General features: G+C 32.6%; 4 protein-coding genes and 1 long non-coding RNA gene across 6 annotated transcripts; 2 read left to right on the top strand and 3 right to left on the bottom strand.

Annotated features, from left to right (window-relative positions):
- The first annotated feature begins 16584 nt into the window (after positions 1 to 16584).
- Positions 16585 to 19420, top strand: LOC143052101 (uncharacterized). The gene is made up of 2 exons (XM_076225062.1): positions 16585 to 17577; positions 17858 to 19420. The coding sequence occupies exons 1-2, from the start codon at positions 16585 to 16587 to the stop codon at positions 19388 to 19390; spliced, it is 2526 nt and encodes an 841-aa protein (XP_076081177.1). The 3' UTR covers positions 19391 to 19420.
- A 35750-nt stretch (positions 19421 to 55170) lies between these two features.
- On the top strand, positions 55171 to 57451 carry LOC143051935 (uncharacterized). Its single transcript, XR_012970957.1, has 3 exons — positions 55171 to 55498; positions 56431 to 56759; positions 57105 to 57451. It is a non-coding gene; the product is annotated as an uncharacterized LOC143051935 (long non-coding RNA).
- Positions 57452 to 101426: 43975 nt separating this feature from the next.
- On the bottom strand, positions 101427 to 106396 carry LOC143051934 (uncharacterized). Its single transcript, XM_076224919.1, has 2 exons — positions 104801 to 106396; positions 101427 to 101912 (listed from the first exon to the last, which is right to left on the bottom strand). The coding sequence occupies exon 1, from the start codon at positions 106242 to 106244 to the stop codon at positions 104805 to 104807; it is 1440 nt and encodes a 479-aa protein (XP_076081034.1). The 5' UTR covers positions 106245 to 106396; the 3' UTR covers positions 101427 to 101912; positions 104801 to 104804.
- A 57295-nt stretch (positions 106397 to 163691) lies between these two features.
- On the bottom strand, positions 163692 to 167469 carry LOC143051933 (uncharacterized). 2 transcript variants are annotated; one of them, XM_076224917.1, is made up of 6 exons: positions 167319 to 167469; positions 166332 to 166456; positions 165333 to 165869; positions 164935 to 165024; positions 164188 to 164459; positions 163750 to 163887 (listed from the first exon to the last, which is right to left on the bottom strand). In XM_076224917.1, exons 1-5 carry the CDS (start codon positions 167339 to 167341, stop codon positions 164191 to 164193), a joined length of 1044 nt encoding a protein of 347 aa, XP_076081032.1. In that variant the 5' UTR covers positions 167342 to 167469; the 3' UTR covers positions 163750 to 163887; positions 164188 to 164190. The 2 variants fall into 2 exon arrangements, with proteins under 2 accessions (XP_076081033.1, XP_076081032.1); XM_076224918.1 differs by lacking the exon at positions 164188 to 164459 and having other exon boundaries at positions 163692 to 163887.
- A 2639-nt stretch (positions 167470 to 170108) lies between these two features.
- Positions 170109 to 280071, bottom strand: LOC143052098 (uncharacterized). Its single transcript, XM_076225058.1, has 7 exons — positions 279780 to 280071; positions 227419 to 227661; positions 226880 to 227151; positions 220249 to 220356; positions 219497 to 219754; positions 173182 to 173197; positions 170109 to 170458 (listed from the first exon to the last, which is right to left on the bottom strand). Exons 1-7 carry the CDS (start codon positions 280069 to 280071, stop codon positions 170109 to 170111), a joined length of 1539 nt encoding a protein of 512 aa, XP_076081173.1.
- Between the last annotated feature and the right edge of the window lie 8287 nt (positions 280072 to 288358).

Below are 288358 nucleotides of genomic sequence, written 5' to 3'. Positions count from 1 at the left end.
TGTTCGACAAGCTTTTATGTCAGAAATTGTTCCAGCTAACCTTGGGTTTCAGCATATATCCCGAGAAGTGGTTATTAAAAAACATACCAGACCTTAAGCTCAGTCAATGTTTGAAGGAATTGCGAGTAACAATGCAATGTTTGTGCTAGACGCTACCTATATATATGTGGACAAGAGCAATAATTTCCATTTCAAGCGAAGGTCATACAGCACACACAAAGGCAAACCTCTTGTAAACCAATGATTGTTTGCACAACTACAGGATATTATGTATCAGTACTTGGACCCTATTTAGCAGACTATCGCAATAATGGTACATCAATCTTGACCCATATGTTGAAGACAAATGTGGAAGAAATTTGTGATTTGGTAAATGAAGAAGACATTTTTGTTCTAGACAGGGTTCAGGGTTCACAGACGCCATACCACTGTTAGAAGATCTAGGGATTCAGGCTGAAATGCCTAGGTTTCTTAAGGGAGAATAGCAGTTATCGACTGAAGACGCAAATATGTCAAGATTGGTTACGAAGGTAAATATTTTAAGTAATAACCTGTTATAATGGTGATACATTGAACGAGATCATTCAACAGATTACGGTTTTTCAACCTTCATTTTCAACATGTGTGTCTGTGATATTGATAAAGTTTCCCTTTTTTCTTCAAAAATGTACAGTATGAAGTTAACTATCTGATAGAAAATAAACTACTAAAATGTCTTATAATGATTGAAATGAATGTTTCGGTTTATTGTTGAATTTAAAAATGAACTCGCAGACAATTGAACTAATATTGTAACATCACAGTCATCCTGTGCACATACATTTGGTCAATAATTACTGGAAAACACTTATACCACTTTACCACCGATGAATCTTTGCCAAGTCTCAATTTCATATTCAACTCAATATTTATTTGCAGAAGTACAAATATCCTGCAGAAAAAATTGGCGAATGTCCAGTTATTTTCAACATTGATCTGTGTCCACACTTGTGTAAAAAAAAATTCTAAACATCTGATGAGAAGTTACAAGTATTGTTTAAAATGTTGCATCGATTTAAGTTTATTTAGTTTCAATGCAAATTGGTGTATTTCAAGTTTTCTCTTTTATATTGAAACTTGGGCTTTCTTAATTGGCCATGCCAAGAAAAGCATACCTTTATTTCAGTGCTAACGCAATCGTGAAATCATTGATCACATGAGAAGAAAGGGGATGTAGGAAAGTTGTAAATTATACAAACTCTCCTCAAGAAACTAAACGACATAGAAATTATCACCTCGGGGGCATTATTTACTTTTTCTATTTACTGTTTTGATCAATTTTGTTTTACTATCAATGTGCCACCGCATTTAACAAAAAATAAAAAAAAGGAAATATCAGCATGAAAACGTTAAAAAGTAAATATATAATGCGAAGGCATGTATTATAGGACTACAACTATATGGGACTCTGACCCGACTGCATAAAGCCTTTAGCATTGGTTAAAACAAATATCGTATAGTTAGCCTCATAACTTTCAAACTGTTTAAAAACCAAAATACTATAAAAGATAAAATGTTATTGCTGCGGTTACATTACCAGGACTTTATTGGGTCCAGAATATTTGAAAAAAGTTGCCACAACACGGCAAGCTACTCAAGATAACGAAAGGAAAACAGCAACAGAACAGGCCAAAACATCAAACAGGACCGACATATGAACATGACCAATGATGAAGCTGTATTTCGTCACCTGAAATTGATTTCGAAGTCCGTAAGTAAAGATATATATAAAAAAAAAACTGTATGCACAGTTTATTTCAGTTTTTGTTAAATCTTTTATTCATGGACCATAAACATACAGAATTAGTTGAAAACTAAAGAGCAGGTTCAGTAAGACCCCCTTTTGGCCCATAAATAAAGCAGTTTTAAAAAATTGTGAAAATGTAATCTTTAAGCTTTATTTTGGAAGGTAAAATGCTTCTACTACATAAATATGACGGTTACCATTTAAAACGAAGGTGGCCGCATTCGTGTTCATTAATAAAATTGAAATGTAAGTTGTATTTGATGATTATACAAAACCTATATAAAGGTGAAGGGTGAACACGGATGCGACCATTTCCATTTTTGACAAAAAACATCTGAAAGGAGACGTTTTAGGCATATTTAATAGATATTTCATATTTAAGCTTGAAACAGAGCGTTTTAGTGACTAATTCAGTTAAAATCTTTCTACATTAGAAAATGCCTGTACCAAGTCAGGAATATGACAGTTGTTATCCATTCGTTTGATGTGTTTGGACTTTTGATTTTTTGATTTTCCTTTTTGAATTTTCCTTGGAGTTCGGTATTTTTGTGTTTTTACTTTCTACCTATTGTAGTTATTGTGAACTTGTTCTCGTCCTGAATATGCATGAAAGTTTTGCCACTGGACGTTAAGTAACCAACAATCAATCAATCAATTAATTAATTTCTATTTGACTGTTTTTGAACATAGTTATCAAATGTAACCAGATGCTCCGCAGGGCGTAGCTTTATACGACCGCAGAGGTTGAACCCTGAACGGTTAGGGCAAGTATGGACACAACATTCAAGCTGGATTCAGCTCTAAATTTGGATTGTGATTAAATAGTTGACACAGCATAGGTTTCTGACACAGAATGAATGTGTTCTAATGAACTTAAAATTTTTGTTTCTCTTAGAGCAATTCACTATGCTGTTGAATATAATAATCCTCTCAAAAAAATGTTTGAAGAAACTTTCTTTTTTATGAATGAAATTTCAAATGAGAAAAATTGAACCCAATTTTTTTAATCACATCCCCCTTTCCCTTATTCCAAAACTAATCTCAATTAAAATTTCTAATGGAGTTTGCAACAATAACTACTCATTTAAATACATCATAAAATATTAAGATGTAAAAAAACTGCTTGTTATCACTGAATGGTAAAGATTATTTTAATTTATCAGTTGGTAGTAAAAAGTGAATATACATTGTATATTGTATATAACAAAGATTTAAGTTGATTCTGGACAAAGAAAGATAACTCCAATTAAAAAAAAATCTTGCTATTGCACAATATTTTGCAATTAGATATTTCTTGCTTACTATTCTGGACAAAGAAAGATAACTCTAATTATTTTTTTTTTTATATTTCACAATATTGTGCAATTAGATATTTCTTGCCATTGCGCAATACTGTGCAATTGAAAAGACTTGCTATTGCACAATACTTAATATAATAATTTTAGATCCTGATTTGGACCAACTTGAAAACTGGGCCCATAATAAAAAATCTAAGTACATTTTTGAATTCAGCATATCAAAGAACTTCAAGATTTCAATTTTTGTTAAAATCAGACTAAGTTTAATTTTGGACCCTTTGGACTTTAGTGTAGACCAATTTGAAAACAGGACCAAAAATGAAGAATCTACATACACAGTTAGATTTGGTATATCAAAGAACCCCATTTATTCAATTTTTGATGAAATCAAACAAAGTTTAATTTTGGACCCCGATTTGGACCAACTTGAAAACTGGGCCAATAATCAAGAATCTAAGTACATTTTTAGATTCAGCATATCAAAGAACCTAACTGATTCATTTTTTGTCAAAATCAAACTAAGTTTAATTTTGGACCCTTTGGACCTTAATGTAGACCAATTTGAAAACGGGACCAAAAGTTAAGAATCTACATACACAGTCATGACAGTTAGATTCAGCATATCAAAGAACCCCAATTATTCAATTTTGATGAAATCAAACAAAAGTTTAATTTTGGACCCTTTGGGCCCCTTATTATGTTGGGACCAAAACTCCCAAAATCAAACCCAACCTTTCTTTTATGGTCATAAACCTTGTGTTTAAATTTCATAGATTTCTATTTACTTATACTAACGTTATGGTGCGAAAACCAAGAAAAATGCTTATTTGGGTCCCTTTTTGGCCCCTAATTCCTAAACTGTTGGGACCTAAACTCTCAAAATCAATACAAACCTTCCTTTTGTAGTCATTAACATTGTGTTTAAATTTCATTGATTTCTATTTACTTAAACTAATGTTATTGTGCGAAAACCAAGAATAATGCTTATTTGGGCCCTTTTTTGGCCCCTAATTCCTAAACTGTTGAGACCAAAACTCCCAAAATCAATCCCAACCGTTCTTTTGTGGTCATAAACCTTGTGTCAAAATTTCATAGATTTCTATTAACTTAAACTAAAGTTATAGTGCGAAAACCAAGAAAATGCTTATTTGGGCCCTTTTTGGCCCCTAATTCCTAAAATGTTGGGACCAAAACTCCCAAAATCAATACCAACCTTCCTTTTGTGGTCATAAACCTTGTGTTAAAATTTCATAGATTTCCATTCACTTTTACTAAAGTTAGAGTGCGAAAACTAAAAGTATTCGGACGCCGGACGACGACGACGACGACGACGACGCCGACGCCAACGTGATAGCAATATACGACGAAAATTTTTTCAAAATTTGCGGTCGTATAAAAATGATTGTATCTGGATTTATTCAAACTATAAACGACAAGTTTATTTTCCGTTACCGTTGAAAATTATTGATCAGTAACTAAGTGCATCGATTCAACTGTCAAAACCTCACTTTCAAATGCGCCGGATATTAATCTACATGATGTTGATGCGGGTTACTTGTACGACAGCAAGTTAGGAAACATGATGTGACAATTATTGTTTACGTCACACAGGTAGTAGGAAATAAATTTGTCGTTTACAGTGTAAAATAAATCAACAAAGTAGTGTCGCAAGTGTATACTTGAAGTTTTACACAATACAATACAAAACATTATTTTTTTTAAGAATGCAGGACAGAAAGTCACTAGACTAAAATTCACATTATTTTCTATTCTGATTATTTTCTTTGAATAAAAACCGTTTATACATGTATCTACTAAAATACTTTTGGATTTTTCTTAAACTGTTGTATATAAATCAACTTTGATAACAAAATTTATCAAATTATCAAAGTTGATCAAATAATTGTTTAGTGAACAAAGATGCTTGGTAGTCAAATGACTTCATGTTGCCAATACAATTCTATTAATCTTCTATTTTCAAGTATAATGACATATTTCCTTAACTTTCATAACTTTCATATGAATAGATGTTTGAGAAAGTAAATATATCAAGATATTTCTTATACATTGACTCTCCCTTTCTACCATTTGTTTATTATAATGATGCAACCAAAGACAATAAGTTTCAATTTATCCTTGCAATTAAAACCCTCTACACTTATCATGATGACATCAAGAATTCAGGCAGTTATAAAAAATTAAGCACTAAACTTTAACACGAACCAAAGCTACGTTTCTTTCTTTTTCCAAGGTGTTGAAATTTGCATATGATTGTGAGTTATGAATGTGGACAAAACTTTACTTTTATAATGAACAATAAGTTGACAACTAAATAATTTGAATATTATTAACCCCCAAGGGTTTCTGGGGGTATATCAATATGGTCAGTTGGTCTTCTCCCGACCGGCAGTGAAACGCTTGCCGAAGTGGGGCGTCCGTTTGGCTGTGCGGGATGTATTAAACTCGCAGTCACGTCCGGTCAGAGGGGGGATGTTAAATCCGATGCCTCGTGTCAAGAGAGTGATCCGCAGGTGGTCTGTTGCATGGCAAAATTTCTGTCCCTATCCACATACCCTCATTTTCTAGTGGCAGTCCAAATTTCCTTGACCATCATCCCAGATGGCCTCTTTTGTAACAACCTATAGTGGAGCGGCGGAGAGGACAATTTTAGAAATTTAAATTACCTAAATACCTCATGGGATTTTAATAGCTCATTGGAAAGCTGAAATCCTGTACTTTTTGAAAATATGTGTCGTCAATATCAAATCTGGTACAATAATATCGAAAATCAAGGTCAAAGGTCATCACTTAAAAAAATCCTACTTTCATCTAGAGAAACAATACCATTGATATTTTTCAAAATTAATAATCTATTCAATAAATTATAAGAGTAGTATTATGTAGAAAAACGTTAGTTCATACAAAATCTTTTTCATATTTGCACATGACGTCAGAACAACGTTTTATTTAATTTTTTTAAAGGTAGTACATACAAATTGTAATGCCTAATGGAAAACAGGAACATATTAACATTGATAATTGACATCGACAAATAGCATTTCTTGAATACTTTAATAGTTGAAAAGTTTTCAAAGAGTATCTGAAATGCATAGCTAATAAATCAAACCAAATATGCAGCCATGAAAAAATTCGTTTCAGTTTTCAAGGATTCGACGTGTCACTGAGTTTTCTTAAAATGAATTCAAACTATCTCAATACAAGATACCTTTTTATTTAATATAGTTAATGGAGTTTAATATATTACTCAATTAGTGCAAGCGTGTTGTAGAACAAATTCCTAAAATTGAGACATGACCGTTATGGTATATATGATGAGTTTATTTTCATACCAAATGAAACGTCGAAAACATTTTAGCAAATTAAAATAAAGTTACCAAATATTACAAGAACTATTTCCATGGTATTTCATTACAACTACCTACATTTTGACAAAAACATAAATCAGTGCAAGTAAGACCCTGCTCCTTGCAAACACGTGCTGCCTAGCATGTTTTCCCCCTTACATGAACTAATTAGATCTTGTAGAAAGTCCGATGCCATTTGTCCCTCAAAGAAAACTGGCTCTAACGTGTCATGTTGCGCATTTTTAAAATGGCCGCCGTTGCCATGGAAACAGCAAATTCGTCCAAAATATCAAAATGTTCTAAACTTAATGAAACTTCACAGTGATGATGAGCAACATTGGAAGATGTGCATTTTGAAGTTTGAATTTTCAAAATGGCCGCCGTGAACATGGAATCAGCAAAAATATCCAAATTTTCAAAATGCTCCAAACTTTACAACAATGATAATTTGAATGTGTAGATGCACTCTTTTAAATTGGAATCTTCTAGATTGCTGCCGCTCGCCTAGAAATACGGGAAGGGTGCCATCCGCTATTGCGTGCAATGGCAAATCTAGTTTCTTATTCCTATTCCACACTTTTTTGTCCAGCTTAGTTCTCGGAATTGAATGGACCAGTGTTGATGAAACTATGACATAATGTTGACCACCATGTGTAGTTGTGCACCTGACTTTGGAATTAAAAACATGGCTGTCATTGCCATGGAAACAGCAAGAATCTGAAAATGTGATGGAACATTCTAGAACATTAGTGTTTAATTAATTCTACAGCCATTTAAAAAATGTTATGTGATGGTATATTATGAGGAGCACAATATGAAGCAGCAGTATGACTTTGGAATTTTCAAAATGGCGGCTGTTTCCATGGAAACATGGCAAATATATCAAAATGCCCAAAACTTCATGAAACTTAACATTGCCATGGAAACAGCAAGAATCTGAAAATGTGATGGAACATTCTAGAACATTAGTGTTTAATTAATTCTACAGCCATTTTAAAAATGTTATGTGATGGTATGATATCATGGGGAGCACAATATGAAGCAGCAGTATGACTTTGGAATTTTCAAAATGGCGGCTGTTATATCAAAATGCTCAAAACTTCATGAAACTTAACAAAAATGTTAAACACCATTCATAGGTGTGGCATTTGACTTTAGAATTTTCAACATGGCCCCCGTTGTCATGGAAACAGAGTAATAGTACAAAATTGAAAATTCGAACCTAACACTGAAACATCTATTGTCATTTACTGATAGAAATTTTGGAAGTTATGAAACTTAAAAAGTCAATGCAAAACTTGAAAATTTCAAATTGAATTTTTGGTTTTTTTTCATGGAATGTTTTTGGTATTTGGTCAATCATATAACTATATTAACCTCTTCAATTTCTAAAACATTTTAAGTGGTAAGCTGTTGTTGATTTGGAAATGCATGCCTCCGGTCGCAAAACTTCAAACTGCATTATCACTAAAACGACAATAGATATCTCAAATCTGTTGAATGATAAATGATCTACAACAATATTGGTAAAACATCAATAAATTTCAACCAAAATAACTAACCTTTGAAACAAACGGAAATCTAGGCAAATTGGTCTTAGACTGGTCCATGTTGTCTATAATGAGTGAGAGATATTGCTGAGGATTTTCTTGCGACATTGTTCTGTGCTTATAATACTTCTCTCTAGCAATTTTGAAAATTTATAAATGTGTTTTATTTTCTAGGGATTATATCATCCTTTCTTAAAAAGTTCATCAGAAGATCCTTAAGAACTTGTTTATAAATATTCTGTATCATATTCAAGAAAAAATACAGACATTGAAGTAAAGATTATAGGTACTATTGTTTATCATCTTAACGTGTTATGGTGTTCTTTTATGTGTCTAGGTAAATTGTCAAATTTACTGTTTAGTCAATTTTTAGTAATACTGATATAGGAAGATGTAGTGTGAGTGCCACTTTCCATCCAAATAACAATTTATAAAAGTAAACCATTATAGGTCAAGGTAAGGCCTTCAACACAGAGCCTTGGCTCACACCGAACAACATGGGCCCAAAATTACTAGTGTAAAACCATTCGAACAGGAAAATCCATTTTACCTGGCCTCAATTCCTTTACATCCCAGCATTGTTTAAATAATTTTTAATATTCATGTGTTTTGTTTTTGCTAATGTGCTTTGTCTTTATGCCTTTTTGTTTTTCTTTGTTGGTGTATTTGTTTGATTATTAAGTGAATACGAATTTAGCAAAATGTTCGCTGTACCACTTATTTTGTTATTTTTTGCTATTATGTTTTTTCTGCACAAATAATTGTCAATATAATGCAATTTTAGTGTGAATGATGTACAAGTGAGAGGTATAGGAAGCTATAAAACTCAAAATGTCTGTACCAAGTTGTGAATGTGACAGTTATTATCCATTTGTATGATGTGTTTAAGCTTTTGATTTGCCATTTGATAATAGACTTTCTGTTTTGAATTTTCGCCAGAGTTTTGGATTTTTTTTTACAGTGGAAATCAAATTCTGATCCAAGCCTAAGAGAATATTTTCTAATTCATTATTTCACTATATAACTTATGACAGCTACTTTAAAGATATTTTCAGTTGTAACTATAAAAGGAGTCAATTAAATTAGATATCCCTTTGTTCAGTCTTTTAAATATAGGTCTATCAAGAAATATTTCTTCAGATTCTAAAAAAATGTAATAAAAATTTCTTCATATTCAAAAAACTCTTAATACATATTTCTTCCGTTTCCAAAAAAATAATAATAAATATGTTTTCATCCATAAAATGATTTATTGTTGGATGCTTAAAGCCAACTCATCTATTAAAAAAGGACTCTAAACAGTAGGGGCAAGTATGGACACAATATTCAAGCTTTGAATTCGGAAAATGATTAAATATTTCACACATCATAGATTTCTGACAAAGAACAAATGTGAACTGAGTTTTACTTTAATTTATGATCCTTTGGGATAATTGTAAGTATTGTTTCTTTTAAATAAAATTACCTCTGTAATGTCAAGTGTGTTTTTCTCCTGACCTCCAGCTTCTTAACTCATCTTGACTAAGCTTCGTTAGAAAGGCCTCTTTGAAAACAGCACATTCTGTGCACTGTGTCATCTTCTGATGCTAAATAATAAAAAATAGTTATTAATTAGAACCAATTTAGAATGTATTTGATTTTAGAGTATAAGATTCCTTATTTATTATGAGAAGGAATCCTGATATCTGATTGGTTGATTGTGAGGAAGTATATATAACACTATGTCATAGTTGAGACAGGGATAAATATTATAATAAATAACTAATTGTGTGCAGACATTGGATAACTAATAAGATAAGTGAACTGATTTCAATTTTAAAGTTGTCTGTCATGCAACCCAGTTATAATTACAATTTTGTTTGTCAATCAATAGAAAAGTCATATGGTTCAAGTTGTTCTTAAGTCATTATTGTTTCTTTGATTCTTAATTGGTTTCAACTAGTCACTGGTTGATATTGATCTATTGGATTAACAGTGTTTTAAACATGTCATGTCATTAATGTAAGGTCAAGATTACATGCATGGGCAAGTTTTCAGTTACAATGGATTTAAATTCTCGTGTATTTATCGATTGCAATTAAAAACCAATTTTCGTGAAATTCATGAAAATAAATACACAGCGAAAAAAAGTACTATTGCAGTATCTAATAATATCAAAACTGATATATACCTTCCTAACTTTGACATTTGGGAACTCCATTCTCCATATCTGTAGGAACATTGTCCTCTTGATTGCTTTATGATGATTTGTTATATAGTGCAGGCTGTAGTCTTTAAACACTAATTTCTTGGTTAAACATGAAGGCAGATGAATCTCTGGGAACTGGCTGATCGTCACCAAAATGCTTAGCATACTGTTCTAAGTACTGTTTTGCGATGATGTGGGCTTCAGTGGTATACCTCATTCCACTTCTTCCATCAGGCAATGATACTTTTGTAACACCAGTATTAAGCTTCTTACGGATGTACTGATACCTACAAAAGAGATAATTTTGTCAAAATCTTCTCAAAAGGTTGAGTTGTCATCATACTCTTATTCTCAAACTTGATCATTATGTTGAACAGTAAATTCTTTTAATATGTCTTTACATTCCAAATCTAATTTTCTGCGTCAAAAATTCAAAACTAAAGGCTCTAAAGATTTGCTCTAAATGCTTTGATATCTGAGTTATAAGCCAACATCTACATTTTACCCCTATGTTCTATTTTAAACCATGGAGGTCATCTTAGTTGATTGGCTAGGTCACCGGACACATTTTTTAAACATGACACCCTTGTGATTGACAGATGAGGGACGACAGATGCCAGGTGATGGAAAAAGCTCACTTTGGCCAGATGAGCTTAAAATTGTGGAAAACTGATTAATGAAGTGATTTTTTTCTGTACATGGACCATAACTCTGCATAAAATAATCAGACTGGAAAATTCTAATTTGATTCATTACTTATCCAGATAAAACAATATATGAAATATGATCAAATCAATATCTTTAAGCAAGAAGAAAACTAAAGGCTCTGAAGACCCTGTGTCAATTACCTGTAATTATTATTGTTTTTAAAATCATAATATTAAATAAGGGTAATATTATAATTAATCTTACATGTCTTATAAGGTACTATCATGACTATGATCAAATTCAAGAAAAGGCCCAAATATACATGTATATGTCTGTTTACAGTTACCTAACTTTTTCATTTACTTTAAATTTGCAGGATGTATTGGAATATTCAGAAGATCTTGAACAAACTGAACCAACAGTCAGAAAGACCCATCAAAGGTATGTATAAAGTTGATTGAGAGTCCATATAATTTTATTAATTATTTTTCAAAAGGCTTTTTACCGATAGATAATAAAAAAAGTGTGGGTCACCAGATTTTTTTCACACCACAAGTTGTGCAAAAATGTCAGTTTTTGCCCAAATTTGGCATGGAAAATCAAATTTTGTGTGATAAAAAGAAAACAACATCAAAGAATTTAAAAATAAAACTGTAGAAGATAGCTGTCAGAACAGACTTTTATTTTAGAAAATGAAAACTTGTTTTCTTGCTACAAAATACAAAAGGTAAATTCATAACACTTTCTATTATGAAAATTCCTTTATCCTGTCTTTGCATCTTTTTACATTATACATATGATATATCCTCCACTTTTTTAAAAGGAGGTACATAATGATTGGTAAGCTTGTGTTTATGTTCTTCAGTCATTTTGTCTGATCCTATGTTTCAGAAAAAAACGATCATGAGAAATGATAACTGATCTTAATGTAAAGGAACATTTTCAGAAAATTAATCATATAACATAATGTTATTTATTTAATAGCAAAGTTACTGCTAAAGTTGAAGTCTATTTGGAGGAAGCTCATAAGAAAAGAAGAAAGGGTAAGATTAGATTATATTAAAACTGGAAAGGCTTAGTAAAAATGAGATTATTGGGTAACAAGAAAGGGCTTATTTCACCTTTTAAATAATTGTTATTTATTTAATAGCAAAGTTACTGCTAAAGTTGAAGTCTATTTGGAGGAAGCTCATAAGAAAAGAAGAAAGGGTAAGATTAGATTATATTAAAACTGGAAAGGCTTAGTAAAAATGAGATTATTGGGTAACAAGAAAGGGCTTATTTCACCTTTTAAATAATTGTTAACATTGAAAAAATAAATGTCAGTTTCAGAGTCCGTTAATCACTAATGCAGATTGCTTTTGATAATTTTTTCAACAAAATGTCATGCTCAGTATTTATCATGCTTGTCCTTATGATGATGAACTGCCAATATATGCAGTACTAAAGGATGCATCCTTTTCACCAGTAGTTGGATCGGACGAGATCGGACGAGGCAAACTTATTTCAGCAAAAAAATAAAAATTTAACACAGAAATGAGAAGATCATATATGGAATTCATAACAACTGAATCAAAGATATATGTAGATAGGGCCACAGAAGAAATACACAAAATTTGGCAAGTAACAACAAAAGAGATACAAAGCCGAAACAAAGACAGTTCCAGGACAGTAGTAAAACTTAACGAGAGGAAATTGACCATAATCCCACTTATTCATGGTATGGTATCAATATTTCTGACCTGACACTACGTTCTTTTTGTTGCTTAATTCTAAAGAATTTAATAAGCAATGTTTCATGTTCTTTCGGGAGTATTCCCTGGTAAACCCTCATCAGAGGCCGACATTCAGTATTCATTTCGTATCATGCATAGATGTGCGTCTGTTTCATAACAGTTTTTTTTTATTTATTAACTACACGTGCATTATTTTGGCTTTTCAATTTATTTACATGTTCTTTGAATCGTCCTATTTTCTTCAAAAGCAAAAAAAAAATCATTTTTCCTATGTTCTATTTTAGCCATAGGAGCCATGTTTCTTGACATACAAGGAAATAAAATATCAAATTTATACTAGATACTCTGAAACGCATTTAGCCTAAGTTTGGCTGAAATTGATACAGCAGTTTCAAAGGAGAAGAAGTCAACATGATGAACAAATTGTGAAAAAAGTCTTTAAAGGGTAATAACTCCTTAAGGGGTCATTTGACAATTTTTGTCAAGTTGACTTATTTGTAGATCTTACTTTGCTTAACATTTTTGATATTAACAGTTTATCTGTATCTATCATTATATTCAAGAAAATAACCAAAAACTTCTTAAAAATCATCAATTCAGGGGCATTATACCTGAAAAAACAGTTACCCAATTCGGCTGAAAATTTCAGGACCGGAAGACCTTGACCTAATAAATACTTTAACTTGCTTGTCTTTTTTGCTCTAAATGCTGGAGTTTTTGAAATATAAGCCAAAAACTGCATTTTACCCTGTGTTCTATTATTAGCCATGACGGCCATGTTTTTGACGAAATAGAAAATAAAACACAAACTTTATTTTATACACCCTACTGATCATTCAGTTTTGTTGAGTAGTTTTAGAGGAGAAGATTTTTTGAAGTTAGCAAATATGATGAACAAATTGTGAAAAATTGTCATTAAAGGACAATAACCCCTTTATGTCTACCTGTACGAATTTCAAACGCGCATTTTTACACCAGCAATGAAAACCTTCTTTCCTTTACGGGTAAACTTAACATACATAAATTAAGTGGTACAAGAAAAGCAAAATGAGTATGTGAAATTTGATGTATGCCTTTATTTGATTCTTCGTTACATTTGTTGTTTTTATAGTGATATTAAGATGATAACACAATATTGACTGCTGTTCCCCCTATTTTTGACATTTATACTCTTTGAGTATGTTTGTTTTGTTCATACATCGAAATTGAAAATTTACGTTTTATTAAACACCATATTCATGTTATTCACAGACAAATGAAATCTGGTTCAAGATTTATGGGTAATCTCCCTTTTATCTTTATAAACCTGTTTTAAGGGAAAATAATTCCTTACACATTTTTTCACAAAAATCTTACAATTTAATATTAAAATTTATTGTAGCAATCTATTCAAGAGCCTACAAAATATACAAATTGAAATCTTTTTTTTTTATTTTTAAAAAGATTGAAACATATTCTATTAAATATACACATGATCAAGATGATATATATATATATATATATATATATATATATATATACAAAAATTAAATTAAGGGAAAAGTCAATGCATAATTTGATATCACAGTCAACACAATTATAAGTGAGTTCAATGTTAGTCAACAAACAGGCTATTTGTACTTTTCTATAAAGAGTTTTTGATCAAATGACCGATTTAAGGTAACATCGTTTACAATTATCCAAAATAATGTCAAATTTAAAGTAGAATGTTTTAAAAATTACCAATAAAGGTCAACAGTTGACCTTTCCAAAGTCCACTTTCCAATGAACAATTTTGTAAACAATGTACAACTGCCCAATAACGAGATTGTTCACTGGGGAAATAATGTTCTATTAGGAATGCATTCCTTCCAATGCAAACTTTGTTCTGTTTGTTTAAACCTGACACAAATGATGAGTCCCTCTTGTTCATTTGATACGAAACGCCATTATATCGCACATTATGGTGTAATGTTGATTTGTTACTAACTACCAGTGAATGATTTTTTTTTGGCACAGGATGGCATTATGGAACTTATAGTATTATCGAAATTCTTCATTTGTTCTAGTAAATAACATGGAATCTGAATTTTTTCAACTTTGCCAATGCTTGTAAAAACAGAATCTGTGGATATGGCATTACTCATCTTTTCACGAACAAAAGATGCAGCATTTGAGATAGAATTTTAATATTACTTGTTACACTTACCTGATATCCTTACATTATGGATTATCTTTCCGGTATTTGGTCACATCTCGCTCAAAACGCTTGACTGATCAAGAATTCAAACCTGTCGGTGAATCAGTCCAAGCGTGAGAACCCCTTCAGTATTCTTTCCGGCGAAATCCAAAGCGGTCACGTTTCTTTATTCGTCAGAATTAACGTCTAAGACACAAGTTTTTGCAAATTAAGTTTTCGTATGCGTGCAAGGATGACGGAAGCTACCGTTCATCACACGCTCAGTGAAGACGAGGTACTTTCTACTGCCAGCAGTCCAAAATCATCAGTGGCAGGGGATGCTCGGGATAAAATGGCGGAGCCAAAAGCCTCGAGAAAGACCAGTTCCCGTAGGTCCAAGAAAAAGGACGAGGTAGAGGAACTGAATAAGAAATGGGAAAGCCGTTTCTCACAGATAGAAACCAGGTTTGATAAATTTTTTGATTTATTTAGTTCAAACGATGGTATAAATATAAACAAGGATACTGTCACGTCAGGTGAGCAGAGACCTTGTCAGAATCAATCTGAACAAGATAGTGGCTCTTCAGGAGCGCACAGACTTGTTCAGGATTCTAACCATGAACATTTTCCAACAGATTCAGTTCGTGAAAGGGAAAATGAAGATGTTGTATCTTTGGCACCAGGCCTTAGAGAAAGACATGACATAGGTTTACTATCAGAAGATGAGTCTTCTTTAAAAAGTGAAACTGAAAATCCTCAAAAATCTTCATCAAGATTCAGTAAATATGTGAATGGTAATGAAAGTGACTCAGATGAGAACAATAATGATCACTTAAAATCTTTATTTGGGGATGATGTAAAGACTAAAAAAGAGACAAGCTCTGGAGGTCTTATTCTTGACAAAAGTCAAATTGATATTTTATCTGGTTCTTGGAGGTGTAAAAATCCAGAAAGGTTGACAGCCTATAATGATGAATATAGACACAGTTTTCCTGTTCACGAGAAAACTAGTGATATTTTAGAAGTACCTAGTCTAGATAATATGGTACCTGATTTATTAGTGAAAAAACATGGTGCTAAAGCTTATTCAGTAAGCCAGAAAAGCAATTTATACAATCCTTGTTTAAAATCCCTTGAAAAGTTGGCGTATCAAGGCCAGGTAGCTGCACGCATGGGGATAATTACTACAGCATACACCCAACAAGCTTTGGGCAATTTGTTAAATACTTTGTCTGAAAATGAAGTTAATCTAGACAAATCTATCCAACTTGTAAGAGACATATTTGCAATGTCTACAAAATCTTTGGACCAAGTGGCACGGGCTGGTGCATTTCACCACTTAATTCGTAGAAAAGCTACTTTAGAGGACACAGGTCTTAATGATATTAAAGAGCTTAAGCATCCACTTGTATCATTACCTTTGACAAAGTCAGGTGTCATTGGTGACAATATGGAACAAACCCTTAAAGACAGGGTTGACAAAAATAAACAATTAAAAGAGTTACTGCCTGAATTACATGTAAATAAAACTTTTTCAGTGAAAAGGAAAGCTACAGGCAATCAATTTTCCAATGATTGGTCTAAGAAACCAAAATTTGACAATGCATAAGGTTCTACTTTCACAGGTGCTAAGTCTAATACACAGCGTACAGTACAAAGAACTAGTACAGTAACAAGACCAGATAAAGACGACAAGAGTTCTGGTACAACGAACAATTTTCGTCGCTTTAACAACCCATTTCATGCCAAGGGGCAACAAAAGAAATGACTATCAGATCAAGGTAAGCAACTTTCATGTGCAAATGTTGCTTCCAGAGATACCTGTAGGGGGTCGTTTAAGCCTATTTCTAAAGGAATGGACAAAAATAACAAACGATCAGTGGGTTTTATCAATTATAAAAGAGGGCTACAAACTGGAATTTCAACAGTTTCCGCCAAAAACAGGAGTAAAAATAACTTCTGTTCCTGCAAAAGATTTAGAAATTTTACATTTAGAAGTAAAAGAACTTATGGAAAAAAGCGCTGTAGAATATGTTCCGCAAGCGGACATTTTAAACGGTTTCTACAGCACATTTTTCCTAGTTCCGAAAAAAACAGGGGACATGAGACCCGTAATAAATTTAAAACCTCTCAACAGGTATCTCCGAAAACAACACTTCAAAATGGACTCTCTGTCAACAGTTTTGAATGTAGTAAAACAAGGGGATTGGGCAATATCTCTCGATCTAAAGGACGCATATATGCATATCCCTGTATTTCAAAAACACAGACAGTATCTGAGGTTTTGTGTAAAAAACAGCCCTTGCTTACAATTTTCAGCTCTACCGTTTGGTCCAACATCAGCTCCTCGAGTTTTTACCAAAGTAGTATCGGTAGTAGCTGCACATTTACGAGCACAAGGCATCAGACTAGTAGTATATCTGGACGACTGGTTTCTAGTAAATCAATCATCTCTCATGTTAGTCCAGGATCGAGAGATAGTGTTGAATCTTCTGGTAAAGTTGGGTTTCATAATCAATCTAAAAAAATCCTCTTTAACTCCAACACAGAAAATAACATATATAGGTGCATTATTCCATCTGGATTTAGGAATAGTAATGCCAACACAAGAAAGAGTGTTGAAATTACAAAAAACAGTCAAAGTAATGAACTTGAAAAAACATGCAACAGCCAGAGATTTTTTACATCTACTTGGAATTATGGCTTCTTGCATAGAGATGATTCCCTATGCAAGACTTCATATGAGACCAATTCAAATTTATTTGCTGAGTCATTGGCGCCCCACTTCTCAAAATCTGGAACTGAATGTTCCAATAACACAATATCTAAAATCTCATCTGATTTGGTGGTCAGATACAGCCAACATTACAAAGGGCAGATCTTTACAACACTGGGAAACTCATGTGACCATAACGACAGATGCTTCTACATCGAACGGTTGGGGTGGTCACATGGATTCCCAGATAGTCCAAGGGACCTGGTCAGATATACAGAAAACTCAACATATCAATTGTCTAGAGTTGGAAGCTGTACTGAAAACAATACAACATTTTCTCCCTCAGTTGAAAAGGAAAAATGTACTTCTGCGATGCGACCACTCGACTGTTGTACAATACATAAACAAACAGGGGGGGCACCAAATCAATTCAGCTTTGTCAAAAAACTTGGGATTTGTTGAAACTCCTAATAGAACACAAAATTCAGATAAAAGCAGCACATATAGCAGGCAAAGCGAATGTGTTAGCAGATCTTCTATCACGGACAAAAATAAGACACACAGAGTGGTCTCTTCAGGAGACTGTAGCTCAACAAATTTTTGTCAGGTTAGGCAGACCGATGATAGATTTGTTTGCATCAGCGGAAAATCGCAAAGTGAAAATTTTTTGTTCATGGTTTCCACACCCGGAAGCATATGCAATAGATGCTCTGTCCATACCGTGGGACAATGTAATCGGGTATGCATTTCCTCCGATCTGTCTAGTACCGAAAGTGCTCCAACACATGAATCGGTACAATTGCCAGCTAATTCTTGTAGCTCCTCATTGGCCAAGGAGACACTGGTACCCAGAACTGCTAAAAATGATATCAGATTATCCCATAAAAATACCAGTTCAAAAAAATCTACTACATCAGCCAAGAACAAAAATATACCATCCAAGCCCAGAAATATTCAGTCTGGTTGCATGGCCTCTATCAACAGAATTTTCAAAAAGAGAGGCTTTTCTAAAGAAACTAGACAACTCATGTCAGCTTCTTGGAGAACAGGAACTCAAAAGGACTATTCTAGTAAGTTCAAAAAATTCTGTGGCTGGTGTAGTGAAAGGAAAATTGATCCCTATTCTGCCTCTTTAACAGAAACTGCAGATTTTCTTACAAGTCTGTATACCAGTGGTCTCCAGTATAGTACGATTGGGGGCTACAGATCTATGTTATCAAGTGTTTTACCCCCAGTTGAAAAAATACCAGTAGGTCAACACCCATACATTATTCGTTTATTGAAGGGTGTTTTCAATTCAAGGCCTCCCAGGGTCAAACAACTTCCTGAATGGAATTTAGATAAAATACTTGAAATGTTAAAGAAAAAGCCTTTTGAACCAATGAAAAAGGCTGAACTCAAGTTTATCACATGGAAAACTGTATTTTTAATTGCTATCACTACTTTCAGGCGTTGCAGTGATATACAGGCCTTACGTTTGGGAGATGGAAATATATCTGTACATAGCAGAGGAGTTTATTTTATTAGAGAAGGATTGTCAAAACAAGACCGTCCTGGACATTTTGGTGCTAAGATTTTTGTACCTGCCTTTGATGCAGAAAAGCTTCTTGACCCTAAAAGGGCATTAACGTACTATTTAAAGAGCACTGACAATTTTCGTGGTGAAAACAGACAAGATAGTAAATTGTTCTTAGCAATAAGTAATCCACATAAGCCAATTTCAAGTCAAACAATTTCATCATGGATTGTGAGTACCATTCAGATGGCATATAACGACAAAAAGAAATCTGTTAAGGCTCATTCGACAAGAGCTATTGGTCCTTCTTGGGCTCTTTATAAAGGTGCATCAATGAAGAACATCATGGAAGCTGCTGATTGGAGCAGGGAATCCACATTCACCAAATTTTACTTACGTCACATAGACCCTCATGTTTTATCGAAGTAAAAAAAAAAAAAAAAAAAAAAAAGAAGAAAAATACATAAAATTCGAAAAAAAAGAAGAAAAATGTGTACAGTTTTTTAACTTGTAATATAGTTTGTATAGTGTTGGAACTATTCATATCCGACGAGATGCGATGCAAGCTTTTAAACCTTTGTGTGTGAGATGAAGAAGACATCTATTTAATGTGTTTAAAGTCAAACATTTAGACTTTGTATATAGTGTAATATAGTGTACATTATTTGAACAAAAGAATTACAGTCCACCGCTTGAGTTGGGACTGCTTTAGAATCTATGGATATCCATAATGTAAGGATATCAGGTAAGTGTAACAAGTAATATTAAAATTGTACAATTTTGTTCACAAATTGGAATTTTGTGAACGTAGTTACACTTACCTGATATACTACCCACCTCCTCCCCATTAGTAATTCTTTTGGCAATCTGTTTGGATTTCGCCGGAGAATACTGAAGGGGTTCTCACGCTTGGACTGATTCACCGACAGGTTTGAATTCTTGATCAGTCAAGCGTTTTGAGCGAGATGTGACCAAATACCGGAAAGATAATCCATAATGTAAGGATATCAGGTAAGTGTAACTACGTTCACAAAATTCCAATTTGTGAACAAAATTGTACAATTTGTGTTACTGGTTGCTGGCATCATTTTCTGACTCAGCATCATGTACCCACACCAATCATAAATATGTAAAATATAAAGAAACAGTTTGTTGTTCCAACATGTATAAAATCTTTATTTGTTTACCTGTTTCTGTTAAGGAAGGGAAATTCATACAATGATTCCTTCCTTAAAAGAAATACTTCTTAAATGCATTATTAATAAATTCAAAAAACTATACAAAGAAAGACAACTCCTTAAACGTATAAGAGACAATTTGTTTACCTACACTCACTTGAAAATATTGAGAAAGTTAAATGATTGCATTAAAAATATTATTGATTTTTTGCTTATATCATATCTACATCCTTTGAACTCAGATATAAAGTTGTATCATTAACAATCATACCACATCACTTTATATTTAAACTACAGATACAAGCAATAACCAAGAACTTTTGTTTTTACATTTTCAAATAATAAAACTAATTTTGAAAACTACACAGACGAGAAAAATTGCAATTTCCACATATGTTTCCATTATGGTAGCCTCTTCACCTCCTTTCTTTAATCCTTGTCTCGACATCCAACCATTTGCCCTTGCATATGGAAATAGCCATCTCCCATAAAGTGGTCCATTTTCTGCTATTCCATCCACTATATGAGGCAAAAGGTGTGTAACCAGATTCTGAAAGAGTAAATGTTTATTACAGGATTATTTTTTTCCCACACCATAATTATGATAATGTTTCACATCCACAATATAGTTCCCTCTACCCAAAACTGACTTTCAATACTTAGCAGGTTACAAAATAACTTTTGCAACGGTGTTGATCATGTGCTTTTGTCTTGAAAACCTCGCAATATATACCGTATACTAAGGCAGTTAAGTCAATGTTATGTAACGTTAAATTGAAATATATGTGGCTCAGACATACTATTCACAACTAGATACAATATGAAGATATTCATCCGTCAATCATGTATTACATTTCTTGGTAAATGGTAGTAGATTGAATGATAAGAAATATTCAAATATTTATATATTTCTTTATCATGTAAATATGTCACAATGTGTTAAGTATATTCCTTTTGTCATTCTAGCACTAGCCTATAGTCTTTAATTTCTGTGTCATTTTGTCTCTTGTGCAGAGTTGTCTCATCAGCAATCATACCACACCTTCTTTTTTGTATATAGCATGTCCAGATTATCATTTTGAAAAAATGATCACAAAACTAAGTACCTGTCGCCTGTTGCAATTTTGATAGTGTCAAGTTAGGAAAAGTCAGCTTTAATTTTCATTGCTTTTATTTTGGCTTGATTTTGGAATATTGTTGAACTGAGTGGTTGATTTTTCTATTTATGAATATTCTTTAAACATATAACGTGCAAATACAGTAAAAAAAACAATGATGGAATATGTATGTTTATGTGCCACTATCATTAATATCACGAGTATCATTAATTTCACATAATACATTATTTTATCATGTTTATTATGTATACAAAACAAGAATGTGTCCACAGATGCCCCGATCGCACTATCATTTTCTATGTTCAGTAGATCGTGAAATTGAGGTAAAAACATGTGTTTTTTACGTGGTTCTTGACAGATAGGACAAGAAGCTAAGTCACTATAATTTCCATTGTCACACGACCTGAACAAAATGCAGTCATTAATGCAGGCATCATACTTTTGTAACGGCATTAATAATGGCTTTATCAAGCTTTTAGCTTCTTTAAATGTTGGAGGCAAAGAATTGGGTTGTGGCAAATGAGACTTCTCTGTCTGGAGAGCATTTGATATAGCTGACTTCGACATTCCATTGTTTGTTGAAAATACATAAAAATGCTGAAATACTGCCTCTATTAATGTATCTCTGGAACTTGCATATAATTTCTGGCTAAAATTTTCCTTGAGATGGAGATTTTCATCAAATAATATATCTGGTATGATCTGGCTTTCATCAAACTTAAAAAAACCTTCTGCTTGTGTGCGTGGTAAGTCTTAATATTGACATTTGATCCTCTGCATAACATACAAAAGCACTGCTTGTAACATGAACCTGAAAGAAAAACAATATTTATCAGGAATGGTCGACCTAAAAAAATATCTGAATATTCGTAGTCTGATTATCCGAACAGACGAACATGTTTCATCTTTAAATACTTGTTGATTCATTCATTTGTACAAAATAAAATGTATAAATGTTATCCAATTAGCACATTATCTACACTTGCTATTGAGCTCTGGGAAATTGATAAAAATATATATTTATGTTACTTTCATAGCAATTACTATTCAAAAGGTATATACATGCATTCAGTTATAAAAAGAAAAGTTAAGCAACACCTATTTCTAAAGACATATATTTTCAAATAAGTCCACACCAATTTAATTTCTTGTTCTATGGATTTTTGGACTCGAAAAATTGGAGCGAGCGAGGAATTTGAAAATTTTTGAGGCGAAGCTTGAAAAGTAAAGGCGAGCAATTATAATTTGTTTTGTAAACATAAAATAGTAGGTTCCTTTTATGAGGGGTCAATATAAGTTATAATGTATTTTTTTTTGTAAATAACACTTTTTAGTTTATGCATGTGAAGTACAATAGGGCTCATATTTTCCTAAAGAACTATATATCTATCTGTCTGGTATTAAATGGTAAAAACATGTCCAAGAATGTACAGGAATAAAACCAACGATCTAATATATATATATATAAACATTTATTTCTAAAGTCAGATGGTCAGGCTGGTGCAGGGGGATTGTTTTCTTAAATAATTATAAGGAATCACTGAAACATGACCCTTGGGTCAGTCAGCGTGCCTCCTCCTTACGAAGAGTTCTGGAGCCGCCACTGTTCCTAACCATGTTAACATATAACAATAAAATGCATAGGTGACACAATATCATAAATATTCAAGATTCAAATACCTGTACTGTATGGATTTGGATTGTAATTAAATTATTTATGTTTGTGACACAAAATAAATAGGTCAAAGATCTAAAAAATCCAATTGTGCAATTCAAAATATATATATATACATACAAAATAGCATAAACCCACCAATAAACTGTGCCCCCTCCCCCTTTTTGCTGTTATTACCACCAACCTAAATCCAAGCCTCAAGATCCCCTTTGTAGCATGGAATCTTGGGACACAAGTGATAGATTGTCTAGAAACTACACAAATATTGTTTTGGCTCCTCTCTTGCCCCAAGTATTGCTGCATGTTAAGGACAATTACCCCAAAATCAATCCCAGTCTTCTCTTTGGGATATGAACACTTATCATGCTTATGGTACAATTTCAGTGAGAGCCATAATGCTTGTATATAAAAGAAGATGTGGTATGATTGCCAAACTATCCACAAAAGACCAAAATGACACAAACATTAAAAACTATAGGTCACCGTACGGCCTTCAACAATGAGCAAAGCCCATACCGCATTGTCAGCTATAAAAGGCCCCGATAAGAAAATGTCAAACAATTCAAATGAGAAAACTAACGGCCTTCTTAAAGTAAAAAAAACAAATATGTAACACATAAACAAACGACAACCACTGAATTACAGGCTCCTGACTTGGGACAGGCATCAACTATTTTGATATGAGCGTCATTGATGAGTCTTATGTAGACGAAACGCGCGTCTGGCGTACTAAATTATAATCCTGGTACTTTTGATAACTACATATTTGAATAATGTGACGAGGTTAAACATGTTAGCCGGATCCCAACCCTCCCCTAACCTGAGACAGTGGTATGACAGTACAACATAAGAACGAACTATAAAAATCAGTTGAAAAAGGCCTAACTCAGTGTGCTTGTTTTTGGTTTTGAACATTCTGGTAAAATTTCATTAGAGATCTTAACATACTGAAACCCAAAAGAGGGTCTATAACAGTTGAAGTGTTATATAGAGAAAAAGAAACATGTATTTTTATTTGTGTCTATGCATGGATACTTATCAATCTAAAAACTATGACAATGAAACACATATACAATGTATATTGCACACATTTCTGGCCAATATATTATATATTTTTGGCTAACTTAAATTAGTGTATACAAGTTCTTGTGACATTAATATTATTGTCCTTACGTATACTAAACTATATAAACAGTTCATCAGCAGTTTGACAATCATGTACATTGTATATATTTATACAATTTATACATGTAGTACACTAAACAACCATGTTTTGATAACAGTTATAACAGAAAACCACTGTGATCAAATCATGTACTGTAAAATACAAGTAACTAAATATTACAATAGTTTTAACGTAAAGAAATAGTACTAAATATAAAAAGTAAATTTCTAGTACTGCATTTTTTTAGTACAGAAATAGTACCTATGCAAAAGTAGCTGTGTAGTCCTAATGAAATTTTACTAATCTGGGGCATAAGACTAGTGGTTTTAACCGTGCAGACTAGATACATGTTATTGCCTTCATCCTTCTCATTCAAACTTTGGTGAATAGTTGCCTTATTGACAATTATACTGCATCTTCATTTTATCATAATTATAAATTTAACTTATAAATGGGACTTTGTAATTTTTGTTTCTTTTCTAAACTAAAACATATATTGTTTTACATTTTTAACAGAGTACATGTATATACAAAATGTATAAACCAAATACTTACAAGTTTATTCACCCTACATTCAAAGATTTGTATAGTAAATACAAATCTTTAATAGACATACAACATTTAATTTTTGGGATGAATATTAACAGATTCACTGCACCTCTTACATGTCTTAGTTAATGACTTTTGAAAATAAAAGGAATTTTCACAAGAACACTGTACATGAACTGATTTCTTGCTATAAGAAAAACATGAACAATTTCAGAATTAATAATAATATTAAACATCTACACACGTCAAAAACACATGTCTTAAGAGTCGCCTTTGATGACAACGTACATTTAACATCTCAATACAGAAGATGTGGTCAACTGGTCTAAAGCCCTTGATATGAGGCTAAGCAATTGGTGTGAGTTTGAAGTCCACTAAGGGACAGACAAAAATATGTATCTATGACAATTTGTGTATGTCTCATTGTTGTGAACTAAAGGGAAATTTAACAAAAAAAATTTAACCCTAAATTAAATCTACTTTTCTTTCCCATCAGGACATGCAAATTAAAAAAAAACATAAAGTACGTGTACATGCTGCAGTAACATGAATAATGTGAAGTTGCATGAGCCCAGTTTCTCTTGTGGTAATAATTTATTTCCTGTTTAATCAATCTGACTTTATAAATTATGCATGTACATGTATCACTGTATAGACTTCATATAAATAAATCTTTGCATGGACATATCACTTATTCAGTTTATATATTTTTTTCTTTTTATTAAATACACTTTTGTTTATAACATCTACATCACTGACATAATAAATTGGGTTTGACTGACTCAGAGTTCTAATTAATTAGCCATAAAAAATAAGACAAAACTTTTATAAATAATATTGACTTGTCAGCCATCTTGGACATCCCCATCACAACATACACAAATTTTAAAAATGAGGCATCATCTAGTGATCATACAACCTCATTTAATACCTTATTTCTTTCATTTAAAGTATCCAAGAGATTATAAAAGAAATCAAAATAATACAAGATATAAGAAGGATGCTTATTATTACCAATGACAGGCATCAATGTAGATGATTTAATTAGCAAATAAAATATCAAAGGAATTTACTCACCACGGTTTTCTTTTTCAAAGTTCATCATCAAAGACAAAGTTGATTCAACAACACAAATTATAAAGTACTGTCTAAACATCACACTTTCATCACATATTGTCTACATCACTTATTATTTCTTTTAAAATTCTTAATTAAACAAAAACAACTCAAATTACACTTTATGGTTTCAATCACACTAATCACCTACTAACACTTCAAAATTTAAAACAATACATTTGAAATATGAATAATTCTGATTGGTTAATGTTAATCTAATTTGATTGGACCACCAATCATATAATTTGTAACTGATCATTAACTTGAATGAGGCTTTCTGATTAAATTTTAATTAATTTACTCAAAATAAACAGAACATTAGGCTATTCCCTGTATGTGGTCATCATAGCAAATTTTATTGATCTGCAGAAAGTCAATCAATTTAAAATCGTCTTTTTTCTTATGAATGAAATTGAATATTTAAGATTGAATCCAATTTTTATCTCTTATTTATACTTATGGACACATGATAACAAGAAATAACATTATATAAAAAAATCACTTCCTGTGATCTTTAAACCAGACCTTCAATTCATTTTGACGGCGACACTGCATGATATTTGTAGACCACCAGCATTGATGACAAACAGTCTACATCTTACATCAAAAGATCTAGACATTGGAAAATATGAAATTCTTGGCTGTGAACCCTTACATGATTTGGCGAACGTTATCCAAAATGTTATTACAGAGTTACCATTTCATATCTCTAATTCATCAGTTCAAAAGTAGTTTTCAAATGTTCAAACGGCACAATCGGTGACAAAAACCAGATCAAAGGATAAGATGCTCGTCTGTTTTTGATGAAATTTGCCCAGTTTACATCAGATTTACATGGTAATGGAAAGTTAGTTAAGTAAAGTAGTTAATATTTCTTACGTGCCCAGTGAATCAAGAACAACTAAGATGATTTGAAGACTTTATAATCAGGCTCTTATATTTGGTATGGTATGCAGGAATGTCATTGGAAAACATTTTAAAAAGACATCTAGAAAGTTTTATGCCAGTCGTTTTTATAGTGCAGCTGATAAATCGCAGTAATTTAAAATACAGGATTCAACAATAAGTAGGCAGGCAAGGTTATTACCAGAACGACGAAGATCTACATTTTCAGCAGAACTGATGAATAAGCGACCTTCCTTTGTCCAATGCCATCTGGAAAGAATTGCAGATTTCATGTTGCAGGGTCAAGATGCCTGGTGGTATTTTGAAAATGGGTATTTACTGCTCCCTCTCAAAAAAATGAAGGATGTTTGATGAAATGTTGTTATATTTGCTAAATGTATGTGTAAAAGAGTGACCAACTTTTTATGTATCCATGTTTTATGTAAACCAATTTTTATAAATCTAGATCGTCCTTCAAATCCTTTAATTCACTTTTTTGTCCTTTCTTCGATAACATATCCCAAATTTGAATATACATTGTCGGTTTAATCACTTTTGATGTAAAACCGGATAATTTTATTTTCAAAAGATTTCACTGGCTCGGATTGCAAAACGGGCTTAATTGTCTAAACTATCAACTTCCTGGCCACTTAATTTTGAGGCTTTTAGAATACCTCTGTACCTGTGGGTCCCATCTAGTAAAACACACTTGGTTTTCCTTTTCCCCTTGTTCATAAATTCTAATTTATCGTGAACGTCTATATCCATGCGTTCCCCAAGGGTGACTGGAGTATAGAAATATGGTCACTTGGTCTTCTCCCGACCGGCAGTATTAAAACGCTTGCCGAAGTGGGGCGTCTTGATTGCATTTAAATGGCATGAACAAATGCAGCTTTAGGTATCGTTCAATTTTGGTAAAGCAGGATCGTTGTTGAGGTTGAAGCATGGTTAAAAATAGCAATGTGCAAAGTACTGGTAATTTTTCCATCAATTCTTTGATTATTCGAGACCATTCTAGAGATTTTAAGCTATTGATATCCTTTTTCATCAGTTCACTTACAAAAAGCAATTTCCTGTTTCCCATAGTAAAAATTGACGAGTCTTTTCTAAACATAGTTCAGAAATAACTCCATTTCTAAAGTTATCTATCTTCATTAGTGCACCATATATATTCTTGTCATTTTGAATCACATTGATTAAGATGGATTTCTCTTCCTGGTTTTACTAGTTGTTATTTCTGCTTGATGTTGTAGTTTTTAAAAAAATTGTAATATCTGGTAGAACTGGATTATATAGTGTATTTCTGTACATGTAGCCCATTGGTTGTCTTCGGCTGTTATCTGCTCTATGGTCGGGTGGTTGTCGCTTGGACATATTCACCATTTCCTTTCTCAATTTTATAGTCATGGTCAGAACCAGTACATTTTCCATTTTTTGGGTTGTGTCAAAATTGGTGTAATAGTTTCACCAGCATAACTTTTGTCAGGAATTCTTGAAATGAATATAAATGCTTATAGTTACCATTTTAATTATTTCTGCAGAAACTAGACCCTCGCTCACCTTGGTCTATGTGAATATTCAACAAAGGACACGGATGGATTCATGACAAAATTGTTTTTGGTGATGTTTGTAGATCTTACTTTACTGATCATTCTTGCTGCTTACTATCTATTATGATTGTCCCAGTAGTTTTAGTGGAAAATGTTAGTTAAAGTTTACAAATTTTATTAAAATTGTAAAAAAATGACTATAAAGGGCAATAACTTCTTCGGAGGTCGATTGCTCATTTTGGTTATGTTGAGTTATTTTTAGGTCTTACTTTGCTGTAAATTATTGCTGTTTACAGTATCTCTATCTATAATTATATTCGTTCTCACCCCATATGGAATTTACTGACCCTGAATATATCATATTAGGTCACTAACACACTATGTTACTTATATTCCCCGCCTTAACAAGATTTTATTTTTTCTTGAGAAGGCTATGCTTTGCTTACTTTGAAAGGATGAATTTTGGATAACTTTCCCCTAAGAAAATTTGGCCACAAACAATAGCGATAAGAAAAGTAATGAAATGGTAAAGAACTAATGGGAATATAGTCCTTGACAAAAAAATCTTTTTTTTCGTGCCAAGTCGAAAACAATTTTTTTCTTTCAATTTTAGCATTACATATAGTGGCAGCTGAGGGTGAAACAAACATTTTTTTTTCTCAGAATAAAAAACAAATGATTTTTTTTCAAAAAAAAAACCATAGCCCCCCCCCCCCCCCCCCCCCCCCCCGAAAATCTAATGGTTGCCGCCTAATAGTCCTCCGACAGTTGCTATAACGTTTTTGGGGAAAACATATAGAAAGAAAGAAATCATCCATGATGTTAATAGACGAAACATTTTGTCTCAAGAGTTTTTCATGTTTATAACAGATAAAATGCAACTCAACAACTTAAAATATAACTTAAGAACATGTTTGCATTTTTAATACTAATTAAAACTTATGTAAGAATCCTTGGTCTTGATTGGTTGATAGCCAGAGTATTTTTCATCAATTTACTGATATCAAATGAATATCTTTCATTTTTTAATGCTGTGGGGGTATTTGCAAAAAGGATAAGCCTTTTTTACCCTCGTTTGACATGGTATTTGCAGAAACATACTCTATCCGTCTTGGCGCTTGTAACATCACTATCATCAATGCGTTTTTGAACATTAACATTAGATGTAATTAAATAGATATAGCATGTCATTGAGGGGTATTTGCGAAAAAAAAACACCAGTCTTGAGAATGAATTTTACATTCTCTCGACTCCTCCTTAACATGACACATCTGTTTAATATACTCACCAATAAGGTTTTGCATTTTTATATAGGTCAACTAGCCATCTACAAATGATAAACAAGTCACTATATATATACAATTATTATATGAGTATATATTTTCTGGTTTTTCCTTGGTGAAAAGCATGTAGGAAATCTTTATTGATAAAGCATTATTATATTCATATAAGAGGTTAATATAAGACACAATGTAAGATTTGGAACATCATCCATTTACCTGAAAATATATTTTTCAAAGAAACATCAATGATGTAGATTTATGACTTCATTTACATTCCTGTATTTTCTTTTTCTACTTGTTTTCTTTGTTTTTTTGTCTTGTGTTATTTTTCAATGTATTTTTTTTAGCAAACTTTACTGAATTATTAAACTAATGAATATTACCAACTTAAAAGCATATGATATATTTATTATAAAAACAGGAAGCTGTTTTAGTCGAGCCTGTTACTTTTGTCGCATAAGGAAAAAGACTACAAAATATATGGACAGATAATTTCATGTAGTCTGGTCCATAGTGAACTAGCACCAACTTTTTTTAGTGAAGATCTGTACAATGCAATGGCATATGGACCTGAAAATGTGCATCCAATTGTCAGATGTGTTTCAGATTATGAAATAAGATTGATTGTTGATTGCTTAACGTCCAGTGGCAAATATTTCATGCATATTCAGGACGAGAACAAGTTCATAATAAATACAATAAGTAGGTTGATACAATGGAGGCCATCTGGGATGATGGTCGGGAAAATGTGGACTGCCACTAGAAATTGAGGGTATATTGGATAGGGACAGAAACTGTGCCTTGCAACAGGCCACCTACGGACCCCTCAAAGAGTTGTTTCAATGGTTCTTAACGTCAAAGAGCGTGGCACACGAGGCATCGGATTTAAGGTTAACAATATGCACGTGTTTATTTACTGGTACCATTCCAAAGTTCTGTCTATGCGATATGGAACACAGAAAGCATAACTGGGAACCAGTATGTAAACCAAATTATTTTTCTACACTGTACACGATCCAATTTTAACTTTTAATACAGTTTTAACGTCAATTGCTGACAGAACTATTCCTAAGACCTCGGCAAATCCAAAACATCCCAGTAAACCATGGTTTGATGACGCATGTGATCAAGCCATAGGTGACCGTAAAAAATCTGAAAGACGGTTCAATCAACAACCAACGACGGAAAACTTGAGTATTTTCCGTATTTTTCGCGCTAAGGCACGGCGGACTTGTAGGCAAGCCCGACAAACATCCTGGAAAAATTTGTCTCGGAGATTACATCTCGCACTCCGATGACAAAAGTTTGGAATATGGTTAATAAAATAAAAGGTAAAAATTCTAAAGCCACTGTAAAACATTTGAAAGACGACAATGATTTATTAACATCTGAAAAGGATATTGCCAACAAGCTTGGTGAAACTTTTGCGAAATCTTCTTCGTGTAACAACTACACAGAAGATTTTAAAAAAGTTAAAAAACAAAAAGAAAAATTTAAATTAAACTTTAAATAAAAAAATGGTGAAAATTATAATAAACTATTTTCTCTTGAAGAACTTAAAACATCTCTGTCGAAAGCCCATGATACAGCTTGTGGGCCTGATAATATTCACTACCAACTCTTAAAACACTTGCCAGATTCCTCACTAGAAGCTCTCTTGCAGCTCCTGAATAACATCTGGGAATCTGGTGATTTACCATCAATCTGGAAGCTTGCAACAGTCGTGCCTATTCCAAAACCAAGTAAAGACCATACGGATCGGATCCTATTAATTATCGACCAATTGCTCTTACCAGTTGTGTCTGTAAAACACTCGAACGGATGGTCAATGATCGCTTTGTTTGGTTCCTGGAATCCAATCTAATAACATCAGTTACACATTGGCTTGAAAGTTCCTCGCCGATTTCTTCCACGGTGAGGACACCAAGGTATTGACTTCTGTCTCGAATGATCCCCTTACAGCTGTTCAAACTGTTATGAGGAGAGGCAGAAACAGGAAAGTTTGATATTGTAGTCATTGTTAGTAAATGTGTTGATTGACTTTTGTTGGAACATTCAACCAACAAATTGCCAGATCTCATTTTTGAAACTTTTTTGACAGTACCAGCAACGCTTTAAATTTGTTTGTGAATTACAAAGGGCGATATTTTTGAAATTGGTTTTTCTTCTGTTCCTTTTATTACAATAAATCCGGGCCAACTGTCATCTTCCCGACAGGGCTCTGAATCATCACATTTTCTTTTCTTATGTATTAAAGCTGATTTAGAGGGTTTGTTTTGTTGTGCCATATGAAAGGAGAAAGATTCATCATTCTTGTCATTTACCCACCTCGGAGTGCCTTCAAGGGCGATGCTGTGTTTCCGTGGCGAACCGGGATCAAGTGCTAATGCTGTAAAAGAGCTCCAAATATAATGTAGCTGGTCCTCAAAATCAACATCTAAGATCCACTGCGGAAAGCACCAAATGTTCCAAGAATAGTATACTCAAGCAGAGCGTATCCATCAAGCGAAAAAGAAAGCGTACCTCTTTATTGACCCATGAGCCATCGCCTTCTTCTAGAAATAAAGAAAGGAACCCGTGTACGGTTATGTAACGGAGCAAAGGGCATTATAACTGGCACAACTTCCAAGTTCAATTTCCTTCTGTATGATATTCAGCTTCAATCAGGCAAAACAGTAATAGAAGCAAGATATCGCTTTGATATAATTGAAAGTCAATCCCAGACTCCATTCTCCAATTTCTAATCACAGCAAACAACTGTAAATTCGTTGTTAAATAGCCCTGTTCTACAACAACCTAGAAATTCACAATTGGAATCAGATTTCCTTCTTGCTCAAATACTACAAAATGAAATTGAAGATGAATAGCCTGAAATTGAAAATGTAGAGCCTAAAATTGAAGATGTAGAGCCTGAAATTGAAACAGTTCAAACCACAAACATATCAAAACAGAATGAAAAATCTAAAAACTCAACAAGATTTGCTAATGCAAAGGTAGATGATGATGATATTGAAATTTTTTGTCAGGAACAAACAAATCAAAACATTAACAGAAAAACAGTTTCTGACATGAAAATTTTAAATGAGTTTATGAATTTTGTATATTAGACGACAAGGACAGGGGCCAACCCTGGAAATGTAAGAGACGTTCCACCCAGATCTTGAAAAAAAACCTAGAAGACCCCAGTACTTCCATACATCAAATTTAAAGAACTCAGGCCTACAAAATTTTTTTTGCATATTCAGACCCAGGCTGTCATAGTAAAAAGCAGAGATCAAGTACCCAGCTGCAGCCTGTATAAGCAATATAAATTCAATTAATAATTTCTGTTCTGACATGTGATTATACTTCTGTTTTAAAGGGGAGGGGTATACAGTTTTACCCTTGCTGTATGTGTCACTGTGTTTATCTCTCTATCCGTTCTTATCTCTGTCTGTCCATTTAAAAAACATCATGAACATGTTTCGTCATTTTTTTTCCTGCAACTTTTCATCACAGGTGCTTGATATTTGTTACAAGCCTCATATATGTATGCTTGATTGTGGGATACCTTTTTGTACTAAAACAACATCAACTTCCTGTTTGACGACTGTTGAATTTGCAACCTTGGCTTTTGACACCAACGTTTGAGGGACCTTGTATGAAAATTCATAATGTGACAATATTGGCAATTTTCTTTAGATAGATAAATCAGACACTGCGGATAGTGATAGTGATATTACAGTTTGGGAAATAAGTGATGAAAGTGACTCAGATATTATAGGCCCATCACCAGGTAAAAGAATATTAATTTTTCCACAAGCTGAAAAAAAAAATACTTGCTCAGAGCATGAATATACAGTTCTGAGGATTATAAAGGTGCATTTGCTTTAACATGAGATCTCACATAATTTTGTTGTTCATACCCTTATTATGAATTCAAAAACAAACTAGTCTTAGCAAATTATGAGTTTCCATTATATATCAGTGTTCCAGCTAGGTCGTTTTCAGACGGCGCGGCGCCCGTCCTTTTTTCAGTTGCGCCCTGTGCCTTTTTCGTTGCGCCCTGCCCTTTTTGAGATCGACGATGTTTGATTTTGTTCGTTTTGTATTATGATCCGCCTTTACAGATTAATGCGTCCTTGTCAACATTAAAAAGTTAAAAATAGATTTACCTGTGTGTAGATAACAGCTTATCAGTGTATACATAATATGTATGTAATATTAGAATCTATTAATTAGCAGTGATTTTAACTCATTAAATAAAAACCTTATAACATTCTGATTTTGTTTTTCTTGTCTTATTTACAATCACAATGCCTAAGCGTGAACGACGATTGAAAGAGGAAAGTAAACAAAATAAAGTGACGAACAGAAGTTTAGCCGACTTTTTTAGCACTACGCGAGTTTGTTATATTTTTAATTTTTAATAGTAACTTTTTCCATTTGATTGAAATTGATTCCACTGAAATATAATTATTTTTAAAACTCTTGTGTTAAGACGATACTTGAAAAAAATAACTGGATATCTTTTTTTTTTATTTTAAATTACTTCTTGGAAAATACGATAATGGGAAAAAATACTTTCAAAAAGATATTTTTTTCAGAAATAGTAATGGAAGTAGTGAAAATGAAAGTCCCAAAAAAACTGGATGAAAACTTAAAAAGAAAAAATGAAGAAAGTAGAACTTTTGAAAATACGGAAAGCCCCAATAAAAGAAGAAAACACAATAGTGGACATAAAACGGTTTTTGATTCAAAATGGCAATACGGTAGACCCTGGTTGAAAAACATAGATGATGTTATGATTTGTCAACTGTCAAAAGCACAGTTCAGTGGGTGTATGGAGTGACACTGGTTGCAAAACTATACGCTTAGATAAAATTAAAGAACATGAACACTGCTCTGAGCACTTGGCCTCTGTTAATCGTGAGTCTGAACAGGAAAATACTGATAAATGCAATCAAAAAATTAACCAAAACTCACGAAGTGCTATTAAAGATGCGATGAAGGTGATCTACTATTTGGTAGAGCAGAATTTATCACTTGATCTTTTTTCTAGCCTTGTTGATCTGATGTTGAACTTGGTAACCAAGTTAAGGTTCATCATAAGGAATTGAAAAATATGGCCGTGTTTACACCTCAAAAATTACTATGAGTACAGACAAACTGGTACATCCAGGAAAGTTTTAAGGCATGGCAGGAACTAGATATATAAAAGTAATACGAAGTCTACGTTTCAGATAATTAAAAACTTACCTGGATTTTCATGTCCAGTTTTTTTTCAGTCTGCAGAAGAAAGCAAAATAAACAAACACCTGAGTTTCATTTGATAAGGTCCACTCAGTTACACAGCTTAAATCACCTATTGTTTACAGGTGTTTATTGTCCATCCATTGTCCATTTAAATCAATACTACTCACAACATTGATTATATGAGGGGAGCTTCTCAATCTTTTTCACTACTTAGTTAATTTTTGCACCTTCTGCAGGCACGAAAATAACTGGAAAACAAAATCTAGAAAAGTTTATAATTTTCTAAAACTTAAAATGCATTTAAAATTGATATATCTAGTTCCTGCCATCCCTTAAAACAGTTGCAGGTGCATAGGTTTGTCTGTACTCAGGGTAAAGTTTGGGGTGTAAATACGGCCATTTTAGCCAAAAGGTTATGATGAACCTTAATGTCATTGTGTTTGTGATTGTATATATATGTTACCTATAATCAAAGGAATAAAACAATGTTTGGTTTACATCTTTATTAAAACATGCCTTTTTCAAATGATCTTTCACGCGTTAAATGTGCCCTTTTCAGATTTGACACCCCTGCCCTTTTGAAATCCTAGCTGGAACACTGTATATAAATTCATATAAAAATTGAGGGGGGGGTGTAGAAACCTTAAAAGATCCATGTATATTTATTTAATTGAAACCTTCTTGGAGACACGAAACTTCTATATGAATTGTTCATTCTGCTTAAATACTTTTATTACTCCTTTCCTATAACATTTCTATCATAAATGAGTGAAAGTTCGTGGGATTCACAACCATTGGTGACCAGAAACAATGATTGTTATATGGTGTTGGCTACAACTATCCTGTCTGTTCTTTGAATCAAAATTTTTTTTTGCAAGCACGGGAATAGCATATCAATCGATGAGAAATAGTACATGTTCAACACTCTAATGCAAGAGGAAATTAGATGAACTGTTATCTTACAGATGGGTGCGGTCCTAACCTGTACAGCTAGTTAACTTAATAAGCAGACTTTAGGACTGGTTAAAGTTAACTTAGGACCGGTTTTATGACTGCTCTTACCGGTCCTAGGACAGAATTTATGTTGACTTAAAAAGCAGACGGTTCTAGGACTGTTTAATGATTGTTCGAAAAGTTAACCTCAGGACAGATGTTGTGACGGAACTTAGTGTCCCTCGTCCCAACGACTCTCCAACCTATACATTTGACCAATACCAATAAATGTTGAACTTAATGCCTTTCAACCAAATAACCCTTCAGACTGTCATTGACAAATACCACTAATGCTGCAGCATCCCTTTTTGTTATTCTGGGGAAAAGCTCGGTAGTGCAAGGTTGGAATCTGCCTAACGACCATTGTAAAAGAATAAATAACGAGAACTCAGTTTTGCTGGAAGGAAAATGATGTTAGCGCAAACCTAATGATTCTCCTTTTATATGTCCCAATGAATACCTGCATGACATCATTTTCCCCCGTTCAAAACCGAGCCTCTCTGCAAATATAGTATTATGGTGCCAACACACTTGTTATCTTATAATATGCAAAATGCACTTATTTATTTTTGAAAAGCATTTGGATTATTAATTCTTTTAATTTAATAAATTAATATTTCGTTTGCACTCCAAATTCTGATCTTTAAAAAAAAAAAAGATAATTCAACTTTTAAATTCTAAATTTTATTTTGTGTATGTCATCATCGTACTCCAGCTTTTTGATTGGTTATTAATAACATTCCTATGTGCCGTAATGTATTACTGAATATTCATGATGCTGCACAAATTTTGATATCAATAATGCGGTATACTTTAGTGATTTGCCGTCAGGGGAGAACCTGACAGACTTGTATCATTGAAAGAGTCTTTTGTTGTAAAATCTTTTTTTTTTAGAAGCAGGCAATATGTGTGGCCAGACACATTTGGTTTGTCCTCAAAAAGGCTACTTACGGAAAAGTATATTAATTTACTGTCAATATAATTATCTATAGAATATGGTCGATTTCTAAAATTATCAACAAAAATATAAAATTTTAGGCAAATGTAGAAAAAATATTATTCTCCAATGACAGGTCTGTTTTTACGGTCAAAATAATCATCTATTGATTATGGTCGATTTCTAAAATTAATCAAAAAATTATCAAATTTACAGGCAAAAGTAGAAAAAATATTATAAAACCAATGACAGGTTTGTTTTTACTGTCAATATAATTCTTTATAGAACATGGTCGATTTCTAAAATTATTAAAAAAGTTACAAAATTTATAGGCAAATGTAGAAAAAATATTATTTAACCAATGACAGGTCTGTTTTTACTGTCAATATATTTCTCTATAGAATATGGTCGACTTCTAAAATAATCAAAAAATTATCAAATTAGTAGGCAAATGTAGAAAAAATATTATTAAACCAATGACAGGTCTGTTTTTACTGTCAATATAATTCTCTATAGAATATGGTCGATTTCTAAAATTATCAAAAAAGTTATCAAATTTATAGGCAAATGTGAAATTTATAGCCAAATGTAGAAAAAATATTATTAAACCAATGATAGGTCTGATTTTACTGTCAATATAATTCTCTATAGAATGTGGTCGATTTCTAAAATTATCAAAAAAATTATCAGATTTATAGGCAAATGTAGAAAAAAAATATTATTGAACCAATTACAGGTCTGTTTTTACTGTCAATATAATTATCTATAGAATATGGTCGATTTCTAAAATTTTTCCAAAAAATATCAAATTTTAGGCATATGTAGAAAAAATAATATTAAACCAATGACAGCTCTGTTTTTACTGTCAATATAATTCTCTATAGAATATTGTCGATTTCTAAAATTATCAAATTTATAAGCAAATATAGAAAAAATATTTTTAAACCAATGACATGTCTGTTTTGCTGTCAATTTAATTCTCTATAGAATATGGGCGATTTCTTAAAGTATCAAAAAGGTTATCAAATTTAAAGGCAAATGTAGAAAAAATATTTTTAAACTAATTATAGGTCTGTTTTTACTGTCAATATAATTATCTATAGAATATGGTCGATTTCTAAAATTATCCAAAAAAATATCAAATTTATTGGCAGATGTAGAAAACATATTATTAAACCAATGACAGGTCTGTTTTTACTGTCAATATAATTCTCTATATAATATAGTCGATTTCTAAAATTATCAAATTTATAGGCGAATGTAGAAAAAATATTATTAAACCAATGACAGGTGTGTTTTTACTGTCAATATAATTCTCTATATAATATAGTCGATTTCTAAAATTATCAAATTTATAGGCGAATGTAGAAAAAATATTTTTAAACAAATTACAGGTCTGTTTTTACTGTCAATATAACCATCTATAGAATATGGTCGATTTCTAAAATTATCCAAAAAAATATTAAATTTTAGGCAAGTTTAGAAAAAACAATATTAAACCAATGACAGGTCTGTTTTTACTGTCAATATAATTATCTATAGAATATGGTCGATTTCTAAAATTATCAACAAAAATATAAAATTTTAGGCAAATGTAGAAAAAATATTATTCTCCAATGACAGGTCTGTTTTTACGGTCAAAATAATCATCTATTGAATATGGTCGATTTCTAAAATTAATCAAAAAATTATCAAATTTACAGGCAAAAGTAGAAAAAATATTATAAAACCAATGACAGGTTTGTTTTTACTGTCAATATATTTCTTTATAGAACATGGTCGATTTCTAAAATTATTAAAAAAGTTACAAAATTTATAGGCAAATGTAGAAAAAATATTATTTAACCAATGACAGGTCTGTTTTTACTGTCAATATCTTTCTCTATAGAATATGGTCGACTTCTAAAATAATCAAAAAATTATCAAATTAGTAGGCAAATGTAGAAAAAATATTATTAAACCAATGACAGGTCTGTTTTTACTGTCAATATAATTCTCTATAGAATATGGTCGATTTCTAAAATTATCAAAAAAGTTATCAAATTTATAGGCAAATGTGAAATTTATAGCCAAATGTAGAAAAAATATTATTAAACCAATGACAGGTCTGATTTTACTGTCAATATAATTCTCTATAGAATGTGGTCGATTTCTAAAATTATCAAAAAAGTTATCAGATTTATAGGCAAATGTAGAAAAAATATTATTGAACCAATTGCAGGTCTGTTTTTACTGTCAATATAATTATGTATAAAATATGGTCGATTTCTAAAATTATCAAAAAAATTATCAGATGTATAAGCAAATGTAGAAATTTTTTTTTTAAACCAATTACAGGTCTGTTTTTACTGTCAATGTAATTATCTATAGAATATGGTCGATTTCTAAAATTATCCCAAAAAATATCAAATTTTAGGCATATGTAGAAAAAATAATATTAAACCAATGACAGCTCTGTTTTTACTGTCAATATAATTCTCTATAGAATATTGTCGATTTCTAAAATTATCAAATTTATAAGCAAATATAGAAAAAATATTATTAGACCAATGACATGTCTGTTTTACTGTCAATTTAATTCTCTATAGAATATGGTCGATTTCTTAAAGTATCAAAAAATTATCAAATTAGTAGGCAAATGTAGAAAAAATATTATTAAACCAATGACAGGTCTGATTTTACTGTCAATATAATTCTCTATAGAATATGGTCGATTTCTAAAATTATCAAAAAAGTTATCAAATTTATAGGCAAATGTGAAATTTATAGCCAAATGTAGAAAAAATATTATTAAACCAATGACAGGTCTGATTTTACTGTCAATATAATTCTCTATAGAATGTGGTCGATTTCTAAAATTATCAAAAAAGTTATCAGATGTATAGGCAAATGTAGAAATTTTTTTTTAAACCAATTACAGGTCTGTTTTTACTGTCAATATAACCATCTATAGAATATGGTCGATTTCTAAAATTATCCAAAAAAATATTAAATTTTAGGCAAGTGTAGAAAAAACAATATTAAACCAATGACAGGTCTGTTTTTACTGTCAATATAATTATCTATAGAATATGGTCGATTTCTAAAATTATCAACAAAAATATAAAATTTTAGGCAAATGTAGAAAAAATATTATTCTCCAATGACAGGTCTGTTTTTACGGTCAAAATAATCATCTATTGAATATGGTCGATTTCTAAAATTAATCAAAAAATTATCAAATTTACAGGCAAAAGTAGAAAAAATATTATAAAACCAATGACAGGTTTGTTTTTACTGTCAATATAATTCTTTATAGAACATGGTCGATTTCTAAAATTATTAAAAAAGTTACAAAATTTATAGGCAAATGTAGAAAAAATATTATTTAACCAATGACAGGTCTGTTTTTACTGTCAATATAATTCTCTATAGAATATGGTCGATTTCTAAAATTATCAAAAAAGTTATCAAATTTATAGGCAAATGTGAAATTTATAGCCAAATGTAGAAAAAATATTATTAAACCAATGACAGGTCTGATTTTACTGTCAATATAATTCTCTATAGAATGTGGTCGATTTCTAAAATTATCAAAAAAGTTATCAGATGTATAGGCAAATGTAGAAATTTTTTTTTAAACCAATTACAGGTCTGTTTTTACTGTCAATATAACCATCTATAGAATATGGTCGATTTCTAAAATTATCCAAAAAAATATTAAATTTTAGGCAAGTGTAGAAAAAACAATATTAAACCAATGACAGGTCTGTTTTTACTGTCAATATAATTATCTATAGAATATGGTCGATTTCTAAAATTATCAACAAAAATATAAAATTTTAGGCAAATGTAGAAAAAATATTATTCTCCAATGACAGGTCTGTTTTTACGGTCAAAATAATCATCTATTGAATATGGTCGATTTCTAAAATTAATCAAAAAATTATCAAATTTACAGGCAAAAGTAGAAAAAATATTATAAAACCAATGACAGGTTTGTTTTTACTGTCAATATAATTCTTTATAGAACATGGTCGATTTCTAAAATTATTAAAAAAGTTACAAAATTTATAGGCAAATGTAGAAAAAATATTATTTAACCAATGACAGGTCTGTTTTTACTGTCAATATATTTCTCTATAGAATATGGTCGACTTCTAAAATAATCAAAAAATTATCAAATTAGTAGGCAAATGTAGAAAAAATATTATTAAACCAATGACAGGTCTGTTTTTACTGTCAATATAATTCTCTATAGAATATGGTCGATTTCTAAAATTATCAAAAAAGTTATCAAATTTATAGGCAAATGTGAAATTTATAGCCAAATGTAGAAAAAATATTATTAAACCAATGACAGGTCTGATTTTACTGTCAATATAATTCTCTATAGAATGTGGTCGATTTCTAAAATTATCAAAAAAGTTATCAGATTTATAGGCAAATGTAGAAAAAATATTATTGAACCAATTACAGGTCTGTTTTTACTGTCAATATAATTATGTATAAAATATGGTCGATTTCTAAAATTATCAAAAAAGTTATCAGATGTATAGGCAAATGTAGAATTTTTTTTTAAACCAATTACAGGTCTGTTTTTACTGTCAATGTAATTATCTATAGAATATGGTCGATTTCTAAAATTATCCAAAAAAATATCAAATTTATTGGCAGATGTAGAAACCATATTATTAAACCAATGACAGGTCTGTTTTTACTGTCAATATAATTCTCTATATAATATAGTCGATTTCTAAAATTATCAAATTTATAGGCGAATGTAGAAAAAATATTATTAAACCAATGACAGGTGTGTTTTTACTGTCAATATAATTCTCTATATAATTTAGTCGATTTCTAAAATTATCAAATTTATAGGCGAATGTAGAAAAAATATTATTAAACCAATGACAGGTGTGTTTTTACTGTCAATATAATTCTCTATATAATATAGTCGATTTCTAAAATTATCAAATTTATAGGCGAATGTAGAAAAAATATTATTAAAAACGCATTCTATTTGAAAAAGAGAATTTCTATTTTATTCTCTTTTTTTGGTGGTTTCAAATTCGGTTGACGATGTGAATTGAAATAAACACTTTTTGTCAACAAATCTATAAGTTAATGGAAATGCGCTTACATGATTTTATCAAATTTGAGGAAATCTCCCCACTCAATGAAGAAAACTAACATTCTTGAATTGAAAAACGTACCAGTGGGGAAAATCCCCACATACACTACACATATAAAACCAATAACATTAGAATGGGGAAATATCCCCACATTCACATCTACAACCTAAAACATCAGAATGCCGAAATTCCCACGATAAGATTATTAATTGGAAAATACAAGCTTTAATATTGCTGACCATCAAATGGGGAAATTTCCCCATAATCTCATTATGTTCAAATCATAGAAAATATTGTTGACTATCAATTGGGGAAATTTCCCCATAATCTCATCATGTTCATATTAGATATTGTTGACTACAAATTGGGGTAATTTCCCCATAATCTCATCATGTTCATATTAGATATTGTTGACTTCAAATTGGGGAAATTTCCCCATAATCTCATACGATTCAAATTTACGGCAAATCAAATAATTGTATGTACTAAAACTGTCATCCCAAGTCGTGAAATTTAGACAGTGTTTAGACAGTTGACTACTTATGAAACAAATGTGTACCAATGAGACAACTCTCCATCCAGGTCCCAATTTGTAAAAAAAACAAACTTTATAGGTATAAAAAGGTCATCAACACGGAGCCTTGGCTCCTACCGAACAGCAAGCTATAAAAGGCCCAAAATGACTAGCGTAAAACCATTAAAACGGGAAAACATAAGGTATAATCTATATCAAAAACGAGAAACGAGAAACACTTATGAACCACATCAACAAACGACATCTACTGAACATCAGATTCCTGACAAAATGTTTGAATATTTTGTGGTTATCCGTATGAAGAAGGCAGAATGTTTTGAATACAGATTGCTTTTAAACACGAGGAGCTTACTTTAAATCGTCATCATTAGGAACAGACCTCCTTAAAAGAGAGGCAAATGATACCAGAAGAAAATTCAAACTCATAAGTCGAAAATAATCGGACAACGCCATGGTTTAAAAAGAAGACCAACAGACAAACAATAGTAAAAACACAACATAGAAAACCAAAGACAAAGCAACAAGAACCCACAAAAACACAAGGGATTGTTATATTCTTACGAAACCACAAAAACCACAAAACGCACACAAACAAGGAATTTAAATCTATGGTTGTTTAAAATGTAATAAGCAGACACTACCGACCGCACTACTAAAAATCAATTCCAATCAATTTGTTATACCAAATATCGATATTTTCAAATTTCAAATAGTTTTCCTGAAGCTGTTGATGTTCAGAAAATATCTATCCTGTATGTAAACGGTGGTTATGGTTTAGTGAATTTATAAAAGTAATTCTGTTAATGATGAAACTCAATAACTTGCACAAGTACATCATCATAAATTTTAATATGCTAGGATTGTGTTTACTAATTACTATAAAAAGTGCTCTATGACACATTGTTACATATTTTAATATTGCAACTATATTGAACAGCTTTATGTGCATAATGTTGTAACACACTTGGCGATTCTACGCACATCTATCTGTTGTTGATGATTTTTGCATACTTTTTCATCTATTTATTTTCGTCGTTGATGTTGTCTCATTGATGGTGTGATAATTACTTCTTATTCTACATACAGTTTGTCATATTAAATTACAAGCACATTCAGACCAAACAAGCTAATTATGTGAATGTTTGTTTTTTTGTCATTAAGATACCATGATAATGTCCCAATATAGATTAAATAACATATATAACCTTGTTCATTCTTGTATACATGTATAAATATATAGGATCATTTGACTGATGTTAAATGTCTTTTGTTCAAGGACAAGGAAATACAGCTTCCTTTTGTTGTTGATATTGTTTATTATATCCTGTTTTGAGAACATTATCAGATGACTTGTGAGTTTCTTGTAAGATCATATATATATGAAAGTGTTTTGTTAAACAAAACACCTTCAGCTGAATTCATCTCGATGTCTTTTGTCGTAGATTCTGTAGACCTAACACTCTTACTAAGTTGTCGTCTGCAAATACGACTTTGTAACCTGTAAAATAGAGACTATCCAATCAAAGGGACAGAAAACCAAACACAAATTATGCATATACAATTAGATCAAACATATATACATCTTTCCTTTCATATGATGTTTCCCTAGACTTTATCGAAATGTTGACTCCTTAGTGAGTCTTTTACTTCGAATGATATGTGCATTGTTTCTGTTGATTGGACATGTGATGCTCTGTGTTCTCTCCAGATACGCCAATTTTCTCAGCCAATAAATGCCAACGGTCATTTTTATATAAATTAGACCGCTCTTCGTTTTCCTGTTTGAATTGTATTACACTAGTAATTTTTTTGGGCCCGTTATAAAAGGTGTCAGACCACCAATTAAAAGTCCCTATCTGTTCAACCAAATTTTGTAATTTTCATAGATTTCTAAATTTTTTATCTTAAGTTTAACCTCTTACAAACCAGGTATGTCCTGAATCGTACAGGTATCACCTTTCTTCATTCCAATTTTCGACATACCTTTAAAGCCATATAAGAAAGAAGAGACCTTCCGAATGGATGTACCACTAAAAATAACCCCTGGTTTTCTTGAAATCTTAAATTAGTATACTATGGAGCGCATTAATCCTCAATTTTTAATTTCAACTCATAGACAAGTAAATTTGGGCTCAAAATGGTCTTAATATATTTCTCTTTCACCAAAAGTTTCATTTCTGCAAATTTGTTGTGTAGTTTAAGTAAACAATGACATCAAATGCACTATTTTTTGTCCCGAGTAGGCCTACTTTTACGTTCTAAATTTGAGGGAGTAATTGGTGGTCTGACACCTTATAGCTTGCTGCTTGGTATGAGCCAAAGCTCCGTGTTGAAGGCCATACCTTGACTTATAATTGTTTACTTTTATAAAAAAAATTAATGGATGGAGACTTGTCTCATTGGCACACATACAACATCTTCCTATATCTATGATTTGCCTAGAGTGCACAATGTGGCCTTAAACAACAACAAAAAAAACTACCTGACAATCAATCAACTCATTACTCATCGTTCTTTTGTAATCTCTCTATAATGTATATCATGGTTTACCTGATTTAGTTTTTTCTAGGACTGTTGCATTATACCATTTCTTCTCCAGTTTCCAGAAGCCCATTACTTTTTCGTTCATTGCGAAATCCTGAGAAAAAAATTTAAACAATGTAATCTTCTTTAGAATTTCACCTCTGTTTGAATGCTGCTTTTAATTTTATTAAAATGATATGTTTTAAACTAAATAGGAATACAAAGATGTGGTATGATTTCTAGTGACAATATCACATAGACGTAAATTGATTTGGATGTAAGCAGCTATATTTTACTGTACAATATTCAACAATAAGCAATCATATGCCGTAGTGTAAGCTTAAAAAATACGATTTAATATAATGTCAAACAAGAATGTGTCCATAGTACACGGATGCCCCACTCGCACTATCATTTTCTATGTTCAGTGGACCGTGAAATTGTGGTCAAAACTTAAAATGAAGCGAACGGACGCACGGACGAACGAACGGACGTACAGACCAGAAAACATAATGCCCCTCTACTATTGTAGGTGGGGCATACAAATTTAAACGTGAATATCAACGGCCGATAAATAGAAATGCTTCATAGATCACACACAGCAACCAAAACGACCACTAAATTACTGATTTGGGACAGACATTTAACATGTACAAATGTGGCCCAATTTATCGTCAAGTAAAAAACAAACAAATATTTCAATTAAGTGTGAAATCATTCCAGCAATGACACATTACTGGAAATAATTATTAGATTATTTTTGAAGTTCACAAAAAATGCAAATGTATCATGATGTTCCAGGTTTACACCCCCTCCCCACCTTTTCCGCGAACTGGATCCCAACCGGTTTTCCAAAGAAAGCTGAATTATAACACAACGTGCAAATCTGAACTTAAAAATAATATAAATATATGTTTTTGTTTTAGGTGCTTGTTGATATTTTGCGGAGACAGAAATATAACGGTTGATAGCTTAAAACTACATTGCATACACATGTTATATATTTCACTGATTCTCTTTGCCCAAGGCATTACAATTTTGTAATCTAAGTTTCAGTAAATTATTTCATAATCCACGACATGGGACTAGCAGAAACAAATAAAACATACTCATACTTCATACTCACATTTGTTACTTCCAATGATCTGATGTTTATCTGATTCTCAGGTATCTTCATTTCCTTTGAAAATAATTGAGTTTGTAAATCAAAGTAATCAGTGTTTTGTTTAATTGACTAACCACACATACTGAAACGTCTCGTCCGATTCACTAATCACTGATTTCATGTGGAAATTATTAAAGAATAAGCTCTAACTACAAGTATCACATAAACTTGACATTTTAAAATATGATGACAATGAGCATGATGAGGTGAAGGTCAGATAAATCCTGTCAGACAGATATATACACAGAGTTCGAGTCAGCCTTATCCGGCCATCTTTTAAAAATCAAATATCTCGAAATGAGCTCCATGACATTTCAATGTATTTAGCTTATTTTGAGGCTTATCTAATGCTCTTCCGGGTAATAGTAACAATCTTAAATTCTTGCTTTATTTAATTTCACCTAAGTTCATCCTCAACTTACCTCATTTGCATGTAAAGTTCTTGACTCGAGCTCAATTGTCATCTCTGTTTCCTATCAAAATAATATTTTGTTTTGATAAAAACTGTCACATTTTTACAAATAAAATCCTATTTTGAGGTTCAATTTATCATATTAAAAAGGTTAACCGCACAATCAGCAGTAAGCATACACTACAAACTGCTCAGAGTCTGAATTGACCAGTTTTTGTGCTCGACCAGTAAAATCGAGCACACATTTTACTCGACTAGTCTCGACATTGTCTCGACTGTACTTAACTGTACTTTAGTGTACTCGACTATGTCTCGACTTTACTTAATTAGTCTGATTCAGTACTTGATGATCTTTGTGTAGTCTGAAATGGTCTTGACCAATGCTCGACCTGTCTCGACATGTCTTGACTAGTCTCGACCTGTCTCGACTAGTCTTGACCTTCAAATTTAGTTTTGACTGGTGTAAATCAGCCCATCTAACTAAATTAAATATTGATCTTACAAAATTCAAGCTTATTAGGTAGTTTATTTTATTGCTGTGAAATGAAAGAATTTAATTTTACAATAGGTAAAAATTAAAATTATTATATAAATTCAGATAGGCATCTTTAATTTTTTTATAACTTTTTCAAATCAACTTGGATTTTCATCAAACTATGTAGCTATCTTAGATATATATTAAGCTTACTAAATCCCAGGTCATTTTATTTTTTCTTGTATTGCTGTCAAATTCAAGAATTAAATTAATCTATTTATTTTTATCTATTTGTGTTACTAAGGAAGCTACCATTTGATTTCTACATGTTCAATGACTAACAAATGAACAAAAGTCTTACCACGGATATGATTCCACGCCTTTAAGAAGGTTGATCTTGAAAATAAAGTCCCTTTGAACTGGTCTTTAAATAAGGATTTCTGTGTATCGAAATCTTTAAGCTGAACACTTTGAACCTCTCCATCCACTCCTAAAACCTGAAATATTCAAATAAGTCAACGAAATGTATTGCTTGACCCTTATAGGTGTAATTTTGCAATAAAGATTAGTATTAACAAAAACCATAAAGCCTTGAACCTGATCGCGTTCAGTTATATTTAGAAAAAAATATATGCTTTGCGAATTGATGTATATCATGTATTTAGGACGCCAAAATCTAGGACGCAATTACATCGGACATTTTAAGGGCAAACGTATCTACCCATTTCAAGGCAAATATTTGTAGTCAAATATAGTTAAAAGTACAATTGCATCAATGCCAATTTTACAACAACATAAATGAATTAATATCTTCCTTTTCTTAAAAATTGTTTCACCTTTTAAATTTTTCTAGCTATTATAGTTTTCAAGATTATAGGAAAAGTTAGCTTACTACCAATTTAATGCTTTGAACTCTGGTGGATAGCTTTCGCATTCGCATTTCCTTAAAAACGTAAAATATTGGTAAAACTCATCCTGTTACTGATAATTTGAGTATGTGTAACTTATGTGCAAATTGCGTATTGTTGATCATTTCTTGCTACATCTATTTTAGATGTTAAAATAATTGGCTATAACACAAAAGTCATTATTATATATCATGTATATAGTGCTATAACTAAGCTTCTAGATTTGATCTTTTCGGTAATGCATATATTGCCTTCATTATTATTTTTAATGTATCTTTTATAGTAGACTATTTTGAAACAAAATGAAACTAGAGGCTCTAAAGAGCCTGTGTCGCTCACCTCGGTCTATGTGAATATTAAACAAAGGAAGCAGATGGATTCATGACAAAAATGTGTTTTGGTGATGGAAATGTGATTGTACATCTTACTTTACTGAACATTCTTGCTGCTTACAATTATCTCTATCTATAATGAACTTGGCCTAGTAGTTTCAGTGGAAAATGTTAGTAAAAATTTACAAATGACTACTAAGGACAATAACTCCTTAGGGGGTCGATTGACCATTTCGTTCATGTTGACTTATTTGTAAATCTTACTATGCTGAACATTATTGCTGTTTACAGTTTATCTTTATCTATAATAATATTCAAGATAATAACCAAAAACAGCAAAATTTCCTTAAAATTACCAATTCAGGGGCAGCAACCCAACAAAGGATTGTCCGATTCATCTGAAATTTCAGGGCAGATAGATCTTGTCCTGATAAACAGATTAATTTTGCTCTAAATGCTTTGGTTTTTGAGTTATAAGCCAAAAACTGCATTTTACCCCTATGTTCTATTTTTAGTCATGGTGGCCATCTCGGTTGGTTGGCCGGGTCACCGGACACTTTTTTAAACTAGATACCCCAATGATGATTGTCGCCAAGTTTGGTTTAATTTGGCCCAGAAGTTTCAGAGGAGAAGATTTTTGTAAAAGTTAACGACGACGGACGACGGACGCAAAGTGATGGGAAAAGCTCACTTAGCCCTTTGGGCCAGGTGATCTAAAAAAGAAAACCTGTTAAATTCGTCAATTAAGAAAAATAAAATTTCTCGTTAACACATGACCAGTACTGAACCATTTCCGGTCATTAATGACGTTTAAAGTCTTTAACATTTCTAAAACAATAACTGAAACCAAGCAAAATGTACTTTCTTGAAAGTGAATTTTAATGAACTGTTGAAATTATAAGATTTATTGATTACTTGTTGGTGTTTAATGCAACTTTCATCACTTTTGGCTATAACATTATAGTGGATGTCAGCTTTTGATTGCCCAAACGCTAAAAATAATTGTCAATCAAAACTACAAAATGTATTGAAAAATGTAATTTTAAATTAGAAAAATGTGAAATTATAAAAAAAAATCGTTCTCGTTTTTTTCTGCATTGGCATAAGCCAAGACTAAGTTAACTTAAGCTACAGTACCTTTTAAAAAAATCCTAATCCTCCAGGTATGATATATTTTATTTTTCCCCATTTGAAACGTCCAAGCACAAGATAAAAATCACCACTGTTTAATACAATGTCCCAACTTGCCATAATGAATATCCTACCAATGAGTGTTTAATTAATAATATGTTCACACTAATTTATACTTCTCACCCTAGCCTGCATGTCAATCACAGTAAAAATTTGACCCTTCTCTTGAAAACAGCCGGTATTTGACACGCCCACATCGGTCTAGATGTGTACTTTGAAATAATCATCGATTTTATAATTCCACCATGGTTTTCCTAATTTAAAATGTGTTCTTTTTATTTCTTTCAATGCTTATGATATCCGAGCCGTATTTAGCGACAGCGAAGATGAGACAGAATAGGGACAGGTATGTATAATTTTATTTCAACTTATTTTCAAATTAAAATCGTTATCATGGCGAATGTACGCATAATATGATATACACTTTATGAAAAAAAAGCAATAAAGGTTACGTTCAAGTGCGTAAAACAAGTATTACCATTCCTTAAAACCACAAAGGAATTTCCAATATTGCAAACGTGTATTTCCAGCACATTTTTCATTCCACGCATGTATCTATTTTCTCCCCGAGTGTGATAGATATATGATATATGTACATTGTCGGAAAATATACAACTTATGTGTATGAGCATTCGAAACATTTTGGTATTTTGTGGATAGTTGTGTCATTGGTAATCATACCACATCTTCTTTTTTATATTCTCACTAAACATGCTCAGTATACAATATATGTTATTTCAATTGAACACAACACTACTGCACAAAAACAAATACAAAATAAAACCGCGAAGAGCCTTAGGCCGCCATCATCGTCATTGTATTTAACTAAAATATTTAAGTTATAATATGAAATCTACTTCAACATAATATGCTACGAAATGAGGCCTGTATGGTTTATTGCTTAGGGCTACGTAACGTTTTCCCTTGACCCAAAATTATCCAGTTATGCAGGGTTCTGTTCGAAGAATGAAACCAAAGTACTGAAATACTGAAAATCGGATGACCGCAAGTTCTTGTGAATGGTCCGAGAAGCACTTGTCTCAGAAAAAACCCCATATCTATACCTGAAAATGAGGTTTTATGTGCAGATATAATTTTTTTCTTGGACAAGTTCGTGCGTAGATAAATTAATGACAGGGAATTCATCCTCACCGTAATGACTATTATATTGAAATACGTGATACAAATCCGTATAATTACTCAGGTATATTATTGTTATATAGTATATTAATACTTCTATATTACAGTTACATGTATTTTCATTGTATATCATTCTATTCTTCTATATTAATAATAGTGCAGTGCTAGTGCATGGTTGAGTTATCGTTGCTTAAGATTGCAAACGTTCTTGAGATATTCTACCGCATGTGTGTGCATATTTATTTTGAAAGATTTTTCACTAAATGTTTATACGTATAACAAAACATTTTAATATTATTAATTTATCTTTTTAAAAAAAAGTATGTGATGAGTATTCATTGAAGAAATGGATTTTTAACAAGCGATAAGGAATAAAAGTTTGCACTTGATGATGTCTTCATCATGTTTATAGATCGGTTCAAAAAACCAAAACGAATATTACGTAATGGAAATCTAGGCGATAGCAATACACCGGAATGCCCTCATCCGCTGTAAAAATTGATAATTTACAACACCTGGCATTCTTGACCTTGAAATACATTTTAAAGAAACTAATTATTATATCTATACACACAGAAATACAAAAGTAGCTGTCAATCACAGCATGTATTCCGAGGATTTATTATAGGTGAAGCAATACGGCAAATAAGAAATATAAGTGGCCATAACAAATCAATAAACGATGTAACTTATGTCAAAGTGAAATTATTAGATAGGGGTTATTATAACGTCTAAATATGTGAAATAAAATTGAGAATGGAAATGGGGAATGTGTCAAAGAGACAACAACCCGACCAAATAAAAAAACAACAGCAGAAGGTCACCAACAGGTCTTCAATGTAGCGAGAAATTACCGCACCCGGAGGCGTCCTTCAGCTGACCCCTAAACAAATATATGCTAGTTCAGTGATAATGAACGCCATACTAATTTCCAAATTGTACACAAGAAACTAAAATTAAAATAATACAAGACTAACAAAGGCCAGAGGCTCCTGACTTGGGACAGGCGCAAAAATGCGGCGGGGTTAAACATGTTTGTATTTATATTGATGCTTTTTATCAATTGACGTAGTGAATTATTACAACAAAACAAATCGAAACAAAAAAAAATATTCGGTTTTAATGATCTTTAAAAACTAAATATAACCCATACATGTATACGTAAGATTAAGAAAAGTAAGTACTAAGTAAGTAAATTTTGTTTAGGGTCGGCTTATATATACACAATAACAGACAAAACATGAGCTCTGACTACTGATGCTAAATTTGGTTGATTATGATATAGGGAATTACTGAAGCAGGACCGGAGCGGGCCCCCTCTTAGGCAGTCAGTGGGCCCCGGCTTGTGAAAAATTCTGGATCTGCCACTGATCAATGGTATAGTGTTTCATGTATACAAACCTTTGAATATGGTAATTAGGTGCAAATGTCAAAATAATCGGATTTATAGCATCTATGACTAGCATCAGTGGAAATACTACATTAGAATAATAGAGATTAATTAGTTTGACAAATAGCTAATGCATTTACAAGTCGACTGTGGTCAAATTAACCGCATTAAAAATAAATACTGGCATCTGATTTGTTTCAGATACTTCTGATATTACCAAGCAAGTGATAATATGAACCCATAATTGATATTTGAATTTATCAACTATTATATATCATGTAGCAAGAAATTTTAACCTATTCCAGCGGCCCATTCCTGTCACTCATTGGATAGTAAGTGCCCCCTCTCCACCCCCGAGTAAACTTAAAGCATGTCTTATGATATCATTTTATTAATGATTTTATATTAGACATTGACCATTCATTTTTTGTGGAGGTGGAGGCGGCAAGAACTTTTTAAATAATTATTGTAGGTTCCCATTGAAAATAACAGGATTTAAAAACAAAATTGTTCATATTGAGGTAAAAAGTGAATGTCGAAAAAAATGATAGTCCGAGAATCAAAAATTCCTTAACACGCATGATAGTAATTAACTACTTTCACAACGAGAGGATTTCCCTCAATAATCGTGGTTAATCCATTAATAACAGATAGAAATATTAATATACCTATTCCAATCAAAATGTACAAATACATTAATTATTTTGTTTATATAAAAGCTTTAAGAAGTAGGCACTTCACATCGGTGTTAATATTTACGCACCCAGCGGCAAGTTATCATAAATCACGCACTATGAAGCTGGGGTTATAAAACGATTTTTTTTTTTTTGGCACAGACATTTTATGAAGATAAAGATAATATGGACAGGTATTCAAAATTAAAACTATGATTAATCTAATTGATCGATGTGTGCAGCCGATATGTTTTATTACTAGATGCTTCGTTCACTCTGCATTGTCATAAAAGGAAAATTAACATAGTTTACTCAGACCTAATAGGCCTCAAAAGAATTTTCTACTTTTTGCGTGATACTTTTTTTATTTCATAATTGATAGGCATGGGAGATACTTTTATTAAGTACAAATTGCGTTAAAAAAAAGCAACAGCAACCTATATTTTTTTTTACTAAAACATACTACAATTTTCTTTAAAACGGTTTCGTTCTTAAAATCAACATTCAAAGGCTCGAGAGAGAAAAAAGGCTACAGTACTATTTTACACGTTTATGACTGAGAAAATAAAATAGTTTGTCTTGTCTTGTCGTTTTATGGGAAAATCAATTGTTTGCCCCCCCCCCCCCCCGAAAATGAAATGGTTGCTGCCTAAGACATGTACTAAAAAAAATGGCGATGGTCAGTTTATTTTGCTGTTGAGCATAGTTTACAAAGTCATTGCATATCGGTTTTCTTTAATAAAATAAAATAAATATATTTGGGCTAGTGAACAGGATAAAGAAGAAAAAACGGATTACTTTTGAAAAGTCACAAAATACATTCTCATGTTGTACCGTTGTACCACTGTCCCAGGTTAGGGGAGGATTATGATCCCGCGAACATGATTACCCCCCCCCCCCCCCCACCCATTATGTATGTATGTGCCTGTTCCATGTCAGGAGCCTGTAATTCAGTGGTTGTCGTTTTTTTATGGGTTACATATTTGTTTTTATGAATTATGACATGTGAGAAGCAAAATGTATGTTTAACACGCATATTCATTAGAATATTTTTTGTATGGAGCGCGAGAGGGTCAAAAAGCGGAATTGAGTATTGTGTTATTCAAAATCAATTTCTCGACCATGCTTTCATGGCATCACTTAAGTATTTGCAGGCACACCAGCAGCTGCCCTTAGTCAATGCACTACTGTTGTGGCCACAAAAAACTTGTCCCGTGTTGACGTAAAGCGAATGTAGCGCTCCTCCCTTGACGATGGTTGTTTTTGGTCTACGACATATTGACCTATCCAGTGCTGTTGCAATTTGTTGATAACTGTTTTTTAGTCTATAAACTGTTGACTTATGCAAATTAAATCGATCCACTACGTCAGTAACACTCATGCAAGCATCAACCATTCCAAGAGCCATCTGACGGTCATTTTCGGAGAGGCCTGGTTGACGCCCCATGCAATTTTTTCAAACGTTTATGTGTTTTTCTTACCAATGGTGTGTTTCTGAACGTTAGTGCAAAAACAAATTAAATTTCGTCTTAAGAGTACAGGTGCAGAAGGTAAAACATCAATTACACGCGCAAAGCTAAAATGGCGCAAAATCAATCACCTGGAAAAAAGTTCGACTGCTTAAAAATACAGGTAATACTAAGGATTATATCAATGGTGTTTATTAAAAAAAAATCCAGAAACAACCAAAAAAAATTGTAAAAAAAAGTGTTGCTAAACTTTTTTGGCTCAGTATAGGTTAATTTAATTATTTAGGAATTGTTTAATCATGTCATTGTTTTAATGTCATTTACAATGATTATTTTATTTGACGACACATTTGTTCTGCTATTTTACACACGATTATCTCTGCCTTTGCCTTTACTTGTATTGATTTATTTGAAATAGAAAAGCATGTATTTCATAATCATAAATGATAAATTTATAGAAACCACCATTGCAGAGTGCTGGAATGTGACAAGAGATCAATGCCACCAAAAATTACAATTATAGATCACCACACAGCCTTCAACAATGAGTAAAATCAATGTCCATAATCAGCTATAAATATTACAAAACAACAATGCAAATATAGAACAATTCAAACTAGAAAATTTCAAATAGCCCTCAGTAGAAATGATCCGAAATAGTGCGATACACAGATTATCAGTTTTGTGCATACATAATTATATTGACTGAAAAGATTCACATTATGACTGACTAAATTATGCTATTACTAGATAGTAATATCTATTAAACCGATTATCTTTACTTTTCCACTTTAAGGATGAACTACATATTAAGTTCATGGTTAATCATGAAGAGACATAAAAAAAGAAATATCATTTTTTTTTTGGTTATCTGTTAGAAGTCAAGCCTACTAAAATGGTACAGCCTCGGTGGTTTAGTATTCTTATAGAATATTTTGCATTATAATTGAATATAAAATCTATGAAAAATTTATATGTGTTTACATGCATACGTATGTGTTTAAGTCGACTTCTGCGGGTGTCTGGGACATTCTTAATACAATGTATCTTGATATACAAAAAGCAACATGGATTTCAACCAATATTTTGTCTTTTCATAATTAATATCGAAGTTTAATTCGGTTATGTTACAAATATAGCATATACCATACCCCATCAAGAAGGGGGAAAACATTACAACTACGATGACAAAACAACTAAAAGCAACACGGTAGGGAGGAATAACACATATTGGTGTGTATGTTCATTGGACATACTGTACTTGCTAAGGCAGTATTATATACCTGCAATTATTTTAGTCAGCTACAGCTATTTAGTGGACAACAAACTCCTGTTTTGACACATCAAGTAATGAATGAGCAAGATAAATAAAATAACATGTTTAAGGTTTGAATTATAATTTTTGCAGGGTGGAACGTTGCCTCCAGTATTGTATATTCAAGCGGACAACTGCTGGCGGGAAAACAAAAATAAATATGTTTTATCGTTTTGCGAGTTACTGGTGCACATGAAAGTATTTCAAGAGGTAGACATTTGATATCTTATAGCCCACAGTAATCATACTACTGTTAGATAATAGAATTCCTATCTAAAAAAATTCAGGGAATACAATCATGACAATGGACACACGTATTTTTATGCCCCACCTACGATAGTAGAGGGGCATTATGTTTTCTGGTCTGTGCGTCCGTTCGTCCGTTCGTCTGTCCGTTCGTCCGTCCGTCCGTTCGTCCGTCTGTCCCGCTTCAGGTTAAAGTTTTTGGTCAAGGTAGTTTTTGATGAAGTTGAAGTCCAATCAACTTCAAACTTAGTACACATGTTCCCTATGATATAATCTTTCAAATTTTAATGCCAAATTAGAGTTTTTATCCCAATGTCACGGTCCACTGAACATAGAAAATGAAAGTGCGAGTGGGGCATTCGTGTACTGAGGACACATTCTTGTTCCTACTGAATTGATCGGTGATTCCTCCTACCATTTTTATAAGGGTCGTATCATTATGTATTAACATGAATAACTGTATCCAAATGAACATGAAGAATAAGATATAATAAAGCGAGAAAATATACCGACGGAGAATCATAATGAAAAGTCGATTAAAATAAATCATCTCAATATTCAACAGTAAAACAACTAAGACAAACCATTACATAAAAATATAAAGTAACTCCAATACCACCGGAAAACTCGGTTAACAGCTCTTCGAGGGACACCCGTCGTATTTTTAGACTAACTGAATCATGATATGGAACACCGTCCCTGAAATAATGTATCAAGTGTAATATATAAATACTCCACATACATCCACTATCATGACTGTCGCAATATTGCTTCAGAGAAATGTCAAAACAATTAGCAAAAGAATGCACATACAAGAATCGTAATGCGGACAGTTTTAAAATATAAATCAATATAAAATTTGATAGAATTTTTTATGAAAATATTTTTTTTTGCAGGTTCACCTTTCTTTTCTGTATGTTGGACACACACATGAGGATATTGACGCCGGTTTTCAGCAAAATAGTAGATTCCCTCCGTCGAAATGACGCAGAAAAAATCCCTGAGCTTTTGGATCTCTTACCAAATCCAAGCAACTTAATTTGGCAATACGATATTAGGAACTGGCTTCAACCATTTATTGCTGATGTACGGAAACATATCAAGCCATTACATTATAGATTTACAATGGATGAAGTATCTAATAAGATTAAACTGTGTTACAAATCCAATCATGCGGGGCCTTGGAAGATTTCAACAAGTGGAATGTTCATGTTTAACGATAAAGGTGAAGTAGAATTGCCAAAGGGTGTACCAAAAGTATCCACGCCAGTTTTTGACAAAATATTTATCGAAAAAAATTGAAAGTGGAATTAATGACTGGAAATGTCTCTTCACGGATCAAATGTCAAACGCGTTGTCTTTGCTTGCTAATATCACTGAGAAAACTAAATATTTATCTTCTTTTCAAATTAAATATTTTTCATTTGAGCAAAACATCTGGACGTTTTATTAGCAAACTCAACTCGAAATCGGTAATTGACTACTTTATAATATTTATTTGTTTTTCTTTAATCATCAACTAACAACATTTAAGGTCGAAATCAATCGTTGTTTTTTTATGTATTTTCAGGAAATACGAAGAACATGACAACTAGACGCACCATATATAGCTCATATGTATATGGCTATATATGTCAAAAGAAACAGATATTTTATTCTATAATACAGGAACTAATAGAACTCATTTTCTTTTTTGATTTGATTTGTTATATACATGAGGTATCATATTTGTTGTGGCTATTTTACCTAGCAGTTGAACAACATATGGATTCAACAGCAACAGTACAATTATGTTTTATTCAAAATAATGTGCATGCTTTAATATGTAATTTTCAAGAGTTTAAATTTTCTACTTGTGCTGTACTGACATTAAACAGTTTGTAATTATGTTTTCTCTTGAAAAAACATTGATTTCTATCTCGTTTACTTTCCTTTAATTTGATGGATACACGAATACGTGGTAGCGTGATCACCCCGAGTGCGAGAGGTCGTAGTTTGGAACCCAGCTGGATGAAAACGGAGACTTTAGAATTTGTATTTGTTGCTTCTCCGCTTAGCACGCAGCATGAAGGAGTTTAATCAAAGGATTGATTGGCTCGAAGTGATAATGCTATGTCCGTTTCGGTGGACTGTTATCTTATGAACAACGTGACGGTTGTCACATGTGAAGCAGTATTTTCTTCCCTTTCGGAGTTGCCGAGATCACCCCAAGCTTTTGGTGGGATGCGTGTTGCTTGTAGATTTTAATTTCTTTGACGTTTCTTCCTCACTATTGTTTGTCTTTTCTTTTGTAGCCATGGCGTTAGTTTACTTTCGATTTATGAGTTTGAATGTCCCTCTGGTATCTTTTACTCCTCCTTTATGAATTGGCTTGTTGAAAATCCGACTCTGCGTGTGGTTCAAGTGAAAAGTAAAGTTATTTTTCATGTTACATTAACTTGTTCTTGTCCTGAATATGCATATTTATTTCCCACTGGACAGTGCGAATCACCAAGATTCATCTTTTATTTCGTATTTGAATGTTTCAAAGTCATTTAAAGTCTTGCACATGTACATTAGTTAGTGTTAATTATGACCTTCAAATCTAAGGCCCGCTATCTAACTTTGCAAAAAGAATTTAAAGCAGTATTTTCATTAGCTTGACTTGTTTGCAATATATAAAAAAATCAGTCGAAAAGTGCATTGAGAATCACACTGCTTTTCCATGCTTCACCTGATAAATGTTCGTCATTTTTATATTCAAGATTGACATTTTTAGACGTAAAGTAAATCTTTGCAAAATGCTGTAGAAATGGATAAATACACATAATGGGGACATTTCCCCATTCCATGTATATTTTTTATTTCTTCGACATAGAAAATGACCAATTACACAGCTTGTTTTAAAGATTATTTTCATGTGGGGAAATTTCCCCAATATTGTTAAGTGTTCACGTATGTGTTATCTTCCTGTATGGATGTTTTCCCACTACTTGTAATTTAATGGGGAAATTTCCCCATTTCGTATTCTTTTATCACCATATTGAAAGTCATATTTAATTTGGGGATATTTCCCCACTTTATTCATGATGTTAATTACAGTTACTTACACATACTTCTCAAACTTATAATTATATTTGAAGAAAAGTGGGGATATTTCCCCAGTCTGAAGGTCTTTTTTCTGGGGATATTTCCCCAGTCTAAAGGTCATTTTATTCCGGGGATATTTCCCCATTTTCATTTTTTTTAAATTCATTATGATAATAGATGAGGAAAAATTTCAATGAGTTTCATCATTCTTTGTTGCTGCATGAATATAAAGTTAACATCAGGTGTAATTCTGGATAAATTTTCACTAATTTTTAGCACCTGAATCGCCTCGCTTCTTCAAATAAAGATGTTTTTTTACAATAAACGTTGACAATCTTTTTGTTTACCGAATTTGAAACCACACTAAAAAGAGAATAAAATAGATTTTCTCTTTTTCAAATAGAACGCGTTTAAACCAATGACAGGTCTGTTTTTACTGTCAATATAACTATCTATAGAATATGGTTGATTTCTAAAATTATCAAAAAAATTATAAAATTTTAGACAAATGTAGAAAAAATATTATTTAACTAATGACAGGTCTGTTTTTACTGTCAATATAATTCTCTATAGAATATGGTCGATTTCTAAAATTATCAAAAAAGATATCAAATTTTAGGCAAATGTAGAAAAAATATTATTAAACCAATGACAGGTCTGCTTTTACTGTCAATATAATTCTCTATAGAATATGGTCGATTTCTAAAATTATCAAAAAAGTTATCAAATTTATAGGCAAATGTGAAATCTATAGGCAAATGTAGAAAAAATATTATTAAACCAATGACAGGTCTGATTTTACTGTCAATATAATTCTCTATAGAATATGGTCGATTTCTAAAATTATCAAAAAAGTTATCAGATTTATAGGCAAATGTAGAAAAAATATTATTGAACCGATTACAGGTCTGTTTTTACTGTCAATATAATTATCTATAGAATATGGTCGATTTCTAAAATTATCGAAAAAGTTATCAAATGTATAGGCAAATGTAGAAATTTTTTTTTAAACCAATTACAGGTCTGTTTTTACTGTCAATATAATTATCTATAGAATATGGTCGATTTCTAAAATTATCCCAAAAAATATCAAATTTTAGGCATATGTAGAAAAAATAATATTAAATCAATGACAGCTCTGTTTTTACTGTCAATATAATTCTCTATGGAATATTGTCGATTTCTAAAATTATCAAATTTATAGGCAAATATAGAAAAAATATTATTAAACCAATGACATGTCTGTTTTACTGTCAATTTAATTCTCTATAGAATATGGTCGATTTCTTAAAGTATCAAAAAAGTTATCAAATTTATAGGCAAATGTAGAAAAAATATTTTTCAACTAATTACAGGTCTGTTTTTACTGTCAATATAATTATCTATAGAAATATGATCGATTTCTAAAATTATCCAAAAAAATATCAAATTTATTGGCAGATGTACAAAACATATTATTAAACCAATGACAGGTCTGTTTTTAATGTCAATATAATTCTCTATATAATATAGTCGATTTCTAAAATTATCAAATTTATAGGCGAATGTAGAAAAAATATTATTAAACCAATGACAGGTCTGTTTTTACTGTCAATATAATTCTCTATATAATATAGTCGATTTCTAAATTTATCAAATTTATAGGCGAATGTAGAAAAAATATTATTAAACCAATGACAGGTCTGTTTTTACTGTCAATATAATTATCTATAGAATATGGTTGATTTCTAAAATTATCAAAAAAATTATCAAATTTTAGACAAATGTGAAAAAATATTATTAAACCAATGACAGGTCTGTTTTTACTGTCAATATAATTCTCTATAGAATATGATCGATTTCTAAAATAATCAGAAAATTATCAAATTAGTACGCAAATGTAGAAAAAATATTTTTAAACAAATTACAGGTCTGTTTTTACTGTCAATATAACTATCTATAGAATATGGTCGATTTCTAAAATTATCTAAAAAATATTAAATTTTAGGGAAGTGTAGAAAAAACAATATTAAACCAATGACAGGTCTGTTTTTACTGTCAATATAATTATCTATAGAATATGGTCGATTTCTAAAATTATCTAAAAAATATTAAATTTTAGGGAAGTGTAGAAAAAATATTATTAAACCAATGACAGGTCTGTTTTTACTGTCAATATAACTATCTATAGAATATGGTTGATTTCTAAAATTATCAAATTTTAGACAAATGTAGAAAAAATATTATTTAACCAATGACAGGTCTGTTTTTACTGTCAATATAATTCTCTATAGAATATGGTCGATTTCTAAAATTATCAAAAAAGATATCAAATTTTAGGCAAATGTAGAAAAAATATTATTAAACCAATGACAGGTCTGCTTTTACTGTCAATATAATTCTCTATAGAATATGGTCCATTTCTAAAATTATCAAAAAAGTTATCAAATTTATAGGCAAATGTGAAATCTATAGGCAAATGTAGAAAAAATATTATTAAACCAATGACAGGTCTGATTTTACTGTCAATATAATTCTCTATAGAATATGGTCGATTTCTAAAATTATCAAAAAAGTTATCAGATTTATAGGCAAATGTAGAAAAAATATTATTGAACCGATTACAGGTCTGTTTTTACTGTCAGTATAATTATCTATAGAATATGGTCGATTTCTAAAATTATCGAAAAAGTTATCAAATGTATAGGCAAATGTAGAAATTTTTTTTTAAACCAATTACAGGTCTGTTTTTACTGTCAATATAATTATCTATAGAATATGGTCGATTTCTAAAATTATCCCAAAAAATATCAAATTTTAGGCATATGTAGAAAAAATAATATTAAATCAATGACAGCTCTGTTTTAACTGTCAATATAATTCTCTATAGAATATTGTCGATTTCTAAAATTATCAAATTTATAGGCAAATATAGAAAAAATATTATTAAACCAATGACATGTCTGTTTTACTGTCAATTTAATTCTCTATAGAATATGGTCGATTTCTTAAAGTATCAAAAAAGTTATCAAATTTATAGGCAAATGTAGAAAAAATATTTTTAAACTAATTACAGGTCTGTTTTTACTGTCAATATAATTATCTATAGAATATGATCGATTTCTAAAATTATCCAAAAAAATATCAAATTTATTGGCAGATGTAGAAAACATATTATTAAACCAATGACAGGTCTGTTTTTAATGTCAATATAATTCTCTATATAATATAGTCGATTTCTAAAATTATCAAATTTATAGGCGAATGTAGAAAAAATATTATTAAACCAATGACAGGTCTGTTTTTACTGTCAATATAATTCTCTATATAATATAGTCGATTTCTAAAATTATCAAATTTATAGGCGAATGTAGAAAAAAATATTATTAAACCAATGACAGGTCTGTCTTTACTGTCAATATAATTATCTATAGAATATGGTTGATTTCTAAAATTATCAAAAAAATTATCAAATTTTAGACAAATGTGAAAAAATATTATTAAACCAATGACAGGTCTGTTTTTACTGTCAATATAATTCTCTATAGAATATGATCGATTTCTAAAATAATCAGAAAATTATCAAATTAGTACGCAAATGTAGAAAAAATATTTTTAAACAAATTACAGGTCTGTTTTTACTGTCAATATAACTATCTATAGAATATGGTCGATTTCTAAAATTATCTAAAAAATATTAAATTTTAGGGAAGTGTAGAAAAAACAATATTAAACCAATGACAGGTCTGTTTTTACTGTCAATATAATTATCTATAGAATATGGTCGATTTCTAAAATTATCAACAAAAATATAAAATTTTAGGCAAATGTAGAAAAAATATTATTCTCCAATGACAGGTCTGTTTTTACGGTCAAAATAATCATCTATTGAATATGGTCGATTTCTAAAATTAATAAAAAAATATCAAATTTACAGGCAAAAGTAGAAAAAATATTATAAAACCAATGACAGGTTTGTTTTAACTGTCAATATAATTCTTTATAGAACATGGTCGATTTCTAAAATTATTAAAAAAGTTACAAAATTTATAGGCAAATGTAGAAAAAATATTATTTAACCAATGACAGGTGTGTTTTTACTGTCAATATATTTCTCTATAGAATATGGTCGACTTCTAAAATAATCAAAAAATTATCAAATTAGTAGGCAAATGTAGAAAAAACATTATTAAACCAATGACAGGTCTGTTTTTACTGTCAATATAATTCTCTATATAATATAGTCGATTTCTAAAATTATCAAATTTATAGGCGAATGTAGAAAAAATATTATTAAACCAATGACAGGTCTGTTTTTACTGTCAATAATATTCTCTATATAATATAGTCGATTTCTAAAAATATCAAATTTATAGGCGAATGTAGAAAAAATATTATTAAACCAATGACAGGTCTGTTTTTACTGTCAATATAATTATCTATAGAATATGGTTGATTTCTAAAATTATCAAAATAATTATCAAATTTTAGACAAATGTAGAAAAAATATTATTTAACCAATGACAGGTCTGTTTTTACTGTCAATATAATTCTCTATAAAATATGGTCGATTTCTAAAATTATCAAAAAAGTTATCAAATTTTAGGCAAATGTAGAAAAAATATTATTAAACCAATGACAGGTCTGTTTTTACTGTTAATATAATTCTCTATAGAATATGGTCGATTTCTAAAATTATCAAAAAAGTTATCAAATTTATAGGCAAATGTGAACTCTATAGGCAAATGTAGAAAAAATATTATTAAACCAATGACAGGTCTGATTTTACTGTCAATATAATTCTCTATAGAATATGGTCGATTTCTAAAATTATCAAAAAAGTTATCAGATTTATAGGCAAATGTAGAAAAAATATTATTGAACCGATTACAGGTCTGTTTATACTGTCAATATAAGTATCTATAGAATATGGTCGATTTCTAAAATTATCGAAAAAGTTATCAAATGTATAGGCAAATGTAGAAATTTTTTTTTTAAACCAATTACAGGTCTGTTTTTACTGTCAATGTAATTATCTATAGAATATGGTCGATTTCTAAAATTATCCCAAAAAATATCAAATTTTAGGCATATGTAGACAAAATAATATTAAATCAATGACAGCTCTGTTTTTACTGTCAATATAATTCTCTATAGAATATTGTCGATTTCTAAAATTATCAAATTTATAGGCAAATATAGAAAAAATATTATTAAACCAATGACATGTCTGTTTTACTGTCAATTTAATTCACTATAGAATATGGTCGATTTCTTAAAGTATCAAAAAAGTTATCAAATTTATAGGCAAATGTAGAAAAAATATTTTTAAACTAATTACAGGTCTGTTTTTACTGTCAATATAATTATCTATAGAATATGATCGATTTCTAAAATTATCCAAAAAAATATCAAATTTATTGGCAGATGTAGAAAACATATTATTAAACCAATGACAGGTCAGTTTTTACTGTCAATATAATTCTCTATATAATATAGTCGATTTCTAAAATTATCAAATTTATAGGTGAATGTAGAAAAAATATTATTAAACCAATGACAGGTCTGTTTTTACTGTCAATATAATTCTCTATATAATATAGTCGATTTCTAAAATGATCAAATTTATAAGCGAATGTAGAAAAAATATTATTAAACCAATGACAGGTCTGTTTTTACTGTCAATATAATTATCTATAGAATATGGTTGATTTCTAAAATTATCAAAAAAATTATCAAATTTTAGACAAATGTGAAAAAATATTATTAAACCAATGACAGGTCTGTTTTTACTGTCAATATAATTCTCTATAGAATATGATCGATTTCTAAAATAATCAGAAAATTATCAAATTAGTACGCAAATGTAGAAAAAATATTTTTAAACAAATTACAGGTCTGTTTTTACTGTCAATATAACTATCTATAGAATATGGTCGATTTCTAAAATTATCCAAAAAAATATTAAATTTTAGGCAAGTGTAGAAAAAACAATATTAAACCAATGACAGGTCTGTTTTTACTGTCAATATAATTATCTATAGAATATGGTCGATTTCTAAAATTATCAACAAAAATATAAAATTTTAGGGAAAGGTAGAAAAAATATTATTCTCCAATGACAGGTCTGTTTTTACGGTCAAAATAATCATCTATTGAATATGGTCGATTTCTAAAATTAATAAAAAAATATCAAATTTACAGGCAAAAGTAGAAAAAATATTATAAAACCAATGACAGGTTTGTTTTTACTGTCAATATAATTCTTTATAGAACATGGTCGATTTCTAAAATTATTAAAAAAGTTACAAAATTTATAGGCAAATGTAGAAAAAATATTATTTAACCAATGACAGGTCTGTTTTTACTGTCAATTTATTTCTCTATAGAATATGGTCGACTTCTAAAATAATCAAAAAATTATCAAATTAGTAGGCAAATGTAGAAAAAATATTATTAAACCAATGACAGGTCTGTTTTTACTGTCAATAATATTCTCTATATAATATAGTCGATTTCTAAAAATATCAAATTTATAGGCGAATGTAGAAAAAATATTATTAAACCAATGACAGGTCTGTTTTTACTGTCAATATAATTATCTATAGAATATGGTTGATTTCTAAAATTATCAAAATAATTATCAAATTTTAGACAAATGTAGAAAAAATATTATTAAACCAATGACAGGTCTGTTTTTACTGTCAATATAATTCTCTATAGAATATGATCGATTTCTAAAATAATCAAAAAATTATCAAATTAGTAGGCAAATGTAGAAGAAATATTATTAAACCAGTGACAGGTCTGTTTTTACTGTCAATATAATTACCTATAGAATATGGTCGATTTCTAAAATTATCAAAAAAGGTATAAAATTTAAAGGCAAATGTAGAAAAAATATTATTAAACCAATAACAGGTCTGTTTTTACTGTCAATATAATTACCTATAGAATATGGTCGATTTTTGAAAATTTAGACTAAGTGATCATTCCCTAGGCATTGAACTGGGTAGAAACAGAAACATTCCTAGAGCACAAAGATTATGAAAAAAATGTGGAGTCGTAGATGACGAATTTCATTTCTTTTTTTATTATAACATTAACAAAACATTTCGATAATTTTTTTCTCTCAATTTAATCTAAAAGATCAATGTAACATCATTTCAACATCTTGATGAATTTAATAAATTATAACATATTTTAAACCCCACCATTGAACTTGTTTGTCATATTTGAGTCTTCATTCAGCAGTCTTTAGAACTGAGGGGATCAGATTCATGTCAGATAAGTTTGTGATTGTGTTTTTTTCTTACATAAATTTATAAATTGAACTCTTTCTATTTTATTGTATCGTATTGTATTGTATTGCAATGTATTGTATTTAATTGTATCATTGTTTGTGTGTATTACTTGACCCTTAAGGGTGTAATTTTGCAATAAAGATATATATTTTTTACATTATGATAACAGCATTAATTTTACGTGAATTTTGTTTTTTTCGAAACGGTGCTTAGCTGGCTGATATGAAAAAAATATTGACTGCTTCCGGTTATTGTCACATGCCTTTCCGTAATGATTTTTATGATGAACAATGATTTTGTTATGAAATTTCATGAAAATGATCAGTGCTTGCATCAAGTTAACTGTTAGGCTTTAATGATTAATATTCAGACCTTCTTTTGTATATAAAAGAATAATTAGTAGCAATGGTGATTAATCTGTTCATCTATCATAAAATACTAGAATGCAAAATAAACAGTTCTGCAAATTATATGCAAGCAACTTCTTTCCTCCAGTCGGTTGTTTAAATGAGAAACTCGGCATGATAAGAATAAAATCTACGATAAAAGATGGAAATTGAACTGTTAGTTATTTATACGTATATTTTGACATGGACTTGAAGAATGAGAAAAAAGGAGAATGCATATTTTACTGAAACCCATTGTATGATGTATATTAAAGACTATTTTTTTTGATAAAATGCCCATGTAGACTATTTTTTCTATAAAACGCTCATGTGAGCAATCATTACTAACATGATTTTGTTTTTGGATTGGCACATGTGCAATTCAACCTGAAGTGAGCTTTTATATAACATATAAGGAAATGCTCATATGAGCTTCACGTGAGTTTTTTAACATGGAAATTAGGGTAGTTGCACGTGTGCAAATTTTGTTGCTCATATAATGCTCACCTAATTTGCATTTTAAAAACCTCATATGCAATTATTTCAGAGCAGCACGTATGCAAAATGTTAGCAGATTTTGGTAAGGGAATGGACAGAAATATTGCAATACAATAACAAATTTTTGTTCGCATAAAATTTCTGATCTTTTTAACGATTCAAGCTTTGACTATTCTTGAAGTTTTATTTCTTATTTTATTTTTATTTATTTCTGAATTATATGTAAGCTGTTTCTACAATGTTGGCCAGTTCCAATTCCTCTCCCCTAGATGGGAAGGTCGAGCACATTATCCTTTTGTAACGGCTACAAGCAATTATAAATTCATCTACGGACAAGTTCGTCATCAATAGGTCATCATTTTCTGATGTTTTTTTCTTAACGGGAATTTCATAATTTGGGATCAATAGGGAGTTTAAATTCACATCTTTACCTGTGATTATATTCTGTCTGATTTAATCACATTTGTCGCTGATAGATAAACCGGCACACCAAACGATTTAACGGAGCATACTGACATTATGTACGAGTCATTTTGGGCGAGACGGTTTGTTGACGGCCGTTTCGGCCATTGGGGTTGTCATAAAATGAGACGTGAAGGATGCTGCCATAGCTGACTGTAAATTAAAAAGTATTGACGTTTCTTGCAGCATACTCTGTCGGCTATTTACTTGATTAAAAGTTTGTCGACAAAGTTCTATTGTGTTTAACAACATGTTATTGACTTGGGCGGAAGCTGCCTCTTGCATATGCGCAGACGTCGGGGTATTTATGTCCAGATTAATTCGCGGCAATGAATTTGAAGCAGCATTTATATTTGACAAATATACACTATCTTCTATAACACGGTTGGAATCATCGTTTGCAGGAATATTTTCTTCAGTCTACAGAACTATTATTTGTGGCGATAATAGTTGGATTGTCTGATGAGTCGTGACTACTTTTGTACGTTTCTCCTTTTGTGTACATCGTCTAAATACATTTTTCTGATTGCACTATTATTCAATTTATTCGGAATGTTTATGCTCAATTCCTTTACCGCATTCTTTAATTGTGAACTTGTCCAATTGGCTGGATTAGAATTGTCAATATGGCTTCTGGTCCTTACACGTCTGGAGGCTATTATAAATCAAAATTATACAAAAGTTTCTTTCTGAACTTGCTAGCACATACTTGTATGTCAAAATAGACTGCAATCACGATTAATACGTTAAATCCAAATTAATGCTTCGGTACTGATAGTTATCAAAGGTACCAGGGGTATAATTTAGTACGACATACGCGTGTTTCGTCTACATAAGACTCATCAGTGACGCTCATATCAAAGTATTTATAAAGCCAAACAAGTACAAAGTTTTAGAGCATTGAGGATTCAAAATTCCAAAAGTTGTGCCAAATACGGCTTAGGTAATCTATGCCTTGGATAAGAAAATTCTTAAGACATGATTTAACAAACTTTATTAAAATTATCCGTTTAAAAATTTTGAAATTATTATAAAACTAAGGTTTCAACTCCCTCAGGCAAAGTTGACTTTAGATGAATTTGGCTATTTATTTTAGGTATTTTTTTACCAAAAGCTCTTCAACGATTTTCGGTACTTATCCATTTTCGGATTTCAAATGTTTGGCTTTGAGCGTTCCTGATGAAGGTAAATCCAGAAAAGCGCTTCGGACGCAATAAATTATTAAACGTTGAATAAATACAGTCGATGAAATTAAATTATAAATTTTCAAACGAGAACTATGCTCTGCACATGAAAGGAAGACAGAGTTTATAAAATCTGAGACGTCATGTATATTGTACAAAAGTGAGGCTGGAATGACCACGCGGATGAAATACCTTGAAAGGGGCACCAGGGGGTAATAACAGCTATAAACTATAAATCTGTCACCGAGGAAACTGGGTGACTTGTAGGGTTGTGTAACAAGAGCTTGAATGAATGGCCTCTTGTTACTGAAACTGTGTGATACACCTGATCACACAACGAACGATTGCTCTGAATAGTATTGATAACTCTGGAACTGAAACTCTGGTGAAAATAACTACTTGAAACTCTGGAACTAGCGATGAATAATCCAATAATTCAGCGTGGAATACTAATACTTTTATTGCAGATTGACTGTGTTCAGTGTAAAGTCCGGAGTCCGAATCTTCCTTATACAAATTGTAAACAAGTATTTAGACATAGTTGAATTGAGAAGTATAGACATAACAAATAACAACAAATTTGAGTAATATTGTTCACTGACAAAGATTGAACTCTTTTTGAACTTATGTTCATTCACTATATTGGTTTAATGTTTGTAAATACAAATATTGTATGGCAACATTTTACGAAATAATCATGTTTTAATTAACTTAGTACTACATTTACCTCTATGTTCTATTTTAGCCAAGGCGGCCATCTTTGTTAGTTTGCCAGGTCACCGGACACATTTTTAAACTAGACACCCCAATGGGGATTGTGGCGATTTTTGGTTAAATTTGGCCAGATTTTTGTAAAAGTTAACGGACGACGGATCAAGTTAGTTAAAAAAAAACATCAAATGAATTATTTAACATTTTTTACATACACATGTAAACATAATCTGTAGTAAAAATATTAAATTATAATCATTATATAAAAATTAAACTTTAAAATGAGATCAACTATGTAGATATGATATATACCGACACATCTTAAATTAGAAATAAATATAGGTTTATCTTCTGACATCAGACTCGGACTTCTCTTGAACTGAATTTTAATATGCGTATTGTTATGCGTTTACTTTTCAACGTTGGCTAGAGGTATAGGGGGAGGGTTGAGATCTCACAAACATGTTTAACCCCGCCGCATTTTTGCGCCTGTCCCAAGTCAGGAGCCTCTGGCCTTTGTTAGTCTTGTATTATTTTAATTTTAGTTTCTTGTGAACAATTTGGAAATTAGTATGGCGTTCATTATCACTGAACTAGTATATATTTGTTTAGGGGCCAGTTGAGGGACGCCTCCCAGTGCGGGAATTTCTCGCTACATTGAAGACCTGTTGGTGACCTTCTGCTGTTGTTTTTTTCTATGGTCGGGTTGTTGTCTCTTTGGCACATTCCCCATTTCCATTCTCAATTTTATTTTCATGTTTCACCTTGATAACAAAAAGTACTTCAAATTGGAAAACATTTACAAATATGTTTACATCATATACTTAAAATTCATTATTGCCTTTTAAATTATTTATGCTCCTGAGTTCATCTCTAGTTTTTTTTGTTGGGGTTCGTAATGCTTAGTCCTTAATCTTCTACGTTTTGTCTGTTGGCGTTGTCGGTTTATTTGCAATCTATGAGCTTCACTGTCCATCTTGTATCTTTTGTCCCTCTTTTGCTATTGTAGCATTGAAAGCCCGTAGTTATTTCTAATGAATAAGTTTCATAATATCATAGTTATGGCATATGGCGAAGACAAAATATATGCCATTAATCCACTTCTGCAATGCTTTATAGCCGGTTTCAGTTGATGGGTAATGTATATGTAAACATTTACAATGTACCCACCAACCGCAATCCTTCCTATTACAAGGAACCAAGTGGGACTCAAAGTTTGCCTCTATCGAGCATTGTCTTTTTTTCTGGCCGAGTTTCCTTGGGCAGGTGTTTCAATTGTCTTCAGAGGTGTGGGGACAGGAGTGCAAGTATTCTACTAAATGTTCCTGTGCCTGGTCCAGTCAAGGACACTGTGTTTTAGTCACCAGTCCAGTAAAAAAAATGCAACAAAATTCCGGGCAAATAGATATAGCTTATAAACAAAAGAAGCGTTTTAATGTACATGTATGTCATCCTTTGTTTTAAAATCAGAAAAACAAATATTACCCTTGATTTACCACCATGCCAGGTTGGAATGATGATGGTCTTCACATGAGCCCCAGTAATGTTGTATAAATCTCTGCTGAGCTTTACCAAGCTGGTTCAGCACGAATAATATGCATCAGCCCTTGCTTTTCCGTCTCTCCTAATGATGGTATCAATTTCTCCCTCTGACCTGAAATGAACCCTGGCATAGGGTTTAGATCTGGATGATGTTTGGCAAGGTCCCGTTGTCATGTCTCAAATTAAACCATCAGAAATTTAAACTTCATTAGGCATAAATGCGGAGAATTTGGCCGAAGGTGAGACTACTAATTTTTGTCCTTGTTTTTTACACAAGCAACAATCAGCAAGACTCTTGCATGTACTTTTGATGTTTATTAACTTCACTGATGGTTGACTCGATAATGTCTCAGAAGCAGGGTTCGACACTAACGCTAGCCCGAGACTAGTAACTTTTGTGTCGGGCTAGTAAATGTCCGAGGCGCGGTAGCCCGAGGGGCTAGTAAATTTTGATTGAACATCAATCTGTTGTACTTTCGGCAAAGTACAGTCTTAAACGCCGGTCATATCTGACAATAATGTATACACTGGTTCTGCAATCCGTTTATTTGACACTGGAAGGTAATTTTTTTTATTTATAGTCAACTCAGCCTTAGATTACTCGGACCGTATAATACGATTACTCGTCCCATTTAGTAAGAATACACGAAGTTATCAGTAAACCCGTTTTGAAATAAATATTAATTAGACTGCAATAACATTTTTTTTATTGTTTTTTTTTTTATTATTAATCATATAAAGATCATTAGTGTAGCAGAGTGATTTTTATGATCATATTTTCAGTCCAAATCTGACAAATCATGGAGGGAATTTGTTCCATAACAAGATTAACAAGTCCTGACGATTTAAAAAAAAAACTAATACTAGAAACTGATTGTGTATGTAACATGTACGCATATCTTATAAAACATATTATCTCAAAAAGTATTTGAACTAAGGTAAAATGTAATATATAGTCTCTGGGAAGTTTCTGTATATTATGAATACAAACACAGATAATCAAATTAACGGTCTAAAATGCACCCTTTGGGGCAAAATGGATAATTCTTTTTGTTCTAAAATAAATGGCAATTTGTATGTCCCATCTGATATAGTTTTTATGTTCTCTATCTTCCATGATCCTAGATCTGTCTGCCAGTTAAGAGGTACCATTTCTTGTTAAAGTGTCCGGTCAACGTAATTTTAAATGAAGTTTCAGTCACAACTTCTTAAAACTTTGCGAACATGTTTCTGTAAGAATTGTAAGTCGAAGTAGTATTCTGACCAGATTTCATTGTTCACTGAACATTGAAAAAATAGGTACATCAGTACTGTAAGGTATGAAATATTTCTGTTATATATCATTTATTTCTTTCATATTTATTTATCATTGTAGTACAAGATAACAAGTGTCTTTAAGATAACCAGTCTTGCAAAAAACAAAACTAAACAGCACAGCAGACAAAGCTTTTGAGGACAGTGTTTCTTAAGTAATCAACTGTATCAATAATCTACCAGACACACTTAGATCCAATGAAAAATTACGAACAAGGTTCAGAAAAAGAATGTACAACCAAAAAGAACATGAGAAAACCAACTGAGTATAATTATATAATATCGATTTAACAAGTGTATTTATATTCATGCTCCTACCACCAGGTCAAGAGAGTGTTGAGTTCAACCTTTGTCCGTACAAAAGGCCACATATGGACCCTTCAATTGATTGTTGGTTGCTTAACGTCCAGTGGCAAATATTTTATGTATATTCAGGACGAGAACAAGTCAACAATAAATACAATAGGTAGGTCTTGTCATCATAGAGACCATGTGGAATGATAGTCGGGGAAATTGGACGGGAAAATGAGGGTATATTGAATTGGGACAGAAATTTTGCCTTGCAACAGGCCACCAACTGACCCCTAAAAAAATGTTACAAAAGTTCTTAACATGCAAAGAGCGTGGCACCCTCTTTACACGAGGCATCAGTGAAAAAACTATGTGAATTAAGTTTTTTAATTTTTCGTTGAACTTTTGATGTCCCTCCTAATGTTGGTAGCATATAGACGAATTGCATTATCTGCTAGAATGTATATATGTAAACACCGAAAGATATCCCGAAAATTGTGATGAATCCTGAAACGTTTTCCTTTTTATTGATACTCAACTTTCACATGAAAATGATGCTCATAAAAGTCTTAAATTTGATAAAATTATGTGGAATATTGTGTAAATTAATCTTATGTATCATTTATTGTATACATCACTGTTTTTCTTAGTGGTTGGCATTTTTTAGGGTGATCGGTGGTAAAAAGACCTACCACATAATGACTTGACTATACATGTATTATTTATAATTGACAAATCATTTAAAAATTGTCTGTTTTCGAATATCATAAATATAGTTATGAAAATGAATAATCAGTCCCTTACTTTTATGAAAATGAAAAATATTGCTTCAATAGTGCAGACAATATAATCTGTTTTCTAAGCTTACAAAAATAAATAACCGATCAAAAACAAATTCTCCTCGATGTATGCATTAAACTTGAATTAGCCAATTACATACAGAAGGACACGCTGATTGATGGACTAATTGTAGCATATATTGCCAGTAATCATTCTGATATACAAATATTATCCATTTCTCTTAATAAATACACAAAAGAAGAGCTGACAAAACTAGTGCCTGGTTTAACCATCTCCGAAATCGATTGAGCTAGACCGCATGCTGCACTTTGTGGACCTGGTGATGTTGTTAAAAAAGAAGAGATTCATAGAGACACATTTACAAGAGCAAATATTGCCCATTTTAAAGAATTTTTGTCAACCCCCTACTTACTTTTAAAATTGTTTGTTTTAGATCAAAGGTAATCAAGTTATCTAACGGAGAAAAAGTCAAAATTCCTAAGTTTGAACCGTAATGGCGTATTTCAGCTCTATGATACATATTGTGAATCACAGTTTTTTTCTTCATTAATTAAGATCATTCCTTTATAAAATTATAAAATTGTGTGTTTCATCACAAAAGACTATCCTTCAAGGTATTGACAATACAATCGCTGATGGTATGAACGGGATTGATAATTTAGAGAAAAATGTACGTAAGCTGAACACTTTTGGACTTGATCCAACTTCAACCAAAGAAGTAACTCTATTCCTGTATAGGAAAAGTCAGCATTTTAAGTTTGACATTTTAATAGCATTATATATTTCAGTATATAACTGTATAAGGATAACTAATTCTTAAAAGGATAGTCTCCCCTTGTTTTCTTGTCTGAAATTTTAACACCTATGTATGGTGGTGGTAAACAATAACACATTGCAATGGCACTATAAAATGAAAATAAGTTTTTTGTTGGATCAATTCTTAAACAATTCGTACAGGTATTTGTGTTGCCTAATTATCACTTTATGAACTACAATTCCATCAAAGTTCATATTGCTTGCATTGCTTTAAAATGTGATGAAAAGGGATATCCATCAACCGAGGACTATAAAGTTTATACGGATTAAATTTTCCTACAAATTCAATTATTAATTCCCCAGAAAAGTGTCTATTAATAATTAATCTATTCAAGTTTTCAAGATTAAACATATTAAAATGTGTTGGCTAAACCTGCATTTTTAATGGGCAATCTTCAATAAGAAATGAATGTTTTTGTAATACCGACTTAATTGTAGATCTTGTCTTGCAGATCATTCTACTCTAATGATCTATTTATAATCTGCCCTTTAGACATGAAGGTTAGTCAAAATTGATGGACTGGATACATTATTTTCGAACTACAAAGATTTGTTATGTTATAACTAAGAAAGACATTTTTATATAGGGATGATACAAGTGCTGGAATGAGAACATTACCAGCTTAGTGTTTAGCAATAAGGGTCCGCACATTCAGCAAGATTTGATGATGAAACACCTCACGAAAAACTAGAAGGAGTCATAGCCATGGAAATGATATTGCCAACAAGCTTGGTGAAACTTTTGCGAAATCTTCTTGTAACAACTACCGGGAAGACTTTAAAAAAGTTAAAAAAAAAAAACAAAAAGAAAAAGAAAATTAAACTTAATAAATCAAAACATGGTGAAAATTATAATAAACTATTTTCTCTTGAAGAACTTAAAACATCTCTGTCAAAAGCCCATGATACAACTTGTGAGCCTGATAATATTCACTACCAACTCTTAAAACACTTGCCAGATTCCTCGCTAGAAGCTCTCTTGCAGCTCATGAATAACATCTGGGAATCTGGTGATTTACCATCAATCTGGAAGCTTGCAACCGTCGTGCCTATTCCAAAACCAAGTAAAGATCATACGGATCCTATTAATTATCGACCAATTGCTCTTACCAGTTGTGTCTGTAAAACACTCGAACGGATGGTCATTGATCGCCTTGTTTGGTTCTTGGAATCCAATGGGCTATTAGCCAATATCCAGTGTGGATTCCGAAAGGGCCGCAGTACTCTTGATTATCTTGTTCGATTCGAATCATTTGTCCGTAATGGTTTTTCGAAAAATGAACATGTGGTGTCGGTCTTTTTCGACCTTGAGAAGGCCTATGCTACTGCATGGAAATATGGTATTTTAAAAGACCTATTTGATATGGGGTTGAAAGGCAATATGCCTAATTTTATTTCTAATTTTCTCTCTAACAAACAATTTAATGTTGAAGTATGACTTTTCATCAACGAACAAAGCACGCTATGAAGTTCTGAATTGTCTTAATGTAACACAATTAAGGTAAAACACAAAGTGCCTTAATCATGTAAAAATCAATCATACTGAGTTTAATTGCTGTGTATAATATTTTTAATGATAGACAAATTTTCTAACGGAAGAAAAAATTGACTTTGAAATATAAATATTATTAATTTTAGATATTCTGGAATGCACTTTAATTTTCAGCTAAGAATAAGGACGAAAAGATTTGGGTAGAGAGTGTTAACCAGCGGTATTTTCTGGCTAAGGTATACGCCAATGCCATTACATATGAGGACATTGGTTAACTCAACGAACACAGTTGGTTAACTGACAAATGTATTCATTTACCTGTAATAGTTATAAACATAATGTGTATAAATAATATGTACATAATTAAAAACTTGTCCGAAATGACACCTCGGTCTTTCTTATAGACAGCATCGTCTTTCAATTTCAAATACCAAACTGAGGACAGAGTTAAAAGAAAACAGAGAGGATGAAGAAGACTAGACTGCTACAAGAGCTCACCAGAATTGGTGGAAATTTACAAATACACGAGAAAGAACCTATGAAGTGTCTTATTATTATTAAAAACAAAGCTACAAGCAGGGTTAAAAATATGTGGGCTTTGGAGATGTGTGTCATAATTTTGAGAACGGCTTGCAATCAACCAAACATTTCAAAACGCCAGAAATATACTTTTCCGGAATAGGGTTACTTCTGTGTTGAAGTAGACAACAGAAATTGAAAAGCTGAAACCAAATAAGTATCAATTTGGATTTATTGCCACACAAAATCTACAAACAACATCTAGCAGTAGCAACAAGTTGACTTGAAGACTGCATACAACAACAAGTTTCCTTTAACCAAATATCATCCAACTTTTTTTTAACAGTGTTCAGACATATATACAACAGAATAAAGCAGGAGAAGAGATTTACAATTAAAATCGCATGAAAAAGAAGGGCCAACATTTACTGTGAAAATGTAGGGCGAGAAATACCAAATACCATTTCCAGTGAGGGAAACGAGCATACGACTAAAAAATATCGAAGTCATAACTATAAAGGACAAATGGAAGGAAACTCAACATCACTAAGTGAAATAGAGGTTTATATTTTTAAAATGCGTTAGATTTTAGTCTAATTGCAATTGATGACAGTATCAAAACTAATAAGAAGGACAATAGAGTATGAATAAGAATATCATTTTGTTTTCAACGACAATTTATATCAATATCTAATGAAAAGTATAAAAAATCTTTCAAAATTTCATGTGTATGAACTGATCCTCTAGCTTGCTTTGAAATGTGTTTATATATATGTCTATCTAGATGAAGATTATTTAAATAGGGGAACTACGGGGAAGACAAGTACATTGTTAGCTATTTGGTGATGTAATCTGACAGTTATATTGCAGGTGATAGAATAACACCAGCTGTAGCAAGAAGAATACTACGAGAAGATACATTTAATTTTGCGAAACTTGGAGCATATGGTAATGCATTGCTGATATTTGCTTTGTCAAGCATATTGAAGTGCAGCTTATTTGCAATTTATCCACAAAAAGGAAACCCAGTTGTCAGGAGTCGTCTTAACAGAGTGGTTTGCCCAAGGATGACCAAATCTAGTGATGTTGTTTATGGGGACAAGTACAAGAACAAAGGAAATGAGACATGAGCACTGGATCCCAAATCATTTTGTGCCTGTTTTGCCTTTACAAAGTAATGATCAGGAAAAAAGAGACAATTCATTAGTGGAAAATAGTCATGACTCAAGTACTAGCGTTGACCTCGACTTGGATTCCTTTTCATTGTGTTCATTGGAGATGCTAGTAAACCAAATTGATATTGATTTGATGCAGCCTGAGACCATACTCGCAAATGGTGTCAAGGGAGAGCCGAAAATTGAGTTCCTGAAATTTTCATCCCAGACGGGAATAGATGTTTACTAATTTCCCATGATTTTCCATGTACCCTATCAGGATCATCAAGTTCATCATAATGAATTGAATGACCAGATAATGCATGCCCCGACAGCTATGAGAGCTAAACATCTTGCCCGACACATTGTCCCCACTACAACCTGGCAAAACAAGAGAGTGACAATGATGGCCAACTATTCGCTCACAAGTTTTACAAGTTCCATTCCGTCAGCAGCTCATGACCACCATTTGGTACATCGACCATCCGGTTCCTGATTCGTTTTTGGGTTCCATTTCCAGGAAACAGCTTCCGCTACAGAACACCTTTGGTTTGTTATTAGCGCAGCTGCGTAACTAGCATAGACGTCCATCGCCCGACAAGAAGACCTTGCTAGTCCTTGGCTACATTTGTCGCCGATCCGTCACATCCGTTTGCGTTCACTGCGGCCTTTCAGCATCTGTTTATTTTCATGGTAAGTCTGGTGCCAAACTTGATCGATTACTTGAAGAATCGAAAGTCTCTACATCAATATCAGCCCTCTGTGATTATGTTGCAGTTGGGAGGTAATGATATAAGCATGCAATCGTTCGAGTTAAGTCTGTTTGAAATCTCAATAGATGCTTTCACGTCGTATTGCCAACCGGTTGGTTGCCACCGATAGTTATAGGGATTAGGAAGCGACTTCGGTGCAGAGGTACCACCGTTGACGAGTACAATTAGAAAAGGGAGTCCGTTCACAGAATGCTCAACTATAAGCAACCTGCCAACGTTCTGTCTTGTTTTATCCAGCTCGACGGGTCAAAGGAAAGACTTCTGGGCAAAGAGGTGTGATATCACATAATACATAATATTGTACTATATTAACTTTAAGGCCTTTGACAGCTCCTTGCCGAGGCAGAGGTAGCAGTCGCTGAAATGATGAACCCCTATCTGTGGACCCTCGAGGCACAGCCGAACCTGCCATCGGTCCATACGAGGAACCAAAATAACCGCAAAAAACCGCAGCTAAGTGTTTAGACCCTTGATAGAAGTCTCGGGGTCCGTCCGAAGGCATCTAATACGAGTAACGGACCAAAAACGTAGAGGCTTATATTTTTGAAAGGGCCATGCCAATGCCATAGAGGTATATTATGGATAAATACAGCGACCCTGCCTGCATCTGCGGTTGTGATGTATTGCAAATTGTCGGCATTCCTATTGGGACAAACTGTGCGCCTCTTCTTGCCGACCTCTTCTTATTTTCACATGAATCGGAGTTCCTCCAGACACTTGTCAAAAACAAGAGGATCAAAGAAGCCAGATTATTTAATTTCACTTTCAGATATATTGATGATGTTCTTTCCATAAACAATCCGAACTTTTCTGATTGGGTTCCACTAGAGATTAAAGAAACAACAGACACAGCTTCATCCGCCTCATTTTTAGACTTATATCTCGAATTTGACTTACACAGTCATCTCAGTACCAGGATCTATGACAAACGAGACGATTTTAATTTTGAAATTATAAATTTCCCCCACCTTAGTAGCAATATACCAACTTCACCTGCATATGGGATATATATTTCCCAACTTATTCGATATTCAAGAGCTTGCAGCTCCTACTCAGACTTTGTAAAACGTCATCAGTGTCTGAGTAGAAAGTTGATGAACCAGGGATATGTCAAAGAACGTCTCGTCCTTTTTCTAAAAAAAGTTCATCGGAAGGTATCAAGACCTTGTTGATAAATATTCCGTATCAACTTCTCAAATAATTCACGATGGTCTTGATGTATAGATTCTGCGTACTGATGTTGTTTATCATCTTAACAACATGTTTTATTGTTCTTTCATTTGTCTTTGTTCTATTATTAATATTACTTTTACGTGATATCAGTTTGACGTGGCTTGGTACTTGTACATCTCGTCAATGTGTTTGTATTGGCTTTCATTTTTTTGTGGTTTGTTTTGTATATGCGACTTTTTGTATTTCTTTTGTTCTTATTACGTGACTCTGTAATTTAAAAGATCCCGTCAGTATTATATTGGTCTATTATATGTCATTATGATATATTTCTATTATGAAATACTATATACTGTAATGTTTTTGCCCTATCATAGATTTGAAATACTCATTTTTATATAGTTTTATAGTAATTGTGTTAAGCTCATTCAGTGCTAGTGAAATTTCATCAGAATTTTTCTAGATTTGATATATTTAGTAGTAATTGCTATATTTAGATTGATCTCTTTGTTCTCAAGGAAACATGATAAGTTAAACCACATGTTGACCTATTAACCTAAATTGCTGGTGCAACTGAGCCCTTATTATGGTGCCCGGTTGCCCTGTAACTGCTTAGTCAGCAATTATTTGCCCTAATAAAGTTTATATAATGATGCCCTAGAGCCCTACTAAAATGATTACTCAGCAATAATATGCCCTAGTAGGGCATATCTTTATGTTAGTTATGTAACTGGGCAGAGTATGGTATAAAAGGAAAGAGAGAGTTAGTGCGAGGGGAGAGAGAGAAATAGAGAGTCCGATTAGTGGTTGTTCGTTATATCTACTATGTTGTTGTATATACTTTACATGTGTTTTTAATACAGTATTGAAATTTATCAGCGACTTTGTGTCTTTATCTGCAATCTAGTTTATTGAGACTACACAAGGATCCCGTATTTTTCAAGGATATACTTATTGTATTCCTTGTTCTTGTAACCAGGATTTCCTTTAAGGAGGCGCTACCAGTTTTTATCCATTGGGAAATCCTGTTTCGAAGGTGCATCACTTGTATTCGTCGTCTTGTATGCTATATCACTGGCATCTCGTCGTTATACTTATCCTGCACATTCCTTAATTGTACACTTGCATTTTTTTCCATTCGTTACATTTGTGGCAGCGGTGGGATTCAATAAGTGTGACTTCAAAAACTGTATTGTAAATAAGAAGATACATTCATTCTTGTGGATATTGCAATGGAAACACCTAGGATTGTTAGAGGAAGAACACCAACTCGGACTCCAATAAATTCGGAGGTAAGACATTATCATTATAGAAATAGATTATTCTCCCCAGATGACTCTGGGTTTGGCAGATCCCCTGCCACTGGTACTCCCAGGGACATCCACACGGAAACAATGCGAGGCATGCCGTATAGACGGAGAGCCGGGCAAAGTTCGCCGAGGGATGCTCCAGGTAGAGACGTCCAGGAGGATAATCATATGACGGAGACAGTTATAGATAAAAGGAATAGCTGGAGAAAATTTTGGTTAATTTGGGTTGGTCTGCTCTCTGTTTGTAGTGGGCTGGTAGCAGTAGCCTGGGCCTATTTTCCTAATAATAAAGTAGTCCAGAGATCACAAGAATATGTGATGTCCGGCTTGTTAGTAATCATTGGACTTATTGTCTTTACTATTGTTTTTAAACTAATTTGGCATTATGTTTTTGGCACTCATGATATATATGATACCCCTCCAGCACGGTCCGAGAACATGCGAGATCCTAATTATGGGTTTAGCGGTTACCCGGATAATGTTGGGGAAGATTAACTGGGAAACTCCTCGAAACGTGGGCAACTATATAGTCCTAAGATAACGTCCGAGGGTCCGACGGAATGGAATGCAAGATGCACCATGAACGGGCACAGGCAACCTCCTGTTGGGCTTCCCGGACAAAACTATGGACAATGTAATAACTCGCACAGGGCAACAGATGAGTCAGGTTTTTCTAACCGGACCTATATCTCGCCCATGATAAAACCTAAAATGGAGAACACAGCCATGCATGAGGACGAAGGACGTGGAACGATGCAATTATTTAACCAACCTGAAACTGCAGAGGTTGATAATAGGTATTGTAACCAGGGTAAGGAACCCGTTTTGGAAAATATTCCTCATACACAAGAGTACTCTGTTCGAAGAACCTTTTCTGGGACGAGTACAGACGTGTGGAATGACTTCCTTCAATATTTTGAAAACCTGGCTGGTTTAAACAGGTGGAATGCCGAAAAGTCCAGAAGGGTCCTTTTAAGTACACTAAGAGGACAAGCTGAGACTTATGCCTATGGAATTCCATTAGTGATACAAAGAGATTGCAATAGTCTAAAAGAAAAGATGGGAGAGAGATTCGGACATTCAGCTATGAAACAACGCTATGTAACTGAGGCCAAGCTGAGAAAAAGGCAACCTAATGAGTCGTTAAGAGACTTTGGCCAGGCAATTGAGGATTTGTATAGGAGGGCGTACCCTAGTAGTCCTGAAATAGTAGAAGAAAGCGCTATAAAATCTTTTCTAGACAAATGTGGTCAGGCAGAAGATTTTCGTCTAGCCGTTAAGCGGACTAGACCTAAAACCCTGCAAGATGCCGTTTTGAGTGCAATGCAGGAAGAGTGTTTGCGGGCAGGAGAAAAAGATCTTGCTAAGGACGGCAAGATAGTAAATCGACAAATTTATGAAGTAGATGATGGGGGAGACATACAAGATGTAGCTACTAATGGGAATTCCCGAACTATAGGTTCAACAGATCACGAGGCGAATAATAGAAGTATAGAAAAGTCCCCCCATAGTTACCCGTATGATTCCGGCAGGGGTACCGAGGGCGACCCTACAGCCGAGGTAATGCACGCGGAAGAGGGAGATACCCTAAATACGATAACCGTTCACAGAATTTCCGGGGACGAGAGGAACCTCGTAGCGATTTTGATGCCAGACCGTTAAACTAGAAGGGGCCGACACCGGAGGCCAGGTGTCGGTCACTCGTGAGCGGCCTAATGGGAATGGTGGATTTAATGGTAAACGTAAAAGGAGAAAACAGAAGAGGAGGAGGCTTAAAGAGGGTAAGCCTCTTTTAAATAGTAGTAGTAGTAGTAGTAGTGATAATAATACGTCTGGAACACTTGGCCCTAAAATTGGAGCCTCGGATAATCCGGCGGTCGTTGCATCAGATGTCCGTGTAAAAGGTGTTGGATGTATGCTGATACGGGGGCAGATAGAAGGAGCCCTTGTTATATGGAAAATTGATACAGGAGCTAAAAGCACCTTTATATCTAAGAGTACTTACGATATGATGGTTGATAAGCCAGCACTTCACCCAGTGGGTGGGAATTATGTTGCAGCTAATGGACAAAAGTTGGATTGTCTTGGCAAGGCCAAGATGATTTTAACTTTTCATAACCAAGTGTTTGAACACGAGGTTGTTGTTGGCGGTGTAAGTTGTAATTTAATAGGTGAAGATTTTATATCCACATACAGATGTGTATGGGATCATGATGAGGCTAGTTTTATTATTAAGGGCAGCCGAATACCCCTAGAAGGGGGCGATGTTAGTAATAGGCCCGGGAGAGTTATAGCCCTGAAAAACATGTTAGTGTCGGCTGGGCATGAAGCTATAATTACGTCAGGTGTGACAAATCGGGCAGGTATTACAGAAGAGAGCAGTTTAATTGGTATTTTAACACCAGAAAGACCATTTCTGGAGAAATATGGGTTAGCCATCGCTAGGACTTTAGTCGATGCAGCTAATGATGCCGTTTATACCCGAGTATTTAACCCTGGACCTAATGATGTTGTGGTTTACAAACACACCCATATGGCTTTGTTTACTCCAGTTAGTCGAATAGGACATACTTTTAATTTGAATAAGAGTAAAGATCCAGTTCTACAGGTTAACGTGGCTCCTATTAGTAACATGGCAGCCACGATACCTGAGCATTTGAATGCAGTATTAGAAAGAGGCTGTTCACACCTAAATGAAGAACAGAAAATTAAATTTAAGAATTTTCTTTTAAAGAATCAAGAGTGTTTCGCTAAACCTGGTGAAGTAGGGCGTACTCATTTACTCAATTGGAACAACGGGGACTAATAGAAAAGTCATCAAGCCCATGGTCATCACAGACAGTTATGGTCCAGAAGAAGGACGGGACTTGGCGCATGTGTATTGACTACCGGAAATTAAACGAAAAGACCATCAAAGACGCCTACCCGCTTACACGTATTGATGAGAATCTAGATGCTTTAGATGGGGCCGAATGGTATACGTCACTCGACCTCGATATGGCCTACCATCAGGTACCAATGGAAGAACCAGACAAGGAAAAAACAGCATTTGCAACACCTAGAGGTGGCCTTTATCAATTTACCACCATGCCGTTTGGGCTATGTAATGCGGCGAGTACGTTCGAAAGAATAATAGAGAAGGCACTTGCTGGACTACAGTGGCAAATAGCTGTTTTATATTTAGATGACATAGTCGTTTTTGGTAAATCGTTTGATGACCATTTTGTTAATTTAGAGAAAGTTTTGAGTAGACTGTCGGAAGCAAGTTTGAAGTTAAAACCTAAAAAATGCAATTTCTTGCAAAAAGAGATTTCCTTTTTAGGCCACATTGTCTCAAAATCTGGTATAAAGACTGATCCAGAAAAGATAAAAGCAGTAAAAAGTATGCCAAGACCCAATACCGTGACTCAGATGCGAAGTTTTCTTGGCCTGACTTCATATTACAGGAAGTTCATAAAAGACTACTCCAAAATTGCCAAGCCTCTATTTGATTTGACTAAAAAGGAAAAGACTTTTAATTGGGAAGAAGCTTGTGAAACAGCTTTTAAAGACCTCAAACTGAAGTTGATTACAGCACCCATACTGGCATATCCCCGGGCAGAAGGGTCCGAGTTTTTTCTGGATACTGATGCCAGCGCCTATGCCATCGGGGCAGTATTATCACAAGTACAAGACGGTAAAGAGCGCGTTATCGCCTATGGTAGCCGCAGCCTAGATAAACCAGAGAGGAACTACTGTGTAACCAGAAGAGAGATGCTGGCAGTAGTCTACTTTACAAAGTATTACAAACATTATCTCCTTGGGCGTCGTTTTAAATTAAGGACAGACCATGGTTGATTAACCTGGTTGCAGAATTTTAAAGACCCGGATGGTCAAATACACAGATGGATACAACAACTGAGTCAGTTCCACATGGTAATTGAACATAGACCTGGTGCCCGTCATGGTAATGCCGACGCTATGTCTCGACTTGTAACACAATCAGGAGAAATTTGTAAACAATGTGAAATGCCCTGGAATTATGTATATGATGGACCAAATGAGTTTGAAATTGAGCATATGAAAGAAGGTAAAGAAAGTAAGACTGTAGGAATGGTTTCAGACGATGATGATTTGGAACACAGATATTTAGAGGACCCCGAAGCAAGTTGCCCTAGTCCACGACGTTTGCCCGACATTTCAGACGGCGCTACGCCCGGATTGGGTAACGATGTTTCCGGAGAAACACCAACTCTAAGAAGGGGGAGGAAGCCTAATAGACCAAAACCAGCAAAGAATAAAGATGAACCTAGTATCGATTTAAGTCTAAATTCAATTCGTGAAAAACAAGAAGCAGATGGTACCTTGAAACAAATTTTAGATTTTAAAATGAAAGATGAAAAGCCTAAATGGGAAGAGATAAGTCGAGAAGGTACGGCTTTAAAATTCTGGCTAGCTAGATGGGAAATACTTGAGATAAAAAATGATGTTTTGTGTATGTACTGGGAAGATAATACGGAAAGTGCTAGATGGAAAATCTGTTTGCCTAAAATTTTGGCTGAAACAGTTCTTTGGTACTTACATGATAACAAAACTGCTGGACATGTAGGGATAAAGAAAACTTGTGAAAAAGCGAAACTTTCACCGTTTTATTGGCAAAATACGCAAGAGTCCGTGAGGAACTATGTAAACAAATGTGAGATATGTGGAGAACGCAAAAATCCGCCTAATAAGAAGCGGCATTTCATGAAATCATATGTAGTCGGTTCCCCCTTTGAGAGAATCGCTACAGATATTGCAGGACCTTTTCCTATAACTGACCAGAAGAACAAATACATTTTAGTCATAGGGGACTATTTCTCCAAGCTAACAGAGGCATATGCAATACCCGATACGCTAACCACAACTATCGCGGACATCCTAGTGCGAACTTGGGTTAAGAGATATGGTTGTCCATTGGAGATACATTCCGATCAAGGCAGGCAATACGAGAGTGCAATGTTCAAAGAAGTGTGCCAACTATTAGGAATAAATAAGACCCGAACGACTCCTTTACATCCTCGTTCAGATGGGATGATAGAACGGATGAACAGAAGTATCAATGATATGGTCTCCAAATACATAAAATCATGCCAAAGAGACTGGGATTTATATTTGGACTTTCTCACTATGGCTTACAACTCTACTCCACATGAGAGCACCGGGATTAGCCCGCATAAATTAGTTTACGGTCAAGAGAAACGCCTTCCTTTAGAAATAATCACGGAACCTATAGACGAAAATACGGAAGAACCCCAATTTGCGTCTGATTACGTCCAAGAACTAGAAGAAAGATTGAGAAAGGCGCATGACTATGCGAGGCAACATTTGAAAATTTCGGCAGAAAGACAGAAATTATTATACAATGCCCGTGTGAAACCTAAAAATTATGAGGTAGGTGATTTAGTTTGGAGGAACCAGAAAAAGAATACACCAGGACTTAAATTAAAAATTTCTAGACAATGGACTGGCCCATGGGCAGTTGTTGATAAATTTAGCGAAGTTATTTTTAAAATTCAACATTCACAGAAATCACCGCCGGTTATTATACATGGAGACAATTTAAAACCATATAGAGGAAATAAGAAACTCGATTGGGTTGCAAAAATTCCGAGAAAGCAAGTCCCGGCAGTTTTTCCAACCCTATCTCGTTTCATCGAGGATAAAGTAGACCAAACGGGAAAACAACACACGGAAAAACAAGTAGGAGGTGAAATTCCGACCAGTCCATTAATTGAAAACAAAGAAAAGTCTGAGTTAAATAATTCTCCAGATGTTGATTATGCAATAAGTCCAAACGATTCGGGCACCAGCCCTAGTACAATCCGGAGTCCGGGCGTGCTCCGGACACGTGTCCGATACTTATGTAAACCTTTGCGCGGGAAAATTACTGAACCAGAACATAAACAACAAACACGCAAAGAAAGAGCAGTTAAAATACCAGCGAGATTCAAAGATTTTATACACTTGGTAGAGGAAAACGAAGCAAAGATGGATAACAATAATAATTAAAAGCATATTTGTGAGGACTGTGGGCAACAGTATGCAAACAAGAGGAATTTAAGGAGGCACAGGAATCAGGTGCATGACGAACAGGTCAGTTATGTGAAGTGCCCAGAACTCAGATGTAACAAGTTCTATTACCGAAAAGAATACTTAGCCCTTCATTTAGAGTGTGCCCATGGTTTCGGCCACAATGGAGCTAAGGAAAAAGTGAGGCAAACCAAGATGGAGAAAGGCAACAGGAGTGAACTTGAACCACGCCGCAAAGTTCGGAAGATGAGCGCTACTTGCACTAGCGCAACACTAGGGGTGTCTGTTGATGGGCCCAGTTCTATCGACAATACAGAAGGGGCCGTGGGAGGTGAACCGCCAGCACAGTCAAAGGTGACAGTTGAATCAGTCCAGTGTGTTGATTTTCTTGAAGTACATGCTGACAGTTCTGAATTCGACGATGAAAAATCAAAGTCAGTAAACTCTGTTGAACAAGAGGGTGAGACATGTTTAGAACTTTTGGACAGTTTAAAGGAATTGTCAGATAACTACAGTTCAAGTAGTCACGTGACATCTGACCCTGTTGATGAGACCCCTATAACTTCAGGGCCGTCCACATCTGTACGTATTCACCCAGAAGATGAACAAGTTGCTGGCTCGTCTGGGTTATCATATGGAGAAGTGTACCAGTCAGAAAGTGAAGATGAAGCTGATAATGAAGAGGTCGAAGAAATTAGTGACTATTTTGAAACTGTAGAGACAATATCTATAACCTTAATCACAACAAAACACTTTCAAGGAAGTACCGGCCATTTACTTTCAGAAAGAAGAGAGCCTAGGTTTGGGTCGTCATTACATCACGACCCAAGAAATTTAGACTGGGACCGCTTCTTTGGAGATGTGCAAGAGGAAATAATTAAACACGCTCAAGAGGATCATCGTAGAGAAGCAGAGGTGAAGGAACTATCAGATGACAATGCTGAGGCCGAGTAACAGAGAACAGGATTACCAAGGGAGGAGAAAGACACTTTTCGAATTGCAATGTACTTTTATGTAGACAATTTTTGTTTGTTTGTTTGTAATTTTTTTATTATTCTTTTTGTTTCCATACTCTATTTTATAAGAAGTGTTTGATATGTTCGGGCATGTATTTTTATTGAATTTGGTGTCCTGTAACCCTTTCATTTTTGGTGTTGCTAGACCCTTCTCTTATTTTATAGTTTGTTTAGTAACGGTAAATATGGAGGTATTTAACGCTTTGATCCCTGATAATTTTGGAGATCTCAAGCCCTTTTATTTTCGTACAGATGTATATATTATATTGCTCCGTCCTGGACCATAATTTTGTTCAGAGTCCCAAATGTGCCATTTTGGTACCTTGTTAATGAATAGTAGCATTATGTTATATGTAGTTTTTTTAAATGGGATTCTAGTCATAAAATACACAAGTCAGTATTATATTTTGTTTTATTTTTATTGATTTTGTATTGACCTTGGGGACAATCAGTTTTCTTATTGTTATATGTATTATTTTAATTGATAATTTAATAATGTTGGTGCTTAAGACCCTTAATATTATTGGTGTCTAAAAACTAAAGCCCTTTTTGGTCATTTATCTTAAATGTGCATTTAAAAGTATGACTGTATGGAGGTTGTTTGTTTGGTTTTTTTTTGTTACGTATATCTATGCATAATATTAACTACATGAGTTAGGATTTATTAAAATGTTGTTTATTTTATTTACATGCATGTGAACCAAGTTTTATATTGGTTTTTTTTTATGAGATTTATAAGGTGCTTTCTATGATATTTTTGGTGTTAAGTACTGAACAGTGGAGGTTCAGTGTTAAGAGGGGGGGGGGGGGGGGGGGGGGCTGTGTAATGTTTTTGCCCTATCATAGATTTGAAATACTCATTTTTATATAGTTTTATAGTAATTGTGTTAAGCTCATTCAGTGCTAGTGAAATTTCATCAGAATTATTCTAGATTTGATATATTTAGTAGTAATTGCTATATTTAGATTGATCTCTTTGTTCTCAAGGAAACATGATAAGTTAAACCACATGTTGACCTATTAACCTAAATTGCTGGTGCAACTGACCCCTTATTATGGTGCCCGGTTGCCCTGTAACTGCTTAGTCAGCAATTATTTGCCCTAGTAAAGTTTATATAATGGTGCCCTAGAGCCCTACTAAAATGATTACTCAGCAATAATATGCCCTAGTAGGACATATCTTTATGTTAGTTATGTAACTGGGCAGAGTATGGTATAAAAGGAAAGAGAGAGTTAGTGCGAGGGGAGAGAGAGACATAGAGAGTCCGATTAGTGGTTGTTCGTTATATCTACTATGTTGTTGTATATACTTTACATGTGTTTTTAATACAGTATTGAAATTTATCAGCGACTTTGTGTCTTTATCTGCAATCTAGTTTATTGAGACTACACAAGGATCCCGTATTTTTCAAGGATATACTTATTGTATTCCTTGTTCTTGTAACCAGGATTTCCTTTAAGGAGGCGCTACCAGTTTTTATCCATTGGGAAATCCTGTTTCGAAGGTGCATCACTTGTATTCGTCGTCTTGTATGCTATATCACTGGCATCTCGTCGTTATACTTATCCTGGACATACCTTAATTGTACACTTGCATTTTTTTTCGATTCGTTACAATACGTTGAACCACAAACGTCAAAATCATTCAATCGCGTAGTGGTATTAACTATTTTTGGATTCTCATAAATCCTACCTATACCTTTTGGACTAGTTTAAATATAGGTCTATTTCTGTAATTTATTCTTACATACTTTTGACTTTTTAACCCTGTATGCTTACATTGCCTATGTAAATTTTAAAACTGTATGCACATTGAACGACAAATTTATGTGACGTATAAAATTTTTTGACGTCAGACACTCAAATCAATTAATGTGTTCGTAGATAGAAGATGTTTTTGTGTTTGGTTAAATTGTCCCCTTTTTAAAATTGTTATCCGATTATGACTGATGTACCCTTATTTTGACTATTTTATCAATTGTGACTGTTTATTTAACGCATCATGTAAATATAACGGAATTTGATGAGACTGTCATTAAAGTGAGAGGGTTAGCGCTATAAAACCAGGTTTAATCCACCATTTTCTACATTTGAAAATGCCTGTACCAAGTCAGGAATATGACAGTTCTTGTCCATTCGTTTTTGATGCGTTTTCTTATTTGATTTTGCCATGTATTATGGACTTTCCTAATTGATTTTCCTCTGAGTTCAGTATTTTTGTGATTTTACTTTTTGCAAGGTAATACGACATAAAAAAAATTTCCAACCCCTACCCCATGCCGGATAACCAGGCAAAAATATTGACCATAATGAACCCTTTATCTTATATAATTTTTTTTCTACATTTCACTATAACTTTGACTACTTTTTTTTTTATATAATCGGTCATTTGCTCCAGATAGTTATCTTGAATGTACTGACAGTTGTTTTAAATGCAAACTTGGACCAACTCGAGTTTATTGAGAATTTTTCATGATTTTCAGTAAATTTTTATTTAATTTATTTGGTGTTATCTTAAATCGGTCATTTGATCAAGATAATATTTTGATGTGTACTTGCAGTTGGATCAGATATGAACAATGACAATTATATAGAAAATTGTTTGCAATGGAACAACAAACCTGCCATCGGATTATACATATTTTTTTTCATCCCTCTATAAATTTGACCACTTTTTTGATAATTGAATTTGATGGTATCATAAATCGGTCATTGGTTTAAAATAATTTCTTAAGATGTACTGACAGTTCTGTTAGATAAATTGAATTTGATGGTATCATAAATCGGTCATTGGTTTAAAATTATTTCTTAAGATGTACTGACAGTTCTGTTAGATAAAATTTGAACCAAGCACAGTTTTAGTGAAAATATTACATATTTTAATTAAATGTGTTCCCTTTTTGGATAAGTGTTTTCAATGTTACCTTAAATTGACTTCTTATTAAAGATTATTGTATATAATGAAACACCAAACCTGCAATCGGTTTATTTATGTTTTTTTTTCCTTCATTTCACTTTAAATTTGACCACTTTTTTCATTATTGTATTTGATATTATCTTAAATCAGTCATTTGTTCCAAATAATTTTCCAGAATGAACTGACAATTGAATTAGATGTAAACATTTACTTATTGGTTAATAGAACAAGATGAAAAATAAATCGACAATATTTTTTAGATACTTGTATGCAATGGAACACCAAACCTGCAGTCGGTATATACATATTTTTCTTCCTTCCACTGTATTTAACCACTTTTTAGCTCACCTGGCCCGAAGGGCCAAGTCAGCTTTTCTCACCACTAGGTGTCCGTCGTCGTAGTCGTTAACTTTTTACATTTTGAACTTCTTCTAGAGAACCACTGAAAGGAATGAAACCAAACATGGCATGAATGTTCCTTATGAGGTGCTTACCAAGTGTTGTTACTTTGTAAGATTTCGTCGTTGGTAACGTCATGATTTAATGATTTATTGCCCTGTACAAAATTGGAATTTATTGCACGTTAAAATATTTTTCATTCCTGTTAATTTTAATAAGAATAGATAATCTTATAATGAACATAAAAGACATTTGTCGCAGGGCATAAACATTCAAATACAATTATCTTTTTAATATGACATATAACAGTACTATGGTAGAATTGATTGCTCAATTAATAGTACTAAAAGTATTAATATAACTATTAATGTGTGGTTCTTGAGAGGTCAAAAGTAGTGAGATAAACTGGCTGGCTTAGCATCATTTTCATTCATTTATTTGATAACAATTTTACATTTTCAGTTTATTAACCAATTTTTGTATAATTGAATGAGAGGACACTTCTGATCGATCATAATTTGTAGATAATTGTATAGAATGTAACACCAAACTTGCCTACGGTTTTTAATAATGATTTTACTGTAAAGGAGAAGGTATGATAAGTGGCGTTTTTACCCCCTCTCCAAAGAAGCCTTAATCCGTACCATTGCTAGCCTTGGTAAACAAATGATTTTTAATGTTCCGGTAAAAAGAAGGTTGCCTAGAAACCGTTTTCATTTAGCAACCAGCTAAAACAGAAATATTCCCTAGCAACAGTGATTTAAAGGTGATTTTGGTCCTCTTAAGTATGCATATGACACTGTTTGTGTTCATATAATGGTGCTACATTATAATACAATGTGTGAGTAATCCTTATCTGTTTTACTATGTTTATATTGAGCCTAGCAACACAAATGTTGCTTAGCATCAACTATTAAATTAAAGCTAACTTAAATGAAGTAGTATTGTACTAATATATATGAATGCGAAAAGAGAATGCATGTTCAAGAATAACAATTAGTAAGAAATGAAAATGTCAGTTTACTTGTAGCTCTATTGTATAAATGCTTGACAACAATGAAGCAACAAAAATGGCGCATAGCAACGGTTAACAATTTATAAGATACTAGTATGTTACATGTCTTTTTAGTCACTCTCTTTAAAAGATCTTTTCATAGATCAATTTTTCTCACAAGAACAGTTTATTGCTTTGCAACAGATTTTACTGAAAACCATAAAAGGGGGACGAAAGATACAAAAGGGACAGTCAAACTCATTAATCTAAAACAAACTGACAACGCCATGGCTAAAATGAAAAAGACAAACAGAAAACAATAGTACACGTGACACAACATAGAAAACTAAAGAATAAACAACACGAACCCACCGAAAACTAGGGGTGATCCCAGGTGCTCCGGAAGGGTAAGCAGATCCTGCTCCACATGCGGCACCCGTCGTGTTGCTTATGTGATTACAAATCCGGTAAATAGTTTAATTCGGTAGGTCAAATTCATGAAAGGGAAGGGGATTGTAGTTACGACGTAAGGAACATATCCGATATCATTTGTGAAAGTTATTCCATAACGGTCAACCAACTCGTGATGGCGTCCGTAAAATTTTCGAAGGGATGGTTTCAACTTCATCATTTGGAACTCTTGGTTTAATAGCTTCCTTGTGAGCAGTAAACCTCTATCAAGAAAATCATGATAGGAAATTGAAGCACGGGAATATCGTATCAATTGGCAGATATATACCACGTATGCAGGTGCTGCTGGAATGATGCTACTTAGAAATGGAAAGTTCACAATTGGAAAGCTGAAGTCATCTCTTTTGTCGAAAAGTTTTGTCTTCAACCGACCCTCATTGTCAATTTATAGATGTAAGTCAAGATATGAAGCCGACTTTTAGAAGAAAAATTGAAACAACCACAGCTTTATTTAAAAATTACACCATTTTCTCAGTAACCCTTTTTCAGTAATTTTTTTACTTTTTGATATTCATTCAGATTTGACCTTTAACGATAATGTTTTCAACATTTTACTGTAAATTTGACATTTTTTGGATAATTGAATACGATGTTACTTTAAATTGGTCATTTGATCAAGACAATTTTCCAATATGTATTGACAAATGTATTAAAAAATAAAATTGAAACAACTACAGATTTATTTAAAAATTGCAACGTTTTCTCAGTAACATTTCTTTAGTAAATTTTCCTACTTTGTTATATTCTTTAAGATTTGACCTTTATTGGTAATTTTCAACATTTTACTGTTAATTTGACATTTTTTGGATAATTGAATACGATGTTACTTTAAATCGGTCATTTGATGAAGACAATTTTCCAATATGTATAGACAAATGTTTTAGAAATAAAAAAATTGAAACAACTACAGATTTATTTAAAAATTGCAACGTTTTCTCAGTAACATTTCTTTAGTAAATTTTAATACTTTTTGGATATTCTTTCAGATTTGACCTTTAATGGAATGTTTTAACATTTTACTGTTATTTGACTTTTTTTTTATAATTGTATACGATGTTTCTTTAAATCGGTCATTTGATCAAGACAATTTTCCAATATGTATTGACAAATGTATTAGAAGTAAAATTGAATCAGCCACATCTTTATTTAAAAATTACACCATTTTCTCAGTAACATTTTTTCTGTAATTTTTCCTACTTTTTGATATTCATTCAGATTTGACCTTTATTGGTAGTTTTTCAACATTTTACTGTTAATTTGACATTTGTTTGGAAACTTAATACGATGTTACTTTAAATCGGTCATTTATGACAATTTCCTAATATGTATTGATAAATATTTTAGAAATAACATTGAATGAACCACAGGTTTATTTAAAAATTGCAACGTTTTCTCAGTAACATTTTTTTAGTAAATTTTACTACTTTTTGGATATTCATTCAGATTTGACCTTTATTGGTAATTTTTCAACATTTTACTGTAATTTGACATTTTTTTGGATAATTGTATACGATGATACTTTAAATCGATCATTTGATCAAGACAATTTTTTAATATGTAATGACAAATGTATTAGAAGTAAAATTGAAACAACCACAGCTTTATTTAAAAATTACACCATTTTTTCAGTAATTTTTCTACTTTTTGATATTAATTCAGATTTGACCTTTAATGGTAATTTTTCAACATTTTACTGTAATTTGACATTTTTTTGGATAATTGTATACGATGATACTTTAAATCGATCATTTGATCAAGACAATTTTTTAATATGTATTGACAAATGTATTAGAAGTAAAATTGAAACAACCACAGCTTTATTTAAAAATTACACCATTTTTTCAGTAATTTTTCTACTTTTTGATATTCATTCAGATTTGACCTTTATTGGTAATTTTTCAACATTTTACTGTTAATTTGACATTTTTGGATATTTGAATACGATGTTACTTTAAATCGGTCATTTGATCAAGACAATTTTCTTATATGTATTGACAAATGTTTTAGAAATAAAATTGAAACAACTACAGGCTTACTTAAAAATTATACACTTTTTTCAACATTTTACTGAGATTTGACATTTTTTTTTTATAATTGTATACGATGTTTCTGTAAATCGGTCATTTGATCAAGACAATTTTCCAATATGTATTGACAAATGTATTAGAAGTAAAATTGAAACAGCCACAGCTTTATTTAAAAATTAAACCATTTTCTCAGTAAAATTTTCTACTTTTTTGATATTGATTCAGATTTTATCTTTATTGGTAATATTTCAACACTCCACTGTTAATTTGACATTTATTTGGATGATTGTATACGATGTTACTTTAAATCGGCCATTTGATCAAGACAATTTTCTGATATGAATTGACAAATGTTTCAGTAATAAAATTGAAACAACCACTGGTTTATTTAAAAATTGCAACGTTTTCTCAGTAACATTTTTTTAGTAAATTTTACTACTTTTTGGATATTCATTCAGATTTGGCCTTTAATGGAAATTTTATAACATTCTACTGTAGCTTTGACATTTTTATGGATAATTGTATCAGATGTTATCTTAAATCGGTTATTTGATCAAGATGTATTTCTTATATGTATTGACAAATGTATTAGAGGTAAAATTGAAAATCCCATAGCTTTCTTTAAAAATTACACCATTTTCTCAGTAACATTTTTCCAGTAATTTTTCTACTTTTTGATATTCATTCAGATTTGACCTTTACCGATAATTTTTTCAACATTTTACTGTAAATTTGACATTTTTGGGGATAATTGTATACGATTTTACCTTAAATCGGTCATTTGAAGAAGACAATTTTTTTTATATGTATTGACAAATGTATAAGAAGTAAAATTTAAACAACCACATCTTTTTTTTTTAAATACACCATTTTCTCAGTAATTTTTTCTACTTTTTGATATTCATTAAGATTTGACCTTTATTGGTAATTTTTCAACATTTTACTGATAAATTGACATTTTTTGGATAATTGAATACGATGTTACTTTAAATCGGTCATTTGATCAAGACAATTTTCCAATATGCATTGACAAATGTATTAAAAAATAAAATTAAAACAGGCACAGCTTTATTTAAAAATTACACCTTTTTCTCAGTAACATTTTTTCAGTAATTTTTCCTACTTTTTGATATTCATTAGGATTTGACCTTTATTGGTAGTTTTTCAACATTTCACTGTTAATTTGACATTTTTTGGATAATTGAATACGATGTTACTTTAAATCGGTCATTTGATGAAGACAATTTTCCAATATGTATTGACAAACGTTTTAGAAATAAAAAAATTGAAACAACTACAGATTTATTTAAAAATTGCAACGTTTTCTCAGTAACATTTCTTTAGTAAATTTTACTACTTTTTGGATAGTCTTTCAGATTTGACCTTTGATTGTAATTTTTCAACATTTTACTGTAATTTTACATTTTTTTGATAATTGTTTACGATGTTTCTTTAATTCGGTCATTTGATCAAGACAATTTTCAAATATGTATTGACAAATGTATTAGAAGTATAATTGAAACAGCCACAGCTTTATTTAAAAATTACACCATTTTCTCAGTAAAATTTTTTCAGTAATTTTTCCTACTTTTTGATATTCATTTAGATTTGACCTTAATTGGTAATTTTTAAACATTTTACTGTTAATTTGGCATTTTTTTGGATAATTAATACGATGTTACTTTAAATCGGTCAATTATGACAATTTTCTAATATGTATTGACAAATATTTTAGACAAAAAATTGAATCAACCACAGGTTTATTTAAAAATTGCAACGTTTTCTCAGTAACATTTTTTTAGTAAATTTTACTATTTTTTGGATATTCATACAGATTTGACCTTTATTGGTAGTTTTCAACATTTTACTGTAATTTGACATTTTTTTGGATAATTGAATACGATGTTACTTTAAATCGGTCATTTGATCAAGACAATTTTCCAATATGCATTGACAAATGAATAAAAAATAAAATTGAAACAGCCACAGCTTTATTTGAAAATTACACCATTTTCTCAGTAACCTTTCTTCAGTAATTTTTCTACTTTTTGATATTCATTCCGATTTGAACTTTATTGATAATTTTTCAACATTTTACTGTTAATTTGACATTTTTTGGATATTTCAATACGATGTTACTTTAAATCGGTCATTTGATCAAGACAATTTTTTAATATGTATTGACAAATGTTTAAGAAATAAAATTGAAACAACTATAGGTTTACTTTAAAATTACACCATTTTCTCAGTAACTTTTTTCAGTAATTTTTTTACTTTTTGATATTCATTCAGATTTGACCTTTAATGGTAATTTTTCAACATTTTACTGTTAATTTGACACTTTTTGGCATAATTGAATACGATGTTAATTTAAATCGGTCACTTGATCAAGACAATTTTCCAATATGTATTGACAAATGTATTAGAAGTAAAATTGAAACAGCCACAGCTTCATTTAAAAATTACACCATTTTCTCTGTAACATTTTTTCAGTAATTTTTCCTATTTTCTTTTATATATATTCAGATTTGACCTTTATTGGTAATTTTTCAACATTTTACTGTTAATTTGACATTTGTTTGGATATTTAATACGATGTTACTTTAAATCGGTCATTTATGACAATTTTCTAATATGTATTGACAAATATTTTAGAAATAACATTGAATCAACCACAGATTTATTTAAAAATTGCAACGTTTTCTCAGTAACATTTTTTTAGGAAATTTTACTACCTTTTGAATATTCACTCAGATTTGACCTTTTTTATTGGTAATTTTTCAACATTTTACTGTAATTTGACATTTTTTTGGATAATTGTATACGATGATACTTTAAATCGGTCATTTGATCAAGACAATTTTTTAATATGTATTGACAAATGTATTAGAAGTAAAATTGAAACCACAGCTTTATTTAACACCATTTTCTCAGTAACCTTTTTTCAGTAATTTTTACTACTTTTTGATAATCATTCAGATTTGACCTTTAATGGTAATTTTTCAACATTTTACTGTTAATTTGACACTTTTTGGCATAATTCAATACGATGTTAATTTAAATCGTTCACTTGATCAAGACAGTTTCCAATATATATTGACAAATGTATTAGAAGTAAAATTGAAACAGCCACAGCTTTATTTAAAAATTACACCATTTTCTCAGTAACATTTTTCAGTAGTTTTTCCTACTTTTTGATGTTCATTCAGATTTGACCTTTTTGGTAATTTTTCAACATTTTACTGTTAATTTGACATTTTTTGGATAATTGAATACGATGTTACTTTAAATCGGTCATTTGATCAAGACAATTTTCTAAAATGTATTGACAAATGTTTAAGAAGTTAAATTGAAACAACCACAGCTTTATTTAAAAATTACACCATTTTCTCAGTAACATTTTTTCAGTGATATTTCCTACTTCTTGATATTCATTAAGATTTGACCTTTATTGGTAATTTTTGAACATTTTACTGTTAATTTGACATTTTTTTGGATAATTAATACGATGTTACTTTAATTCGGTCAATTATGACAATTTTCTAATATGTATTGACAAATATTTTAGAAATAAAATTGAATCACCACAGGTTTATTTTAAAATTGCAACGTTTTCTCAGTAACATTTTTTTTAGTAAGTTTTACTTTTTTTTTTGGATATCCATACAGATTTGACCTTTATGGGTAATTTTCAACATTTTACTGTAATTTGACATTTTTTGGGAAAATTGTATACAATGTTACATTAAATCGGTCATTTGATCAAGACAATTTTTTAATATTTATTGACAAATGTATTAGAAGTAAAATTGAAACAACTACAGCTTTATTTAAAAATTACACCATTTTCTCAGTAACATTTTTCAGTAGTTTTTTCTACTTTTTGATGTTCATTCAGATTTGACCTTTTTGGTAATTTTTCAACATTTTACTGTTAATTTGACATTTTTTGGATAATTGAATACGATGTTACTTTAAATCGGTCATTTGATCAAGACAATTTTCTAAAATGTATTGACAAATGTTTAAGAAGTTAAATTGAAACAACCACAGCTTTAAAAATTACACCATTTTCTCAGTAACATTTTTTCAGTAATATTTGCTACTTTTTGATATTCATTAAGATTTGACCTTTATTGGTAATTTTTCAACATTTTACTGTTAATTTGACATTTTTTGGATAATTGAATACGATGATACTTTAAATCGGTCATTTGATGAAGACATTTTTCCAATATGTATTGACAAACGTTTTAGAAATAAAAAAATCGAAACAACTACAGATTTATTTAAAAATTGCAACGTTTTCTCAGTAACATTTCTTTAGTAAATTTTACTACTTTTTGGATAGTCTTTCAGATTTGACCTTAGATGGTAATTTTTCAACATTTTACTGTAATTTTACATTTTTTTGATAATTGTATACGATGTTTCTATAAATCAGTCATTTGATCAAGACAATTTTCCAATATGTATTGACAAATGTATTAGAAGTATAATTGAAACAGCCACAGCTTTATTTAAAAATGACACCATTTTCTTAGTATTATTTTTTCAGTAATTTTTCCTACTTTTTGATATTCATTTAGATTTTACCTTTATTGGTAATTTGTAAACATTTTACTGTTAATTTGGCATTTTTTTTTTTGGATAATTAATACGATGTTACTTTAAATCGGTCAATTATGACAATTTTCTAATATGTATTGACAAATATTTTAGAAATAAAATTAAATCATCCACAGGTTTATTTTAAAATTGCAACGTTTTCTCAGTAACATTTTTTTTAGTAAATTTTACTTTCTTTTTGGATATTCATACAGATTTGACCTTTATGGGTAATTTTCAACATTTTACTGTAATTTGACATTTTTTGGGAAAATTGTATACACTGATACATTAAATCGGTCATTTGATCAAGACAATTTTTTAATATTTATTGACAAATGTATTAGAAGTAAAATTGAAACAAACAGGCTTTATTTAAAAATTACACCATTTTCTCAGTAACATTTGTTCAGTAAATTTCCTACTTTTTGATATTCATTAAGATTTGACCTTTATTGGTAATTTTTCAACATTTTACTGTTAATTTGACATTTTTTGGATAATTGAATACGATGATACTTTAAATCGGTCATTTGATGAAGACAATTTTCAATATGTATTGACAAACGTTTTAGAAATAAAAAAATTGAAACAACTACAGATTTATTTAAAAATTGCAACGTTTTCTTATTAACATTTCTTTAGTAAATTTTACTACTTTTTGGATAGTCTTTCAGATTTGACCTTTGATGGTAATTTTTTAACATTTTACTGTAATTTTACATTTTTTTGATAATTGTATACGATGTTTCTATAAATCGGTCATTTGATTAAGACAATTTTCCAATATGTATTGACAAATGTATTAGAAGTATAATTGAAACAGCCACAGCTTTATTTAAAAATTACACCATTTTCTCAGTAACATTTTTTCAGTAATTTTTCCTACTTTTTGATATTCATTTAGATTTTACCTTTATTGGTAATTTGTAAACATTTTACTGTTAATTTGGCATTTTTTGGATAATTAATACGATGTTACTTTAAATCGGTCAATTATGACAATTTCAATATGTATTGACAAATACTTTAGAAATAAAATTGAATCAACCACAGCTCTATTTTAAAATTGCAACGTTTTCTCAGTAACATTTTTTTAGTAAATTTTACTATTTTTTGGATATTCATACAGATTTGACCTTTATGGGTAATTTTCACCATTTTACTGTAATTTGACATTTTTTTGGATAATTGTATACAATGATACTTTAAATCGGTCATTTGATCAAGACAATTTTTTAATATTTATTGACAAATGTATTGGAAGTAAAATTGAAACTAACAAGCTTTATTTAAAAATTACACCATTTTCCCAGTAACCTTTTTTCAGTAATTTTTCTACTTTTTGATATTCATTCTGATTTGACCGTTAATGGTAATTTTTCAACACTTTACTGTTAATTTGACATTTTTTGGATAATTGAATACGATGTTACTTTAAATTGGTCATTTGATGAAGACAATTTTCCAATATGTATTGACAAACGTTTTAGAAATAAAAAAATTGAAACAACTACAGATTTATTTAAAAATTGCAACGTTTTCTCAGTAACATTTCTTTAGTAAATTTTACTACTTTTTGGATAGTCTTTCAGATTTGACCTTTGATGGTAATTTTTCAACATTTTACTGTAATTTTACATTTTTTTGATAATTGTTTACGATGTTTCTTTAATTCTGTCATTTGATCAAGACAATTTTCAAATATGTATTGACGAATGTATTAGAAGTATAATTGAAACAGCAACAGCTTTATTTAAAAATTACACCATTTTCTCAGTAATTTTTCCTACATTTAGATTTGACCTTAATTGGTAATTTTTAAACATTTTACTGTTAATTTGGCATTTTTTTGGATAATTAATACGATGTTACTTTAAATCGGTCAATTATGACAATTTTCTAATATGTATTGACAAATGTTTTAGAAATAAAATTGAATCAACCACAGGTTTATTTAAAAATTGCAACGTTTTCTCAGTAACATTTTTTTAGTAACTTTTACTATTTTTTGGATATTCATACAGATTTGACCTTTATTGGTAGTTTTCAACATTTTACTGTAATTTGACATTTTTTTGGATAATTGTATACGATGGTACTTTAAATCGGTCATTTGATCAAGACAATTTTCTAATATTTATTGACAAATGTTTTAGAAGTAAAATTGAAACAAACAAGCTTTATTTAAAAATTACACCATTTTCTCAGTAACCTTTTTTCAGTAATTTTTCTACTTTTTGATATTCATTCCGATTTGACCTTTATTGGTAATTTTTCAAGATTTTACTGTTAATTTGACATTTTTTGGATATTTGAATACGTTGTTACTTTAAATCGGTCATTTGATCAAGACAATTTTCTAATATGTATTGACAAATGTATTAGAAGTAAAATTGAAACAACTACAGGTTTACTTAAAAATTCAAAAATTTGAACTCAAATTCAAATTTTATGAATAAATTATACTTACCTGACATATGTACTTAAGGATTTCAATCTCGTTGGTATTAGACTCGAGCGGAAGTTCAAAACGCGCGGGAACCTGATGTTATGCTACATCCGGTTCACCATGAACTATCAGTTTTCTCACGGCGACTTGAAAGACCCCGTTAAGAAAACTTAAAAACTTCCTAGGGAGGAAGGGTGGGTAGTACATATGTCAGGTAAGTATAATTTATTCATAAAATTTGAATTTGAGTTCAAATTTTTGAATTTTATATCATAAATTAAGGTACTTACCTGACATATGTACTTAAGGATTTCTTTTGATTACAAAGCAATAATTTGTAGTAGGAAGTTTTGACCAAAAGTTTTCTTACAGTACTTCTTCCCATAAACCCTGAACTATACAATATAAAATATATACATATACAACTTAATATACATGGTAATACATACCCTTACTATGTAGTTCCAAAAAGTTTATATATTTCAACATTGTTGAAAATCATCTGATTATACAGATTGGCCGTTAAAAACCTGTGTTTTAAAAACCTCAGGCAAACTGTCATCTATGTGCATTTAAAAATCCACCACCATTCCCACATAACGAAAAAAAAAAACAACATATATACACACTCCCTCCGCGACTCGCCGAGGAAGAACTCATTCTTCATCCTACAAATTTAAAAAATTTACATTAACATCTTTTAAATAAAACTTAGTAAAAGTTGTGGATTTTGCCCAATCAGCACTATCCAACACATTTTTCATACTGGCTCCTTTAAAAAGTGCCCATGATGGTCCAACTGATCTAGTAGAATGACCTCTTACTTTGCCTATTTGCTTTTTATTCTGTTTGTAAGCCATCTTGATAGTTTTCACTATCCAATGTGATATAGTTTGAGCTGTTACTGGTTTGTGAGGCTTGTTAGTTGATAAAAACAATTTAAATTCTTGTTTTTCCCCATTTTGTCTCAGTTTATCTGTTCTTTTCAGATACATGTAAAGAGTTCTTTTAGGATCTAGTAATTTACTCTCTGGAAAAGCAGGTATGAAAATTTTTGAATTGTCATGATTAGCTCTATCTTGTTTAGCTAAACCATGTCTCAAGAAAGTAACTCCTTTTTCTTGAATATTTACAGAGCCTTCGCCCAATTTTAAAGATTGTAAGTCACTACACCTTCGAAAACTTGTAATAGCTATTAAAAACGCTGTTTTCCAAGTAAGATGTTTAAGGCTAGCAAATTTCATTGGAGCAAAAGGAGGTTTCTTAAACATGTCCAGAACAAGTGGTAAATCCCACTCTGGCAGTAATTTACGCTCAGGAGGTCTACTGTTAAACACCCCTCTTAAAAGCCTGATAATGTAAGGATGTTGTCCCACTGGTGTTTTATCAACAGGAGCTAACACAGAAGACAACATTGACCTGTAACCCGCAATTGTTCTATATTTTAACCCCTTATCAAATAAGGATGCTAAAAAATTTGCACACTCCTCTAAAGTTGCAACATATGGATCAATTTTCCGTTGATCACACCAGCTACTGAATTGTCTAAATTTACATTTGTAGTCTTTGTGTGTACCAGCTCTCCATGACGCGGACAATAATTTTCTAGTGTTTTCTGAAAAGCCTTTTGTTTCAAATTGTTTGTCGATATTCGCCATGCAGTCAGGCTGAATATCTCTGGATTTGGATGAAATATTCTTAATCTTCCCTGACCTTGTTCTAATAGATTTTCCCATTGAGGTAATAGAAGGGGTTGTGCTATCAGTAACTGTATTAACTGTGGATACCACCATTGTTTTGGCCAAAAGGGAGCTATCAGAATCATTTCGCATTGATAATCTATCATGTGTTGCAACACTTTCGGAATTAAAGATAGAGGTGGGTAAGCATAAGCAAACATCCTGTCCCATCCGATTGATAGAGCATCCTGTGTCAGTGCTGTTGGATCTTGATCCCAAGCACAGAACACTGGACACTTGCGATTCTGAGCCGAGGTAAAAAGGTCTATTGTTGGTGACCCCCATTCCAGAAAAATTTTGTTCAATATTGCCTTGTTCAGAGACCATTCTGTTGGTTTCACTTTGATCCTGCTTAGTTGATCTGCTAGAATATTTTTTACCCCCGCAATGTGGGCTGCTTTGATTACAATTTTGTTTGTCAAAACCATATTCCAGAGATTCCACGTCTGACTGCAAAGCTGAATCGATTTTGTCCCCCCTTGTTTGTTTATGTACTGTACTACTGTTGTATTGTCTGAACGAATTAGTACATGTTTGTTTGTTAAGATAGGAAGGAAATGTTTGACTGTTAGGAATACTGCTTCCAACTCCAGATTGTTTATGTGATTGAGTAATTCCAATTGATTTGTCGACCACAGACCCTGTACTGTTCGTGTCCCTAAATGTCCCCCCCCCCCCCAACCTGTCATTGAGGCATCTGTTGTGATTGTTACACTTGTTGACTCCTGAAATAGAGACCGCCCTTTCATTGTATTTGCTCGACACAACCACCATGCTAGATGAGCTTTCAGCTCTTGTGTACATGGGATTTGATATTCTAGACTCATTTTGGAGGGTCTCCAAACTTGTAACAAGTGCATTTGAATTGGTCTCATGAACAGACGACTGTTGGGAATCAATTCTAAGCATGATGCTATTAAGCCCAGAACTTTCAAATAATGTCTTGCTGATATCTGACCTTTCATTAACTGAATTATTGTTATTTTCAAATTTTTGATTCTCTCTGGAGTTGGATACACTAGTCCTAGATCTAGTCTGAATAATCCTCCTATATATGTTATTGTTTGTGTTGCCATTAAATCTGACTTTTCTGTGTTTATTATAAAACCTAGAGAAGTAAGGAGAGTGATGGTTGTATCTCGATTTTTTACAAGTACGGATTTTTGTTGATCGACTATAAGCCAGTCGTCTAGGTATACTGCTAATCTTATCCCTTGTTTTCTCAGGTGTGCTGCCACCACTGAGATTATCTTTGTAAATACCCGAGGTGAGCTTGTTGGACCGAAACATAGTACTTTGAACTGATACACTGTTTCGTCTATTGCAAACCTTAGGTATTTTCGATGTTTTGGAAAGATTGGTACATGTAAATAAGCATCTTGTAAATCGAGAGAACAAGCCCAGTCTCCTTTCTTGACTAGATTTAAGACCTTGGTCATTGTATCCATTTTGAAGTGTTGTTTCTTGAGATACTGGTTCAGTGGTCGTAAATTTATAACGGGTCTCAACTTCCCGTTTTTCTTTTCTACTAAGAAAAGTGTGCTGTAGAAACCTGTCTGAATATGTGTTTTTTGCACAATTTCTACAGCATCTTTTTCTAATAAATTTTTTACTTCTTGTTTTAAAAGTTCCAAATTTGTGACATTTACAAAAGTCTTTTTGACTCCTAAAAAGGGAGGTTTTTGTAAAAATTCTAGTTTGTAACCATTTTGAATTATAGCCAAAACCCATTTGTCGTTTGTAATTTCTTCCCATTTTGGAAAAAAATGAACAAGACGACCACCTACTGGTATCTCCGGAAACAACACTATTCTCACCTTGTCATTTTCTATAGGACTTCCCTCCTCTAGCCGGAAAGGGAGTCTTCTTGTAACCAGTGTCTGGTTTGGAGAATTTTCCATCATCTGTCTTTTTGATGAACTTTCTATTTCCTGTGTTGGAATACACTTTTGGGATACGAAAATTCTCTGAAGTCTTGTCTTTGTTCTGGTCTGACTTCTCTATTTTAGACTTCTTAGCTTTACAAGAATCATCTGTCAAAGGTGTTTTTCTTTTCCTATCTTTTGGGAATATATCGGGTAACAAATCATCAAGAGTTTTATCTTTGTCTTTTCTCGCTTTTAAAGCAGAAACTAAATTGTCACCAAAAACACCTTCTCCAGTAAGAGGCAGGTCTGAAATGTCTCTCGAATCATGGAGAAGAAACATGGATGTATCTGTCATACACATTTGACGTCTGATAATATGGTGAAAAGCACCTGCTCTACCAGCTTGATCCAACTCTTTCGTGGACATGGCAAAAATGTCCCTTACTTGTTGAATTGCTTTGTCAATGTTTGGTGTTTCGTCTGTTAATAATTCTAATAAATTACCAAGACTCTGTTGCATGTACATGCAAATGACAATACCCATAAAACTTGCCTGCTGCCCTCTGTATGCTATTCTTTCAAGCATTTTGTAAGGTTGTGAATGTAAATTCTTTCCTTTAGAAAAAGAGGCTTTACTGCCATGTCTTTTAACTAAACAATTTCCAATGAAATCATCTAAAGTTGGTACCTGTAGGAATTTTTCTGTTTCCTCATCAACAGGAAAAAGCTCTTTAGTTTCCTCAGCAAAGGCTGATACTAAATTTGGTTTGAGTGCACGCCAGTGACCCATTAGAACCTCTTTTTGAGAATCATCCATGGTAATGCCAATTTTTTTCTCAGTTTTCTTGGCAATGGCATCCTCCCCAAAAATATCAAACAAACATTTTTTTGCTTTGCTTGACAAATGTTCATCATTAGAGCCTTCATTGTCAGACTCTGTGCCAGAACCCAAAACTTCGTTTTGACCTGGTTGTAATGACATTACATCATCACGTTCATCAGCAGATTCACTATCAGAATCTCTAGACCTACGTGTCTGTCTTTGTGACTGACTTGTAGAAGAACCTGACTGTCTTTGTGACAGACTAGGAGTAGAACTGGACTGTCTTTGTGACAGTGTATTTCCACTTTCAGACGTATTTTTGTCCCCATTTGCGGTACTTGTCTGTCCCTTAATAAAATCAAACATACTGTCCAACTTACTATTAAGGTTTCTAAATTTTGCGTTCCATTTTTCTTCTAGTTGCGTATACTTGGACCTGGACTTCCTCTTCTTCGTAACTACTGACGAAGTTGTAGGTGCACGTGGCTTCTGCCCTTCACCATCACGAGAGGAATCCTCCAACGTATCTTCTAACGGAGAAATATCTACGTGTCCACTTACCTCTGCCATCTCAAAACGGCAGAATTATGAGTAACTAAAAAACACGACTGTCTTTCAAGTCGCCGAGAAAGAAAACTGATAGTTCATGGTGAACCGGATGTAGCATAACATCAGGTTCCTGCGCGTTTTTAACTTCCGGTCGAGTCTAATACCAACGAGATTGAAATCCTTAAGTACATATGTCAGGTAAGTACCTTAATTTATGATATAAAATTACACCATTTTCTTAGTAATCTTATTTCAGTATTTTTTTTACTTTTTGATATTCATTCAGATTTGATCTTTAATGGTAATTTTTCAACATTTTACTGTTATTTTGACACTTTTTTGGCATAATTGAATACGATGTTAATTTAAGTCGGTCACTTGATCAAGACAATTTTCCAATATGTATTGACAAATGTATTAGAAGTAAAATTTAAACAGCCACAGCTTTATTTAAAAATTACACCATTTTCTCAGTAACATTTTTTCAGTAATTTTTCCTATTTTTTTATATATATTCAGATTTGACCTTTATTGGTAATTTTTCAACATTTTACTGTAAATTTGACATTTGTTTGGATACTTAATACGATGTTACTTTAAATCGGTCATTTATGACAATTTTCTAATATGTATTGACAAATATTTTAGAAATAACATTGAATCAACCACAGGTTTATTTAAAAATTGCAACGTTTTCTCAGTAACATTTTATTTGTAAATTTTACTACTTTTTGAATATTCACTCAGATTTGACCTTTATTGGTAATTTTTCAACATTTTACTGTAATTTGACATTTTTTTTTTGGATAATTGTATACGATGATACTTTAAATCGGTCATTTGATCAAAACATTTTTTTAATATGTATTGACAAATGTATTAGAAGTAAAATTGAAACAACCACAGCTTTATTTAAAAATTACACCATTTTCTCAGTAATTTTTCCTACTTTTTGATAATCATTCAGATTTGACCTTTAATGGTAATTTTTCAACATTTTACTGTTAATTTGACACTTTTTGGCATAATTCAATACGATGTTAATTTAAATCGGTCACTTGATCAAGACAATTTTCCAATATATATTGACAAATGTATTAGAAGTAAAATTGAAACAGCCACAGCTTTATTTAAAAGTAACACCATTTTCTCAGTAACCTTTTTTCAGTAATTTTTCTACTTTTTGATATTCATTCCGATTTGACCTTTATTGGTAATTTTTCAACATTTTACTGTTAATTTGACATTTTTTGGATATTTGAAACCGATGTTACTTTAAATCGGTCATTTGATCAAGACAATTTTCTAATATGTATTGACAAATGTTTTAGAAATAAAATTGAAACAACTACAGGTTTACTTTAAAATTACACCATTTTCTCAGTAATCTTTTTTCAGTATTTTTTTTTACTTTTTGATATTCATTCAGATTTGACCTTTAATGGTAATTTTTCAACATTTTACTGTTAATTTGACACTTTTTGGCATAATTCAATACGATGTTAATTTAAATCGGTCACTTGATCAAGACAATTTTCCAATATATATTGACAAATGTATTAGAAGTAAAATTGAAACAGCCACAGCTTTATTTGAAAATTACACCATTTTCTCAGTAACCTTTTTTCAGTAATTTTTCTACTTTTTGATATTCATTCCGATTTTTAAATAAAGCTGTGGCTGTTTCAAATTTACCTTTAATACATTTGTCAATACATATAAGAAATACATCTGGATCAAATAACCCATTTAAGGTAACATCGTATACAATTATCCCAAAAAATGTCAAATTTACAGTAAAATGTTGAAAAAATTATCGATCAAGGTTAAATCTGAATAAATATCAAAAAGTAGAAAAATTACTGGAAAAATGTTACCGAGAAAATTGTGTAATTTTTAAAAAAAGCTATGGTTGTTTTAAATTTTACCTCTAATACATTTGTCAATACATATTAGAAAAATGTCTTGATCAAAGACGAATTTAGTGTAACATCGTATTCAATTATCCCAAAAAAAAATGTCAAATTAACAGTAAAATGTTGAAAAATTACCACTAAAGGTCAAATCTGAATGAATATCAAAAAGTAGGAAAAATTACTAAAAAAATGTTACTGAGAAAATGATGTCATTTTTTAAATAAAGCTGTGGCTGTTTCAATTTTATTTCTAAAACATTTGTCAATACATATAAACAAAATTGTCTTCTTAAAATGACCGATTTAAGGTAACATCGTATACAATTATCCCAAAAAATGTCAAATTTACAGTAAAATGTTGAAAAACTTATCGTTAAAGGTCAAATCTGAATGAATATCAAAAGGTAGAAAAAATTACTGGAAAAATGTTACTGAGAAAATGGTGTATTTTTTAAATAAAGCTATAAATTTTACCTCTAATACATTTGTCAATACATATAAGAAATACATCTTGATCAAATAACTGATTTAAGGTAACATCGTATACAATTATCCCAAAAAATGTCAAATTTACAGTATAATGTTTAAAAAATACCTATAAAGGTCAATCTGAATGAATATCAATAAGTAGAAAAAATTACTGAAAAAATAATACTGAGAAAATGGTGTAATTTTTCAAAAAAGCTGTGGTTGTTTCAATTTTACTTCTAATACATTTGTCAATACATATAAAAAAAATTGTCTTCTTCAAATGACCGATTTAAGGTAACATCGTATGCAATTAACCCAAAAAATGTAAAATTAAAGGTGAAGTGTTGAAAAAAAATTTCGTTAAAGGTCAAATCTGAATGAATACTAAAAAGTAGAAAAAATTTCTGAAAAAAGGTTACTTCTAAAACATTTGTCAATACATTTTAGAAAATTGTCTTGATCAAATGACCGATTTAAAGTAACATCGTATACAATTATCCAAAAAAGTGTCAAATTAACAGTAAAATGTTGAAAATTACCAATAAAGGTCAAATCTGAATCAATATCAAAAAGTTACAAAAAAAAATTACTGAGAAAATGGTGTATTTTTAAAATAAAGATGTGGTTGTCTCACTTTTACTTCTAATAAATTTGTCAATACATTTAAAAAAAAATGTCTTCTGCAAATGACCGATTTAAGGTAACATCGTATACAATTATGTCAAATTAACAGTAAAATGTTGAAAAAATTATCGTTAAAGGTCAAATCTGAATGAATATCAGAAAGTAGAAAACATTACTGAAAAAAAGGTTACTTAGAAAATGGTGAAATTTTTAAATAAAGCTGTGGTTGTTTCAATTTTACTTCTAAAACATTTGTCAATACATTTTAGAAAATTGTCTTCTTCAAATGACCGATTTAAGGTAACTTCGTATACCAATAAAGGTCAAATCTGAATCAATATCAAAAAGTAGAAAAAATTACTAAAAAAAGGTTACGGAGAAAATGGTGTAATTTTTAAATAAAGATGTGGTTGTTTCAATTTTATTTCTAAAATATTTGTCAATACATATTAGAAAATTGTCATAAATGACCGATTTAAAGTAACATTGTATTAAGTATTCAAGCAAATGTCAAATTAACAGTAAAATGTTGAAAAATTACCAATAAAGGTCAAATCTGAATGAATATCAAAAAGTAGAAAAATTACTGAGAAAACGTTGCAATTTTAAAAAATACACCATTTTCTCAGTAACCTTTGTGAGTAATTTTTTCTACTTTTTGATATTGATTCAGATTTTACCTTTATTGGTAATTTTTCAACATTTTACTGTCAATTTGACACTTTTTTAGATAATTGTATACGAGGTTACCTTAAATCGGTCATTTGAAGAAGACAATTTTCTAAAATGTATTGACAAATGTTTTAGAAGTAAAATTGAAACAACCACAGCTTTATTTAAAAATTACACCATTTTCTCAGTAACCTTTTTTCAGTAATTTTTTCTACTTTTTGATATTCATTCAGATTTGACCTTAAGCGATAATTTTTTTCAACATTTCACTGTAAATTTGACATTTTTTGGGTTAATTGCATACGATGTTACCTTAAATCGGTCATTTGAAGACAATTTTTTTTATATGTATTGACAAATGTATTAGAAGTAAAAAAAATTCAGTAATTTTTTCTACTTTTTGATATTCATTCAGATTTGACCTTTATAGGGATTTTTTAAACATTATACTGTAAATTCGACATTTTTTGGGATAATTGTATACGATGTTACCTTAAATCGGTTATTTGATCAAGATGTATTTCTTATATGTATTGACAAATGTATTAGAGGTAAAATTTAAAACAACCATAGCTTTATTTAAAAATTACACCATTTTCTCAGTAACATTTTTCCAGTAATTTTTTCTACTTTTTGATATTCATTCAGATTTGACCGTGAACGATAATCTTTTCAACATTTTACTGTAAATTTGACATTTTTTGGGATAATTGTATACGATGTTACCTTAAATCGGTCATTAGAAGAAGACAATTTTCTTAATATGTATTGACAAATGTTTTAGAAATAAAATTGATTGATTGATTGATTGTTGGTTGCTTTACGCCGCATTAGCACAAAAAGGCTATATCGCGGCGAGAGCTAATTCGAATATTTTTACAATTTAAAGCATATTTTTAAAATAAGACAAAAGGTCCTTCAATACACTAAAATTCTTGACTAAAGCAAATTGATTATATACAAATAAAAATCAACAGTAAAATAACGTGATAAAAATTAAAATCGATTTAAATATAATAACATTTTTATATTTTATAATAAATTCCAATTTCTTTTAAAAAAGCAACAATATTTGTAAATGGAACATTATTAAATAAATCATACATATTATTGACATTGAAATGCTTCTTACGAATATCAGCAAAGTCAATACAATTAATTAAAACATGTTTAATAGTATACTTGCAGTTGCAAGGAACACATTGTGGTTCATCTTCATTTTTTAAAAGATACTCGTGTGTTATTCTAGTATGACCAATACGACATCTAGTAATAACACACTGATCTTTTCTGCACATAATATTATCAAAAGGTTTGCCTAAATTAGGTTTAATTTCATGCAATTTATTATCGTCTTTTTTACTCCATTTATTTTTCAATATATTAAAAACATATTCTCTAATATTAGATTTAAAATCAGTATATGGTATATCACAGTTAGATAGAGGGTCACCCAGGGCATTCTTTGCCTCAAGGTCTACAGCTGTGTTTCCAAGGATTCCAACATGACTCGGAACCCATAGAAATATTATTTCTTTCAGAAGAATTTTTAAATTCCTCATTACATATAAAATTTTCAGGATTGTTGGGTTTTTAATTTTAGTATTTCGTATAGCTTGTAAGCATGAAAGTGAATCCGAACATATAATAAATTTGGATTTATCTGAAGAAGCAATAAATTTCAAAGCCAAAATTATTGCTTCTGCTTCAGCAGTAAAGATGGATGCATCAGATGGCAAACGGAGGGTTGCAGCTCTGTCCCTGAAGACAGCAGCAGATGCAACTCTATCACCATCTTTTGATCCATCAGTATAGACAGTTGAAAAATCGAGATAATCGGCTTTAATTTCAGCATAGTGTTGCTGAATTAAATAGGATTTGTTTTATTTTTATTGTGTTCACGGAGATCAAATATCATTTTTGGTTTGGGAAGTTCCCATGGAGGACATTTGCAAGTTTGAACTTGAGCAACAGATTTTAAATCAAAAGAAGCTAAATGTGGTTTTAAACGTAAACCTAACGGAGGAATTTTATTTTCATGTTTTGCAAAAATATCTTCATAAATCGGATTAAAAACACAGCTGTAGGCAGGATTATCTGAATGGGCTTTTAGTTTGACAGCATATTGAAGTCCAAGCTTCAAACGTCTGTCAGTGAGTGAGTGCTCATCAGCCTCTACATACAGACTCTCAACTGGTGAGGTTTTAAATGCGCCAAGACAGAGACGCAAACCTTGGTGATGCACAGCATCGAGAATCTGTATGTAGGACTTCCTTGCAGAGCCATACACTATAGAGCCATAATCTAGTTTAGATCTAACAAGAGATCTATATAAATTGAGTAAAATGTTGCGATCAGCACCCCAGTCAGTGCTGTCGACAACTTTTAAAATATCTAAAGCTTTTAAACATCTCGCTTTTAACATTTTGATATGGGGTAGAAAGGTTAACTTTTTATCGAAAATTAACCCAAGAAATTTGGTTTCATCAACCATTTTAATTGGGTTGCCGTACAAAGTTAGTTCTGAATCAAGATGCAATTTTCTTTTGTTACAAAAATGCATCCCGACCGTTTTTGAAGTGGAAAATTTAAAACCATTTTCCGAGGCCCATTTTTCAATTCTTCCAAGACATAATTGTAATTGTCTTTCAATGTTATTCATATTTTTGCCTCTGTAACATATTAAAAAATCATCAACGTACAATGAACCTTCAATATTACTTTTTAAAACTTCAACAAGGCTGTTGATTTTAAGACTAAATAATGTAACAGATAAAATACTGCCCTGAGGGACACCCATCTCTTGATCATAAAGATCAGACATGGTCGAATTAACTCTAACATTAAATTGTCTGTTAGAGAGAAAATTAGAAATAAAATTAGGCATATTGCCTTTCAACCCCATATCAAATAGATCTTTTAAAATACCATATTTCCATGCAGTATCATAGGCCTTCTCAAGGTCGAAAAAGACCGACACCACATGCTCATTTTTCGCAAAACCATTACGGACAAATGATTCGAATCGAAGAAGATGATCAAGAGTACTGCGACCCTGTCGGAATCCACACTGAATATTGGCTAATAGCCCATTGGATTCCAGGAACCAAACAAGGCGATCATTGACCATCCGTTCGAGTGTTTTACAGACACAACTGGTAAGAGCAATTGGTCGATAATTAATAGGATCCGTATGATCTTTACTTGGTTTTGGAATAGGCACGACGGTTGCAAGCTTCCAGATTGATGGTAAATCACCAGATTCCCAGATGTTATTCATGAGCTGCAAGAGAGCTTCTAGCGAGGAATCTGGCAAGTGTTTTAAGAGTTGGTAGTGAATATTATCAGGCCCACAAGCTGTATCATGGGCTTTTGACAGAGATGTTTTAAGTTCTTCAAGAGAAAATAGTTTATTATAATTTTCACCATTTTTTGATTTAAAGTTTAATTTAATTTTTTCTTTTTGTTTTTTAACTTTTTTAAAGTCTTCCCTGTAGTTGTTACAAGAAGAAGACTTTGCAAAAGTTTCACCAAGTTTGTTGGCAATATCCTTTTCAGATGTTAATAAATTATTGCCGTCTTTCAAATGTTTTACAGTGGCTTTAGAATTTTTACCTTTTATTTTATTTACCATATTCCAAACTTTTGTCATCGGAGTGCGAGATGTAATCCCCGAGACAAATTTTTTCCAGGATGTTCGTCGGGCTTGCCTACAAGTCCGCCGTGCCTTAGCGCGAAAAATACGGAAATTACTCAAGTTTTCCGTCGTTGGTTGTTGATTGAACCGTCTTTCAGATTTTTTACGGTCACCTATGGCTTGATCACATGCGTCATCAAACCATGGTTTACTGGGATGTTTTGGATTTGCCGAGGTCTTAGGAATAGTTCTGTCAGCAATTGACGTTAGAACTGTATTAAAAGTTAAAATTGGATCTTGCACAGTCTCAAACATCTTTGACTGAAGTTCCGTTCGACAGAGATTCTCAAACAAAGACCAGTCCGCCTTGTCAAGTTTCCAACGTGGTACTCTCTGTTGGGCAGAATTAATGTGATGTTACCTTAAATCGGTCATTTGAAGACAATTTTTTTTATATGTATTGACAAATGTATTAGAAGTAAAAAAAATTCAGTAATTTTTTCTACTTTTTGATATTCATTCAGATTTGACCTTTATAGGGATTTTTTAAACATTATACTGTAAATTCGACATTTTTTGGGATAATTGTATACGATGTTACCTTAAATCGGTTATTTGATCAAGATGTATTTCTTATATGTATTGACAAATGTATTAGAGGTAAAATTTAAAACAACCATAGCTTTATTTAAAAATTACACCATTTTCTCAGTAACATTTTTCCAGTAATTTTTTCTACTTTTTGATATTCATTCAGATTTGACCGTGAACGATAATCTTTTCAACATTTTACTGTAAATTTGACATTTTTTGGGATAATTGTATACGATGTTACCTTAAATCGGTCATTAGAAGAAGACAATTTTCTTAATATGTATTGACAAATGTTTTAGAAATAAAATTGAAACAGCCACAGCTTTATTGAAAAAATGACATCATTTTCTCAGTAACATTTTTTCAGTAATTACTGCCGGTTGGAAGAAGACTAATAGTGGAAGATATTAGCAGGCAAAATCGAGGGAATTGTGCAAATGATGATACAAGCATGAAAATTACCACAAAGCATCATTATTATAAACTTTTCAAGAAACAACTGCTGGCCATTAAAAAAATCACTGTTTCAAGATGGCCACCGCCGTTTTTTAAAATGGCTTTTTTTTCAGTTTGAAAATACTGTTTTTTTTCTTAAAACCTTCGTTTACCTTCTTTTAGTGCAAAACAGCTTTCAGGTTTGGTAGCTACCTTCCTTACAAGTGAATATTTCACTAGACATGAGTATTTGATATATACAGGATTTGCGCATGCGCGAAAATGAAACAAAATTCATAAAAAAACATTTCAACTCTTTACTATAAAATAAGTGATTTGGGATTTTCAATGATATAATGATTTGATTTGACAACATTTTTCAAGGTTATGACACACATGATTTAACAATATTGCGCATGCGCAAACTATTTTATAGACATGAGTGATTTGTATGCACTACCAGGGCAAACTGGTATAAATCGTAGTTCATAAAAAAAAGAATATATGGTATGATTGCCAATGAGACAACTGTCCACAAAGGACCAACATGACACAAACTTTAACAGCTATAGGTCACCGTACGGCCTTCAACAATGAGCTAAGCCCATACCGCATAGTCAGCTATAAAAGGCTCCGATAAGACAATGTAAAACAATTCAAACGAGAAAACTCTCCGGTTTATATGATCCGTTCATCCTATAATGACTCTTCAAACTCAAGAGTTTATCTAAAAATGAGGGTACTTTTTCTAAAAATGAGGATACTCTTTATATGGCCTTCAAAATACCGTTTCGATCCCTAACATCACTGAGGAGACAATTATTGTCGAAATCCGGATCTGGTGTACTAAAATATATTGACACCGTATGTTTGTGGCATAACATCGCGGCCACAAGTTATAAAAGTTTTTCTGTTTAGTATTAAGTTTATTTTAAGATATATTTTGTTACATCTTGTGATCAATTTTATTTGGCAATCGCCAATTGCAGTCAGCAGGGTCAAAGAACATCAGTTGTTCGACCTGTTAGTCAAATGCGTTTTGTTTAAATATACTTTTTCACTTTTTTGGTCTTTAGGAAAATGTTGTTTGTGCTGTTTTTAGACCCTTCTTCAACGAAATTTGTTTAACATGCACACGTATGAAAATTGCGGTTTTTGTCCAACGCAATCATAGGTTTGAACGTAGTTTTCAATTTAGACTCGTTTATATTTTTTTGTTTGGGCTTTGTATCATATTTTCCCTCCGGTTTATATGATTCGTTCATCCTATATTGACTCTTTAAATTCAAGAGTTTATCTAAAAATGAGGGTACTTTTTTCTAAAAATGAGGATACTCTTTATATTGCCTTCCAAATATCGTTTCGATCCCTAACATCACTGAGGAGACATTTATTGTCGTAATCCTGATCTGGTGTACTAAAATATATTGATACCGTATGTTTGTGGCATAACATCGCGGCCACAAGTTTAAAAAGTTTTTTTCTGTTTAGTATTAAATTTATTTTAAGATCCATTTTGTTACATCTTGTGATCAATTTTATTTGGCTATCGCCAATAGCATTCAGCAAGGTTAAAGAACATCAGTTGTTCGACCTGTTAGTCAAATGCGTTTTGTTTAAATATACTTTTTCACTTTTTTGGTCTTTTGAAAAATGTTGTTTGTGCTGTTTTTAGACCCTTCTACAACGAAATGTGTTTAACATGCACACGTATAAGAATTGCGGTTTTTATCCTACGCAATCATAGGTTTGAACGTAGTTTTCAATTTAGACTCGTTAACTTAAATGAAATAACGGTACACAAGCAGAGAATAACACAAGAAGGTCATAACAGGCACAGAGTTACAACTATTATGCAATGGTTATAACTAATGCCGCATTAAGAAATATCCACATGTATAATAGTCCCGGTATAAGATTCGTAATAATGGACTACGATAGGTTATTATTATGTCAAATATAAATAAATGGATGAAAGAAAGACATTTTAAATTATAGTCCATACTTATCATATAGACTGATTATAACGTTAATGATAATACAAACTGGTTCATCAGTTTATGTTCATGTTTTGTATTTCTATGTTTTCCCCTCAATTTGCCTACCGTCAGCAAGACTGCATTTTCAAGTATATCCGCAAGCTGATGGCGTTGCCTTTCCTTCCAGCAGATCACATCAGACCAGCTTTCAAAACCTGAAAGACCTACAGACAGACCCACTTCATCGTCTTGTTAAGTATGTAGAAGACACATGGATCAACAGTACCGTTTGGCCCGTGGAATCGGGGACAGCCTTCGGCCAGCCGACACGTACACACAACGATTGTAGAGGGGTGACATAGGCGCATCAACAAGAAATTATCAGAAGAGAAGAAGCCCTTCTTCTTACTGCTACCAAAACTTAAAGAAGACGCTGAATTGCTGCCTAATCAGCTGGTGAGGTTACAGGGTGTAAATACATAAAATATACGTAACAAGACATATAAACTAGAGGCTCTCAAGAACCTGTGTCGCTCACCTGTTACTGTATTTACTGATGTCGGTCATCTTGGTTGGTAGATGGGGTCATTAGACACTTTTTTTAAATAGATACCCTAGTAATGATGGTGGCCAAGTTTGTTTAAATTTGGCCCATAGTTTCAGAAAAGAAAATTTTTGTACAAGTTACAAAAATGACGAAAAGTTGTTCAATATTGACTATAAAGGGCAATAACTCCTAAAGGGGTCCTCTAACAATTTTGATCATGTTGACTTATTTGTAGATCTTACTTTGCTAAACAGTATTGCTGTTTACAGTTTATCTCTATCTATAATAGTATTCAAGATAATAACCAAAAACTGCAAAATTTCCTTAAAATTAACAATTTTAGTGCAGCAACCCAACAACGAGTTGTCGGATTCATCTGAAAATTTGTGAGGGGAAAGATCTTCTTCTGATGGACATTTAAATCTTGAAAGATTTGCCCTAAATGTCTTAGTTTCAAATATATAATTCAAAAACTGCATTTTACCGCTATGTTCTAATTTTAGCCATGTCAGCCATTTTGTTTGGTAGGCGGGGTCATCGGACACATTTTTAAAACATTATACCACAATGATAATTGTGGCCAAGTCTGGTTAAATTTGGCCATGTTGTTTCAGAGAAGAAGATTTTAGTACAAGTTACAAAAAATGACGAAAAGTTGTTAAAAATTGACTATGAAGGGCAATAACTCCTTAAGGGGTTGACTGACAATTTTGGTCATGTTGACTTATTTGTAGGTCTTACTTTGCTGAACATTATTGCTGTTTACAGTTTATCTCTATCTATAATAGTATTCAAGATTATAGACAAAAACTGCAAAATTTCCTTAAAATAACCAATTCAGGGGCAGCAACCCAACAACAAGTTGTCCCATTCGTCTGAAAATTTCTGGGCAGATAGATCTTGACCTGATCAACAATTTTACCCCATGTCAGATTTGCTCTAAATGTTTTGGTTTCAAAGATATAAGCCAAAATATACATTTTACCCCTGTGTTCTATTTTTAGCCATGGCGGCCATCTTGGTTGGATGGCCAGGTCACCGGACACATTTTTAAAACTAGATACCCCAAGGATGATTGTGGCCAAGTTTGGTTAAATTTGGCCCAGTAGTTTCAGAGGAGAAGATTTTTGTAACAGTTTACGGACGACGGACGACGGACGACAGACGACGGACGACAAGTGGTGAGAAAAGCTCACTTGACCTTTGAGGTCAGTTGAGCTAAAAAGAGGAAGATGTGTCCACAAAAGACCAAAATGCCACAGAAATAAATAACTATAAGTAATCGTACTGTCTTCAACAACGAGCAAAGCCCATACTGCATAGTTAGCTATAGAAGGCCCGAAATGACACCTCAAAACAATTCAAACGAGAAAACTAACTGCCATATTTATATAAAAAAATGAACTAAACCAAAGATGAAACACATCAACAAACAACGTTTCCAACGCAATATTCAGTAAAAAAATATCTTTTTCTAATGTTCTATGAAGCGAGCACACTTTGACACTTGAGGATTGTTTTGGATATAAATCCTATCAGCAGATCAGCTAGAAAATGAATAAATATGAAGCCTTACAATGTTAAATTTTTTTTTTCGACTAACACGGAAAAAAAGACGTGTATGGATCTACAAAATAATAAAATATGCGCCTTAGGGTGTACTTGGATACTTCAGGGTGTTTTGAGGTTTGTGTGTTGCGTCTTCTATACTAGTATTTGTCTGTAACACTTTTGTTTACGACAGAATGGCCAAAAGCGTTTGAAGGCAAAATCACTACACTTTTTTTCTGGGATCCTTTTTTTCATTTTGGTAATTTGTAAACGTAGATTTTTTCTCTTTTTAGAGAATCGTGCAATTTCCAGCTCTTTCATTCTAATAGTCTTTAAATAATCCTTTGTACAATCACCAAGATGTTTAATTTTCTCCTAGATCTAGTCTATTCTAAATTCTTGTAAGATAGATAATTTAAAAGATCCCGTCAGTATTATATTGGTCTATTATATATCATTATTATATTGGTCTATTATATATCATTATGATATATTTCTATTATGAATTACTATATACGTTGAACCACAAACGTCAAAATCATTCAATAGCGTAGTGGTATAAACTATTTTTGGATTCTCATAAATTCTACCTATAACTTTTGGACTAGTTTTAATATCGGTCTATTTCTGTAATTTATTCTTACATACTTTTGATTTTTTAACCCTTTAATTCAATGTCTTGATTGCTGTTATAGTATTTTCAAGACTTATATTAAAATATTTTTTAAACTTTCTGATGCGTAATATAAAATCTTGACTAGTATGTCAGATCACAATGGACTATTGTTTGCCACTAAGTATGGGTACAGATGCTCAGGCTATTGATTAGTTGATTGTTGGTTGCTTAACGAGGACGAGAACAAGTTCTCAATAAATACAATAGGTAACTTGGTACGATAGAGGCCACCTGGGATGATGATCGGGGAAATTTGGACTGCCACTGGGTGTAGTCAATTTTTTATATGTTGTAGCCATAATTGTTGTGGTTTTTTTTTTGGCACAAAATAAAATAATAAAAACATTAACCATCAGTGTTTTCTTTATTTTTAGCATATATACAGATAGAGATGGTTTGCCAGCAACTGCAACTCTATTTTATAATGTGACAGACATTTTAAATTCTATAAAAGGGTAAAAAAAACTTGAGGATAGAAGAAATAGTATTTACGAATGTTTTACTGTTCTCAGTAAAAAACTAATTAAAAAATGAACATCAATTTCAGAGTTGCTGCTCAAAAGGAAGCAATTAAACCAAGAGTTTCAAATGGTGAAGTTGAAATCATCCCTTCGTATATTTTACGGACGCCATCACGAGATGGTTGACAGTTATGAAATAACCGTTTACAAATGATATCGGATATGTCAGTGCTGTACAACTTTGTACCTTTTTCACCTTCGATCTTGTATATCTAGGCGTTATGTATTCAGGTTTAGTTTTCTGTAATTAGTTAATACTTCAGTTTCTTTGTGTATATCTCTTTCATATTCATTTGATAAAATTTACTGTTTGCAATAGCATGAATTGTTCTATATAATAAGAATGTTCTTATCCCGGGCATAAAAAACAATGCCGTATTTGGCAAAACCTTTTCAATTTTTGATCTTCAGTGCTGTACAACTTTGTACTTTTTTCACTTTCGATCTTTTATATCTGGGCGTCACTGGTGAGTCTTGTGTGGACAAGGCGCGTTTTTGGCGTATTGAATTTTAAACCTGATGCTTTTTGTTATCTATTAATCATGTTTTTCTTTGTCTAATATGTTCTATTTATTTGTATTGTAGTCCTGTAATATTATGTTGTCATTTCAATGTTATATTTAACTTTGCCATTAAAGTGCGAGGTTTGGCATGTCATAAAACCAGGTTCAACCCACCACTTTTGTTCCTGTTTAAAAGTGTCCTGTACCAAGTCAGGAATATGGTCATTGTTATATAATTGTTCGTTTCTCTGTGTGTTGCATTTTAACGTTCAGTCGTTCGTGTTTTCTCTTATATTTGAGATATTAAGATAAGACGTGGCACGGTACTTGTCTATCCCAAATTCATGTATTTGTTATTCTCGTGGTGTTTTGTCTGATGCTTGGTCCGTTTCTGTGTGTGTTGCGTCGTTGTTCTCTTATATTTAATGCGTTTCGCTCGGTTTTGGTTTGTTACCCCGATTTTGTTTTTTGTCCATGGATTTGAGTTTTGAACAGCGGTATACTAGTTGCCTTTATTTATATGTTCCTTGCGTCGTAACTTCAATCCCCTTCCCTTTCATGAATGTGACCTACCGAATTAGACTATTTCCGGATTTGATTGATTGATTGTTGGTTGCTTAACGTCCAATGGCAAATATTTCATGCATATTCAGGACGAGAACAAGTTCACAATAAATACAATACGTAGGTTGATACAATAGAGGTCATCTGGGATGATTGTCGGGGAACTTTGGACTGCCACTGAAAAATGAGGATATATTGGATAGGGACAGAATTTTTGCCTTACAACAGGCCACCTACGGAACCCTGAAAGAGTTATTGCAAGGGTTCTTAACGTGCTCTCTTTACACGTCCCTCTTCTGACCGGATGTGACTGCGAACTTGATACATCCCGCACAGCCAAACGGACGCACCACTTCGGCAAGTGTTTTATTGCCGGTCTGGGGAAGACCAAGTGACCCTTGGGGATTACCGAATTTGATTTACATGTGCAACACGACGGGTTCCACACGTGGAGCAGGATCTGCTTACCCTTCCGGAGCAACTGAGATCACCCCTAGTTTTTGGTGGGGTTCGTGTTGTTTATTCTTTGGTTTTCTATGTTGTGTCATGTGTAGTATTGTTCGTTTTTTTCATTTTTAGCCATGGCGTTGTCAGTTTGTTTTAGATTTATGAGTTTGACTGTCCCTTTGGTATCTTTCGTCCCTCTTTTTCAGACTGATTTGTTATGTTAATAAAGCAATTTCTCGTAATTTCTGATTACTTTGATTTTTACGAATGACACCATGAATATTTCAAATTTTCAAAAATGTTAAAAGTCGAAATGTTATACCAGTCATAAGATAAAAATTCCACTATAATATATTTTCCAAAGATGATTTATTATGTAATAAAACTTCCTTTTGGGATTTATTTTTCTTTCTTTTTATTATGCTTCTAGAATATGTGTCTCATAACATGCATCCCAATAGCTAAGATCGGTAGCTACGTCACTTATTTGTTTATGAATATTCATGTATCGGTCACGTGACAGCACATCATGCAAACAAAACAGAATAACAATGGCATCCACTCAAGATTTTATGAAAATAAAATTAACTGATAACGATATTCCAGGGGCAAAAATAGATTTAAATGATTTTCAGGACAATTGTAATATCCAACCAAAGAGATGGTTACAGTGCAGTGGTATTAAAATGTCTGGAAACAAACCAGAACTTATTCAAAGGTGAGTGACCTGTAACGATACGCTCATTTCTTTTGTTGTCATGTTTTATCTGAACTACAAATAGTCAATCCTCTTAAATATAGCAAGGTTAACTTTGTCACCGAGCAATGATTGGTAGTTGACAGTTAAATAACACACCTTTTCATGTGACACAGTGATAATTATGGAAATCATATACAAACACGCACGTATTAATTCCTTTGTTTACATTTAGGCAAAACACGTGCTCTTTAAAAGTCTTTCACTTATGAAGTGTTTTTTAAGAAATATTCATTGATCGAAACTATTTTTAAATAATTAATAAAAAATAACGGATTTGAGAGAAGTCACTACCCTCCATGGATAGAGAAACATATTAAATATTCTTGTTTATTATAGATGTAAAGATGTAATAGCTGGCGGAAAAGCAGATCATATTAATTTCAGCGTCGATGATGGTAAATGGTACGATATTAAATATGAGTCTGTAAAAATAGAAACTTCTGCAGAGAAAAAAAAAAGAACCCAGCACTACCCCCCGTTTTAGGCTGGAAACAATTTCCTAATAACCCAATTCCAACTATGGACATATATATCATTACCTACTAGAAAGTGTTGTCCTGTTGAACGAAGATGGAGAAAAAGAGGACACTGATTTGTCACATATGAAATCAAAACCTTTAACCAAAGGGGAGCAGTATGTCAAGAGTGGCAGTGTCACCAATATCATGGACACAGTCAAAAGAGGCCCATGCTATTACTTTTTGAAGGCTAAAGTTGATGCATCAAAGAAAAAAAACCCAGAGGAATGTACATGTGACTGTCAAATGTCAGTGGTGCTGTTCTTGATGCAAGCTGCACTTGTCCAGTCTCAGCATTAGGGCGTTGCAACCATGCTGCAGCTGTACTTTTATTCATCAATAAACATTTTAGGAAGAAAATGGGTATGATCCCCTTGCTTGCACAGCAAAGACTTGTGAGTCGAAACAGGGGGAAAAAACTAAAAATCTAAAGTGATCTGTCGGGTAATGACTATCAATAATGACGACTTCAGTATATATATTAAAGGAACTTATCCTGTTGAACTGTTGAATCCAAAATTAGTGATGCAATATATTTATCAAATAAACAAAAGGCAGTAAAACTTTGCGACTGTCCCACGACCTCAGCATATGAGACTAGTTACATACGATGCAGAATAGAACTTGTGAACGAATTCAAATATTATGGCCTAAATGAAGGTAAATCGTCAATGTGGGAAAGTCTCCTCAATGCCATCATTACATATGACAATTAAGATCTTGATGAGGAACGTCAAATTATGCTTCAAAACTTAACTTGGACTTTTTTTTGTTAAAATCAATCGGGCCCAGGACCAATCCAGTATATCTTATCATAATCCTTCGTTTTTAAATCAATTTCCTATGTGCATACATTTACAGTAATTAAGAGCTAGTAAACTTAGTGTATGATTAATATTTCTGGTTATGAAATACATTCGTCCGCATTTATTTCCATATTTTTCTAGACAAGTTTTGATAAATAAAATATTTTACTTTAAAGTTAACATAGCCAAAGTTTTATTACATTCTATTACAGTTTGTTTTGGGTCATCAAAATATATAGGTCTTGGCAAAATTGCTGAAACTATTATCCTTAAAGAAGGAAAAACATTGCAAATAGAATCAATTAAATTATTATAATATTGAATAATCAATTTACTGGATAAACCATTCCCAACATAATTTGTGCCTACATGCAATATTGATTGATTGTTGGTTGCTTAACGTCCAGTGGCAAATATTTCATGCTTATTCAGGACGTGAACAAGTTCACAATAAATACAATAGGTAGGTTGATACAATAGAGGCCATCTGGGATGATGGTCGGAGAAATTTGGACTGCCACCGGAAAAGGAGGGTATATTGGATAGGGACAGAAATTTTGCCTTGCAACAGGCCACCTACGGACCCCTCAGAGGGTTGTTGCAAGGGTTCTTAACGTGCAAAGAGCGTGGCACTCTCTTTACACGAGGCATCGGATCTACATGCAATAAGAAATATGTGTATTTTCTTAACAATAAAAGTATTAAACATTTGAATTTTGAAGACAAACATCAAGCCTAAATTGATGCTGATGCTGTTCATCTTTCTTTTTTGGGAAATGATATTTTCATCGATACAATTCAAACTGCAATTCAAAAAAAGAGCTTTCAGTGGGCATGTGTTACCTTTCCACGTCAGTTTTAATCTAGCGGCGTACTACAGTACATGATATATAAGGCATGAAGAATGTCCATCCTCTTCTATTAACTTATCCTGTCTTAATTAAAGGCAACAGCAGTAGTTCAAAACTCGTAAATCCATAGAAAAAAAACAAAATGGGGGTAACAAACTAAAACCGAGGGAATCACATTTAATGTAACATAACAACGACACGACACTGAAATGCAACACACACAGAAACGGACCGAGCATCGGACAAAATCCAACGAGAATATCATATATAACAGCAACACCAAATACATTGATTGATTGGTTACTTAATGTCCAGTGGCAAATATTTCATGCATATTCAGGACGAGAAAAAGTTCACAATAAATACAATGTAGGTTAATACGATAGAGGCCATCTGGGAAATTGGGACTCCCACTCTAAAATGAGGGTATCTTGGAGGGGGACAGAAATTTTGCCTTGAAACAGGCCACCTACGGACCCCTTAAAAGAGTTGTTGCAAGGGTTCTTCAAGTGTAATGAGCGTGGCACTCTCTTTAAACGAGGCATCGGCCTTCTGATACATTCCGCACAGCCAAATACTTCGGGAAGCATTGTACTTTCGGTCGGGAGAAGACCAAGTGATCATATTTCTATACCCCAGTCAACCTTGAGGGTTAAACCAAATACATAAATTTGGGATAGACAAGTACCGTGACACGTTTTATCGCAATGTGAATATACACTCAAAAATATGAGAAAACAGAAGACGCAACGTTAAAATGTAGCACACGCAGAAAACAAACAATAACATAACAATGGCCATCTTTCTCACTTGGTACAGAACATTTTTAAAGGAAAAAATGGTGGGTTGAACCTGGTTTTGTGGCATGTCAAACCTCGCACTTTGACGGCAATGTTAAATAGCAATGATAAATATAACATTGAAATAACAACATATAATACAAATAAATAGAACATATTAGACAAAAAAAAAACACATGATTAATAGATACAAAAAAACATCAGGTTTAAAATTCAATACTCAAAAAACGCGTCTCGTCCACACAAGACTTACCAGTGACGCCGAGATATAAAAGATCGAAAGTGAAAAAAATACAAAGCTGTACAGCACTGAAGATCAAAAGTTGAAAAAGGTGTCAAATACGGCTAACATGGTATATGGTAAATATTTCAAGACATTTTCGTGTATCTTCAAACATTGATCAACAAGTATCTGGCTTTTTCTCCTACCAAATTTGTGACTTACTGTCTAACGACTTTCTGGTGGTTTTTTTTAATCCAGATCAGCTGTAGAAATGAACTAGTTGTTGTTACAACACTTTTTAATATGGTTTATATTTAACAATTGTTTAGAGTTATTATGTCATTAATAAAAGTTCATTTCAAACAAACAGATGTTTCCTTCCTTATTAATTTCAATTTTGACTGTTTTTGAAAATGAGTCTTTACTGGATCTCTTCATACTGTAAACGACAAGTTTATTTTCCATTACGTTTTGAAAACAATTGTTGCATCGATCACCAAATTACGAATAGGTCAAGGATAACGTTATCAAATATTGTTCAGTTGTCAAAAGCAACCTATCTTTCTCATGCAACGGAAAGTAAATTTCATGATGTTCATGTTTTTTTCTTAAAGTTAACTTATTGTTATGAGTCAAAGCAAAGAAGGTTTTTATTAGCAACTTTTTAACGCTTTGTGAGTGTATCTCTAAGTAACGTCTTTATTGTTGATCGTGTTAAATTCATGAGGACTGCAAGTTAGAAGACATGAAGTGACAATTACTTTTTACATCACACAGGTAATGGAAAATAGTTTTGTCGTTTTCAGTATGTAATAAATCCTGAAAGCAGTGTGGGAAGAGTATTGTAGCAGAAACAATTCTGCCCAAGATTCGGGGATGCGGACCACATCAATTTCTAGTTTGTATTAAAACTGGTGTGTACGGAAAACGACTGATGTCAAATGTGATGCGCTATAATATATATATATTTTAATCATCAAAGTACAACAATTATCATCTTAGGCCAAAGGTAATCAGAAATGGAGCATTCAATATCTTCAAATTATTCGTACTTAGAAAGCATGTAGCAAATGCACTAACGTACTATGGAGGCATGTAGCAAATGCACTAACGTTTTATGGAGGCATGTAGCAAATGCACTGACATACTATGGAGGCATGTAGCAAATGCACTAACGTACTATGGAGGCATGTAGCAAATGCACTGACGTACTATGGAGGCATGTAGCAAATGCACTAACGTACTATGGAGGCATGTAGCAAATGCACTAACGTACTATGGAGGCATGTAGCAAATGCACTGACGTACTATGGAGGCATGTAGCAAATGCACTAACGTACTATGGAGGCATGTAGCAAATGCACTAACGTACTATGGAGGCATGTAGCAAATGCACTGACGTACTATGGAGGCATGTAGCAAATGCACTGACGTACTATGGAGGCATGTAGCAAATGCACTGACGTACTATGGAGGCATGTAGCAAATGCACTGACATACTATGGAGGCATGTAGCAAATGCACTAACGTACTATGGAGGCATGTAGCAAATGCACTAACGTACTATGGAGGCATGTAGCAAATGCACTAACGTACTATGGAGGCATGTAGCAAATGCACTAACGTACTATGGAGGCATGTAGCAAATGCACTAACGTTTTATGGAGGCATGTAGCAAATGCACTGACATACTATGGAGGCATGTAACAAATGCACTAACGTACTATGGAGGCATGTAGCAAATGCACTAACGTACTATGGAGGCATGTAGTAAATGCACTAACGTACTATGGAGGCAATTGTTTGAAGTATTTACGGTAGTTTAAACGGGTCTCATTAAAAAGTATCGTGCATGGTGAATTGTTTAAACAGGGTCCCAGATAGCTTCAACTGGTTGAAAAAGTTGCGTAATTTTAGAACTTATCCGGAATGGAATAAATAGCGATTAGGTTTATGAGGAAAACCATTGTACACAAAAACAACAAAATAATTTAAGACACTTCATTTTAACTACTGACATAATCATACCCAATATAAAGTTGTTTCTTGTATCAAAATAGGGAGGTATAAAGCTTTGAACGGTAGAGTCATTAAATATACTAGATAAGTTGATAAAATAAATACCTCTGCTAATATATTTGATTTAAAAAAAGACGTTTATGATCTTCAGGTGCGTCAATACGTAGGAACAGCTATGGTGGCAAAATGCTGTTTTTATACGCGAATATTCATACAGTGGGCTGAAGAATGAGATGGTGTCACACTCTTTGAAAATATCGTGGAATTTACTAATCGGTATTTGTCCCAGTTTACATAATAATTGATGCCGACCATTACTTTTAAATATAGATACGATATTATCAAGTGTATAATTTATACGATGTTTAACTCGTTGATTTCGATTGATGCGTTTCCCATGAGACCTATTATTTCGTTGTTTATAATCAATAATATTCATGATATCAATAGAGAAATTAGCAGAGGATTCTGACTTTCTTAAATCAAGTAAGTTATATAACTGATGACTGTACAGATAGAACTCCTTTGTCCTGTGTTGATTTAAAAAAATAACTTGATATACAACTTATTTATTTTTCACATGTGTGGGTCATTTAAAAAAAAAATGTCCAATTTAGAAATTGATTGATTGATATATAGGGCCGTTAGTTTTCTCGTTTGAATTATTTTACATTGTCATATCAGGGACTGTTAAAGCTGACTATGGGGTATAGGCTTTGCTCATTGTTGAAGACCGTACAGTGACCTGAAGTTGTAAGCAGCAAGAATGTTTAGTAAAGTAAGAACTACACATCCCATCACCAAAACACATTTTGTCATGAAACCCATCTGTCCTTTGTTTAATATTCACACAGACCAAGGTGAGCGACACAGGCTCATTAGTGCCTCTAGTTACAAATTGTAATTTGGATGGAGAGAGGTCTCATTGGCACTCACACCACATCTTCTAATATATATGTACTTAAACACTGTTTCCCAACATATCTATTCTCGGCCATTCAAGAAAAAAATATAAATGATAGTTTATTGATCAAGACGAGGCTTTTGAAAATTGAATACAGATATAATATTATATACTGACATAAAACATAATTATCCAAATGTTACTGAATTTCAAATTATTTTGTAAATTTAAATTAAAACATTACCCAATTGACGACTACATATACATAAATAAACAAAATAAATAATTACAGATAGATAAACAAACAAATGCCTACCGATCATACATACACACATAAGGTTGCATGAGACTGATAAGTGAACTGGTAACACTATTCTCATCACCACCTTTATGAGTTGCATTTGGAGTGTCCAAAAGACAACGGCGACAAGCCTACACACGTTGTCGCCTCAAAGCCTTGTTCACCTTGTGAAGTTTTTCAATATATTGCTGTATACTGGAACTTTGTTTGTCTTTCATAATGCAATCAGCACAGTTATTGTTTGAATGAAGTGAGTCAATTGGTTGAAGATCAGTTAGTTCTGTAAAATTTGATAGAGGATTTGTAGAAGTAGATGTTGAATTATTGGAAGCTGGTATGTCATTATTGCTCATTATAACAGGTCTTGAGGTAGATGTGTTAACATGCATGTAAGAAGACTGCTGACTATAAGTTGACATATGCAAGGGTGACACAAAGGAATGAGAATCCGACATGAGAGGTGGAAGGAATGATGGAACATAACTATTAGATGCTGAGACTTGCTTATAATGCTGATTGAGATAAGGATGCAACGGCTCTGCTGTGTAGGACAAGGGTACTGCACATGAAACATGGGTATTAACAAGTGGAGTGCAAGTAGGTTGCTGACTAGTAGTTGCTATGTAAGGAAAGGGTGCAGAAGAGGTAACCTGTGTGTTAACTAAACCAGGATTGAAATAAAAATGTTATGTGGTGGTTGACTGGTTACTGCTGGTGGAGGCATATGAGTTAAGGAATGAACATTAGTGTTAGGCACAGGTGATGGTGAAGGGACATGCATGTTAACTGGGGAAAGAGGGATGGTAGTAATGTTATGTGGTGGTTGACTGGTTACTGCTGGTGGAGGCATATGAGTAAAGGAATGAACATTAGTGTTTGGCACAGGTGATGAGGAAGGAACATGCATGTTAATTTGGGCAGAGGGGGTAGGCACAGTGGTAGTGCAGGACGCATTATTATTCTGTTGATTAAAGTCTAACATGCCAGTATTTGTAGGTGTACTACAAGTACCTACACTTGCATTCAGCATGCAGCTCTTGAAAATATCACTAGCAATTTTTTTTTGCTGTCTCCTGGCGTTTCTTTTCTGTGCTTTTCCCTATGCCACTTTTAAAAATCCGATCCTGTAAAGTTACAAAAATAATTAGTAAATCAAGTAAAATATCATACACACTTGCTATTTGCTTTAGCAGGAACCCATACTAAATGCAAAGGAGCATGTCTCTTACAAGGCCCAATAGGTGGAAGCAATAGCTGTGTATATTGTGGGTAGTTCCTCACACAATGCTGCTGAACTGGTCTTTAGCATTGCATTTCCTATCATGATTTTCTTGAGGGTTACTGCTCACAAAGAAGCTATTAAACCAAGAGTTCCAAATGGTGAAGTTGAAATCATCCCTTCGTAAATTTTACGGACGCCATCACGAGTTGGTTGACCGTTATGGAATAACCGTTTCACAAATGATATCGGATATGTTTTTTACGTCGTAACTACAATCCCCTTCCCTTTCATGAATTTGACCTACCGAATTAGACTATTTACCGGATTTGTAATCACATAAGCAACACGACGGGTGCCGCATGTGGAGCAGGATCTGCTTACCCTTCCGGAGCACCTGAGATCACCCCTGGTTTTTGGTGGGGTTCGTGTTGTTTATTCTTAAGTTTTCTATGTTGTGTCACGTGTACTATTGTTTTTCTGTTTGTCTTTTTCATTTTTAGCCATGGCGTTGTCAGTTTGTTTTAGATTTACGAGTTTGACTGCCCCTTCGGTATCTTTCGTCCCTCTTTTTGTACTCTTCCATAAAAAAAGTAACGGTATCAGAAATCAAAATTGAAATTTCTGTTCTAAATTTTACCTTGACATAGTTCCATTTGTAATCGGCAGATTTAAGCTGATGTTACATTATTTCTGCAAGATTGTTAACTGCTAACTTTCTTTGTTCAGTAAATATAGTTCTTTTCCTGAATGTATGGTTTCTTTTTGTTTGTTGCAAATTCAGCTTGTTGTTTATCACCTAATGGCCCTATATTTTGAACATCTGACATACTGTATAAACACACTGAAACCAACATATTATTTACATATTTTGTAATTGGTACCAATATATATGAACTATATTCATACATTTTCCATTCAGAAGTACAGGCTTTTAAAAATAATTGACTAGGTTCAACTGAACACACCTCTTCGCTGAATATCCTTTGGATATGGTGGAATAATGTACTAGTTTGTTCTGGATGTTCTTGGTGTTCTGGATGTTCTTGGAGTTCTTGATGTTCTTGGGGTTCTGGATGTTCTTGGGGTTCTGGATGTTCTTGAGGTTCTGGATGTTCTATATCATACTGCAAAAATGAGATTTTATAATTTTATTTATGAATAAACAATATTGCTGTGAAGCATTATATGTTGCATATTAATTATCACACCAGCCATAGTTAAAAAGAAAGGTTACCTGGACCTAATTCTTTAAGGAATGTATAGTTATGTAGCATACAAGATTGAATTTAATCATCTCTATGATCACTTATAGTATTATAACAATTCAAATATATTACAGTTATATTCATCATATTTTCATCACATATCCATTGATCACTCCTTAGCTTTCCATCGTCGAGTCAACACGTACGCGTCGATCTAAAAGCAATTACAGGAGAAGGTTACGGTCTGTTGTTTTTGTTCAATTGTTTAGTTAGCATTTAAAATAATTTCTTTTCTTTTTTTTAAAGCTTAAGTTCAATTTCACTTCTTTTTATTATTTCTTTGTAAGTTTATAAATTTTATTTTTTTTAATCTTTAGGTTTTAAACTTTATTTTTGCTAAATAAGTTTAAATAATTAATTATTTTTGCTAAATAAGTGTTACATATTTAAATAGGCTAAAGTTTAATCTATTTTTGCTTTAATAAATATAATTAAAAGTTAAGATACATTTTAATATGAGCAATATGTCAAACAACAAAAGGAAAATTGACTCAAGTAGTCCACAACAAGGGAAATCACCTGATTCCAAAATCTACAAACGAAATCAAGGCATTTCGCCAATACAATATGCAAAAAGTCAAGAATTAAGCCAAACTAAAACTAAAAGCCCTGTGTCACTCAATGATAAGGGCAAAAAGATGTTTCCCCTAGTGAAACACTAATCATCACACCAAGGGCTAAAAAGTTCATGCTACTGACCCTTAACTCTCTCCATTATCTACCAATAACCATGATAGGAAGTGTAAATGATCAAGCCATAGAAATAAATATATTTATAAATCTCACAGGTTTCTGAGTTTCATGGACAAATATTGTAAAACAAAAGAGATATTAACACTTGTCGTCGACCATTTCAATATATATATAGCGTATATCGGCGAGGGTGAATACCGTCCGGTCAACTTTTTTTTGAGAAAAACCCGTTTTTTTGCAATCAAGTTTATATTTTCGTATAATATATTTATAAATCTCACAGATTCCTGAGTTTCATGGACAAATATTGTAAAACAAAAGAGATATTAACACTTGTCGTCGACCATTTCAATATATATATATAGCGTATATCGGCGAGGGTGAATACCGTCCGGTCAACTTATTTTTGAGAAAAACCCGTTTTTTTGCAATCAAGTTTATATTTTCGAATAACATATTTATAAATCTCACAGATTCCTGAGTTTCATGGACAAATATTGTAAAACAAAAGAGATATTAACACTTGTCGTCGACCATTTCAATATATATATAGCGTATATCGGCGAGGGTGAATACCGTCCGGTCAACTTTTTTTTGAGAAAAACCCGTTTTTTTGCAATCAAGTTTATATTTTCGTATAATATATTTATAAATCTCACAGATTCCTGAGTTTCATGGACTAATATTGTAAAACAAAAGAGATATTAACATTTGTCATTGACCAGTTGAATATATATATAGCGTATATTGGCGAGTGTGAATACCGTCCGGTCAACTTTTTTTGCTCAAAAATAATTATTTTTTCTCTTTTTTTTTTTATTTTCATAAAATATAGTCTAATATCTTTCAGGTTTACAAATATTAAACAAATCTATCGGATAACAAAAAAAGTTAGGACGGTTGAGTCATATGTCGTCCGGTCAACCGTCCTGTCACTATCCGGGCAATCGTCCTGTCATTAGTGCTTCCCTACTTTTGTGAATAAAATATAGTTTCGTTTGATTCCTTGTCTGTTGTTCAGCCATAATCTGATATCAGGTATCCCAATGTTCGATTAGGGGCGAAGTACAGGCCACTACACGTCCCGGGAGGTGTCGTCACCGACCCCCTCCGTTACATGTGTTGAAAAATTAGGTGTTATATTTTAAACATTATCCACGCAACATTTCGCTAAACAAATTAGATTCATCGGGAGTGTGAATCTATCCAGGTGAAATCGGATGCATTACAATAAATATTTTTGTAGCTTGAGCTACACAAAAGTTTAACATAGTGGGCGCTTTGATTAGCAATAAAATATATTTGAATTTGAATTATTGTTTGAAGGTCTGTATAAAACATTTTTTTGCCGTTTATTGTACATAAACATATTTTTTAAAATTAATACAAATAGTTGTTTTAGGTAAATATAATTATTAAATATGAATTTTAAAAATTCATATTTTTTTTCCCATTTGGTTTCGGGTAGAACTGTTTTTCATCCCTCTCATTAAGTCCATGAGATTCAAGAGTACGAAGCTGATGCATCCAGAACCTTTCCCTCTCTTTTCTCATTTCAGAGCACCCCAATGGTGACGGTGGGTGACTGGGGTATAGAAATTTGGTCACTTGGTCTTCTCCCGACCGACAGTAAAACGCTAAGTAGATATAGGAAGATGTGGTGTGAGTGCCAATGTGAGAACTCTCCATCCAAATAACAATTTAAAAGGTTGGCTCAATTTAAAATTGAAATTCCACTGATTCAACTAAAAGTGATACAAATGGAAGTAGAGAATTTCACTTACTAAGTACTGATGCATTTGGAGTCGGAGCTTTTTTTCAGTTTTTTTTTATTGAAACATTCATTTCCTCTTCATCTATGTAGACAATAAAAAAAGAAATTGTGTTAATACAGGTCTATGATAACTATACAAATACTCTTCACATATGAAATTATATGTACAAACTGCATGAGGACAGTCTTGGGCTTTTTACATCAAACTAAATTGTTGACACAGATATGTCATGTATGTCTCATAGATGTTCAATTAAATTTCAAAGAGACATAAATCTTGTAACAAGAATAGATCAGAGCTCATTTTCAAACTCACCCAAGACATTACGTATATTAACCTACAAGGAAAGTAGGTGTGAGAATGCAAATTTCTATGTAACTGATTATTCCAAGGGGCATGACTCTTTTAAAAATAGTTAATTGGCACTGATTTTCGAATTTGTAACACCATGGATAACCTACCAAATTTTAAAAACACTTTTGTTTTGAAATATAGTTAAACTAATTATGCTCAGATTGGATATTTGTAACTGAAAAAAGTATTAAAAAATATTATATAATTTACCATGTTTTCCTCGTGCCATTTCTTCAATATCGTCACTTGACAAGTTTGATGTGTATAGCGCATATCCCTGCACATCTGGATTGCACTTTCATATGTATCTGAGAAATATGGTGGTGGATATTGTACAGAAATGAACGGTAAAACAGAAGTAATTGCTTAACTGCAAAACAAGGCTGTTCAAGAATTTTATGTTTGGCAAGGGGTGACACTGACTTAATTATAAATTTGATGTTGCAAGGTCAATTAGAAAGATTGTCTTAAAAAGTTATTTGAATATTATGAATTCTGTCTAATTGAAAGATGCAGTCCAATTCTATTTTCACAGATCTGTTGTAAGGCAAAATTTCTGTCCCTATCCAATATACCCTCATTTTCCATTGGCAGTCCAAATTTCCCCGACCATCATCCTAGATGGCCTCTATTACAACAACCTACCTATTGTATTTATTGTGAACTTGTTCTCGTCCTGAATATGCATGAAATATTTGCCACTGGACGTTAAGCAACCAACAATCAATCAATCAATCAACCAATTCTATTTTCACAGATCAAAATGAAAAATTCATAGAATTTAAAGAACTATTGAAAGTACTTATCCATCATGTTCATCCTATTCACTGCTTACTTAGTGTTGTAAAGTTTTTTTTCGGAAGACATGAATATTTTATATATATGCACATTAATTGGCTTATTCCTATGCATAACTTCCCATATCAGGAAAAGAACGAGGAAACCATATTCATAATTGCTCTGATGTGTGATATTTCAATTCGAAAACTGTGTGGATTTATAGGCTCACTTGGGTGTTCTAACTGCTACATAACGTTTCCTTGTGATAAAGGACATATATGTTGTATTGGGTTTAATGTTAATGAATGGTCAATCAGAAATTTAGTGGAACATTGACATAGCATGAATGTAGTAAAGGGTGCTATAACGCAAACTGAAAAATAATTTGTAAATATACAAGAAAGAAAAGTTACCTTTACCACACTCCTTTTTGTTAAAGAAAGATTTTTTCTCAGTCTTTCATTTTTATACGACCGCAAAATTTGAAAAAAAATTCGTCGTATATTGCTATCACGTTGGCGTCGTCGTCGTCGTCCGAATACTTCTTAGTTTTCGCACTCTAACTTTAGTAAAAGTGAATAGAAATCTATGAAATTTTAACACAAGGTTTATGACCACAAAAGGAAGGTTGGGATTGATTTTGGGAGTTTTGGTCCCAACATTTTAGGAATTAGGGGCCAAAAAGGGCCCAAATAAGCATTTTCTTGGTTTTCGCACTATAACTTTAGTTTAAAGTAAATAGAAATCTATGAAATTTTGACACAAGGTTTATGACCACAAAAGAAAGGTTGGGATTGATTTTGGGAGTTTTGGTTCCAACAGTTTAGGAATTAGGGGCCAAAAAAGGGCCCAAATAAGCATTATTCTTGGTTTTCGCACAATAACTTAAGTTTAAGTAAATAGAAATCAATGAAATTTAAACACAATGTTTATGACCACAAAAGGAAGGTTGGTATTGATTTTGGGAGTTTAGGTTCCAACAGTTTAGGAATAAGGGGCCTAAAAGGGACCCAAATAAGCATTTTTCTTGGTTTTCGCACCATAACTTTAATATAAGTAAATAGAAATCTATGAAATTCAAACACAAGGTTTATGACCATAAAAGGAAGGTTGGTATTGATTTTGGGAGTTTTGGTCCCAACAGTTTAGGAATAAAGGGCCCAAAGGGTCCAAATTAAACTTAGTTTGATTTTAACAAAAATTGAATCCTTGGGGTTCTTTGATATGCTGAATCTAAAAATGTACTTAGATTTTTTATTATTGGCCCAGTTTTCAAGTTGGTCCAAATCGGGGTCCAAAATTAAACTTTGTTTGATTTCATCAAAAATTGAATAATTGGGGTTCTTTGATATGCCAAATCTAACTGTGTATGTAGATTCTTAATTTTTGGTCCCGTTTTCAAATTGGTCTACATTAAGGTCCAAAGTGTCCAAAATTAAACTAAGTTTGATTTTAACAAAAATTGAATTCTTGGGCCTCTTTGATATGCTGAATCTAAACATGTACTTAGATTTTTGATTATGGGCCCAGTTTTCAAGTTGGTCCAAATCAGGATCCAAAATTATTATATTAAGTATTGTGCAATAGCAAGAAATTTTCAATTGCACAGTATTCAGCAATAGCAAGAAATCTTCAATTGCACAGTATTGTGCAATAGCAAATATTTTCAATTGCACAGTATTGCACAATAGCAAGAAATATCTAATTGCACAATATTGTGCAATAGCAAGAAATTCCAATTGGATTTCAATTGGAGTTATCTTTCTTTGTCCAGAATAGTAGTTGAATCAACTTAAATCATTGTTTTATACAATATACAATGTATATTCACTTTTACTACCAACTGATAGATTAAAACAATCTTTACCATTCAGTGATAACAAGCACTTTTTTTTACATTTTAATATTTTATGGTGTATTTAAATGAGTAGTTATTGTTGCAAACTTCTTTAGAAATTTGAATTGAGATCAGTTTTGAAATAAGGGAAAGAGGGATGTGAAAAAAAAATTGGGGGGTCAATTTTTTTCATTTCAGATTTCATAAATAAAAAGAAAATTTCTTCAAACATTTTTTTGAGAGGATTAATATTCAACAGCATAATGAATTGCTCAAAGGCAAAAAATTTTTATAAGTTCATTAGACCACATTCATTCTGTGTCAGAAACCTATGCTGTGTCAACTATTTAATCATAATCCAAATTTAGAGCTGAATCCAGCTTGAATGTTGTGTCCATACTTGCCCCAACCGTTCAGGGTTCAACCTCTGCGGTCGTATAAAGCTGCGCCCTGCGAAGCATCTGGTTTGAATTAGTTTTCCTTCTTCATTCCCAGTGCTTCATAATCACACCCCTTGTGGTATATCTCGGACAACTTTTCCTCGGATCCAGTGGCTTGGATAAAATCCTACAAAACAAAGCTTGCATGTTATCTTTGATTTAAACTGAAAACTGCATGATGCTACTTTTTTTTGAGAAATTACTGAAGTTTAGAAGTTATTTTATAGTTAAAAGTTTTGTAAGAATTTGATATGTTTCTGTACAACACTTTATATTGATCACAAATAGTTATTCGTCACTATCATAAACGTATACGTATATATGCATGCAGTTTCAAATATCAAGAACAAGCGGTCGATGTCGATAGTCCGTTTTCTAACTGTTCAGAGTTGGACATGTCACTTGTTCATTCTTGGAAGCCTTACATGTATACTGATAATTTTTTTTTCAAGAACAACGATGTAGGGACGAACTATTTTTCAGTTATGTATGACTAAAATATAAGTTTTATTACAACTACTGTATTACTTATTTAGATCAATTTAAAAAAAAAAGTACAAAATCCCCCCACCCCCCATAAAAAAAATAGATGTCTAAGCTTAGATAATTGGTATTCCGTAAGTCAATCAATGAGCCAGAATCGTTACTTGACAGGAAGTTATTGAACGGATGTTTATGTTATCCTAACTAATCTTACCCATATAAAGATGAAATGTCTCATTAGCACTGCCACATCTTCCAATATCCACACAAAATTCCTTAAAGCAACAATTTTGTGACGCCGATGCATAACTATGGGTGGCACCAGAGTGATACCTATATGTGTCCCGCTGCTGAGTTTACACAGGCGACATTAAAATGAATAAAAAATGAAGGTTTTTTTCCCCCAGATAAAAAACGTACTTCTCCATAAAACTCAGCTTGCAAAAACTTTTTGATGTCACCACTCTTTATCTCTCCAAAAGAAGTTCCCAGGATGTTGTTCCTGTCTCCCAAGATAACATTTGTGTCACCTTCAAACACGGTAACCATGTTGTCTTCCTGTCCGTACTTTATCTTTGGCAAATCGTAAAATTTCAACTGGATCTACTTTTTTCTTTTCTAGACATGACCAAGGGTGACTGGGGTATAGAAATATGGTCACTTGGTCTTCTCCCGACCGGCAGTAAAACGCTTGCCGAAGTGGGGCGTCAACATAGACACTATTTACAAATGTAATACAATGTTCACATCAAAGTAAGTTCACCATTGTCTAAAGCATACAACTGCCAACGGTCTTCTGATAACTTGCTTTTATCAGGGCAAAAGTTGCTGAAACAGCATACCTTGCAAGGATCAAACTTCTTTACTTTACTGTCATACTTTCCACTAAACAGAAATCCATTCTTGAAATTTTCAACAATAGAATAGTTTATAGTCTCTACCATAGATCTGGTATAATCAAATAACACATATTTCTCATTGGTAAAACAATGTGCTAAATCAGTTTTCTTCCCGCTTTCCAAACAGATGCAATCTCTATACAATTGAATGTATTTTGCTAGAAATGTTTTTCCTTCACCACCAACAGCATCATATATCCACAATACCTTTCTATCATCTTGATCATCTAACATCTGTAGTACAACAATTTGCCAATCATATAAAATGGCATTCTGCAAATCATATACTAACTTATCTTCTTGAAACTCTTTACGAAACTCAGCAAATTGTACATCAAATATCTTTTTATCAATCCAACTCAAATAACAATATGGAGGTAACGTTGGCATAATCTTGTTCCACTTCTGAGCACAAGCATAAGATTTACAAATCGTACCCAACAAATCTTTATCTACTCCGACAGCAATACTTTTGTAATCCTCTTTGGTGATATATTTAACCCAATTGCTAATCTTTTTCGGAGACTCAACATCCGTGAATCCCGGTAGCTGGAGTTGGATAACCCATAGATTCGTAAACTCTTCAAAGTTATACTTCTCCTTGGTCTTGACATAACCTCCGCCTGCTTCATCACTAATAACCATGCTAATAACCTCTTGTGTGGAGAATTCCATTCGTGGCGTGAGCAATCTCTGGGAAACTTTGTACTTGAAACGACAAGAGAACGATAAGGCGAAGTTCTGACCATGTTTCTGACAGGGAAGATCTCGTTCATTTCCATCATTGGATAAGTAAAGAATTTTTGCCTTGCAACAGGCCACCTACGGACCCCTCAAAGAGTTGTTGAAAGGGTTCTTAACGTGCAAAAAGCGGTGGTGTAGTGGTTAGTGCATCGGACTACTAACACAAAGGTTCCTGGTTCAATTCCCGTTTGGGATGAAAATTTCAGGAACTCAATTTTCGGCTCTCCCTTGACACCATTTGCTAGTATGGTCTTGAGGAAACGATGATAGTCCGTCGGAAGGGGACGATAAATGGCTGACCCGTGTTAAGAGAGAGCCATATCTCTAGCACGTTAAAGACACCCTTGTAGATTTCGAAAAAGAGTAGGCTAATGCCGCTACAAGGCAGCACTCACACCCGCAAAGTGGAAAGGGATTAATATAAGTTGAAAAACTTGTTTCCCAATCCACTATAAATAAATATGTTTAAAACTAAAACTTAAAACTAAAAAGCGTAGCACAATGATTATTATTGATTTGCAATAATCTGATAAAATGTTGTACAATAATCAGTAAAGAAAGTGATCTATGTCAGATAACATTCAATACAGTTATCTATAAAATGTAGTTGAATATTGTAATTCAGACGAGTAGTTTAAGGACACAGAAAAGGGCATTGTTATTAACAGTGCTAGGTAAATTTGCTTAACAAAATTTAAAAAGGGACGATAATCAAAAGTAATGTTTTCACTCCAAGCGTACAATTTTCTAACAACAAGCAGTAAAATCAACAGAAATTATGAAGATTGGGTTGAAAAAAGAGGTAAAGACGCAAGAGGCATGCACGCTGTTAAAACTATTAGTCCTGACTTCTCGGATTATTGAAACCAGAAAGTTTAGTTGCTAATGCAATTCTTGTTAAGAGTCAAGAGCAAGGGGATGACAGTACTAACCTACAGATTGATCATTTGAATTGTAGCAGTTGTATCGCCGTGATAAAAGGCAGACACCCTCATCCCTGATCAAATTAAACCGTCAACTTCCTCGGATGTTACTGCTACAGTAGCACTGCTCAATAATATTTAAATCAAATAAGTATTGTGCTGATAGACATTTCTTCCTGGTGCTTGTAGGTAAAACGGTACTATCACATTTTCCCAGCATTAGGTTGGCCTTTTGTGTACCCAAGACAGGTGAAGGAAGTCAACTTTATTTTTATTTTATTTATCTATGAATAACTGCAGTGTGTAAATTTACAATATAAATTTTTAAACCTAATGGTTGAAATATGTAAAAGTACCGTTTTACCTATACCGTGAAACAAAGCTATAAAGAATTCATATGACACCATTCATGCAGTACTGGGTTATTGTGGAAACTTTGGCTATACTAAATACTTGTATCTCCCAATTACTAAAAGAAATATGGATAATTTTATGTCCCCACCCCTACATGCTGGTTTACCTCTTCATCTAGTTCTTTCAGATAAGGCTCAATAAACAACCTGTATCCCACTTTATCTTATCTTATTTAAAAAAGAATAATAAACAGTTTCATTTAAACAGATAAAAATGACAGTTATTACTTTTGGCAATTATATTTACAAATTAGTAGGGTTGTTCCCCTGAGCAGACATCACACCTTCCTTCTTCTCCCTCATTTGTTAGTAAACATATCTGTTCGTATCTGGCACAATCAGCAGGAAATAAAAATTGATGTAGATTCTGAAAAGAAAAAAAACTAATTTTATCAAATTTATCTGCTTTAGGAAAAGATGACAAACATATATTATGTCAGATTAGTTATCTTTATTCAGAATCAAACTTCGTAAAACTTATGTATGCCTCTCTTCGTTCCCCCTCACACAGATCATTGATTCCAACAATGAACTTGACGTCGTCAAACTAAAGAATGCCTCTCTTCGTTCCCCTCTGACATATTATTGATTCCAACACTGAACGTGACGTCGTCAAACTTAAGTATGCGTCTCTTCCCCTCCGACATATTATTGATTCCAACGTTTATTATTGTCTTCTGTTTCGCCCTCCGGTGGATCGCTATCCTTGCCGTGGTCGGGGGGCTTGCGTGTCTCTGTGACCCCAAGAGCTATGCCAGCTGGAGCTTCGTCTCCTGGTAGGGTTACCCATGCTGGACAGGTCGAAGGGTAGAGACCAGATTAAAGTGATCCGAACATCGTGAGATGTCCGATGTTTTAAATAAAATAGGCTCTCCAACCCGTTTGCCGTGGGTTGCTACCCGTGTCGGTGGTTGGCGAGATCCTTGTGGATGATGGCTATAGCCAGACTCCTTACGGTCAGAAAATACCCGGACGGACGAGACTATAGTTCAATAAGCTGCTTTGGCTTCGATATCATCTAAACGGGAGGTCGGATGGACCCGGTTCGATCAATCGGCTGGTCATGTCGAGCGCTTCAGTTAATCCTCAACAATAAGCTTTCTTGTAACAATTTTCATAATATACACATGTATTTTAAATTAAGCTATTTATATTTCGGATAACTGAAGAAGGCGATGGCTCATGGGTCAATCAAGTGGTACGCTTTCTTTTTCGCTTGATGGATACGCTCTGCTTGAGTATACTATTTTTGGAACATCTGGTGCTTTCCGCAGTGGATCTTAGGTGCTGATTTTGACGACCAGCTACATTATATTTGGAGCTCGTTTTCAGCATTAGCACTTGATCCCGGTTCGCCACGGAAACACAGCATCGCCCTTGTAGGCACTCCGAGGTGGGTGGATGACAAGAATGGTGAATCTTTCTCCTTTCATATGGCACAACAAAACAAACCCTCTAAATCAGCTTTAATACATAAGAAAAGAAAATGTGATGATTCAGAGCCCTGTCGGGAAGATGAGAGTTGGCCCAGATTTATTGTAATAAAAGGAACAGATGAAAAACCAATTTCAAAAATATCGCCCTTTGTAATTCACAAACAAATTCAAAGCGTTGCTGGTACTGTAAAAAAAGTTTCAAAAATGAGATCTGGCAATTTGTTGGTTGAATGTTCCAACAAAAGTCAATCAACAAATTTACTTACAATGACTACAATAACAAACTTTCCTGTTTTTGCCTCTCCTCATAACAGTTTGAACAGCTGTAAGGGGATCATTCGAGACAGAAGTCAATACCTTGGTGACCTTACCGTGGAAGAAATCGGTGAGGAACTTTCAAGCCAAGGTGTAACTAATGTTATTAGATTTCAAATAAAAAAAATGGCAATATAATCAAATTAAATACATATCTTTTGACCTTTAGAACTCAAACTCCTCCTCCATCTATTACTTTAGGTTGCTTCGGAATCAGAGTTGACATGTTTATCCCTAACCCAATTCGATGCTTTACTTGTCAAAAGTTTGGGCATGGAAGCAAACAATGTCGTGGTAAGCAGAGATGCTTCAAGTGTTCTGACGAAGGACACGAGGGAACAAACTGTAACTCTGAATCTTCTAAATGCGTAAACTGTGGTGAATCCCATTTTTCATCGTCTAGGGACTGCCCTGTTTACCTTAAAGAAAAAAATATTATTAAAATTAAAACAGAAAGAAACATCAGTTACCCAGAAGCTAAACAGATAGCTTCTGTTTCGAGTGATCTCCTTGTTTCAAACAAACCATCGTACGCCAGCAAAGTTGTCCGCTCTTTCAGTCACGAGAATACACAAACTCGCATGACTTGGCCAATTGATGCGGATAATTTCACAATGCTACCTGTTGAAACAGAACCTACCGATAAAATATTAATTCCAAGAAAACCAAAATCTTTCAAAACCAGTTCTCAGTCAACTCAATCTTCCCTACAGAGCTCAATATCATCACCCAAAAAAAAATGAGAAAAAGAAATCAAATAAAAAAGAAACAGTAGAAATACACAATTGGGGCGGTGAATCTATCTGGGATCTTCCCAGTGACATAGATGATTCTTCCACCTCAAAAAGTCTTCCTTCATCTTCATCTAAGTTAACTTCTTCGTCCAGTACATAGTCTACTAGAGCCCCATCTCCTCTTCGTTCTCCAGAAAAGAAGGATGTCCAAAAGAAGCCAGTAAATACATCCTCTCAGAAGTCTTCTGATTCGAGGTCGCGGGGTAGGGGTCGAGGCGGAGTAAAACCAGCTGCGTGTGGTCCTGGAGACCGACGACTCTCCTCACACAACAGATTTTCAACACTTATCGACGAAACTGAAATGGAAATCGAAAATGTTCCGCCACCCGAAAGATCACAATCTCAGGGTGAGCGAAATAAGAATGCTGGCAAACTCGACAGCATTCGCCCTTCTATTATCAAATAATGGCCAATATCATCCAATGGAATTGCCGAGGTCTTAAAATAAATCTTCTCGAGTTAACACTTCTAGTTCAGTCATTTTTACCTATTGCATTTTGTCTTCAAGAAACTCGTCTAAAAGAAATTGACAATGTATCTTTACAAGGATACAACATGTATAGCACATTTTCTAAGGTAGATGAACGTGCTGCAGGCGGATCATCCATTTTTGTGAAGGACAACGTCATTCATAGCACAGTCCAACTCACCACGGATCTGCAAGCAGTTGCAATTCGTTTATCATTAGACAAAACAATTACTTTATGTTCGATATATATTCCACCCAATTCAATTATAGATAAAGCAAAACTCAAAAATCTCACTGATCAATTACCCTCACCATTTATACTTATGGGCGACTTCAATGCTCACAATCCATTATGGGGTAGCAAGACTCATAATGCCAAAGGTAAGATCATTGAGGACTTTGTCTCTCAAGAAGGATTATGCATTTTTAATGATGGATCTAATGCGTATCTTCATCCTGGAAACGGTTCTTATTTTTCTATTGATATCACTATTTGCGATCCCTCTCTGCTTCTGGATTATTCATGGCGTGTTCATGATGATCTTTGTGGAAGTGATCACTTTCCAATAGTACTTGAACATGTTTTTACTTCTGCCCAACAGAGAGTACCACGTTGGAAACTTGACAAGGCGGACTGGTTCTTGTTTGAGAATCTCTGTCAAGCGGAACTTCAGTCAAAGATGTTTGAGACTGTACAAGATCCAATTTTAACTTTTAATACAGTTTTAACGTCAATTGCACAACCACACAACAGAATTTCACGAAACCTTTTCAAAATGAAACTTCATATACGCCTTCATTGACTTTTATCAAAATATATCACCAGCCCAGCAGTCAGCATTTCGGGGTTGACATGAATATCAATTATATGGTGAGAGGTATCAATATATAGATCGATAATGATTGCAGGTACATATACATAATGGCATTTGTTTAAGGATAGATAATATTTATAAAGGTTGATGTTAATAATTTATAGTGGGAGTTTTTTTTCTCAGTTGCTTTTTCCCCGACAAATGAGACTGTAAAAATTGGGGACATTAGTTGCTTCCCTAGGCAACTGATGGTTGATGGATCAGACGATTGTTAATAAAAATATGTTTAATATTTAAAACAAGAGGCTCTCAAGAGCCTGAATCGCTCACCTTAATTCTTTTGGTTAAATCTCTCATCAATGATTATTTTGGCTTTTCAATTTATTTAAATGTTTTTTGGATCGTCCTATTTTCTTCAAAAGCCAAAAAAAATAATCATTTTCTCCTATGTTCTATGTTAGCCATAGGAGCTATGTTTCTTGACATACAAGGAAATAAAATATAAAATTTATACTAGATACTCTGAAACTCATTTAGCCTAAGTTTGGCTGAAATTGATACAGCAGTTTCAAAGGAGAAGATTTTTTAAAGTAAGTCAACATGATGAACAAATTGTGAAAAAAGGGCAATAACTCCTTAAGGGGTCAATTGACAATTTTGGTCAAATTGACTTAATTGAAGATCTTACTTTGCTGAACATTATTGCTGTTTACAGTTTATTTCTATCTATAATTATATTCAAGATAATAAACAAAAACAGCAAAATTTCCTTAAAATTATCAATTCAGGGGCAGCAACCCAACAACAGGTTGTCTGATTCATCTGAAAATTTCAGGGCAGATAGATCTTGACCTGATAAACAATATTACCCATGTCAGATTTGCTCTAAATGCTTTGGTTTTTGAGTTATAAGCCAAAAACTGCATTTGACCCCTATGTTCTATTTTTAGCAATGGCGACCATGTTTGTTGATAGATCATAACTTCGGATACAATTTACAAACTAGATACCCTAAGGAACATTCAGTTAAAGTTTGGAAGTATTTGGCCCAGTAGTTTCAGAGGAGAAAATTTTTGTAAAAGATAACTAAGATTTACGAAAAATGGTTAAAAATTGACTATAAAGGGCAATAACTCCTAAAAGGGTCAACTGATCATTTCCGTCATGTTGACTTATTTGTAAATCTTACTTTGCTGAACATTATTCCTGTTTACAGTTTATCTCTATCTATAATAATATTCAAGATAATAACCAAAAACAGCAAAATTTCCTTAAAATTACCAATTCAGGGGCAGCAACCCAACAACAGGTTGTCTGATTCATCTGAAAATTTCAGGGCAGATAGATCTTGACCTGATAAACAATATTACCCCCATGTCAGATTTGCTCTAAATGCTTTGGTTTTTGAGTTATAAGCCAAAAACTGCATTTGACTCCTATGTTCTATTTTTAGCAATGGCGACCATGTTTGTTGATAGATCATAACTTCGGATACAATTTACAAACTAGATACCCTAAGGAACATTCAGTTAAAGTTTGGAAGTATTTGGCCCAGTAGTTTCAGAGGAGAAGATTTTTGTAAAAGATTACTAAGATTTACGAAAAATGGTTAAAAATTGACTATAAAGGACAATAACTCCTAAAGGGGTCAACTGACCATTTCCGTCATTTGACTTATTTGTAAATCTTACTTTGCTGAACATTATTCCTGTTTACAGTTTATCTCTATCTATAATAATATTCAAGATAATAACCAAAAACAGCAAAATTTCCTTAAAATTACCAATTCAGGGGCAGCAACCCAACAACGGGTTGTCTGATTCATCTGAAAATTTCAGGGCAGATAGATCTTGACCTGATAAACAATATTACCCCATGTCAGATTTGCTCTAAATGCTTTGGTTTTTGAGTTATAAGCCAAAAACTGCATTTGACCCCTATGTTCTATTTTTAGCAATGGAGACCATGTTTGTTGATAGATCAAAACTTCGGATACAATTTATAAATTAGATACCCTAAGGAACATTCAGTTAAAGTTTGAAAGTATTTGGCCCAGTAGTTTCAGAGGAGAAGATTCTTGAAATAGTTTACGACGACGACGACAGACGACGACGGACGCCAAGTGATGGCATAAGCTCACTTGTCCCTTCGGGACAGGTGAGCTAAAAATATATGGTAATTTTTATAAAACATTTTGGCCTCAAATTTCAGGTTTATCTGACGAAGGATTTTGACCACTTTTAAATACTCAAGTGTCTGTTCCATTTGCATCAATTAGTTTATGTGAAAGATTTTAACCGATTTCGTAAAAAAAAAACACGATCCGATACAAGCTCGAACATGCCGAAAAATGTATCTTTTTAGATGGTTTTTGTCAAAAATGAAAGTGGTCGCATCCGTGTTCATCTATGTTATGAATTATCATAAAATACGACTTACATTTCAATATTAAGGATGAACACGAATGCGGCCACTTTGGTTTTACACGACAGCGTCTAAAATTTAAACAAAATGATACACTTGTGAAGATTTTAGTTATTAAGCATGATTTAATTGTGCTAGCTCCCGATCTATGTGTATTGTACTGCCAAAAACAGCCAGTATTTATGTAACAAAAGCATTCTACTGTTCAATAAATAACTAAAAGTTTACATTTTAACAATTTTGTAAAACTGCTATATTTTGGGGCCAAAAAAGGGTTTTTCTGGACCTACCCATTTCCTTTTCACAAAACATTGAATTTTTGTTTTAAAATGAGGATTTTTTAACACTTAAGAAAAATCTAAAATTTTTAAAAAACTGCAAGAGTGGAACTAGTTTTGCTACAAATTCTTTCATTAAGAAATATGCCGAAGAAAACACTTGGTTTAAAACAGTGATATTCTGTGATATGTCCATACTTTGCCAATAACTCCGATATATTTTCCCCATTTATACTATTTTAATTCTTTCGATGTTATCCCACATACAGAACGCACTTTTCACGATTTTTTTGGTGTATTGAATGTTGTGGTGAATCCATCGCGACTAATGACACTACCAAACTAACACATACATAGATAAATGTCATCACCGATGGTTATCTAGTACATCTAAACATCTACAACGGGCACTGAATGAGTTTGTTGCCCGTGCATGGCATTTATCAAAATTAACTCTTATCTAATAAAATTAAAACCAGCACCTTAGAATGGAACATCCTGGGTGACTTAAAACAGAAAAATCACAAATTTACAAAATAAACAGAATGGTAAATTTTACACATAGAAGCATCAAAATATTATAAAAATTTCTTATATTAACACACACCTATAGTTTTTTTAAGATAAATTTATTAAGATTGGTCCACTTCATCATTATTGAAAGTATGAAAAAATATTTAATTGTGGAATTGTTTGTTTTTTCTCACGAAAAAAAACGAAATATAGATTAAAATTAATGAAAAATGAGAAATCATCAAAATTGGGTATTTTCAAAGGGCCGTATAGCAAAGAAAAAAGTGCACCACAATTTTGTTTCTTCCCCAATTATTGTTTTACAGTATTATAAACCCAAATGAGGGTGTATTTGAAAAGGACAGAATTTTTGCATTGCAACAGGCCACATACGGGCCCTAAAAGAGTTGTTGCCATTGTGACCGGACGTGACTGCGAACTTAATACATCCCGCACAACCAAACGGACGCCCCACTTCGGCAAGCGTTTAATTGTCGGTCGGTCAAGTGACCGTATTTCTATTCCCCATTCACTCTTGGGGGAATAAGATATAAAGGCATCCTGATGCTACCCAAAATATTATATATCAGTTAACCTCTCTATAATTTTGACAGTTAATGTGACGTTCTTGTTCTGATTGTTTTCAAATGATAGGTTGTTTTTTTGCAATTTTTTATCGTCATTGATAACCCTTTAATTGTGGTTTAGCTGTACGCTCTGTAATTTGCTGTGGTGTTTAACAATGGTGAAATGTGTTAAATTAATGAAGTCGCCCTTTAAAACGCGATAATATATGCATATACTTACATCCATATCTGTTATAATAGTTATCAATAGTACCAGAATTAGAATTTAGTACGCCAGACGCGCGTTTCGTCTACATAAGACTCGTCAGTGACGGACGCTCATATCAAAATAGTTATAAAGCCAAACAGGTACAGAGTTGAAGAGCATTGAGGATTCGACATTCCAATAAGTTGTGCCATATACGGCTCAGGTAATCTATCCTGGGACAAGAAAATCCTTAGTTTTTTTCGAAAAATTCAAAGTTTTGTATAAACGTTATTAAAAGGACCGAAATCTTTAATGGTTCACTGCACAAATATACGACACCTTCTACAATAAAAGTAAGCAATCTGTGTGAAAACCTCACGAAAATAGCAAAAAATGTAACAAAAGCAGCAAAGATCTTACATACTCCTGAACCATTCATTGAGCACAAACTTGACACTAACACAAAAGAAACAGCATGCAAGTTATATGACTTGACAAGTTAACATCAGACGAGAAGCAAAAGAGAATTCACACTATTGTCTCCAAAAGTACAGAGAGAATAGCATTAAGTTTGAACACAGAAAATGAAGAAATACACTTTTTAGCATCGAATAAATCGTATAATGAATACGAGAGGGAAAGTTTCAAAACCAAATCAAAGGCCAAAAAAAAAAATATATGCGCTTTAAAGATAAGTTGGAAAGGAACAAACAAAAAAGAAAATCTAGTTGGAAACCTAACAAGATATACAATTAATATTGAGGAATTAAAAGATCATCCTACAACTATGCCAATTAACTGGAATGAATGGTCCAGAAAATATAGAGTGAAACATTAACAGGGTATTCAACCTGCAAATGGTGTACAGGTCCTTATAGAATTCGCCAAGTCACAAGTCATTTACAATAGTGAAAAACGACTGAGTGGAAGACGGGTACGACGTTCTCGGCATCTCATAACAAAACGCCATTAAGTCAAAGTTTCTAAGTTTGCAAAAAAAAAAACAACACAGAAATATATTACAGAAAATTAATAAATCTGTTAAGTTCCGATGCAAAGACCCTTTAAAAGAATCAATATTATGGCCAAAATATGCAATTTTTATTTAATGTACTGACAACAGTATCGTCACTATAACCCTTCTATACAAGTCTATTTAGATCATTATTTCAGTGTTACTAGCAGATACAATGAGGACAGGTGTTTACACAGATGAGGATGCTGCTGGAGAAAAGGTAAATATTTGAATTACAGCAACGTTTAGTTATGCAGGCTTGTTACTTGAGTGTGTGAGTGAGTGTTGGTTGCTTTACGCCGCATTAGCACAAAAAGGCTATATCGCGGCGAGAGCTAATTCGAATATTTTTACAATTTAAAGCATATTTTTAAAATAAGACAAAAAGTCCTTCAATATACTAAAATTCTTGACTAAAGCAAATTGAGTATATACAAATAAAAATCAACAGTAAAATAACGTGATAAAAATTAAAATCGATTTAAATATAATAATATTTTTATATTCTATAATAAATTCCAATTTCTTTTAAAAAAGCAACAATATTTGTAAATGGAACATTATTAAATAAATCATACATATCATTGACATTGAAATGCTTCTTACGAATATCAGCAAAGTCAATACAATTAATTAAAACATGTTTAATAGTATACTTGCAGTTGCAAGGAACACATTGTGGTTCATCTTCATTTTTTAAAAGATACTCGTGTGTTATTCTAGTATGACCAATACGACATCTAGTAATAACACACTGATCTTTTCTGCACATAATATTATTAAAAGGTTTGCCTAAATTAGATTTAATTTCATGCAATTTATTATCATCTTTTTTACTCCATTTATTTTTCAATATATTAAAAACATATTCTCTAATATTAGATTTAAAATCAGTATATGGTATATCACAGTTAGATAGAGGATCACCCAGGGCTTGTTACTTGATCCCCCTTTTTAATTTTGAAAAGGTATCATAACTTGCTGTATTTACTTTTAGTGGATAAATTGGGGAAATCTAAAGTGGTAAACCATAACATGTTAAAACCATATAAAGGGCAGGAAGTTCCGAAATGGAAATATAAAAAGTTTCTTAAATGACAAAATTTAAGAATTATATTTATATTTAAATGTGACAATAAAAAAAAATCAAGACATATATGACATGATATGATACAGAGATATGTACAAAATAATAAAATAAAATTACATTTCAGCAGAGGTGTAACATGCAGCTGAATACTATGAATAATACATCATGTATATATATGCATGCATTTCATTTGCACAAATTATTGTAAACATAGTTATACTACATGTATTATATAATATGACATTACAGTAGTATTATATAATATGACATAACAGTAGTAATATATAATATGACATTACAGTAGTAATATATAATATGACATTACAGTAGTAATATATAATATGACATTACAGTAGTATTATATAATATGACATTACAGTAGTATTATATAATATGACATTACAGTAGTATTATATAATATGACATTACAGTAGTATTATATAATATGACATTACAGTAGTATTATATAATATGACATTACAGTAGTATTATATAATATGACATTACAGTAGTATTATAATATGACATTACAGTAGTATTATATAATATGACATTACAGTAGTATTATATAATATGACATTACAGTAGTATTATATAATATAACATTACAGTAGTATTATATAATATGACATTACAGTAGTATTATATAATATGACATTACAGTAGTAATATATAAGATGACATTACAGTAGTATTATATAATATGACATTACAGTAGTATTATATAATATGACATTACAGTAGTATTATAATATGACATTACAGTAGTAATATATAATATGACATTACAGTAGTATTATATAATATGACATTACAGTAGTATTATAATATGACATTACAGTAGTATTATATAATATGACATTACAGTAGTATTATAATATGACATTACAGTAGTATTATATAATATGACATTACAGTAGTATTATATAATATGACATTACAGTAGTATTATATATGACATTACAGTAGTAATATATAATATGACATTACAGTAGTATTATATAATATGACATTACAGTAGTATTATATAATATACATTACAGTAGTATTATATAATATGACATTACAGTAGTATTATAATATGACATTACAGTAGTATTATATAATATGACATTACAGTAGTATTATATAATATGACATTACAGTAGTATTATATAATATAACATTACAGTAGTATTATATAATATGACATTACAGTAGTATTATATAATATGACATTACAGTAGTAATATATAATATGACATTACAGTAGTATTATATAATATGACATTACAGTAGTATTATATAATATGACATTACAGTAGTATTATATAATATGACATTACAGTAGTATTATATAATATGACATTACAGTAGTATTATAATATGACATTACAGTAGTATTATATAATATGACATTACAGTAGTATTATAATATGACATTACAGTAGTATTATATAATATGACATTACAGTAGTATTATATATGACATTACAGTAGTATTATATAAGATGACATTACAGTAGTATTATATAATATGACATTACAGTAGTATTATATAATATGACATTACAGTAGTATTATATATGACATTACAGTAGTATTATATAAGATGACATTACAGTAGTATTATATAATATGACATTACAGTAGTATTATATAATATGACATTACAGTAGTATTATATAATATGACATTACAGTAGTATTACATAAAATGACATTACAGTAGTATTATATAATATGACATTACAGTAGTATTATATAAGATGACATTACAGTAGTATTATATAATATGACATTACAGTAGTATTATATAAGATGACATTACAGTAGTAATATATAATATGACATTACAGTAGTATTATATAATATGACATTACAGTAGTATTATATAATATGACATTACAGTAGTAATATATAATATGACATTACAGTAGTAATATATAATATGACATTACAGTAGTAATATATAATATGACATTACAGTAGTAATATATAATATGACATTACAGTAGTAATATATAATATGACATTACAGTAGTATTATATAATATGACATTACAGTAGTATTATAATATGACATTACAGTAGTATTATATAATATGACATTACAGTAGTAATATATAATATGACATAACAGTAGTAATATATAATATGACATTACAGTAGTATTATATAATATGACATTACAGTAGTAATATATAATATGACATTACAGTAGTAATATATAATATGACATTACAGTAGTATTATATAATATGACATTACAGTAGTATTATATAATATGACATTACAGTAGTATTATATAATATGACATTACAGTAGTATTATATAATATGACATTACAGTAGTAGTATATAATATGACATTACAGTAGTATTATATAATATGACATTACAGTAGTATTATATAATATGACATTACAGTAGTATTATAATATGACATTTCAGTAGTATTATATAATATGACATTACAGTAGTAATATATAATATGACATTACAGTAGTATTATATAATATGACATTACAGTAGTAATATATAATATGACATTACAGTAGTATTATATAATATGACATTACAGTAGTATTATATAATATGACATTACAGTAGTATTATATAATATGACATTACAGTAGTATTATATAATATGACATTACAGTAGTATTATAATATGACATTTCAGTAGTATTATATAATATGACATTACAGTAGTAATATATAATATGACATTACAGTAGTATTATATAATATGACATTACAGTAGTATTATATAATATGACATTACAGTAGTATTATATAATATGACATTACAGTAGTATTATAATATGACATTTCAGTAGTATTATATAATATGACATTACAGTAGTAATATATAATATGACATTACAGTAGTATTATATAATATGACATTACAGTAGTAATATATAATATGACATTACAGTAGTAATATATAATATGACATTACAGTAGTATTATATAATATGACATTACAGTAGTATTATAATATGACATTTCAGTAGTATTATATAATATGAAATTACAGTAGTATTATATAATATGACATTACAGTAGTATTATATAATATGACATTACAGTAGTATTATATAATATGACATAACAGTAGTAATATATAATATGACATTACAGTCGTATTATATAATATGACATTACAGTAGTATTATATAATATGACATTACAGTAGTATTATATAATATGACATTACAGTAGTATTATATAATATGACATTACAGTAGTATTATATAATATGACATTACAGTAGTATTATAATATGACATTTCAGTAGTATTATATAATATGACATTACAGTAGTAATATATAATATGACATTACAGTAGTATTATATAATATGACATTACAGTAGTAATATATAATATGACATTACAGTAGTAATATATAATATGACATTACAGTAGTATTATATAATATGACATTACAGTAGTATTATAATATGACATTTCAGTAGTATTATATAATATGAAATTACAGTAGTATTATATAATATGACATTACAGTAGTATTATATAATATGACATTACAGTAGTATTATATAATATGACATAACAGTAGTAATATATAATATGACATTACAGTCGTATTATATAATATGACATTACAGTAGTATTATAATATGACATTACAGTAGTAATATATAATATGACATTACAGTAGTAATATATAATATGACATTACAGTAGTAATATATAATATGACATTACAGTAGTATTATAATATGACATTTCAGTAGTATTATATAATATGAAATTACAGTAGTATTATATAATATGACATTACAGTAGTATTATAATATGACATTACAGTAGTAATATATAATATGACATTACAGTAGTAATATATAATATGACATTACAGTAGTAATATATAATATGACATTACAGTAGTATTATATAATATGACATTACAGTAGTATTATAATATGACATTTCAGTAGTATTATATAATATGAAATTACAGTAGTATTATATAATATGACATTACAGTAGTATTATATAATATGACATTACAGTAGTATTATATAATATGACATAACAGTAGTAATATATAATATGACATTACAGTCGTATTATATAATATGACATTACAGTAGTATTATAATATGACATTACAGTAGTAATATATAATATGACATTACAGTAGTAATATATAATATGACATTACAGTAGTAATATATAATATGACATTACAGTAGTATTATATAATATGACATTACAGTAGTATTATAATATGACATTTCAGTAGTATTATATAATATGAAATTACAGTAGTATTATATAATATGACATTACAGTAGTATTATATAATATGACATTACAGTAGTATTATATAATATGACATAACAGTAGTAATATATAATATGACATTACAGTAGTATTATATAATATGACATTACAGTAGTATTATATAATATGACATTACAGTAGTATTATAATATGACATTACAGTAGTAATATATAATATGACATTACAGTAGTAATATATAATATGACATTACAGTAGTATTATATAATATGACATTACAGTAGTATTATATAATATGACATTACAGTAGTATTATATAATATGACATTACAGTAGTAGTATATAATATGACATTACAGTAGTATTATATAATATGACATTAAAGTAGTATTATATAATATGACATTACAGTAGTATTATAATATGACATTTCAGTAGTATTATATAATATGACATTACAGTAGTATTATATAATATGACATTACAGTAGTATTATATAATATGACATTACAGTAGTAATATATAATATGACATTACAGTAGTATTATATAATATGACATTACAGTGGTATTATATAATATGACATTACAGTAGTATTATATATGACATTACAGTAGTATTATAATATGACATTACAGTAGTATTATATAATATGACATTACAGTAGTATTATATAATATGACATTACAGTAGTATTATATAATATGACATTACAGTAGTATTATATAATATGACATTACAGTAGTATTATATAATATGACATTACAGTAGTATTATATATGACATTACAGTAGTATTATAATATGACATTACAGTAGTATTATATATGACATTACAGTAGTATTATAATATGACATTACAGTAGTATTATATAATATGACATTACAGTAGTATTATATAATATGACATTACAGTAGTATTATATAATATGACATTACAGTAGTATTATATAATATGACATTACAGTGGTATTATATAATATGACATTACAGTAGTATTATATATGACATTACAGTAGTATTATAATATGACATTACAGTAGTATTATATAATATGACATTACAGTAGTATTATATAATATGACATTACAGTAGTATTATATAATATGACATTACAGTAGTATTATATAATATGACATTACAGTGGTATTATATAATATGACATTACAGTAGTATTATATATGACATTACAGTAGTATTATAATATGACATTACAGTAGTATTATATAATATGACATTACAGTAGTATTATATAATATGACATTACAGTAGTATTATATAATATGACATTACAGTAGTATTATATAATATGACATTACAGTAGTATTATATAATATGACATTACAGTAGTATTATAATATGACATTTCAGTAGTATTATATAATATGACATTACAGTAGTATTATATAATATGACATTACAGTAGTATTATAATATGACATTACAGTAGTAATATATAATATGACATTACAGTAGTATTATATAATATGACATTACAGTAGTAATATATAATATGACATTACAGTAGTAATATATAATATGACATTACAGTAGTATTATATATGACATTACAGTAGTAATATATAATATGACATTACAGTAGTATTATATATGACATTACAGTAGTAATATATAATATGAAATTACAGTAGTATTATATAATATGACATTTCAGTAGTATTATATAATATGACATTACAGTAGTATTATATAATATGACATTACAGTAGTATTATAATATGACATTACAGTAGTATTATATAATATGACATTACAGTAGTATTATATATGACATTACAGTAGTATTATATAAGATGACATTACAGTAGTATTATATAATATGACATAACAGTAGTAATATATAATATGACATTACAGTAGTATTATATAATATGACATTACAGTAGTATTATATAATATGACATTACAGTAGTATTATATAATATGACATTACAGTAGTATTATATAATATGATATTACAATGTACAAGTTAAACATTGACATGAATGAAATCAATGATAATAATTGTTGTAGATGGATAGAGATCCACATTTAGTTCGAACAAGAGGCTACTTGTATGTCTGCGGAGGTGTCCCTATAGAGGAGAGAAAAAAGGAGTGACAGACCATTTCTACAAATATCATGTACCATTGGAACACTGTGATTATTATTGCACCTTGTGTATGTTTAGGTGAAGGAATGAGTAGCACCTTAATAGCCGTGGGTATGGGAAGCATATTAGGGAGGTCAAAACCCTACAAAAAAATGGACAAATTTATAATGAAAGAAACTACTTGAAGAAAGCGTCAATACCGTACTTATTTGAAGATGGACGTGATATTGTGAAGCAGTCACACTCAGAATCACAAAAGCATTGGGCTTTTAGGTCAGGCATCCGTATAAAGTCGTTCCCTAAGCCTATAAAGCCAACCATACCTATCTATACAGCTATTCCTATAGCTCCAAAACCTTTAGCTCCGTTGGAGACATCCACAATTATTTCTTCATCAGCATCCATAGACAGTTAAAGTAGACTGTTACAATCAAATATGCCTTGCCTTAGTATGCCAACTTGCTCTAATTATTCTGTGGCACAGACAGCTTCACCTTATTGTCCGCCTGTCGATTCATCTAGGGAGTTAGCGACTGTCACCAAGTTTGTAATTGAAAGTCCTATTGCGTCGTGTATTTTAAATAAGGAAACACCTATAGTCTTCTATGCCAGTTCCCCCTCTGGATCAATTTTATTTTGATATAGAGGAAAATTTAGAATGTTGAAACTGGAAGTCTCCCGTCTCGGTATCATCTCAATCTATTGGAGATGAGTTGAATGCCCAGATGACATAGTTACGAATAATGACAACAACAGTGATCAAAATAACAATCATATTGATTTAACTACATCTTCTTTGTTCCCAGAGGCACAAGTGTCTGGTGTGCAGACTGTTGATCTTGTTGTACAGCAGAATTCAGAAGTTAACCTACCATCCAAATGGGGGAAACCACTATAATCCTAAAAGAATAATTATATAATACATCATATATAAAGTGGTAAAACAGTAATATTTATGCAGGCGTTGTACACTCCCCTCAGTGCAAATGGCTTTTTAATGAACAGAACATTAAGCTGCATAATATCAAATGAAGATAGAATTAATTGTAATTTTATCTTTTATAAGTCTTTCAATGTCACTATTAAAGTATATATTAACGCCTGGTTTTATTTGTCTTTCTAAGTGATAATTTTTATTGATGTCTTCTACACTTAACTACCATCTCATGGAAAAATCATCATATATCATTGAAAACATGATATCCCTTATACAGCAGTTATCAAATAATTCCACGCGTAAAGTCTGTATCTTCACAGTTATTATTTCGTAAAAAGTTTTATTTTCTTTTTCATCTTTATCTCCAACTTATACAATAGAGACAACATTTCCTGGTTGATACGCTTTTCAGTAAGGCTTTTGGTATCTTGCATTGTCTGCATTTGCTCACATTTTTATACGATCGTCAAAATTTGACGGGACGTAAAATGGTATTCAAAAGTCCGGCGTCTACATGTCGCATCGTAACTTAAGAACCAACTAGTATCCAAATTTCATGAAACTTAATATAGTGTTATTTTTAACCTGTATATTTTTGCGGAAAGTAAGATTTAAACTTTTTGAGTTAAGATACTTTATAACTAAAACAGGGGTGGATTTTTCGCTTGTCGCGCCTATCTCAAAAACAATTTATGATTATCGCTTTAAACATTATACAAAACTTAAAGTGTCTTTCATTATTTCGATGATTTTTTTTAAACTTGCCTGGTTGACAGGGGTAGCTTGGGAACCTTTACCAGTTTAGCGGGCGTGTTTCTGAACATCGGAATATGATTCGCACCTAAATGGGAGGATATTGGATCAATTTCTATGAAATTAGGTCTAGATCTTATCTTATTGATCTCATCCGTGCATCTGATCCACTTGTGACTCTACTAACCCCAGTTGACCGATAAGTTAGCCGCGATGAAATTGAAAATAAAAGCTTTTTTATACAAAAATAAAGAAAAAGTGTTCCTGTACTTCATGTAGTGTACACATTATGTACAGTACATGGCACTACCTTTTTAACATACACATTTTACAATGTCATCTAGTCTAGTATCAGTGTAGGTGATTTGGTCCTTGTCTGTGCTCAAATTTTACGGGTACATACACGCTTGTAAAACCTAAATCCAGCTCCACAAAGAAACGTGTACAAACGATGTTAAATAATTTTTTATTCCAATTAAATAAATGTCAATTTTACTTATAACGAATATTATTAAAGATCAGAACATTTTTTTCCCACGTTGATATAAATAATATTTATAGATACCAGTGAATAGGCCACCATACCTAAATTAATTTCTAGATGTGTTTATATTGATGAAAAACGACAAAAATCAAAACTGGTTAGAATACATGTGTGATTACCTGTATTGAGGGGGGATGACAAAGGTAACTGGAAGAATGATCCGACATCTTAGGGATGTTTAAATTCTAGATCACCTTGATGTTTTGAGAAGAGAAAAATGGGGCGAAAGTTACCGTCCTTCAGCTGGCCCCTAAACAAATATATACTAGTTCAGTGATAATGAACGCCATACTAATTTCCAAGTTGAACACAAGAAACTAAATTTAAAATAATACAAGACTAACAAAGGCCAGAGGCTCCTGACTTGGGACAGGCGCAAAAATGCGGCGGGATTAAACATGTTTATGAGATAAATATTCCGTATCAACTTCTCAAATAATACACGATGGTCTTGATGTCTAGATTCTGCGTACTGATGTTGTTTATCATCTTTCATTTTTCTTTGTTCTATTATTAATATTACTTTTACTGTTGAATGGTTTTATGTGATATCCGTTTCACGTGGCTCGGTACTTATTCATCTCGTCAATGTGTTTGTATTGGCTTTCATTTTTTTGGTGGTTTGTTTTGTACTTGCGCCTATTGTATTTCTTTTGTTCTTATAACGTGACTGTACTTTAAAAGATCCCGTCAGTATGATATTGTTCTATTATATATTTCTATTATGAATTACAATATACGTTGAACCACAAACGTCAAAATCTTTCAATCGCGTAGTGGAATTAACTATTTTTGGATTCTTATAAATTCTATATGTAACTTTTGGACTAGTTTAAATCTCGGTCTATTTCTGAAATTTATTCTTGCATACTTTTGATTTTTAACCCTGTATGCTAACATTCCCATGTAAATTTTAAAATTGAATGTACGCCCATTGAACGACAAATTTATGTGACGTATAAAATTTTCTGACGTCAGACACTCAAAGCAATAAATGTGTTCGTAGATAGTAGATGTTTTTGTGTTCTGTTAAATTGTTCCTCTTGAAATTGTTAAACGATGATGACTGATGTACCCATATTTTGACTATTTTATTTATTGTGTCTGTTCAAACCTTACAACGAAATAATTCTTAAAGGTATAGTTTTGTGTGTACATCTTTTGAAAGGTAACCTACTATAAACTGCAAAATTTTTCAGTATTTCAATTTTTCAATTTGAGGTCAATATCAGGTCATGATGAAATACATCAGAAATAAAAATTCAAACTTTGAAGACGGAATTTCTACAGTTAATAGACGAAGTTCTAAATGCTATGGAAAATATTAACCCATTCGATATGATGCACTTTCCTTGTGGGTTGTGGGAACATAATGCTAGTATTAAGAGTGAGGTAATTTCTCTTTATGAGTGGAACTATCTGAACACTTCCCCTTTCGATAGGGAATTGGTTGCTCTATATCACACATTGCTACATAGTGATGTGTTTACCAGTAAATTAACATTACATTTTTAAAGACGCAACTACTGTACTAGCTTGCTATCTATTAGCAGAAAAGCGGAGTTAAAAAAATTCACATGGGATACTGATCATGGTGATTGCCGACGGTATACTCGCACAGAGGTAAGTTCAAAGATTAAGTCTATTAACACGGTTACGGATTCTTTGCGACCTTCTTGGTTGTTGCTGAGGTTAAATGGGTTGCCCCTAATGTTGTATGGGTTGCCCCTAAGGTTGTATGGATTGTCCCTAAGGTTGTATGGGTTGCCCCTAAGGTTGAATCGGTTGTCCCTAAGGTTACATGGGTTGCCCCTAAGGTTGTATGGGCTGCCCCTAAGGTTGTATGGGTTGCCCCTAAGGTTGTATGGGTTGCCCCTAAGGTTGAATGGGTTGTCCCTGAGGTTGCACGAGTTGTTCCTGAGGTTGATTTAGTTGCTCTGGAGGTTGCATGGGTTGTCCCTGAGTTTGATTTGGTTGCACTTGAGGTTGAATTAGTTACCCCTGAGGTTGTCCTACAGGTTGAATTTGTCCCTGAGGTTCTTCATTAAGTGTATTGAAAATTCTCACAACCCGCCTATAGCATTTTAGAACAGCAACTAACAGAGACAAAATCATAATGGTGATGATTTCTGTTCTTTTTCTATGATGAAAAAATAAAAATCAAAGTTATAGCGATGCTGTCTGTTGTGTTTGTATTTCAAATGTTGACGAAGCTGGAGTAGCAATAAGGTGGTGCAGAATTACTCAAAGGCATCCAAGGGGATGTAAGATTCAAGACCTGGACATGCCACCCCTGCGTGCAGTTTGCCTAGAGCTAAATTAGAAGAGGTTGAGTGAGTATTCACTACACCAAATCGCCAGCCCTATAGTCATCTTGTATTGGAGGGTCATACTTGCTGTACTGCCTTTCCTAAGTCCCGCACATAGAGCCTGCATCGCTTTCGACTAGTACCAGGAGAACAATTGTCCCTCGTATGACAAAACACTAGGAAGCTAGTCGTGGTGACGTCGGTCAATAGTGGAATAGAATGTAGTTTAGATTATTTGGAAATTGAAGGGGAGACTAACGAACTGGCAGAAATATAGATCTTTGTACAATTTGATCATTTGAAGTAGTTTTGAAGATATAGGGTCGATTCGTTTCTGACTAATTCGGTATACACCGACCACGTGGTCGATCTACACCGGACCAACCGTAGAAACGAACGAACCGACTATATACAATATGGCCGATTGCAGTGCTATTTGTGTGGCAACTTGTGTTGCCATGGACTTGATGGAATCTTCAGATGATGAGTCAAATTTCCTTTTGGAAAGGTATTTTATTTTTAAGAAATATACTACCTTGAGCTAATTTGTTGATTTTTCCTACTATTTGTTTGTATGTGTAAGCATGTGTGTAAAGGGGCGTGACCGGCATGTATACCATCCCCCTTCATTTTTATTGCTATAAAAATAACATCATTCGGGAATTCGGGATTTGGCCGATTTCTTTTCCTTACTTTTTTCGTGAATTCGAGATTCGGCATTTTTATTTTTTTATGAATTCGCTCCTGGACAAGTTTACCAGATTACCCTTCATAAAAAAGTGTGGCAGTTTATAAAGCCAGCATTCTCAGAATAAACAATTGTACTAAAATAATATCAAATACATTTATCAAGCATATCAATTCTTCACTGTTCAACTTAATCGTTTTCCTATTGGATATTTTGAATATTAAATTGTATGTATCAGAAAATATACATCTTTATTTTCTTAATTTCAGTGATCGAAAGGATCGTCATAAAACACAGGACTTTTTCGAGTGGACAGTTCCAAGATATTGCCCAGATATGTTCAAGAAATTTTTTAGGATTTCACCTCAGTCTTTTGAACTTGTATGTCAACTGTTAGGAGCTAATGAACAATTGGCAAAAAGAACATATCGAGGGGGACGACAAGAAATACCATTGGAGAAAAAAGTAATGATCGTTTTGCGATATTTAGCATCACAAGAAACTATTTTAGGAATAAGCGATCGGTTTAATATAACTGTTTCAACATTTACCAAGTACAGAGAAAAGGTTGTTAACGCAATAAATGATCTTCTCCCCAGATTTGTTCAGTGGCCTGAAGAATTGGATTCTGTCGCAATAAAGTTTAATGAAATGGGGACATACGAATTTCAAAACATTATAGGGGCAATCGATGGAAGCCACATTCCGATTGAGCAGCCATTGGAATGTCCCAATTCATACTATAATAGAAAAAAATTTCACTCTGTAATTTTACAGGCCGTATGCAAAGACGATCTTAGTTTCGTTAACATTTGTGTAGGTATGCCAGGAAGATGCCATGACGCTAAGGCGTTTAAGCATTCTCATTTATCTGAAATTGGAGATGAACTCTGCAGGCAAGGACAATATCACATTCTAGGCGATGCGGCTTACGCACTAATGAGGTGGCTTATAACACCATTTCGCGACAATGGAAATTTAACAAGAGAGCAATATAATTTCAACAAATTTCTGTCATCCAAAAGACAGGTAATTGAAAGAGCCTTTGCTTTGTTAAAAGGACGTTTTCGTCGTTTGAAATACGTTAGCATTAGAGATATCAAGTGTATTTGTAAAATAATTTCAGCCTGCTGTGTTCTCCATAATATCTGCCTACAAAGTGATGAAGACATTGCTGAATTTATTGATGCAGAAATTGATGAATTGGACGCAAATTTAGGGGAGAACTTTCCAGTGAATGCAGACAATGGAGAAGGTATCTTGAAGAGAAACAATCTAACTATCGAATTAAACAGAGTCAACAGCTAATAAATGACAATAAACATTATTTCAACTTTGAAATGTTATTCAAACAAATACACCCATGATTAAAGTACATTATGTAGATTTTATTGGTTTTAGTGGCCTTGAGTTGTTTTGTATGTTTTAGCCGGGATGTTGTCTCTTTGACATATTCCCCGTTTCCATTCTTATTCAATAAAAATACTGAAGAAGATATGGTATGAGTTCGGATGAATAAGCAAATTTAGGTTACAGTAGGGTCTTAAGCACAAAGCTTTTAAGTTTGCTCACACTAAACAGCAAGCTATAAAGGCCCAAAATTACCAGTGTTCAAAAATTCAAATAGGAAACCAAAAAAAAAAGATGCAACATATGTTTGTCTTGATGCTGAAATGCTGGATTCAAGAATTTCATAAAAATCAAATAAAATCATCAGTTTGTGTATATTTAATAATAAGTATATTCTTCAGGTATACTCTGTAACAATAAAACAAATAAAACACATATCTATGTGGAAACAATTAAACATAAAAAAAGTGTCAACAAGAAATGAGATCTGATACAGAGTTACATCTGGATCTACTTTTTTGCAATGTCTTTCATGACATCTATAAGACTTTTGAAGCATTCCATTTTTTCCGTGTGTCGCCTTTCTGATGCCTCAGCCAATAACTCGAAACGATCAGTTGTCTTCTTTTTCTTCTTTTCTTTAGCTATTAAGAATAAAATAATCATAGATTTTATAAATATATTTTCAAAATTACATCGATTCCAATCATATGGTAATGTACTTATTTCAGTCGTGTAAATTGACTAGTCACAAAAGTGGTTGTTATCATAGAAAGTAAGGATGCTGTTAATATATTTATCATAATTTTCATAATTTCATATTTTTCTGGTATTATTATTTTTGTTGTTTGAATCAAAACGTCTAAATTTGTGTTGTATAATACATGTAATTCTGATTTTTTTTTTGCTGTATATAATTTAATGTACATGCATGTAGTCCCTACCCTTTAGCATCCATTTTGACATCCTGAATGAAATTTAAACTCGATTTGTTTCGTCATCTTGTCACATGTTTGGTATATTGGCGTAGTGGTTGGAAACCTAGTCAGGTAAGCAACTCTAATAAATCCAAAAGGATTTCCTAAAAAACCTCCCATCTCCCTTTGGTTTATGCTTTTTACAATGCTATTTCGGCATGAATGACCAGCAATGTTACACGACTGATGTAAAAGATACCCCCTCCAGGAATTCTTAGTGAAAGGCGTCATGAGGTCAACTGAAATATACAAATTTCTATATTTTTTTTTTAATTTTTAATCCAATTACAGATGTTTGCCTACATAAAACCTTATTCTAAGTTGTAGCCAGACATTTTGAAAGAAGGTGTGTATAATAATTTCATTTCTACAGCATTTTCACATAGGAATTTGACATCTATTCTGTAAGAAGTGTTGTGTGTTATGCCACTAATATTGGATTACAATTTTGCAAATATAATTTTTAGCTAGCACGTTTTAGTCCAACGTTTGGAAGTCATTGCATGTGTTTAAATGTACCCATAATAGTTTAGTTTATTTGTTGTAAAGTAAACTGGTAAAAAATAATTATTTTTCAAGAATTCATGTTCTAATTCAAAATACTAAATACATTTTCAAAAGTCATTACATGACGTGTTTTAATGTAACCATAATAGTAGGTTTTTTGTTGTAAGGTAAAATGGTAAAAAGTCATTTGTTTTACAGTTTTATTACCTTGAGGTTCAGGACATGAAGTAGACACTTTCATTTTTCTCTTGGAAGGCGTTGGGTTACTAGTTTCTTCCTCTTCACTGGAACTTTCAGCTGCAAAACAAGAATAAGATACTTATTTCCAAGCAATAAGCAGTTCAACGTTTTGAATCATTTTTCAAGAATTCTATTTCGATTTAATTGCTGCATCTTTTTTTAAAAAAGTCATAATACCTATGTTGGTGCAATTCTAAATATCAATACATATACAAATTAATTTACGACAAAAGATTATAAAATGAATATATTATATTAATTTACCTCTAAATAATCAATACATGTATATATGAAATACAACCCAACTCTGTGTGAAACTCAAGGTTGATTCTGTATATAAATGATATCATAATAAAAAAAAGTACCTTTTTTAGGCTTACTGGAATCCAACAGATATTTTGGTTGTACATCATGTTGGCTTTCAAACACTGTAAATTCTGTTGGGATTTCAATGTTACTCTCGCCACTTGTTTTTAGTTTCTTTTTCATTCTTTCAAATCTATCCTTCATACTTCTTATTTTGATCCTACACTGCTCTGGAGTAACTTGTATTGAGAGTTTTTCCGCAATCTCTTGGGATATTCTCACCCATTTATTTTTTATGAAGGATTTACTCTTCTCGTATTTATCATACAAATCAAGCAAAAATTTTTCAGAATCTTTAGACCATGTTGAGCTTGTCGATGGTATCTGTTTGGCACTTGTGCTGGCTAGGCTAGTGGCACTTGTGCTGGCTTGGCTAGTGGCACTTGTGCTGGCTTGGCTAGTGGCACTTGTGCTGGCTTGAGTGCTCATACTAGGCATATCCGTAGCTTGGCTAGATTCCACTCTCAGGATACTAACAGTTACCTGACCATCGACATAATCCCTTTCTTCCAAAAATCGGGACATAGCCTCTTCATCTGCAAAGTTCAAACACATTTTAAATCATTGAAGTTAATGACGCTAAATATTTTGATGACAACGCTGACCATCTAAAAGTACAAAAACCGATAAACAAATAAAATGCAAGCACACTGCAGTCGTATTTCGGACATGTATGTAAGCAAGTGGTATATATTTATTGTATAGCAATATTGATTCCCCATAAAAAGCAAGGTAAAAATATTCCTATATTGCACAAGTTCTATTTTGCACCTGATGGCTCCAGAGAAAAATTGATGATTTCATCAAGGACAAAAATCTTATTATAAAATCCATTTGTGGCCACGTTTGTGGCATCATCTTTACAGAACCTAGTAATTACATTATTGGTTTTTAGTGGGGCCACGGTTGCTCATTTAAAAATATATTCTTAAGGTGTGTATTCGTTTGGTTATTTTGTATATAATTTAACCAATTTGTTTCAAGCATCACCAACTTACCTCCGCTTTCTAACTTTAGCAACGTTACTATGTCTGTTCTTACTATGAATTTTCGGAATATTTCTCCATCTTTGACAACAGAAATGATTGCAGTTTCTCTCCTGGCCGGCAACTTTGGAAGAACTCTGGAATTCAAAGAAAAGGTTCTTTTTAAAATTTAAATTGTTTAGAGAAGGGCGGATCCACAATTTAATTGCAGTTCTAAGGGGCTGTAAAAAGAAGAAGAAAATTGAAAAGTCTTTGTGATAATTTGTGTACAAAAACAAGATGTCATGCAATTAAATTACAGTATATGCTTTCCCAATTAAAGGTATGTGGGTGCAAGTCCACAAATTAATGCTTTAACTCAGCACATGTATGTGTGATCCTCAGCAGGGGCGGATCTAGTCCAAATAATTATGACGTCTTGCAAGGCTTTTTTATATTTTTATGTCATAAAAAAGTTATAAAAAAGCCTTGCAAGACGTCATAATTATTTGGTCTAGGGCGGATCCAGCAATTTTCAAAAGGGGGGGGGGGGGTGCTAGTCCTTTAATATATAACCTCTGGAGGCGATATTTTCTATTTACATTATTATTCTAATGATTTCTTTTTACTTATTTTGGTATTTTATATTTTTTTTACTTTTTGTTGTTTTTATTATCAATGTGCATAAAATAGGGGGTGGGGGTGCTTACCCAGGACAAAGGGGAGAGCAAAACATATGTCCCGATACAAATGCATTGATTGGCCAAAATAAAGGGGGTGCTACCCCCCCCCCCCCCCCCCCCCCCCCCATGGATCCACCACTGCTCAGTATGATCATGTTTGATCATGTTTTAATGCAACATGCACCCAACACAATCAAGATTCTATTGTTAAATATATTTTCGTTCGTTGGTTTTACATGTAATTCAATAAATTTTACTTCAGATACATGTAAAATGAATTATTTACAAATTATTCCGATTTATTCTTATTTTCTCAGTCAAATTTTCCCACACTTACAACTTTTCCGCCATCTTGGACATGAATCGTCGCTTCAGTTCAAACGGTGCATTCCGGATTATTCCGGTTTATATTTTTTTTAGAAACGAACGTAAAACCTGTTGCTCCGGATGATCCGGGTATGTTCCGGATACCAGAAACGAACCGACCCATATATGCAATCAAGAATGTACATATATTTTTATCTGTGAAAGGGAAACTCATAATAAGATTAACTGATATCAATACCGTAGCTGATATTAAAAAATATACAGATTATACAACATTATTGGAAATGAAATATATAGACCGACATTGTTTATAACAGCAATTGATACAAATTCTTTGCCCTGATTGCAGATGAATCTATAGATGTATCGACGCTGGAACAATTATATCAGTGGTCATTTTTCGAAAAGAAAAAAAGAAGACTGTCACCATCGGTAAAATGGCTACGATGAAGCTGTCAACATGTCCCATAAATGCAACGATGTACTGGTCAGAATATCGAACATTATACCAGAGTAACCATTTTACTACGTACTATCGTATCTTCAATCATTGTTTTAATTTGGATAACAGAATTTAAAATTTGGTCGTCTTAAAATGTGGAATATTTTTTTACACATCCTCGTACGAGAAATCGGCACCATGAGTTTCAGGATTGGCAATTTCACTATGACTTGTCTCATTAACATCATTGGTTTCGCGTTCTTCAAGTTGTTCTACTAAAGTTTTTTAACAGTCACAGTCGAATCTGTCCTTCGTTGGCATAGCTATCTCAATAGTGAGCATTTCACCGAACGAAATATCATCATTGCCGGAACATTGTTGTACCTTCCCGATTGATTCCGAAAGTGGAATGTTATAATCCAGGTCTCCTTCATTTTTATAGCTGACTATGCGGTATGGGCTTTGCTCATTGTTAAGGCCGTACGGTGATCTATTATAGTTGTTAATTTTTGTGTCATTTTGGTCACTTGTGGAGAGTTGTCTCCTCGGCAATCATATCACATCTTTTTTATATTCAATTCACACAAAGAATTGTTGTATGCATCGTTTTAATATCGTCAAGGATAGATAGCACATGCAGTGATATCTATATTGAATTTTGTACGAAAATCAAAACTAGTCCTGGAATGTCTCAACCAATCATACTTCATACTTTTTTGGTAGGGGTGAACAGCTGAGACGTCAAGAACACCACCCTTTCATATATTTTGTTAATCAAAAATATGTACCTTTTCATATATCAAGTATTAAAAAACAGATCAATAGATATATATTTTAGATATTTTTCATCTTCTGGTACATTAGTATTTTAAAAAATTTTGGGGTCCCGTTTATCATCGCGTTCTTGTTTAGAAGCAACTTATTTAAGGGGGCGGAAAGGGGGGTACCTTTCTCCCGCCCCTCCTCTCTCCCAACCCCTTTCTCTTGTCTCCCACCCTGCATCATGAAAAAATAGTCTAATTTTTAAAGAAATCGATCAAATGTCTTGTTTTTATGGTTAGTCCACGTCTTGTCCTCTCACGAGATGGAAGTGCTGTTTCTTCTGCTTCAAGAACCTCTATTACTTTTTCACTGACAGTGAAGCTGTCTGTTTGCGTTGAATTTGTAACTCTAATGCATTTCCCGATGATTTTTTTAAAAATATAAATCCAAACTATAGAAATGCAGGATAATGTGTTAAAATACGGGGAATTTTTGTAACACTATTAGTGCAATTTCGTTAAGAAACCAATTTGTTTAAAATGGTTGCTTTATCAGATGACAATACTAATATTAAAATAAGGCTTGTGCATAGTTAGATACTTTAATTCAGTCACGGACCCGCGATATCTCGGGTGTGTTCTAGTATGTATATAACTTTGAACAGAACATTTTAATCTGAATTAATGGTGTAACAGAACATTATTGACTTACAAATTACAATTAATTGTCTTGTCCCTCTTGTAAAATGTTAATCAAATACTTGGTATAATGTATGTTAGTGCTTACACATATCTCGATTCATGTTCTCTTTCTGATGATAATATTTCCGACAAATCAGATAAATGTACTGAATGCTGTTTCAATTTATATTGCAATGGTCCAGGGGTAGAAGTTGTTAACAGTGTACTGGCAGAAGATGTCTCTTTTAACATTTCACCACATGTAGGGGCAGGGCTGGTTGGCTTATAGTTATAAAAGATGTCATACAGTCATATAACAAATTATTCCTCCGTTGGGCCCCTTAAATTTTGCCTTGCGTTTCAGTTAACAACTTGCCAGAAAACGAGAAAGTTACGGGTTTCTCTAGGATTAAATGGTTTGCTTCTGCTCCCTGATTTATTTTTTATTCATTATTAATCACAAAATTAAGATTAGGATGCTAATAACAATGAAATGTAAATATAAACAAGACCACGAGAAACTTGCCTATCCAGCAAAATCTTCGCCACTTCAGCGTGTGATTGCAATCGAAGGGCACATTTTAGCTCACTCCAGCGATCATACTGGACACCAAGATATATTCTATTCTTATTACATTTTGCATTTACTGCTGTACGTCGTCGTTTTTTTTAGCGGAATCAGTCAGTATTGGCTTTCTCCCTCGCTTCAAAACATTGATGTCAGACATTCCACGTGCGTCGGAGATATTACGCATGTGCAATGCATTAAAGAAAGAGGTCATTGCATACTGACCGTTTACAATCAAAATTATATATGTCGGGAAGACAAACGACTCAAGTCGAACATTTTCGCTTAAAACTTCAAAAAGAAGATATTTTAAATCGTTTAACGAGTAAAATTACGTTTTATACACATTTAATAAGATTCTCGAAGAATAAGAAGTGGTATTTGCAATGAATTCTGTTGAGACAGTTGCTGATGAACTGGTATATCATGCCATTTATTTTGCTGAGAGAGTTGAGTGACTGGTACACATGACTCATTTTGTTGTGACTGATTTTCACAAGGTTGTTGTTGAACTTTCTGGGAATCATACTCATATGAGGTCTGTTGAGGTTTGGCTGCAACAAGTGGTGTTGTGCTAATAGGATTTTTTTCATTCCGGCTTCTAAGAAGTGAATCAACTGCTGTTTTGATAGCTTCTCTTGTGACAGCAGGTGAACTTCCATCATCTTCCTCATCATCACTGTCGTGTTTATCTGTACCTAAAAATAATGTGAAATAAAATTCAGGTCTGAAAAACAACTTCAAAAAGTAAATAGTGCTGCATATACATGTATTGCATCCCAACTTTTTTGCTTTATTGTGTTTAGTACATTTTATGTGTGACCAAATTTTGCAGATATTCAGAAAATTATTCTTGTCTTTATTTCTGTTGAAAAACAGAATTGTGAATCGACCATTGTTACGTCCAATCCATAATGCTATAGCACATATATTTTATATTTTAACTCTTGCACCATTTAACACACTGAGAGTCTACTGAAATTACAACATAAATGTATAATATATATTCGGTATTTACTTCTTCTGTTAGATGGGACGGCAAAGAAATTGGTTGATTTTCTCAATCACAATAACGGTGTATGCTGAATGCAAAGTCACACTTGGGTAGAATGCAGTTACATATCGTCGTAGATATTGTTTTCTCGTGTCGTCTAGTGGTCTTTTGCTCAACTTTCCACCGTCTTTATAGGAAAAATACACCCTCAGGTCGTCTGCAGTAAAGAGTTTTTGAAACAAATACTTCAATAACGAAACGGCAAAAGCTCCAGTAGTGGGTCCAATACAACACTGTGAAAATCATAAAAAAATGAAAAAAAAAAAATGAATAAATGGAAATTGTAAACATACTTGTTTGACTTTAAACTTAACGAATGAGAAAATTAATATAATTCGAATTTAAATTCCTTTTAAAAAATGTATGTAATGTTGTTAATGTAAAATTCCTGTATCATGCTAAAGAACTTTGACCCCTTTTGTAGCCTCTTTTTATGGTTTATAGTTAGGTTTTGATTGGTTCAAATTGACTCCTGATACAATAATCAATACATATTGGAAAGTTGTCTTGGTCAAATGACCGATTTAAGGTAACATCAATTACAATTATCAAAAAAAAAAAATTACAGTAAAATGTCGAAAAGTTATCAATATACCAACAAAAGGTTTGCTATATATTATTTACAATTATGCTATAAATATGGTCAATGGAAGGTAAAGTCTAAATGAATTATCCCAAAAGTTGTAAAATTTACTCAAAAAGTATTATAATTCTATAATGAAGGTTTGGTTTGCTCAAATTGACTTCAAAAGCATTTGTCAATACATGTTAGAAAGTATTTCGGTCAAATGACCGATTTAAGGTAACATCAAATACAATTATCAATACATATTAGAAAGTTGTCTTGGTCAAATGACCGATTTAAGGTAACATCATATACAAGTATCAATACATATTAGAAAGTTGTCTTGGTCAAATGACCGATTTAAGATAACATCAATTACAATTATCAAAAAAATTGTCAAATTTACAGTAAAATGTCGAAAAGTTATCAATAAACCAACACAAGGTTTGCTATATATTATTTACAATTATCCTATAAATATGGTCAATTGAAGGTAACATCTGGATGAATTATCTAAAAAGTGGTAAAATTTACTAAAAAAGTATTATAATTTTATAATGAAGGTTTATTTGGTCCAAATTGACTTCAAATACATTTGTCAAGACATATTAGAAAGTATCTCGGTCAAATGACCGATTTAAGGTAACATCAAATACAATTATCAATACACATTAGAAAGTTGTCTTGGTCAAATGACCGATTTAAGATAACATCAATTACAATTATCAAAAAATGGTCAAATTTACAGTAAAATGTCGAAAAGTGATCAATATACCTACAACAGGTTTGCTGTTGTATTATTTACAATTATCCTTCAAATATGGTCAATTGAAGGTAAAGGCTAAATGAATTATCCCAAAAATGGTAAAATTTACTAAAAATGTATAATAATTCTATAATGAAGGTTTGGTTGGTCCAAATTGACTTCAAATACATTTGTCAATACATATTAGAAAGTATATCGGTCAAATGACCGATTTAAGGTAACATCAAACAAAATTATCAATACTTATTAGAAAGTTGTCTTGGTCAACTGACCGATTTAATGTAACATCAAATACAATTATCAATACAGATAACAAAATTGTCCAAAAAGTGGTAAAATTTATCGAAACTGTTTTAATATTATAAGGTAAGTTTTGATTGGTTCAAGTTGACTCCTGATACAATTATCAATACATATTCGAAAGTTGTCTCTGTCAAATGTCCGATTTAAGGTAACATCCATTACAATTATCAAAAATAAATTCAAATTTACAGTAAAATGTCGAAAAGTTATCAATATACCAAAAAAAGGTTTGCTAATGTACTATTTATAATTATCCTATAAATATGTTTTATTGAAGGTAACATCTGAATGAATAATCCCAAAAGTGGTAAAATTTACTAAAAAAGTTTTATATTTCTATAATGAAGGTTTGGTTTGTTCTAATTGACTTCAAATGCATTTGTCAATACATGTTCGAAAATATCTCGGTCAAATGACCGATTAAAGGTAACATCAAATACAATTATCAATAGATATTAGAAAGTTGTCTTGGTCAAATGACCGATTTAAAGTAACATCAAATACAATTATCAATCCATATAACAAAATTGTCCAAAAAGTGGTAAAATTTATTGAAATTTTTTTGAAAGTTTATAGTTAGGTTTTGATTGGTTCAAATTGACTCCTGATACAATAATCAATACATATTGGAAAGTTGTCTTGGTCAAATGACCGATTTAAGGTAACATCAATTACAATTATCAAAAAAAAAAAAATTTACAGTAAAATGTCGAAAATTTATCAATATACCTACAACAGGTTTGCTGAACCTGTTGTATTATTTACAATTATCCTATAAATATGGTCAATTGAAGGTAACATCTGAATGATTTATCTAAAAAGTGGTAAAATTTACTTAAAAAGTATTATAATTCTATAATGAAGGTTTGGTTGGGCCAAATTGACTTCAAATATATTTGTCAATTCATATTAGAAAGTATCTCGGTCAAATGACCGATTTAAGGTAACATCAAACAAAATTATCAATACATATTAGAAAGTTGTCTTGGTCAATGACCGATTTAAAGTAACATCAAATACAAGTATCAATACATATAACAAAATTGTCCAAAAAGTGGTAAAATTTATCGAAACTGTTTTAATATTATAAAGTAAGTTTTGATTGGTTTAAGTTGACTCCTGATACAATTATCAATACAAATTCGAAAGTTGTCTTTGTCAAATGACCGATTTAAGGTAACATCCATTACAATTATCAAAAATAAATTCAAATTTACAGTAAAATGTCGAAAAGTTATCAATATACCAAAAAAAGGTTTGCTAATGTACTATTTATAATTATCCTATAAATATGTTTTATTGAAGGTAACATCTGAATGAATAATCCCAAAAGTGGTAAAATTTACTAAAACAGTTTTATATTTCTATAATGAAGGTTTGGTTTGTTCTAATTGACTTCAAATGCATTTGTCAATACATGTTCGAAAATATCTCGGTCAAATGACCGATTAAAGGTAACATCAAATACAATTATCAATAGATATTAGAAAGTTGTCTTGGTCAAATGACCGATTTAAAGTAACATCAAATACAATTATCAATCCATATAACAAAATTGTCCAAAAAGTGGTAAAATTTATTGAAATTTTTTTGAAAGTTTATAGTTAGGTTTTGATTGGTTCAAATTGACTCCTGATACAATAATCAATACATATTGGAAAGTTGTCTTGGTCAAATGACCGATTTAAGGTAACATCAATTACAATTATCAAAAAAAAAAAATTTACAGTAAAATGTCGAAAATTTATCAATATACCTACAACAGGTTTGCTGAACCTGTTGTATTATTTACAATTATCCTATAAATATGGTCAATTGAAGGTAACATCTGAATGATTTATCTAAAAAGTGGTAAAATTTACTTAAAAAGTATTATAATTCTATAATGAAGGTTTGGTTGGGCCAAATTGACTTCAAATATATTTGTCAATTCATATTAGAAAGTATCTCGGTCAAATGACCGATTTAAGGTAACATCAAACAAAATTATCAATACATATTAGAAAGTTGTCTTGGTCAATGACCGATTTAAAGTAACATCAAATACAAGTATCAATACATATAACAAAATTGTCCAAAAAGTGGTAAAATTTATCGAAACTGTTTTAATATTATAAAGTAAGTTTTGATTGGTTTAAGTTGACTCCTGATACAATTATCAATACAAATTCGAAAGTTGTCTTTGTCAAATGACCGATTTAAGGTAACATCCATTACAATTATCAAAAATAAATTCAAATTTACAGTAAAATGTCGAAAAGTTATCAATATACCAAAAAAAGGGTTCCTAATGTATTATTTACAATTATCCTATAAATATGTTTGATTGAAGGTAACATCTGAATGAATTATCCCAAAAGTGGTAAAATTTACTAAAAAAGTATTATATTTCTATAATGATGGTTTGGTTTGTTCTAATTGACTTCAAATGCATTTGTCAATACATGTTGAAAATATCTCGGTCAAATGATCGATTAAAGGTAACATCAAATACAATTATCAATACATATTAGAAAGTTATCTTGGTCAAATGACCGATTTAAAGTAACATCAAATACAATTATCAATCCATATAACAAAATTGTCCAAAAAGTGGTAAAATTTATTGAAATTTTTTTGAAAGTTTATAGTTAGGTTTTGATTGGTTCAAATTGACTCCTGATACAATAATCAATACATATTGGAAAGTTGTCTTGGTCAAATGACCGATTTAAGGTAACATCAATTACAATTATCAAAAAAAAAAAATTTACAGTAAAATGTCAAAAAGTTATCAATATACCAACAAAAGGTTTGCTATATATTATTTACAATTATGCTATAAATATGGTCAATGGAAGGTAAAGTCTAAATGAATTATCCCAAAAGTTGTAAAATTTACTCAAAAAGTATTATAATTCTATAATGAAGGTTTGGTTTGCTCAAATTGACTTCAAAAGCATTTGTCAATACATGTTAGAAAGTATTTCGGTCAAATGACCGATTTAAGGTAACATCAAATACAATTATCAATACATATTAGAAAGTTGTCTTGGTCAAATGACCGATTTAAGGTAACATCATATACAAGTATCAATACATATTAGAAAGTTGTCTTGGTCAAATGACCGATTTAAGATAACATCAATTACAATTATCAAAAAAATTGTCAAATTTACAGTAAAATGTCGAAAAGTTATCAATAAACCAACACAAGGTTTGCTATATATTATTTACAATTATCCTATAAATATGGTCAATTGAAGGTAACATCTGAATGAATTATCTAAAAAGTGGTAAAATTTACTAAAAAAGTATTATAATTCTATAATGAAGGTTTGTTTGGTCCAAATTGACTTCAAATACATTTGTCAATACATATTAGAAAGTGTCTCGGTCAAATGACCGATTTAAGGTAACATCAAATACAATTATCAATACACATTAGAAAGTTGTCTTGGTCAAATGACCGATGTAAGATAACATCAATTACAATTATCAAAAAATGGTCAAATTTACAGTAAAATGTCGAAAAGTTATCAGTACACCAAAAAAAGGTTTGCTGTTGTATTATTTACAATTATCCTATAAATATGGTCAATTGAAGGTAACATCTGAATGAATTATCTAAAAAGTGGTAAAATTTACTAAAAAAGTATTATAATTCTATAATGAAAGTTTGGTTGGTCCAAAATGACTTCAAATACATTTGTCAATACCTATTAGAAAGTATTTCGGTCAAATGACCGATTTAAGGTAACATCAAATAAAATTATCAATACATATTAGAAAGTTGTCTTGGTCAAATGACCGATTTAAAGTAACATCAAATACAATTATCAATACATATAACCAAATTGTCCAGAAAGTGGTAAAATTTATTGAAATTTTTTTGAAATTTTATAGTTAAGTTTTGATCGGTTCAAATTGACTCCTGATACAATTATCAATACATATTATAAAGTTGTCTTAGTCAAATGACCGATTTAAGGTAACATCCATTACAATTATCAAAAATAAATTCAAATTTACAGTAAAATGTCGAAAAGATATCAATATACCAAAGAAAGGTTTTCTAATGTATTATTTACACTTATCCTATAAATATGGTCAATTGAAGGTAACATCTGAATGAATTATTCCAAAACTGGTAAAATTTACTAAAAAACTATTATATTTCTATAATGAAAGTTTGGTTTGTTCTTATTGACTTCAAATGCATTTGTCAATACATGTTAGAAAATATTTCGGTCAAATGACCGACTAAAGGTAACATCAAATACAATTATCAATACATATTAGAAAGTTGTCTTGGTCAAATGACCGATTTAAGATGTGTGTTTATCAGAACTTGAGGGGTATAAATGACCATGACTTAAGGGGGTTGTGAGTTCATCAGAGCTTGAGGGGTATAAATGTTCATGACTTAAGGGGGTTGTGTGTTCATCAGAGCTTGAGGGGTATAAATTTCCTTGACTTGAGGGGTTGTGTGTTCATCAGAGCTTGAGGGGTATAAATGTCCATGACTTAAGGGCTTGTGTGTTCATCAGAGCTTGAGGAGTATAAATGTCCATGACTTAAGGGGTTATGTGTTCATCAGAGCTTGAGCGGTATAAATGTCCATGACTTAAGGGGTTGTGTGTTCATCAGAGCTTGAGGGGTATAAATTTCCTTGACATAAGGGGGTTGTGTGTTCATCAGAGCTTGAGGGGTATAAATGTCCATGACTTAGGGGTTTTGTGTGTTCATTAGAGCTTGATGGGTATAAATGTCCATGACTTAAGGGCTTGTGTGTTCATCAGAGCTTGAGGGGTATACATTTCCTTGACTTAAAGTGTTACAATTGTCCATGACCAACTGACTTGCAGCCATTCAGTCCTTTTTAACTTCTGAATAATTTGATATTTCAGTTACAAGAGTACAATGGACAAGTGAAGAAGAAGAAGAAATACAGTCCCTTTTCCAGTCGTATCTCAATAATACGTCAAAAATGAAATGCCCAGGTTAACAAGAATTAAATGACATATTGAAAAAGAGCAAACATCTTAAAAGAAAACAGTGGGAAACAATAAAAAAAAGTTTTCCATTTGATGAAAAAAACCAGGATTGAGTTAATAAATGGAATTAAGGAGGTTTAATGATAAGGAGAGATTGCGAGAAACTCTTAATTTTACTGGAATTGTTACCACCTTTTAGTTACTGTAAACCAACTTATTTTCGCGGATACTTTATTTCGCGTTTTCCTTTTTCTAGTCATCTTCACGGCTATTTAAATTCGCGATTTTCTAATTTACTTGATGTAGTTTGATCCAAGATTTTTATATTCGCGACGATTTATTTACGCGTTATTTTTCTACTCGCGAAAATAAGTTGGTTTACAGTAAGTGGGTGTTAATTGATAAAAACACAGAGGGAAGTACAGTCCTATTATTACTATGATTCGATTTTATTAACATGCCTACATTTGGCCTTAAGTTTTAAAATCATAGAAATTCTGTATTTATTAGCTCACCTGGCCTATAGGCCATGTGAGCTTTTCTCATCACTATGCATCTGTCATCGTCTGTAAAATTAGCTTACATGTTGATCGGCAAAAAATCACTGTAAATGTTAATAATGTCTCATTTTTAAAGGCCTTCCATCCAAAACGATATGTGTTGATATGAACATACTTAAGTCCTGTTAGTCATTTCCAACTTTGTCTCAATTGATAGTTTTAACGGAAATATTTTCGTTTATATTCCTAATGCCAGTGCTGATATCTGTCACTGCTTGGGTTAGAGCTGAATTTGAACCATAAGTGTCTAGAATGGCGTGCTTGTATTTCCCATTTGCATTCTCAATTTTATTTTGCTGTCATATAAGAACTTGAAAAATAAGCTACATCATGTACATTAACAAAAACAAATATATGCAAGAAATGAAATAAAACCATAAAATCGACTCTGAATTAAATAGTACATGATATTGATGTAGAACTCACAAACTGGAGATGATCAGAAATACAAATGGTTTTCATTCGAGTTAGATTTTTATTACCGGAAAAATAGCATAACCCCTCATGCCTTTTCAAGTTCTATTTTTGTTCCCTAAACATTTTCCATCTGAACGTTTTTAGACATAAACAATGTTAATGTAGCCTTCGACATTCGTTCTGAACATGCATGAAATATTTGCCACTGGACGTTAAACAACAAACAACCATCAATACATAGGACATTGTCTTTAAGGTAGCGCCTTCCTCATATTATGAGTTTTTTGAACTACTAGTATTAAGAATGAGTGAGTTGTTGCAAGCCCTTCCTCCTAGATTATATTAGTGACCACAAGTTATAGAAAGAGACAATGATAGATTGTTTTTCATTGGTGTTGATGTGTAATTATGTTCTAATGATTTGCAGACTAAGAATAGATACATTTTTTGATTGAATATAGATACAATTTGGTCTGTTTATATAATTATATGTCCATAATCTAAAGAGTGGTTATCTGTCACTTATCTTGTTTTTAAGCTTAGTCAAGTAAGTTTACATCAAAGGAGGTAAACAACAATATTCAAACAAAAGTCTTAACATTTAGGTTCACAATGGTGGTATACTCCAATAATGCATTCCCTTAGACAAATAATGATAAAAGGTACATTGACTTAATGTAAATGGTCAATATTCTAGATATAAAAAGATCGTCTTTAATTTATATTAATTGTTTTTGCTGGCGTGACTAATATACTGAAAACACGTTTTGCAGGTTCTCGATATTGACGACTTCAAGTCTAACCCTCCAGATTAGGCTTGTGCTAGTTCCCAATTCACATATAATCCTGCTAACTACGTTATAAACCTCAACATTGTTAACAACACTTCTCTACGAAATGTGTTATCGAAAGGTCCGAAATATTGCGAGCCTCCATCAATTGGAAATACAACTTAAATTTGATTGATTTACTATTAGTCGAGGATTATGCCAGGCATTCCAGCAGCAGCTGCAAACGGGGTACATATCTCCCAATTGATACGATATTCCAGTACTTGCATTTCTTATCATTATTTTCTTGATAGAGGCTTTCTGCTCGCAAGGAAGCTCTTAAACCAAGAGTTCCAAATTGTGTAACACCATTATATTGCTGGGTCTTCCATGTGTTCCACGAAACCTCTTTCTAAATTATTAATAACTAGTTTGTCAGCAATCAAAGACGGGCTCCAAAGCTATTGTGAAACTGCCTATTCTGGAGGAGGCGTGAATCAGATGTGGATACTTAAAAATTCCAAAGATCTCTTACCACATTCGAAAGTAAAAGACAAATTAAAAGAGTTGGTATTGCTTTGCTTCAAAAAGAATGGCCAACAAAGATACAATTATCTTGTCTTAGGAAGGGATACATCCTACTTTGTAAAAGATCACTCTGATTTAAACAAAAAATTCTCTGAAACTGATCTGATCAAGATGCTAGATTCATTGATTGACACCATGTTTGTCACGTTCGGAGAACTGTTTTTCAACAGACTATCGGCATTCCAATGGGAACAAACTGTGCCCCTGTACTTGCCGACTTTTTTTTTTTATTATTATAATGAGGCTGACTTCATGCAGGAACTTCTTAGGAAAAAACCAAGAAGTAAGCAATATCCTTTAAGTTTATTTTCCGCTAAATAGATGATGTTCTTTCACTAAATAATTTTACGGCAAAAGAGATGATTTCAGCTTTCCAATTGTGAACTTTCCATTTCTAAGTTGAAACATTCCAGCACCACCTGCATACGGGGTATATATCTCCTAATTGATACGATATTCCCGTACTTGCATTTCTTATCATGATTTTCTTGGTAGAGAAGCTATTAAACCAAGAGTTCCAAATGGTGTAGTTGTAATTATCCCTTCGTAAATTTTACGGACGCCATCACCAGTTGGTTGACCGTTATGGAAAAACCGTTTAACAAATGAAATCGGACATGTTTCTTACGTTGCTTCGTAACTATGATCCCCTTCCCTTTCAAGAATAAGACCTACCGAATTAGACTATTCGCACAAAAAGTCTATTTCGCGACGAGAGCTCTTTTGAATATTTTTTACAATTTAAAGCATGTTTTTAAAATAAGACACAAAATCCTTCAATATATTAAAATTCTAAACTATAGCAAATTGATTATTTACAAATAAAAAACAACAGTAAGATAACGTGATAAAAATTAAAAACGACTTAAATATAACATTTTTATATTCTAAAATAAATTTCAATTTCTTTTAAAAATGTAGTCCTGTAATATTATGTTGTCATTTCAATGTTATATTCAACATTGCCATTAACGGTTTTCTAAAGCACATACACGCCCACAGAGTGTTGTATTTCGCAGAATCTTCAAGATAGGATTTTATGATTTAGACCATAAATTTCAAGATTTACTGCTGCCTACTGGAACAGAGAGACGCATAAAAAAAGACCTTGACATGTGAATTTGTCGGTTTGTATTTCAGAGACAACATTGAAACCCGCACCAGAGAAGAGAAGGTGATGATGATCAAAAGAGCAAGCATAGGAAGCAAGACAATTCAATTTTGCAAAGAGCTCTTTAGAAAAGAACTAATCAGCGATGAAGGGTTCAATAAACTGCAATATTATACTGGGTTTGAGCTTTTTCGATGTCAGAGCAATGGCCGAATACTAAATATTATATCTAGAAAATGTGCACTAGATAAACATAAATGTACTATATATGAATGTTGAAGCAACATTACCACAGTTTTCATAATTACGTTTGATTTGGTTTTGAGGTTTTGGTTAACTGCTTTCAGCGCTTTGATTTTGAACCTGTGCTTCCGGCTTTTTGTGGTCTTATATCCCAGACACCTGCCTTATAATACTAAACACCTAATTGGGTTATGGAGAAGTAGATATCTCTGTATTATCTAATCACTATGAATCTGCTTTAGTTAAAACATACAAAAAAGACTCAAAACAACGGCAACTCCAATTCTTCATGGACCAAAAAAATGTCGCAGAATTTCTTAGTGCATGTTTTGTAGGGACGGAGGGAATCGAATACTAAAAAAAAAAAATTGAAGTAGCCAGGGACTTTCTGAAACATTTTGAAAAAGAATTAGTTCTGAGTGATATCTATGCAAACTTGCACCCGGTGTACTTGCTTTTACAAGTGAAATCATTAATGCAGCTTGTGTAGATGAAATGTTTCAGCCAGTTGAAACTGGAAAATAAAGTCTAATCTATATATTAAACAAAAAAAAACAACAGCATATGAACCCATAGACAAATGACATATACTGAGCCACACAATCCTCCTTAAACAAGGTGTATTTAAAATGCAGCAGGTTAAACATGTATTTTATACGTCAGTGTTTATGGTATAAATGATGATATTACGGATTACAAATGTGTCGAGGTTTGTGATTGGATAACAACATAGAGATGTCAGTATATATTCAGGAAACTGCCGGGGTATATACGACGTTTTTACCCCCAATTGGAACCTCAAAAACGTCATCATAACACCGGTTACTATGTGACGTGGTCAAGAGCTATCAGACTGCCAGAGGCTCACAGAGGGAAAATAATGACGTGCTTCAGTCAATAATACATTTTTGATACAAAATCCCGCAATTTACACTTTTAATACTTAAATTTGATGTTAAAGCTGTTATTATAAATTATTACATACACGATAAAATTATGTTCACAGCAAATTAGAAAATCCTTCACATATGCCGAACATATCAGGTTGGGTTTTTCAACTTATATATGTGTTGTCAACAAATACCTGCACTGGAAAAATAATAACATTAAGACAGGGGTAATCCGTATTATATGTGTAATTCAGGTCTCAGAAAGGGTATATACTGTGACATCCCCGGCTTAGGGCTTATATCCCCTTCGCCTTCGGCTCAGGGGATATAAACTCTAAGCCGGGAATGTCACAGTATATACCCTGTCTGAGACCTGAATAACATATATTATGATTGCTTTTCGTGTTAATGTCATAATTATTTTTTCTTTATCTTCTACATTTCAGTGTCAGAAACAGTGAAACAGATTGAGGAGACTCTGTCTGAAAAAAGTGTACATAGTCGTAAGAAACCAGGAGTGCTAAAATCATATACCAACAATTTACGAAAACTGTACTGAATATAAGTGCCTGAAATGCATCAAAATCCCGGTTCAAGACACAGTTAAAGAAAATTGGACCAACAGGAGTATGAACCTGTAGATACATTGTTTATTGTGCGCAAAAGGGGTAGCCTCCTGTTCCGATGCTTTGGGTATGGGGCTCTCCATGAGAGGTTCATGAAAGGTGAACCTCTCACAGACTATCCACCATATATCAACAGGAAACAGAAGATAATACCAGACAAAGAAAAGAATGCCAAAATAGAGTTTTTAACGCCAGAGAAATACCTGTTTAATTTCGGTAGGGGTAGTGGCAGGACCCTTGCCGAAATTCAAAAAGATTCACTTAGACAATCTGCCAGTGAAAATTGTTCCAGGTGAAGTAAATTTGTAAGTAAAAATTATTTTTCAATGAATAAATATTATTTGGAGGTTTTATACTGTGAAATGAGATTTGTTTGAATGATATCATGCATGACTTAAATCCATAAGCATGTTTCGTCTTTACAAGATCTGATGTACTGTGGTTGTAGTCTGCTTACATAGTTAATAAGTGTTTCTATATGTAGATTAGATCGTTGGTTTTCTAGTATGAATGTTTTTTCAGTGGTAATTTTTGAATGTCAAAATATCTTAAATGTCAGATATATATCAAATAAAATATATTGTAATAACAAATGTATTATTTTCAGTATTGTTTGCTTAAAGGAGCCACAAATACAGTATTGGTGGAAGACAGTGTAGAGAATGGAGCTACTAATACCATCATAGTGGAAGACAAGTGCAGATATTGGAGCTACCAATACCATCACGGTGTGATACAGTGCAGAGAATGGAGCTACCAATACCATCACGGTGGAAGACAGTGCAGAGAATGGAGCTACCAATACCATCACAGTGGAAGACAGTGCAGAGAATTGAGCTACCAATATCGTTACGGTAGAAGTAATTCAAAATTATATAAATCATCATTTTAATTCCTTATGGAACATTGGAAAGGGAGATAACTTCACAAAAATCAGTCTTTTTTTGTCAGTTTGTGTTCGAGTTTCTTAAATATATGTAAAATACGATACTATGATAAGTTTGTTCTTGACTATATTACATAATGTCCTGCTCAAGAAATATACAAATCCAGTGTTATGGGTATTTTAAAATCTTTTTGTTTTTGCACATTGTTTCATTAAAGAAATGTAAATTTATGGGTTTGTTATAAATATTTGGTATTGTTTATATAATCTGTAATCACATTTGTTCAGCAACTTTTTTTAAAGAAACTTTAAACCACAAAAAGAAGAATATATTTGACTTAATTTGATTCAATTTGAGATTTCCTTGACCTGCTAAAATTCGAATAAATGGTCAACTAATTAATTATGTAATCTAGGTTGTAATTTTACTTGATAAAACATATGAAAACACGTTATACACTAAAGACACCTAAAATGTCAAGAATCACTTTTTTCCTGGTATCCTCTCTTTCATTTTATTAATTTGTAGAAGTAGAATTTTTCTCTGCAAAATGATGCTCCTTCTTTTTAAAGAATCGTGCAATTTCAAGTTCTTTCATTCTAATGTTCTTTAAATGTGCAATCAACAAGATGTTTGATTTTCTTAACCCCTAGATCTAGTAAATTCTAAATTCTTGTAAGATAGTCCACAATAGCTTTGTTTTCAAACCAACCCAAAAGAGCATCTGCCATTTAGAAATGACAAAAATATTACAAATATTTTAAAGCTAAATTTTTATTAAACTTAATACATAAAACTTTCAATGATATAAACTTATCCTTAATTTATATTGACAAAAAGAAACACATTTATTTGGAGACTTTGATGAAAAGGTTTGCAAAGTTATTTCTTATTTCATTTTAAGTGGAACTAGGAAGGTCCGTCGGGCGTATACTATAGCTAGTAAACAAGACGAAAGACCGATTGCAAAACTGGAAGGCCGCGGACTTTGGACCACCGATAATTTGAACCCTGCCTCAAAATTGAAAGTTTCAGATTGGAAAAACAGGATTAACACTGAAGCAAAGCACGCAGGTGGTCCCTTCTGTGTCCTTATTCCAGACCTTATGAAAGAAACCGAAGTCGTCGTGTATTGGCGACACTTTCACAAAACCAAGAAGTAAGGGACGACATCAAAAGTTCAATGAAACAGTTTAGAAAAAGGAAACAATTAATTGTGTTGCACTTCTTACATGATTTTAAAAATTAAAAAAAGTTTGTAAATGGTAAAGCTGAAACATTTGTTAAAAAAACAAAAGAAAAATCTCCTTTTCCCATAAATGCTGCATCCCCCTTAGCTTTTCCAACCGACACGGAACCTCGTTGTATCTGGGCCATGTGATTAATATACTCTCATCCTCGTCTTCCATGTAATTAGGTACGAACTTACATAGGTTTATGTACTTAACATAATCATATAGCTGACAATCAATTCCAATGTTTGCAGGTGATATCCCCGATTTTATGTTCTTTCACAAAACAAAACAAAAAGAAAATTAATGAACATGTCTCTAAACAAAGTCTCATCAGCTTTTTATTTTTTTTTTTTTTTTTGTGTAGCAGCCTTAACTATGTTTTGAAATCAACTGTTTCAAATTATGTTTTGAAATCAACTGCTTCAAATAATAACTGAATGAGCAGTATCAAGCTTGTTCTTTGAGCATATCTCAATCTCAGAATCTAAAGAAACTGTCGTGTGAAAATCTATAATAAATGGTCCTCATTTATTGTTTTAAAATCAGACCGTTCGATTCAATTTTTGAACTGCTTCATATATATGGTGTATAAATATCTTCAATGTTGTCACATGGTATGAATTTCTCTATTGTTAAAGATAAAAAAATCCATATGAAGTAGTTCTTGTACATCGACGGTTACATTCTCATTGGCAGCTATAAGACAACACCAAACTTAAACTGAATACCATTCTCAAAATGTGATTGAAGTAGTGAAAAAGACAGAACGAATGACAAACAATAAGATAGGCGGACTGAACTCGATGAATATCACCTTATTTTGCTAAAAAAAGTGTCCACATGTGCTTATCTTGTATCAGTTAGACACGTGTATTTGTTATTAAACCAAATATCACCAAAACTCATCAACAGTCATGATATGCATTTTTCTTCTGTTGTTTTTTAATATCAAAAAGGAACAAAAACACCTGAAAATTTTGATAAAGCTTTGATGGATTTTGTATTTTGCTACCTTAAATTTACAACTTTCTACAAACCGTTATAGTTTCTCGATCTGGGGTCCTGCAAGCTGTTCTGAATGTTCTGTGGGTTATTCCAAGAAGGGCTCCAGGTCTTTGTCCGTTCCTTAAAAGTTTGTTTAGGATCACAAAATCTCTGGCATTAGCAAATTGTGTGGACGTTAAACCACATTCATCCCAATCGTCTTTCATTAACGTTTTTACTGTCTCTGTAGCAGTTTCAGAGTTTAAAAACATCACTATGTCATCTTTATATACCATGGTTTCTGCAATTAGATTATAAGATGAAATAAAATGCCCTGTAATTGAATTACATATCACTTTCATTTTTATACTTCAGATTTTAAAACTTTCACGGAAGACTTCTTCGGAAAACGGATATTTATTACTATAGCAAGGTGAAAAAATTATATAAACGTTTTAAACACTGACTTTTTACATGATGGTATAATGTTATTAAGCATACATTGTTATACTATCTGCACATATCCATTTTTCTTTAATTAAGTCTTCAATCATTCTGAAATCACAATGATCACTCACGAAATAAATGAATGAACCAAATAATAGTATATATAAAAGAAAAACAAAAGACTCAGAGTGACTGTTCAAAAAAGATGCATTGTTAGTATTTTATTGCAAATCTAAAAACAAATCGTAAAGGTTGAAAAAAAAAAATAATGAAGCATGCATCACATGCGTCTTTTATAACAAAAGAAGATAGAAATGCCCTTCAATCTTATTATAATGACATTGACGACACAACAGCAAAAACCGATGAGGCATGAACAGCCGATTTCAACAGGGAACTAATTAATACACATTTAGATAATGAAAGTGAAAGTATTTCCATTCCTTTTAAATGTTCTCGAAACTGATGAAACAGGAATCTATGGGGCGAATTATAATGAAATGAAAAACAGTTGACAAGAAACATTCTGAAAACACATGATGATGATTTTTAAGACAAGGATTATATAATACAATAAGACATTTGGCAACAATACAAATAATAAAATCTGGTTATTTTTTTGGCAAAAGCTATTGTTTCTCACAACTTAAATAATCTTCTTTTTCTTAGTATAAGCCTCCTTTAATAAGAAGCACCTCCAAATATATATGGAGTTTTCCCTTAACTATAAAATTTAAAATATAAAACAAAAATTACATATTTCCAACGAATGTACAGCACATGTAGATAAACAATAAACAATTAAAATGTCATGCATGGCATATTTACATGGGATTTTTTTTTATTATAGATTAATATTACATACAAGAATTTTCACTTATGTACGTATGTAACTGATGCTTATTAATATTTAACATCATGTTTCATTCGACTTTGCTTTTTAATATGCATAAAATATACATAGGTTTGTTTTATTTAATAAGATCTATGTATTAAAATAATAATTCAGGAAGAAAGAATTTAGTAAAATCTTAAAAGGCAGATTTTCTCAGTGGAATGTTATATGTACTTCATGATCAATGTATTCATCAATCATAAGAAAATCATAAATACTTGTTTTGTCACCATCAATAACTTAAATAGGTTTATATAAATGATAAGAACCATATCATAAATGTATTAGGGAGTTAAAAGATAGGAATGATTATTAATATTTAAGTTTCTAACATTTTCTTTATCTGAATATTCTCTACAGTTGGAAAAAAGGCAAAATAAAAAAAAATAAAAAAATTAAGTTGAAATTTTTAATTTTAACAAATTAACTTATTAGCCTTTATATAATATCATATATCTGTACCGTGTGTGCATTTAAAACTTTAGATACGCACGTTATAAATAAATATAAAGCATAATTCAAGTACCTACCTATCTTTGGTCATCATTTCAATTTTTCTTCTGTTGGCCTGCTTGTTTAAACTTTTGCCCAGGGTCTTTAGATACGTTTAACACGAAACACACCTCGGTGACATTTGTTTCGACGCTCCGTTTACCAATAAGAAATAAATGAATAGAGCACAATAGCTAATGTAGCTTCTCAGTGTCCCTGCAGGTTTATGCCTTTCGTAAGCATACCATAGACGCTCAATTTTTTTGGAGTCTGTTATGTCGTGCAGTCTTCTTTTGTTTTCTGTGGTAACAGTGTTCCAGATGCAAAGTTGATTTGCCTCTCTTTCTTATTTAACAAAAACGCTTGGAACTCATTTTTTTCAATCATTACTAAAACTTTATGTTGAGTACCGAGTTTTTTCGTTTAAAACTACGGCTATTTAAAACCATGTTGTTGGGAAAATTAAGGTTTCATTTTAATTAATTAGTAGAATTATCACATGTTTATTTGTTTATAATTCTGTTGTGAGTAGTTTTTACAATATGTTGATATTATAAACACGAAATGCCTTCTCCCACGCATCTAATACAAGCATCTAAACAACAAAACAGTCAACTGGTATTAAAGTAAGGCTGCACGAAACAATAGAATGCTTTGATTTCTAAATTCAGATAATTTCTCATGATTAGGTTTTAAGACAGCACAGGAGTGCTTGTTGGATTCATGATAGACTGCACGAAGTAGTTTATCCGTGTGTCCTTTCTTGGAGGAAGGGACATAACTTGCGTAACTAACGTCGAACGTTTTTAATCCCGTATTCCACTAGGGGCGTGCAATTACGTACACTTCGCCTTAAACAGGCTCTTCTTTTGGAGAACTTAACTATTGAATAATATGTTTCCTTTTTAGTTATTTTTATACCATTAAATTGTTAACCATTATAAAATTTCGCTTGTATCTTTTTCTTATTGTGGAATAAGTTGACAGTGGCATTCCAATTACCGTCAAAAATGCAGTAACACATGCTGACCATTCCCCAACCAAAAAAAACAACAGAATTCACCATTACCTCTGAAAAAGAATCTAACATACTGTAATAATGTATGTTAAACATGTGCGACATCATTCACCTCATTTTCACTGTTAAATCATCCTGTAATTTTTGTGTCTAATGAAATTTATGACAGCGATATGCTTAATCAGGGTTTTGTATCTGCTTGCTGGTAAAATATTATTTGGGTTGTTTAACGGTTTTATATTGATTGCAATGGGATTTTCCAAACAGTTTTGTTTCTAGCCCAAAAATACAGATCACAGCTTTCAAGATTCAAGATTCTAACTACCAAGCTACCATGTTAATATTTTCTAAAATGGCCGCCACAGTGAGTGGACACGCTAAATCAGGCAGGTTAAAAAAAGTTGAATTCTGGTGGATTCCAAGCTGTTTAAGACTTAATAAGCTTGTTTTAAAACAAACCAATCACAAATTATAACTACATATCACAAGAGCTTTCGTTAATAATTGTACAAAAGTCATTTACATGAACCAAATTAATAACATGGCAGACGACACCGGTATCCAACAAAAAAAAGATCAACGCCAGATTACCTTTGAGCTTAATAAAAAGTCAGTCGGGTATCGGAGAAGAACTTTATTAATACGTTATTTCACTGATGCAGGTAAAGACCCTCAAAATAATGTTGTATGGTCTGATTATGATAAAAAATCAAGACTTCTCACGTTGAACGATGAAAGCAAACCGTTCTCGGAGAAGATTTTGGACCCAAATCTCTTGAAGTCGGTGGTTCAAATCCATTACAAAGGGAATACACTTTTAACCATTACACTGTTTTACACTACGTAGAAATGTTTAGTTCAAGGAATTCAGTGCCAAGGTTGGATTAAACGGGAATTCGATAACATTAAGAAAATGATCAACATGTGTTTAAAGGGAGATAATCCAAAAATTCTAGATGGGAAATTAAAAACATGAGGCCCCCGAACTTTAGAATTATTGATAATAAAAACTCAGAAAAAGAAATATCAGTTACCAATCATAGTAGTGATGACAATGAGGACTTTGAGGAAACAAATCCCAAAACATTACTTGATGTTCATGATAAAGATACTGACAACACAGAAAAGAACAGTGAAGTAGGGGATGAACACATTACAAGAAGTTATTATACATGTATCCCAAATGATACAAACAGTAAGGAAGACGAATCAACTCGTGATCAAAGAAATTGTGAATGTAAAAAAGATATTGATAAAATCAAAGAAACATTACATAAAATGGAACTGCTCTTTATTGAAAAATTTCAAACAATTGATAAAGTAAATGAACTTGCGAATAAACTGATATCTCTAGAAATGTCTAATAACAACATGTGTCATAAAATTACAGAAATGTCAACAATAACAAAAGGAATTAAATCTGAAATGATTATAATTTCTGAAAAAGTTGAAAAGGAACACAAAGAAACAAGAAAACTTGCAGAAAAAATATTTCTAAAGCTGTTGACAATATTACCATGGAAACTCAAAAATGTACCAAAGAAAAGTGTGAAACAATATTGACCACACAGGATAAAAATACAGCAAAAATTCTACATTCAACTGAAAAAATTGATGAAACATGCTTAAAAGAAATAATTGATAAATTGGAAAAAAGTGATAAATTTAAAACAAAAGAAAAAACTGAACTGTCAGAACATAAAATTGAGAAGATTGAAAATATCAACAGATTGAATTCATCAAAATCAAACGAACCACAAAGAAATATAGACGTGTTTATTATAGGAACATCAGTGGTAAAAGATCTAGAGCCAAGAAAAATATACAGAAATAAACAAGTTAAAATTAATACACTGAAAGAAAAAACAATAAAAGGGGCTAGAAGCTTTATTCAATCACAAAGCAACAAAACGCCTATCAACAATGTTGTTATACAAGTGGGTTCTAATGATTTAGATTTTGAGGACAGTATAGACCAAGTTATTCCTCCTTTTATGGAATTATTGGAAGAAACAAAAGAGAGTATGCCCCCTGACTGCAACATTTCCTTTGACTTCTTAGCTCTTTCAATAAAGTCTTGTAAAATATCAACTACAGTGCTACTTGTCCCTTGTTTTTTTTGTTTCTTTGGATTTGATGGTCCTGGTTCAGCACCATCATTTAAACTTTCATTTTCAGTTTCTTCTGCCTGGGTGCGTTTTCTGTTGGAGACAGTGACAACATGTTTAATTGTGGGGTCACCCCAAAACAAATCATCCATCTGTGATTATTACATTATTAAGTCATAAAATCAACAGCCTTGTTGAAGTTTAAAAAATTAATAACATAGAAAGACAATTACAATAATGTCTTGGAAGAATTAAAAAATGGGCCTCAGAAAATGGTTTTAAATTTTCCACGCCAAAAACGGTCGGGATGCATTTTTGTAACAAAAGGAAGTTGCATCTTGATGCAGAATTCACTTGGTACGGCAACCCAATTAAAATGATTAATGAAACCAAATTTCTTGGTTTAATTTTCGATAAAAAGTTAACCTTTCTACCCAATATCAAAATGTTAAAATCGAGATGTTTAAAAGCTTTAGATATTTTAAAAGTTGTCGGCAGCACTGACTGGGGTGCTGATCGCAACATTCTACTCAATTTATATAGATCTCTAGTTAGATCTAAACTAAATTATGACTCTATAGTGTATGGCTCTGCAAGGAAGTCCTACATACAGATTCTCGATGCTGTGCATCACCAAGGTTTGCGACTCCGTCTAGGCGCATTTAAAACCTCACCAGTTGAGAGTCTGTATGTAGAGGCTGATGAGCACTCACTCTCTGACAGACGTTTGAAGCTTGGACTTCAATATGCTGTCAAACTAAAAGCCCATTCAGATAATCCTGCCTACAGCTTTGTTTTGAATTCGATTTATGAAGATGTGTAAGCAAAACAGGAAAAAAAATAAAATTCGTCCGTTAGGTATAGGTTTAAAACCACATTTACCAATGAGTTTATCTATTTCTTCCTTCATATGTGAATTTATCTATGTCTGTGCTTCAAATCCATTTTTTCCAGAGCCAGATATTTTGTTCTCCCTCGACAAAGACAATTTTCTCACAGTACTGGTATCTGTCGGATTGCTACCGTTGGTTCCAATATTGGTTGACTATGTACTGGTGTCTTAAACAAATTCCCCCCTCTTTTGACAAGTCCTGTCTTGGTTCACTTGCCAAATATGTTAGGGTAACTGAAATCTTCTTCAATAGTTTTCACTTGCATAGCATCTTTCCTTTGTAATTTCCAGTAAATTACATATTTTTTATCTTTCACAGGTGGTACTAACAATTTTGATGTTCATTCTTATATGACGTGCTTATTTAGCAATGTAGAGAAACCATACTTTATTATCCAATAAAATTAGTTTGCACATGCGTATATTGACTACTGCAGAAAAAAAATTTAATTTCATCAAATTGGTATGCACTTAAAACAAAATTTGATTGGTTGAAACCTTGACATGTGATGTCGAACAAAACTAAATGTATGAAGTTATAAACACAACTCTTCAAATCTGATGTCAATTAATATAAATTCAAATTCAAAGCATGGTATTCTTGTTTCACTGTTCTTCTTTGTTATTGATTGAACATTATATGTTGAATCATTAAGGAATATTTTGAAAATATATTGTGAATGTTTAACCTGATTGATTGATTGATTGTTGGTTGCTTAACGTCCAGTGGCAAATATTTCATGGTCGGGAAAATTTGGACTGCCACCGGAAAAGGAGGGTTCCTTGGATAGGGACAGAAATTTTGCCTTGCAACAGGCCACCTACGGACCCCTCAAAGAGTTGTTGCAAGGGTTCTTAACGTGCAAAGAGCGTGGCACTCTCTTTACACGAGGCATCGGATTTAACGTCCCCCTTCTGACCGTGACTGCGAACTTAATACATCCCGCACAGCCAAACGGACGCCCCTCTTCGGCAAGCGTTTTACTGCCGGTCGGGAGAAGACCAAATGACCATATTTCTATACCCCAGTCACCCTTGGGGAATGTTTAACCTGATAATATATAACAACACTAAGGAAATTGAATGTCACCAACATTCACACACTTTAATTAACTAATTAATTTGCGATTCTTAAAGTACAACATGTTCAAGCCAAAACAAAAGATAAAATGCAAGTCTGAACCAGGCATAGTATCAAATACTGTATAATATAAACAAGTTATATTTGCAGATGTATAGCTACAAAATGTATGATTTAATCAAAAGTACATTGCTGGACTTTATTTCCTTTTTAAAAACTGTAGTTTAATTCAAATCAGTATGCAAAAAATGTAAAAGTCATACAGTACATATCGGTGTGGCTATGGAGACCGCATCCAAAGATGCAACTGAATTGCAAGCAAAACATAGAACTGAGGGGGTAAACGAAATGAGCACAAGAAAATCTAAATTTCAACCACAGCATAACAAAGAGAACTCTCGCTGCTACGGGTGTAACACCACAGGACACTCACCATTCGATTGTAAATTCAAGAACGCAATCTGTCACAACTGTAATATAACAGGCCATATAAAGAAAGCCTGTATGTCAAAATCTAATAAGAAACCCCAACCAAGAAAATTGAAATCTAGGCTACAGCATAACACCAGTAAACAAAATTGGCAAACGGTTATCATGGTTAATACAAAAATAAATATTTTGAGAAATTAAAAAAAAAAAATTGAATGTGTAATAAAAACAATATCCTGAATAGGAATTATGATTTATTAAAATCAATGTATAATGTTTATTCTTTATCCCAAGGGTGACTGGGGTATAGAAATATGGTCACTTGGTCTTCTCCCGACCGGCAGTAAAACGCTTGCCGAAGTGGGGCGTCCGTTTAACTGTGCGGGATGTATCAAGTTCGCAGTCACGTCCGGTCAGAAGGGGACGTTAAATCCGATGCCTCGTGTAAAGAGAGTGCCACGCTCTTTGCACATTAAGAACCCTTGCAACAACTCTTTGAGGGGTCCGTAGGTGGGCTGATGCCAGGCAAAATTTCTGTCCCTATCCAATATATCCTCATTTTCCAGTGGCAGTCCAAATTTCCCCGACCATCATCCAAGGTGGCCTCTATTGTATCAACCTACCTATTGTATTTATTGTGAACTTGTTCTCGTCCTGAATATGCATGAAATATTTGCCACTGGACCACTATACCCCAGCCACCATTGGGGTGATGTTAAATTGGTTTATGGTAAATATTTCAAGACATTTTTTTGTATCTTAAAATATTGATCAACAATTATTTGTGACTTTTCTCCTACCAAATTTGTGACTTGCTGCCTCTGAGCTTACTGATCAACGACTTTCTGGTTTTTAAACCAGATCAGCTGTGGTAATAAACTAGTTCTTGTTACAACACTTTTTAACGCTGTAATGTTTATGGTTTTATATCAACAAGTGTTTAGACTTACTATGTCATCAATAAAATTTCATTTCTAAACAAATAGATGTTTTCTTCTTTATTAATTTCAATTTTGACTGTTTTGAAAATGAGTCATAATTGGATCTCTTCATAATAAAAACGACAAGTTTATTTTCCATTACGTCAATGATAACAAATATTGTTCAGTTGTCAATAGCAAACCTCACTTTCACATACGCCGGAAAGAAAATTTCATGATGTTGATTTTTTTTGTTAACGTAAACTAATTGTTATGAGTCAAGGCGGCAAAGATAGTTTCTTATTTGCAACTTTTTAACGCTTAGTGAATTTATCTCTTAAGTAACGTCTTTATTGTTGATCGTGTCAAATTCATATGAGGACTAAAAGTTAGAAGACATGAAATGACAATTACTTTTTACATCACACAGGTAATGGAAAATAAATTTGTCGTTTTCATTATGAAATAAATCATATAAGCAGGGACTAAATTTTGATATTTTATATCAAGTATCTGTTACAATTTCACTTGGGTAAAGCTGATGACCGTAACTGCATTCACGGTCATCCCAAGATGTCGGATGAAAAATTTGGTCAGTTTCTGTATTGTCTGTTAAAGTGTTTCTATATCATTTTCTTTACAAATCATACATTGAAACGATGTAAATTTATAAAAGAAACACTCGAAAATCACTAATTACTTCCGAGAAATGTGCATGAAACGGGAAATTCGATTTGAAAAAATCGTTAAGATGACCGTAAATCATAATCAAAATATTTTCAAGATGACCGTTACATAAAACAAGGATGACCGTGATTGGTAAAAAGATGACCGTGATTGGTAAAAAGATGACCGTAACTTGTAAAGGATGACCGTAATTTGTAAAGACTGACTGTAATTTATATAGGACGACCGTAACTTTTATAGGATGACCATCAATTCTAGGAAATATCCGTATTGTATTCAAAGCTTTTTTGTTGAGTTTGTCGATCTCAATAGGGGCCCGGTTAGCGGATATAAATATGTTTCATAAATTTCTTTTTTTAAACTAATATAATTGGCCATATTTAGGATTTATAACAATGATAGTATATTGCATATTTCTCGTAAACAATGAAATATTTATTGATATCGACGTTAAAATTTTAATACAAATTTACAGCGATACGACGAAACATGAATGTGTCCCTAGTACACGGATGCCTCATCTACACAATCATTTTCTATGTTTAGTGGACTATGAAAATGGGATAAAACTGTAATTTGGCATTAGAATTAAAAAGATCATTCCATAGGGAAAACGTGTACTAAGTTTCAATTTTATTTAACTTGAAGCTGGACAAACGGACAAACAAACAGACGAACGGACGAACGTACGCACAGACCAGAAAAACATAATGCCAATAAATGGAGCATTAAAAACATTAATTATACATACGAATATTTGGTAATCGAGCCCATGTGTATGGGTCCAGAGGAAGCAGATTAAAATCTTAATTTGTCTTGATAAATGCAGGCGGAAACACTTTTGAAATAGAACAAAAGAATCGAAGCTCTGTGTTTATCGAGAAAGCGATAAAAATTAACTGTAATGTTTGATATAGTTACAAAATTTTAAAAAGTTAATAGAAACAAATAAAACGACAATTTTCTTATTTTAAAAACACCATTTGCATAAGTTGCATGGGTCAATCGAGATACCTATCTAATGAATCACAAAAACAGAGTAGGTGTGTTCGAATAGCTATTTTTTCTAAAAGTACTTGACGACAGTCTTTTAATTTGGATGATGAAAATGTGTGTGTGATAACTAGGGTTTATAATCTTCAACCACTGAAAATGTTTAGTCTGCCCTTCCACGAAATATTTAATTAGATTTTTTTTAAATGCTTAAAAATTTTCAAAAATTCCATCTGACATCCAAACAGACAATATTTTTAAGTTGAATCAATGCAGACAAGATCATTAACTAATGCTCATTAGCTAGCAGATACATTTGTATTTTAAAATATAACTGACATATAACGATCGATCGTAATGGTGCTATGTGGATAAATTTATCAGTTTTCAAGAGAAAAATTGGCAGAGCGTCATCCCTACAATGGCTTCCATTTCTACGACTGTGAGCATGAACTGGCGTAATGAGGAGATAATTTTGAAGAAGTAGAATCCCGACTGTATGAATAACATTTCTGTATATATACAAATTGACAACGTTCCGCCTTGTGATACGCTTTTCGTACAATACTATTTTAAGGATCTACTTTGCTGGAGCTCACCTTCACTAGTTTATTCGAATGATATTTTCAAAATATTTCTGTTATTTTATTTGCACGACAAAATGAAAGACGATATAATATCAATGGGTGTACATGCAATTTTTTTGGCATTTTTAAAAATGTGTATTTATTATATGTCATTAAAAGGAATCCCAGAAACAAAAACAAAATCTTTTGTCGAGCAGTTGAAGGCTTTGCACCGCATGTCTTTTGGCAAATTCATTTTAAAAATTGAACCCTCTACTGTAAAAAAGATACATATGGTAATCTTTGCATTTGAAGCACGTCTTATTTTCTTCTACCTATAGGATAAAACTTTCATATTAATATGTGTATACCAACACGATTAATCATTTGATACAAAAAGATAGTTATACAAATACGGATATTTCTTAGAATTGAGGGTCATCCTTTAAAAGTTACGGTCATCATTTACAAATTACCGTAATCTTAAAAGCAGTTACGGTCAGCCTTGTTATGAATCGCTGATTCTGTTACGGTCATCTCGATTGTGATTTACGGTCATCTTGGCGATTTTTTCAAATCGAATTTCCCGTTTCATGCACATTTCTCAGAAGTAATTGGTGATTTCCGAGTGATTCTTTTATAAATTTACATCGTTTCAATGTATGATTTGTAAAGAAAAAGATATAGAAACACTTTAACAGACAATACAGAAACTGACCTAATTTTTCATCCGACATCTTGGGATGACCGTGAATGCAGTTACGGTCATCAGCTTTACCCCAGTGAATTTTTTACATTTTATACGACCGCTAAATTTTTTTTTTGGTCGTTTATTGGTATCACGTCGGCGTCGTCGTCGTCCGAATACTTTTAGTTTTCGCACTCGAACTTTAGTGATTGTGAATAGAAATCTATGAAATTTTAACACAAGGTTTATGACCACAAAAGGAAGGTTGGGATTGATTTTGGAATTAGTTTTTGTCCTAACATTTTAGGAATAGGGGGCCAAAAAGGGTCCAAACAAGCATTTTCTTGGTTTTCGCACTATAACTTTAGTTCAAGTATATAGAAATCTATGAAGTTTCACCAAGAGAAACCCTTTTCCTTTTCCCGTCTGGCTTTTTAGCGATACTGGAAGAACTGGTATCTTCTTCGACTGCAATTTTTTCTGTTAAACTAATAAGTGCTATGGAGGATGTAGAGTCTGTGCTTGATCTTGGTATTGATGTGAAGCTACTAAAACAATCACTCATCGTTAATCTGTTTTATAATACTATTTTGAGACAAATGTTTTTGACGTTTTCATAAAATTATCAAAAATCATTTCAAATTCCGAGAAGTGTTTTACATTCATCCTTTGGAATCTAAATGTACATACAGTATTATTGTTGTGCGTGTTATATTTTTTTAAATCAATTAGCAAATTGTTGCTTCAACGAGGACCACGCTTAATAACTAGTGTTCTTTACCTTTCAGGAAACTACTAAAACTTCTTTAAAGCTTTAAAGGGTCTAATACTGAAATATCATGACAGATGATATCAACATGTTTTTTTGGTAGTCATTGTTGAGCTATTAGCATTTATATAATTTTCAATATAACAACAGCTTGGAGAGAAACAAGATTTTTATGGATGTGTTCTTCTGAACAAACTATTAATGAATTTTTTAAAAAAATATAATGAAACTTAACTTTGTGCAAAAAGTAGGTACTTACAACAAGTAGCGTTTGAGTAATAAAAATTTAAAATTGTAAACCAAGACTAATACATACCTTTATATCTACCACATCCAGAGTTTCAATGAACCTCACTTCATCCTTGTATATATTGAGGCTAGAAAATAAATATATATGTAGGACTCAAATCTATGGTGGGTTCCAAATCTATGGCAGATTCCTAATCTATGGCAAATGTGACGTTATGCCATCCCAAATCTATGGCAGATTTTTTACAATCCTAATCTATGGCAAGTTTTGTAATTTGCTAATCTTTGGCGGATTTTTATCATGTCCAAGTCTATGGAAAATGAATTGCAAATGGAAAATAATGCAGTACACATACGAACATCAACTTGCATTATTTTAACAATTGAACATGTCAGACAACGGAAGCATGTCTATAAACATTTGTGAAATAAACAGTAAATACTGGTCAACAAAATGGCGGCGAAAAAAAATGTAAATGAGGAATTCTTAACATAAATACAGACTACAAGGTTGAAATGATGTGCCTTGTAAACATAAACATTTTCTAATCTTATTTAACCAACTACTAGTAGTAATGAACGTTAAGTCCCTTAACAAACAAAAAGGCGGATTATTAATAAATTAAAAAAAGGAGGATAAATAAAAATGAACAGTTTGAATGTTCACATAATATGTTATTCATCGTTATGGCATCTTTTATTATTTTATGACGATCTAAATAAAATTTGTATCTGTTAATTTCATGTTTCACTTTATAAGCTTTGCCAACCGTAGACGGTAAAATGTTTACTATAATAACTCCTTTTCTGAAATATCCGTTACTGAAAAAAGCGGTGTCCTTATTAATCGCGGACTTTGACCGGTACAGCACAGTATGTCCCTTTTCTGGATAATGGGTCACAATTATTTGTAAACCATCGTCAAATTGTTGTCATCTAGAATTTTGTTCAAGTCTATGGGTTACGCCATCGTTTGCGGCGGCGAAGATGTAATATGGCGTTATTGAATATTGTGACGTTATATGTTAGATCTGCCATAGATTTGGAGAAAACAAAAAGCTGCCATAGATTTGAGTTGTTTGGCGTTTGTAACGTCACATTTGCCATAGATTTGGAACCGCCCATAGATTTGAGTCCTACATATATATGCAGGATTTTCAAATTCATCATTCCCCTTGATATACACACATTAAATAACTCAAGTACATGACTTACTAAATGAACAATAATATTTTTTTACTGATTGCACAAAATACCTTCTAAGGTCATATTGCAAAAAATGATTTTCTTAGGTATTTAATTTTTCTTTTTTTCATTTATCAAGTGAAATAAGATTTCTAGAGATTATTGTGTTAAGTAAAACTAAAGGCTGTATCGCTATATTTTATTCTTATGTAAAACTTAAATAATTGAACATATGTGATGTTCATTAATGAACAATTAGCGATAGGTGTATTTAATGAGGAATTAAAAACATTTTTCTGTTTAAAAGGCTAACTTAATAATTGACCCTTTATAGACCAGACTAATGTTTGTGTCATTTTGGTCTTTTGTGGATAGTTGTCTCATTGGCAATCATACCACATCTTCTTTCTTATATTATGACCCCGATCCTAATACTTATCTAATAAATATAAAAACAAATAATAAAATGTGTAAATAGTTATTTTAATCACAATACTTTACATACTCTTTTGGATGATATGGTCGTCGAATATGACATCCACATACACAAGCTTCCTCATGAGATATAATGCAACTAGAATGAAATGTCTGGAAACACTTTAAGCACTTTTATATAGTGAATTTCCCTGACAAAATACTCCTGCACCACATTTATCTCGGTTAGAAAACTAAAAAATAAACAACACGAACCCCACCAAAAACTAGGGGTGATCTCAGGTGCTCCGGAAGGGTAGGCAGATCCTGCTCCACATGCGGCACCCGTCGTGTTGCTTATGTGATTACAAATCCGGTAAATAGTCTAATTCGGTGGATCGCTATCCTTGCCGTGGTCGGAGGGCTTGCGTGTCTCAGTGACCCCAAGAGCTATGCCAGCTGGAGCTTCTTCTCCTGGTAGGGTTACCCATGCTGGACAGGTCGAAGGGTAGAGACCAGACTAAAGTGATCCGAACATCGTGAGATGCCCGATGTTTTAAATAAAATAGGCTCTCCAACCCGTTTGCCGTGGGTTGCTACCCGTGTCGGTGGTTGACGAGATCCTTGTGGATGAGGGCTATAGCCAGACTCCTTACGGTCAGAAAATACCCGGACGGACGAGACTATAGTTCAATAAGCTGCTTTGGCTTCGAAATCATCTAAACGGGAGGTCGGATGGACCCGGTTCGATCAATCGGCTGGTCATGTCGAGCCCTTCAGTTAATCCTCAACAATAAGCTTTCTTGTAACAATTTTCATAATATACACATGTATTTTAAATTAAGCTATTTATATTTTGGATAACTGAAGAAGGCGATGGCTCATGGGTCAACCAAGTGGTACGCTTTCTTTTTCGCTTGATGGATACGCTCTGCTTGAGTATACTATTCTTGGAACATCTGGTGCTTTCCGCAGTGGATCTTGGGTGCTGATTTTGAGGACCAGCTACATTATATATGGAGCTCGTTTTCAGCATTAGCACTCGATCCCGGTTCGCCACGGAAACACAGCATCGCCCTTGTAGGCACTCCGAGGTGGGTGGATGGCAAGAATGGTGAATCTTTCTCCTTTCGTATGGCACAACAAAACAAACCCTCGAAATCAGCTTTAATACATAAGAAAAGAAAATGTGATGATTCAGAGCCCTGTCGGGAAGATGACAGTTGGCCCAGATTTATTGTAATAAAAGGAACAGAAGAAAAACCAATTTCAAAAATATCGCCCTTTGTAATTCACAAACAAATTCAAAGCGTTGCTGGTACTGTTAAAAAAGTTTCAAAAATGAGATCTGGCAATTTGTTGGTTGAATGTTCCAACAAAAGTCAATCAACAAATTTACTTACAATGTCTACAATATCAAACTTTCCTGTTTCTGCCTCTCCTCATAACAGTTTGAACAGCTGTAAGGGGATCATTCGAGACAGAAGTCAATACCTTGGTGACCTTACCGTGGAAGAAATCGGTGAGGAACTTTCAAGCCAAGGTGTAACTAATGTTATTAGATTTCAAATTAAAAAGAATGGAAATATAATCAAATTAAATACTTATCTTTTGACCTTTAGAACTCCAACTCCTCCTCCATCTATTACTTTAGGTTGCTTCGGAATCAGAGTTGACATGTTTATCCCAAACCCAATTCGATGCTTTACTTGTCAAAAGTTTGGTCATGGAAGCAAACAATGTCGTGGTAAGCAGAGATGCTTCAAGTGTTCTGACGAAGGACACGAGGGAACAAACTGTCACTCTGAATCTTCTAAATGTGTAAACTGTGGTGAATCCCATTTTTCATCGTCTAGGGACTGCCCTGTTTACCTTAAAGAAAAAAATATTATTAAAATTAAAACAGAAAGAAACATTAGTTACCCAGAAGCTAAACAGATAGCTTCTGTTTCGAATGATCTCCTTGTTTCAAACAGACCATCGTACGCCAGCAAAGTTGTCCGCTCATTCAGTCACGAGAATACACAAACTCGCATGACTTGGCCAATTGATGCGGACAATTTTAAAATGCTGCCTGTTGAAACAGAACCTACCGATAGAATATTAATTCCAAGAAAACCAATATCTTCCAAAACCAGTACTCAGTCAACTCAATCTTCCCTACAGAGCTCACTATCATCACCAAAAAAAAAATGAGAAAAAAAAATCAAATAAAAAAGAAACAGTAGAAATACACAATTGGAGCGGTGAATCTGTCTGGGATCTTCCCAGTGATATAGATGATTCTTCCACCTCCAAAAGTCTTCCTTCATCTGCATCCAAGAAGGTATCTTCTTCGTCAAGTAAACAGTCTACCAGAGCCCCATCTCCTCTTCGTTCTCAAGAAAAGAAGGATGTCCAAAAGAAGCCAGGAAATACATCCTCTCAGAAGTCTTCTGATTCGAGGTCGCGGGGTAGGGGTCGAGGCGGAGTAACACCAGCTGCACGTAGTCCTGGAGATCGACGACTCTCCTCGCACAACAGATTTTCAACACTTATCATCGAAACTGAAATGGAAACCGAAAGTGTTCCGCCACCCGAAAGATCACGATCTCAGGGTGAGCGAAATAAGAATGCTGGCAAACTCGACAGCATTCGCCCTTCTTTTATTAAATAATGACAAATATAATCCAATGGAATTGCCGAGGTCTTAAAATAAATCTTCTCGAGTTAACACTTCTAGTTCAGTCTTTTTTACCTATTGCATTTTGTCTTCAAGAAACTCATCTAAAAGAAAGTGACAACGTATCTTTAAAAGGATACAACATGTATAGCACATTTTCTAAGGTAGATGAACGTGCTGCAGGCGGATCATCCATTTTTGTGAAGGACAACGTCATTCATAGCACAGTCCAACTCACAACGGATCTGCAAGCAGTTGCAATTCGTTTATCATTAGACAAAACAATTACATTATGTTCGATATATATTCCACCTAATTCAATTATCGATAAAGCAAAACTCAAAAACCTCACTGATCAATTACCCTCACCATTTATACTTATGGGCGACTTCAATGCCCACAATCCATTATGGGGTAGCAAGACTCATAATGCCAAAGGTAAGATCATTGAGGACTTTGTCTCTCAAGAAGGATTATGCATTTTTAATGATGGATCTAATACGTATCTTCATCCTGGAAACGGGTCTTATTCTATTGATATCACTATATGCGATCCCTCTCTGCTCCTGGATTATTCATGGCGTGTTCATGATGATCTATGTGGAAGTGATCACTTTCCAATAGTACTTGAACATTTTTTTAATTCTGCCCAACAGAGAGTACCACGTTGGAAACTTGACAAGGCGGACTGGTCTTTGTTTGAGAATCTCTGTCGAACGGAACTTCAGTCAAAGATGTTTGAGACTGTGCAAGATCCAATTTTAACTTTTAATACAGTTCTAACGTCAATTGCTGACAGAACTATTCCTAAGACCTCGGCAAATCCAAAACATCCCAGTAAACCATGGTTTGATGACGCATGTGATCAAGCCATAGGTGACCGTAAAAAATCTGAAAGACGGTTCAATCAACAACCAACGACGGAAAACTTGAGTAATTTCCGTATTTTTCGCGCTAATGCACGGCGGACTTGTAGGCAAGCCCGACGAACATCCTGGAAAAAATTTGTCTCGGGGATTACATCTCGCACTCCGATGACAAAAGTTTGGAATATGGTAAATAAAATAAAAGGTAAAAATTCTAAAGCCACTGTAAAACATTTGAAAGACGGCAATAATTTATTAACATCTGAAAAGGATATTGCCAACAAACTTGGTGAAACTTTTGCAAAGTCTTCTTCTTGTAACAACTACAGGGAAGACTTTAAAAAAGTTAAAAAAACAAAAAGAAAAAATTAAATTAAACTTTAAATAAAAAAATGGTGAAAATTATAATAAACTATTTTCTCTTGAAGAACTTAAAACATCTCTGTCAAAAGCCCATGATACAGCTTGTGGGCCTGATAATATTCACTACCAACTCTTAAAACACTTGCCAGATTCCTCGCTAGAAGCTCTCTTGCAGCTCATGAATAACATCTGGGAATCTGGTGATTTACCATCAATCTGGAAGCTTGCAACCGTCGTGCCTATTCCAAAACCAAGTAAAGATCATACGGATCCTATTAATTATCGACCAATTGCTCTTACCAGTTGTGTCTGTAAAACACTCGAACGGATGGTCAATGATCGCCTTGTTTGGTTCCTGGAATCCAATGGGCTATTAGCCAATATTCAGTGTGGATTCCGACAGGGTCGCAGTACTCTTGATCATCTTGTTCGATTCGAATCATTTGTCCGTAATGGTTTTGCGAAAAATGAGCATGTGGTGTCGGTCTTTTTCGACCTTGAGAAGGCCTATGATACTGCATGGAAATATGGTATTTTAAAAGATCTATTTGATATGGGGTTGAAAGGCAATATGCCTAATTTTATTTCTAATTTTCTCTCTAACAGACAATTTAATGTTAGAGTTAATTCGACCATGTCTGATCTTTATGATCAAGAGATGGGTGTCCCTCAGGGCAGTATTTTATCTGTTACATTATTTAGTCTTAAAATCAACAGCCTTGTTGAAGTTTTAAAAAGTAAAATTGAAGGTTCATTGTACGTTGATGATTTTTTAATATGTTACAGAGGCAAAAATATGAATAACATTGAAAGACAATTACAATTATGTCTTGGAAGAATTGAAAAATGGGCCTCGGAAAATGGTTTTAAATTTTCCACTTCAAAAACGGTCGGGATGCATTTTTGTAACAAAAGAAAATTGCATCTTGATCCAGAACTAACTTTGTACGGCAACCCAATTAAAATGGTTGATGAAACCAAATTTCTTGGGTTAATTTTCGATAAAAAGTTAACCTTTCTACCCCATATCAAAATGTTAAAAGCGAGATGTTTAAAAGCTTTAGATATTTTAAAAGTTGTCGACAGCACTGACTGGGGTGCTGATCGCAACATTTTACTCAATTTATATAGATCTCTTGTTAGATCTAAACTAGATTATGGCTCTATAGTGTATGGCTCTGCAAGGAAGTCCTACATACAGATTCTCGATGCTGTGCATCACCAAGGTTTGCGTCTCTGTCTTGGCGCATTTAAAACCTCACCAGTTGAGAGTCTGTATGTAGAGGCTGATGAGCACTCACTCACTGACAGACGTTTGAAGCTTGGACTTCAATATGCTGTCAAACTAAAAGCCCATTCAGATAATCCTGCCTACAGCTGTGTTTTTAATCCGATTTATGAAGATATTTTTGCAAAACTTGAAAATAAAATTCCTCCGTTAGGTTTACGTTTAAAACCACATTTAGCTTCTTTTGATTTAAAATCTGTTGCTCAAGTTCAAACTTGCAAATGTCCTCCATGGGAACTTCCCAAACCAAAAATGATATTTGATCTCCGTGAACACAATAAAAATAAAACAAATCCTCTTTTAATTCAGCAACACTATGCTGAAATTAAAGCCGATTATCTCGATTTTTCAACTGTCTATACTGATGGATCAAAAGATGGTGATAGAGTTGCATCTGCTGCTGTCTTCAGGGACAGAGCTGCAACCCTCCGTTTGCCATCTGATGCATCCATCTTTACTGCTGAAGCAGAAGCAATAATTTTGGCTTTGAAATTTATTGCTTCTTCAGATAAATCCAAATTTATTATATGTTCGGATTCACTTTCATGCTTACAAGCTATACGAAATACTAAAATTAAAAACCCAACAATCCTGAAAATTTTATATGTAATGAGGAATTTAAAAATTCTTCTGAAAGAAATAATATTTCTATGGGTTCCGAGTCATGTTGGAATCCTTGGAAACACAGCTGTAGACCTTGAGGCAAAGAATGCCCTGGGTGACCCTCTATCTAACTGTGATATACCATATACTGATTTTAAATCTAATATTAGAGAATATGTTTTTAATATATTGAAAAATAAATGGAGTAAAAAAGACGATAATAAATTGCATGAAATTAAACCTAATTTAGGCAAACCTTTTGATAATATTATGTGCAGAAAAGATCAGTGTGTTATTACTAGATGTCGTATTGGTCATACTAGAATAACACACGAGTATCTTTTAAAAAATGAAGATGAACCACAATGTGTTCCTTGCAACTGCAAGTATACTATTAAACATGTTTTAATTAATTGTATTGACTTTGCTGATATTCGTAAGAAGCATTTCAATGTCAATAATATGTATGATTTATTTAATAATGTTCCATTTACAAATATTGTTGCTTTTTTAAAAGAAATTGGAATTTATTATAAAATATAAAAATGTTATTATATTTAAATCGATTTTAATTTTTATCACGTTATTTTACTGTTGATTTTTATTTGTATATAATCAATTTGCTTTAGTCAAGAATTTTAGTGTATTGAAGGACCTTTTGTCTTATTTTAAAAATATGCTTTAAATTGTAAAAATATTCGAATTAGCTCTCGCCGCGATATAGCCTTTTTGTGCTAATGCGGCGTAAAGCAACCAACAATCAATCAATCAATCATCTAATTCGGTAGGTCAAATTCATGAAAGGGAAGGGGATTGTAGTTACGACGTAAGGAACATATCCGATATCATTTGTGAAACGGTAATTCCATAACGGTCAACCAACTCGTGATGGCGTCCGTAAAATTTACGAAGGGATGATTTCAACTTCATCATTTGGAACTCTTGGTTTAATAGCTTCCTTGTGAGCAGTAACCTCTATCAAAAAAATCATGATAGGAAATGCAAGCACGGGAATATCGTATCAATTGGGAGATATATACCCCGTATGCAGGTGCTGCTGGAATGTTGCTACTTAGAAATGGAAAGTGCACAATTGGAAAGCTGAAATCATCTCTTTTATCGTAAAGTTTTGTCTTCAACCGACCCTCATTGTCAATTTCTAGATGTAAGTCGAGATATGAAGCCGACTTAACTGTATCAGTAGTATCCTTTATCTCCAATTCGATGGGATAGATGCGAACCACATAGTCTCCAAATTTTGAATTGTTTAGTGAAAGAACGTCATCTATATAGCGGAAAGTAGAGTTAAAGGATATTGCTAACTTCTTATCTTTCTTCCTAAGAAGTTGCTGCATGAAGTCAGCCTCATAATAATAAAGAAACAAGTCAGCAAGTAGAGGGGCACAGTTTGTTCCCATTGGGATGCCGACAGTCTGTTGAAAAACACGTCCTTCGAACGTAACAAATATGTTGTCAATCAAGAAATCAAGCATCTTGATAATATCGGTTTCAGAGAATTTTTTGTTTGAATCAGAATGATTCTTTACAAAGTATGATTTATCCCTCCCTAAGACAAGATACTTGTATCTCCGTTGGCCATTCTTTTTTATGAAGCAAAGTAATACCAACTCTTTTAATTGTCTTTTAGTTTGGAATGTGGAATACTTGTGTTAAGAGTAGAAAAGTCAAATGTTTTAATACTATTACAAGATGAAAGAGAGTTAGATTGTATATACTCTAAAAGATCTTTGGAATTTATAAGTATCCACATCTGATTCACGCCACCTCTAGAATAGGCAGTTTCACAATAACTTTGAAGCCCGTCTTTGATTGCTGATAAAATAGATGTTAATAATTTAGAAAGGGGTTTCGTGGAGCACTTGGAAGACCCAGCAACATACCGTTGTTTATAACTTGAGCTTAAGAAACTTAAACAAATGTTTTAAGTAAATAATTAATAACCCTAATGATCCTATTCATATTACAGTTATGCACAGCCAACATTATTCGTCATTACCTATGTATTATATGCATGTATGTACATGTATTTCAAGTAACAAAAGAAATATAAAGATGTCGGGTAAAATTAAATATAGGTGTGAGAGTTCCATGGATCCCAGTGCCTCGCTTACTTTTGCTGTCAATCGCAGGCTCAAGAAAAATGCGGAGAAAATCAATAAAATTGTCTTGAAACTATCTTTTTTTATTGTAAGAAGCTTCCGTCTAAACATGGTAAAAATTTAGGATAGTTTATAAATCTCGTGTATGTTTTCAATACTTTGATTTCAGACTGTATTTTAAATTAATGTTAACGTTAAAAGAAAAAAAGTCCATTTATAAGTTTTAATACGGATTAACAGGTACAACGTTTTAACAAAACTTCCTTCTTGATATTAGCTTTTGATCATACACAAGTTTCTATCCAACTATGGTACAAATCCAGAATAGCTTAAGTTATTAAAATTTAAAAACATTTGACCGCAGAGTCTGAGCATAACATCTGAGTCGCGAATGACAACATAAAATGTGCTACGAACTCCCGGTAAAATCATTGCAAAAATATTGCGGGATTTATAAAATACAAAAATGAACTGCACAAACTATTTGCATTAAAAAACGTTACAACTTACAATAAAATTGAGAATGGAAATGGGGAATGTGTCAAAGAGACAACAACTCGACCAAATAAAAAAACAACAACAGAAGGTCACCAACAGGTCTTCAATGTAGCGAGAAATTCTCGCACCCGGAGGCGTCCTTCAGCTGGCCTCCAAACAAATATATACTAGTTCAGTGACAATGAACGCCATACTTATTCCAAATTGTACACAAGAAACTAAAATTAAAATAATACAAGACTAACAAAGGCCAGAGGCTCCTGACTTGGGACAGGCGAAAAAATGCGGCGAAGTTAAACATGTTTGTGAGATCTCAACCCTCCCCTTATGCCTCTAACCAATGTAGAAAAGTAAACGCATAACAATACGCACATTAAAATTCAGTTCAAGAGAAGTCCGAGTCTCATGTCAGAAGATGTAAGACTGTATATCACGAAATTAAAATTAAGTTAAACAGCTTTTGCCTCTCGTCAAATAAAGAATTCTATAAACCTCTTTCTTAAAAATTTAAGAAACATTTTTATATATATACATGCGCAATAAAATAATGTTCAATTTTTAAAAACAATGTTTATGGAAATAAAATGTTTATCTGTGGTAAAGTTTTATTTTTTTGGACATGTCGCTACACTTTTAATTTTCTTGGTACACATGTTTTCATTTTCTAATTTCTTTAGTTCTTCTTTTCTCTTTTCCCGTCTATTAATAATAAAATTTTCAAATCTCAGGCATTCAAATTTGTGTCTTTCCTTCAATTATTTTATTTCCTTCTATGCTTCTAATATCTCCCTGTGCTCTTCATCTATTTCTTTTATTTTGTTTTTTTAAGTTCCTTAATTTGTACATCCCTTTAATCTATCTTTTCTTCCATAAGAACTTTTGCCTCGCTGGTGGTGATTTTTCATCATAATTTGAGATGAATTCTCCCTCAATTTGTTTTCTAATTTTAGTAGCCCCAAAGGGTGACGGGTATAGCAATATGGTCACTTGGTCTACTTCCAACTGGCAGTAAAACGCTTGCCGAAGTGGGGCGCCGTTTGGCTGTGTGGAATGTATCAAATTCGCAGTCACGTCAGGTCAGGTAGGGGACGTTAAATCCTTTCCTTCGAGTAAAAGGAGTGCCACGCTCTTTGAACGTTAGGAACCCTTGCAACAACTCTTGGGGGGGGGGGGGGGGGGGGGTCCGAAGGTGGCCTGTTGCAAGTCAAAATTTCTGTCCCTCTCCAATATACCCTAATTTTCCAGTGGCAATTCAGATTTTCCCGACAATCAGCCAAGGTGACTTCTATTATTTCAAGACATACCTATTGTATTTATTTTTAACTATGTGTTGATTTATCAAAAGCAGTTAAATGAATAAATTATATAGTGTAAAATTTTGTCAACGAGACAGTAACCGAACGACATACATGACATAATGATGCTAATGTCGTCTGTGGTAAGGATACTAGTATTCTGCCCTAATCTGTTTGTAAATAAGTCCTGTAACATTTTCGTATCATGTTTTCCAAGAGGTCTTAAATTCCGGGCATTCAATAACCAGTTACAGTACGCTGTATCCTTTGATACATTAACAAACTGCTCATCAATTCGCATTTACCGGATATTTAGCAATTTTAATACGAACAAATATCCTTATTTCGTAAAACCGTACATGATTCAGTGCTACTTCGTTATATTGAAACTAGTTAATTGTGTTTCACATATTGTTCATACGTTTATCATTTCAAGATATCGAAGGCATAGACAACAGATTTTCAGTGATTCTTGAGGTTAAAGAATTAAAGCTTATTAAATAGATGAATGAATGAGAGAATATTTATTGTAAAAGCATAGACATGCTTTTGCAAAACCGACAACATATATTACAAAATATATAAGATACGATATTACCCGATATGAAAGCGCACATAAGGAGGTTCGCAGTGAATAGGGTAGACGACCTAACATGTAAGTGTGAGAAAGCAGTCATGGAGAAGAGGAGAATATAGATCCAGGCTTTCTGAAATTTTAAAAGTCCCGTCTACTGCTACCAACGCCACATATACATCTACTTCTGTGTCTTCCTCCATTTCTACTGTTTCGTATTTCCCATCTCTGATTCTCCCACTTTGAAAACATCTGATGACCAAGAAGGAACAGAATAATCAAGTCACCATACCTTCCAGTAATCCATCTATTCGTTAATTGACTCATAGAAACGTATTCAAGACTACCGTCACCGGGAAAAGACTCTATCTACCATTTTGATATAAGACTTGTAGATTACAACATATCTTTCAATATACACAGAAAGTTACGAACCCTTGGTGAAGACAAGCCAACTTAATTATAATTACTTGATAATTAATAGATACATATTGGTAGGTAACAACCCATAATTGTGGTTCAAATATACCACTAATTGTAGATGAAGATAACCATTACTTGTGGAGAAATAACCAATACTTGTGGTAACAGTAAACCAACAACTCTGGTTAAACCATTCAAGTAATTATGGTTAAAGTATACCAATAGTAATGTTTAAAGTATACCAATAGTTATGGTTACAGTTTTCCTCTAATTATGGTTAAAGTCTTTTTGTATGGTTAAAGTATACAAATAACTAAGGTTAAAACTATACCAAGAATTGTGGTTAAAACTAACCAGATCTTATTCAGAGACAAGAAAACGTTCATGCTCTCCTCCCAAGAAATCCAGTTCAGTTCACAGTACGTCTGAAATCTTTGTGAGACCACTGTCTTCTGACGGCATGCCCGTTTCTACAGACCAGTCTACTAGGGAACGTCGTTTTTGAAGCCTTCAAACAGTTATTTGTGTCATATTCACTAGATGTTTCAGATAACATGGCCATCCTACGGTATCTTGTGTAGAAGAGGAGTCCGATGAGGAGCATTATGTTCCTAGAAATGTCTCATCCAAAACTATATTCGAGGTAGACGGGAAGGAAGCCGATGTTCGTTTATGTCCATCATCATATGAAACGTTGTCAACTAGAAAGAACAGAACACTAATAGATAACAACAACAATGTAATGCTCGATTTAACAAAATTATTTGTCAGTTCCGCTACCGAATCTCAACAACAAACTAGCACAGAGAAGTGAAGATCATAATGAAGTGATTTACGAAAAAAAATCAAATTGAAAGCAAATAACAGAATAACTTTAAATGCAGGGGGACATGTTTTGAAACTTCTAAGGTAACTCTTCGACATTACCCTGCTTCCGTTTTAGCTATCATGTGGAATGCTAGATATGATTATAATTAGTTATCAAAGGTACTAACCCCCAAGGGTGACTGGGGTATAGAAATATGGTCACTTGGTCTTCTCCCGACCGGCAGTAAAACGCTTGCCGAAGTGGGGCGTCCGTTTGGCTTTGCGGGATGTATAAGTTTGCAGTCACGTCCAGTCAGAAGGGGGACGTTAAATCCGATGCCTCGTGTAAAGAGAGTGCCACGCTCTTTGCACGTTAAGAACCCTTGCAACAACTCTTTGAGGGGTCCGTAGGTGGCCTGTTGCAAGGCAAAATTACTGTCTCTATCCAATATACCCTCATTTTCCAGTGGCAGTCCAAATTTCCCCGACCATCATCCTATATGGCCTCTATTACAACAACCTACCTATTGTATTTATTGTGAACTTGTTCTCGTCCTGAATATGCATGAAATATTTGCCACTGGACGTTAAGCAACCAACAATCAATCAATCAATCGATCATCTCTGGACTACCGAACCTAGAATCTAAGCGTTCCCATATAAGACGCACTGCAGTAGCTGGATTATGAGCATTAGCACATCTTATGGTCTGCGCGTGTTGTTTTGAGCTCGGTCCCAAATACTTTATAAGAAGGTCCAACTATTCCAATGGATATGTATCTAACTCAGTCATTATGTATTGAAAACTAATTTTCCAAGATGACTGATATATGGGTCATTTTCAAAAAATGTAGATATTTGTGTAAGTAACATATGCAGTTGATTTCTGGACAAATATTTAAAAAAAATCATGTTTTTTCTTTTCGTAATTCAACAATAAAATGTAAGAAATAGTATCTAAACAAAAAATATCGCTTATCTACAATTCTATGTGATAACATATGCATTTCAAATTGCTAGGTATGCTTGAAAATGCATGTAAGTGCGCCGCAGTATGATAAAGATATACAAAAATCTTTGCATAATACTGAATATTTTGTTTCTGCTTTGGTGTGTTATTTTTCTATCCATTTACTTCTTTTGAATTTAGAAACTTAAAAAAAAAAAAGGCAACTATCTACGAAAAAAATATTAAAATAGTTGTGTTAGGTGTGCCGTTTTAATTTGTCACTTGTGTTACTTTGTAAAACAAAATTAAAGTTCGGGTTATCTCTCTTTATGAATTTAAATGAAAAATATTTTCTCCCGGTAGCAGCACTTCCTCTTTGAAATTATGGGTAGTTTAGCAGACAACATGATGCAGTTTTAACATCAAACTTGAGTTTAAAGGTATGTACAGTTATAGCATAACTTTTATTTTTGTCCACAATGTTATTGCAATAATAAGCAGGCTACATATTAAATTCATATTCTTTTTATGACCAGTGTTTTTGATTTAGAACACTTACTATGACAGAAGATAAATCATGCTGTCAGGGAGAATATATTTCATACAAAGTGCAATTTACATGCCTGTATGTCACTTGTGTTACTGTCATTTGTGTTACAATTAAAAAAGTAACACAAATGACAAAAGTGGTAACACAAATGACAAATCAATAGTTCTTTCTTAGTTATTAAATGAAAAATTATCAATTTAGCAAAATGATAACGATAAAAATACCATTTACACTAATTTTTATCAGAGTTATAATGAATTCTTTGTCACAAAAGTTGTTTATCCTATGATAATAGAAAAAGTAACACAAGTGACAAATGCAGTAACACAAATGACATAAAACAGTCAGATTTATCAAAATAATGTTTTATTTGTTTTATTGATAAATATTTCTTCTATATATTTTCAGGAAATTTAGAATTGGTACTCACAAATGCAGAAAAACAACGTCGCTATCGACAAAAACGAGATGCAGATCCTTTTAAAAGGACAGAACACCAGGCAAAGTGCAGAGCGAAATATCAACAAGATTTTGCAGTAGGAAAGTTGAAACATATTAATGACATGACGCATAGAGAACAGCGTAGACAAAGAAAAGAATGGAAGAAAAAAAAGATAGCAGAAAGAAAAAGAAAGGCTAACAATCATGCTCAAATTCTTACGCCTCCATCCTCTCCTGGGCCAGGTCCGTTAGTACATGTACCTCATCCAACTCCACAGATCGGTCTTCACAATACACGGAGAAAGAAAAGAAGAATAGCAAAATGCTATAGAGACAATATGAAATTAAAAGATCAACTTGAAGCAGCAAGACGACTCAATCAAAAGCTATACGTCCGACTAAGTAGACAAAGGAAGAATTCACCTTTAATGAAATGTCCTGATACACCAAGAACCAAAACAAACAAATTATTACGGAATTGGAACACAGAAAATAGAAAAATGAAGGGAAGTAGACGAAATAGACGAAAAATGAAAACCAAGGCAAAGAAAACTCTTGTGTTTCAACTTTCGTTGAGTGATGAACTGAAGACAAAATATGGTCGAGCTAAAAGACAGCAACAGAAGTATCTAGCAGAGTTGACACAGGGAAGACTGCTTAAGAAATATAAGTTAATAGACAAAGCAAGAGAAGAACTAAAAATGAAAGCAGGTACAACTCGTTTTAAGAAAGGGTCCTTGTCATACAGACTCGAACCGAAAATTTTTGAATTCTATGAAAGAGACGACAACAGCAAGACAACACCTGGTATGAAGGACACTGTGACTAAAAATGGTGTGAAAAAACAAAGCTGAATATTAAATGACACTGTAGAAAAGTTACATGAGAAGTTCCTGATTGAAAATACAAACATAACTCTAAGCTACACAACATTTAGTCGACTTAGACCATTCTGGGTTCAACCCCCAAAAGAATCTGATAGGGACACCTGTGGTTGTAAGAAACACGAGAACATGCAGTTTCTTGTAGACTCACTATTCAAATTACAACGTGTCGAGTCGAAATCTCTTTCTGATCTGATAAAAACTTTCAGTTGTGACATAAAAGATTTGGATTGCATGTATGGAAAATGTGAGAAATGCAAAGAAATAAATATCATTACAAACGATCAGGGAGACAATAATGAGGAAACATCCTGGCTGCAATGGAAAACAAAGAAGGAGAAAAGAAATATTAAAGGTGACGAGAAAGAAATCACTTTGACCGTCAAGGAAACAGTCACAGATAGCATTCATGTGTTGATGGATACCTTTTCGACAGAGATGCAAAGGTTCAAAATACACGCATTCAACATAGCAAATCAGATGAAACATTATAGAAATATCAAAGAAAATTTAAAGCCAAACGAAGCACTCGTTCACGTCGATTTTGCTGAAAATTTCCAATGCAAATTAGCAAATGAAATACAAAGCATGCATTTTGGGGCATCGAAAAAGCAATTAACACTTCACACTGCAGTCTTTTACACTGCATTAAGTTCACAAACATTTTGCGCAGTGTCAGAAAGTTTAGATCACAATCCTTGCTCAGTTTGGGCATTTATGGACCCCATTTTGGATAAACTTCTACAAGCCAACAAAGATGTTGACACTGTGCACTTTTTTAGCGATGGTCCGTCAACGCAATACAAGCAGAAGGGCAATTTCTTACTTTTTACGCACGAAATGACAGTCAGAAATTTATCTGGAGAATGGAACTTCCATGAAAGTGGACACGGAAAAGGAGTGCCAGACGGTGTAGGTGGAGCTCTGAAAAGACGAGCAAATGACCTGGTGCTTCATGGGAAAGATATAATGAGTGCCAAGTCTTTTGTAAAGAACTTCCAGGATTCTGCCGTATTTGTGTATGAAGTAGGACAGCAAGAAATAGACAATAAGGCAATAATTTTATCAAAGGAAACACTCAAACCCGTTCACGGAACGTTAAAACTCCACCAAATATGGTACTCTGGATATGGAAATATACTGTACAGAGATGTGAGCTGCACTTGCGTGAAGGGCTCATTTCATGCAGGACACGATATGAAAGTGCATTCCCTGATCAACAGAAAAACGAAAAAAAAAAGCGAACAACCAGAAACAGAACACCAAGGAGCGTGCAATGATAAAGAAGGACACCGGTCACTACAATCACCAGAAATACAGGTACCTGAAGATAGGATAGCAGCTAAAAGGAAGTATTATTTCGCACGCACATTAACCGAACTTGGACAATGTCAGACATACGAGGAAATACTAGAAAAATGCGAAAATATCTATCGAATCATAGATGAGAAGGGTTACAGAATAGACTATAATTACTCGCCAAATATCACAAATACTGGGATCGCAATTGATGAAAGAACACATTCAATTCTGCCATCTGACATACCACATGATGAAACGCTTCATCCTATCAAAGTCAGTGCAGATGGTAATTGTTTACCATACTCGGGTAGTATACTTGTCTCTGGAAACGAAGGTATGAGTGAGGAAATTAGAGTCCGAATTATTCTCGAATCCTGTATTTTCAAGGGTGCATACTTGAATCAAGGTTTCTTGGAAAGGGGATTTCGGGAAAAGAATAATTCTCTTGCGAAAACTTTTGCGTTTTACTCGGATGAATATGCAAATGAAGTATTGTCAAATGGAGAAATCGAAAGGTTATATGAGAGAGAGGTCCTGAAAATTTGCAAGAATAAATCTTATATGGGTATTTGGCAAGTATTTGCTCTAGCTAGTGTGCTATGTCGTCCCATATATTCGGTATATCCAAACCTTGGTAACCCTAACGTCAGAAGAGACCTTCACCGCATGATAAAACCTAGAGAAATAAAAAGCAAAGAAACGAGTTTTATAATGTGGACAACAACGAGAAACGACATGAGAAGGAACAATTGGGTACCCAATCATTTCATTGTTTTACAATGGAACAAACTGGACAGAACGACTACAATGAAAATAGTACAGGCGTCAGTGATGAGTCGGTTGCAGGTGACGGCATTTCTTCCGATAGAAGAGGTGAACTCAATAGTGGTAACGAATTCGAAGATGTTAATACAAAAGAACACACTGACAATGGCGATAATCCAGGCGGGAGTAGACACAACTATCTCAATGTCTCAGATCTAAGTCCTCAAGATTTACTTGGACAGTATGTACTAGTGGCTTATGACAAAAAACCGTACCCTGGAATCGTAACAGATTACGATGAAACCGAGGTGATTGTAAGTTGTATGCACAGAATAGGAAACCTAGACAATCCATCCTTTTATTGGCCTAGTGCAGTAAGAGACGAATGTTGGTACGACATGGAGAACGTTTTGGGAACAATTCCAGAACCCAAACTTGTTGGACAAAAGTACACCGTTGATGTCAGTCTTTGGAAACAAGCCCTTGAAATGATCAAAATGTGACTTAACTGATAGACCTCAAATGTGTGTCTAGATCAATATAGGTTTAAGATATGAATGAACAACAAACAATGTCATATTATATATTTCAGAAACATTGATAGTTGTTTTACTGCATCAAATATGTTCTTATTTTGTATGATTGTCACTAGTGTTACTTTTTTCATTTTTGTGTTACCAAATTGTCACTTGCGTTACTGATAGAAAAATGCATGCTAAAGATGAACCCCTGAATTAAATTAAAAATTGTTTCGCTTTTGGACAATGCATTGCCAGTTCATTTCATTCAAGAGAGAACGAACATTTTTATTCAACTTGTTTTCACATAAATTACCAAAGTTTATCACTTAAAATTTGCTTTTTCTGTGACTGACTTTTAATTTAAAAAAATAATATTCAAAAACCTTAAAATTAGATAAAATATATAGCATTCGAGTAATTTTCAACTAATAATCCTTTTAGAACGTTTACAAAGATGGTTTTAAATAATAAAGTATTTTCTTTCAAATAAGTTGTTATGGTAACACAAGTGACACTTGCAGACAGCAAGAGGTACATTTTTTAAATTTTTTACATTTTGTGCATTCAAAAGTAATGCTCTGTTATTTTTTCATACAGTTGAATAGTTCTGTGTTGAAACAAAATAAAATTTAAAACGATATGAGTAATTTTATTTTTGAAAAACACCATTACAAAATATCTACATTTTTTGAAAATGACCCATATATTTATTTATGTTTCACAATTTTTGTATACTGCTACTTAATTGACAACTAATCCTTTACCATACAATAATTACACACCCTTTACTGAACTTCATGACTTTTGAAGACTAAAGTCTTGATATTTCAGCTAAACTAAAGGCAAAATTTAAGAAAACAAAAATGACCAAAAAACATGAATTTCAAAAGCAAAGAATTAAAGTTCTGTATGCATGTTTTGCCCACTACTGTCATTTGTTTCACCGCTCGTGAGCAACTGGATGATTGGTACTGTCGTTGGTACTGAAACTGTTGGTTAAAAAGACGTCCTGGAGGAGTTTGATTGGCAAGTGCCTGATACTGTGGTTGTTGTGTTTTAGATGGAGTATTGTGGATTAAAGTTGGCAAAGGTGCCTCATTGACAAATGGCTGGTAATGATTGAAATTGAAGGACATCGGGTTTTGATAAAGTTGGTTGTTTGGAACTTCTGCAGGTAGAAACATTAACTGTGTCTCGTACATACGATTTTGTATCTTATGTTTTAACATCATCTTTGTCCGTGTGTTAGGCATTGCCGAGAGTGATTTCCCAACCAACTTCCCGAAACAATAGTCCTCTGTCTCTTCTTCTCCAGTAGAACTTAAGCTTTCAATAGCTTTGAACATCAATTGATCTTCAAGCTTAACTTTAACTTTTTTCTCATCGGAAGTTGTTTGTTTGTCCTATTGGGTGACGGAATAATAATATTCTAGATAATAACCAAAAACAGCAAAATTTCCATAAAATTACCAATTCATGGGCAGCAACCCAACAACGGGTTGCTCGATTCATCTGAAAATTTCAGGGCAGATAGATCTTGGCCTGATAAACAATTTAACCCTGTCAGATTTGCTCTAAATGCTTTGGTCATGTTTATTTTGTCCATAATTTAGATTAAGAAAATTAATTTTTACAAATTTTGTGTTCAAAATTTTATACTTATGTAGAAATAATCATATTAGATTAAATAACACAAATTTTACAAGCAAAGGACTCAATTAATTCACTGACAAGCAAAGCAAATGTTTTAATATGACTCATTTGTGTATCAGATGTAGGAATGTTATTTTTGTTATCAACATTTAATTCATACTTTGAAAGAGGTCTTCTTGTCTTAACTTCCTTTTGAGGCTTTGATCGAAACCTTTTTGGTAGTGATTGGTCTGTGAATGAACCCTCAAAATGTTCACTGCAAATCCGAGAACTATCATTTACCACGAAATTAGCCCTTACATTATTTACCCTGGTTATCCATTGCCTCTTGATGCGAGATTTTTTTTCTGACATTGGAAATCTGAGGAGAATCACCTTAGCAGCCATTTTCTGAAACAGTGTCTGATGTATTGTGACAAATCCTGGTTGGTTTTATAGAGATACACTTAACGGATCAAAAATTTCGAGTGCTGCTAGAACAAAATAAACTATGTGAGAGTTACCGTGACAACGGTCAGCGATCGATCAGTAGATTAATCGAATGCACGGATCCGACGGATACGTATATATTTTAAAATATATGGAAACCGAACTCCACAGTGTTTACATTCGATGAACACTACGATGACTCCTTTGCACGTTTATTTGCAATAACATATACAAAAATATATATAAATAAGAAAAGAAAAACCTGATGACAATGGGCCCTGTCAGGTAGATGACCGTTGGTCCCGATTTATTGTCTAAACAGGTACTATTGACAAACCTATAGCAAAATTTTCCCTTTTTTGATTAAAGAGGTATCCAGAGCATTGCAAGAACTGTTAAAAATGTTTCTAAAATATATCAGGAAATTTGCTGGGTGAATGTAACAACAAAAGTCAATTAGCAAATTTGCTGAAAATGAAGACAATAAATGGCTTTGTTCTTTCGGCTTCAGCATATGCCAGCTTACACAGCAGCAAAGGAATCATTCGAGACAGAAGTCAATATCTGTCTGATCTGACTTCTGAAGAAATTTGTGGAGAATTTTCAAATCAAGGTGTTACTGATGTAGTAAGATTTCAAAAAAAAAAACTTCACCAAAATGTTTTACAAGATTCAGGACAGACAAATGAATGGATTGACAGTCTGAAAAGAAATAATGCCATCTACTATCATAGATAAGGCATTGAAGACAGAAACAGCACTAAATATAAACCATGGTCATCTCAGGTACTCTGGAATTCTGAAAGTTTCCTTAAGTGTGAATTCTTAATAAAACATAATAACCAGCTGTATAGTTTTTACTCATTTTTATTTCTTGACAAAACGTCAGAGAATTTTATCCAATTGCTTGATTTTTGCTGGGTATATTGATCCACAATAGCCCACTGTTGTAAAATCCCCAGTGTCTGAGAATAAATTTCGGGATAATCCAAATCAAAAACATAATAAACTGCAATTAGTAACAGTAATGAGTCCAACACATTTAATGTTTGTCCTATTATTTTCCTGCCATCTCCAATTACGTGTGAACATAAGGTATTTCCCTCCTGGTCAAGGAAGACCACTACATACGGAGCCTCTCCCTCTTCCGTTTCCAAGTGTTTTATGGGAAGGGAATCTATTTTCTGCACATTCTGAAAAAAAAACACAAAAAAACAGTCAATTCTTTTTTATGAACTTCAGTGATGAATACAATAATTGGTCCTTGTACAAAAATTTAATAATTAACTTTTCACTTATTTATTTCATGCATAATATTTTATAAAAATAAATAGACAATGTGTCCATGCGACACAGATGCCTCCACTTGCATATAATTTTAAAAGGGCCATAAATCTAGAACAATAAAAGTGATGCCACCCAAATTCGAATTTGGTCTATGTTTTGAGGTTATTCATGTAATCATTTTGAATATAAGTTTCATTAATGTAAAAAAGCCAATTCTAATGTCAATTATCACAAGCAGTTTTTTTTGTGTAACTATACACACATCTTGACAAAAGATCTATTGAACACATTACTACCACTATCTTAATTAAAAGTATCAGTTTCTTGTACCAATATCAGAGTTTTATCTGTTTAAACTGTTACAAATTAATCTACCACAATACTGTTTAAATGAATATACCTTTACAACTTTAATGCATGACCTGGATTTAATCCCTTTCCCCTTCTTTCTGTTAATATTGTTTTCTAACCCTTTTACAAGAGCAATACTCTTTTCTGTCTCTGTTTCCTGTGAAGAAATATTAAATAGAATAAATGAAAATTTCTTTTGCAACATGATAACATGTTTACTAAGTATAATAAGAAGATATGGTATGGGTGCAAATGAGATAACTCCCCATCCAAGAGTTTGATAGCAATTTATGGTAATTTTACAATTGTAATTTTAGTGTAACTTTCATACTTATATTTCCCAATATAAACATGTCATATTAAAATGGTTTTCTGTGATCAAATTGACCACTTTCAAATTAAGTACAGAAAAAAATTGTAAATCATGCACGCTTTTATGGATTGTGGGGCTAAACTTTATCCAAGCACTATGAGGTTCATCAAGCGCCTATGTGATCGCCATAAAGCAGGATGATCAAGATCATGCCCCTATTAAAACAAAATAATGCTGGTCACTTATACCAGAGTAAAATACAATAAACTTGAAAAGTTGTCTAATAAGCTTGATATTATTAACTGTATGTCAAGTAAACAGTAAAATAACAAAAATACCGAACTCCAATGAAAAGTCAAATTTTGATTTATATATATATATATGAAAAAGCAATCTCCCATGCAGAGTTGTCGGTCCTTGCTCTCTCTCAATCTCTGCTAATGTCTCGATTTTACAAGAATCTTGTAAAATATAATGATACTTTAGATTTTGATTTAATAGAAGTAAATAGCGTTCTTATATATTTTTTCAGTTGTGTCATATCGATTTATATTATTTGATGCGAAAATGCTTTTAAAAAAGGCTTCAGATACATGTACTATATTTTTTGAGAAAGGTGTTCCTATTCTGAGTAAATCGGTTTATCTATTCATTCGACAAAATTATGGCCACATTAGATGAAATTGTAAGAGAATATGACAAGAATATGGTGTTAAAGGTCTGTCAGAGGCAAGCTTTTGATTATTTATCAGATAAGAAGGGAGATCTTATGGTAAGCTTGCCTGTCGGATATGGAAAGAGTCTTGTCTACCACCTTCTTCCACAAGTTCTTGGAAAAGACAAGGAAACGCCCATTTGTTAACTCTTTCACCCCTGAATATTATTCAAAAGGATCAAATTAAGGCGTTGAAAGTTCATGGAATAACCGCTTGTAGACTGAACATCATGTCCAAGGTGGAAGATACTACAGAAGATGAATTTGTAGCAGAGTGTGATGTTGATTTGAATCGTGTTAAAAAGGGGGACTTTGCAATTGTTTTGTGCCACCCAGAGGCTCTCTTCAATACCAAAACTGGCCACGAGCTGCTGTCAGATGAACAGTTTACCTCCAGAGTAGTTGCTGTTGTTATTGATGAATGTCATATTATAGAGAAATGGTAAGTAGAGCTAAATTAAATTCACAGTCACAGTGGCTGGTCAATACACGTACATATTTATAAATATGCATACAAGAAGTGGGGGCTAACTGACTTCCTTAAGATGGGGTAGCTTCAGTAATTCCCTATATAATAAGCCAAATTGTTCAAATATAAAGGGGGTGCCTGCCTGGGCGCTTGGATCCACCTATGGAACTTCAAAATATTTGCATTCATGACTCATGTTTATTGTGATTACCGTACAGTTTTTCTTCTTGTCAACACAGTCTTAAGCCATTTCAGTTGATATAGTTATAGGAATGATAGAACATGTACAATTCATTATTTGTATTATGTTATTTAATACCTTAAATTAAAATACAAATGTGTCCTAATCCTGGCAACAATGAGTTGGATGGCATCCAATGACACCCCTGCTTTTGGCAGATAATACTGCATTCAGTGTACATTTTGTATGTTCATTGTATGTAGGGGGACCAGGGAGCATGGATATCATACACTTTTTCTTCTTTACAAAACAGTCTTAGCCAAATTTTCAGTTGATATAGTTATAGGAATGATAGAACTACATGTACAATTCATTGTTTGTATTATGTTATTTAATACCTAAAATTAAAATACAAATGTGTCCTAATCCTGGGAACAATGAGTTGGATGGCATCCAATGACACCCCTGCTTTTAGCAGATAATACTGCATTCAGTGTACATTTTGTATGTTCATTGTATGTAGGGGGACCAGGGAGCATGGACAACCATTGTATTGCAGTAATTCTTTAAGTTTTAACAACATGCAATATTTTGCCTCTTATTATATATATAATAAAATTGTATGGGAAACAACAATGCCGGCTCATCTATTGCTACATGTATACATTTGTATCTGTTTTTAACATGTTTATTTTTAGATGTGTATTTATACATGTAATTTCTTTCTTATTCTGTATGTTAATGGTTTTGTTAACTATTCAGTCAGTATTACTAAATGTAATAAATATGCAAATTTAAGGAAGATGAGGTATGAGAACCAATGAAATAACTTTTATTCCAAGACATAATGCAGAGTATGGTAATCCTTTACAATTACAGGTTTAAGTTCCTTCAAAAAGTAAAATAACAAAAATACCGAACTCCAAGGAAAATTCTGAAGGGACAGCCCATAATCAAATGACAAAAACAAGGGGAGGGCTCAAACACCTCAAACGAATGGAGAGTAACTGTCATATTCCAGACTTGGTACAGGCATTTAATAATTGTAGAAAATGGTGGATTAAACCTGGTTTTAAAGCTAGCTAAACCTCTCACTTGTATGACAGTCCCATAGTATTCCATTAGCTTAAATTTAAATCTGTTTGGTTCTCGTTCAGTCGACAGTAGTTTATGTTGTCCAAAAATAATGCAACCATTGATGTACAATGTACACTGTAAGATTATCTCTGGTTGAATTACATTGTAGCATGTTTTTTTTCTGTTATTATGTACAGTCCATCATTGTCTATTGATTATAATTTATTCCATATCATTTTGTTTTTAATGTTGACTTGAAATTCATGTAATTAGGTTCTTTCAAAGCGGATAAAATCAAATAATGTAAACAAATACATCTAGTTTAAAAGTGTTAAACTTTAATACTCAGCTTTAATAGCTTTCACATCTGATGATAATGTGCATGACATACATTTATACAATAAAGCATCAATGATATACAATGGAAACATGTGTTAGTGGAAAAGTCAAGTACTGATTAGCTTAATCCTATTATGATGTTTTATGAACAGTGCCAAAACAAAATTTCACATCATCCATTGGAAATCAAATACTAACATATTTTTGCCCCTAAATATTGTTGAAAAATTGCCCAATTATTTTAAATTAACTGGATTTGAAATAGTTATTTGTTCTGAGGTTTATTCATCATACTACTGAAGAATTCAGTAGACATAGAAAGCTCATGATCATGTTTTATAAAAAAAATTGGAACAAAATACTATTTATACTTTTATACTCCAGATTGATCATTTCAACAACATGATTACGTTCAATATTGTCCAAATTTAAAGCATACTGAATTGACATGTATGAGTAATCAACAAGAACATATTGTGTTGTAAACATCACACTCTTTAACAAAGATAATAATGTCTTACTAAGATGGTGTTTATTTACACAGTACTGTACAAAATCAACAAACATTTCATAAAAGCATTTAACACGTTTAAAGATATTAGTACCACTCTTTACAAGTAAAAAATCACCCAACATACTATGTACATCATTACTTTTTTAAAGTTTATACTGATGAGTCAAGCAGGCAATGATGAAACTAGTCAATCAGGCAATGATGAAACTAGTCAAGCAGGCAATGATGAAACTAGTCAAGCAGGCAAAGATAAAACTAGTCGAGCAGGCAATGATGAAACTACTCCAGCAGGCAATGATGAAACTAGTCAAGCAGACAATGATGAAACTAGTCAATCAGGCAATGATGAAACTAGTGAAGCAGGCAATGATGAAACTAGTCAAGCAGGCAAAGATGAAACTAGTCGAGCAGGCAATGATGAAACTAGTCAAGTAGGCAATGATGAAACTAGTCAAGCAGGCAATGATGAAACTAATCGAGCAGGCAATGATGAAACTAGTCAATCAGGCAATGATGAAACTAGTCAAGCAGACAATGATGAAACTAGTCAAGCAGGCAATGATGAAACTACTCCAGCAGGCAATGATGAAACTAGTCAAGCAGGCAAAGATGAAACTAGTCGAGCAGGCAATGATGAAACTAGTCAAGTAGGCAATGATGAAACTACTCCAGCAGGCAATGATGAAACTAGTCAAGCAGACAATGATGAAACTAGTCAAGCAGGCAATGATGAAACTACTCCAACAGGCAATGATGAAACTAGTCAAGCAGGCAAAGATGAAACTAGTCGAGCAGGCAATGATGAAACTAGTCAAGCAGACAATGATGAAACTAGTCAAGCAGGCAATGATGAAACTACTCCAACAGGCAATGATGAAACTAGTCAAGTAGGCAAGGATGGTTTGGATGAACAAGTTGATCTCCAGGTAGACAATGGAGAAATTAGTCCAGCAGGCAATGATGATGCAGTTTAGAACAAGTCGATTCATGTCACCCTCTTTTGCTGTACTAGTATCAGATAATTCGGCCAACTGTAAATACCAGTGACATAATTGTAATGAATAGTTATAAAGCTCATCTGGTTCAACCAATATTGGTTCCAAGAACTGTTCTATTGCTAACTTCCCATCTACAATAACTGCCCGCAATTTCTGGACATACTGAGCATTTACTATAAACTTATCAGGTGTGTCAACCATCCCATAACCATACATTTTCATGAAATCAGCGATAACATTATAAAACATATCCCTTTTTTGATCTTCTGAAAAATTGTCATCTTCTAATTCTGTAAGCAGTGGGTGTGTTGGTTTGCTGTATTAAGTTCACATATTTATATTATCTAGTTCACATATTTATATATTTTCTATATGAAGTCAACATAAAGGTTAATTGTGTCGAATTTACATCGTGCTCTTATTTACTATTTCTTATCTTCCGCCATGTTGTTCAACTTCCTGCTAAAAAATATTGTCACATGATCTTTTTTGAACACGTGTTTTGGGACTACTTTTGAGACATTAGCAGAGATTGAGAGAGAGCAAGGACCGACAACTCTGCATGGGAGATTGATGAAAAAGGTGTTCATAATATATTTGCAGTTAGTGTACCTCAGTGGATAGTTTTACATCTTTTGCAACAATTTTCATTATCCATTCCATTTTACCAGCAATATGTTCTCTAAAATTGTCTGGGTTTTCTTTATTCTTCAGGCAGAAGAATTCATGCATAACCTATAAAAATAAGACCTTCTTTGTTAATAATATATAGTAAAAATTAGTTTGATTTCATAACAAATAATAAAATATATGTCTTACCTTCAATGTCAACTGTATCCATTTAAAAAATAATTATAAAAACACTGAAAACATTTTTTCAAACATAAGAAACCCAAAAATATATTTGTATATTAGGTACATGTACAAAAAATTGCCTTGCAATTTGGAAAAAAAACGACTTTTAATGCTACTAAAGGCACAAGTTTTTACTCGTTAAGTATAACAACATTTCTTATCAAAATATAAAATTAAATGAATTTATACATGACAAACTGTATAATATTAAAGTAAACTTACGAAACTTCCTTCCTCAAAGCAGGGGAATTTTTCCATAATTGGTCCAAATTTTCCTGGCTTTAGCTTTGATTGCCAAGTCAAACGCCCATCTCTAGTGTGTTGAAGAAGTGTTCTCAAGTGACCTTTTGTTTTCCCATTCTTTTGTTATTTCCTTAACATGATTTTCCCAGTCCTCCTCTGGAATGACAGGATTTGATTGATCTCTAGTTCTGGATCCTACTTTAAACTTCTTAACTGGTGTAACATTATCATTATCACCATTAGACTGATCACGCTTACTTTTTCTATTTTCAAAGAATCTTCTTGTTCTTATTCTTTGACTTAATTTCGACACAAAAAACTCTGTAAATACAAAACAAAAAATAAAATTCTAATTGCAATAAATGTTTAACGTGTTTTCCATGCCTTAAATAAAGAACTAGTATTATAGTATTATTGCGTAACAATATTCATATTGGCTTAGTTATAGGTCCGAGGGTAGCAGTATTGGCCTGCGGCAAAGTCGAAGGCCAATGCGGCTGCACGAGGACCTATAACTAAACCAATATGAAAATTGTTTTGCAATAATACCTTTATTAATTAAGCAGCCCAATATTAACTCTGGAGTAATCAGAAAGTTCAATGAAAAGTCTAGGGTCACTCGAATGTGCTAATTAAAAAAAAAATTAAGTTGTCAGTAATTTTTTTAAATTTCAATCCAATCAAACAATGTAAATTCTAATAACACCCAGAAACCATTTTTTTCTTTTTTTTTCTTTTATTTCTTAGTAACAGTGCCCATAAACTTTCAAGCTTCTAACCCCAAAATCAAAAAGTTTCTTCTGCTTTCCTTTATGTTCATCTAAATAAGTTATATTTGAAGCCAATGATGACGAAAAAGCATCGGACTGACAGACAGAAGAATGGATGCAAAAAGCAATTATTATTATATATTTTATTTTTTTCTGTGAGTATAAAATTTTTGAAAAAAAAAAAAATAGTGACGTCACACACTTACCCATGGATTTGTGCCATCTGCAAACCCCAAACAACTGTACTTTGAAACCATTTTTTTCCCAATCATTTGGTAGTAGGACGAATCAGCCATGCCTGGGTATGTTGCTGAATAGAATATTTCACACTCCTTGAGAACTTGATTGAAAATGCTGGAGTTCTTCTCTCCAGATGAGAGGGTAATGTGTAGTGCTGGCGACAGTGTAGGTAGTTGAATTTTGTCTGGATGCGGGAGACCACTTGGTAATGTGGTTTTTGATACTACATGTATAAAGTCTGAAAACAAAATATTAAAAGGTTTAATTTTATACTTAAATTAAAAACAAATAATAATAATTAGGAAAAATCTCATACATATGGTAGATTGATCTTTCATTATTTTTACAAATTTTCTTCTTTTTAGCCAATCATGTTAATGGGCCATGCAAAAATTAAATCCACTTGACTTGCATTAATTTATAAGTTATCAACTCAATATCAAAATGAAGAAGATAGACATTTATCATACATGTATATAACAAAAGAATAAAAAGATGTGCACACCTGGTTGTGTACTTTTATCAGACTCTGTATCGTCAACAGAGTTTTTATCTGGTGTCACATCAGCTTCAATTTCAACACAAACTGGTGATTTACGATTGATTATTTTGTGTGTCCACTGTTGTTCATCAGCAAGTGCCATAAAAATATGAAAATTTCCAAACTCCTGCAAAACTTCATCATCTATTTCAGTTCCATCATCTTCTAGCACAAGAGTTGATAGGGTTATGTTCATTTTTTCCAGAACTAAAAGAAAAAGATAAAGTTCTGTCTAACATTATGTTGCTTAAGGTGTTGTGTTTACAATTTTATATTATTCATAAATGAATATGCATATTTCTTGTGCAATTATATCATTTTGAAAATCATTTTATTAGGCCGCCCTTCAAAAAAAGCTGTGATTTTACCTGCCAATGCTTGAAAGGTTTTGGAGGTAAATGGTTTTTTTCCCCTCCAAAAATTAGTTTCATGGTTTTTTTTTTATGTTGCAAGTGATGTTGTGCTAAGCATCAGGAAACATGAAGTTGGTATTTTAAAAATCTGAAAAGTGCTTACACATTACAACTCATCACTGTTAAGCTGGTGGCCAAGTATGAAGTCATTCATTTTGGAGAAGTCTTTGATGAAATATTTTGAAGCTCATTTTACATATATATTGCAGACCTGTTTACCCACCATGATGTCTCTCAGTAGAATTGTCAGTAGTTTTGCAATGTTGTCAGTAATACTCTCGCTGAGTGCCGCTACGAACCATCTAGGGGGGTTTGGGGGCATGCCCCCCTTACAAATTTTAAAAAATTAGATGCAATTTCCTGCATTCTGACAGTATCTGCAGTCTTATTCAGATATTTTTTGCAACAAAGATTATAACCTAAAATTTGCATGATTTGAAAAAAAATTGGGCTTAAGTTTGGAATAAGTCAATACATGCAAATCTGGTATTGACTGTGTACTTATAAAGAAACAAGATATGTACATTTAAATTCTGTCAGACAAATAGGCAGGTCTGGAATATTTCATTTCAAAACTCTACAGTACAGGACCTCTTTCTACCTCCCTCCCCCACAAAAACTAAGTCCAACCCTAAAAAAAATATCGACAGCACCCCTCCTAGGATTTTAAAATTTCATTACCCCCTCCCTAAATGCCCAGGCCAATAAAGTTGGGTTTCGTAAGAAAGAAAATAAGAGACATGTGGGACAGATCCATTTATAAGATATGGATCATTCACATCTCCTGCCTACACATAGAAAATAGAATAAAAACTCACCTCCTGCGATTTTAGACCGACCATGAAATAAACTTGATCGCTATCATTTTGCGCTTTAAAGAGTGGCGATTCCCAGTCAGAAAAGCGCCTATTAGATACCGATCGCCGTAAACGGAAGCAATTATGATTTTTTTCCGGGTTGGTAGAAAGTCCGTACTTTTTCATGACAAATCCGTATTGAGTAATTTTATTAAAAAATCCGTGTAAAATACGGACAATCCGTACAAGTAAACACCTCTGAATTATTGAAATTTTTATGAGGAATTATAATAACATACAATGTATTTTACTGTTTCGTTTGTTGCTGTGTTACATATTTGTTTTTCGTTCAATTATTTGTACATTAATTAGGCCGTTAGTTTTCTTGTCTGTTTTACATTTGTCATTTCGAGGCTTTGGCTTTTATAGCTGACTATGCTGTATGGGCTTTGCTCATTGTTGAAAGTCTTACTGAGACCTATAGTTGTTAATTTCTGTGTCATTTCGTCTCTTGTGAAGTGTTGTCTCATTGGCAATTACACCAAATCTTCTTTTTTATGCTTACATGTATTATCAATTTAAACTTACCCTTGTCTTAAATAGCTGCAATTGTCAAATCTTTCACAATGATAGCCTTCTTTTGAACTCGACTGGCATCCCACACTTTTAACAAAGGCATAATTTTCTGTTAAAATAATTTTTTTCTTATATTTTTTTTTATTACTTAAAAAATTATGAAGATCAAAAGAAAAAAACAAACATGTGTGTATCATCATGAGACATGTTATGCAAACATCTATTATATATACATTGTTTTACAATTCTGCATACTAGTAGTATAAAACATACAAACAGCCAAGATATGTGAATTATATCAGGTAAATTAACTTAAATAACAAACATGATATCAAACAGAAAATATTAAAAGTCATAATACATCAAGGTAAATCTAATGTTAAGAGAGCATATTTGTTCATTACAAACAGTTTGCCATTTAAAAGATGCATATCTAGTGGTAGCTTGATCACAAGATCTCTGTAACTTACTAGTTGAAATGAATTCTCAAATTTTATTTCATAACTGATTAAGTGAAGATTAACATCAACTATTTGAGATTTTTGCACAAGAAAAAATTTGTCTTGATCTTTGATTACAATTTCAATAATCCTAACAAAACTAGGATTAAAATAATCACATGATGAAACCACAATAACACCTTCTCTATAAACACATCCATGGATCTTAACCTGTTTTGTTACATAGACAGACTCATAATTTGGGAATCTTTCTTTTACACATAATTTGTGTAATTCTTGCATTTCCTCAATAATTACATTGTCACCTTCTTTTACTTCATCTCCAGCATACAAAAAATTTCCAGAGTATGTCCCTAATGGTGTAATCATTTGTCCACACAGCCATTTCTGATGGAATATGGCCAAGCTAATAGGTAAATTCTTAAAGCACCTCCATTTTTTATTCTTAAAAAAAGCATGTTTTGCTTCAAACCTCATGCAAGATTGAAATCTTTGAATTTGCTTTGCCATATGCACCAAAAAATGCATTTTGGGTGGTACTGAAGCTTTCGGATATTCTCGACGAAAATTCAAATGATGACTTTCTACAAGATTTCGAAGGTCCTCAACAGTTTCTTGCGCTGCATAAGGATTGTGACACACAAATGTTATCTGTATTAGTTTTAAAAATGTCAACCACTTTTTATCGCCCCTTTCAACTTTTCTAGCCATTATAAAAGGTAAAAAACTAATAAGAGATAGCATCCCTGATGCTGTTTGTTTTACATGTGCATCAACAAAGTAATGTTTTCTCTGAATAGGTTCAGGCTTACTACAAGAAGTTGCAAGAGAGTAAGGATAAGAGTCTATTTGTGAATTAAGCCAGTTCAGTGAAAAGTACTTTTTCATGTCAATGCAGTGAGTAAGTAAAAGTGAAATTTCATAAGGTAATAAACCTTCAAGTAAAACATGCATTGGATCATGAGTTAAACATTGTATGATATCAAAATTATCTAAAGAATTGAGACAGCTTCTACTGTTTATACCAAACATTTTACTCCAATAACTTTTTTTTTCACCCTCTAGAGTTCTACAACTTTGGTCATAATTAACATTTGTTCTTTCGATGAAATGGGTGTCCCTAAATTGCCTGCTCAATTCATTGTTTGATATAAGACAAGTTCTACACTTTTTATATGCAAACCCCACACCTTCTGTAAAGCCACCTAGACTGTTTGCAGCTGGAGTGTCAGCAGGCGCCATTACTAATGCCTCTTCAATGTTATGGGAACTACCATTCACTTGAATTTCAAACCCACCTGATACCAATCTACTAACAGTTTGAATACAATTTTTCAAAAGTTTTAACACACCATGCTTTCTGATATATCTTGTTTTAGCAACAGCCACTAAAAAAAATGATTGTAGTTTTGAACGATATTCTGGAGGAATATTTGCAAATGCTACATAAAAAGTGTAACTTTGTGCTTTTTTACATGTGTCCCTAGAGGATTTACAATTTCTATATCATCATTGTACAATATTATCTGCAAAGCATTGGGGTTTCTCCTGAAAAGGGGATTTTCTTTTATGTAGCAACCATCACAAATATCTCTCATTAAAGTGTCATGAGTTTTATGATTGTTCTGGAACCAAAATTGTACCTCTGGCAGACAATACAGGATAATATTAAATCTTCAAAAGGAATAAAATATCCATAGTCTCTTATTCTCTTTATCCCACCTTGAGATTTTTTTAAGTAGTATCCAAGTTCTATAGACTGTGGACTAACCATATTAAAATGAGTCTTATAAAATGTGCGACGTTTATGTTCAGATTTAAGCTCATCAAAACATGATAATGCTGCTTCCTCGTTCAGTATATTTTCTATTTCTGCATGCCCTTTTGTCTGAATTTCATTCTTTAACTTATTTCTATACACTTCTAAGTGTTTACTTATCAGTTCTGAGGTGTTGTGAGCTATTATGTTAATTGCAGACTGTGTAATGTTGTGACAAGATTCTAAAGATAAAAGATAGCTTGCATTTAAAACCTGTGTATTATCTAATTCCATATTATTTACATTAACTATATCCCCGCCAAAATCATGTACAATTATACCATTGTCATCATCATGATCATTTACCAAATCATTTAAAAGATCATTTCTATGGCGTTTACTGATATGCTGTTTATAGCTATTCCAAACCTTTGTACTGAAAGCACATTGGCCTATTTGACAGTGTATGATAAACCTGGGGTCATGTTTGTGTACTCGTACAATATGAATGCAGAAATCTTTATGAGATCTTGTAGTGTAAACACACATAGGACAATAGTACTCCATCAAAAACTTTTACATGTAGGTAAAACTGTATACAATGTATGGCTTCAAACCACCAATAACGGTTTAAATTAAATGTGTCAAAAACATGTACTTAGATGCATCAATACTTTACGCATTTAACTTCATTTTATTTTTTTACATATTAAAAAAATACTTCAGATGCATAAGATGTGTAACTATTACTTTATATAAAAGACTACCTATCACTTATGTATAAATGCAAATGCAAAGTATTGAAGTCATTTAAGACAGTAAATTGAGACACTTTAATAACCCCATAATATTTTGTAATACAAAAGAACCGTGAAACTCTTTCAATAGCATAACATTGTATTGTTCCAAATCTGTGTTACAAAGTATTACAGGTACATGTATACATTTGTACAATAATTAATACTGACTTGTTTAAAACAAATTATATAAATGAAAAATGGATAAAATGTAGATCTTATAGAATTCTTTACACAAACATTTTTTTATTCACACTAGCTACTCAATCCACCAGTGTGCCTTAAAAAGGGGATTAATGTGTTTAAAAAGTGATACTTGTCAGTAAATATAATTTTCAGTTTGCATAACCGTCTTTAAATATATGACACACACATGATAAATCCATTAAATGTAACAGGTATTGAAAGAACACAAAAGATATGCCTATGCTTTGTTTTTTGAAAGTCTGCACTGTCTGGTACAGTGTACATGCACTTGTACCGGTTGTACTTGTTCTCTTCTTACTTGGGTATATTTTCAGATGTGTAATGGATCTGGAAACAAATACATTACTGTAAAATAATCGGGTATATGTTCAAATATTCAGTATGAATTTATCAGCTGGAGTGTTTATATTTACATCGGAAATGACGGTTGTAACAGTCATGTCGATGACGGTGAACAAGTTGAAAAGTATTCCGTTCGGAGAACACGTGACACCCACCCCCCTCTATCATGTTTATTATTATTAACTAAGTTGAATCCTTTTTAATTCCAAATTATAAGAATAAAAGCCATCACAAATGATAAAAAAGTTATTTTGATTATATAAGTATTTAACAAAAGATAGGGATATATGTATTAACCACTATCAAGCCATCCGGCATCACATGTGATGGAAACGCGCGGCAACTCTTTGAACTTGTCATGCCAAGACTCAGAGATTTCATGTTATTGTCTTTAGACAGGCAAGCATCACACAGAATTATATATAAATGGAAATACTTACATTTTAGTTGATAAAGTTGTATTTAAATCTGTGTTTGCTTGTTTTCTTTGACGTGTTGACCACTTTCTGACTATTCTAGTTGTGATTCCAACTTTTGAAAAGATGGAGCGTTTCGAAAAAGGCGGTAAAATTTCAGCATCCTGTCACGTGCTAATTCAGAAGAGATTAATGGGTGTGTTAATCTGTGTGCATGCTGTTTTCACATCTGTGTTAAAGATTAATTTGTTCGTATCCCAATAGTTGGTTTCTGAATAATTACGTTTTCAATTAATGTCATATTAAGATTAGATATGCCTAATTTTGCTAAATCTTTATGTGTACAAAGAAGATAATTGGTTCTTGACTCTGTTGGATTCGTTAATGATGTTTTTTTCATTTTTCTAAATTATTTAATGAAATTTTTAAAATAAAACTAAAAAACGATAGTATTGAATACATATTAAATCATCGTAAACAAGTGTTCTACAAAAAACATACAATGTACTTCAATGTGCTGAAACAAAAAATTTAGACTTGCATCTATCAATACCTTTTAACACTTCAACGTGTTATTCCGGGCCACAGTGTTAATTACAATTACTCTTTAACACACATGGTGAATATTTTTTAACACTAGTGTATTCATTTTCACACTTTCACGTGTTAAACTTTAACACTATTTTTTACAGTGTATATGAAATCTCATTAAGATATCTAATGCAAAGTAAATTTTAAAGATGAAAGTCGTATTAGTTCGATAATGCTTCAAACTAAATATAAACTGAGAATACATGTATAACTGCCATATTCCAAATCCCTGACATTCATTTGCGTAAATGAAGAAAAGATAACAATGATCGGTATATATCTGATTGAATCTACGTCTCAATCAAGCTTCAAAAAGATATAACAGAATATTCAAGATTTACAACTTTTCTTGAATATGATTGCCAATGAAATAAACTATGCAGGAGATTTAAAATTAGCCCAATTAATATGTGTGGAACTGAAACCGTAATTCTGCTGTAGTGCACGTCGATCGTATCTGTAACAGGAAGGCGTATGGTAACTATACTACCTTACTTAGTTCAAAAGTACATAACAACCCTTTCTTTGTGCAGTATACGCTCAGGATCATACATCTTACTATTTTTGCATGGATTGGTAAATGTTACTTCTTCAACTATAGTCCTTGACCAAAAGCGTTTTTTTTTCCATCAAATTTTGGATCAAGTGATCATACAAGTACGGATGCTAGTATTTATAATTCGGCTAGTCTGGATGACTTTGAGCAATACCCGCGCTCCGTATTCATTATACGGTTTAAATATACATAATTTAAATTTTGGATCCTTCAGTTTGCATATAAATATGATATTTAAATTTCGTATGGCTTAGTACAACCTGCAAAACCTTTTATTTGATGTCACCAATGGTAAACACGTAAAATGAAACAATAACGTACCATGCCAATATAAACTTTTGTTGTATGTTTAATATACAAACAGAAAACACTACTAGACGAGGGGTTGACACGCCCAAATTAAAAAAAATATGCATGTGTTTCAAAGAACCAATGCACTAAATTGATTTTATAGGATTTAGTTTAACATTTTAAACCTGTTTAGGGAATGTATTACTTGACAAGAACAATATAAATGTAAGACAAAATCGGACGACATTTGTTCAAAGAATACGGTACCAAGCATGAGACAAAATGACGGGTATGTAACAGAGGTATCGCAATCGCTGATGGATTGGTGGATGGCTTCTGTTTTTTAAAACGTTCAGTGACAAGTACCTCATGCATATTGCAAGACCAAACTAAGTTGGGCAGACGACAAAAGCGAAATTCTGACAAAATAGTCGTTAAAACTTATTTCCAAGTGTTATTTATAATAGTACGGCGGCTTTGTGAAAAATTGTGCACATCCTGCTACAAGCATGAAATTTGGCATAGACCTTCCTCATCTATTACTCTTTTATTTCAGATAGGGAGGCATTTGAAAAAAATGTCGCACTTCCGGTAAAATCCAAAATGGCGGACTTTATACTTAAATCAGCCCAAGATCGAAGGCTAGATCGAAGGCTAGTATGTGAAAAGGTGTTATAATCATGCTAGTATCATAATATTTGGTACAAACCTTTCTTTTTTACTACTTTTGGATATATTATACAGATTAAATGTCTTGAAAAACCCTACTTCCGGTAAAATCTAATATGGCGGACATTGTACTAATATAAGCATATAAGCTTATTTTTTAGGTAGGGTAATTGAAATGTGTTTAAACATATTGCTACTATCATTAAATTGTGCAGGAACCATTTCTTTTGTGCTTCTCATGAATACAATGTATAAGACATATTTCTTTAAAACCCTTACTTCCGGTAATATTTAAAATGGCGGACAAAGAAATATCAATTTCTTTTTTTATATATTCAACTTTTTTCAAAATGTCAAGAAAATGTTGTTTATTGTGCTGGCTTTAAGTTATCCTCAAAACCACTTATTCTATTCTGCTGTAAATGTTCAAATACAAAGTTATCACTTCCGGTAAAAAAAACAACACTGGTGTAAATTTCAAAGATGAGTCCTCAATCCATATCTTCGAAGTAGAGTTTTGGATAGATTGATTAAAACAAAATAAAATTACTTAAGTACTAAAACATTTTTAAAACTGCTACTAAAATTCGGCCAAAAAGACATGTTCATTCACGATCACCACCTCATGCACACAAGGCAGTCTACGGGAGACACGATTTTTCACATCATCCTTTCTTACATCCACATGTACAAGCTTCTGACAAAATAATGAGGCCTCAGAAACAGTTTTTTTAAAAGGGATCCTCTTTGTCCCTTCGCCATCCATTAGCGCCTGGACTGGGTAGCATAAGAGCCAATTCGAAGCTCGTCCCCCTAAATACCTGCCTTAGTATTTTGCACGTTTTACATGCTGGAAAAGACTAGATCAAGTTGAGGAAATAGCCTCAATTAGCCTTCCCTTTTGCGCAAATAGTTATTTTCTTGCTTTGCTAACCATGTTAACCCAATCTGTTAAATTTGTGGTGCAAATTATAGTAAAACCCCGGCGATTTAGGTTGATCAATCATCATTCTTTATGTTAAAGTCACATTTTCAAATGCCATCAATGTCTCGCACGCAGTCTTTGTTCTTTTCAAGCAAAGATAGAACTGTTTCACAACTGGTAAAGGCATGGATCACAATAAGTGTGTGTGTGATCACTCATTGCCTAGTGCACTTGAAAGGTCATTGATAGATATTAATTCAAAGTTTGCTGTCCTCCCAAACACAATCCATAGTTCGTCTACCCCTATGTCACATAGAAGCGAAACAGTAATGACAGCATCATCAGTTACGACTGTTCGAATCATGACTCGTTTAAGTTAGTGTTTAACTGCATCAGAAACATGCACCATGATTCTAGTGTCTGCCTCTTAATATGAACATAGTGCTAAACTTGAAATACATAACGTGGTGGATAAGATAGAATATCCTGAAAATCTGTTGCTACAACTACCATACGCATCCGATAATTCATCCACTCGTGTTACTCGTGAGCTTGGGAAGGCTAATTGAGGCTATTTCCTCGGAGGACGTGTTTTTCAACAGACTCGGCATCCCAATGGGAACAAAATGTGCCCCTCTACTTGCCGACTTGTTTCTTTATTATTATGAGGCTGACTTCATGCAGGAACTTCTTAGGAAGAAAGATAAGAAGTTAGCAATATCCTTCAACTCTACTTTCCGCTATATAGATGACGTTCTTTCACTAAACAATTCAAAATTTGGTGACTATGTGGAACGCATCTATCCCATCGAATTGGAGATAAAGGATACTCCAGATACAGTTAAGTCGGCTTCATATCTTGACTTACATCTAGAAATTGACAATGAGGGTTGGTTGAAAACAAAACTTTACGACAAAAGAGATGATTTCAGCTTTCCAATTGTGAACTTTCCATTTCTAAGTAGCAACATTCCAGCAGCATCTGCATACGGGGTATATATCTCCCAATTGATACGATATTCCCGTGCTTGCATTTCCTATCATGATTTTCTTGATAGAGGGTTACTGTTCACAAGGAAGCTATTAAACCAAGAGTTCCAAATGGTGAAGTTGAAATCATCCCTTCGTAAAGTTTACGGACGCCATCACGAGTTGGTTGACCGTTATGGAATAACCGTTTCACAAATGATATCGGATATGTTCCTTACGTCGTAACTACAATCCCCTTCCCTTTCATGAATGTGACCTACCGAATTAGACTATTTACCGGATTTGTAATCACATAAGCAACACGACGGGTGCCACATGTGGAGCAGGATATGCTTACCCTTCCGGAGCACCTGAGATCACCCCTAGTTTTTGGTGGGGTTCGTGTTGTTTATTCTTTAGTTTTCTATGTTGTATCGTGTGTGCTATTGTTTTTCTGTTTGTCTTTTTCATTTTTAGCCATGGCGTTATCAGTTTGTTTTAGATTTATGAGTTTGACTGTCCCTTTGGTATCTTTCATCCCTCTTCTTTTACAGTTTCAAGGTATTTTCTTGAGGTAAGGACTTAATACCCAATCAGCATACTCGTTAGCCCGCAAAAACATGTTTATTCAGAATCGGAGAGCTGATTTTTCACATTTATAAAGACTGGTATTGTTTCTTACATCCATAATGTACAAGCTCCTGCTAAGATGAAGAGGCCTCACTAAGAGTTCAAAAGGGATCCCATGGATCATATTTGTTTCTTCGCCATTCATAAGCGTCTGGACTAGTTAGCATAGGAACCCTGAGTTCCAAGCTTGTTACTCATTCATAGCCGCCATGGTATATTGCACGCTTTACATGCTGAAAAAAACTAGACCGAGTCGTGGGAATAGCCTAAATAAGTCTTTCCTCTCCCAAAAACGCATGTTTTCTTGCTTTGCACTCATTCTAAAAGCTAAAGTCACATCTTCAAACGCCATCCATATCACCAACACAGTTCCTTTTCCAACAAACGTGTAATCTCTCAATGCCTAGTGAATTTGAAAGGTCATGTATAGATATATATTTAAAGTTTTTCCCACTTCCAAATGCAAACCAAAGTTTGTCTGCCCCTATGTCACGGAATAGCGAAACAATAATGACATCAGTATCGACTGTTCGATGGTGCTAAACTTGAAACATTATCAAGTGGTGGATAACACTGAACATCCTGAGCATTTGTTGCTACAACTACCTTTTCCTCAAAATTTTATTGAGCACGCTGCTGTGAATGAAAATCAAAAATTTCTTTCTTATTGTCGTCATCTCTCAGAACTCTTTGCCAATTTTGAGGAATTTGTTTTGACCCTGGATTCGTCTGTGTATTCTCTTTTCCCAAAATGTAGCTCTTGCTTCTTGTAGCAGCCTTCTAACTACCAGTATTGTCTATGTACGCATCCGAGACTACACCCACCGTTGTTACAGTTTCAAGGTGTTTCCTAACGAGTATGCTGATTATTATGTCCTTACCTTAATAAAATACCTTGAAACTGTAACAGGAGTGGATGACATTTTTGATGAATATGGTAGTTGTAGCAACAAATGCTCAGGATTTTCATTGTTATCCACCACGTGATGTATTTCAAATTAAGCACCATGTTCACATTAAGAGGCTGACACTAGAATCATGGTGCATGTGCCTGATGCAGTGAAACACGAACTTAAACGATTCATGATTCGAACAGTCGTTACTGACGATGCTGTCATTACTGTTTCGCTATTCCGTGACATAGGGGTAATGGAACTATGGATTGTGTTTGGGAAGGCAAAACACTTTGGATTACTATCTATCAATGGTCTATCAAATGTACTAGGCAATAAATAAACTCATCATAGACACCAGGACTAAATTTAGTATATACGACAGACGTGCGCTTTGTCTACAAAAGACTCACCAGTGACGCTCGAATCCAAAAAAGTTTAAAAGGCCAAATTGTTCACACACACTTATTGTGATCAATGCCTAAGTTACTTGTTGTGATACGGTTCTCTCTTTGCTTGGAAAGAAAAAAGACTGCGTGGGAGTCATTGATTGCATTTGAAGATGTGACTTTAACATAAAGACTGATGATTAACCGAAATTACCGGGGTTTTACTGCAAGATCGCACAAACTTATCAGATGGGACTAACATGGTTAACGAAGCAAGAAAATAACTATTTGCACAAAAGGAAAGTGAGGCTATTTCCTCAAATTGGTCTTTTCCAGCATGTAAAACGTGCAATATCCTAGGGAAGGTGTTTAGGGGGACGAGCATTGGATTGGCTCTTATTCTCCCCAGTCCAGGCGCTAATGGATGGCGAACGGACAAAGAGGATCCCTTTTAAAACCTCTTTCAGAGGCCTCATCATTTGTCAAAAGCTTGTACATTGTGGATGTAAGAAAGGATGTCTCGGTCGTTGTTAAAGTGGAAAATCGGGTCTCCAGTGCACTGTTTTGTGTGCATGTGGTAGGGACTGTGAATAAACATGTATTTTTGGCCAAATAGTAGTAATTTTAAAAATGTTTTAGTATTATACTGAATTATTTTTTAATCAATCTATACAAAACTCTATATCGAAGAAATGGATTGAGAACTCATCTTTGAAATTTACACCATATTTTTTACCGGAAGTGTCAACTTTGTATTTAAACATTTACAACAGAATAGAATAAGGGGTTTTGAGGATAACTTAAAGCCAAAAATATTAATGACCAGCACAAAAAACAACATTTTTTTACATTTGAAAAAAAGTTGAATATTTAAATAATGAATTGATATTTCTATGTCCGCCATTCTGAATATTACCGGACGTAGGGGTTTTAAAGACAGATTTTTTATACATTGTATCCATCAGAAGCACCAAAGAAAGGTTCCTGCACAATGTTATGATAGTAGCAATACGTTTAAACACATTTCAATTACCCTCCCTAAAAAATAAGCTTATTTTAGTACAATGTCCGCCTAGTTAAAATTTACCGGAAGTAGGGTTTTTGCAGACATCTAAACAATATAATATATCCAAAAGTAGTACAAAATAAAGATTTGTACCAAATATTATCGTTGTAGCATGATAATAACACCTTTTCAAATACTACCTTCGATATTGGGCTGATTTAAGTATGAAGTCCGCCATTTTGGATTTTACCGGAAGTGAGACATTTTTTTCAAATGCCTCCCTATCTGAAATAAAAGAGTAATAGTTGAGGAAGGTCTATGCCAAATTTCATGCTTGTAGCAGGATGTGCACAATTCGTCTGAAATATGCTTGTAGCCTCCGGACTATAAAAGTCAAACATATATATGGAAAGTTAGTTTTATTATTATTTATTAAACAAAATCAAAAGATCTAAATCGGTAAAAAAATTAAACCCGGTGAATGACACTCCTTGTAAGATTTGGGTTTGGCTGACCTTAATTGATATTACGTTATAAAACAATTATTCAAATTAAATATACAATAATTTAACTTGGGGGGGGGGGGGGGGGGGTCATCGACCCTAAAAAAAAGTAATAATACAGGCTTGTAGTATTTTGAAGCTTTTTTGAAGCATTCAAATAAAATGAAACGTATGATAATTTTCACGAATACAAAGAAAAAGCAAGTCTGCCCAAATATGATTGATATTCAGTCAAAGAAACATGTATAGTGTGTTCATTGTAAACGTAAACCAGAATGCGTATAGATGTCTCTACTTATAACAGTCACAAATCACTTCTACGATTATAAATCAGCGATTTACCATTCTTGCAATAATATTTTATCGAAGGTGATCAAGATGCCCTTATTAGGTAATTCAAATTATCGGACACTTAAATTTTTTCCAGAACACGTTAATATCTGAGCCATATAATACATGTATTATATCTGGGACCATAATACTTTAGTATACGAGTCCTTTATTATATTCTCTGTTAATATGCATCCTTCTTTTGTTAATTAAAAGTCTTGTTTTTTCTTAAACACTTTACACCGTACATCGGCCCGGCCGATAATCTTTCAAAAAGCAAATATAAGTTTCAACCTTTAAAACGTGTATGTCAGATAATTTGACCACATGACAAGAAATTATACAATAAACATTGGTCACGCACGACAGATTCCAATGTAAGACACGTGTCGTTACAATAGCCAGTTTACACGCATCAGCGCACACAGGTTTGTCGAATGGGGCAGTTGATTGGAGGAAAGTTACAAAAAACCACGCCTACCTTTCGTCCCGCTTTTTAACTAATACCCAATCAAATGCGATGATACATGAAGTAGAGGCTGAAGTAAAACCGCCGAACCATCCAAGTACTTTTCTTCAAGACCCACAGCAAAGTGAATTTACATTTAAACAACAACACTGTTATTGTATCCAGCTATATAAACTGCATATATATATACAAAACGGAAAGATGGAACAAGCAGTCTGCATGGAATGCCAAGCTAACTACCTCCATCTACGACTAGATTAGCTGCTTACATCTAATTATATGCTAAGACCTTGGCAGAAGTTCACCTTTTACTCAAATTTTACGATATATGACAGATTTCTTCTCTTTTTTATTAGTTAAAGATTTTTTATTTTTTAATTGGTTACCTTATCTCTTAAAAGCAATTACCATACTGCCATATATTTAATCCCATTCTTTTTATTTTTGTTTGAACTACTTATTTTTACCTTTTACCCTTTGATTTTATAATTTTTCTTTCACATTTAAATCCTTTAATTCATTAAACATATGATAGTAACGTCTCATAAAAAGGGATCAAAACTGTTTTTAAAATCATAAACTTTAACCTAGGTAGAATCATAAATGATGTAAATAACACATAATTTTAAACAATTGGTCTTTTAATTCACAGTTTTACCTGTATATGAGGTTTTTTAAACTTGAGCACCACACCACACTACACTGTAAATATCTGTAAATATTTTAAAACCATATATCCCCAAGTGGGAGTACTCCGATATATAACGGAGGAATCTACCTGAACAGAACAGAACAGAATGCCTTAACAGTGATTTTGTTGCGTATTCAATATTGAAAAAGTTTAGACTATTAACTCCACATGTGGAGCAGGATCTGCTCACCCTTCCGGAGCACCTGAGATCACCCCTAGTTTTTGGAGGGATTCGTGTTGTTTATTCTTTAGTTTTCTATGTTGTGTCATGTGTACTATTGTTTTTCTGTTTTTTTTTTTTTCATTTTTAGCCATGGCGTTGTCAGTTTGTTTTAGATTTATGAGTTTGACTATCCCTTTGGTATCTTCCGTCCCTCTTTTAATTCAAACTTAGAAGTATAGAATATGGCCGTAATGCAATTTTTCAATAAATTTTATACATTATTTCACGTACCTAGTGAGAAAAAAATACAAATTAAAAAATTTTGCAAATAACAAATATTTCGAAATCCTTGAGTATGCTAATAGACACAAAGTGGCCATGGATATCATATATGAAATTTTTTTTTTGATAATTATGGTATGATCTGCGGTATGATAATTTTCAATATTATAATGCACAGTTTGAATTATATGGGTGTCAAAATGTTTTAAACAAAAACCCAAAGACCAGTATCGGCAAGAATGCTTTGCTGATATTACAGATATAACCGTGGTAGTCAGTCGCCACTTGCCGATTGAATCTGGAAGGTGGCAAGATTTAAAGAGAAAAAAACATAATCTGCCGCCTCTGTGACACAAACACATTTGGTGACGAGTACCATTACAAATATAAATTGTAGAACACTTTAACTTTAGAAAGAAGAAATTTTTTACGGAACTACTGTTTGTCAAACCCTAATATTTTTTAAGTTGATCAACAGTTAAACTCATCAAATAATTCCTTTAAACTATAAATTACACGAAGAAAGCCTACGTGTAAAATACAAGTGAATATATCATAAAGATTATATTTCATCCTGATTCGTCCTTGGCAATGGAAATCTCTAGATCTCTCTTTTTGATATTTACCTGAGAGATCATAAAAGAAAAATCTAACAAGACTTTCAAAAGTTTGTCAAAAATGAATAGAAATAAAAGATTTTTGTGTAGACGAGTAACAACATTGCATTAGCATGATTAGGAAATTTGACAAAATGAATGAAATAAGCTTTAAAAAAATAAGTGCACATCTTTCTAGTGGCGAAAACCACGCATATCGAGTTACGTCGACGAAAGAGAATAAGTACATTAATAATAATTATGGTGTCAATTTCATGAAGTTATAGGGTTTTAATTAGAAAATAATCTTAAACACGATTCGTGATACCCCATGTATATTGATTAAAACATAATTATAATTTTTATACTTAAATTAAATTCTGAAATACAAAAGCATGGCTCTGATACTTGACAGTTCAGCGAACACTATTACCTGAAATACACGATGCTATTGACCGAACACATAGGTGAGAGATTTAAATTGTAAAATTAGCCGCTGGACGGTAGAATTTCTATCAATCATTCAACGATAATAAAAGACTTTTGAGTGTAAAAGTATGATATAAATACTATTTATAATAATTTGTTGAAATAACACCTTTTAATCAAATGGAATGCTTGTTAAACTGTTCCAGTCATTGTTTCTAGTGACTGTCAGTCCATTGCGATATTTCACAGCTCTTTTACAAATTCTGAAGAAGAAAAAAAGAAAAAAGTAATATTCCCATGGGAAAAATTTTAGTTCCCATGGGAAGAATAAATGTTCCCAAGGGAATAAGGCGTTCCCAAGGAAATAAGGTGTTCCCATGGGAAGAAAAATTAGTTCCCATGGGAAGAGAAATTCCCTTCGAAAATTTAGAATTTCCCATGGGAAGAAACTATCTACCAATGTTCCCATGGGAAAAGTACGTTTTCCCATGGGAACTTTTACTTTTCTCATGGGAACTTTTAACTTTTAATCAGCTGTGATGACAACAGTGACAACGGTGACATGTTGGGACATATGGGGAAATTTAATATTTTTGATTATCTATCACTTGGGCAAAAATATTTTTGATATCTTGTAAACCGACAAAGTCAGATTTGCAAATCCTGGAATTGCAAATTTGTCCCGCACAGTGTTTGTATATCTTATTCAACTGGTCCTATTTCTTTTTTAGTTTTTTGTTGTTGTAAATCTTGTAAAAACAACAGCTTTAAACGTATAAAAATGTTTTATCAAAAACTTAGATTAAAATTTTAAATCGTTATTCCGTTTCTCAAGTACACCTTACGAATATATTACTTTGTAGAAACATACTTGATGACACATTAATCGAATTGTTCAATGCTTGAAAATACACTCAATTGTATATCTAATGAGATAAAGCTTTAAAGTTTAGCATAGTTTATAGTGTGTTATTGACCTGGCACTATAACAATCAATATATAATACGTTCGGATACATGTGTGGGTGTTTCAAATATCTTTTATTGCTGTGGATAATTTAACTGTTTACAATTGCACCTACTTATTATAGTTTTCGAGGTATTGTGGAAAAACACTCTAAAAAAATGAGAAAAAAAAACCAACAAAAAAACCCGAACAGACTCATACAATGGCATAAACTCGAATATACTGTGGATTCATTAATATTTGTTGGAAACCAATTTTTATGGAATTCATTAACAAGAAATTGATGTCTACGCGCATGTTTGTCGAATATGTATTTTGATTTGGTTGAATAACAGTTTTCTATATCTTTGTCGCACTGACAGTTTGGAATGTTGTTTTCAATATAAATGTCAATTTCTTGCAGCACTGTTTTCACTCCCAACAAAGAGTATGTTTAAAATATACAGTAGAGCCCATTGTAACTGTCTCCGTGATTTGAAAACATTGTTTTTTCTTCAAATATTTCTATTCTTTCCTCTCTTTTGTCAGTTGGAATATTCCTCGGCCTATTTTCTCTGTGTAGTAGTGATTAAAAGAGTAAAAGTCGATTTAAAAAGTGAAAAAATGGAAATAGAGAATGTGTCAAAAAGACAACAACCCGACCAAAGAGCAGAAAACAGCCCAAGGCCACCAATGGGTAATACCTATTTGCGAAAAGATTGTGATTAATCGAAATTTCCAATAGAGTTTTACATGGGGATAGAACACCTATTCAATCTGCACAAGAACATGACAGCAAATCATCTCTTAAAGGAACGTCGGAAATTTTCAGTATTAGCACTAACTTGTTATTGAAATGCATTTAGTAAATTTTGAGAAGCCTTTTTAATGTGAAACAGTAAGGGTTTTTAACAGCAATGTCAACTTAAATCACTGTACATTTAAGTTCAACTCCATAACATAATACTGTTTTTTAACATTTAACGAAATTTAGTTGTGCATGGTTAGATAAAGTACATCATATGTTAAATTTATACAGATACTCTATTTGTTCAATGATATGATTATAAAACTTGCATCACGGGACCAATAAGTGTTATTAGTGATGATACAGCTAAAGGGTAAGTCAAAATGCGTCTATTTCATATTGGCTAGAAATCAACAATTCACTGTGTTAAGGTACCTTATATCCATCGAACTTAGTCACATTTCCCGACGATAATTCATTATTGATTTTGGATAATACGGCGTTACATAAATTGACAAATAAAAAAATGAAAATTAAGAGTTTTTTCATGGCATTACTTGAGAACGCTTGAATACATCTTTTTCACATTTTAATGTACATCGCCAGGAAACCGCCTCCGGCTATATACACACCACCATCTGAATTCACACTCAGTCAAATTGTCACCATCGGTAAAATTACAAAAAAGACCCGGTGTATAATCGATTGATTATTAATTTGGAGATGAACGGCGGACGACTGCAAGACAGTGTCCGTGCAATTACATGAAAACGCGTTGACGAAATCTTTTCAAATTAAGATATGTTGTTTCCTGTGACTAAATGAAAATCAAATTTAATTTTCACGATTTTAGCTTTTTGGTTGTTGAGTTGAAACCCTTTAAGTAGCAAACCTGATACTTAGATTTACCCCAAGGGTGACTGGGGTATAGAAATATGGTCACTTGGTCTTCTCCCGACCGGCAGTAAAACGCTTGCCGAAGTGGGGCGTCCGTTTGGCTGTGCGGGATGTATTAAGTTCGCAGTCACGTCCGGTCAGAAGGGGGACATTAAATCCGATGCCTCGTGTAAAGAAAGTGCCACGCTCTTTGCACGGTAAGAACCCTTGCAACAACTCTTTTGAGGGGTCCGTAGGTGGCCTGTTACAAGGCAAAATTTCTGTCCCTATCCAATATACCCTCATTTTCCAGTGGCAGTCCAAGTTTCCCCGACCATCATCCCAGATGGCCTCTATCGTATCAACCTACCTATTGTATTTATTGTGAACTTGTTCTCGTCCTGAATATGCATGAAATATTTGCCACTGGACGTTAAGCAACCAACAATCAATCAATCAATGATACTTAGATTGATTGTTTGCCCTTCCATTGCTGAATCCTACAAAAAAACGTTTTTTTACGAATTTCTTATTAGGAATCAATATTTACAAATATCATGTTCATGCAGGAAAAGCTTTTGTCTATAATTTTGACAGTCTCTTGTGAAGAGTTGTCTCATTGGCAATCATACCACATCTTCTTTTTTATATCTTCCTTAAAAGTGCATGCAGTTAGAACTTTTAAAGATTTAATTTAAAGAAGGTTACCGATTTTATTTCGACAAATTGAAAAAAGCCATTTGAAAACATTAGAGAAAACCGTAGTAACCCAATGTTTAAATCTTACAAATTCACTAGGAACATACAAATCAAGTGAAACAGAACCCCGACGGAAACAGCTCCGAAATGAGCGAGACCGGTTGTGTCAGCATGTAAAACTTCACCATATATGAGAATCCATACTCAGTCAAATATCGGTACATTTACAGATTAGATGACCATTTTGGTATAAAGAGATTTTAGTTGCGATAACAGGTCGCAAGTGAATTTAGACATAGACGCATCGTTTCGGTCAAGTAAGCCGTGATGAAGACCGTACAATTAATGAAGTGTCGATTTCAGTCGTTCGCGCAAACAAATCGAAATGTACTTTTGCTTTATAAAAATCAGCAATCATTTTATTCGCAATGTTTGTAATTTACACGTACATGGTTCCAAAGTAAAGATTATGAAATAGTTTTTGTCGAATTAAAATTTCATAACTTTGCCATATTAGTTTAGAATTAAAATAAAGGATAAAATTGATTAGTGTCCAGCAGAAGTCCGTCTCCGGATTTTGTATTTTCTTGCAATGTTAAAGACGCATTAATTGTTTTGGTTTTTTATTGCTCTTGGGTCGGGTTGTTGTCTCTTTGATGCTTTACCCCTTTACATTCTCTATTCTATTGGAATTTATATTGAGCAGCAATCTTGTTTATGTAATAGGACGGGCGGTCCATGTGTTGAATAAAAAGGTACCAGTTTGAAGTACCAGTTAACAATTATTGATATGCAAATACATATGGCTATTCAACATTTCCTTCTTTTTTTTGGCTATATTGGCTGCCATATCAAGACTTTATATTTATAGTGCAGCTTATTTTTTTCAAAACATTTTGTTTATTTTTCGTACCTTTTATATTGTATATTTGTTTTGTTTGCGTTATCTTTTTTACTTAATATTGCTCAAATAAGTATTGAATAAAAACTAAAGTTAATTATGCTCAAATAAGTATGGAATAAAAACCAAAGGAACGGAAATTCTCCCGACTTTTAAAATGACTCATCGGCATATTCGGTTTTATATACATCGGACGGATTTGGTGTTGAATGCATTGATTGGACTCGGTGTTATACAAATCAGTCGGATTCGGTGTTGTACACATCGGTCGGATTCGGTATAATATGCATCGGTGGGATTCGGTGTTATATGCATCGGTCGGACTCGGTGTTATACAAATCAGTCGGATTCGGTGTTATATGCATCAGTCGGATTCTGTGTGTGATGTAAAAATAATCTTATATTATTTGATTTAAAGCAAAGATAAACTTTTTTCAAAATATCAATCCAACAAGTGTCTGAAGCAATTAGTTCAAAAATGTATGAAAAACAATATGCATATGCATATGTACTTCAAATATATTTTAACTTAGTTAAACAGATCAAAATACAGTTATGGCCCGTAGAAAGGTGAATATCCAAAATTGTCAACACGAGAAGATTATTTTACTGAGTGCAATTTTGGATATGAATCGCTTCTAAGGGGCCACACTTATTTTGTTATACAGAACGAACAGTGGATTGGCCGTTTGAACCATTGAAGAAGATCTTATCTTATTGTAGTAACAAACACAAGTTAACGTTTGAAAATAAATGTGTGTCTTAGAGAATTTCTCGTATACAATATAGGTAGAATCTTTTTTTGTAAATATTGATAGTCCTGAAAAGGGCCGTTAATAAGAGATGTCAACGGCATCGGATGATTTTTCAAGCCTTGTTTCCTAGTCACTCGATGGACTACCTTCCTGTAGCTTAAACGATCTTTTCTTCTCTATAAGAAATCTATATTTGCTGTTACCTCACCATATGTCTGAGTATACTATTATGTATGTCTATGTGTTTCTGTATACCATTGTATCAACATAGGTTTTTTTCAGAATAAAAAAAAATATATATAGCGATTCATTTGTTTATTAATGCCTGTGACCTCATATTTTTGGGAGATAACTCTTGTACTAAAATTCCAAAAGGTTATTTTTCGGTATATAATAGGGTTATTCGTCCTTCCTTGCAGTTAAATGAAATTTATCTGTATTATTCCATGTCACGTAATAACGTGTTACCCAGTAGAATTGTTTATAATATATGTACGGTAGAATAATAGATTTTATAAACATCTTTGATAATGTGTTTGTGTATAGCTACTAACGTAAACTATTTAGTGATTGTTTACCTTTTCGTTAATAATAGTAATTTTATTATCTAACGGTTAACACACACTACAGACAAGTGTATAGTCGGTATCACCAACCCAGTAGTCAACATTTTGGTGATGACATGAATATCAATAATGTGGTCATGTTTATCAATTTCCTGTTTAGGGGACGACCATTTGATATTCGGGGGGGGGGGGGGGGGGGGGGGGGTCGGAGGATTTGTTTTGATCGGTTAGTTTTGATCGGTTATTTATTCTTGTAAATTGAAAGGAAAGATTATTCATTTTCTGCACTACTGAAGCAAGATTTTTCATTTTCATTAAAGCAAGGGACTGATTATTCATTTTCACAACTATATTTATGATATTCGAAAACATAAATTTTTTAAATATTTGTTAATTGTGAATAATACATGTATAGTCAAGTCATTATGTACCATTTAATCAGAAAAGATCATAATTCCCTGCAGAAATTTTAAGATTCAAGATTTCATTCATAACCTCAGACACATATTTGTGTACAAATGGCTAATATAATATACAACATTTTAAGATAATACATAGCAATACAGGACAAACGAAACACAAATACATAGTAATAAGTATATTATAAAAGACAATTGGTATAATTAGATTAAGTATTTTATAATTTTCTTCACGAAATGAATCATTTATATATATTCCAAAGCAATAAACATGTATTGCATACATATATAGTATTAAAGTTAATTTAGTTTACCTAGCCTCTTTGAAAAGTAGTGTGAAACATATTTTGCCGAGCGGAGCGAGGCAAAACAATATTTGAAGGGTTTTGGAACCACTGAAGGCCCAAGAAGCTATAGACCTGCTAAGTTATTTATTTTCAATACATTGCAAGTCAGGTTATTTATTTTCAAACTACCACAGAACAAATCATTTATTTTTGTGATTATCAAGGCTGAGTTATTTATTTTCAAAATCCTCCTGCCCCCCCCCCCCCCAGAATATCAAATGGTTGTCCCCTTACAAAACGTTGAATTTTTCGAAAAACTAAGGATTTTCTTATCCCCGGCATAGATTACCATAGCCGTATTTGGCACAACTTTTTGGAATTTTGGATCCTCAATGCTCTTCAACTTTCTACTTGTTTGGCTTTATATATATTTTGATATGAGCGTCACTGATGAGTCTTATGTAGACGAAACGAGCGTCCGGTGTACTAAATTATAATCTTGGTACCTTTGATAACTATTGACACACAAAACAGACAAGTGTATTATCTACCGTTTGAACACAATATTATCTATAGCCTATATAGTCTATGAGATTAAATAACAGTTCATGTAAACAAATATTTAATGTTAGTCTCGAACACTAGAACCTCTAATGTATTATTTAATTTGTTCAGGTGATTATTTTTTTTCTTTTCTTACAGAACCAAGTTTCTATTTCCGAACTCAGTTTTTGCTAGGTTTAACATTTAAAAATACACTCAACTGTCAAATCTGAAATAAAGCTCTCAAGTTAAGTACAATTTAGATTGTGTTGTTCACCTGTGTTTATTCAGATTTAATTACATACAGATTAAGACACTTTATCAATCAAAATATGGTACTTTAGGATAAAAGCTGGTGTGTTTGTAGTGGTTATGAAAACTGGGGTTTCTTGTTAATTATTTTCCTGTGTAATGTTTAACATATCTATTACAGTTTGCGAAGCATTTGAGCAAAGCTCGAAAACAAAGTTTATAAAAACCGTCATATAAGGGCAATACATCTTATTTACTGTGGAATAATTATACGGTAGTTACCAATGTTCGTGGAATTTATTAATAACTCGATCTCTGTATTCTGTTAGTATATAATATATAATACTTTGTTTTGATTTGGTTGAATAATTGCCAATTGTTTTCAATATCTGTGTTTATCTGTGTTGGTTTACGTCGCATTGGAAAACCTGACAGTTTGGAATGATGTTGTCAACCTTAACGCTTATATCTTACAGGATTGATTTCTTATCCAAACAAAGAGCCTTTATAAAATAAATCCATTAGAGACCAGTCGTGAATTGCTTTATGATGAAAACACATTAGTTTAATGCAAATTTGTTTTTATTTTATTTTTATTTTGTCCTGAGGTTATTTGTCTCTGTGTCGCACTAATAAGAGTACAAAGCGTCGCTTTATTCGTGATTTGATGTTGAAATGGGCAGGTTAAATTTTCACTGTGTATATTTTTTGAAAAATATCTTTGTGTAGTATTGTGAGAGATGTTAAAATTGAAGGTAATGATGGTATAATAGAGCATTTCATTGCATATTTGTACAAATGTACGTGTTAATTTGATTTTACCTGTTTTCATCGTATATGAAAAATGTTAAATTCATAAAAACAATAAATGATAGTCGCTAATTAACATTGTTGTATCACATGTCGAAAGGTATGAAATGTAAGGTAAACTAATTTAATTATTATGAAAACAGGGATCTTAAATAAATATGCACAATCTTGTGATCTGTCGAGTAACACAAAAGACTGATTTTATATTTTTAGTTATTTCTTGTGAAAACATACATAGTGTTGAATCAGTGGTTAATCTACTAATATGCAATGAAATTTACTTGGGTCAAATTTTCTGGTTTCTTTAGCTGCCGCAAAAAAAGCAGAAATTAAACACACGCGACAAATCCCCAATATACGGTATGCGCAATGTATATACAGATACTATGTTTGTTGAATGATATCAAAACTGCATCACGGGATCAATATTCGTTTTTTTATTTATGATACAGCAAAAGAAGAAGACAAAATACTAGGATATGATTTTGAAATATCTTGATCTGAAACCAACAATTAATTAAGTTAACGTAAATCTTTCGATTGAACAGTTTTTATGTAAGGTAGTACGACAGGTGTCTCGGGCTCTTTTCGTCCAACCAATGGTTGTCAAATATTAATTTTAAATTTCTAATGACAAAATAGAGGGCAGGTTAACTATAGGAATTTTCAGCTCAGCCTTTGAAGAGGTTCCAGTCCTTGGTAAATTAGAAAATGTTACTATATTTTGTCCTTTGCATGATTTGAAAACGCATGATAACGTCCTTTTGAAATTGTAATTTTCTGTTTTTCAGGACAGAAGAGTAGTTGGAAATAGTGCTTATCATTTTGTGTAGACCATTCAGGAGAAAAGAATGACCTTTGATTGTTTGAATAATGAATGTAAAATAAAGAAGACGACAGTAGTTTACTGCGATGTTTAAATCTCGTAAATCCAGAAGAAAAAGACAACGCATGCACCAGGTAAGAGTCACCTGCAACGAATGCACCAGGTAAGCTTATCTCGGTATGCATGTACCAGGTAAGCGTCACCTGCTACGCATACACTAGGTAAGCGTATCTCGCTATGCATGCATCACCCACCATGCGAATCCAAGCTCAGTTCAAATTTTACTATCATGAAAAGGACACAATCGGTAAAGTTGCAGATCAGACCAGGTTTGCTGTCATATTTAAATAATTTTCATAAAATTAAGACTCTGTTAGATTGCTTTGAAAATTGTTAGTTGATGTTCTTTCGGCAAGGTCAGCAATTAAAAAATAAAAGGAAACAAATATATAGCAATAACGAAAACATAATGGACAATCGTAGTTTAACAAGAACCGGAATCGCTCAGCTGTAATTTTTTGCTTAACTCTTTCTACAATGATAATTTTTGCTTTTGTGTAAAAAAAGTGTCTGAAAAATACCATTTAATTGTTCTTTTTATCTGTCATATTTGCTTCAAAAGTAAAAAAAAAAAGATGTTTTATTTTAGCCTTAGTGGCTATGTTTCTTGACGTACAATGAAATAAACTACAAAATTTATACAAGATACTCTAAAACTCGTTCAGTCTAAGTTTGGCTGAAATTGATTCAGCAGCTTCAAAGGAGAAGATTTTTAAAGGAAGCAGATTAGATGAACACATTGTGAAAAATTGTCTTTAAAGTGCAAAAATATCAGGGCTAATAAAACTTGACCTAGTGACCATTTATACCCCATGTCAGAATTGCTCTAAATGTTTAGTTTTTTAGATATAGGCCAAAAACTGCAATTTACCACTATGTTCTGTTTTAAGCCATGGCGGCCATGCTTTTTTTTACGATACAGAATATAAAACACAAACTTGATTCCGGATACCATAAGCATCATTAGCCTACGTTTGGTTGAAATTGATTTATTAGTTTCAGAGGATAGGATGTTTGAAATAGTTTACACCGGACGGACGACAACGGTGATGACGGACGCGAAGTGTTGGCAAGAACTCACAATTCCTTTGGAAAGGTGAGCTAAAAATTGTTCAAATCTATTAAGACCATGCAAATCGAGGAAGAAACTTAAATTAGAGAGAACTCAAAAATAAAGCTTGACCGCGTGCTTCAGGAAGGAAAGTGTCTACTGTATGCATCTAGTCCAAGATATTTGAATTATCTGTAAATAAAGGCAACAGTAGTAAACCGCTGTTCAAAACTCATAAATCCATGGACAAAAAACTAAATCGGGGTAACAAACCAAAACTGAGGGACACGCATTTGAATTAAGAGGAGATCCTATGAGAATAACAAATATAACATCAAAACCAAATACATGAATTTGGGATAGATAAGTACCGTGACACGTCTTATAGTAATGTGAATTCACACTTAATTGTCCGAATTGTAATTTTACAGGTCAGAATGAGAATTCTGTTATCTAGAATCTACGGGCGCGAAATCAGTTCGCAAGTGAATTGAGCATCGTTTCGGTCAGGTAATTCGTGATGGTGACTGTAAAACTTATGTAGTGTCGATTTCAGTCGTTCGTGCATAGAAATATAAAACCAATTTGGTTATGATAGACATTTTATTGCAATGATGTTTAGTTAACACACACATTGCTACAAAATAAATTTAGCAATAATAAGAGTTCTTGGCAACAAAATATTTTTTTTAAAATATTACTTTGCAATATCAATTAAAAAAATAATAAAATTATCAATGTAATAAGAATTTATATTGAGCAGCAATTTCGATAAAAAGGAAGAGGTTGTCAATGTTGATAATAGTATAGTAAACAAATAATAAAATGCCGCCTATCAATAGTTTACAATATACTTCAATAATTTAAGCTAACTATATTAAATATTTTCCTCAAGTTATAAGTAACAAATTTCAAAATTACGCAACAGTCGAATACGGTTTTTATTTGAAAATACACTTCTCATTGGCAATATTATTCTTTTATGTGTATAGTATTTGTTTTAAAGCATGGATGATTTTTTTTCAAAATATCAATATAAGGAGCATCCAAAGCAATTGCTATGATACTGAAGAGGTAATAAAATGCGCATGTATATTTCGAGAAGCAAAGTTCATCAAAAATTTTGAATTAAATTGAGGTTTTGAAATAAACTTATTAGCATGATAACTGACGTAAACAAACTAGTGGTTGTGTTTTTTTATACGAATAGTTACTTGAAACAAGTGTATAATCAGAAGTTTAATTTGAATATATTGTTTAAAACCTAACTTATATTTCTCCGGCATTCACTTATTGTTATTAAACTACACAGTTCATGTTCACACTTTTATGTGTGTGTGTCGAACTTCGAAACCATAATTGTTTAAGCCCTGATGATCACCTTTAGAAGCTAACATCTACGTTATTTGGTCTGTCAATGGATAGTTGTCCCATTGCCAATAACGCATCACCTTCTAATCGTTTATTGATTCTATTTGTTTAAATAAATGTCAGTGCACTCTTTAGCGCTATAGAACCTTGTTTAATCCACCATTTTCTACATTTGAAAATGCCTGTACCAAGTCAGGAATATGACAGTTCTTGTCGATTCGTTTTCGATGCGTTTTGTTATTTGATTTTGCCATGTGATTATGGACTTTCCGAATTGGTTTTCCTCTAAGTTCAGTATTTTTGTGATTTTACTTTTTTCATGACAATTGTCTGAAGTGAAATTTCTGTTTGTCTCCCATGTGATGAAAGTAGGACATCCCAGCCGACACCGTATGTGGTCAATATTAAGGTTCAATATATGGTAAAAACGGTTTGTATCGACAATCAATAACTTTATCAACTCTTCATTACGAAATTTGAATACATCGTGCATTACTAGAATTATTTATCGTTATCGTTTCGCAGTCAAGCTTTTAGCCGAATTATCAAATTTGAATGCAATTTCCTGTACAGTCTACATCATGTTTCTAACACAAAGTTCCTTACTACTATGATCGAGTGCAAAATTTAGTTGGTGTGCCTTGCAGTGGATGTAGGAAGTTTCTGATGATTGCTCTAGTATTTTTGCCTGCACACCATTATACTTGCCGGACATTTTCGCGGCGCCTTCATAACACTGGGCACGGAGATTCCTTGTATCAAGGTTTACATGTTCAAGAAACTCAACGATCGTATTAGAAAAGGCAACACCGTTTACACTTTTGGCATATTTAAAACCGATAAATTCTTCTCGTATACTGATGATATCGTTTTTCTTATCTAAGACAATTTAATTTTTTAATTTTTTTTTTTCCAAAGGGGGTATAATTGGCAAATTTATGTATAGGCACGTGCCTAGTCGAGCCTTAGGTAGCTACGCCCCTGATCTGCTACATGAATACCTATAAAAATCAAATATTACAAGTATAATAATTGCTGTTCTGAAAAAAGGTTAATAAAGGCATAAAAAGGGTACAAGAACTTGATTTGGCATTTGTCTGGGGGAAAAAAGAGCCTGGTGTCCAAGTTGTCTCACTTATTAGTTACAGGGAGAAAAATATTAACGACAAGAAAGTTTATTTACGATTAAAAAAGAAATTTATAGATAATAAACAATCTGATTAAATTATTAGGGTCCAAAAGAATAAAGAAAAATTAAAGAATGAGGAAATTATGACCCTTCCCTATTTTTTTTTAATCCATACACTAGTGTTTTCCTTATGATTCATACATCTATACTATCATGAATATGCTGTAAATGGTATGCATCTTTAAAAAAATTATAATGTGTTTTATCTTGTTTCTCATTCCAGACTACATGTATATACATTTATACCAATATAGTAGTCCCACTTCTCAAATAACTTAAATATATTTTTAAAATATTTATTTATATGAAATAATAATGGTTAAGATTTTTCATATGCTATATTTGTTTTCTTGTCTCTAGATTATTCATTTTTTCCTTTTATTTTTCTCTTCTTGCCGCTTCCTGTTACTTCTTCGTGAGGTCATATGTTTTTGTATGTCATATGAATTCGTATTATGCATGTTTTTTTCAATGAAATTGTGACGTCACGATGCATTCTTAATTGTATGAAAACCCATGAGACAAGGATACATGCATGTAATTTAAAAGGCCTACATCACTTTACAGACGTGTAATACAAGCTGGTCTGTAATGTAAGCCTTATATGCATTTTTTTAAACAAATGAAATTCCAAACAGTTAGTAAGTAAGTTAAACTTTATTTTGATTCGGCATATTGACAAACATACTACAGCATAAGCTTTAAAAGAGGGACGAAAGATACCAAAGGGACAGTCAAACTCATAAATCTATGACTACGCCAAGGCTAAAAATGAAAAAGAAAAACAGAAAAACAATAGTACACACGACACAACATAGAAAACTAAAGAATAAACAACATGAACCCCACCAAAAACTAGGGGTGATCTCAGGTGCTCCGGAAGGGTAAGCAGATCCTACTCCACATGTGGCACCCGTCGTGTTGATCATGTGATTACAAATGAACTGAATAGAAATAAAAGCTGATTTACAATAAGCTTAGGTCATCTACTTCTGTTTTCTAATCCCGGCAATGGCATATCATTGTTCGACGCATTCAACTTGCTATCGCTGTCACTGTCAGTATCACTTTCCGACTCGGAAATAAGTATTCACGGGAGAACTGTTGGTTCACACTGATACGGATGCACAGACGAACCTTTAATTCCTAATTCTGGTAATTCGTCCACATCACATACTTAACAATTTTTTACGATCAGTTGTATATACAAAGCTTGGTGATCAGCTGTAAACAAAGCTATGACACGTTTGACGTAGACAAAAGACTTAATTCAAGGGAAGTAAGTCATGAGCACAACCGATACTGACAGAACTTTCGGAGGGTGTTTTATGGACCCTATACGGATTTTTACAATAATTCTTATTTTTGTTCGCATAAAACAAAGAAGAAGTTTATATCTGATAAATAAAAGAAAAAGTTAAAAATCGTTTCCTGTGATCTTTAATATTACACTTCAAGCAATTATTACTGAATAAATGTGTAGTTCAAAGAACCTTCAATGATCGGCAAATAATACTTCGTGTGCACAAGGGAATTATTCAATACTTCTATCAATTTATTTTTGTATATGCTATTATGTTAATTTCTTTATTAGCGTATCAAATATCCAATCTTTACGTTGTCTAAAATAAACTTATTATTTAAAATTACTATTGTAGCATACAAGTTCACCACATCAACAATAAATATGTCTGCTGCATCAAAAGAAAGACAAGCAAGACTAGGCAATATTGTTAAAAAGCTATTTTCAAATGTAATGCAAAATATTTTTAAAGAATGTGTAAGTCCAAGAGGTTTGCAAGGGAAATATCAACTGAAACACATAACTATTGACTTAACAGAGAATGAGGTATCATTAATGGAAAAACTTCCAAATATAGATGACTTCACCATCGAACTATGCTATAAAATATTGCGGTTCGAAAATGTATTCCACGAACCGTCGTGTAAGTGGGGGAAGGTTCCACACGATACAGAAGTCGAAATCGGCGACGATGTTCAGAGAATATTAAATGCAACTAATGACGTTATCCGTAAGAAGTCGGAGGAAATATCACAGCAATATTACGACGAATTTAAAAAAAAAACGGAAGATGTATTAAAAAGGGTGGATAAGTATCTCTGTCAAGATACTTCTATACAGTTGTACCAAACAATTCAGAACTCTGATATTAATATTACTGATATGCTTCAAGAACTTGCACTTATGCAGCAAATTAATGGTATGGTAATAACATATCTGTAGTCTGATAATATCTTGAATACTAGTAAAAGAAAATGCTACGGACTTCCAAGATACTATTCTTCATGATTTTATTTAAAATGTTACACGGCTTTCACTTCTGATTTTATATACTCTGAACTTTAGATAGTTTATTAAAAAACAAGAAGGAAATGACGACAGTTTCAAGATTGGTAGAAGTCTTGATGCTAGAATATGTTTTCTGACGGATAAATAATCTTTTATTTTCAAACAAAGTTAACCGTAGGACTTATGAAATTCATCCAAATGAGGACCCTTATATTACACAATTAACAATTCTCACACTGTCTGACACATACATTTTATATTTGACAATAACCGCGTTTTTTTCAAGAGAGTGATCGTGATAGAAAGTATTGAAACCCGTGTTATACTCACTAATATTGGAAGGTCAAATTTTTGGTTTCTTTCACTTAATTATTATCGGAATTTGTAGTTTCCAAAGGTAAAGGTATCAATCGTCACGTATCAAATTATTTAACGGCTGATATGATGAACATTTTTTTTTATTTAATCTTACATGAACGAAATGTTAGTGTTAAATATTGATTGCGTCATTTTCGCTTTAAAGATTACTCTCCACTGCATCTTTTAATGATATTCAGGACAATAAATCTTAAATTGACCGTAAACCAAATTTTCTGTGGGATATCTTTTAAGGCCTCTTAAAATGATGAAGTAAGATATTCATATTACTGTTTTAACTGTATTTGTAGTTATCCAAACAGTTGATGAAGATAGTGAAAATATAGAACGTTATTCAAGAGTTTCGCGAATTATTATTGACACTTTTCCAAATATCCTCAGAGATATAATCGGCTCCATTATTTCTGCAAACAAATTGTACCAAATGTGCTTGCCGCATTTAAATAGTTTCTCGTCTGATCAGAAAATTATTTTAAATGACACACAATCGTCAAATTCGTATGATTCAATGGACATTACATTGATCTATAAGTTGTTAAGAGAGTTTTCGCTGGTACATCCTCCTACACAAGGATGGGGTAGTAATCCAGAGAAAGTAGATATAACACTGGCAGATGATGTAGAACGCATACGTCGTTACAGAAACAAATTGGCTCACCGATGCAGCATAGCCATTGAAAAGAATGAATTTGATGATTACTTCGACAATTTTCGTGACATTGGCAATAGAATGGATCTATATTTTTTCCACAAGACTAATTATAAACGAGTTATAATAGAGAATAAAACATGCAGTATGGATATGCAAATGCAGACAAAATACAAGAACGCCTTAAAGCAGCTAGAAAATATAAAATGTAAGATATAAACCTTCAGCGTTTTATAAGCATATTCGTTTTTGTAACAGTAGATAATAATTGTTTATATTTTCTTGAAGAATATATAAGAATCATAAGATGTGGTATGATTGCCATCGTAGTTAATGTCATAATTTTATTAGTAATGTCTTTGCGGGGTCCATTTTCTCATAATTCAAAAACACACAAAGGAAAGGCCATGGCAAAACAAAAACGAAAATCGACGAAAAGATAAATAACAGTACACAAAAAAAAACTTAAATTGAGCAACACGAACCCCATCGAAAGGGTAAACATATATTTTCCGTTTCATTTGTGTTATAATCAATACTAGAACACACCCGCGAAATCGCGGGCATTCAGAGCGGAGTTAAAAGTATGTAAAGTGTTTTATACCTCCTCTTTCATTTCCAAAATTCCCAATTTTTGGTTTTCTATCAATTTCAATATGAACATACATTTAGTATGTTATGAACATTAAAGTAAGGAGCCTGTAGTTCAGTGGTTGTCGTTTGTTTGTGTGTTACATATTTGTTTTTCGTTCCTTTTTTGTACATAAATAAGGCCGCTAGTTTTCTCGTTTGAATTTTTTTACATCGTCATTTCGGGGCCTTTTAAAGCTGAGTATGCGGTATGGGCTTTGCTCGTTATTGAAGGCCGTACGTTGACCTATAGTTGTAAATTTCTGTGTCATTTTGGTCTCTTGTGGAGAGTTGTCTCAACATGGCAATCATACCACATCTTTTTTTTTGTAATCAATGAATTTTGTAAAATATTTAATGTATGGAGAATTTCAGAAAAGGTATCAAAAGCAGGGGCGGATCCATCCATTTTAAAAAGGGGGGTTCCTAACCCAGGACAAAGGGGGGGCTCCAACTACATGTCCCCATTCAAATGCATTGATCGTCCAAATAAAAGGGGGGTTCAATCCCCCGGAACCCCCCCCCCCTCTGGATCCGCGCCTGAAAAGTTCACATGAATAATTTTAGCGCTTATCAGTATATTACTATATAAATTAAGTGTATTTACTTTCAATTCTTAGTTTAGTAATCGATCCATGGTGGTCAATTTACATAGTATACAGACCCTCTCCATTTAATAAACTCTGAACAGAATTAAAATACACTTTATTCGTACTATTTGTTTGTTCAAAGTATACAGAAAAACGCAAACCGGAAGTATAATCTGACTTAAAATTTCGTCCAATGACGGGACAATATCCGGATGCCTTTTTTGTCGTTTTTCTCCCAAAATAACTCAATCTGAATAATCATATGAATGGATGACAAATGCGACTATGCACTGTATATATAGGACACAGAGTCGTCTTGATTAATTTATTGTGGAAAGAAGAGAAGCGACACCAAAAATGAGGTCTTCTCGTTTAATAGTATAGATGTTAGTCTTCTCATTTTAAGCTCTGTATACACAATATACCATATGGACAAAAAACTAGAGGCTCTCGAGAGCCTGTGTCGCTCACCTTGGTCTATGTGAATATTAAACAATGGACACAAATAAATTCATGACAAAATTGTGTTTCGGTGATCATGATGTGTTTGTAGATCTTACTTTACTGGAAATTCTTCTTGCTACAATTATCTCTATCTATAATGAACTTGGCCCAATGATTACAGTGGAAAATATATTCTAAAAATTTACAAAAAATTATGAAAATTGTTAAAAAATGACAATAAAGGGCAATAACTCCTTAATGGGTCAACTGACAATTTTGGTCATGTTAACTTATTTGTAGATCTTACTTTGCTGAACATTATTGCGATGTACAGTTTATTTCTATCTATAATATTATTCAAGATAATAAGCAAAAACTGCAAAATTTCCTTAAAATTACTAATTTAGGGGCAGCAACCAAACAACGGGTTTACCGATTTGTCTGAAAATTTCAGGGCAGGTAGATCCTGACCTAATAGATTATTTTACCCCATGTCAGATTGCTCTAAATGCTTTAGTTTTAGAGTTATAAGCCAAAATCTACATTTTACCCCTATGTTCTATTTTAGCCATGGCGGCCATCTGGGTTGGTTGGCAGGGTCACGTCACACGTTTTTAAAACTATATACCCCAATATTGACTGTGGCCAAGTAGTGTCAGAGGAGAAGATTGTTGTAAAAGATTACTAAGATTTACGAAAAATGGTTAAAAATTGACTCTGAAGGGCAATAACTTCGGTCATGTTGACTTATTTGTAAATCTTACTTTGCTGAACATTATTGCTGTTTACAGTTTATTTCTATCTATAATAATAATCAAGATAATAACCAAAAACAGTAAAATGTCCTTAAAACTACCAATTTAGGGGCAGCAACCCAACAACGGGTTGTCCGATTCATCTGAAAATTTTAGAGCATATAGATCTTGACCTGATAAACAATTTCACCCATGTCAGATTTTTTTTACTGATTGCCGTTTTGTTTTTATTTATATAAATGCGCATCATATTAGGGATGATATCTATCTATTAATTGCCTTATATCTTTAAATTTTACAGTGCAATTTGAAAAAAAACCTATAAAGTTTTACTGGGGAGAAAGTTTTGACAAAAGTTTGAGGAATCTGAGATCGTTGTTAAAGGACGAAAAGTCAGAAGGTAATTTTTCTGAATGAATATTATTTTTGGTTTGCTTCTTCACCTACAAAAATTAAAAAAAAGAAAACTAATTTAAAAACGTGTGCTGTAAAATAAATATGTAAAGGATGATTGATTGATTGGCGAATTGGAAGACAATAGGTCACCTAATAACTCATCAAAGAGTCTTTGCTTAAGGTTTTAACGTGCAGAGAACGTTGCACTTTTTTTACACGAGACTTTGACTTTAACGTTCAAATTCCAACCGGACGTGGTTGTGTACCTGTAAATTCAGCACATCCCCACTTTGGTAAGGTTTTAATGTCGTTCTGAAAAGTCCAAAGTTACCAAATTGCTATTCCTCCGTCACTCACGAGGTTTAAAGGGAAGAGTCACTTCATATCGAATATAAATAGAGAGAAGAGCAATGAAGAAAGAAATTCTGATTCAAGTTTCAATTTGCAGTTAGTTTCTTTGACAAAACTGTTCCAACATGCAAGATTCAAAAGTAGTTGCTGTAAAACAATACCAATGTCTGCAGACTGACGATTTTATAAATCCAAAGGTATATGGATTTCACTTTTGATCTCAGAAATTTACCAAAAAATGTTAAATGCCTTTCTTGCATGAAGAGGAAGAATTGAAGATTTCAATAAATGTTCTTTTGCCATAGCTATTGATATTTTGGTAGCATTATACCTGTAAAACAACACCTTTACCTTTCCTCGTGTATTCAGTGTTGAGATTTTATCTCACACGAACTTAAAACTGGCAGAGAACATCGGTTTGTGGTATGTTATTAAATGAGACGTTTATCTAGCTATAAAACAAGGTGTATTCCACAGTTTGTTACACAAGGAAATGCATGTTTAACGCCAGGAATATGACAGTTGTTTTTCATTCGTGTGATATGTTTTGTCTTTTGACTTTACCATTTGTTAGGTGACTTTCCGTTTTGAATTTTCCTGGGAACTTTGTTTTTATTTTATTTTACTTTCTATAATATTTAGAAGGAAGACGTACAGTCCGTGTACAGATCATCTTCCAGAACGAGGAGGATGTGGAGAAAACAATAGATATTCTGAATTCCCTTAAAGACGAGATAAACAAAGACTTGAGTGGAATAGAATTTATTGTTGCCACTAAAGGGAGTATAGTTCTACATATAGATATATTGCCACAACTGCTGGAAACAGATGAACTATTACAAAACACCCTGACTTTATTTCTTAGAAAAATTTTGGAACTCATAACGACCTCCGATACTAAAAGTATAAATATGGTTTTGTTATATGTAGAAGGTTTGTAATAACTGATCGATAAAATAATTTACCTGCGCTTATAAATAACTATATGCTCATTCACGTATGCTCTTTGTTTGGTTCCGTGTTGATATGAATCTTAACTAAATGCTAGCTAAATTATTAAACTATGATTGATTAAGTGTTGCTTGTTTTGGGACAAGAACAAATTAACAATTAATACAATTGGTAGGCTAAGATTGAAAGTCCAAATTTTTTAGTACCATTAAAAGATGTAGGTATGAAGGATAGGGAAGAAGAGCCATATACTAGTCAGAGAATTGTTGAAACGGATCTTTAACGTGCTGAAAGTTTGCCACAGCCCTGTTCCGAGGCGTTGGATGTATTGTCCACATTTAAACCGATGGCGGCTGCAAATTTATCCAACCCTCGCAGCCAAACCGACACCCTCTTTCGCAAGGTCTCACTTCGGGAACGGAAGAAAGCCAGGGATGAGACTGATTATATACCCAAGTCCTACTTTACGGTTTCAATGATATTTATATTAAAAATCTCGTAAATGTCGTAAATTAGAATTTAAAATTAATAAGCTGAAAACAAATGATTTTTTTTTTGTTAATCACATTATATAAACATGATATATGATTTAGATACCTTCCTTGAAATCTCAACCATATACTCCCATGAGACTAAAGAGAGAATCCGGACTGTTATATGTTCCGTTGGATAGCATGAACCAGATGTGGATACTAACAAATTCCCTAGATATGTTTGAATACCTACAACCTAAGTTTCTTTCATTCTTTCAATAGTCGTAATATGGTCACTACAGGTCTTCTCCCGGTAGTTAAACCCTTGCCAAAGTGGGGCGTTTGTTTGCCTGTACGTGTTGTACAAGTACGCAGTCCGACTGGGGACGATACATCCGATGCCTCATGAAGAGACAGATCCTTGTAACAGCTTGTTGATGTGTCCGTAGGTGGCCTGTTGCAAGGCAACATTTCTGTCACGATCTCATTCACCTTTAATTTTTATTGGCAGTTCAAATATCCCTGACCTTCATCCTGGACGACCTCCATTACCGGAACCACCTATTGTGTTAATTATTGATTTGTTCTCTTCCTGAATATGCATGAACTATTTTCCACTGTACGTTAAGCAAACAACCAATCAATCTTTAAATAGTATCAAATCATTTGACTTTTGTACCCTTTACACGTCAAGTATTCCCCAATTCAAACTAAGAAAACTTAACAAAATTGGTCGTGCTTTGTTTGAAAAAAAATAATATTGTTAAAGGGAGAAATACTGGTACTCTGTAAGGACAACTCTGATTTGAACAACAAAAACTATAAAAACTGACATTATCCAAACGCTTGATTTCTTGATTGACAACAAACAAACAATTGGCATTCCAAAAGGAGCCAAGTATGCCGCACTGCTGGCCGATTTGCTCCTTTATTGAAGAGGTTGACCTCATGCATGATCTTCAGAAGGAAATGCAGCTACCATTATCATTTAACTTAACGTTCAATTATATATAAATATGATGTTCTCTCACTAAATAATATTGTCTTGATGAACATTTTTACTTTTTCATTTCTATCTTTTTATTAAAGTTTTATAGTAAAAAAAAACATTTAATCTTTAAACGTTGGTAGCAGAGAGGTTTCGTTGTATAATGGATGTCAATTTAACACAGCAGACATTAAAATACACGAAACAAAAAATGAAAACTTCAAAGGTATTTTTTAAACCATTCCATATTTAAGCAGACATCAGTAAATAAGTTTTTTTCAAATTGTAAAAAATACAACAAACAATGTGAGCAACTGAATAAAATATGGTGATTAATTTGGAAAAATCTTTGAATCTAGCAAAATACGCCAATATTAAAGAGATTATCGTCCAATTACGTCAAATTACCGGATTCAATTCGATGTAAACTTGTATTATCTATATTTATCTTACAGAGTTCACACAATGGATTGCATCAAAAACCATTGGACAACCAGTTTACTTAGAATTTGATATCGAGGCCGAGTTATTTGAAACCGACTATAGAATGATAGATCAATTAGGACAAATGTCGGACGCCATCTTGAAACATTCAAACGGAAGGGGAACAAACAATGATATTACTGCAACACTCCTCCCTATTTGTCTTGGTAACTAATTTATCTCTATAAATTTTACTATTTGTGAAAATGCATTTACTTGTTAATATTTATAAAACAGAAATCGAGTGTTATAAAACTGGTGTTTTCATATTGATCCAGTATTGTTCCCGTCAGTAACTCGTCTTACTTTCTTCCATCAACATTACAGGTAGACGAGATGTGTTGATGACCATCAATGATCAGATCAATATGTAGTGACAACGTCACGTCAATAGAATTTGATTACGCAACGTCAACTGTGAATCATATCGCCAAATGCCATGTCAGACAGATTCTTGCCAAAAATGTTTCTCATAAACTGAAATGCCAAAGAATCGACTACAGAAAACCATTTAAGGTTGCATTTCTGTAAATATTGACAATGCATTTTCCCAAAATAACTCCCTTTACGGTAAAAACCGTACTACTGTTACTATGAACTTTTGAAAAAAATCATATCCTAGAATGGAAAGTTTATATGCACTACTATTTCTTCAAAGGTCAAAATATAGGGCTGTGCGGCAAATATTTTCAACGTTTATTTGACCCCAACTTCTAAGAGTTTAAACTAACACTTAATTTCTTAACTACCCCTCCCCCGACTGTAGGGTTACCACAGATTTCAATTTAAACAATATTCACATGTATATTTACTGGAAACATTGCCAAGTTATGTCTCTATGAGATGCAACCTACAGATCAGAACTGGGAACCAGTATGTAAACAAAATTAATTATCTATGAATATTCTAAATCTCCCCAAAAGAGGCGTGGTTTGAGAAACAGCTGTATTTACAAAGTGCAACCTAAAGCCCTCAAGTTTAAACTGCATTATTGCCAAAACACTGTACAAATACAAAAAATCAGAAGGTACAAAACGGAACTCAAAACATGACTCACATGTGAGCTTATGCCATCACTTGGCGTCCGTCGTCGTCTGTCGTCATAAACTATTTCAAAATTCTTCTCCTCTGAAACTACTGGGCCAAATACCTCTAAACTTAAACAACATGTGCCTTAGGGTATCTAGTTTATAACTGTATCCGAAGTTTTGATCCATCGACAAACATGGCCGCCATGGCTAAAATAGAACATAGGGGTCAAATGCATTTTTTGGCTTATATCTCAAAAACTAAAGCTTTGAGGGCAAATCCAATATGGGGTCAAATTGTTCAATTGGTCAAGATCTATCAGCCCTGAAATTTTCTGACGAATCGAACTAAACATTGTTGTGTTGCTGCACTAAATTGGTAGTTTTAAGGAAATTTTGCAGTTTTTTGCTATTATCTTGAATATAATTATAGATGGATAAAAACTGTAAACAGCAATACATATTCAGCAAAGTAAGATCTATAAAAAAGTAAAATGACCAAAATTATCAATTGACCCCTTAAGAAGTTATTGTCCTTCAAAGACAATTTTATACAATATGTTCAAATTTGCTAACATTTAAAAATCTTCTCCTCTGAAACTACTTGGCCAAATACCTACATATTTTAACAAAATGTTACTTAGGGTATCTTGTTTATAAAATGTATCCAATATTTGATCCATCGACAAACATGGCCACCATGGCTAAAAAAAGAACATAGGGGTCAACTACAATGTTTGGCTTATATCTCAAAACTAAAGCTTTTTGAGAAAATCTGACATGGGGGTAAAATTGTTCAGTTGGTTAAGATCTATCAGCCCTGAAATTTTCAGACGAATCGAACAATCCATGTTGGGTTGCTGCCACTAAATTGTTAGTTTTAAGGAAATTTTGCAGTTTTTTGCTATTATCTTGAACATTATTAGAGAGATAAAAACTGTAAACAGCAATAAATGTTCAGCAAAGTAAGATCTATAAAAAAGTTAAATGACCAAAATTATCAATTGACCCATTAAGGAGTTATTGCCCTTTAAAGATAATTTTACACAAGATGTTCATCAAGTTTGCTAACATTTGAAAATCTTATCCTCTAAAACTATTGTGCCTAATACTTCATAATTTAAAGATTGTTTCTTTATGAATCTAGTTTCTGAATCTGACATGGGGTAAAAATGTTCAAAAGGTTAGGTTAGGTTTGGCGATAGGCTAGATGTAACATATACATGTATATTTTTTCAAAATACCCATAACTGTTTTTACAGAAGCAAATTTTGGCGACAGAGTAGAAGACATATTTTCCCATTAATAAAGAAAATATTATTACTTTGCATAAACAAATTTTAATATTTTCATATAAAAAAAGATGTTTACTGGTGAAAAGGCCATCAATGGTTCTCTGAACAATTGGTTTTTAATTATGTTTGTATTGTTTTTGGAGGCTTCAGAGTGATTGCGATTTTGTCAGGAAATTTATTATAGAATACAATGTATGAATGTTAGATTTCTTCAATCCAGAAGGCTAATTGGATGCATCATGTTCTATTTCAGAAAATATTCCAACTACAACAGCTGCGTTAACCCAAGCTCAAACACCTGTGAAATACAACCTTCCTGTTTCTGTTACTTTGCGTAAACAGTTAAAAATCACAAGATCATGGATTGAGTATAAGCAAATTTCTAGCTGTATAAAAATCGGCGATTCATTAGTGTTAAATGACTCTTTTTATAACCGACCTATTATTTGTAATTTAGACGGTACTGAAATCAATCATATTCCTTTGTCTTATAAGCCGTTTTTTATAACAGCCATATGTAGAAACACCGTAGCACTATCATGTATGGAAGACAGAACCATACTGATAATACATATATCTACAGGTTATGTCATTAATGCAATCAAAACCCCAGGTTCCTGCTGCGGAATATCGTATTATTATACCAACCTGTACGTTGTTATTGATTGGAGTAAAATAATCGTGATAGACTTGACAGGCAAAACAATACGTACTATACCTTTACCTTCATACGGTATCCATGATATTACAGTAGACAAAGACAGGTTAATAGGTGTAGACGAGAGATCAATATACTGCTGCTCGTTAGATGGAACACTAGTTTGGAAGTTTAAAAAGGATAAATATAAAAGTATACGTTATGTGACAACAGATGATGAGGGGAACGTGTATGTCAATGATACGAATACCAACACTGTTGTGGTAATATCTGATGATGGTCAACGATATAAAGAACTCCTTACTGAATCAGATAGATTGTCACGTCCGACTGGGCTTTATTTTGACAAAAAAGAAAACATTCTGGTTGTTTGTAATATTGGAGACGGGAAGGTTTTTCTTTTTGACGTGAAAAGAAAGATCATGAAGTAGGTTATTCGTGTTTGGATTTGTTTTTACATTCAGCCATGCAATCATTCAAAATGCATTTGACTTTAAAAGAAATGAAAACAAATGAACATGAATTATTTTAATCGAATTTGTTCAACATTCAGAAATTGAAATTATTTATTTTGGTTTCTGTTTAATATACCTAATACAAGTGTTATTAGATATGAGTTAATATACAGAAATACTACAATGCTTTAGTCATGAACATATAGTATTACGTATTACAACTTTTACTAAATATAAAAATGAAGATGTGGTAAATGACACCAAAGGACACAGAAATTTACAACTATAGGTCAAAGTATGGCCTTCAACAAGGAGCAAAAAGAAAACAAATGCATTTTGTGTGTGTGTGTGTGTATGATATGATTTTAGATGAACTTTTAGTGTGCAACAATGACACATTGTGCTTGTGTAAAATATGTGATTCTTTTGTTTTTCTTTTACTTGCTGCTTTGGTTATGATTGTTGGTGCTAAAACTCAAAATATATTTGGAATGTATTTTAAAAACCTACATATATTGGATTATGTATAACTAATAACTTGACTCTTTTAGAACTTTTGTATGTGTTTTATTAATGTTCGCCAAGTAACATCAATATATTTTTCGTTCAAACATTTACTTCTTTCTAAAACATTCCCCCAAAGAAAATGAGTTTGCATTGAAATGAATAAACATAAACATTGTCTTTTAAAAAGGCACTTGTCTCAGAAAAAAATTCCTATACACCTTAGTGTTAAATTATGGTATATAGGACATTTTTTTCTGAGACAAGGGCCTGTCTCATGCAAACATCATTATGTTTTCTGGGAATACGAGATTAGTCTTAAATATGTTTATCAAATTTATTTTTCCATTCTAGATGAAGGTTTAAGACTAAAGGCAAAGATTTTTCTTACTTTTGAATTATATTTCTTCATAACACCAGTTTACTTTTCCAGACCTTCGTTAAAGGAGACGTAAAACTATACTAGGAACACGTGTGTCATCAAAACGATTTTGAAGTACCCTCTTGAAATCAATTATCTACAAAATGTTTATCAAATTTAAAGGATAAAAAGTTAATTAGGAGATTTTATTTTGCTTTTGAACATATTTTGTCATAACAACCGTTTTCCTTTCCTGATCATCGTTAAAAAATAATAAATTCTTTAAGTGACATGTGACAGACGCCATTTAACCACATCATTTCTTCAATACCTTTTTTAATTAGTCCATTGATGCTTACAGACATTAAAATGCAATCAGCTGATTATTAATTTTCTGTCAAAATTGTAACAAGTTCAAGGTGAATTCCCAGTATTGTCTGATCAGGTAAAGTCATAGAAACCCGAAAAAAAAATGAATTTACAAGATGGATGAAATAAAATCGTTGCATATTTCTTTTGCCAATAATGAATTTTAATCGACACAATTTTTATTTTTTCACAAAATGCGAAAATGGCGACTGCCAGCGGAAACCCTAGTTCTACCTATTATGCAATTTCAGAGATTTTATTCAAGCTGATCCGAGTTGTATTAGTCCGACATTGATACTCACGAACGCTAAACAAATCGAATGTCTGACTTATTGGTGTGAGACAAAGATAAGTCAGCGTTTTCTTTTAAAACGTATGGCAAGGAGATTTTAACCACTATTTAATAGTAAGCTATTTAAATATGACTTAAACATTTTTCTTAACCTTTTCAAATTTTAAATAAAAAGTTGAATCCGAACGCCGAGTAAAATTCACAACGGAAAGTCCCTAGTCAAATGGCAAAGTTAAAAGTTCAAACACATCAAACGAATGAATAAAAACTAATATTCTTGACTTGGGTTACAGGCACTTTCGAAAAGTATGAAAAGGAGCTTGAGAATTGTAGTCTTATGAAAAGTCAATCTCAAATAATTGGACTGTGGTAAAATAGTTGTCATTTGGGAAGTGTTTGAAAGTATGTCATATCCCTAGTAATGCATTTTATATGTGAGTCAGCAATTACCATAATTTGAGTTATTGGTTGATTTGATTTAAGATCATTTGCATTTTATATAGACTTCTGAAAGAGCACACATGACGTTATTGTACTAGTCAACCTTCAAGGTATGTTTTAAGGGCTTTGATATTTGTCATCTAAAAATTGACGGCATGTTAGGCAACCACCATTTTCAGGGAAATGTCCACAAGTTTTTGAACACAATTATTACACCAAATGTTGATTACATTGAAACCGATGGAGCAATGTTGCTAAGGTTAGGCACTTCAGAGGAGAACTCTGAATTTTTTTTATTGTGTTTATATAAAACAATGTATATGCATTTAAAACTGTTAAATGTTCTGATGTATAGCTTATGAATTGAATTTAACCTTTAAATTTCAAATTTTAGAATGTTTTAGAGGTGCCTTTCATTAACTTGCAAGTCGGATCAATTTTACCCGTTATATTGATCTTTAGCGGGGAGTAATGTAGTGACCAGGCAATTTTATAGAGTAAAACAAGGTTTTCCCCGGATAGGAATTTGCTACAAATTTATTTACATGTATAAAAGGGATTATTTGATTTAGGAAACTAACCTTTTAGACTATTGCCTTATAATTTAGTTGGAAGATCTCGGTGTGTATCTCCTCATTTACGTAATACACTTGTTGTTTTTCACGGTGTTTGATTCCATTGTTTTAAAAAGTATAAATACTGGAGTTTTTGCTACATCAAGGAGTTGCATCAAGCCACCATCAACCCTCCAGACTGTATCAGTCTACCTGGGCCGAACACGTTTTTGTGTACAAACACGCCAGTGTCCTTGCCCTTTAAAGTATGTAAATATTGATAGTTAAATGTGAGGGACCGTCTCCCGAGTCATAGCTATTACTTTACCGGCGCTAAGTTCAAATAATGTCCGTTTGACATAGAAAATAGGTAGTTACTACTGATTTAAAGATAACTTGAGTGGAATTATATTTATTAAGTTAATTCATAAAAGAATAAAGTTTAAAATATTGTATAGCTCCATTTTAGGAAAAGCTATTATTCACAACAGTTGTCTTTAAAAGTTTGAACCTGACATATTGTCAAATAATCCCACACCAGATCAGTTTTTTTTTTGTAGACAGCAGCAACAGGTTGATTATCAAAAGACAAACACATATCTGCTGGAAAGATTTTTAGTTTATTGTCTATTTTTATTTAATTTATATTGAAATACATTTTAGATATACTAAAAATAATGTATCACAATATCAACTGTCATTTTCATTAATGTGTTTTTGAAAATCATTTTCTGTCTTTTTTGTTCATCAGATTTTTAATAAATTATGATTATTTTGATGGGCTGATTCTCTATCTAAGATTTACACTATATCTAATATCTTTCGCCCTACTTTTGATCCTTATTTCCCGAACAGTAGGCTCAATAACCCCAAGATGAATCACAATATTCTACACGTCGTATTAAACATTGTGATACAATTTCTGTCAAGTATGGCATATTCAAAACCTTCAACTGTATTTGACTACCGGATAAACAATCATTATCATGGACTGTTGCAATAGTGATTTTAGATTTTAACTGAACTGAAGAAGTTTTGAGTATGTTTTGTTAAAATTTTACTTGACTTATGACATGATGGAAACCACTGTTATCTGCATTATACAATCTTGATGAGTCACTCAATATTTCCCTCTCACCTTCTACTTTTTTCGTCATGTACAGATATTGATAAAAATATCTTTTAGAATGTGGTTTTCGTGTGTCTTTCTAAAGTGACACTCTAAATAACGATCACAACATAATGGCGGAACTTTTATAAATCTGTATAAACTATAACAGGAACATTTCTAATCGTAAAATAATAATTCACGATATCATTTGTATCCGTGTATAAAGAAAATGCTTATCATCAAGCAAAATATAAAGGACGCAAAGTGTTAATTAATAGATGAATCTATGGTTGTTAATGTGTGTGTCATTTTGGTCTTTTGTGGATAGTTGTCTCATTGAGAATCATTTTTGCCTTTCAAAATACTAATTTGAATGTGTCGATTACATTACTAAAGAAACATGTTTTCTTTCTACTTTGGAAAAACTTAGAGTGTTGGAAGGCAGTATGGTTAATTTGAGAGGTGGACAAGGCAATACCATCTGGGCCGACTTGGTACAGAAGCATTCTTTAAGGAATCACAAAGAGTTGATCAGGGGTCTGGGCGCCAATAAAACTGAAACAGCTATTCCTGCTGTTACTGCAGCAGCACCAGTTATTTCTCAAATATGCAGGAATTGTAATACTGAACACAACATTGCAAAAAAAGCTGCAAGACATAGTAAAATTATTTCTAAAGTTGTAAGTGAAAAATGAGACCATTCTCAAATACTAATGGTAGAAAATGTTCTTTCCCTAACTTACCATGTAAGCCTTCTGCAAATGTAGATATGATCAAAATGGACATTGACTTGGATGTGATGCTAGGTAGGGTGGGTAGAGGATACATATCTGAGGTAGATGACAATCAAACAGCAGACATTGGTACTGATGATGAAGAGGATGATGAGGAAATTCCCGATATTCCTCTTTGATCCAGGTAAATTCAACTTAATGTATGGTATTGGTGATATAAAATCACCATACATTATTGGTGAGCTTCTGTTGTTCTTTGTTTGGGTTGTTGACACTTTGACACATTCCTCATTTTAATTTTATTGTCTTGAAATTTACAGGTATGCTTCATCAATCTTAAATCAATCGTTGAGGAAAAGGTGACAAAGTCTTTTTTAATCCATTTACTTGCATGACTGTTATCTATAACAGTCTTCACGATGCAGTGTTAAATCTACAGGCTCGGAGCTAAATTTTAATTTTTTTTTAATTTCATTCTGTTGGCCTGTAGAAATGATTTTTACCGGCCTAAAAGCAATTCTACTAGTCTGGGCTGCTAGGGCTGCCACTCAGTGTGAAGACTGCTATAAATCGATAATTTAAAAAAAATATTTGGTGATTTTCGCTAACTTCTGATTAATGTATTTTGCTCATTTTAGACCACAGTAATGCTAATATAAGCTGCATTACAATGTATTATAATATGTGTTTACATTTACATAAAAGCTATGTGTTGTCCTGAAATCATGGTTATTTGAACTCTTATTGTCTGTTCGGCTGTAACTGTTGCACATCAGAACAATGAAAAAACTTGAATTTTCCAACTTCATGTCCTGTTGCCATGGTAACCGTTGTTCATAGAAACCTAAAAATTGTTCTCATTTGATTGCCTTGTGAAACTGTATTATTCTGTGTTGGTTTAACAAAGTATATGACAACTTGTGTCACACTTTGATCACCGATGATGAAATATATACAAAAAACAGCTGTTGATGACTGTTTCGTGAGGGGTCAGAACTAGAGGCTCTAAAGAGCCTGTGTCGCTCACCTTGGTAAATGTGAATATTAAACAAAAGAAGCAGATAGATTCATGACAAAATTGTGTTTTGGTGATGGTGATGTGTTTGTACATCTTACTTTCCTGAACATTCTTGCTGCTTACAATTATCTCTATCTATAAATAATGAACTTGGCCCAGTAGTTTCAGTAGAAAATGTTAGTAAAAATTTACAAATTTTATGAAAATTGTTAAAAATTGACTATAAAGGACAATAACTCCTTAGGGGGTCAATTGACCATTTCAGTCATGTTGACTTATTTCTAAATCTTACTTTTCTAAAAATTATTGATGTTTACAGGTTATCTCTATCTATAATAGTATTCAAGATAATAACCAAAAAAGCAAAATTTCCTTAAACTTACCAATTTAGGGGCAGCAACCCAACAACGGGTTGTCCGATTCATCTGAAAATTTAAGGGCAGATAGATCTTGACCTGATAAACAATTTTACACCTGTCAGATTTGCTCTAAATGCTTTGGTTTTTGAGTTATAAGCCAAAAACTGCATTTTACCCCTATGTTCTATTATTGCCATGGCGGCCATCTTGGTTGGATGGCCGGGTCACCGGACACATTTTTTAAACTAAATACCCCAAAAATGATTGTGGCCAAGTTTGGATTAATTTAACCCAGTAGTTTCAGAGGAGAAGATTTTTTGTAAAAGATTACTAAGATTTACGAAAAATGGTTAAAAATTGACTATAAAGGGCAATAACTCCTAAAGGGGTCAATTGACCATTTCGGTCATGTTGACTTATTTGTAAATCTTACTTTGCTGAACATTATTATTGTTACAGTTTATCTCTATCAATAATAATATTCAAGATAATGACCAAAAACAGCAAAATTTCCTTAAAATTACTTATTCAGGGCCAGCAACCCAACAACAGGTTGTCCGATTCATCTGAAAATTTCAGGGCAGATAGATCTTGAACTGATAAACAATTTTACCCCGTCAGATTTGCTCTAAATGCTTTGGTTTTTGAGTTATAAGCCAAAAACTGCATTTTACCCCATGTTCTATTTTTAGCCATGGCGGCCATCTTGGTTTGATGGCCGGGTCACCGGACACATTTTTCAAACTACTAACCCAAAAGATGATTGTGGCCAAGTTTGGATTTTTTTGGCCCAGTAGTTTCAGAGGGGAAGATTTTTGTAAAATATTACTAAGATTTACGAAAAATGGTTAAAAATTGACTATAAAGGGCAATAACTCCTAAAGGGGTCAACTGACCATTTCGGTCATGTTGACTTATTTGTAAATCTTACTTTGCTGAACATTATTGTTGTTTACAGTTTATCTCCATCAATAATAATATTCAAGATAATAACCAAAATCAGCAAAATTTTCTTAAAATTACAAATTCAGGGGCAGCAACCCAACAACGGTTTATCCGATTCATCTGAAAATTTTTTGAGTTATAAGCCAAAAACTGCATTTTGTTCTATTTTTAGCCATGGCGGCCATCTTGGATGGTTGGCCGGGTCACCGGACACATTTTTTAAACTAGATACCCCAATGATGATTGTGGCCAATTTTGATTTAATTTGGCCCTGTAGTTTCAGAGGAGAAGATTTTTGTAAAAGTTAACGACGACGACGGACGACGGACGCCGGACGCCAAGTGATGAGAAAAGCTCACTTGGCCTTTTAGGCCAGGTGAGCTAAAAACGTTTTTCGGGCAAAGAATAGTTTGGTGACCCATATTTTTTTTTATTTCTTTTTAACGCTCATTGTTATGACCACCTTATGTTAAATTTTAAAAAAATATTCATTAGACGATTTTTTGGAAATTTAAGAAAAAATATTTTTTTTAACAAATTCTGTGTTTTTTTGTGAAGCAGTGTTGATGAAATTGGAGCCGAAATCAATGAAAATGAATAAAGGTGCCATTATTTGTGTTTTATTTACATTTTAAATAATACTTTTGTAATAAATGAAGAACAAACCTTTCAAAATACTTTCAAAGGCTTGACAATAATCCAGAGTTTCTACATCAGGTATGTATTTATGCATACACGTGATGTTCCAACTTTGGTGACCGTTACCATGGAAACGAGTCTGGTGACATACTATTTTTAACTCAAATTTTCATAGAGGCCATTTCATAGTATATGTATTCAAATTTTAAGAAAAATTAAATGGTGAAAAAAAAATTGCTATATCTGTAGGGATCCACCTTAAACAAAATCGAATAATAATCTACAAATTTCACACAGAGGTTGACGACAGTTGTTCATATACTGCGAATAGTATCATCTAGATGATCATTTGCTGTTCCACAATGTAAACACACAAGGGGGAGGGGGTATAGTGTTTTAAATAAAGATAACGGTACCAATTTTCTTGCACCAGATGCACATTTCAACAATACATGTCTCTTCAGTGATGCTCGTGGCCAAAATATTTGAAATCCAAAGCTTATATAAAAGATGTAGAGCTATAATCCAAAAGGTCCAAAAAGTATAGCCAAATCCGTGAAAGGAATCAGAGCTTTGCATGAGGGAGATACATTCCTTAATTTATAATAATTTCTATCATTTTGTAACAGTAAATTTTAATAACACAAACAATCCGTATTTTCATGCCAGTACCGAAGTACTGGCTACTGGGGTGGTGATACCCTCGGGGACTAATAGTCCACCAGCAGAGGCATCGACCCAGTGGTAGTAATAAAGATAACGGTACCAATTTTCTTGCACCAGATGCGCATTTCGACAATACATGTCTCTTCAGTGATGCTCGTGGCCAAAATATTTGAAATCCAAAGCTTATATAAAAGATGTAGAGCTATAATCCAAAAGGTCCAAAAAGTATTTTAAGTGAGGCGCTGTAATTTTCAGTTTCAATGGGTGAATCGCATGATAGTCTAGTTCCAGAGTCGAATTAGACAATAAAGAGTACCACATGTGCTGATGTAACCTTCTTGCTTTCTGAGAATCAGTTTTTTCCCGAAATGACAAAAAAATAAATGAAAACGTAGCAGTGCATTAAAATTGACCACATGCAAAATAAAGGCAACAGTAGTATACCGCTGTTCAAAACTCATAAATCCATAGACAAAAAACAAAATCGGGGTAACAAACTAAAACCGAGGGAAACGCATTAAATATAAGCATATATTAGTACAGCTTACACTTACTAAACCTAGAGGGTCTGAGAGTTGACTGCCACTGGAAAATGAGGGTATATTGGATAGGGACAGAAATTTTGCCTTGCAACACGCCACCTACGGACCCCTCAAAGAGTTGTTGCAAGGGTTCTTAACGTGCAAAGAGCGTGGCACTCCCTTTACACGAGGCATCGGATTTAACGTCCCCTTCTGACAGGACGTGACTGCGAACTTGATACATCCCGCACAGCAAAACGGACGCCCCACTTCGGCAAGCGTTTTACTGCCGGTCGGGAGAAGACCAAGTGACCATATTTCTATACCCCAGTCCCCGTTGGGGTGCAATAGTATATGAAGTAAGTTTAAACAAACCATAGCTTTATTGAAAAAAATGCAAATTTTTCTCAGTAAAATTTTCTACTTTTTGTCGAGCCTGCAACTTTTGTTGCAGAAAGCTCGACATAGGTATAGTGATCCGGCGGCTACGGCGGCGGCGGCGTTAGCTAACTTCTTAAAAGGTTTATATTTTAGAAGGTGAAAGACCTGGATGCTTCATATTTTGTATATAGATGCCTCATGTTACGAAGTTTCCGTCAGTCACATGTCCAATGTCCTTGACCTCATTTTCATGGTTTAGTGACCACTTGAAAAAAAGTTCAGAATTTTTGTAATGTTGAATTCTCTCTTATTATAAGTAATAGGATTACTATATTTGGTATGCGCGTACCTTGCAAGGTCCTCATGCCCGTCAGACAGTTTTCACTTTACCTCGACCTCATTTCATGGATCAGTGAACAAGGTTAAGTTTTGGTGGTCAAGTCCATATCTCAGATACTATAAGCAATAGGGCTAGTATATTTGGTGTATGGAAGGACTGGAAGGTGTACATGTCCAACTGGCAGGTGTCATGTGACCTTGACCTCATTTTCATGGTTCAGTGGTTATAGTTAAGTTTTTGTGTTTTTGGTCTGTTTTTCTCATACTTTATGCAATAGGTCTACTATATTTGTTGTATGGAATGATTGTAAGGTATACATGTCTAGCGGGCAGATGTCATCTGACATTGACCTCATTTTCATGGTTCAGTGGTTATAGTTAAGTTTTTGTGTTTTTGGTCTGTTTTTCTCATACTTTATGCAATAGGTCTACTATATTTGTTGTATGGAATGATTGTAAGTTGTACATGTCTAGCGGGCAGATGTCATCTGACCTAGACCTCATTTTCATGGTTCAGTGGTCAAAGTTAAGTTTTTAAGTTTTGGTCTTTTTATCTAATATTATATGCCAAAGGTCAACTACATTTGGTGTATGGAAATATATTATGATCTATATGTCAGTCCCGCAGGTTTTATTTGACCATGACCGCAATTGCACGGTTCATTGCACAGTGTTAAGTTCTTGTGTTTTGGTCTATTTTTCTTAAACTATAAGTAATTGGTCAACTATATTTGTTGTATAGAAGCATTGTTAGCTGTATATGTCTGCCTGGCATGGTTCATCTGACCTTGACCTCATTTTCATGGTTCATTGGTCTTTGTTTAGCTGTCTTGGTTAATGTTAAGTTGATGTAGCAGTTGTAATAAAGCTTTATACTTAGGACTATCAACATAATATCAATGATTAGTAAAGAAGGCGAGACATTTCAGTGTGTGCACTCTTGTTGGATATTTATCCAGATGTTACCTTTATTGATATTTTTTGCACATTTTACTGTAAATTTGTCAATTTTTTAATAATTGATCAAGATAATTTGCTAATATGTATCAACAATTGTGTTAGTAGTGACATTGAACCAACTACAGCTTTATTAATTTTTTTCTATGTATATTTTTCAGTTAAATTAGCCACTTTTTGGATTACTGTATTAGATGAAACCTTAAATTAAAAGGCTATACCTAGATAGATATAGGAAGATGTGGTGTGAGTGCCAATTAGACAACTCTCCATCCATATAACAATTTTGAAAAAAGCAAACCATTATAGGTCAATGTACGGCCTTCAACACGGAGCCTTGGCTCGCACCGAACAACAAGACGTTATTGCTAACCAGAAATCGCACAAGACAAACAAGAGAACGAAGATGAATAAAAACCAGAAAGAACAACTTGTAACATTGTACAAAATTATCAGAACATTCAGATTAATATTTTTATTTCATGACTGTATTTATGAAAACAGTTTCAAAGTATGATAATGAAAAATATATATATATATATATATGTGGAAGCACTAATAACTTTATTACATAAGCAGATCATAAAAACATAGACAGAAATAAGAAGTATGGAACAATGATAAAAGACAATCAATTGTTAACTGAACTAGCTCTTACTAATTGTATATATTGTAATTATACATGCACTTTCATAGTTGTATATAATAAATTGTACATATTAAATGTCAATATCACTATGTCTTTTGGTTAACTTAAGAACAACAAGGGCAACTCCAAGTGTTGGTCTTCTTTGAAGGTCTAGGGTGTTTCTTGGGTAGACATACACTGTGCATCCACTGGTTGCAATTACCCTCACACTGCACCCATTTCTTCTGGCGACCGTTGTCATTGTCTTCCTCATAAGTAGTCTTGCAGTATCTGCAGGTTGTTATGGAACTGCTTTCTGTCACTTCTTCTTCAACTTCAACTATATGACTGGTACTCATGGTCTCTAGTAGGTCTATGGTTGTTTCAGACAAACTGGGGTGCTCGTCAATAAGATCAAGTACTTTCAGAACTAAGTCATTGTCCATGGTGGCTATGGGATCTTGTTCATCAGATGGTGTTGCATTAACAGTGACAGGTGGTGGTGATAATTGCATAGGTGTTCCCTCTTCTTGGTGCGTCACTATGGTATTGTCTACAAACACCGGAAGTTGCTTAAGTCCCCCAGGTAAAATACAGTTTGGCTGGCTGTCTTTGGTAATCTTTATGGGGGATGGCATCACTGGGTTTAGCCCAAACTGGTGTGGGTTGTCATCTGTATATGTGAGTCTTTCTTCAGTACTGTGTGGTTTGAGACTACCAAGCTGATAAGCAGAGTATAAGTCATCTGTGCTGAGAACGAAAGACTTTTGTAGATCGTTATCTACAGTCTTCATAAATTTAGAGCAGCCTGTTAGAGTGCTGAATTCTTGAGCCTTCATGAACAGGGTCTGCTTGCGGCGATTCTTGGTGTTGGTACGAAGATGCTTGTCTTAAGAGAGATAAATGTTATAGTAATACATTGGAGATTGCGATACATTTACAATACAATTAATTATAAGACATAATAAATACTGTTCCTCTGCATAAAACCTTTATTCTGTAAACGTTCAGTGGCAATTATTTCATGAATTGGAAAGATATAGATAGATTCACACGCCCGATGAAGCTCATATGTTTAGCGTAATAATGCGTGAATAATGTTAAAAATATATCACCTAATTTTACAACACTCATTAGTGTTTGAAAGTTACATTCTTAGACACGTATATAATTTAATTAGTTATCAAAGGTATCCGGATTGTAATTTAGTACGCCAGACGCGCGTTTAGTCTACATAGGACTCATCAGTGACTCCTTAGCAGTGGTTAGACGCACCCCTATTAAAGATTCTACTAGCAACGTCAAAACTGTTTACACCAGGAATAATTTACTTTCCGTATTAGCAACGACAAAATAACTCACTAAAACAAACATGTTTGAAAACAAGGCGATATGCATTTACATATTTACACCCACTGTAGGTAGGTGGAATTAAGACTTTGTTGTATAATTTGAAGACTACATTTAGATTATTTGGGAAAAAGATTAAAGATGAGGACATAAGAAGTTCATAAATAAACAACATGCACAATGCTCATCAAACAATATTAAAGCTTGTGGTATTTGTTTACTTTAATAATAGGCCGAAGTTGGGTTCTTTCAGGGATCAATAATCGTTGCCGCGCACAGCATGCCACACTTTCAATTTAATTATATTTGAATATTTGTAGACTTGGTCCACCATGTATGTAAATGATGAAGTTTAATTTTCAGAACTGTACTTTAGAAATCCTTTTGCATTAGTTTTTTTTTTGAATGCATACTGTGTCTAACATGAGGCAATACTTACTCTTGAAAAGTTCCCAAATGAAATACAAGTAAGAGGCGCCAGCTTTTGTGGTGATCTTTACAAAACTTTGCAAAATTTTTAGCTGAATCATTTAAATCCCATAGTATGACAAAGGTTTTCAAAGACTGGTATCCAATTAAGTTAAAAACCATCCTTTTATTAAATTCATCTCATAATGGCCAGAATCTATTCTTACATACAACCAATCAAATTCAAAAACAAAGCGTCATTTAACAGTGGGATGGATTTCTGTGGTATAGTTGGAGTAATTGTCCATTGACATAAATGATTTTCCACATTCTTCAATGGCACATACAACAGCTTCTACTTTCATTGTTTTTTATTATCATGTATGGAAGACCATCACAGCATACAAAAGTCGTTTTTTTTAATGCTAACTGTCTGTTCAACATGGAATTTTTACTTTTTTTGTCAACTTATTAAAAACAATATCTTCACAGAGTAGAATATGTAAGCACCTGCAATATATCTCAGTTTAAATTGGCTAGCTGAAGAAGATACTTTGTCGTGTACATAATCACACAATTCTTCTCTTTGTATTTACAATGTAGCTTTAAGTCCAATTTCTTGTTGAATAAATAAGTTTGTTTCCTATCTAGTATTTCCGATTCTTATATTATGTTGATATATGTATCACTAATTGAGAATGCATTTATATGTTTAGATAAAGTAGCAAAATCATGAAAGTTTGACAAAAAGATTCTAATTCATATACAAATTCACTATCTTGATTAGCAACAATGCCACAATTCTCATCGAAACTAAAGTAATTTTCCTCTATATCATTATCAATTCATTAATTTATTACCCATCTCACCTTAAATCGCAGCTTTATTTTCATTAAATCCTTCTTTTCATGGGGTCAGAATCACAGCCTGGAAGTGCAAAGTCCTTGATCATTTTTGCAGCATAGTCGCTAACAATTGCTGCTATTTTCCACCAATTTCGTAGGAAGTCATCCCTTCTCCATATTCCTTTCGTATATTTGTAGATGTATGCCGCCCCTTAAACCTCTTGCAACATATCATGACTGATTTCAAAGTCATCAATAAAACAATGCCGTTTTTTTTAAACATTCAATAAATTTCGCAATCTTCCAAGGAAAAGTGTGCCTATTGGAAATATGAAAAAGCAGGCTTCTACATGTCTCTTAAGGTTGATCAGGATCACCCATCGGCTTGTCGACTTGTCATCCTGTATTATAATAACCTACCTATTGTATTAATTGTTAACTTGTTCTCGTCCTGAATATGCATGAAATATTTGCCACTGGACGTTAAGCAACCATCAATCAATCATTCAACAAGAGTAAATTATAATTAAAGAATCATACATTGCGACCTGTATCTCTTTGCGAGGTGATGGTGTCAAGGCGGCCTTAATGGCAGATGTAAGGGTTGGTATGCATTTGTCACTAGCATCTATAAGCGGCTTCTAAGAAAACTCATCCAGAGTACCTTCATTTAAAGGCTTTGAGAGATTTATAACACCAAGATCCAACCGCTTTATCTCCTGTCGAACTGCATATTTGATCAATTTCGTGAATCCCTGTCTTGCTGACTTGCTCTTCTCATAAAGGCATTTAAAGGCACTAAAGTAGTGAGAACATCAAAGGGCCTGAACAGCCGTGTCCACAAAACCCTTTGAACAATGAGTACTAGCTTTTTTTTTGGAGAGACAACAACCTTTTTTGGTGAATAAATGTTACATCACTTCTTGGAGACAGAAGACAACAAAGTTTAATCTACAGTACTTTGAGGCGAAACAAATTCAATAGTCTGTTTATTTGGCGTCGATTGAAACAGAGGCCGTTTTCTCCTCATGCAAGAAGTGTCTGCTTGAAGTTTGTTGAACTCGTCTAATGCGTCTTTAGTAGTCGACTGTGATTTAAAAATGTTCACAACTGAACTGGCACATGTATTACAAACATATAAAGACTTGTCAGGGGTTACTTGAATGTCAATAGTATTGTTCAAAACTGATCGAAGGGATATAGCTGGCAATTTGTTTTGATTGTCAATGGAGGTTCTTTTGTATCCCTTATTCCTTTTTTCGAATTTATTGTTGCAGTTTATACAAGTGTCACTATCGTCCATTGTAATTATCTCCCTTTAAATCCTAAAAGGGACCTGGTAACCGACCCATAACTGATCGAAATTGTAAACTGCTTACAAATTAACTTTTTCCAACAAACTTACTAAATTTCACTTGTTCAAGATGAAAATACCAATCAATGCGACAAGCTTTCAACTATAAATCGGTTCAAAACACAAATGTTTCTGCGAAAATGTGGAAATTTATTGTCAAACTAAAAGATTGTAACGTAAACAAATAAACCTGAAGTATGTTTTGTAGAGTAACAGCCCCTGAAATCAAAGGAAAAGGAATCACGTGGTACAAACTCCGAGATCATGTTTGATTAAAAAATGGCCGACTAAAAAGGCGGAGCTTAGCTGAAAAGAAATATTTTGATGTATTCTGTAGGCCTACAATTCAGCTTTCCTTTTTGTGATTTCCAACTTTTTCCCTAATAAAGCTTAATCTCTATATCATTTTGCTTGATCTCTGTTTCTTTTTTTCTTACTTGGGATTTTTTGACGGGAACATGTGGGTGGTTGTGGAATTTCTATTTGTATTTGAGCTGGTGATGCTGGTAGAGTTTTCAAGGTCTTTTTTTCGTTGTCTTTCTTTATTCTTTGATGACCTCCATCGCCTTCTTTTACTTCACTTTGATCTTTCAGTTTATAGGTTTAACCATACCAATTTCTTTGTAGTCATGATACCGCTTTCTTTCCTTTGCCCTGAAGGCTTCTAATCTGTCTGGGTCTCCTTTTAATTTGTCCCTAAAACGTTGTTGTCTTTCTTTCACTATTAGACCCATTTTACCTTTCGTAGATAGTTTGTATTACAGCTGGAATGATAAAGAATAAAAAGTACAGATTTTTGTGAGAAAGATGAATTTACTATTTGACATTGGTTTTTGTTTCTTATCATTTACAAGTCTTGAATGTGTTTAATGATTTTTTTAAAAATTTTATTCAGAGTTTAGTATAACTTTCATTGTTGTTCTTCGTTTGATCAAAGGATGAAACTTAATGAAAAAAGATGAAAACGAATATACCTCAAAGGTTGTTGATGGAGAGGCGTTATGACACCTTGCATCAATAAAATCATTGGTAGGTACCACAAACTTGATGTGGTACAGCTTTCAGGCCTTGAGATGGCAACCACCAATAATGTCTGCCACTCCATTCCAGGCCGTCAACTTGGCTGTACGGCCACTATACTTATGTTGTTTTCTCTCCTCTTGGAACCATTGCTTATCTGTATTTCTACAATTCATGAATATTAAAGTCAACCTAGTTGGAATCAACTGTCCATCTCCATTCAATTGCAAAAGATTATTATAGTATCAGATGAAAAAAAATGTATATACTTTTTACGGTTTCTTAATTTTGAAAAAAATGTATAACATTGAAACTAAAAGGGTCGTTATCACTTTATAATCACAGCGAACATGTGAAAGATTGGGATTTAATTTTGTAACTACTAGCAAAAATTGTCATATATATATATACACACTCAAAACACAGGGAAATTCTCGAGAGAAAAAACTAAAAATCAAAGCTGTGGTTAAAATGTTATTTTGCACAGGAGGCGTTTCAAACAAGAGATATGTTGCGTAGAAGAATACTATTGTAAAACTGATGGAATATAAAGTTTAAGACCCCAAAAATCTTTCTCTGGATTGAACAATATATGTACATGTATGTTTGTTACTATGTTATTCGTATTATAACATATTTGGCTAACATGTGATTAAAAGATGTTATTTTCTGTGGATATTACTCTGAAATAGTCGGTTTATATTGCGACTTAAGTAAAGACATGTCGACTTTTAATACATACACTTGTAATGCCAGCTTTCGTCGATTTTATCGATGGACGCTGCTTACGGAATCCGCCATTGATGAATATATAATGAGGTAATTGCGGAGTTACCTACCCCTGACAAAAAATCCTCGAAATTGCCTTGACATCACTGCGTAAAATATGTTACTTTCTGTGAATATTACTCTGAAATAGTCGGTTTTGTATTGCGACTTAAGTAAAGAAATATCGACTGTTAATACATACTCTTGTAACGTCAACTTTCCCCAAAGAAATTCGGACCTCGTTGAATATTGATGTCGCTTGGTTCAATGTAAACACTGGGGGATTGAGAAATTGTTCTTTCAAACCCATCCCAGTTTGGTTGAGGGGACCACTTGTTTTCATTATCTGAAATGAAGAATTCGTGATGCAGTTGGTTACTACTAGTATTTCATGGATATTGAAACTAATGTTATACTAGTTTATCAAACAAATAAGTACAAACAATGTAAAAGAGATGTGTAATTTAGATAAATTCATATTTGGATATTTTAATTTGAACACTGCCTAGTATTTTGCTTCAAAATCTGCAAGACTTCAATAATTATATCTTTGATTGCATACAAGGGTAGACCTTACTTTCTATGACATAAATATATTGAGGGTATATTATATAGCCTTCAAAATACCATTTTGATCCCTAACATCACTGAAGAGACATATGTTGTCGAAATCTAGATCTGGTGTACAAAAAAAATAATGACACCTTGTTTTTGTGGCATAACATCTTGGTCACAAGTTCATTGTTTTCAGTTTAGTATTAAATTTCTATTAAGATCCATTTTGTTACATCTCGTGATCAGTTGTTGATGTTGAAACAATAAAGCATCAGCTTAAAACGCATCATAGTAGCCCTTACTGAAAATAATCTTTACGCCGGAGATTGTCACAGGCCGTCTGTCTTCCTGTGTTAGATAATAGTTTTATTTCAAATTTGAGCTGTGCAACAACATAATATCAATATCAAGCACATGCTTTTTACAGTACTTACCAAATCTTGAATTTCATGATCTTTCAGAGTGTGATAATCTGAATGGCTGTGATTTTCATGTAGTATCGCAGTGTCAACTTCAAAGCTGATACCTCTCATTTAATAAAGAAAAACCGAAGACAATTTAAGATGTTGTTTCGTGTATACCACAATTACAAATTTAAGATATATGTAGTATATTATTGATTTTTTTAAATTTTGCTGTCTAGAGACTCAGGTATATAAGTAATAATATATTATATACAATGTTGATTTAGATAGTTAAATATCCAGTGGAATAAGGCACTTAAAAGAGGGACAAATAAAGGCAACAGTAGTATACCGCTGTTCAAAACTCATATATCCATGGACAAAAAACAAAATCGGGGTAACAAACTAAAACTCAGGGAAACGCATTAAATATAAGAGTAGAACAACGACACAACATTAAATTGTAACACACACATAAACGGACTTATCATTAGACAAAATCATATGCGAGTAACAAATATAACATCAAAACCAAATACATGAATTTAAGATAGATAAGTACCATGACACGTCTTAAATGGTGAAGCTGAAATCATCCCTTCGTAAATTTTACCGACGCCATCACGAGTTGGTTGACCGTTATGGAATAACCGTTTCACAAATGATATCGGATATGTTCCTTACGTCGTAACTACAATCCCCTTCCCTTTCATGAATATGACCTACCGAATTAGACTATTTACCGGATTTGTAATCACTTAAGCAACACGACGGGTGCCAGTATGAGGTACTAGCAAATGTCAAATACCGGTTGAAACTTCATGAAAAGAGGCGACATGGAATTAAGAAAACTGATGAGACGGTCAACAAGAAAATGATTAAATATGTTGCCAAAAAAGTAACCCCAGCGGAGGCAAATAGTTCAACTGTCCACACTTTCAGATGACGCCCGTCAGAAGTCCTACATTAGTATAACTGAACACACCGTCAATAAATCGGACGTGATATAAAGAAATGCTGTTCCTGGGGAGACCACTGCAAACGGGATGCCCCGTAGATCAAATGAGTTTATTATATAGTCCTGGATCGAATCAGACAGTTCCCAGTCCACCGACTTCTCCCCAGACAATTATCGCTCCTGTTCCAGTGGCCAGATTTTGAACAACCTACTCAGTCATTGCCAATGACCCATATCTCATACTCTGTGATGCAGACATTCTTTACAGGGACTCAATCAATCATATGGTAACTAAAAATAACTCCAAACTATGAAACTTTACTCTATAATAAAAGAATCCTCCTCTCCCTAACGGTGAATCATTGACCGATTTTGATCTCAATAGAATGTATGCAAAAAATATAAAATAGATTATTTTATCATAAGAGTCCATCGTTTATCCCTGGACGATGGATCATTCTCAATACAGGGCCCCTTGTGTATACTTCTCTGGGTAAGTGGAAACAAGGAGTTATCGTTCAAAAAACTTGGACCAGTAACTTATCAAGTCCAAGTTGGAGATTTAGTATGGAAGAGACATATTGATCAGATTCGTGAATTTGTACCCAAGGAAAATAAAGACACTAAACATACTTGAAAATACCAACATGTAATTCAAAACCGCGATACCGAAAACTCTGAAAATAATAATGAATCCGAACAAACTAAAATTAACCGAAAATAAAACAGTTGAAAATGCTAATGACACTATCGTTACACGCCGCTCAGAAAGAGTAAGAAAAGCACAGAGAGACTTATGGAAAACATATGACTGTAAATAGTTGTTGTTAAATAAGTGTAGTGATATAACTAGGTTATAGTTTAATTGAGTGCTAATTGAATTTATTAATTTCATTCACTAGAGATTAATCTTGTTTATCTTGATGTTCTAAATTATCAGGGGAAATAGTTATCAAAGGTACCAGGATTATAATTTAGTACGCCAGACGCGCGTTTCGTCTAAATAAGACTCATCAGTGACGCTCATATCAAAATATTTATAAAGCCAAACAAGTACAAAGTTGAAGAGCATTGAGAATCCAAAATTCCAAAAAGTTGTGCCAAATACGGTTAAGGTAATCTATGCCTGGGAAAAGAAAA

This window comes from Mytilus galloprovincialis, chromosome 11 (genome assembly GCF_965363235.1).
Source record: "Mytilus galloprovincialis chromosome 11, xbMytGall1.hap1.1, whole genome shotgun sequence".
NCBI classification, from domain to species: domain Eukaryota; kingdom Metazoa; phylum Mollusca; class Bivalvia; order Mytilida; family Mytilidae; genus Mytilus; species Mytilus galloprovincialis.
The sequence above is the reverse complement of the archived record's forward strand: the minus strand, read 5'-3'. Positions and strand labels throughout refer to the sequence as shown.

What these genes read in the sequence shown, in the direction of transcription:
- LOC143052101 (XM_076225062.1), top strand. Translation starts at nt 16,585, where the DNA reads ATGGACAAAAATAACAAACGATCAGTGGGTTTTATCAATTATAAAAGA. An exon ending in AAATCTCATCTGATTTGGTG is followed by an intron (nt 17,578 to 17,857) that starts GTCAGATACAGC and finishes ATAAACAAACAG; the next exon opens with GGGGGGCACCAAATCAATTC.
- LOC143051934 (XM_076224919.1), bottom strand. Translation starts at nt 106,244, where the DNA reads ATGGCAGAGGTAAGTGGACACGTAGATATTTCTCCGTTAGAAGATACG.
- LOC143051933 (XM_076224917.1), bottom strand. Translation starts at nt 167,341, where the DNA reads ATGTCCAAGATGGCGGAAAAGTT. An exon ending in GCTAAAGTTAGAAAGCGGAG is followed by an intron (nt 165,870 to 166,331) that starts GTAAGTTGGTGA and finishes TGAACTTTGCAG; the next exon opens with ATGAAGAGGCTATGTCCCGA. An exon ending in TTCCAGTAAGCCTAAAAAAG is followed by an intron (nt 165,025 to 165,332) that starts GTACTTTTTTTT and finishes CTTGTTTTGCAG; the next exon opens with CTGAAAGTTCCAGTGAAGAG.
- LOC143052098 (XM_076225058.1), bottom strand. Translation starts at nt 280,071, where the DNA reads ATGCAATTATCACCACCACCTGTCACTGTTAATGCAACACCATCTGAT. An exon ending in GAAATGGGTGCAGTGTGAGG is followed by an intron (nt 227,662 to 279,779) that starts GTAATTGCAACC and finishes TTTTTCTTTTAG; the next exon opens with TTCTGGAAAAAATGAACATA. An exon ending in CAGATGGCACAAATCCATGG is followed by an intron (nt 220,357 to 226,879) that starts GTAAGTGTGTGA and finishes ATTTCTTCACAG; the next exon opens with GAAACAGAGACAGAAAAGAG.